Source organism: Artibeus jamaicensis, unplaced genomic scaffold (genome assembly GCF_021234435.1).
Source record: "Artibeus jamaicensis isolate MK-2021 breed Jamaican fruit bat unplaced genomic scaffold, CSHL_Jam_final contig_540, whole genome shotgun sequence".
Taxonomy (NCBI): Eukaryota; Metazoa; Chordata; class Mammalia; order Chiroptera; family Phyllostomidae; genus Artibeus; species Artibeus jamaicensis.
This window is the reverse complement of record NW_026521879.1, coordinates 2,191,730-2,480,087: the sequence shown is the minus strand read 5'-3', so window position 1 is coordinate 2,480,087 and position 288,358 is coordinate 2,191,730. Positions and strand designations below refer to the sequence as shown.

Sequence of the window (288,358 nt, the reverse complement as noted above, 5' to 3'; positions counted from 1 at the left end):
TTTGGAAGATTGCATGTTTCTAAAAATTTTTTCACTTTGCTCAGATTTCCAATTTCTTGGCATATATTTGCTCACAGTAATTTCTTACAATCCTTTGTATTTCTGTGGTATTGATGGTCACTTCTCTTTCACTTCTGATTTTACTTATTTGGATCATCTCTCTTTTTTTCTTTATGAGTCTGGTTAAAGATTTGTCAACTTTATTTATCTTTTCAAGGAACAAGCACCTGGAATTATTGCTCCTTTGAATTGTGTTTTGAGTCTCTTTTTCACTTAATTCTGTCCTGATCTTGATAATTTCCTTCCTTTTATTCACTCTGGGCTTTGTTCCTCTAGTTCTTTTAGATGTAAGGTCAGGTTGTTTATTTGAGATTTTTCTATATTCTTTTTCTATATTCTACAGATAGGCCTGTATTGCTACGAATGTTCTTCTCAGGACTGCCTTCACTATGTCCCCTGGGTTTTGGGTTGTTGCATGTTCATTTTCATTTTTTTCCAGGTACTTTTTGATTTCTTCCTTGATCTCTTTGATAACCCATTTATTATTTAATAACATGTTATTCAGTCTCCATATATTTTAATGGTTTTGAGTTTCCTATGAGGTTGGTTTCTAGTTTCAAGCAATTATGACCCAAGAATGCTTGCTATAACTTCAATTTTCTTGAATTTGTTGAGGCTTCTTTTGTGTTCTACTGTGTGATGTGGGTAAATGTACATTGTGCATTTGAAAAGAATGTATGTTTTGCTTCTTTGGGGTGAAATGCTCTGTAAATATCAACTAAGTGCATTTGATCTAGGGTGTCATTCAATGGCAAAGTATAAATGTTGATTTTTTTTGTTTGAACTATCTATCCATTGTTGAAAGTGTGGTGTTAAAACCCCCTGTGATGACTGTTTTTGTTGATCTCCTTATTAAAGTTCTCCAATATTTTCCTTATATAGTTAGGTGCTCTTATGTTTGGGGGAATATATGTTTATAAGGGTTATATCTTTATTGGACTACTGTCTTATGTATTATATAGTGACCTTCTTTGTCTCTTGTTCTAGCCTTTGAAGAATATTTTGTCTAAGTATTGCTGCCCTAGCCTTTTTTCATGTACATTTGCTTGGAATATTTTTTCTATTCCTTCACTTTTAGCCTGTGCATATCTTTGTTCTGAGGTGTGTCCTTTGTAGACATCATATATGTGGTTCATGTTTTCTTATCCATGTTTTATGTTATCTCTTTTGATAGAAGCATTTAATACATTTACATTTAAGATTATTACTTATAGGTATTTATTCGTGGCCATTTCCCCCCTCTGTCCTGTATTTCTCTCTCTCTCTCTTCATCTTCATAAAGCAGCCCTCCCAGCTCCTCTTGCAATGCTGGTTTGGTGGAAGTGTACTCTTTTAGACTTTTTTTCTTTTTGTCTGGGAAGCTCTTTATTGTGTCTTCCACTTTAAATGAAAGCTTTGCTAGGTAGAATAGTATGGTTGCAGGCCTTTGCTTTTTTTTACTGGGAATATCTCTTGCCATTCCCTTCTGGCTTGTAGTATTTCTGTTGAGAAATCAGCTGATAGCCTTACCAGAGCTCCCTCATATGTTACTTTCTATTTCTCTCGCGCATTTAAGATTCTCTCTTTGTCTTTAAATGTGGCCATTTTTATTATGATGTGTCTTGGAGTGGGCCTCTTTGTGTTCCTCTTGATTGGGATTCTCTGTGCCTCCTGAACTTGTATGACTGTTTTCCCTCCAGGTTAGGAAAGTTTACTGCCATTATTTTTTAAACAGATTTTCTATCTCTTGCTCCTTTTCTTTTCCTTCTAGAACCCAGTGAAGCAGATATTGTTACATTTCATACTGTCCTACAGTTTCCTTAAACTTTGTCCTTTTTGAATCTTTTTTCTTTCTTTTTTATTGTTGTTCAAGTACAGTTGTCTCCATTATCACCCCACCACAGCCCCCTCCATCCCTGCCTTCCACCCTCGAACCTACCCCCTTTGCCTTTGTCTATGTGTCTTTTATTCATGTTTCTTGATGGACATTCCCCTATTTCCTTCCATCATCCCCTCTCCACTCCCATCTGGTTATTGTCACTTTGTCCTTATTTCAATGTCTCTGGTTATATTTTCCTTGCTTGTTTGTTTTGTTGATTAGGTTTCACTTAAAGGTGAGATCATGTGGTATTTGTCTTTTACTGCCTGGCTTCCTACACTTAGCATAATGCTCTCCAGTTCTATCTATGCTGTCATGAAGTGTTAGGAGCTGCTTCTTTCTTTCTACTGCCTAGTATTCCACTGTGTAAATGTATCATGGTTTTTAAAGCATATTTATTGATTATGCTATTACAGTTGTCCCAATTTTCCCCCTTTATACCCCCTCCATCTTGCATCCCCCAAACCTCCAGCATTTCCCCCTCCTTAGTTCATATCTTTTATATTTCTCAGTTTCCTATACCATTCTTAACCTCTCCCCATCTATTTCATGCCTATGATTATGTTTCTTCTTCCCTGTACCTTTTTCCCCCATTCATCTCCTCTGCCTCCCCATTGAAAACTCTCCATATGATGTCCATTTTTCTGATTCTGTTCCTGTTCAAATGGGTTGCTTAGTTTTTGGTTTTGTTGTTTTTCTTTTTTTTAGGTTCATTCATTGGTAGTTGTGATTTTGTTGTAATTTTACTATTCATAGTTTTTGTTCTTCAAGTTTAAGTCCCTTTAACATTTTATATAATAAGGGCTTGGTGATGATGAACTCCTTTAACTTGACTTTATCTGGGAAGCACTTTATCTGCCCTTCCTATTCTAAATGATAGCTTTGTTGGCTAGCGTAATCTTGGATGTAGGTCCTTGACTTTCATAATTTTGAATACTTCTCTCCCACCCCTTTTTGCCTACAAAGTTTCTTTTGAAAAATCAGCTGATAATCTTATGGGCACTCCTTTGTAAATAACTCTCCTTTCCTCTTGCTGCTTTTAAAATTGTCTTCTTATCTTTAATTTTGGGTAACTTAATGACAATGTGCCTTGGCGTGTTCATCTTTGGGTCCAACTTCTTTGGGACTCTGGGTATCCTGGCAGTCTATTTCCTTCACCAGATTGGGGAAGTTTTTCTTTATTATTTGTTCAAATAAGTTTTCAATTTCTTGCTGTTGTTCTTTGCCTTCTGACACCCCTATAATCCAGATATTGAAATGTTTAAAGTTGTCCCAGAGGTTCCTGAGCTTCTCTTCATTTTCTTGAATTCTTATTTCTTCATTCTGTTCTGGTTAGATGATTATTTTTTCTTTTTGTTCCACATCATTGATCTGAGTCCTGGTTTCCTTCCTGTCACTGTTGTTTCCCTGAATATTTTGCTTTATTTCACTTTGGGTATCTTTCATTTGCTCTTTCATTTTGTGACCAAGGTCAATTAGTTCTGTGATCATTTTGATTACCAGAGCTTTGAACTTTCCGTCAGATAGGTTGGCTACCTCCTCATTGCTTAGCTCTCTCTCTCTGGAGTTTTGCTTCACTCTTTCATTTGGGCCCTATTCTTTGTCTGGGTGCACCTGTTAAGTTGTGAGGGGGCAGGGCCTTAGGTAGTCCACCAGAGCAGGGCAACTCTCCTTGCTGTGCTTTGGCACTGCCTGTGGAGGAGGGGCCAGAGAAGGAACAATGCAGCTCTCCTGCTTGGCTCTAGCCCCACTTCCCAACAAACACTCGTGTGAGATTGAGAGTTTCTCCCACCATGGCAACCCCTGCTGTAGTCCAAAGTCTGCTCTGAGTCTCAGTGTTCGGTTCAGCCAGCCTGACCCGGGTGGTCTGCTGCCTTGCCATGGGTTCTCTCTGTCTGATTGACTGTTTATTTTATTCCTTGGTTGTTGGAGTTCCATGCAGTTTGATTTTCTGGCATTTGTGGTTGTTTATTGATTTTTGATTGGTTGTTATCCTCCTTTTGGTTGTACAAGGAAGCAAAGAGTTTCTGCCTATGCCTCCATCTTGGTTGGAACTCCTGTATCATAGTTATTTGATTGCTCTGACTGGGTGTTTTGTTCTACCTATATCTTCCAACTCACTGATTCAGTCCTCTAGTTCATCTAGCCTGCTTTTTATTCTTTCTAATGTATTCTTCATTTCAGGTGTTGCATTCTTCATTTCCTCCTGGATCTTACTCATAATTTCTATGTCCTTTTTCATGATCACATAGTTCCAAGTTCCTTGTAGTTCTCACTGAGTTCCTTTAGCATCCTAATAATGATTACTTTGAACTCTGTTTTTGATAAATTGCTTGCCTCAATATCATTTAGCATTCTTTCTGGGGAGTCTGCCTTTCTTTTCAAGTGGGTGTTGTTTATTTTAAACAACCTCCATTTTAAGAGGCTGTTTTTTTGTTTGTTTGTTTCTGCATATTAGATTGATCTATTTTGATTCCCTATCTTTATTGGTTGGTTTTCTTTGGTAGAAGTCCAGTGGGACTCAGTGATACAGTCTCCCTGAATTCCTGAGTTGGATACTCCAGGGATGCCTTTTATGCAGTTTCTGTGGGCTGTCTTGTTGTAACTGGGTTTTTGTTGTTGTTTGCTCATCATTGGTGGGTTCTTCTTTATGGTTTGCTGACTGAGTAGTAAATCCCAACACATCATGTATGCTATTGTACAGTAGCTGCCAGAACAAAACAAAACAACCTAGCAAACAAAACCCACACCAGCAAAAAACAAACAAACAAAAACCAAAACTCCTCAACCACTACTGTGATATCAACAACAAATGAATCAAGACTTATAAGGGTCGAAGAGAATAAGAACATTATATACAAGGAAAAAAGAATATGAGGTGACTGACAAAAAAATAACTTTGAGAGGGTAGAGGGAGGAGAAATAATAAGAGTAGGGGATAAAAACAAGAAAAAGAAAAGGAGAAAATAAAATTCATTACATAAATAAAATAGGAAGGGAACAGGGTAAACTAGAGTAAGACAAAGGTAGAGGACTATAGGAGGTTTTAGAGAAAAAAATTAAAAATAGTGAAAAAACAGAAACCAAATTGAAGAAAAACAACCTATGCAGTGATGTCCATGATAAAAACATAAAGCTTGGTAAAGGTAGAAAGAGAATAACAATATTATAAAAACAGAAAAGAAAAAAGATTGTGAGATGTCTAAGGAAAGAAAACTGATTTTGAGAGGTTAGCAAGGGCAGAAAATAATAAGCATAAGGGTTAGAAACCAAGCTGAGAAAGCTAGAAAATAAAATTTAAAACAAAAATTAAATAGGGATCGAGGAAGGCAAATTGGAGTAAGACAGGAGAACAATAAAATATGACATTTAAAATTAAAAAAAAATTAGTGAACACCTAGGGGTAGAATCAAAGAAATGCAATAACAACCCAATATCAATGACAACTGAGCAAATATTAATAAGGTGTGGCAACAATATAGATATTATAAAAAAGGGAAAAAGAATGTGAGATAACTAATCAAAAGAAAGATGGCTTAGAGAAGGTGGAGGGGGGAGAAATACTAAGAGTGAAGAATAGAAACAAAGCATAGAAAAGAGAAAATACAATTTAAAACAAAAATAAGAAAGAGATGTATGAAGACAAAATGAAGTAAAAGAAGGGAAGAGTAAACTATGAGATTGGAATTAAAACTAAAATAAAAATTTAAAAATGAGAAAAAAAGAGAAACATATTAAAAATAAAATAGTGGCCTTTCTTTAGAAATCTGTTTTTTTTTCTGATATAAGTATTGCTACCTTGGGTTTTTTTCCCCCATTTGTTTGCTTGGAACATTTCCCCCAACACTTCACTTTCAGTCTGTGTAGGTCTTTTGTTCTGGGGTGAGTCTCTTGTAGGCAGCCAATGTGTGGGTCATGGTTTCTTATCCATTCAGCTACCCTATGTCTTTTGATTAAAGAATTTAATCCATGTACATTTAAGGTTATTATTGATATGTACTCATTCATTGCCATTTCGCTCCCTTTGTATTTGTGTTCCTCTTACTCTTTTCCTTCCTCTTCTTAAAGCAGTCCCTTTAACATCTCTTGCAGGGCTAATTTAATGGAGGTATTTTAGACCTCTTTTGTCTGGGAAGCTTTTTATTTGGCTTTCCATCTTAGTTGAGAGCCTTGCTGGGTAAAGTAGCCTTGGTTGCAGGCTTCTGGTTCTCATTACTTGGAGTATTTCTTGACATTCTCTTCTGGTTTAGAGCATTTTCATTGAGAAGTCAGGTGCTAGCCTTATTGGGCCTCCCTTGTGTTACCTGTTTCTCCCTTGCTGCCTTTAAGATTCTCTCTGGTCTTGGAATTTTGCCATTTTAATTATGATGTGTCTTGAAGTGGGCCTTTTTGGGTTCTTCTTGAATTGGGACCCTCTCTGCTTCCTGAACTTGCATGTTTTTTTTTCTCTCCAGGTTCAAAAAGTTTTCTGTCATTATTTTTTCAAACAGGATTTCTATCCTTTGTTCCTTTTCTTCTCTTTCTGGTATTCCTATGATTCAGATGTTACTGTGTTTCATGTTATCTTGGAGTTTTCTTAAGTTGTCTTCATATATTTTTAGTGTTTTTTATGCAGCTGCTCTACCTTCTACCTTGTACCCCAGCTCACTAATTTGGACCTCTGCTTCATCCAGCCTCCTCGTAATTCCTTCTAGTGTTTTTTTTTAATTTGAGAAATTGTATCTTTCATTTTCTTTCTGGATTTTGCAAATAGTTTCTATTTCTTTTTTCATAGTGTTGTAGTTATCACTCAGTTTTTTGTATTTGTCTGTGAGTTCCTTGAGTATCCTTGTTACCATTATTTTGAATTCTATACTTGATAGTTTGCTTACCTCCATTTCATTTACCTCATTTAGTGGAAAGTCTTCCTTTCTTTTTGACTGCAGGTTCTCTTTTTTGTCTCTTCACTTTAGGTGACTTTTTGTTTGCTTCTGTGCTTCCTTATGTTCTGCTTTGCTAGCTGTCTTCTTAGGGTGAGCTTCTATGATAGGGGTTCTATGGGATTCAGTGGTGTTGTCTCTTTGATCTCCTTGTCTGGATGCTCTAGGGTTGCCCTTTATTCCATTTGTGTGGACTCTCTTGTTGTATTTGGGTGTTTATCTGTTGGTGGTTTCCTTGTTGGTGTGCTCTGTCCTTTAGCCAGGTATGTTGGTGTTCACAGCTCCCACCTAATCTTGTATGTGACCAGTGGCAGGGGAAAGGCAAAATAGATTAAGACAGTGGGAGAGTATTCTATAGGATTTAAAGTACCAACAAGTACAGAGAGATAGGAGATGTTTTGGATAAGTATAGCATTAACTGTGGTATTTCACCCAACTAGTCACTTTTTATAAAAGGTGAAAAAGAGATAAGACTCTTCTTAAAGGGGAGAAGGATTGTGAGCTGAATCCAGAAAACAGAATTCGTGTGAGGTTAGATGATGAGGTATAGTGAGAGTAAAAGGTAGAAAGCAGGCTTAGTGTGTGAGAGAATAGAGTTAACCACAACAGTAATAAAGCTCAAGAAGATCATGAAATGGGCTAAGAGTAGGGAAGGGTACTGTGTAGTATTTACAATTATATAGAATAACAATTATTTACAATAATACTGGGACAACAATAATATTACAAGCACTATATGATCTGAATAACAAGAATAGAAAGCACATGACCGAGAGTAGTTTGTTATTGGAACATGAGTGAAGTGAAAGAAGAAAAATTAGAATACAATATGAAAGAAAGAACAAGGAAAACCAGTCAAACAATGCAATTAAACAAACAAAAAAAATGAAGAAAACTAAACAGAAAGATGAGAAATAAAAAAAACTAATAAAATAAAAGAAGTTAAAATAATGAAAAATAATAATACTAATAAACAATAAAAGGCAAGTTGAATAGAATAACAAAGTGAAATTTGTCTGTCTCTTAGTTGTTGGGATTAGCCTTGTGCTCTCTGTCTTGATGTGTCTCTGGTCCTATCACTGCTCCAGGTCGTATTGTACTCTTGGGGTAGGGAAAGGGTGGGAAAGAAAACAAATCTCCTACTGACTTTAAACCCACCAAGCGAGTTCTGCTTGTCTTTCTGAATGCCACAGAAAAAGTGTGGCTGGGCTTTGCTTTTCTCTCTTTCTGTGATTTTGCGAGGATGGGTACCAGGTATGGGTCGAAATGTTCACAGTTGCTCAGCTTCCAGGCCCAGGTCCTATATGTGCTGCTGGGCTCCCAGTGCCCTTCTGCACTGGGCCAGCACCTTCAATCCACCAGTTGTGCCACCAATGAGGTGCACCGATTAGGAAAAACTCATACACCACCTTCTCCCTTTTTGCTGGCCTGGGTGCTATGCATTCTCAAAGTCTCTTCAGGACAGTTCAGGTCCCCCACTACATTAAGTCTCTCTGGGGACTGCTAAGTCCCTGACCCCTGCTGCCCTCCTCTGAACAGTCCCTATAGTGGGCCTCCTCCTTTTTGTTCTCTAGCCCAGTCACTGCATGAGTTACTTATACAGTGACTGAGAGCCTTTTTTTGAGTAAAATCCTCTTGTTTGAGCCTGCCATTCTTAACAAGTGCCAAGCTTTCCACACAGCCTAACTTTCTAAGCAGACCAGAGACTCTCTGACATGGCCCAACTTTTCTCCCTTCTCGAGGTGTCACCCAGCTCCCCAATTTCTCTGGTAATGACCTAGCTGGCATCCACATTCCCAATAGGTGAACACTGACCTCCTCTGTGTGTCTCTGACTTTATCTTTATTCCCCTCAGTGACTTCAAGTATCCAGTTCTCTCCTGGAATTATGCTTTCTTCCCTTCTTTGGTAGGGGAGGGAGGTGCTGATCTGGCTCTCCTCCAAAGATCCTGCGGCCGCTGCAACTGCAGCAGCAGGTGCCTGGCTGAGGGCTGCAGCAGCCTTGGTCCCTGTGCAGTTCCTAGGGACCTTACCATCCCAATGCAATCTTCTTACCACCTGTTTTTCAATATTCTCTACAATTCTAGCCTCCAAACTTCATATAAGCTGGGATTCTGTTGGCTATTCACTCTATTCCTCGAAAGATCATCTCGGAAAACCTTTATTTGGATTATTATTGTTCTCCTTTTTTCTACTTTTGTCTCTATAAAACATGCTTTTAGTTTATATTATGCTTTTCATGCCTTTATTCCATAAGTTGCAAGTTAAAGTGATTTCAATAGTCTGAAACAATTAAGTCTCTGTAACTTCCAAAGAAACTAGTAAAAGCTACATGTAAATTTAAAAGTGGGATGCAGCTAAACTGTGAGAGACAAATAACAACCTTCAATATGACTTTCTAAAAACCACAATTTGAAAAAGCCGTGAATGTAAAAATATTCAAATTCAGCACATGAGACAATATATATTTTTATTGACAATGGTTTCAAATGTAGTCAGTCCTTTTCATGTACTTTTAAAATAGTCTAATGCTGGACTTCCAGCCAAGATGGAAGCATAGGTAGATACACCTTTCCTCCTTGTACAACCAAAAAAAGAACAACTACAAATTTATTTATTTATTTTTAAAGATTTTATTTATTTTTAGAGAGGAGAAAGGAGGGAGAAAGAGAGGGAGAGAAATAATGTGTGGTTGCCTCTTGTGTGCCCCCTACTGGGGACCTGGCCTGCATCCCAGGCATGTGTTCTGACTGGGAATTGAACCATGACTCTTTGGTTCAAAGTCCAGTGCTTAATCCACTTAGCCACACCAGCCAGGGAGGACAATGACAAATTTAAAAACAAGAAATAACCAGAAATGACGGAAAATCAAACTGTATGGAAGTCTCACAACTAAGGAGTTAAAGAAGAAACATTTCTTTAGACTGGTAGGAGGGGTGGATACAGGCAGCCAAGGTGGAGAAGACTCATGGCAACACAGTGGCTGGAGGACATGGGTGTACAAGGTGGCAGCTGGTGGAGTAGTGAGGCAGCAGCTGGCAGAGTGGGCAGTCTCACATATGTGTGCAGATAAACTGGGAGGAACAACTGGGGAGCCAGACAGACCTTGAAACCCAGGGTTCCTGCACTGGGAAATAAAGCCTCAAAACCTCTGACTGAAAAAAGCTGTGAGGGTTGAGGTGAAGAGAGAAACTTCCAGACTCACAGGAGAGTTCATTGGAGAGAACCACGGGGTCCCAGAAAATACAAAAAACTACCCACCTGGGAATCAGTACCAGAAGGGCCCAATTTGCTTGTGGGTAGTGGAGGAAGTGACTGAAAGCCAGCCAAGAGCCAAGTAAGCAGCACTGTTCTCTCTTGGACCCCCCTCCCCCTACAAACAGCACCAGAGGCAGTGATGTGGGTTGTTTGTCCCTGGCAAATACTTAAGCCTCTGCCCCTGACTATGTAACAGGTGTGCTAAGAAAAACAACATGGCCCAAATGAAAGAACAGATCAAAGCTCCAGAAAGAATGAAACTAAGCAATGAAGAAATAGACAACGTGTCAGATGCACAGTTCAAAACACTGGTAATTGAGATGCTCACGGAAATGGTTGAGTATGGTCTTAAAATAGAGGAAAAAGTGAAGGCTATGAAAAGTGAAATAAAGAAAAATGTACAGGGAACCAACAATGAAAAGAAAGAAACCGGGACTCTAATCAATAATTTGGAACAGAAGGAAGAAATGAACATTTAACTAGAACAGAAGGAAGAAACAAAAATGCAAAAAAAAAAGGAGAAGCTCCAGGAAAACTTTCCAACATCTGAATCAGGGGCGCCAGAAGGAGAAGAGTAAGAGCAAGAAATTAAAAACATATTTGAAAACATAATGGAGAACTTCCCTAATCTGGCAAAGGAAATAGACTTCCAGGAAGTCCAGGAAACTTAGAGTCTCAAAGAAGTTGGAACCAAGGAAGTACACACCAAGGCACATCATGATTACATACCCAAGATTAAAGATAAGGAGAGAATCTTAAAAGCAGCAAGAGAAAAATAAACAGTTACCTACAAAGGAGTTCCCAATAGACTACCAGCTGATTTCTCAAAAGAAACCTTGCAGGCAAGAAGGGGCAGGAGAGAAGTATTCAAAGTCAGGAATACAAAAAGGCAAGGACCTACATCCAAGATCACTCTATCCAGCAAAGCTATCATTTAGAATGGGGGGGCCGATAAAGTGCTTCCCAGATAAGATCAAGTTAAAGGAGTTCATCATCACCAAGCCCTTATTATATGAAATGTTAAAGGGACTTATCTAAGAAAAAGATGAAGATCAAAAATAGGAACTGTAAAGGGACAATAAACACAATTACCAACAACCAAATGCAAAAACAAAAACAAGAACAAAATGAAATAAGCAAACAACTTGAACAGGAACAGATTCACAGAAATAGAGATCACATGGAGGGTTATCAGTGGGGAGTGGAAGAGGGGAGAACAGGGGAAAAGATATAGAGAATAAGAAGCATAAATGGTAGGTGCAAAATAGAGAGGGGGAGGTTAAGAGTAATATAGAAAATGGAGAAGCCAAAGAACTTATATATATGTGACCTATGGACATGAGCTAAGGTGGAGGGATGATGATGGAAGGGGGCATACAGGGAGGAGGGGAATAAAGGGGAGAGTAAGATGGGACAACTGTAATAGCATAATCAATAAAATATATTAAAAATAAAAATTCTAATGCTAATGAGAGCTAATCATAATCAAATACTTGTTGCTGATACATATACTGTGGATATTTCTCTGTTAAGCAGCTAGGAATAAATCTCAAAGATAAGTCTATTTTCTTCAACATGCTTAAGGAAGTGTTACAAAAATTTTAAAAAGTATAATTTCACCTAACTCTATACTTATAATGGGTAAAGGTAATGTTCTTATTAATTTTCAAGTCTGGGGGAAGGTATGCATAATGATCAACAGTGAGGACTAATTTCTTCCTCTTTCAATATTCTCTCTGTTAATTGCATTTATTTGTATCCTTTTGCCAGAGCAGAAATTAGCCATATGAATGATGGTTTCTAATAGATTAAAATACACAATTTTACCCAAACACATGCCCTACAGAGTATCAGTGAATTCTACTGTAACTGCCTTTGCTACTCACTGCACTAAGAAGTAAGAAGTTCTCTCTGGGCCCCTTTGGGCCCTAGAAGCAGCATATGTGGACCCAGGCAGATCTTTGACTCACTCTGCTCTGCAGCACTTTCCTGAGTGAATTCCCCAAGTTTGGGCCTTCATATTGGAAAGTACATATGCACTTTGAGGATCTTAATTCTGGTTTCCTATCAGATCATTTGAATTGACCGAATATAGGGTTGCCCAGCAACACTTCATACTCCCTCTAATCCAGAAGACTTTGGCTGAGTCTCTTCAGAATGGTTTTTAAACAAAATAATTTTGGAATATAGTCTCTGTTATCGTAGAGATTCAAAAGCTTTGTTTCTGGGTCTGAGAGTTCATAGCAGCCAAGGTCAAACTCTGGTGATCGACACACTCATATTGGGTACCCCTTTGGCTGGCTGTTTCCCCACAAATAATAACTGATGTTTTAATGGGCACATGTCTGACTCACGCTCTACAATCATATATAATAGTGCAAAAACTGTACTAGTTTATGAAATCTTCTCACTTCATCAAAATAAACTCCATAAAGCTTACAAATTTTCAACCGCCAAGATTGTCCATTTTTTTTTCAGTGAACACTTAGAATTAATACTTGTGTACTAACTGAACAAAAGCTCTTGATTCATTCTAGTTTTGTTTTGGGGCACTTGTAATGCTAGATTTTCTAAAATGTCATGTTGGTAACATATTAATATTTCATAACACAAAAAAGCAACACTAATGTAGGTTGGACAGCAAGACATTAATTGTTGGACAGTAAGCACTGTTTCATAATATAAAAGTTAAAAACAATGTGAATGGCAATGTCTTCATATAATATATATTATATAATAATAGCCATAGCATACAGGCAGAGTGATGACAAATGTAGAGTGATTGATTTAACAAAGAGAATTGTGTCATAACTGAAAAGCACACAATAACAGAAAATTGTGTTGATTTTTTATCGTTGTTCAGTAACAGTTGTACCTATTCTTTGCCATTGCTCTCCACTGCCTGCCCGCCCCCCCTGCGCCCTCAGGCAGTCCCCACCCTGTTGTACCTGCCCATGGGTGCTTATGTTCCTTGACTTGACCCCTCCCCCTCTTTCCCCTGTTACCCTCTTCCCCCTCCCCTCTGGCCACTGTCAGTTTGTTCCTTATTTCTGTGTCTCTGGCTCCATTTCCCTCATTTGTTTTGTTGATCAGGTTCCACTTATAGATGAGATTATATGGTATTTGTCTTTTGCTTGCCTGGCTTATTTCACTTAACATTGTACTCTCCAGTTCCATCTATGCTGTTGAGAAGGGTAGGAATTCTCTCTACTGTATAGTATTTGTGTAAATGTACTACAGTTTTTTTATCCACTTATTTACTGATGGGCACTTAGGCTATCTCCAGCACTTGGCTATTATAAATAACACTGTTATGATCATTGCAGGGCACAGGTTCTTTTGAATTGATATTTCAGGATTATTAAAAAACTGTGTTAATTTAATTAACTGTGCTTTTAAATTGAACAAATATAATTATTAAGACCCTAAAACATGTACCTAAATAATGTCCCTATAATTGTATAATAATTAGCTCTATATTATAGATGATAAAGTAACCCAATTATTTCAGCTACAATGAAATAAATATATTATGAAATTTATAATGCACTCCTCTGTATCATGTGTACCCATGTTTTTGGCTCAAAGTTTCAGGAGAAAATCTTTCTTCTTTTTAAATTCAATTATTTATTTATTTGTATTTAGAAACAAAGCCGATTACCATATTCCAGGGTATTATTTTGCACATAAATACCATTGCTTTCTAAATTTATAATTTTGATGTATAAGCATAAATATGAGCAACACAAAATTGCTCATATATATGAGAGCAACACAAAATTAAAAGCATTTATGTAAGTATGGAATTAGTACTACCCATTTATGATGCTCATCCTTATTTTTCCCTCAAAAATTTGTACAAAAAAGTGTGCATTATACATAGCAAGATACTGAAATTTTTCCAAGGTATTTGAAAAGAATTACATTTTTACTTAAACTTGAAAAAAATTTTTTGATTAATTTAAATTTTGTATTAATACAAATTTATATATATATTTAAAAAGAGCAGTTTGTAATAATATTTAATGTATACTAGTGTGTGGTGATAATGTTGTACATAACAAATATAATGCACAAACAATAACTTAAGCAAATTAACGAAACTTGATACACAATTTGGAGAACTGAGGTTTTCTTCACAGATATTGATTAGAATATTTGAAATGTATGATTGAAAGAATAAGGGCAATTTTAAATGACTTCCATTATCTCTTTTTATCAAAAACAATAAACAGTTCAGTATTTACTGAAAGAGTCTGGAAAAACAGTTTATCCAAAATAATATTAGAATGGTTCAGTAGGACATATTACAGTGTTAGTGAGGTGATGGAACAACATGATAAACAGGATGATATGGTACTAAAAAACCATGAAATAAGCAGCAAACCCAAAACTTGTTACATCTGTATTACCTGCATAAATCACACAATTCAAAAATCTTGTAGGTACCATCATGCTAAACTACAAGATAGTACTGCTGTCAAGACTTGTACTGTTACATTTAACAAAAAAAATTTAACATAAGTTCAATAACACATTTAAGATATAGGAAATCAAATGCCATCGCAGCTTTTAAGATCAGAAAGAATGAGTTCTAAGAGAACTAATACTTTCCATATAAAAAGAGAAAGACCCAAACTTTGGGTGAATTGGTTTTTGATTAATAGTTTTTGAAGAAATAATTAAAGAATAATTTATCTAAGTTTTTACACTTGGCTTTTAAGAGGAATATCATAGCGAAACATCAAATCAAATACCAACTTTTGCAAAAACCATATTACAGTGTAAAAGATGTTAAAGGTGTGACACATTCATGGAGATTAAAATGTGTCCACACTAGTGTTTCATTATTTCAGTAATGTCCTTATTTTTTAAATAAATGGGAATTAAGTTACAATATTTATTATTTTGTACAGATGTGAGTTGTAAAAACTATAATGTTATTTTTGTTTATTAAGGAATTAGGATTGGGTGTTCCTTTGAGAATTAGTAGACATTTTTCTCAGTATTAAAAAAAACACATGAATTTAGAATAAGAAAATGTGTTCTATGATAATTTAGGTCCAGCCTATATCGTCTTTACCTTATCTATTGATACTTCTATTAATGTCCACTAGATGGCAGAAGACCATCAAATCATCTCAAAATATGTGAGCTACTCATAGAAATTGTCATTGTAGGAACATGATTCCTCAGTTTTGCTCGTTATGATTTCCAAGTCCATTTTGTAAAGTTAAAAGTGATTTTGAACGAAATAATTCACAGATTTTTGTCCTCAAAAACAATCCCAGGTTTTAAAGTGTGGGAATGATTTAAAGTGAACTATTCTCCAGCCTCCAGATGAAATTATCTTAAAATGCTTTAAAGTTTTATGCATGCACACATAAAAATTGCTTGAGAAAAATTTTAAATTGTTAGCTGGAAAATACCCCAAACACTACTTTGCAAAAGCTTATTTCATCAGATGTGAGTGTTCATCTCAACTTCACAGTAGAAATCACAGAAGGCTTCATAATTTAAGAATCAACGTTAGTATAAAGTAGAAGTCGAAAAAGAAAGCCTTGTTTGTCACTGGGTTTTCATTCCTTTGCTTCCTTATTTGTAGATCTGTAGGAGTTTATTGATAATTTTTAAAAGACTTTTGTCTTATATTTTAATTAGGAGTATATTTTAAAACACTCCCTTTTTTATTGATAATCAATAACTTAGTGATAGTTTATAAACCTATAGCTAAATATTGTATTTTAGATACTGAAATACAGGATTTTATGGAGAAGTGATATATACTTTAGAAGGCAGTAAAGAGAGAGTCCCATACTTTTCTTTGTAGTTTGTGTTCTTGCCGAAATATTGCCCTTCATTAATGTAGTACTGGGTCTTTTAAATAATAACCTAGTTAATTCCATATGCATATGCTACTTAATGTTCAAGCATGAAGCTGAATAATTACCATGAAACATCATTAATTTGCAATAATTTTTCCAGATTTTTCTCACATTTCTTTTCCCCCATCTTTTAAAAATCACATGTTTAAATGCAGAGAGTAATGTACATGTGTGTATGATTGAGAATGTCTCTAGTTCATCCTCCTAAACAGATTGCAAGCTCAGTGGGCAGCAACCACATTTACAAGTACTTCCTATTTCTGTACCCTACAGCACCTTGCTGATGGAAAATCTTTAAACTTGTGGAAAGTTCAGAATTTTGAACTTGTGAACCTTTTAGAAGACTGTTATTAAAAATTTACAAAATAAAGTCAGAAAGACCAGGAAATTTACCTAGGTCTTGTTTTCATCTGTGTAGTGGCAGAGCAAATACCACCCTGTAAGGATAATTTTTTAAATAATTAAATTTGTTGGGATGACATTGTTTCCTAGTGGGTTTGTCCTTTATTATGTTGAGGTATGATCTATTACCACATTGCTGAGAGTTTTTTTAAACATGAATGGTTGCTGGACTTACCAAATGCTTTTTGGTTTGTGAGACTATGCTCAATGCACTGAGAAACACCTGGTAGGGCATTGTTCTTGTTTCATGAGGTAGGCCTATGTGCCATAAATCTTGGGTTGTCCTGTGTTCATTTTTTTCAGGTAATTTTCAATTTTTTCCTTGATTTCATTGTTAACCCATTCATTATTTGCTAACATCTATTCAACCTTAATGTATTTGAATGTTTTCAAGTCTTTTTATTGAGGTTGATTTCTAATTTTGCTATTGTGATGCAAGGAAGCACTTGATATGATTTCAGTCCTCTGGAATTTTTAAGACTTATTTTGTGTCCTAACATGTGCTCTATCTTTGAGAATGATCCGTGTGCACTTGACGGTAATGTATATCCTGCTGCTTTGGGTGGGACTGTTCTATAAATATCAACTAATGTCACTGTTTCCTTGTTTATGTTTTGTCTAGAGGATCATTTCATTGCTGGCAGTGATGTGTTAAAATTCCCTACTATGACTGTATTGCTAGTGATCTCTTCCATAAAGTCCACCAAGATTTTCTTTACATACTTAAGTTCTCTTATATTGGGTGAATGAATATACGAGGACTGTCCAGAAAAAGTCCAGTCATTGTTAATACAATGAGAACAGTTTGTGTGACATTAATGTAACTGGGCAGCCAAGGAGAGTGGACTGGAAAATGCGTGCATCAACAATGATGACTTCATGGTACTAGTCATTGGGGGTGGTAGATGCCATTGAGTGAGTATGTATACTGTGTGGCTCTTGCATTCAAAATTACTAAGTGAGTAGAGCAACAAATCTGCATCAAATTTTGTGTTAAGCTTGAACTTTCCTCTGGAGAAACCATTCTGATGATTCACAAGCCCACAGCTATGAGCAAATGGTGATTGGCAGCTTCATCACAACAATACGCCCACACATGCATCACATCTCATGCAGAGTTTTTCCGTGAAACATCAAATCACACAGGTGATTCAGCCCCACTACAGCCCAGATTTGGTGCCTAATGACTTCTGGCTTTTCCCAAAACTAAAATCACCTTTGAAAGGGAAGAGATTTCAAATAATCTATGAGAATGAGGAAAATACAATGAGGTAGCTGTTGGTGACTGGGAGAACTGTATGAGGTCCCAAGGTGTCTACTTTGAAGGGGACTGAGGTATCTTTGTCCTATGTGCAATGTTTCTTTGTATCTTTTATCTTCTTTAATAATGTTTCTATTTCTCATATTATGTGGCTGGATACCTTCTGGACATACCTTATATGTTTACAAGGGTTATATTCTCTTGTTTGATCAATCCTTTTAATATTATGTAGCGACCTTCTTGGTCTCTTCTTTTGGCCTTTGTTTTGAAGTCTATTTTGTCTGATATAATTGTTGCGATCCCAGCTTTTAAAAAATTTCCATTTGCATGGAAAATTTTTCTTCATCCCTTAATTTTAGTCTGTGGAAATCTTTTGTTCTAAGGTGTGTCTCTTGTAGACAGTGTTATATATGGGTCATGTTTTCTTATCCATTCAGCTACCCTATGTTTTTGATTGAAGCATTTAACCCATTTATATTTGAGATTTTTATAGATAGGTACTTATTTATTTGTTTTCATTTTATATTGTGCCTATGTTTTTATCCCTCTTTATTTCTTCTTATTTTGGGGGTCCTTTAACTATTTTGCAGTGCTGGTTTGGTGGTAATGAACTTCTTTACCCTTTTTTTTTTCTTTTCAGTCAGGAAGCTACCTGTCAAGCCTCCAATTTTAAATGATAGCTCTGCTGGTAAAGTGTTCTAGGCTGTTTTTAGTTTTCATCACTGAATACTTTAAGCCAATCACTTCTGAGGAATCAACTGACAGTTTTATGGGAACTCCCTGTAGGTAACTGACAATCTCCCTCTTGTTGCCTTGAAGGTTTTCTCTTTGTCTTGGTCCTTTGCCATTTTAAATATGATGTTTCTTGATGTGGGTCTCTTTGGATTCATCTTGATTGGGGCTTTCTGAACTTGTGTGACTTTTTGCTTCATTAGGTTAAGGAAGTTTTCTTCCATTACCTCTTCTAGCAGGTTCATTATCTCTGCTCTACTTCCTCTCCTTCTATACTCTTGTGAGGATGTTTTTATGTTTCATATTGTCCCAAACATCCCTTACATTATCCTCCTACCTTTTAATTCTTTCATCATTTAGTTGCTCTAACTGGATAATCTTTTCTACCTTGACCTCTTATTTACTGATTGAACCTACTGCTTCATCCATATCACTGATTATTCCTTCCAGTGTATTCTTCATTTCCAACTGTTTATTTTTCATGTTTCTATTACTTTGATGCTTTTGAGAATCCTTATAACCACTACTTCAACTTCTGTATCTGAAAAATTGCATGCCTCCATCTTATTTAGCACTTTTTCCCCCCTGAAGATTCCTCCTGTTCTTTCATTTGGGGATACTTTATTTGCTTCCCTGATGTGGACTCTGGCCAGCAGGGTCTGTGTGTTGTGACTGCAATGAACAAATTCACATGGACTGCAGAAGTCTCTTGGAGAAAAGGGGATGGCACAGCTGTTCTCCAAGTGAGAGAGGGCCCAAGCCCCTGCCTGGACAGGCTTTTATTGCTTTTCTGGGTACATTACATTGAGGATGGTCCTCATTTACTATGCATAGGTTCACTTTAGGTGGTTACTTCTACAGCTAACAAAGGAAAGAATGTTGCCAATTACTTCAAAGAAAAGGATGTTGCAGATACAAGGGGAAAAGTGGTTGAACTGGTGATACTCCATACTTGAGAGTTTTAGCACAGATTTTAGGAAGTTACTTTAAAAATATGTAGTAAACATTTGTTGCCTCAATTCAGGGTGAGGGAATTTTAGCAAAACGCAAGCCTCAAAGCAGCCTAGGTACAATGCAGGCCTGATTCCCCATGGGAGAACCTATCCATGGGTGTGGTTCTGTGTGCCAACTGGCTCCCCACCACTTTTCCAAATCAGGGGCTGGGCTACATTTGCCACTGCCACACAGATAGGTTCCCTATACTTCCCCACTTTGGTTGTCTCTTTGTTTCTATATATTAAATAGAATTGCTATGACCCTCAAATTTGGTGGGGTGACCTTCCATAGTAGGTATCTTGTAGGGCCCAGTGGTGCAAACTCCCTGATCACCTGAACTGGATATTCTAGGAATAATATCTGGGTGAGGTTTGTGGGCCCTCCTTGTTGTAATTGATTCTTGATTAGTTTTGTATATTCATGGTGTAGCTGAGCCCTTGGGCTGGTTGACCCTGAGGCTCAACCCTGACCACGTGGGGAAAATTATTGTACAGGGGCTGACCAAATAAAATAAGACAAAAATGCATACAGCTCAATGACAACAACAGCAACACAAACACCCCAAACACAAACAACAACAGAAAGATTCAGAAAATAAAAAAAAGGCAAAATACCATAAGGAGCCAAAAATTTTTAATAAAAAGAAAATAGAAAAATAGATAAGAAAAAACAAAAAGAATTGAAGAGCAAAAAAGAAAAACAAACTAATTTAAAAGAAAAAACAAAGATGAAAAACTTTAGTAAAATTAATATATATATATTATTTGGAGGCAAGCATTTATTATAATAGATTCATTTCTCCACTGAAATGAAGAGGAAAAGAAAAACAGGAAGAAAAATAATAAAAGACAGAAAGAAAAAATGAGTGCAAGTGAGAGAGAATAAGGGATATGAAAACAAAAAATAAAGTAGAAAAGAGAAAATAAAACAAAGACTAAGAAATAAAACAGTGCAGTTTCCCTACAGAGTTTGTTGAGCTTGGTGTTGTCAGTCTCTGGATGTGCTAAAAGTGGAGTTTCTTGAACTTTGCTCCAGTGTTTTCCAAAGTTGGCCACTGGTTCTGATCTAGAGGGTCCTAAGATGTTTTCTGTTGTAAGCCAATAGCAGGTGCTATCCTCAGCAAGTTTTTCAAAGCAAGTTTCTAGTAAACCAGGAGGTGTGGCCTACTGAGCCCTGAGGTTGGGTCAGCCTTGGGACTCACACTTGGAATGTTCCCACTCTGAGTTGCTGCCCCTTACCCATAGAAATCTGCTCAGTGAGGGGGTAGCCAGGACCTGGCAGGGGTGGCTCAAACAGACCAAGGTACATTGTGCTCTCTTTGTGGGAGGGGAGGGTGGGTCCTTCCTCTCTTACTGGCTGTGGCTGTGCAGGTTGAACTTGTTAGGGAGTTCAGCTCTGCTTCCCTATATTGTAGCTGAAATGCACAGAGCCTATGGATCTAACTCCTGGATAGAAGCCTGCCTGGAGACACAGTCAGAAAAACTCAGCTCTGCATGTTTCACTGGCACCTCCATGTTGTGCACACAAGCAGGAGGAGATCACACACAAAAATCCTCACTGCATGGTCAGTGACTGCAGGTCAGAACTGAAACACCCAGGTCCAACCACTCTATTAGTCAAAATGTCTCCTCCCCCAATGCTGTCTAATCAAGCAAGGCAGGTCAAATTTCCAACCAAGCACCACCACATCCCTTTGCTTGGGCAGACTAAGGGTCTCTGAAAGTGGAGGGAGGGTCACCACCCATGTGCTCAGTGTGGCAGAGAGCAGTTCTTTTCTTCAAGCCTCACCGCCCCTGTCTCTGACTGGATCTCTGCCCAAAATCCTTCCAGAGAACAGATGACCCTTTAAATTCACTGATGGGTGTACAGAGTAAGACCTGAACTGCAGTGTGGCCCTTCCAGCAGTTACAGATTGAGGGTAACTTCCCAAGCTAGTATTTCAACAGTGTGTGATGGGGCAGGGGTTGTAAGGTGCCAGGGACCTGCCTGAGCCGCATCCACAGTGCTATTGTGGAACCAGCGTCCATTGCCCTCACAGGCAAGACAGCAACAACGCAGCTACTTCCAGTGCAGGGGATTCTGGGAGCAGCCTTTAAAAAGAAGCACATGGAAATGCCAGGGTTTTTGTTCTCTCCTCTTTCTGGGCTGCAGAGGGCTGGAGTTTCTGGGCCCCAGGCCTTGAGAATCATGCGGTCTAGGAGAATTCTCTGCACCCCTCCCCACTGCTATGTCCCTGTCTGGAGTGCAGCAGCCACAAGGCCACAAAGAGGGTGTGAGTGAGCCCTGGGAGCTAGTCTGGGGTTAAGCCCTGTACCCCCTACAGTAGCACACTGGGGAAGCCATGGCAAGTGCCACAGCTGCCACCCACATGCTGCCCAGCACTCCTCCAGCAAGAGTCCATTCAGGGCAATTCCATGGTCGCTGCCACTCTACCTGCTCCAGCCTGGGCAGAACATTGGGCCCACCACTCCAACCAGCAGGATGGGGGCTCAGTGGACCAGCCAGTGCTGGCCCAGACATGTAAGAAAATGTTTATTTTGACCCTGCTCATTATTTCTTACCATTATATTTATTTTACAGATTAAGAAGGTGAAAATTTTTTCATTTTATTTTGTATTTCTTTGATGCTCTAGTGTGATGCTAAAATTCCCCCCTTTTTTTCCTACTGGGATATGAAAAAATTTTTATTCATTTATTTTCTTATTAACTTTTATTGATCATCTATAGTGTGACACTTTGGGTTACTAGAAAGCGAAAAAACAAACGGGTGTGATTGTGCTTAGTCTAGAGAGGAAGACAGATATTAACAAAGTAAACAAAACATAACTGTATAAATTATAAAATTTGTTAACAATCTAATATAATTATATGTGAAATAAAATCTCAGTGATTTATAAAATGAAGTAGTAACCAGCAGAACTAGAGACTTAACTCAAGGAAAAATTTTTGTCCTTCTAAACTATGTTCTGATCCATCAGATGACATATTGCACTTTACCCAGTGAAAAGTTACCTTGCTTGCTTTGAACACCTTTTCTGAAACTCCTCCACTGAGACAGTAGTCATTATTGAGATTAATTTCCACTAAAACACACACACAAAATTTCATCTAATATCTAAAAATCAGAATCACAAATTTTAACAATTTTTTCATTAGAGGTACGTTAAGTAAATTATTTATTTGAAAAATTTTAGAGAATAAGTAGCCGTTTTGGAAAGTGAAATTGTAACTGCACAATATGCTTAATGTACCTTACTGCCACAAATATAAACGAACTAACCTGAAGACCTGAACTGCCGTGAGGTGTTCATAGCAGAAGACAACCAGCCAGTTCACCTGACCTGTTGGTGTCCTCAGGTGGTTGTTCACACAAGCTCTGCTTCCCTGAAGCATATGATCACAGTGAGGGATCAGAGTGAAGGGAGAAGGAACAGAAGAGTGGAAAGAAGAAATGTCTTCTCGTGGGTGGGCTCCCCACCCTCTCACTTGCAGCTCATTTCTACTCCTTATTGGGCTGCTGTTTCTGTCCCACCTTCTTATTCCTCCACGCATCACCCCAGGCTTCATCAAGCTCCAGAGCCTCTGTTCCAGGTCACAGCAAGAAAGGGAAAAACCTGTTTCCATTGAAGGGGTTTTAGACATGTCTTGTTTGAACTCTGCATGACAACCTTAAACTCTCCTACTTTGAGGTCCATATCAGGTATTATCTGACAGACTCAAATATTTTTTGGTCCTTGAGGCAGAAACTACTGTTGGCATTGGGACTGAATCCAAGAAACTGGGCAGACAAGTATTGATATAAACTTCAGCAACAACAACAGCAACAATACAATAACAATAATGCTCAACATTTATTTATCCTTACAATGTGCCATGCACGCCACCGAGTGATTTATATGGGTTAAGCATTTGATTCTCTCACGGGCCCAGGAAGGAAACAGCATTATGATCTGTACTTTACAGGTAAGGAAATTGAGTCACAAAGAGTAAGTTGCTCAAGGTTTTGCACTCCGCTTGAAAAGCCAGTGGTGAACTCAAAGTGCCTTAAAGATCAAGTTCTGACTGCAATCCATTGAGGAAGCACAGCAGAGAGAACATGCCTCCTTACTGCTATGTAATGGACTTCAATGCCAGCACAATAAATGTTAAAATTTGGGATGATATATTTTTATGAGTTTAATTAATAATATAACATGCAATATTTAAAAAATTTATTATTCAACACATATGCATTGGAGTACTTAGTGTGTATTAGGTATTCATGTAGAAAAATTCCTAGTCTAGTGGGATTTAAAACTACATTGCTTCATTCAAATAATTATATTACTAAAATATGGAAAATAGAGAAAATATTGACAAATGATAAATCACCTAAACATAGCTATTATTATAATTTGAATATTTGTTCTAATATTATCCCACGAGTATATCTGTTTTTACCTAACTTCATAATATACACACAATTTTGTTTAAAATAGATCTGAGAAATGTTAATTTTTGAAAACATATTTTTCTATTTATCATTTACTGAAATTTTTGTGCTATTATATTTTGCATGTTTTAAAAATAAAGATAGTCTCAAGATAAAGCACTTAAGAATCATGTGATTTTAAACTTTTATGTAGAAGGGCTAGTAATCTCTTTCTTAAAATTCAATTATAGTCAATTGCTTTTTTCTTATTAAATTATTGAATATTGTATGAGGTAGGGTAGATAAGATCAAGCTATAATACCCAAGAAAAGGAAATCCTGATTAAGCAATTAACCAGTAATGGATTTATTAGATTATATTAACTATATCTTACATTATATTTATTTCATTTTCTAGTGGAGGCATCTTTATTATTAATTCCTAGAGAACATGACATAATGATTTTGGTCATTTTGCTTTTGTGAACATGTTACAGAACAGGCCTAGGGGAAAGGAGAAACAATATACTATTACTGAATGGACCCCCCCTTTTTCTCCCAAAGTCCCCCTGTGCTAAGTTCGCCTTGCCTACTGCCAGGGAAAGATGTCTCTCAACGCCAGAGATTGGTGAAAAGGAAAGGCATTATTTATTTAAAGAGTTATACAAACTTAAGAGTAATGACTTAATGTCTCCATTGAGATCCCAAAGTCCTTTAGAATACCCACAAATGCATGGTCCTTCCTTTCCCCTCTGCCCAGTCTGGGGTACTGTACCCCAGAAAAACAAATAAAAGTCCATGGTTCTTCTCTGCCCAAGCCATGTGGTCCCAAAAAGACCTCATATGGATGCTGCACCTGGGTTTAAATCTCAGCACCAATCTTCCCCTGCCACACTATTTCTGACTCCTCCCACAATTGGCCACAGCTGCCAGCATTCCTGTATTCATCCAGCTATACTGGGCTGCTATAGTAAGTCTGGGCAGGTGTGGTCCTGTGGTGTGGAGCCAACCATCTCCAAGCTCTAACATAGGCTCTGTAACCAGGAAAACTTGCCTCCCATTTACACCATGGGTGGAAGTCACTTCCATCCCCCTGGCTCAAAGCATAGCCACAGCTGTTTAACATATCTGTGGAACCAGTTAAAGATTATAGATATGTTAAATGACCATTCGAGAGGTTATCTGTAAAACTTGCTATTCAAAACAATTCTCAATGACCCTGTTCCATGTGCCCCATCCCCCAGCTCAGACTTGTGGGGTTGAGGACATCCTATATATATTTCTAATATTCCTGGACACCATGTTCTGGATCCCATTACAATCTTTATTTGGGCTCCCTACTTTGGCTGTACTCTGTTACAAATACATTTTCAAAATGTTTTCTAAACTTCAAATTTTCTATGCTTCATTTGGTTTCTTCTGCATATACTTTTCAGTTCATGGTACATTATTTAGAGAAAAATCTATTGAAACTAATACAAACATAGTCTAGGCCCAATAAATATATTAAGGTTGCAAACAAAATGCAGACGTTTCACCTATTTTGCAACCAGTGTTATGAATGAATGTGTTTTCCAAAGATGTTTTATCCTAATCCTGAATTTTAAGTTTCGTCAGATTCACAAATACATATGTAAGATCTTCATTAACATTGATAGGAGATTGGGGCATTTACATGTTGAGTATTTCTTTCCCCATTTTTTTTTTATTTAATGATCCCAGGAAAAGGAAAGGATAAAAAGTCAGTTTCATAAATTAACATGCAAAAGCTAAATTTTATGTTATAAAGTAGTTAATCCATTACATTAAAATTCATACAGCAGTAGGAAAATTGGGACACCTTTCAACCAACTCATAAAATAACTATGCCTAGATTTAGATTGTGAGTTTTAATTTGAGACACTATAACAAGAGGCCCATAGAGCAACCACATCAAGTGCAGAGACCAACATGGCTTTCTTTAGCCATCACACCCTCCCAAATCAATACAGAGCCCAACAATCACATAAGGCAGGCAGGCGCAGCCCAGGGCTCCAGATCTACAGGTGTCCAGATGACAGTGCGGACTTGCTCAGCACTGTCCGTGGGCGTGGCCCCCTTCAGACCTCCTCTCATCCCTACCATTGAAAGGTTTGGTTTAATTTTTACCTGCTCACAGTTTTATTTATAAAAACACAATTACCAGCACATCCTTGAAATATCTTCTTTCTCCCCTGTGTCCCTCCCCTGTTTTGGTCAAAAAAGAAACCAGGTTTTATTGTTTAACATTCAGCAAAATGAAACAGGGCTCTCTGTAAAGATTTTGGCTTATGGTGAAGTGAGTGCTCACGTGTTCCACAGAATGAACAGTCCGATAAACTGATACTGCCCTGTGCTGCCTGCATTTCACCCCTTCCTGGAACCTGGCCATCTCTCATAATCTTATTTCATGTAGTAAGTCCCCAAGCAGAGCTAGGGACAGCTATGTTTTATTTAAAGGTCTATTAATATATATGACATGTTGCAACTTCAAGTCTTAAACTGTTCTCTGGCTAATCGGCACTTCTGCAGCATCTCATGTACGAGCAGAGTGGCAGCACTGTTTCCAGCTTATGTCCTGTCAATGCTTTTCTTTCAGAACACATGTTAGATAAGGCCAAAATTTTACATAATTGATGTTGAGGAAAAGTAGAAATAAACACACCCTTTTTACCATCATAGTCTTTGTCACCTACTTCTTGTGATATAGCAGGCAGTGAGGATGGACGTCCATACAAGTTCTCATAATGTGACAAAACTAACTTTTCATAACATAGCCCAGGAAAGAAATAATAATCAGTCATCCCATGAAACTGCCTATATGGCTAGGGAAAATTATGTAATTCATCTCTTAGTGAGGCTTCTACCCAAATTGACAGGTGCTGAAAATTTTATTTCATAAAATCTAACTCTGTTCCTAGAGGGTGCTTGAGTATCATACAGTTTAAGGATGCACAGTGGTGCACATGTCAGCTTCTAGAAAAGCTCTAATGATTTGAGTAACACTGTTTACTTCACAGCAAAGAGCATTGGTACTAGGGCAGGAAAACACCACTGGTTTATTAATATCAATGCAAGAGAAGCAGAGAGAGAAAAAGCAGCATGAATCAATAAAGCCATTTGAATTGCTTAAATTTTTAATACAGTGAAATACATTCCAAGACACTTAGGAAGAGTTTTGTAGTTGTGGTTCACAGAAACATAAAAATTTTAGTATCTAGTAACAATGCATATGATTTATAGACCTTCTATTTCCCATAGCATTTAGTGATCATCTCTATTTGGACTCTAATTGTTTTATCCAAACTGAACATCTGATACTGACCCTGAAACCAGCTCCTCCTATAGTCTTTGTCATCCCTTAAACTTAGACGTCGTCATCCCGATGCCTTTCCTTCCTCCTCAGCCAGCCCTTTGGGTCTCCCTTCAGGTCATATCCCTTGACAGACCATTTGTCATCTCCATCGTTACCACCCTAGCCCAACCCACTCTCATCATTAGCCTGTGTGCTGCTATCACTGTTATCACCTAGGAGATTGTTAGGAGAGTCAGGTCATAGTCTTACTCTGTCAGAATGGAATTATAACACAATCCCCAGAAGATTCATACCAACATAAAATATTAAGCAGCAATAACTTAGACAAATCCTGTGCCTTCTATCTGGTATCTAGATTTATCTTCTGCCCTTATCACAATCATGTTCTCCACTTCACAGTAGGCAGGATTCTGAAATGAGCCCCCTTCCCCTAATTTCCAAACCCTTTGTGGCTAGTAATGAACAGCGACCCCAGGCTGCCCGCCAGTAAGAAAGAATAAATAATATGCCAGTCGCAAAAATACAATTACTGTATGATTCCACATATATGTGGTATATAAAATTGTCAAACTCATAGAAACAGAAAGCAGAATGGTGGGTATCAGCAGAGGGGAGGAGGGAGGAAATGGTAATAGTGTAATGGGTACAGAGTTTCAGATCTGCTAGACAAAAATGTCTTAAAGATGCTTCACAACAATGTGAATACTCTTAACACATTGAACTGTACTTAAAAATTATGATGATAAAATTCATGTTATGCATTTTTATTACAATAGAACAAATGATTAGGATGGCAAAAACAACACACAACACCTGGGGACCTGGTCCTCAGTCTTGACACTACAAGGTTGTGAATTCGCCAACAACCTGCAGAAGCTTGAACCCTGCATTTCAAATGGCTTCTTGATGTGAGACTCATGAGATGCTGAGCAGAGAATCTGTCTAAAAGGTCCCTCCCCAACTCTGGCTCTGTGGAAACTGTGAGACAATAAATACATGTTGTTTAGAGATACAAAATCTGTAGTAATTTGGGATGCAGTATAACAAATGTAATACAATCAGTAGGTAAAGTAATTTTTTAAAATATATACCATATCATGTGTCAATCCTTGGCTAAGTATCCTTCAAAAACTCTTTCTTCTCAAAGTAAAAGGTAAATAAATGCCTTACCATGGCTGATGGATACTACATGATATCACCACTCACATCCTCTCTGATCTCATGTCCTACTGTTCTGCGGTGCTCACTCTACTCTAGCCACATTGTTGTCTTGTCTGCCCCTGAAAATGGGAAGAAGCCCCAGGGCTGGGCACTTGCTGCCCCCTCTTCCTGGAATGCTCTGCCTCAGAGGTCCTCTCTCCTCCTGCTCTGGCTTCAATGAGGAACCTGCTCAAGTGCATCTCGTTAGAGAAACTTTCCCTGGACATCCTGTACAAAATGCACTTGTCATGCTCAATTCTCTCTCCCTAATTTATTTTTGTTTTCCTAGGAAATTAATTATTTTTATTTGTTTCCACACCCTAGAACATGGGAAGAAGCCCTGGCACAACAGCAGGTGTTCAGGAAGCACTTGTTGGATGACTGACTCAGACACATAAAGATGATGACATCTTTTGTTTCACGAGTTTGAGCTCACAGGGATCTAAAAGAAACAACAACAACAAAACATTCCTAGCTCAACTGTAGGTCACATTTTACTCTTTATTACCTGACGGTTTTGTTGAGTAGTCCCTACCAAACTTCTGCTGAAGAGTACCAAGAAGACATGACGTCGAACCTAAAGTTGTCTGACATTTTACAGCAAAATAATCCTCAGTAACAAGATTATGTTTAAAGTGAATCAAATGATTACACTGATTGTGGCGTTGTTTTAAAACACTAGGTTGTGGTGTCAAGTACAGTACTGGAAAGCTCCTGAATTTCTGATTAAAAGTCAAAGTAAAAGAGGGAGAACAGGAAAAAATATTTTTTATGAAAAGTTGTAAAATAGAAAAATTCTATGAAAAAATGTTTTGTAAAAAGGCTGTAAAAACAAAAGTCTACTACTGAGGTTCTTTGCAAACGACTCTAGAAATGAAATTGTTTCAAATTGTCTTAAGTAAAAACAGGGGAAGTAGACGAATAAAGTGTTAAAACTGTGTGTAAGGATGAAGCATAAAACAAAGAAGCATTAAATGTATTTTACCTCTCTTTAATAAGAAAATATTATACTTATGCTTAAACATTATTTTCAAAATTACCAAATTAATATTTAATAATGTATTTTAACCCACCCTGTGTATTAAAATATTATTACTTCAACATGTAATCAATACAAGAAAGTTTACTTTTTATATTAACTCTTCGAAATAAGATGCGCATTTGCAGCATATCCCAACTCGGACTAGCCAGATTTCAGGAGTCCGGGAGCTGCCCACGGCTGCGGCGGGCGGTCCCTGCACTGGGTGGAGGGGATCTAGAGAATGAACAGGGAGCTGAGCTGCAGTTGCTTCGATTTGCCTTTTACCAAGTTCATTAAATATCTTAGCCCTTCTGCCCACTCTTTTCCTCATTTTCCTCTTTAAATTTTACTTTATTTTCTAATATGTATGTATGTATGTATGTATTTTGACTCCTGAAATTTTAGAGTACAAAAGCCCATCCTAGAACAAGAAGACAAGAAGACCCTTGTAGTGACCACTTCTTCGCGGGAGGTTCCCAGGGCTGGTCGCCTGCCTGCGCTGCTCTTCCTTTTGGCTCTACGGGCACTCAGTGTTTTGGAGCATGGTCTGCTACATTCCGCAAGACAACGGTCATGGCAGGCCTCAAAAGGGAGGCCTTGCCTCAGGGGAAATCAGGGACTGTCACAGTGGTCCAGCCTCTTTGTGACATCACAGCGCTATGCTTTGAGCATTCTAGTCCGGTAAGGCTCCAAGGTAACAGGCCCTGAGAGTTAAAGATTTTCAGTGGGACAGAGCCTCCAGGAGGCTACAACTAGGTCCCTGCCAGGATGACCACAGCCCGTTGCTTCCCATCCCGTCCTCTGACCCGGCAAAAGCAGGTGAAAAGTTTCGTGACAGCAGGAAAAGCCCAGTGGCAGGGAAGCACTCCACTACTTCCAAGGAACTACTTCTGAGGAGCGCCAGTGGGTCTTCCGAGTGATTCCCTAACCTCTGCTGTTAGGTTGAAGGTTGCCGTCACACGTGATCCAGAAACTGGTCGCCGCTGCTTTGTAAGCCCCTTCCATTCCCTTCTGCACCCTGAGGTCTGGGAGGCTGAGAGTAGTTTCCTAGGCAACCGCTAGGGTAGACTGTAAGCACATGCCCAGGGCTGGAGAGGGTGTCCTGTCTGCTGCTGCTAGAAGAGGATTTGCCAGGTTGCAGTGGACTCAGCTCTGCCTCCATTGCTTGGAATCCACCTTCCCTCTGGGATATGGTGAGTGTCTGTCACTTGGTGGCCTTTGCTCCCCTCTGTCTGGTCCCTCTCCAGCCACACACCAAGAGGAAGCCAGGAGAGAAGCATGGTTGAAATCAAAGGGCTGGGGAATGGTGCAATGAAGATAATGAGAGACAGTGCATGCCTTTGTCTAAGGCCATCAGTGAGCAGAGCAAAGCTTAAGAGGAGAAGGAAGGGGAGGGTGGTTCACAGCCACTTGTGCAGCCTTTACTTCACCAGTTAAGGTAGGGGCAGAGAGGACCCAGTGCTCCTCTGCCAAATGATGTTGCCCGCTCCCAGCAGCAAGGGCATTTGGCCCACCATTGATAATGGACGGATTCTGATCACTTTATACCCAAGGGAGGAAACAATTTGATCATATGGGGCTTCTAGTTTGTAGAAAAGAAATTAGGTTTTTTCAGGATGACACCCTACCCAGTTCTCATGGCTGACAAAAACATGGTCCTTTACACTCTATTATTATACTCTGATTGGTCATGCACAGCAAACATTTAATTTACATAATAAAATACCCTGTGGTATGACAATTAATTCAAACTATTCAACAAACTGTTATCAATCACCATGTGTCTGCCAGACACCATGAAAAGTGTGGGAGTGACTTCTCGCCAGTCCCCCCGGGTGCCATGGACAAAAGTGAATATGGCCGAGATATGATGTGATCTGCTTGGTGGGGAGAAATGGGCAGTGGCCAGTTTCTCAGGGGAGACAAAGGCCCCGAGCCCCCTGCTCCAGGGCTTTTATTGGGTTGTAATACAAAGGAATACAGGGCGGCAAGGATCAAACAGTAGATAACATTACAAAGAGATCTGAGGGCTTAGTATGAGTCAGTGTCTGTCAGGAAGAGTTGCAGAAACTTTGGGAGACATAATCATTCCCTCTCGAACCCTTATCATATGAATGAAAGCACTCGTAGCAGAGCAGATTTCACAGGTTTATCAGCAAGTCTTTGTGATGCCAGATTTTCCCCCAGGGCATGCTCTGGCCAGGCAAGGAGCTGCACTTCTCCCCATTAGGTAGGTATTTAGGCTTTAGGGGATTAGAGCCAGGAAGAGCGTCTCCCAGAGAACATGAAGACTTGGGCTTTGATTAAGCCAGGGGACGAGAGTCCATTGCTCTTTGTTGGAGCCCCCAAGTCCTTCCATGAAGGCCTCCCAAGTGATCAAGTCTGGCTTAGGTTGCCCCCCTGCTGTGAGGGGTCTTACCCGTCATTGACTTCCAACTAAGCTTTGGGGGCAGGGAGAGGAAACTGAGGCAGCATTTGCTACCAGAGACAGGTTTTGTCTCCTGCGGCTGGCAGTCCAAATGTCGTCCCTTGCCCTTAGCCACAAAAGGTAGAGATACAATTCCTAAAACCAGGCAGAGCGGTCTACAACAGAAAAGTTTATGTTTCCTGCCCTCAGTGAACGTGTAACCTTGTAGGGAGGGAAGACCTGCCAGCAACACAAGTGGGACAAGTGCCATACTACCAGGGAAAAGGTCTTCACATAGCAACTTCTTCATTTAAATCTTTAAGGATGTATGGAGTATGCCATGTCAAGGGAAAAAGACATTTTAGGTTACAGGAACAGCATATGCCAAAGCATAGAACTATCTCAGCATGTTCAGAGAAATATAGTTGTGGCCAAAGCTGGGGTGCTCTGGGGAGTTTGTGAATGTTGAATCTGACAGGCAAGCAAGAGTCAGGGTCCACTGACCATGCAAACCTTCCGAGGGTACTAGTGTGAGTGGATCTGCCTTTCAGGATCTGCTGTCACAGGAGTGCTGAGGATGGGTTGCAGGGAAGTGGGAGGATAGGGAGGGGATCTAGTTAAGGCAAAATGACAAGGGCCTGAACCAAGGGAGAGGCAATCGGAATAGAGAGAATGAACAAATATGATAGATTCTTAAGAGGTATATGTAGAAGGATCTCATAACATCGAGGGAAGAGTAAAGAATGGTTGAGGGAAAGGCCCAGGTTTCTGACTTGGGTGAGTAGAAGGATGGTGTCAGGTACCAAGAGAAGGCATACATTAGGACAAGCAGGCTGGCTGGAAAATATAACAAGTTCGGTTTTGAAATACAAATTTGAAATGCTTGTGACACATTCAGATGAGGCTTTCTATGTGGGTAGTTCATTTTGTTGCATGGGGAAGGAAAAGATACAGGTTAGTAATTTTTCACCAAGAAGAAAACGATGATCAGAAAAGTGGGTTTGAAATAACAGATAGGGAGAAGCCAAGGAGAAAAAGACAAGCCAAAGAGGAAAATAAAGAAGAGAGTTATCAGCATTGTCAAGTGTCATGTCAAAGTCAAATCATAAGCTGAAATATGCCCAATGTCTTTGGAAATGAGATTATTTTTGACCTTAGTAAAAGAAAGTGTTGGTTTAATGAATCTCCTATTAAGTTGGGGTGAGCAGAGAAGTGAATGGAAGTACTAAGGTTGTTAGTGACTAGAAGTGTTTCTGTGATGGTATCTAAAACAAGCTCTTCATAGAGTGTAGGCAGGAGGAGTTGTTTTGTTTGTCGTTTTTAACTTAGAAAACAGCTAACATTCATGTATGAAGAGAAAAGAGAACCTAGAGTGAGAGGGAGGAAAGGTTGATAGAGCAATATTTTGAAAGAGACTTAAAAGGCTGGATCCGTACACAGGAAAAAGAATTCATTTTGGACAAGAGAAAGAATAACTAAGCCCCAGGAGTCAGGAAGAGAAAACATACATTTTTAGGAGGAGAGGGAATTTGAGGAATGTGCACACTGTGGCATCACTGTTGTCTCTGCAGTCGGGATGAGTTTACCTGCTGAGAAGGGTATTGAAAAGAGTGGTGCAAGTTTAAACTACTCCCTATGTCATGAGTCCCAGATTTGCAATTTCAGTCCTGTTTCTAAAAGGAAATTGAAGAGGAATATATGAATTATCTATTGTTGAAGATCAGGCTGAAGTTTGAGGGCATGCATTTGTAGTGGCTTCAACTCCAGAGCACAAGGGAGAGCTGATTGAATTAATCAAAGATTTGATATTTGAAGGCTGATATCTACAGGAGCTCCTGGTGGGTCCTGATTCTGTGGAGGGCCTGGGGAAAACCTGTGGCCTCCTAGATGGGCAGGCCCTGAAAAGAGCTTTCCCAGACTGCAGCAGAGTGAGTACAAGCTGGCCAACAGAACACATGTATTGATGGACTCGGAAGCTTTGGCTAGGAACCCTGAGTGTGTTCGTGACTAGAAAAAAAATGTAGAAGACTTGTAAGTACCAGGAACATCCATGGTTCTCATAATTCAGATTTAATTATGCAAATAATAGAATTTAAAGTTTCAAAATTAAATTTTGTTTTGCTAAATATCTATGAATACAACATTTTTTCCTAAATGAGGGTATTGATGAAAGCAAAACAAGGTGGAGGCAAAGTTAGGTTAGTATTTCAATTATGCATATTTCTCTATAAAGAAAAAGTATCCTCCTAAAAAAATGGAGAGTATTCCTTGTTCTCAAGGAAGACTCAATACCATAAAAATGGAAGTTCTTTCTAAATTAATTTATTTAAAATTTATTTTATTTTATTTATTTTTTTTAGAGAGGGGAAGGGAGAGAGAAAGAAAGGGAGAGAAACATCAATGTGTGGTTGCCTCTCGCACTCCCCACATTGGGCACCTGGCCTGCAACCCAGGCATGTGCCCTGGACTGGGAATCAAACCACTGACCCTTTGATTTTCAGGGCAGCATTCAATCACTGAACCACATCAGCCAGTGAAACTTAAAAAAATTTTTTATTGCTGATACTGTTACAGATATTCCTCATTTTCCTATTCTTTGCCCAACTCTACCCAGCACCCACCACTTCCCCCCTCCACTGGCCTTCACCAGTTAATAGTCTGTGTTCATGGGCTATGCAAATGTATTTTTTAGCTAATCCTTTCACCTTCTTTTACTTATTTACTTTTTAAATTTTTATTTACTTTTTATTTTATTTATTTATTTTTAAATGTTTTATTCATTTATTTTTAGAGAGGGGGGATGGGAAGGAGAAAAAGAGAGAGAGAAATATCAGTGTGTGGTTTCCTATCACATGGCTCCCACTGGGGACCTGGCCCACAACCTAGACATGTGCCCTGACTGGGAATCAAACCAGTGACCCTTTGGTTCACAGCCCGTGCTCAATCCACTGAGCTATATCAGCCAGGGCTAGTTTGTATTTATTTTTGAAATATATTTTATTGATTATGCTATTACAGTTGTCCCACTTTATTTCTCCCCTTTATTCCCCTCCACCCTGCACTCCCTCTCCCAACAGCATTCCCCCACCTTAGTTCATGTCTATTGGTCATACATATAAGTTCTTTGGCTTTTACATTTCCTATAGTAATCTTAACCTCCCCCTGTCCATTTTGTACCTACCATTTATACTTATTCCCTGTACTTCTTCCCCCATTTTTCCCTCTCCCCATCCCTACTGATAACCCTCCACATGATCTCTATTTCTGTTCCTGTTCAAGTTGTTTGCTTATTTCATTTTTGTTCTTGTTTTTGTTTTTTGGGGGGTTCAGGTATTGATAGTTGTGAGTTTATTGTCATTTTACTATTCATATTTTTTAAATATATTTTATTGATTATGTCATTACAGTTGTCCCATTGCCCCCTTCATTCCCCTCCACCCTGCACACTCCCTCCCCCTACATCCCCCCCTTTAGTTCATGTCTATGTATCACAAGTTCTTTAGCTTCTACATTTCCCATACTATTCTTGCCCGTCTCTTGTCTATTTTCTACCTGCTGTCTATGCTACTATTCTCTGTACCTTCTTCCCCCTTCTCCTCCCACTCTCCTATTGCTAACCCTCCCTGTGGTCTCCATTTCTGTGGCTCTGCTCCTGATCTAGCTGTCCACTTAGTTTGCCTTTGTTTTAGGTGTGGTTGTTAATAACTCTGAGTATGCTGTTCTTTTACCATTCATATTTTTTATCTTCTTTTTCTTAGATAAGTTTCTTTAACATTTCATATAATAAGGGCTTGGTGATGATGAACTCTTTGAACTTGACCTTATCTGAGAAGCACTTTATCTGCTCTTCTATTCTAAATCAGAGCTTTGCTGAATAGAGGAATCTTGGACATAGGTCTTTGGATTTCATGACTTGGAATACTTCTTTGCAGCTCCTTCTTGCCTGCAAGGTCTCTTTTGAGAAGTCACCTGACAGTCTGATGGGAACTCCTTTGCAGGCGACTGTCCCCTATCTTTTGCTGATTCTAGAATTCTCTCCTTCATTTTAATCTTGGATAATGTAATTATGATGTGCTTTGGTGTGTCCCTCCTGGGTCCACCTTATTTGGGAATGTCAGAGCTTCTTGGACTTCCTGGAAGTCTACTTTCTTTGCCAGATTGGGGAAGTTCTCCTTTATTATTTGTTCAAATAAGTTTTCCACTTGCTCTTCCTCTTCCCCTTCTGGTACCCCTATAATTCAGATGTTAGAACACTTAAAGATGTCTTGGAGGTTCCTAAGCCTCTCCTCATTTTTTGAATTCTTGCTTTTTCATTCTTTTCTGTTTGGTTATTTCTTCCTTCCTTCTGGTCCACTCCATTGATTTGAGTCCCAGTTTCCTTTCCATCACTATTGGTTCCCTGTGAATTTTCCTTCATTTCACTTAGTTTAGCCTTCATTTTCTCATCTAATTTGCAACTAAAATCAATCAGTTCTGTCAATATCCTGATCACCAGTGTTTTAAACTGTGCATCCGATAGGTTGGCTATCTCTTTGTCTCTTAGAAGTATTAGCTCTGGGGCTTTGAGCTGTTCTTCTGCTTGAGCCATAATGTTTTGGTCTGTTCATGCCTGTTACATATGAGGGGCAGAGCCTTAGGTCTTCACCAGGGAGGGTCCACCCAGTTGCTGGGTTATGACTGGGGGCAGGGTCAGAGAGGGAGCAATGGCATTTGTTGGGCTCTCTCTTAAATTTCGGTTCCCTCTGCCGCTTCCCACAAGAAAATTGGGCTCTTCTGGTGTTGGGCACTTCCCAAGTGTGTGGGCTTGTGTACATTCTAGGACCCTTTGGGTCTCCCTAACAAACTCTCCTGTGAGGCTGGGCACCTCTCCTGGCAACTCAACCCCTGAAAGTTTTTTCAGTTGGGTTGCGTGGTCTGTCTCAGTGACTGTTTTTAAACCTGCCTGGTTTATCTGTGTGCCAATGTGTGTCTGTGGTCAGCCAGCCACCTTGCACATCTCACTCAGTTTGCTCACTTTCTCCCTGTGCCCATATCTGACAAACACCACCTCTTCCTGCTTGGGCCCCCCTCTGCCAGTCAAGGACTCCATCCCTCTTACTGGTCTGAATAAATGGTTCATTTTTGTCAGACTTTGGTACAGTTCAATTTTTTGTTTGTTTTTGTATCTAAATCTTTGTTGTCCTTGAATTTGGTTGTGCGAGGAGGGACAGTATTTCCACCTACAACTCCATCTTGGATGGAAGTCTACTGTTAATATTTTTGATCTTTTTCTTAGATAAGTCCCTTTAACATGGCATATAGTAAGTGCTTGGTGGTGATGAACTCCTTTAACTTGACCTTATCTGGGAAGCACTTTATCTGCCCTTCCATTCTAAATGATAGCTTTGCTGAATAAAGTAATCTTGGATGTAGGCCCTTGCCTTTTATAACTTTAATACTTCTCTCCTGCTTCCTCTTGCCTGTAAGGTTTCTTTTGAGAAATCAGCTCACAGTCTGATGGGAACTCCTTTGTAGGTTACTCTTCCCTTTTGTCTTGCTACTTTTAAGATCTCTCCTTATCTTTATCTTGGGTAATGTAATCATGATATGCCTTGGTGTGTGCTTCCTTGGTTCCAACTTCTTTGGGACTCTCTGAGTTTCCTGGACTTCCTGGAAGTCTATTTCCTTTGCCAGATCAGGGAAGTTCTTCATTATGTTTTCAAATATGTTTTAAATTTCTTGCTCTTACTCTTCTCCTTCTGGTGCCCCTATGATTCAGATATTGGAAAGTTTTTCTGGAGCTTCTCATTTTTTTTTTTTTTGCATTTTTGTTTCTTTCTTCTGTTCTAGTTAAATGTTTATTTCTTCCTTCTGTTCCAATTATTGATTTGAGTCCCGGTTTCTTTCTTTTCACTGTTGGTTTCCTGTACATTTTCCTTTATTTCACTTTTCATGGCCTTCACTTTTTCCTCTATTTTCAGACCATACTCAGCCATTTCTGTAAGCATCCTAATTTACCAGTGTTTTGAACTATGCATCTGATAGGTTGGCTATCTCTCCACTGCTTACTTCTGTCTTGGGGATTTTCATCTGTTCTTTCATTTGGGCCATATTTTTTGTCTTGGCACTCCTGTTACAGCATTAGGGGTGGGGCCTTAGGTATTTGCTATGGTGGGGCAATACACGTGGCTACCTTTTGGTGCTGTATATAAGGGAGGGGTTAGAGAGGGAACAATGTTACTTGCTTGGCTCTTGCTTCACTTTCAGTCACTTCCCCCACTACCCCCAAGCAAATCGGGCACTTCTGGTGCTGATTCTCAAATGGGTGGATTTGTATACATTCTAGGACCCCTTGGGTCTCTTCTATGATCTTTCCTGTGAGGCTGGGAGTGTCCTCTACCACTGCAACCCCCACATATTTTCACAGCTACAGGTTTTGAGGCTTTCTTTTCCCAGGCTGGAACCCTGGGTTGCACAGTCAGTGGTTGGCACCCAGGCACTGAGCCACACCAGCCAGGGCACCATTATTTTAAACTCTGCATATCCAATATTTGTGTTGCTTCCAATTACTCTATATCTTTTAATTCCTTTTGTGAGATTTTCTGTTTTGTTTTTTTTTTTAACTTGGGACATTTTTCTTTGTCACTGCATTTGATCTCTGTGTGTTAAGTGAGTGTGTTATGTCTCCTAAACCTACTTTTTTTTATGTTAAAGGTGTCTTGCTGGGGTTAGTTGTGCAATCCTTTGGAACACCTAAACTTCATGGTCCAGGAGTGTTTCCTATGGGTTCTGTCACACCCTTGCTATAGTTGTGTCTTAAATGTTGATGGCTCTTTTGTGGGTAGAGTCATCCCCAGACCCTCCTAGGCTATGCTCCATGAAACAGAACTGGCACATTGGAAATCCACCTTCCTGCAAAGCTTTTAATGAGATTAACTGGCAGGTTAGTTTTTCCACATTAAGGATACCAACAAACTATATCACAGCCATGCTAATGAGTGTTTTAAATAGCTGGGAAAAGACTGGGTAAATCTTCTACAGGAGAAATAAACTCCACCTTCCTTGGGAACTGAGTAGTAAATTTTGTCAAAATAAGTATTTCCCAAGTATCATTGCCATTGATATCTATATTTTATTCTCACGTGGACATGATATATGGCACTTTCTCTGCAACAGGCTAACACTAGAAGATCAAATTAATCAAAGACAATGTAAAATGTATAGTTTTATTTTGATTTTTTTGATGGAAAAAGACTGTGTAATCACCAATCCAATATTTTGGTCTAGGTCGATGGGCAAGTGCCTACCACTCAGCAGCCTCCATCTGTGTATTGCCTCTTCTTTTTTAAAAAAAATATTTATTTATCTGTAGAGGGGAAGGGAAGGAGAGGAGGAGAGAAATATCAATGTATGGTTGCCACTCATGAGTCCCCCGCTGGGAACTGGCTTGCAAACCAGGTATGTGCCCTGACTGGGAATCGAACTGCGATCATGTGGTTCACAGGCCCATACTCAATCCACTGTGCTACACCAGCCAGGATGTTGTCTCTTTTTAGTTTCTTAAAGACAGCTTCCTTATGCCCATCCTGCATGGAAGAGGGTGAAATCCCAATTAGATCACAAAGGACTTCTTTCTAGTTAGAAAAATAAAAATTCTAAATTCCTAGTAAATTAAAAAATATTGGTTGTGAGAGTATTTTATTCAGACATTGGACCTCAAGCGCACCTCAAATATTAAACTAGAATTAGCAAATTGTAACACATATATGTGCATACCAGTGTGTCTGCACACCCACATATCAATAAATGAATGGTATTACCATGCATTTATAATGTACTTATTGGAATATAATATTGTATTCCAATATTCCAGCAATAAAAAATGGATCATCACATTAAATCAATACTGCACAGGTGGTATCATATTAACACCACTTTTCCTTCCTTTGCATGTGCTATCCATCATTTTTTCACCCTCTGGCCGTCTACTTTGGCCAGGATAGATTGGAAGGGGCTGATAGCTATAGTTGCTAGTAGCAACCAGAGTTCATTTGTAGGTTCTGGAGATGAGAAAGACCTCGTGGATAATAAAATCTCAAAGGAAGAAAACTTAAACAGTAGCCATAGTTTTTTTCTACTTTCTGGGCAGAATGTTTTCTGGGATTCTAAGGAAAAAGTTATGCTCTGGGTCACAGGCCAAATTCAGCTCACCACCTGGCTTTGCAAATAAAAAGTTTTGTTAGAACTTGTTCTTTTGTTCATTTGTTGATCTTCTGTCTATGGAAGACTCAAGTAATCTAACAGAAATTGCATGGCCCATAAAACCTAATATATTTTCAACCTGGTCATTTAAAAAAAAGTTTTCCAACTTTTATGCTGGACTGTATCTACCAAGATTCTGGGGCCAGCCCCAATAATGCCTGTATTAACCTTCTCAATGTAGCTGCCTCATCCCCAGATTCACCCTATAGATACTTATTCACTTCTGTCCAACAGGTATATTTATGGAAGGTAAAACTTAGATTTAAAAGGCATTTAGATACACAAAACACTAAATATGAAACTTGCAACTGACTAGCAAGAATAGTAAAGTTGTTTTCAGGAGACTTAGTGGGATGAACATTATTAATCCTTTTCTCTTTGTGATAAATTTCAACATTACTGTTGGAATGTGGACACATTAAGTTGTATGACCAGCTAGTAGCAAGCTAATTCCTAGCAGATAGTGGAAGCTCTACTTTACATTTAGCTCCAAAGCTCCAAAGTTCCCTCTTACCCTGAGTCTCTAGGATATTAATACAACACAGATATGGGATGAACTCAGAAACTGAAAACTCAAACTATTCATGGTTACAAATGGCCAAGTGAAAGACCTGATGGAATTTGCAGATTAGGGACCCAGTTCTGTGATATCACCGGCAGCTGTCCTGTGTTACCAGTTTCAGAAGGCCCAAACTTAACTCCTCTCACAGGTCACCACATAGGCCAGAAGCAGAGCCAGAGCCCTGTGCAGACAGCGAGTCCATTCCTGAGGCTGAGGGAGCCAGCAAGTGGTAGAAGTTGCTGAGGGAATAGGTCCGGGGAGCCAGCCTCCATGTTCTCTCCGTCTTCCCTCACAGGGAAGGGAGAGGGGACTTGGGACTAGCATTTATAGCATGTAGGGTTTACAGTGTGTAGGGTTTATCCTGTGGGTAGCTGCAGAATGGGTTCTTTTGCTGGTCCAAACCAAAATTCAAACCTGAGTGACATTTCTGCAGAACAGCAGACAACGTGTAATTCTGGGGTCACTCACCCAGGTGAGAGGCTTGGCCTCAGGTCGAAGGGCAGGAAATGCATCTCTGTTTATAAGACCCAATTTCGCAGGTCCATTCAAGGCTTTGACATATCCATGGAATAAGAATTATGAAGCAGTATATTAAACACTTCACCTCAAAGAAAAAGATTTAAAGTTTTTTTTTGTAAAGAGAGACCTATGTTTAGAAGTTTCCTAGAAAGTGGGCTGAACCATGTATTTGCATTGCTCATATGGATAAACCTCCTTCAAGTTCAAAACAAAATCGATAGTGTCACAACAATTCCCCTGGTTTACATAAGACACCTGTGAAACCTGGGTCTTTGCTTCTGTTTCTGGGTTCATTGAGTGGTATTTTCTGGCAGCGTAACAGCAAGTTTTATTTTGCATCATATGCTTTCTGTTCAGCAGGCAGTGTTCAGTAGAACAGTTGTTCTTTCTCATAATGGAAGCAAGAGCTTGTAAGAATAGCCCCCAAAAGCACATAATCCATTCTAATCATTAAGAGCCCCAATTCTAATGCATGCAGAGAGCAGGAAAGAAAAAGGTAGATCAGACAGATTTTTCTAAAATTTCATAACTATAATAAAAATTAGTCATGTGTTCTTCATTGTCAATGGGACAAGTCTGAAGCCCTTGGCAAATTATATAAACCCATCCCAATACACCCCCCAGCCTGACTCAGTCATCGTGATCCCCACCACTTACCATTCTGCAAGCATGCTGTGCTCTGCCAGAGGCCTGGGCCTCTGAGCGTGCCGCCCCTGTGTCTGGAATGTGGGAGCCAGTGTTCCTCACCAGTGAAATGTTTACTTCCTTGCTAGGACCCAGCACAGCATAGCTACTGAGCCCCCTATGGGAATGGGCACTGCGTTTTTCTCTGTATTCCAGTAGTAGTTTGTACATATTTTTGTTATGGGACTTGACACAAATTGTAATTGTCTATTAAGCTGCTGGACTGTAAATATAAAAAGTGTGTGTGTGAGTGTGTGTCCCCTTTATCCCCATGCCCTTGCTCAATTAGCCATCATTCCAGTTAGCAGAAAGAGAACAAATGACAGGATGAATAGATTCTGAATGATGATGTAGTGAATGAAGACCATAACGGTACATTCTCCTGTGAGCACATTGGGGGAAATAAAAAGATTTCTATCTGCTGCAATTACTGCAAGAAAGAGAAACCAAGAGACAAACAGGGGCACACGCACAGAGAGAGAGAGAGAGAGAGAAGTGGAGAAGCAGCAGGAAGAAGAAGAGGATGTTAAATTATTTTAAGAAGCATTCAAATTATTAACATAAAAAGGTTTCTTTAGTCATCTGATAGTTCACCATTTAATGTGTGGCCAACTAGTAATTTTCACATTCTGAAAGGTTGTATGATTCAAATAGTTTAAAGGTTACAAATTAAATAATACACATTTATTTTATGTAATCCAATGTGAATTTACTTCAAAAAGGGGAAACAGAAAAGCAGTCCCCCCAGCTTGTTTCTAGAATCCCCCCAGCTTGTGACAGAGATCCCTTTAGTCTTAGAAATACATTTTTGGTGAACTCAAGACGTCAATTTATTGTATGTATTCATTCATCAAGCATTTAGCACATTCTTGCCATGTGTCAGACTTGTGCACAGAGATGAAAAATGCAGTCTCCACCCATGAGGAAACTGCGGGCCAGTAGAAAAGTCAGGTAAGTCAAATGAAAAAAAAAGTGCCTGGCACATAGTGAGCAAAGCTGCATGACCAGTGTTGGCTACACTGTGGTAGAACATTACAGTGCTGTGACAGAGGTAGACACAGGGCTATGGGAGCTCAGAGGAGGGGACACTCACACAGATGTGGGGGAGGGGACTCAAGGAGAAGAAGTTAGGATCCCAAGCTGAGTCTGCAAGAACAATCAGGTGACAGGCAGGTACAGGAGAGTAACCGAGGTGTCCCTGTCACATTGGAATGACAGTGTGTCATCTCTAATACTGGAATAAATAGTCAGGCTGTGAAAGGGTTGCTGACATTGGTCAGGGTGGTGGCTTTCATGAATCTGAACACCGTGACATTTCATCCCTCAGGGTTCTGTGGGGTGGCTCTCAGCCATACACTCAAGCACTTGGTTCAATTTTTAAATATCTTAAAAATCCTCTGTTGCCAGTTCTATAAGATTTTAAAGAGACTGTAGATAAAGCTAGCACGACATCGGAATTCCTGCAGACCTTTCCCCCCAAAGTTACTACTTATATTCTTAGAAAAAACTGAAGAAGCAGAATCGAGAAATGCGCCAGAGCTGGGGCTGCTTTGGCTTCAGTTCATACTAGATTTCCTGTTGTGCCTGAAGGCGTGTGCAGCACTGCACTTTCACAGTTGATCAGCTCAGGCATCTCGGCTGAATCCTGAACTGTGTGGACATCACATTCACAACAGGACACACCTGCCCTCCAGGGGCTTAAAATCTATTTCAGGGGACAAGAAATATATACATATAATCTACCTAGAAATTCTAGCAGTAAATGCTAAGTGCCAGCAAATGCAACAGAAGCTCTGAAGAGTAAGAAATATTATATAGTGGTTGTCATCTCCTTAAGAATAAACCGGTGTCTGACATGGAGAAACAGACAAACCAGAAGCCAGTCTTCATGTGCCGGCACCGTGGGAATGACCTCTGTTCTTTCATTAACTTTCTCGGTTATTCCCTTTCATACACACGTGCCTAACACCACCAGTACTGCCTGACTCCTGGTGCCCAGCTCACCCAGGGAAGGGGCAGGAAACGTCCTGTATGATGGAGTTGTGCTTTGAAATAACATGGTATGGAAAGCCTCATAAGCATGGGGCAGTTTGTCCCTAAAAGCTTCCAGAAGAGCCAACCCTGCCCAAACTTTAATCTCATACTTCTGAGCTCCTGACTGATGAGAAAATACATTTCTGTCGTTTGAAGCCACCCAGTTTGTATCAATTTGCTATAAACACTCTGGGAGAGTCTTTCACTGATTGTCTTGGTCTGGTCATACTTGTAACTTCTCTTTGTGATTAATAAGTGTGTAGTTGACATTTGTATTTATGCTTCTAGAATCTTTACCTCATTTTGTGGTAAAAAAGATGTTGCTTTGAGAAAAGTGATGCTGAATATATCTTCAGCTTTAGGGACAGAAACAGAGGACAAAGCTGATTGGCACATTTTCACCCACTGACCTCAGGGGCTAATGAGATAAAAATGACCATTTTTACTTATGAAGAAGATAGACTTTTCCATTCTCACTGTATTGGAATCTAAGTAGTTGGAGATGTGAAGACCATCCTGCTACCATGGGAGCCTGGGATTGCAGCTATTACTTGAAGGAAGAGCTGAGAAATGAAGAGGGACCAAGTCCTAGTGAGGTGACTTGACACCCCTCCAAATAAACTCATTACACTGAAGCTGGTCCTCTGCCTGTCCCCCACTGTTCATTCATCATAAATTCCCATTTTGTTCAAACCATATTGAGGTGTCTCCTAAGGTCTCCAATCAAGAGTCCTGAGGAAGTAGACTTCTTCCTGACCTATTATCTTAATTATTTTGATTACTGATATAAATGATGTGAACACATCACTTACATTAACAGTTAACATGTTTCAACTAAAACACAGCCATTTACCTTATATCTAACTCACTGTGCCCCACAACAAAGTGTGAGCAGAATGAATGCTATAAACTTCAGTGTATAATGTACTCCGTGTGTTAGGATAGCCTTCAAAATTTAATTAAGGGTAATAATCCACGGGAGTGACCTCATTAAGAAGGGAGACACCCCTGCAATGTTCACAGCCTGAGGACAATTGAAAAGGCACCCTGGGCTATAATACTGTGTTTCCCCAACCCCTTGTTATATGAAATGTTAAAGGGACTTATCTAAGAGAAAGAAGATCATAAAAAATATGAACAGTAAAATGACAACAAACTTGCAAGTGTCAACAACTGAACCTAAGAACAAAAACCAAAAACAAAAATAAACTAAGAAAACAATTAGAACAGAAATGGAGATCACAAGGAAGGTTATCAATAGGGTGGGGGAGGGGAGAGAATGGGGGAAAAAGTTCAGTGAATAAGAAGCATAAGTGATAGGTACAAAATAGACAGGGGGAGGTTGAGAATGGTATGGGAAATGGAGAAGCTCAAGAACTTATATGTATGACCCATAGACATGAACTAAGGCAAAGAATCCTAGAGGGAGGAGACATGCAGGGCAGAGGGGGATAAAAGGGAGAAGAAAATGGGACAACTGTTTAGCATAATCGTTAAATGTACTTTAAAAAAACAATTGTGGATTTGAAAAATTATTGAAACTACTATAATCAATATTCCATATTCAAGGTGTTCCACTAATATGACAAGTTACAAGGCCATTATGCTCCCAAGCTTTATTTTATATCTTAACTTTTATTTTTCTTTGTGGGGGCGACTTGTCCCACAAGTCCCCCATCTGACACAGATTAAAGTAAATACTACCAAGACACGATCTGCTTGGGAGGAGAGGTGGCCAGTTTCTCAGAGGAAAAAAAGGCCTTGAGTCCCTTCCTCCAGGGGCTTTTTATTAGGTTGTGATACACAGGAATACAGGGCAGCTAAAATCAAACAGTAGATAACATTTCAAAGAAATCTGAGGACTTAGTCTGAGTCAGAGTCTGTCAGGAAGGGGGTTTTGCAGAAACTTTAGGGTTTCCTGCTCGGACCCTTAACATATGAATAAAAGCACTCTTGGCATAGCAGATTTCACAGGTTTATCAGGAATTCTTTGTGATGCCAGATTTCCACCCCCACCCCACCAGGATCTACTCTGGCATGACAAGGAGCTGCACCCCTCCCCATCAGGTATTCAGGCTTAAGTGGATTAGAGCCAGGAATCCCTTCTCCCAGAGGACATGGGGACTCAGGCTATGTTACATAGCCCTGGGGCAAGGGTCCATTGCTTGCTCTTTGTTGCAACCCCCCAGGTACTTCCATGATGGGCTCCCAAATAATCGAGTCTGGCTTAGGTTGCCCCTCGCTGTGAGGGGTCTTACCCGTCTCTGACTTCTGACCGTGCTTTGGGGGCAGGGAGGAAACTGAGACAGCATTCTCTATGAGAAATAAGCTTTTGTCTCCTGTGGCTCGCATTCTGGAGGTTGCTCACTCATCTTTAGCCATGGGGGGTAGTTACAATTCCTGAAACCAGGCAGAATGGTCCCCAACATTTCTTAACTTTTAGTTATTTTAATTACCTTAGACAAGGGTTTGATCTCCAAAATCTATAAAGAACCCATGTGATTCCACTCCAGGAAGACAAACAATCCAATTAAAAAATGGGCAAAGGACCTGAGTAGACACTTTTCCAAAGAGGACATATGAAAGGATGCTCAGCATCATTAGCCATCAGAGAGATGCAAACTAAAACCACAGTGAGATACTACTTCACACCAGTCAGGTTGACCATATCATAAACAAATCAACAAACAAGAAGTGCAGGTGAGGTTGTGGAGAAAAGGGAACCCTCACACACTGTTGCTGGAAATGAAGACTGGTGCAGCCACTGTGGAAAACTGTGGAATTTCCTCAAAAAAGTAAACATGGAACTGCCTTTTGACCAGGCAATTTCACTGCTGGGATTATACCCTAAGAATCCTGAAAAACTAGTTCAAAAGAACCTATGCACCCCAATGTTTATAGTGTTACAGAAAACAACTCAGCTGCTTTCAGGTGTACCGAGTGGAACTTTATTTTAGGCGCGAGGACCCAGAGGAGTCAGTCTCCTCTCCTGGGCCCTGAGCAGCGGGGGAGCAGTTATTTTTATAGAGCAAGGAAGGGCCCATCCTTCGGAACCTTACTTCTGGCACGAAAGCAGGAGACAGCTTACAGAAGCAGAAAGCAGAGTGTTAACTCTGGTATGCTGACAATAAGCAGTTAAAAAAAAAACTAGAAGAGAAACAAGTCACTGGGCTGTAAAAACAAATAACTCTCTAGTTGCTGCACTGTGTCTTAAAATAGCTATCAATTTCCCCCAACAATAGCAGCATTACTTACAATAAATAGCCAAGTATTGGAAGCAACCTAAGTGTTCATCAGTTACTGAATGGATCCAAAAACTATGGTACATTTACACAGTGAGATACCATGCAGCAGAAAGAAAGAAGAAACTTCTACCCTTCATGACAGCATGTCATGAAACTGGAAAGCATTATGCTAAGTGAAGTTAGCCAGGCGGTGAAAGACAAATACCATATGACCTCACCTGTAAGTGGGATGTAATCAACAAAACAAGCAAGTGAGCAAAATAGAACATAGAGACATTGAATAAAGAACAAACTGATAGTAACCAGAGGGGAAGGGGGAGGGAGATAATCGGGGAAAGAAGAAAAAAGTTTGTCAAGGAACATGTAAAGGACCCATGGACAAAGCCAAAGGTGGGTAGGAGTGAGGTTGGAAGTTTGGGTGGGTGGGGCAGGGGAAAGTGGTGGCAGGAAAATGGATACAACTGTATTCAAACAATAAAAAATGATAAAAATATGATGGTGATAGAATAATTTGTTTTAAAGAAAAGTACAGAAAAGATCCTTCTGGAAATGGTTATAGTGCATTGTAGAAGAATTTCATGGGAACATTAAATAAAAAGCATTTTTCCCTTCCTTTAGATTCTCATTCTTGGAATTTCATATGGTGCTTGACCATCTGCAAAGTGAGCCTTTTTAATGGAAATACTCTGTGTGGCCTGACTCTACAATCAGTATAGCACATTTCCTTCTGGGGCTTCAGCTAGAGAATGACACATGCTTTCATTTTTTTTTATTCTTTATCCAAGGACATGCTTTTTGATTACAGAGAGGGGAGAGAGAAGGGAAAGACAGGGAGAGGAACATTAATGAAAGAGAAATATTGATTGGTTGCTTCCTGTAGGTGCCCTGACCAGTGACCATTTTCATGCATGCCCAGATTGGGAGTGAACCCACAACCTAGGCATGTTCCCTGACCAGGAATTGAATCTGCAACCTTTCAGTTTATGGGACAACTCTCCAGCCAACCGAGACACACCAGCCAGGGCAAGATATATGTTTCCATTTTGTCCCTAATACCAAGGCACATGCAGAACCTATCTACAAATAAACTATAGGAATCATTAAGTTAGTTGGGGACTCCGTTGGGTGAATTTCTCAGAATCAACCTGTAGGTAAATTGATGGCTTCCTCATGCAGGGTTGTTCTGGGCAGCTTTACACGTGTGACCAGAAATTGTTTCCCATGGTGCAAGCAGGACAAAATCCAGTTCCCCCAGCAGCTACACCTCCTCCCTAGGAATCTCAGCTCTAATTTTAACATTCCAGAATATTTTCCATTATCTCAAGGATGATCATAAACTGATTACTGTGGCCTTCTAATATAGTTTGATGTCAGGTATGGTGATCCCTCCTACTTTGCTCTTCTTTCTCAAAATTGCTGTGGCTTTTTTGGGTCATTTATGGTTCCATATAAAATTTTGAAATGTTTGTTCTGTATCTGTGAAATACATCATTGGTATTTTAATAAGAATTGCAATGACTCTATAAATTGCTTTGGGTATTATGGACATTTTGATTATGTTAATTCTTCAAATCCATGAACAAGGTATATGCCTCCATTTATTTTTGTCTTCTTTAATTTCTTCAGTGTTGTGTCGTTTTCTGAGTGTAGGTCTTTTACCTCCTTGGTTATGTTTATTCCTAGGTACTTTATTTTTCTTGTTGTATATCAAATGGAATGTTTTTCCTGATTTCTCTTTCTGATATTTCATCATTGGAATACAAAAATGCCTTTGATTTCTAAATATTGACTTTGTATCCTGCTGTTATGCTGAATTCATTTATTACATTGAGCAGTTTTTTTGGTAGAGTCTATAGGATTTTCTATGTACACTGTCATGTCATCTGTAAACAATGGTTTTGCTTCCTCCTTTCCAATTTGGATGCCTTTTATTTCTTTTTTTTTTTGAGTTTGATGGCTAGAGCTTTGACTTCCAGTACTATATTGTTTAGAAGTGGTGAAAGCAGACATCCTTGTCTTGTTCCTGATCTTAGTGGAAAAGCTTTTAGTTTTTGGCCACTGAATATAATGTTGGCTGTAGGTTTCTCATATATGGTCTTTATTATGTTGAGTTATGCTCCCTCTACTCCCATGTTGCTGAATGTTTTTATAATAAGTGGGTGCTATATCTCATCAAATGCCTTTTCCACAGCTATTGATCAGTGAGATTTTTGTCTTTCCTTTTGTTTATATGATACATTACATTCCTTGATTTGCAAATATACCATCCTTGCATCCCTGGGATGAATCCCATTTGATCATGGTGTACGATCTTAATGTATTGCTGGATGTGGTTTGCCAGTATTTTGGTGAGGATTTTAGCATTTATGTTCATCAGCAATATTGCCCAGTAGTTTTCTTTATTGTGTCTTTGATTTTGGGATTAGAATGATGCTGGCTTCATAATCAGAATTTGGGAGTCTTCTTTCTTCTTGGAGTTTTAAAAATAGTCTACGAAGGATATGCGTTAGCTCTTTCTTAAATGTTTTGTAAAATTCTTTTGTGAAACCATTTGTCCAGGGCTTTTGTGTGCCAGGAGATTTTTTATTACCGTTTTGATTTTGCCAGCTGTTATTAGTCTGTTCAGCCTTTCTGCTCCTTCTTCATTAAGTTGTGGAAGATTATGCTTTTCTAGAAATTTGTTAATTTCACCTAGGTATTCAAATTTCTTGCCATATAGTTGTTTTTGTAGTAATTTCTTACAATCCTTCATATTTCTGTGGTAGCAGTTATAATATCTGCTCTTTTATTTCTGATTTCATTTATTTGGGTCTCTTTTATTGTTGATGAGTCTGCTTAAGGGCTTGTTGATTTTATCTTTTTAAAGAATCAGTTCCTTGATTTATTGATCCTTAGAACTGTTATTTTAGTCTCTATGGCATTTAGTTCTGCTCTGATCCTGGTTATTTCCTTCCTTCTACTTGTTCTAGGCTGTCTTTGTTGTTGTTCCTCGAGTTCTTGCAGGCGTAGGGTTAGGGTGTTTGTTTGAAATGTTTCTATCTTTTTTAGGTAGGGCCATATCACTATAAACTTCCCTCTCAGAACTACCTTCACTGTGTCCCATAAGTTTTGGATTGTTGTGAGTTAATTTTCATTTGTTTCCAGAAACTTTTTGATTTCTTCCTTAATTTCATTCTTGATCCATTCATTGTTTAATAGCATGCTATTCAAGTTCCATGAATTTGAGCATTTTTTGTTTTTTTTTTCCCTTGAGGTTGGTTTCTAGTTTTAAGCCCTGTGGTCCCAGAAAATGCTTGATATGATTTCAACTTTCTTGAATTTTTTGAGGCTTGTTTTGTGTCCTATCATGTGGCCTATCTTTGAAAATACTCTATGTGCATTTGAAGAGAATGTGTATTTTGCTTCTTAGGAATGAAAGGTTTTATATATATCAGTTTAGTCCATTTGATCTAATTTGTTCAGTTCCACTGTATCCTCGTTGATATTTTGTTTGGAAGATCTATACATTTTTGACAGTGGGGTGTTAAAATCTCCTAGTATAAGTGTGTTGCTGTCTATACCTTTCTTGAAGTCCTCTAAGATTTTCCTTATATGTTTGCCCCTATGTTGGGTGCATATATGTTTATAATGTTTATGTCTTCTTGATGGATTCTTCCCTTGAGTATTATGAAGTATCTTTCTGTGTTTCTTTTTATGGCCTTTGTTTTGAAGTCAATTTTGTCAGATATATCTATTACTATCCTGGCTTTTTTCCCTTTCCATTTGCTTGGAATATTTTATTCCAACCCTTTACTTTCAGGCTGTGTAGGTCTTTTGTTCTGAGGTGAGTCTCCTGTAGACAGCTTATATGCAGGTCTTGTTTCATTATCTATTCAGCTACCCTATGTCTTTTGATTAGAGCATTTAATCCATTTACATTTAAGGTTATTATTGATAGGTATTTTATTTATTGCTACTTTACTCCCTTTGTACCTATGTTCCTCTATCTCTCTCACTGTTTTTCTTCATCTTTTTATAGCAGCATTGTTAGCATATCTTGCTGTGCTGGCTGAGTGGAGGTGTATTCTTTCAGCCTTCTTTTGTCCAGAAGCTCCTTATTTCACCTTCCATTTAATTGAGAGCCTTGCTGGATAGAGTAGTCTCAGTTGCAGGCTGTTGGTTTTCAATACTTAGAATATGTCTTGCCATTCTCTTCTGGCTTGGAGCATTTCCACTGAGAAGTCACCTGCTAGTCTTATCGGGGCTCCCTTGTATGTTACTTCTTGTTTCTCCCTCGGTGCCTTTAAGATTCTCTCTTTATCTTGGAATTCACCATTTAATTATGATGTGTCTTGGAATGGGCCTCTTTGGGTTTCTCTTGATTGGGACCCTCTCTGCTTCCTGGATTTGTGGGACTTTCTCTCATCAAATTAAGAAAGTTTTCCATCATTACTTTTTTTAAGTGGTTTTCTATCCCTTGCTCTTCTTCTTCTCCTTCTGGTATTCCTATTATACAGATATTATTATGATTCACGTTGTCCTTCATTTTCCTTAACCCCTCTTTGTTGTTCTTAAGTCTTTATTTCCTTTTCTTGCTCTTTCTGGGGTTTTTTTTCTACCTTGTCCTTCAGCTTGCTGATTCAATCCTCTGGTTCATCTAGCCAGTTTTTTATTCCTTCTTCTGTCTTTTTCAGGTCAGAAATTGTATTCTTTATTTTATTGTGGCTCTTGTTGATAGTTTCTATTTTCTTTTTCATGCTGGTATAATTCATAGTGAGTTCTTTGAAGCTTCCCTGTGGTTTTTGGTAATTCTCTATCAGCTCACTGAGCTCCCTAACAACCATTGTTTTGAACTCTGTGTTTGATAGTTAACTTACTTCTATTTCATTTAGCATGTTATCTGTGGATTTCCCCTTTTCTTTCATTTGGGGGTTGTTTTTTTTGTCTCCCCATTTTAGAGGAGACTTTTCTTGTTTACCTCTGCTTCTTAAATTGATCTCTTTTGAATCCATGAGTTTGTGGTGTGAACTTCTACGGTAAGAGACCTGTGAGTTTCACTGGTGCCACCTCCTTGATCTTCTGAACTTGATGCTCTTCAGATGCCCTTTATGTCATTTATGTTGCCTCTCTGGATGTATTTGGGTTTTGATAGTTGTTGGGTTGTTTTTTGGTGAGTCCTTTTTCCCATCTGGTTGATTGAGGGTTACTCTGTCCACCATGTGTTGTATACTGCTGTGCTGGTGCTGCCAGAACAAGGCCCAGAAAATAAACTGACAACCACAAAAATATCTCCCTCCTCACCCTACAATCCCACTATCAACAGTAAATGAACCAGTGTGAATAAGGGTATAAAGAGATTAAGACTATTTTAAGAAAGGTGATTTTAATAAACTATTGTGTAAAATTAGTAACTTAATATGCACAAATATAATGGGCAAGAAATAAATGTTAAAAAGCGATGCAGGAAAGAAAATATTGCTAATCATGGAGAGACCATAATAGATTTCTTCTAGGTAGTCTCTAGTATTTACCACTGTTTTTCCCTTCTGGATCTGCCTCTGGTGATGGAAGATATTGACTCCATCTGACCTTAGGCAGGCTGCTCTGAGACTGCTAGGAATCTACTGTCCATGGCTGTCTCCTTCAGTTGTTAATGTAGTTCACTCTGTACTCATCAGTTAGGCTTAAGCACCCCAGAGCCGAGGCATTGTCTTTCCTGGGACTGGGGCTGTTGTTTCCCCTCAGGCTGCTGCTCAGAGGGGGGTGGTCTGTCCGAGCACAGTGACTGCTACTACATAGGGATGACTCAGCCCTGATATCCTGGGAGCTACTCTTCAGTTTTTTTCCCCCAAATTTCTGTCCCCAGTCTCTCTCAGATGTCTCCAGACCACTCTGCCCCATCCTTTGCTGAAGTTCTGGGTAAGTGGCTGCAAATAAAAATTTGTGTGTTGGTCCTTTAAACAGCTTTTTGTGTCTCTAGCCTTCCATCTCTGGCAGAGAGCAGCCCTGCTGCTTTTCACTGCCGGTTATCTGTGTACTTAGGGGGCTCTGGTGCGCTAGGCTGCGGATCCCAGCTTAGGGTTTAGACTGCACACTTCACAGTGTGATCCAACCAGTTGCTTAATTATCCCTCTGGTGCTGCCTCCTGTGGGCACCCAGCCAGCCCTCTTAAGTATCCACCATACTCCTTACCAGTTAGTTGTTGCTGAAGCTGATTCTGCTGTCTGTCCGAGTGGTATAAGGCTTCTCTCTTGATATTGTTCAGTAGTTTGTTCTGGGTGATTTCTCCACAATTTAGTTGTAATTCCAGATTGGTTCTGAGAGGAGGTTAGTGGAGCTTCCACTGACCCCTCCGCCTTCTTGCCTCTCCATATCTATGCTCTTCATTGTGTTTATTTCTGGAACAATATCTTCAGAGGGGTCATAATTGACGTGATACAGCACACTTGACTGTGCTAATTTTATGTGTAAAAATTGCATTGAGCAAAGTTGTAGGCAATGAAGAGCAGTGGTAGCTCTTTGTTTTTTCAAAAACATTTGTTTTATTTTACAAACAACTTTATGACAACGCGTACAGAAATTGAATTTCCTACAAAGGAGGAGCTGGGTGTGGCCATCAAGGTAAAGACTTTAAGGCCAATTTTAAGGCCAATTTTAGGGCTAGAAAACCTATCTCAAAGCTGTGTTTGCAGAGCAAGCACAGTCCTGACTCAGAGCTTAAAAGTTAAAGCTGTGAGAGGTGATGGTGATGCCCTGTCATGTCATTCCCAGGTGCCACCATTATAGGAAAGTGTCCCGTCACTCACAAAGGGGACAGAACTAGAAAAGACACAATCACTGTCTCCAGAGATGTGGAAGGAAATCAAGCATTATCAGAAACAATTAGAAGTTGGAAATAGTAATGGCTAGAAATTATTGCAAGGAGGTACGGCAAGGAGACATGTCCTAATTCAGAGGCCGTTGTCTAAATTGCTGGAAAAGTTTAAGGCCTCAACTTTAAGCAGAAACCAGAGGACCTCTGGCTCTTATTTATGATTCTGTGAATTAGGTGAGACCTTCTCCACTGTCACAGGGGGATGGAGGGAGGCAAACACAAAGGAGGCTTCTGGGTTGCAAGACAGACTGGTGCACTTGAATTACTGGGTGAACAATACAGCATCGGAAAATTCTTAGACTCAGACAAAGTGTGGGAGTTCAGACAAAAGAATAGTGAATGGGGGCAGGAGTGGTCAGGGAAAGATGCATCCACAAGAGGAAACTGGAGCAGGACTTTGGAAAATGTATCATTTTAGCAAAGAAAAGATTCACGATTTTTTTTTCCTTTATGCTCTTCACAGAGTCAGGCCAATGAAAAAGTACTTTTTTACAAAAGAAGTTGAGAAAAAAAGGAAAAAATTCAAACTCAACAAGTACAGCTTCTGCTGCCTGAATATAAACTCCTGCTTTCCCTGAGCTCACCTCACCATCAATATTTTTAGGCCACTAATATTTGCTAGGGACTTATGACATGCCTGACGAGCTGCTGTTAAGCAGACCATAGTCTACGTGTCCTCATGGAGCCCCATGGCAGGAACCCTGCAGGACTGGTGTCGTGATGTTTGTCTCCTGACATGGACCCCAATGCTCAGAGAGAGGAACTCAGGGTTCTAGCACCCCCCCGCCCCCACCAGCTGGTGAGGGCAGAGCTAGAGTGCAAAGCTGGGCCAACAGACATGGAATCCTTTGTCCTTCGGGCTGCGCCCTGCTGACCCTCTCACTGTTACCATCTTTATCACTTACATGGCCTCCTGAAAATAAGCATTTTGCCAAAATGAAGCAAAACTTTTTTCTGTATTTACATGTTAGGCCAGTGTTCTTTCCAGGACAGCAGAGGTAAAAGGGACATCAAGAGACAGGCTGTGGCAGATAAAAGATGTGTGTTTGGTAGACCATCAGACAGGGTTTCTTGCCCAAACCTTCATGATTCACAGAACTGGAGAACTAGATGGAATTTTGGCGCTCACATTATGCATCAGGAGACTGACACCCAGAGGACCTTTACAATTGCCTGGCCTTTGGTGACACTGTCTGGGATGCCACCTCTGGGACCAGAACTCAGGGGTCCCATTTCATACCCTGAAACATCTGAGAGTATGTTCCCAGCATCAAACTGAAATGTCTTGTCTGTTTAGTAGGGTCTTAAGTGGAACTGTGGTCCCCTGGATATACTAAGTCAGTTATTTTTGGATTCAGCAGCACGTTAGAATCACTTGAGAAGTTGTTAAAGTGCCCACAACTCAAGTGAATCAGAAGCTCTGTGAGTAGGGCCCAGACACTGGGATTTTGTAAACAGCCCCGGTGATTCCAACATGCAGCAAGGCTGTGAGCCACACTGTCCAGCAGAGGCTCAGAAGACCACGGCTGCTAACAACATCCACCTTGTTTCTAAAGAAATTTTCACTGTTCTCTTTTGTACAAGAAATACATTTAGATTCACAGATACAGTGAGAGTTTATAACACTCCTGTCGGAATAATGCTTTTAAGACACACATGTGATCACATAACTCATCTCTCCCTGCAGGGCCAGGAGTAGGGTGAGCAGAGGGAGGTGTTTTCATCACCAAGTGTAAAGAGAATCCCTCAGTCTAGTCACATTCTAGTCACATTTGTTCCCAAGTCTGAGGCTCTCCTTAGGCTAAGAAAACAAACCACAAAGGCAGGCCGATGTGACTTGAACACTGGCTGTGCCATTTGCAACCTCTTTAACTGTCCGTGGCTGTAAACTAAGCTTCTTATGCCTGTTTTCTGCCTTATAAACCTGATAGGCTTGTCATAAAAATCAAATGAAGGCACTGCTTAGCACAGTCAGGAGGGGCAGCCCCCCTGCCAGGCTGGCAGCTTCTTATCCTTCAAGGTCAAGCACATTCTCTTTTCTCTGCTAATTTTCTTCTCTCCACCTTTGTGCCAAGGTCAAATCAATTGTCCTCTCATCTGCACTGTGTGGCACTTCAGCACACCTTAGAACTTCCCTGAGGGATGGTAGCTATCATTCCAGTGTCTGTCTGTCCTGCCATGAGGTGAGTGGTAAAGGGGGCAAGAAGGAATCTGGTTTGTTAGACCTGGGTTTGGACCCCAGCTACATGATACTAACATTCGCTATATTAAGCAAGTTTCCTTATTATAAAATGATGAAAATAGTACTAAACTCAGAGAATGCTTACATTCTGGTGCACAGCAGCTGGGGAAATAAAAGATCCTTTTCCTGACCCACAAAACCCTCCATTAGTTACCCCCATTCCAGCTGTGAATTCTCTGAGGTCAGGAACTCCCTTCAGGAGACAACCTTTGGAGTCTTGCCCCATGGACAGCAGGGACACAGTAGGGACTCAGAAATTGCTTGGCACAAGATGACCGGTATTTACACATGCAGAGAGTTTGAGAAGTGAGTTTTCCAAATGCAGAAGCAACTTGCAAGAAGAGGAAGAATGAGCACAGGCCATGCTGGGTATGGTGAGGAGACCAAATGGAACAGAAAATACACACTGGGAATCATCAAAAGAATGAGGGTGGAGCACAAACAGTGTAGCCTGTACTAAAGGGCCTCAGTACCAGGGAAAAAGAGCCTGTACTTTCTCAGGCAGTAACTGCACATTTGCATCCAGAGCTTTGATGGGAATGCCTCACCTTTCCATTGAGCAGGTAGGTGGCAGGCTGCATTATGTTCATCAGAACTCCCACTGGACTCCAGCTGAACTTGTACCTCAAAGGGTTGTCTGAATGTTCAGGGGCTGGAAGCCCACCACGTAGGAAATGTAAGATTCAATCTGTAAAATAAACAATCAATGAATTAGGGAGGACTAACAAGGGAGAATAATGTATCTAAGTAATTAATTGAGCTTAATGGTAGTCATGGGGTAAACTTGCAACAGTTTTTCCTTTCTAAGGCTTTCCAAAATATGTCCTTAAAGGCAAACAGTATTTGATGAAACCACAGTTATATTTTAGGTACCCTAATTTTTAAAAATGGTTTTATTGTTGTTCAATTACAGTTGTCCTCATTTTCCCCCATTACTTCCCCTGCCCTACCCACCCCCATCTCCCATATTCAATCCTCCCCCACCCTGCTGTCTTTGTCCACGGGTCCTTTATACATGTTCCTTGATTTTATACTTCCCCTTCTTTCCCTCTTTATCCCCCTCTGACTCCCCTCTGGTCACTGTTGGGTTATTCTTTATTTCTTTGTCTGTGGTTCTGTTTTGGTCCTTCTAAAGATTATGACTACCATTTGTTCAGTTAAAAATCTAACTATTAACTCAATTCTGATTGATTAGTTCCTCCTGACTTTTGTGTTCAAATGTATGTTGGATTATAATTTGATTACACACTTTATAGTATGTAATTTTATGTATATTCATCAATGTATGTCATATATAATTATAATTCATTCAAATCTATATTTTATTATATATGTTACATACATAAAACCTAAAATATTTAATCTATTCCTCACATTTACATGTCCAAAAGTTCCTTCTCATGTATAAAAGACATGCCATGTACCAACAGATGAATGGTATTATAAAGATTTTTTTCTACCTTTAAAAATCGGACCTTATTATAGAATCCTACAGCAGTAAAAAATATTTTATTCAACAAAAATAGTGTGGTATCACCTATTTCTCTAAAAATTGATTGCTAAGACTTGGACATGGCTTCACCATACAGATATTTCTGCAGTCACAGAATTTTACTTGAAATTTCTGGTCACAGTATGAGCTAGATTACAGCAACACATTTAATCAAAATTATAAAAAGCTTATTTCTGAACATGGAAACCTGGACATTAGGATGTTTTGCTAAGTGAAACTTCGATGTCCACGGGGCTCACTGTGGCCCCCACTTCTGTGGCTTTATCTATTGTTTCCATTGCCAGCATATGATCAAGACCCGGGTCCAGTCCCAATTCACCAATGAGAGTGATGCCAGCATCTTCCACACTACAACAGGTGAAAAGAGGAGGAAGGAAAAGGTGGACATAAAGTAAAAATAATGCCATGAAGCTTCCTCGTTGAAAATGACTAAAACTTACCTCTTTTCTAATTCCTTTAGCACTAGTGTGATGTAGCTTGCTGTGACCATGTTAACTTTGCTTGTGATGCATGCCTTGGCCACAAGAGGATGCAATATATAAGGCAGCAAGTGTAAAAACAGAAGAAAGAGTTAATTAGGAATGTCCTTGTCCAGCCTTGCTTTTAATGTAGATTGAACACTAAAGCTGAGATATCATCCTGATCAATTTATTCTATTAGAGATAATCAATGATTTCCCAAGGAATATAGAATAAGTGCATCCTGTTATCACATTTAAAACTCTCCACAACATGACCATGACCGAACCTTCCCATTTTCTTCCTCAATCTGTTACATAAATCACATATGGGAATCAAAGAAGCCATTGTAACACTCTTCTTCCAGCCTCTACCACCTCTGAACAATTACTATCCCTGCAAATTCCATGTGGAATGCTCCCACCACCCTACCACCCCTACCCAAGTCATACCTTCCTTAAAAAATGCCTGAACAGTTATCTCCTGCAAGGAAGTTTCCCAGACTTACCCAAAGCCAAATTTATTTTTGTTCAGACCTTGAGCTATTTTGTTATAACCTTTAATGGAATTTATTCCATCCATCCTTATAGTTCTATGATTTCCTATATTGGGTCCCCTACTAAAGATAAGGTTGATGTTCTTTTCACCGCTGCATCTCCCAGATGATTATCAGGAGGGAATGAAACAGTCAAAGTGGCCTGTGTGTTACATTAGAGAGTAAAGACAAGGAAGAGAAACTTTATTTTGTCTTCAATTTTAAACAGTAGTCTTTCTGGTTATAGTAGTCTTAGGTGAAGATCCTTGCATTTCATTACTTAAAATACATCATGCCAATATTTTCTGGTCTGAAGTATTTCTGTTGAAAAATCAGCTGACTACATTATGGGAACTTTTTTGTAGGTAACTGTTTCTTTCTTGCTGCCTTTAAGATTCTCTCTTTGTTTTTAACCTTTGTCATTTTAATTATGCTGTGTTTAGTGTTGGTTAAACTGGGTTTTTCATGATTTGGATTCTGTATTTTCTGAACAACAACTTTAGCAAGAGCAACAACAAAAAAGAAAAGAATCAGAAAAGAGCAAAGAGAAAATGCAAGGAGATGCAAAAATGCAAAAAGAAACCCTGGCTGGTGTAGCTCACTGGCTTGAGAGCGGGTCTGCGAACCACACGATCGAGGTTCCATTCCCAGTCAGGGCACTTGCCTGGGTTGCAGGCCAGTTCCCAGCAGGGGTCTCATGAGAGGCAATCATACATTGATATTTCTCTCCTTCTCTTCCTCTCTAAATATAAATAAATAAAATATTTAAAAAATGCAAGAAGACAAAAGGAAGGAAAACTATTACAAGAAGAAAGAAGAGAAATAATAAGAACAAAATATATAAACAAAAAGAAAAAAGGAAAAATAAAAAAGAAAGAAGAAAAAATAGAGTAAGAAAAGAAGGTATAAAATAAGAGATATGAAACAAGTAGAACAAAAAATAAAAATAGAAGAAAAATGAGAAAGTGATGAAAAAGAAAAAATAATGAAAGAGAACAAAGTGGAGTTTGTCTTGGTCGAGTTTAGTGCCTGCCTTCTGGGATCCTTCCTTTGGATATGGCTCCAATGTTGTCTGAAGCTGTGGTAAGCCAATGTCAGATGCCCTCCATGTTTGGCCTTCAGCAGACTGTTTGAAGCAACAAGTAATACACAGCTTGTGCCTGCTTCCACCAAGCTTGGCTATGAATAGTAGGTGCCAAGCTGTGCTCCAAAGCAGGCTGTTTTCAGTTCAGGGCCCACGTATGGGTCAGCATGTGTCCCAAGGTACCACAAGGTCCATCTCCATCTCCCTCTACTTACCAGCTGACTGTCAGACTTAAGACACTGAATGACTACTTGGCTTCTGGTGCAATCAGAAGGATGGAACCTCTAGATCTTCCATGAGGGTGAGGTGCTGTTCAGACTCCAGGGAAGAGAGCCAGTGTGTCTTCCTGTCCCAGAGCCACATGTCTGAGTATGTTCCAGTCTATTTCCTTGAACTTGGCGGTATAGAACCCCCAGCAGGCAGACAGGTGGGGCCCCTGGAGCCCAGAATTTGGGTCTGCTGGGAGCCAGGAGGGTGTGTCTACCCAGTGTTTCTATTGGCTATCCCGTCAAGAGGAAGCACCAGTGCTTCCCAGGAAAGTGTAGGGACTGATGACAGGCTGAAGCCTGTTTCTGACACCCACTAAGTCTGTCTATGTTGCTCCCTCCTCAGCAGGAATTAAGATGGAAGGTGAAAAAAAAGATGCAGGATGGGGCAAGCAGGATACCAGAGGGTGAGGCAAATATGTTTCCAGAATGTGGGGTTGAGTAGTGTCCCAGAGGGTGGGGTAATTGTTTTATCCCAGTGCAATTTCCCTGGAAGAAGCTTACTTTTTTTCAAGGAAAATGGCTGCCGTGATATCAGGGAATGACCAGGATCCAGCAGCTGCTCCACCATGTCTCTCTCCAAGTCCTCTCACTCCAGACTCAGGCAGCTCCAGTTTGCACCACCCTCCCTTCACTGGAGCCTCAGGTTAGTTGCTGCAAATGAAAAACTTTGCTTCAGCCCCTTAAAAAAAGTGGCTTTGTCTCCAGCAGGCTCCTTCTCTCTCTGGTGAATAGAAACCCTGCCGCTTTCAACTGCTGGATGACTCGTGGGTGGCTGATCTTGACTCTGGCCTCCATGCTGGGGAGTCAAGTGTTGGGGTTCAGGCTCACTTCTCTCAGGGCGAAGCTGCTACAGCTGTGCTAGTCCTCTGAACCCCGGCCTGCCACCTGCGGGAGCAGCACCAGCCCCTTGTGTTACCCCACCCTTCCTACCAATCTTGAGGTGGTTTCTGCCCATCTTTGGTTAAGAGTCCCTCTTTGGGTAGTCTTCAGTTGGTAATTCTGGGTGACTGTTGCTCAATTTAGTTTTATTTCTAGTTGGTTCTGGAAAGAGGTTTGAGAAAGACCCTCCTACTCCACTGCCATCTTACAACTTCCTTAACATAGTTTTAAGGAAGCTTTGAAACTCATGTTTGTTATTTGAAAAACTAAATGAAAATAAAAGGACTTCAAAGCAAAAGTAAAATGTACTGGAAACCAAAAAAAATCCAACTGGATAGCACATTGACAATGTAACCACACAAAGGAGTAATGCAAATAACTTTTACATGAAGCCTTTTAAATATTCCTTATGAGATCTCTTCTAAGGAAAAGAAAGTCAAAGAAACATTAAATTCTACTTAATAGGTTTATTGAGATATATTTGACATACATTATGTTAATTTTAAGTGTCCAAAATAATTACTAGATGTTTTTATATATTGTGAAATGATCACTATACTCTCTTCTCACAATAGGTTTATTGTTAACTGTAATATTAGCATTGCAATTCCAAAATTATTGTATGCACATTTGGGATAAAATAAACAACATGTATTTATTTTATAGAAATTGAAATTTTCACGGCTGAAGACAATAGATGCAAATGTAAAAGTTTAAACAAAAACCTGCGATGTTAAATTTTAATTGAAATATTGGCATTGATTTATGTTTAAATTATGTGTGTGTGTGTGTTTGTGTCTGTGTATTTTTTTGTTCTGTCTACTAAAAGGGTCAAGAGCAACAATATCTCAGTAACATAAGCACACTTAGCAGGAGATACCAAATCTTGGTTTTTATAAACTAAAAGAAATCTGGCTCCTTGATGAATTGGCTTATGGCAGGTGTGGGGCAGCAAAAACACAAGGTGATGCTAGGACAATTTGTTTTTTTTCAGGCAACCAGAAAGCTCAGAGAGAAAAGGTTCATGTCCAAAAGACATAGGCTTCTTAGCTCCCTTTCTTTCCTTGTTTTCTTTTTTCATATTTTAAGTGTGGTAATAAAACAGTGGTTGAAGTAAACATAATATACTAATCAGGTGGTAATTATAGAATTGTCTGTACTAACTTGTAGAAGATTCATTCATTAAAAGTTTCCTTATAAGTATTTTATAGACATCAGCAGTTGCAGCTCCTGCTTAACCAAGGAATGACCATGACCACAAGATATTGGGCAAGTGAAAGTGACTCATATCAGAACCAGCAAAACCACATCCTGTTCCCAGATCTCAGCAGTGAAACTGTAGATGGAGCGATGAGACTACGTGATGATACATGCAGGCGATCACATTGAAACCACTGAGAGCAGAGCTGAGAAACTGCACATAGCCAGAAACTTCTTAGTTCTCCTCTTCCTATGGTTCCCTTATATAAACTAACAAGGACACCTAAGATACTAAGATGGGCTTTGAGATAAGAGTCCCTCATCTTCCAGGTGGCTGGCACTCGAATAAACGACTTTCCTTTTAAATCAGCACCTGCCTCATGAGTATTGGCTTTCAAAGTGGCGGGCAGCTGGACCTGTATTTGGTTACAGTAATTCTGAAATAGCAGAGAGTATTCACTTCTAGATCTTAAAAAATAGAAAGCATGTTTTATTTCATCTTTGCTTTTGCTGGAACACATTCTTATTAATCTTCATGTCTCAGTATATTATCAGTACTAAATACATATTTTGGTTCAAATGAATTTAAATTTCATCTGTCTGCTCTTTTCTTAAGATCACATATATGTTCAAACAAGCATTACCTCTGGGTATGGTACTTATCTGGCTCTTGTGAAAGCGTGAAAAGAGTAGAAAATATCAAAGCATATCAATGTCAAATAATAAGAAAACATATTTACATAACAACTAATATTAAATTAAACCCAAACTTAGTTATTTAGCACCAGAATGATAAGGTGACGTTTGATGAGGTCATACTAGTGTTTAAGGAACATGTCCAGACCTACAGTTTTGGCTATCCTGGCAGATATCTGTGCCCAAAAAGCTAGATGGATTTTAAACAAAATGACATCAGTAAGTAACAGGCCAGTTAGATTTACTTTACTTTTGTTACCATACTTTATTCTCAGATTGCCTTGGCAGGGGTTAATGCAGTGAAGTGCAAAAATTCTGAACCTGTCCCTAAGTCCAGCTGTGGGCTCAATTTAAAATTAACCCCTTTTCTTTGCAGCATATTGATTAAGTAATAATTCAGTAGAAGATATTTAGGCAGCTATTTAAAACATGTTCAGGCCTCAACATTTCATTGACCCTGATATTACTACTATTCTTGCTATAGAAATTAAGCTTTAATATCACCTTTAAAATGGCAACTATGAATTTATGTTCTTTCAGGATAAATTCAAGCTAAAGGCCTGATGGGACCCTTTTCAAATTATCTAAACAACAGAGAGCACAATCAAAACTTCACAGAGAATTACATTTTACCTTACTTGGCAAAACAGCTGTGCACATTTGTGCAACAGGCACGTTTGCTACTGTGCTATTTTAGAAGAGAAAATGTATGTTTTGATTAAGTCATTACAGTGGTGTTTTTGAAATACATATCTCTATTTTCATATGAAAATATTTAGAACAGAATATTCCAGTAATATGCCAGTAATTACCAGATAACTAATAATTTTGTTGTGTATTTTTACATGTATGTAAAAGTGATAATAATTATGCTATTTGATCATTTATTATGCAGCTGTTTTCCTACGAGAATATATTTTCCTATACTCAGAAGATAAAGTTTCATCTTTTTAGATAGAAAATATTTCCTCACCACCATCAAAATGCAAAGGATTGTATGAGACTACTACAAACAATTACATGCCAACAAATTGAAAAACCTAGAAGAAATAGATAAATTTTTAGAAATATATACCCTTCCAAGAGTGAATCATGAAGAAATAGAAAATATGAATAGGCCAATTACAAGTAATAAAATTTAGTCAGTAATTTAAAATTCCTCAAAAACAAAGTATGGAACCATATGGCTTCCCAGGTGAATTCTGCCAAACATTTAAGAAGAGTGAACACCTACATTTCTCAAATGATCCCAAGTAACTAGAGAGGAAGGACACCTCCAAACTCATAGGAATAGACTGAGAGTCCAGAAATAACCCACACATTTATGGTCAATTTCTTTTTGAAATGGTGCTGAGACAGTTTACTAAAGGAAAATAGTCTCTTCACCAAAGGTGCTTGAACAACTGGATATCTGCAAGAGAAGAAATGAGGTTGGACCCTCATCTTGCATCATATATAAAAATTAAGTCAAAGTGAACCCAAGGCCTAAATCTAAAAGCAAACACTATAAAACTTTAAGGAAAAATTATAGGTGTAAATCTCATGACCTTGGTTTTATGGCAATGGTTTCCTCAATAAATAATACCAAAGTACAAACAACAACAAAAAAAATAGATAAATTGGACATCATGAGAATTAAAAGCTTTTGCTTCCAAGGATACCATCAAAAATGCAAAATGACAATCTACAGAATGAAAAAATTTTGCAAGTCATGTATCAGGTAAGGGAAGAACTTGTATTTAGAATACATAAAGAACTACTGTAACCCAATAAAAAGAGAAAGATCCCAATGTAAAGAAATGAGCAAAGGATCTGAAGTGACAGTTCACCAAAGAAGATAAACAAAAAGCCAGTAAGCACATAAAATGATACTCAACATTATCATTAGCCACCAGAGAAATGCCAAACAAACTTATGAAGTGAGGTACCACTTCATACTCACCAGAATAGTTACATTAGAAAAGATAATAACAGTGTGGGTGAGGATATAGAGAAATTGGAACCTTCATAAACTGCTAGTGGAAATGTAAAATGGTATGGCTGTTTGGGAGAACAGTTAAGCAAAAAGGCTAAACATAGTTACCATATGACCCAGCAATTCCACTCTTAGATTTATAACCAAGAGAAATGAAAACATATGTCCATGCAAAAACTTATAAACAAATGTTTGTAGCAGCATTATTCATAATAGCCAAAAATGAAAACAATCCAAAAGTCAGTTAACTAATAAATGCATAAGCAAAATGCAACATATTTTACAATGGAATATTATTTGGCAATAAAATGAAATGGTACATGCTACATGGATGAACCTTGAAATTATTATGCTAAATAAAAGAAGCCAGACAGAAAAGACCACATATATTATTTCATTTGTAGAACTTGATTTCACCGCCAATCTAGAAGAGTGCCCTGATGGAATGGGAACTAGGACACTAGCACTTTGGGTGGAAGTGGGAACCTGTTGAGATCTTGATATAATTAATTGCTTTGGGCTTTATGATCATAGTGATAAAGAAGACTTGATTGATCTAATGTCAGCGCTAGAAAATGAAATGTCTGTAACCTTGGGTAAAGACAATATAATCGAACTCTGCATGGCTGTCAGTAACAAGTTTTCCAGCAGAAACTTCAATAATAAAGTTGGTGGTGCTAGGATTTGGAGCTGAATGGATAGGTTATAGTTGCAAACACAGAAATCTATCAGGGGTCAGGAAACTTGGGTAGTAAATACATGTTTTAGGCTTTGAAGGCCAAAGGGTGTCACAACTGCTCATTTCTGCCTTTGTATATGAAAGCAGCCATAGACGGTACATAAATAAGTGGACATGAATGTGTTCCCTTAAAACTTTATTTACACATCTGGCCAAGATGGAGGTGTAGGTAGCTATGCTTTGCTTCCGTGAATAACCAAAAGAAAGATAACAACCAATTTAAAAACAAAAGCAACCAGAACTTCCAGAAAATTGTACTGTATGGAAGTCTGACAACCAAGGAGTTAAAGAAACATTAATTCAGGCTGGTAGGAGGGGTGGAGATGGCCAGCCAGGGTGGAAAGAATGTGCCACAAAGCAGTGGCTAGCAGAAGAGGCAGTCCCATAGTTGTGTGCAGATAAACTGGGAGGAACAACTGGGTAGTATGACAGACCATGCAACGCAGGGTTCCAGCACTGAGAAAGTAAAATCTCAAAATCTTTGACTGTAAAAACCTGTAGGGGTTGCAGTGGTGGGAAAAAATGCCAATCTCACAGGAGAGTACATGGGAGGAGTCCATAGGGTGCTAGAATGTACACAAGCCCACCAACATAGGAATCAGAACTAAGGCATCAACAAAAAAGGCACACTTTACTTGTGGGCTGTGGGGGAAGTGACTGAGAGCAGGGTGAGAGCCCAGCAAGCAGCATTGCTCCCTCTCAAACCCCGCCCCCACATACAGCGCTGCAGCTCAGTGACTTGGGTTACCCCACCCTTGAGAATACCTGAGGATACACCCCTTACTACATTACAGGTGGGCTGAGACAAAAAAAAATATGGCCCAAGTGAAAAGACAGATCAAAACTCCAGAAAAGATACAATTAAGCAATGAAGAGATAGACAACCTATCAAATGCAGAGTTCAAAACACTGGTAATCAGGATGCTCACAGAAATGAATGAGTATGGGCACAAAAAAAGGAAGAAATGAAGGCTATATAAAGGAAAATATGCAGGGAACCAACAATGAAAGGAAGGAAACCGGGACTCAACAACTTGGAACAAAAGGAAGAAATAAACACCCAACTGGAACAGAATGAAAAAAACAAGAATTCAAAACAATTAGGAGAGGTTGAGGCACCTCTGAAACAACTTTAAATGTTCCAACATCAGAAACATAGAGGTGTCAGAAGGAGAAGAGCAAAAGCAAGAAATTGAAAACTTAATTGAAAAAATATTGAAAGAAAACTTTGTAAATCTGGTGAAGGAAATGGACATACAAGTTCAGGAAGCTCAGAGAATCCCAAACAAATTGGACCCAAAGAGGAACACACCAAACCGAATAATAATTAAATTGCCAAAGATTAAAGATGAGAGAATCTTCAAAGCAGCAAGAGAAAAGGAGAGATTTATGTACAAAGGAGTCCCCGTAAGACTATTAGCTGACTTTTCAAAAGAAACCTTACAGACAAGAAGGGACTGGAAAGAAGTATTCAAAGTCATGAGAGGCAAGGACCTACATTCAAGATTACTCTATCCAGCAAAGCTGTCATTTATAGTGGAAGAACAGATACAGTGCTTCCCAGATAAGGTCAAGTTTAAAAAGTTCATCATCACCAAACCCTTGTATGAAGTGTTAAAGGGACTTATCTAAGAAAAAGATCAAAACTATGAACAGTGAAATGACACCAAACTCATAAGTATCAACAACTGACTCTAAAATAAAACAAGAACAAACTAAGCAAACAACTGGACAAGAACATAATCATAGAAATGGAGATCACATGGAGGGTTATCTGCAGGGAGAAGGCAGGGGCAGAATGGGTGAAAAGGTACATGGAATAAAGAATTATAAATGGTAGGTAGAAAATAGACAGGGGGAAGTTAAGAATAGAATGGGAAATGGAGAAGCCAAAGAACTTATATGTACGACCCCTGGACATGAACTAAGTAGTGGGGGGTGGGGGGAAGCTGGAGGGAATGGGCATGCCCAGCAGAGGGGGATAAAAAGGAGAAAAACAATGGGACAACTTTAATAGTATAATCAATAACATATACTGAAAAAAAACTTTATTTACAAAAACAGGTGATGGACAAACTTGGCTTTTGAGCCATAGTTTGTGAACCCTGGTGTAACCATTTTGGTAGACTTAATGTTCACATCTTCCAGATCTTTATAGCTCCTTTTGTCAGTTTTTCTTGTCCTAGATCCTTGAGACAGTAGACCCTTGGCCTTTGAGAATCATTGTGATTGGTTATAGAATATGCTAGCTATTCTGCATAAAACAAAAATAACAGTAACTCACAGGATAGTCATAATGAGATAATATTTAAAAAGCCTGATACTTAATAGATGTTCAAAAAACATTAGCATTCTCTCTTTAGCAATAACATCTTCACATCTTTTCCTGAAGTTTGTTAGTTAATAATATTTTAGCTTTGATATTTCCCCAATAGATTAGATACATTTGGATACATTATATCAAACATTCATGCTCTTCAAATGAACCGTAGATGTATTTGCTTCACAACGAGAATCTTACAATGGTTGTAGAGTAGAAAAAATCAAAATGATAACTTGGCCAGGTATCTTCTTATAGAAAAGAAAAGGTGTCTTAGAAGGTTAAATGACTTGCCTAAGGTGACAAAGCTTAAGATTGAAATTTGATCTTCTAAAGACTGAAAAAGACTTGATAAAATTTAGGGAGCACTCTCATTTATAAAACCTTTCTTACGTGGGTTACTAGGGCCCCCAGAAGCTCATGTGATGTCTTTTAGAGAATTAGAGAAAGGCACTGCCACTTAGAGATGCTTCGATCTTTAAAAAAATTGTCATCAAATATATAACTTTTACGAATAACACACTTCACTATCATCTGGTGAAAATTGATGTAATAAATATTAATTTATTAAATACACATCATAATAAATGTTCAGTGTCTGTGATGGGTTTAGTTCATCCTTAGATACAGTGCACCATTTGCAGTGATGCATAGTAGCTAATCTTATTTTTATGTATTGTATAAATTAGCTTTCTTTATGATTGACATTGCTGATTGTTTACATTAGAAGTACATTTACCATACCAAAATTCTACTGAAAAGGATCCAGTGAGAAAAAACTGCCTGTTTTGGAGCAATACTTGTTAGTCACTGACAGCTAATCTTATAACTTCCTGTTTCCAATGTTCTTTTTATACTAACATTCATTCTTAATATTTGTTAATTAGCAAGAATTATAAAACACAAGGTTAAGAGCACTAACTTTGAAATTTAAAGATTCTGTTTCCCCAGTTTAAGTTGTTGGTGAGGAAAATAGGTTTCTAGTGTCTTCCACTATTGTGTTTATTGGTAATATGTACTACATCACTGGACAAAAATTCATAAACCCTGGAGTTAATTCATAAATCTCATCCTCAGCCTGAGAGCCTGATGAAGCTGCATTGATAGTGCTCTCATTTTTCCTTCATTGAAGATGACTGTGGGCTGTGGCCAGGCACAACTAAAGCAGGAGCCCAGCCCTTCAATAGCCCCTCAACCAGGTTCTTGGTGAAGCTGGCACAGGGTGAAACAAGCCCCTGTACCTGTTCAGAAACCCAGTGACTCCAATGAAGAAAATACGCACTTGCCTTGTTGGCAAACTATTGATAAAGGAGATTTATTCTTAAGTTTAAAACATGCTTAAAAGGAAGTAGAAATCAAATGGGAGTTTGGTAGAGAAGAGATGCTTAAATAAGTGTTGTAAAACACAGAGAAGACCAGGAAGAGAAGAGGGCAGAGCAGCTTGTAGCAGCATGGATTATTAAAATAGTTTAATAGTGTTGAAAAACTTGAATATTTTGTCTGGTACAGAGTGTGGTGCTATTCAGGTCCTGGTCTATAAAATTTGAGATCCAACATTAGCTTAAATCAACAAGTGGTTCAATGTGTAAGATGCTTAGTGAAGATGGTGGTCCGTGTCAGCCTCTTATCTGCTCATATGTTAAATGACAATAGTCTGCAAGGTTCTTTCTTGGCCTCTATTTTCCTTGTTTGTGTTCTCCCTGGGTGCATGCATCCCACCCAATGGCACCAAGCATTGTCTATATCTCTACTGAACCCCAAACATTCTCACCTGAGCTTCAGATTACCTATGCAGTTACCTCTGGACACTCTCTGGATATTTCCCAGCTGTTTTAAACTCAGTGTAGATTTAAGGGTTTATAGTATACACTAGAGTTTCTCAAGAGAGCCACTGCAGGACTTTCTTTCCAACCTGGTTCTTCCACCTGATTGCCCATCTCAGGAAATGGCAAACACTATTCTCCATGTAATCCTTGAGGCTTCCCTCTGTCTCACGCCCACATTTGACAAGGATAGATGGCCTTTGTCTTCTAAATCTTGTGTGAGGGTATCTACAGGGTGGCAAATGATTCAGGAAATATAAGCAAATAGATATGGTTTATTATAATATTACAAAGCATGTTAAAATAATATCTATATTTCTAGACTATGTGGCTTCCTATATTTGGTAGGGCATAATTCACATCCAGAACTCCAGTTGCAAAGGGCTTTAGAAAAGATAGTTTTTAAAGTTTTTAAGTATCAAAAAATCTTATTAACTGTATAACTGCTAGAAAACACAGTGGTTTAAAATGAGTCATTTATATTGTGCATCAGTGTGCAGTTTGGGCATGGCTTCGTGGGACCATTTTAGCTCTGCTGCACAGTCTCGGTTGGACTTGTTGGGCAGGAGCTCAGGGATCCACATCAAGACAACTTGCTCACAGAGGTGGCAAGTTGGTTCTGGTCTCAGCTGGAAGCTCAGCCAGGGCAGTGGACCAGGACTTTGGTTTGTTTCCACATGAGTCTTCCCATGTGTGGGTTTTGTCACAGCATGGTAGCCCCGTGTTATGAGTGAATCTCACAGAAGAGCCAGGAAGAAGCTGAACGTTATTGCCTTTTATGATGCAGCCCCAGAAGCCACATAGCATCACTTTCACTGTAGTTAAAAGTCCACCCAGATTCAAGGAGAGAGACCCAGCCCCACTTCTCAAAGGGATGAGTGTCAGAGTTGCCTGGGATATGAAAGATATTGTTGGGCTATTTTTGGAAAATATAATCTGCCATGGGGAGGACCCTAGAAAGAGGGAGGTGTGTCAGTGGATTATGTGAATATGCAGTAATGACACCAGTTCTCGATTTTTTCTCATTGGGCTTAATTATTGTCTAAGCATTTCATTTTTCTCTAGGTGGTTCTGTGAATCATTTTTTGTATCACGATGAGCTTGGAACAGAACAGACTGCATACACAAAATATGGCAGGTTTTTTTTTTAAATATTAAATTTTATTTCGTTACTTTTCAAGTACATTTTTTTTTTAATCTATTTCTCCCATCCCACCCCACCCCCCTGCCCGGTCTCCCCCCCCCCTCCCATTCCCCCCCCCCCCCAGTCTTCATCTCTGTCTTTCATACTTGTTCCTCAAAATCCCTCCCCCTTTTTCCCCTTAAGTTCCCTTCCCTCTCCCCTCTGGTCACTGCCCACTTGTTCTCTATTTCAGCGTCTTTGTTTTTATTCTGTTTGCTTGTTTGTTTTATTCTTTAGCTTCCTGTCAAAGGTGAGATCATATGGTATTTGTCCTTCAATGCCTGGCCTATTTCACTCAGCATAATGCTTTCCAGTTCAATCCATGTTGTTCCAAAAGGTAGTAGCTCCTTCTTTCTACCTGCAGCATAGAATTCCATTGTGTATATGTACCACAATTTTTGGATCCATTCATTTACTGATGGGCACCTAGGTTGCTTCCAACTCTTGGCTATTGTAAATTGTGCTGCTATGAACATTGTGGTGCATAGGTTCTTTGAAATTGATGTTTTAGGATTCTTGGGGTATAATCCTAGCAGTGGAATTGCTGGGTCAAAAGGCAGGTCAATTTTTATTTTTCTGAGAAAATTCCATACTGTTTTCCATAATGGTTGTACCAGTCTGCAATCCCACCAACAGTGAACTAAGGTCCCCTTTTCCCCACACCCTCTCCAACATTTGTTGTTTGTTGCTTTGTCTATTATAGCCATCCTGACTGGTGTAAAGTGGTATCTCATTGTGGTTTTAATTTGCATCTCTCTGATAGCTAACGATATTGAGCATCTCTTCATGTGTCTCTGGATATTCTGTATGTCCTTTTTGGAGAAGTGTCTGTTCAAGTCCTTTTCCCATTTTTTAATTGGGTTCGATGTCTTCCTAGAGTGGAGTCGTGTAAGTTCTTTGTATATTTTGGAGATTAAACCTTTGTCTGAGGTATCATTGGCAAATATGTTTTCCCATACAGTTGGTTGTCTTTTTAACTTAATACTGTTTTCTTTAGCCATGCAGAAGCTTTTTATTTTGATGAGATCCCATTTGTTTATTCTTTCCTTTATATTCCTTGCTCTAGGGGACATATCCGTAAAAATGTTGCTGCGTGGAATATCTGAGATTTTCCTCTGAAATGCCCACAAGTGTAGCTTGAACTTCCTGAGTCCATTAAAACACTTGAACTAAAGTTACTTAAAGTTCACCTAACATTATAGTTTTCAATACATAGTTTCATTCAACAAGTTAACAACAAGGAAAAAATTACTTGTATCTGTTTATTTATTTATGTGTATAATTTAAAACTGAGGCAACTTTCTGAGGATTGAAGCAAGGTAATAAGAAATCTGAGACATGTGATCAGCAGGCCTGAAGTTGCAGAGGAATGTATCTCGGGCTAGCATACCTGGGGCAAGTTTGGAAGGTCAAACTGTTTCTTTTGTGACCCTGCTTAGAATGTCACAGCTGACAGACTGAATAGAAGTAATTGTCCTGTATGTAACATGAACTTTTCATGTCAAACCCACTTGTTTAATCTCTACTCCCAAATCTTATTTCTTAAAAAAAATTACCTTAAAAAGCTTGTAATAAAAGAAAATTTCCCCAATCTGGCAAAGGAAATAGACTTCCAAGAAATCCAAGAAGCTCAGAGAGTACCAAAAAAGTTGGACTCAAGAAGAAACACACCAAGGCACATCATAATTACATTAGCCAAAATTAAAATGAAGGAGAGAATCCTAGAAGCAGCAAGAGCTAAGGGGACAATCACCTACAAAGGAGTCCCCATCAGACTGTCAGCAGATTTCTCAAAAGAGACCTTACAGGCAAGAAGGGGCTGGAAAGAAATATTCCAAGTCATGAAATCCAAAGACCTACAACCAAGATTGCTGTATCCAGCAAAACTTTCATTTAGAATGGAAGGACAGGTAAGGTGCTTCTCAGATAAGATCAAATTCAAGGAGTTCATCATCACCAAGCCCTTATTATATGAAATGTTAAAGGGACTTATCTAAGAAAAAGAAGTTAAAGAAACATGAACAGTGAAAGAACAACAAGCTCACAGTTATTAACAACCACACCTAAAACGAAAGCAAACTAAAAGGACAGCTAGATCAGGAGTGGAAATATAGAAATGAAGATCTCAAGGAGGGTTAGCAACAGGGGAGTGGGAGGAGGAGATGGGGGAGAAGGTGCAGAAAATAAGTAGCATAGACAGTAGATAGAAAATAGATGGGGGGGCAAGAATAGCATGGGAAATATAGAACCTAAAGGACTTGAGACACATGGTCATAAACTAAAGGGGGGTAATGGTGGGGATGGGGGGGCAGGGTGGAGGGGAATGAAGGGGGGAATAGAACAACTGTAACAGCATAATCAATTTAAAAAATAAATAAAAAAAAAAGTAAAATTCCTGGAACAAAAAAAAAAAAAAAGCTTGTTACCTATAATTTAATGCCAATCATCTCTGGCTTCTTAAAACTGGTATAACATGTTTCGTTTCCATGCCTTAACATTTAATACCACCTGCTCACTTGCCAATATAGTACTAATGAGGGAGACCTCTAGTGTACCAGAACTTGCAATTAGGAAGTAAGTGGATAATATTCAATCATTTGTAATTTTATAATAACAAGTGTGTTTTCTTTATTATGACAAATGTGTAAGTTTTTCTACTTTCTCCAAAAAGTTAATTTTAATTCAATATTTGCTTTGCATTTTTGATTCTATGTACTACTTGTGAGTGCAATTCAACTGTAAGAAAATATATAAAGACATCTCTGCTTATGAAGGATCTTATTTTCCAACTTTTGTATGTTCTATAAATGGTCTAAGTCATTGGAAATGCTAAGAAATTAGGGATTTTCAAATCAAAAATATAAAAATTAAGTACGATTTATGGTATAATGTTAAGTAGGATATGTATGTATTAAATGTATTCATTTTACAAGAAGCAGCAGCTGCCATAAATTCTCAGGAGTATAATGCTAGAACAGTGGTGGAATGTATGGTTCTGGTGCATTTAACTAAATAGATGGATTAGGTTCATCCTTAATACTTTCATGAGGTTGCAAAACTGCTCTATATGATTTAAAATTAGAGATAAAGTCTATAAACACCTCCTTTTCAATTGGGCTAATTTGTAAAGGTGTTACAGAAAAAACTAAGAATAGACCTCTTGTCAAAATTGATGTCTATTATATGTTGAGAAATATTACCTATGGAATGTCAGGTTTCCCAGAATTATTAAAGAGAGCATTTTTGCTCTATGTAAAAATCAGCTTACTCATAATTCACTCATTCTTAATTATTAACCTAAAATGCTTTGAGTACCTTTAATGTGCCAGGTCCTATTCTATGTGTGGAAATACAGATGTTAAAAAAATGAATCAAAATTCATCTCCTCATGGAGGCTACATACTAACAAAGGGTGCAGGCAACAAACCAGTATAAAGTACATCAGGAAAGAGCCATGGCTGGTGTGGCTCAGTAGATTGAGTGCCAGCCTGGGAACCAAAGGGTTGCTGGTTCAATCCACAGTCAGGGCACATGCCTGGGTTGCGGGTCAGGTTCCCAGTTGGGGGTGCACAAGAGGCAACCACACATTGATGGTCCTCTCCCTCTCTTTCTCCCTCCCTTCCCCTCTGTTAATAAATAAGTAAAATCTTTTTAAAAGTATGTCAGGAAACAAAGTCTACTCCTGAGAAAATTAAAGCTGAATAAGGAGATGAGGAGGTACTGGAAGGGAAGGGGATGCAGAGAAGTTGGCTGGCATTTCGCTGGTATACACAAGATGGGGAGACAATTCACATCTCTTGTGATGATCAGGGCAAAATGTTTTGAGTATCTTCCTTGGGAAGAGGGGATGCTATTTCAGACAGGCTGATCCAGGAGTGCTGCTCTGTGGAGGAGATTTCAGAAGAGGCCTGACCCCATGAATGGAACAATAGGGTCCTAATACCTTGCCAAGTGAAAGTGTAAACTGTGCAACTCTTTTGGAAAGTGAAAGTGTTTTAAGACATAAAAATGTTTATAGAATCTGCTCACCAAATGATACAGAAATCAGTTCTAAGAAATAATCCTAACCGTAGGAAAAGCTCTTTACCTAAAGAAATGTTTGTCATAGTGTTGTGTTAGGAAAAATTTGAAAAGATCCCAAACAGCTAACGCTGGGAGAATGACCACGAGAGCCATGGTGTACCTATAAAAGCGGGCCTCCTCCTTCTTGGGATGACTGACTCTTTGTGTTGAACACTTGTTTCCAGGAGGGGCTGTCCTATGCAATGTAGAATGTTTAGCAGCATTTCTGGCCTCAGCCCCGTAGACAATTGTAACAAGCCTCTCTTCACCCCAGCGATGAAAATAGAAAAGGTCTCCAAGTGTTGTCAAATATCCCCTGTGGGGTAATACTGTTCTTGTTGAAAACAACTATTCCAGATGGAATATTATCTAATGACAATGACAGGTTTATGAATTATGTGCAATAAAAGTGTTTATGTAGCAGTATAAAAAATAGAATAAAAATATTATGTAATAAAAAAATGTGTGGTAAAAGCTATAAATACAACAAAACCATAAAAGAAATTTAGATAATGGGTATAAATAATTGAGTTAAGTAAGACTCTCCTGACTTACCTGATTTCATTTGTTTTCACTTCTCTCATAGTTGATTATTGTCTCAGATTTAAGGGTTAAGAGATGAGGAATGATTGCTGTATCTAATAGGAATTGTCTTTGTTATAGGTTTCAGGGTATATTTATAAGAATTTGTCTATACAATGCTTATTTATCATAAATGTTACTTGCATAATCACCCTTTCTTGGAAGACTTTCTGTAAGACACATTGCTAATAAATAACCATGAAAGAAATATACTGCACTTTGAACTAATGATAATGCTGTTGTTGAGTTCTGTTTACATTTACATTGGTGACATATTATGTTATTAAATATTTTACCACATATTTCGCTTTAAAAATTTTCCCTATTTTCCTCCTCTAAAATTGAGGTGCATCTGATGGTCTGAAGATACAGTAATTTCTTTGCCCCTCAAAAGCCATTTATTCCTGGGGCAAAGGCTAAGAAAAAATAGACTAATTAAAGGTGCCATGTATTTCTGGTTCAGATCAGCTTATGATTAAACTTTGTGGGTTCTGGATAAACACAGAGGCTGCAAAACAAAAGGACTAGGACTGGTTTAGAAAAGCAATCAAAGAATCAAAATTAACGTTGCGGCCTTCCTCCCTGGGAAAGAGAGAAAGATGCATGTGCATTTTTTGTATCTTGCAGACCAGTGCTTACCAATATTTTGTGCTTTGTGACCCTCTTCTATTTGTTTTTCCTGTTACCTATTTCAGATTTCTTCATGAATATCGCTTTTAAAAGTAAGCTTTAAAAAAGGAACTACTTAATTCTGTTTTTTTTTTAAACAGATTTTGTATATTGTTTGAGGTAACTGGAGTTTCCCTAAATCGTTGCTAAAGAGCAGTGGTTCTCGAACTTGAACATGCATTAGATTGCTGAATCCCAACCTCGGAGTTTCTGATATAATAGGTCTGGGATGTGAATTCGGGATTTGCATTTCTAACAAGTTCCCAGATTTTTCTGATGTTGTTGGTCTGGGAACCATCCTCTGAGAACCACTGATTTAACGGTATCTTTTGCAGTCCTCCAGCTGCAGACCCTGAACTAGGCATTCTTGGGGATTAAGTCCCTCCTTAGCAGGCAGTGTTATAAAACAATACTGCCTAAGGCAGGGGAGTTTCCAGGATCAAAGTAGGCTCATTACCCATGATTCCCTGTTGTCCTGCACTTAAGCTCTACATGGCTCAGGGATCCCGATAATTTGCCTGAACACAGGACTTCTAATCTTTTCTATTCTGGGACTTGGTCCTTATCTATTCACCTGGCTTCCAAGCTTAGCTTGTCCCTGCCTGGGAAATCTAACTCTTAGTTTGGTTCTCAACCAAAATTTCCCAACACTTCTTGGTACATGGTACTCTTAGTTTTTCAGTAACATTTTCATAGTTCCACTGAGCTAAAGAAATACATAATTGTTCTATTTATGAAGTAATTAGCTCCAAATAATTTAATATAATAGTTGTGCAGTATCAGTACATGTTATAGTGTTGTCCTCAAAAATGTAAAATTTTGTGAAATCTGTGTGTGCCTCAGTGCAGTTAGGGAATCACAGTTCTGTACACTTTCCCATCCCATTAATCTCTTTTATGTCCATCACGCCAGTGGGACCCACACCCACAATTTGCCAGGCACCAGCACAACAGTCCACAGGCAGATGGAAGTTGATGGCAACATTTACATTTATTTCAACACCTTGAATAAACCATTTGAACAATGTTGGATAAGGTGTTATTTTCATAAAAACATCTTTTTTCAAAACAAATGTATTTCTATTTTCCATAAAAGTTAAAATCACATGCTAAAACGGAGTTAATCACTAAGATAACATGAAACAATATCAGGAGACTTAGAGAGCAAGAGCAGATAAAAACTGTATCATTAAACAATTACACACAACTAGAAAATTGACTCAGTAGTAAAATATAAAAATCTAGAATTATAAATATAAATTTGGTCCATGGAGACACTAGACCAGTATTTACAGTAAGTATCAGAATATTTCCTATTTTAAGTGAATACTGCAGTTGTAAAATGATGAATATCACAGGGAGCAGCATTTTATTTACAGTCTACTATATTAAAAGTTACATTTCCAGCAAACCTGATGATTGCTACAAATATAGCTAAAATTTTGACACTAAAAACAAACATGTCCTCTGTAGTTGGAAATTTCTAATACCTATAAATTGAAAATTTCTGTTAAAATCAATACAAAAAAAACTGCCATAATTTTATTCTTAGAAATATTGTAAAATTCAGTCATTTTAGTTGAAACACAGTAAGTGAGTTACAAGAAGTTTTGCACGAAGGCACACTTTGTTAATGATGTAAATTTGGCAGCAGAACCCTATGTCATGAAAGTCACTGCCAGGTGAGAGAAAAACATAACAAAAACTGAACTGATTTTTCCAGTCTAATTTTAGAAAGGAAAGCAATGTGCAGACACGGACTTTCCTCATCCTATCTGTGTTAAACTAAAGACTCCAAGCTTTCCGCTCTATTTCCATCAGGCAATGCTGTGCCATTACTGTCCAGGGAGGTGGATGGATTCTCTTCCTGCCTCGTGCTCACAAGGCTGAGGACCGCTTTGTAGAGGAACTGATACTGCTCCTAGGGAACAGAGTGGGAGGTAATAAACAGCAACTCAGTAGAGACATACATTTCTAAACAGAGGAATATTTTAAATTATACTTTGACACTTTGTGGAAGGGCACTGTGTTACAGGCTGTTATACTCAGTAGAGGTACATGCTCGATATTAATGTCTCCTTGTAATTAAATTTAAAGTAGCTTTTTAAATTATCCAACATTTATTGTCCTAGAAAATTGGTCCACATACATTTACTTATGATAAGCACTCCACCCTTATTCATTTACTTCATGGAGTCAGGAGTAATATGACGAGGTTCCATTACTGACTGATCAACTTGTGCATAAGCCCTTTGGCACTAGGCACCTGTAATCCACTCACAAATAAGCTACTCATTCTCCTTTCTCCAGTTGTTATGGAAACCATTGGATTTGCGTATTTATGGGGAGGTCTCACAAAGGACTGCACAACAGCTGAGGGATCCATGAAGAACACGGACCTCTTTTTACAAGAATATTTTACGAATATTCTTCACATTCTACCTGCCTGTCTGCTCCTATGCCCTGCTTTGAGCAAAGGTAAGCCAGCCAGTGTCCTGCTGTGGTCTTACAATACAGACACACACAAGAATAGTTTTTCTCTTACAGATGCCAATTTGGTCAGTGGGGGACGGGGGAAGGCAGCTGCAGAGAATGTGACTGATGTTGTAGTAGAAAATCATCAGGACCACATGTGCACTGGTGCCTCATTGAATGCATTCACGGAATGGGTAAAAGTTCAACCTCTGGAGAGCAATTTCCTACAAGACAAGCTCCATACAACTCAACTAACACAAATGAGATATTTAATAGAGAGAGGGTTTGCTGATGTGCAAGTGTGCAAGGGGTTACCTTGCCCCTTGGCCAATGGGTTTTGGCTGGAGCTTGAAGGATGGACCTTTTATAAGCCCCTAATACATGCACAGACCAGTGAGCTGAAGGGAAACCTTTCCTTCTACATCCATAGAAGCTTCTCCCTCCCACTGGCCCCTTTGTACTAAGTTTCCTTCTATTTTTTCAGCCATATTTCTACAATAATAAAAACTTCCAGATTATTTTGAGTGTTGAGACTTATTTCTCCAGTTGCACCATGCCTCTTTTTTACTTTGTCCATGTTTCCCTTTCTTTTTATTTATTTTTTAAAGATTTTTTTTTAATCTTTAGAGGGGAAGGGAAGGAGAGAGGGAGAGAAATATCAATGTGTGGTTGTCTCTCATGTGTCCCCCGCTGGGAACTGGCCTGCAACCCAGGCATGTGCCCTGACTGGGAATCAAACCGCGATTCCTTAGTTCGCAGGCCTGAGCTCAGTCTGCTGAGCTACACCAGCCAGGGCTCCCTTTCTTTTTAAAATTACCCAAGAATTAGCCATTTTTTAACTTCAGAAATTAAATTTCATTAAAAAAAAGTAAAAACTTCAAACGTTTAAGATTTTGTGGTCTGTCTTCTGATGGTTCTCTGAGCTAAGTAGAAGTTGAACTTCAGGAAAACATTTATTTTGTTGAACAAGTCAAAGTAGTCAGTGCTTCTATTAAGAATATTTTGCAGAATTACAATAAGTCTTGCAAAAAGGTATACTTGTGACTAAAAATTTTATCCATCAATTTTTGGAAGATAAAATTTAAAAGTTTATTATTTATAGTTCCAGTTCTATGGACTGTGGACAATATAACTTGTAATTCAGCTTGAAATGCATTCCAATGCTTCAGGCTGTGTGATCTCTCTCTCTCTCTTTTTCTCTCTCTCGATATAAGATAAAATGATTTAGGCAGCATCTAGGGAGTAAGTAGTACTCTAACAGTGAAAAGTTTGGTTCATTGCTTTATTACTTACAATGTCAGCAAAGACTCCTGGCCTCATCAAATTAATCATCTTGGCTACCTGGTAAACATCCATGGAATTTTCTTTTTCTAGTTGGTGCACTAGGGTTGTCAGAGCACAGAAAGTCCCTGCTGTCACTCCTCCATGCCTTGGAGCAAAGGGAAGGGACAAAGACTGTTCAGATGCATTAAACTTACACATTTGGAAGTCACAGGGTATGTAACTTTGACAAATTTGCAGTAAGAGCACTGACATTTCTAATGAATTACTTTTCTTTATTGTGCATAGAACTATGGTTTATGGTTCATAAAACACAAATGTTCATGACATTTGTAATGGGATACTTTATGGAAGATTAAGATTTGCTTATACTAGGAGCTAGCAATCAATTTGAATGATCTAAGGCGATACTATATGTTATATAACATGCATAACATATCATATATATAAAATATAATTCCAGCACATGCACTTTTTATTAGTTTATAAGTGAAATTGTAAAGAGCTATTACATAAAGATTCCTGTTTCTGGTAAATAAAAAAAATGTATCAATTCCACTCCTATCCCAAGAAGTCAATGTCTAAGAAATGTCTCTGGTTAGCACCTGTAAAAATTCAAATGCTAAAACTGAGCCATCACTGAAAGTGTTCTCAAGTACAATACAAAAGCACATCTTGTGATCACACACCCATCTCCTTTCTTCGACAGGAGTTCCAAGAGAAGTGAAATAAAAAAATTCTGTGTTAATCTTAACCACAAGAAGCACATAATCCACCCTGACTGCATCACTAAGATTAGTCCAAAGCAGTGAGTACAAATAGAAATATACATACACCAAGAGGATATTAAAACATGAAACAATTTAAAGTGTGGAACTTACTCATCATGAACAATCATGGGTCCATCCCTGCTGGCAGCTTCTTCTTTGATAATACTTAGAAGTTCAAAAGTTTTACTAATGGGACTATCTGGATTTGGCCATTTGGGACACTGAAAATGTCTCACTTCAAGTACATAATCATCCTATTAAAAGAAAGAAAAAGTCATGCTTCTAAAAGAATAATATAGGTTACTGAATAGAATTATTGAGGAAAATCAGGAGTTAGAGGAAGTTGATCAAAGCAAATGGCATGCAGGAGTGAGCAGTGGCAATGTCAATAAGGTTCTTTTTATCCTTACAGTAACCTTATTTGTGAGATTATCATTCCAATCAAAACATGAAAGTATGTACCAAAAAATATCTTCAGGGTTAAAATTTGTTTTTAAAATAGCATAGACTTTTTCAAATGCCAGCATTACTCAGTTTTACTAAGGGAAGAATGATACTGCAAAGATGCAGAGGGGAGGATGCTGGCAGAGGATGGAGCTCTAGTTTTCAATATGGTCCTGGTTTTAATTCTTGTTTAAGTGACCAAACAGCCTGTGTGACTTTTTAAATCCCTTAAAAATGAGCAGACTTTATATGGAAGTGCAAAAGTACAAAATAGCCAAGATACTACTGAAGAAGAAAAGCAATATAAAGGATTATTTCATCAGATATCAAGGATTCTAATATCCTATAAGAATTAATAAGATTTTATAGTTTTGGCAGAGGGGTGAACAAAGAAACCAATAGAATAAATAGAGACCCAGAAACAAGCCCATACATATATGATAGAAATATGATTTATGACAGAACTGATATTGCTGATCAATAAAGGATGCTGAGACAATGGTTATCCACATGGAAAACAATGAAACTGGATCCTTGCTTCACAAAACAAACTACAAAATGTCAGTTCCAGTTATAAAATATTAAGAGAGCAAAAGGGAAATTTTTTCAAGTTAAAAAGGGATTTTTTAAAGACACTGAATGATTTCCTTATACAAGTGGGAAAGGAAGCTTAACATACTCACATGGATTAAACATTAAAACTGTTATTCACTAAAAAAAAAAATCACAAAGGAAAAGCCAAATCACAAAGGAAAAAGTTAAATCACAAACTGCAAAGAAGGTAATATCTATAGTTGACAAAGGATTAGTATCCAGACTATAAAAGGACCTCCAATAAATTTTCTAAGAATATGCTAAATAACTTAATAGAACAATGAGCAAAAATCATGAACAAAAACTTCACAAAGGGTAATGTAAATATACTCAGCCTCATTTGCAACAAGAGAAATGCAAATTATATTCACTGAGAGATGCAATATCATTCCCATCACAACACTGGTGAGGAGGTGGAGATTCCAAACCACTCATGCACTCCTGTTGGACAGGTGGATGGACTGGCAGAACCTCTTTGGACAATACTTGGCATTACTTAATAAAGTTGCAGAAATTTGAGATGCTCAAGCCAATGACCCAGTGGGATAATTCCCAGACATTCTCAGGAGAAGATTTTGTGTGTGTTGAAAAATATTCATGACCCTGGCTGAATAGCTCAGTTGGATAGAGCATCGCCCCAAGCTGGTTAGGGCAATGCCAAGGTTGCGGGTTAGATCCCTGGTCAGGGCACATACAGGAATACAATCAATGGATGCATAAATAAGTGGAACAAGAAATAGATGTCCCCCCCATCTCCCTTTCTGTCTAAAAATCAATACAAGGAAGAAAAAATATTCATAACAGTATTGTTTGCAAAAGCAAAAAAACCCACACAAACAGGTAATAACCCAAATGTAGAATATAAAAGTATATTTATAAACTGGAATGCTAAACAGCAGAATTAAATGAATTGGAATTATACTCAATAATATGGATTATTCTTGGCAGTATCATGATAAAGAAAAGTGAACAACCTCTAGAAAATACACAGAATGTGATTTATAGGAAGTTCAAAAAGATTCAAAACTGAAGAACACAGTGTTAAAGAATACAAAGACAAAAGATCAACTTGGAAAGTAAATCAAGAGATAGATAAACAAGGTTTCAGGAAGTGGCTGCTTCTGAAAGGAGGAGAGGATGGAATAGGATGGGGGACTCATGAGGAACTTCAAAGGGGAAGGCTGTGTTATTATTTTCCTTGAATTCATTTACAGTATCATTTTTATACCTGGTACATATTTTATGAACATTCTTTTTAAAATAATTTGAAAATTTGTATAACAGATAGGTAAATAAAAGCCCCCAGCTCTTGATTTTGGTACCTTACTCTCAACCTCTTGAACACTCAAACAAATCCTGGTCTCTACAGTATCGACCCTCACTCCTCTACTAACCTCAAAAACTGTGGTTTTTGTGGGGAGAGGGCAAAGAAGTGCCTAAAATTGTCTAAACTTATGAAACTACCCACTTCAATGTTTCACTCTTCTTTTACCATTATTTTAGAAATAACTGCTCATCCTTATGTCTGACTCCTAAGTGGTCAAGGTGTTCACAATAGGTAGCTTACATATGGGAGACAAACTGATATGGGATCAATCATGAGTGTTTATTTTCTGCGTAATACCAGGAGAAAAACTGGCTAGTCACCCAAGGCCAACCTAGATATTTGACTTGATGAGTAATCAGGATAATGGGTATGACAAGATCATGGGTATCTAATGATTATTACTCTCACAGTAAACTTTTTTTGTGCATGTGATTTTATTTTTTATTTTCTTTAACTTTATTTTATTGTTGACATAATAAACTTTTATGGGAGAAGGGCATGAGAGACTGCAGATCTGAATGGGTGATTCTGAAGTATTCAGGGAACAGTTATAAGTGAAAACTGGAATGGAATGTTAAGAGCTCTCAGAAATGTAAAGATTCTGCTGGTATCTGCCCCTTAACTTATAAATAAGGAATGTAAATCACTCTCCCAAGGCCACATTGCCCATCACTGGGACCATAATCAATATGTCCATTTTGGGGCAGGTTTTAAGCAAGTAGGATACTATTCCATTGCAATGTTTATATTATTAATTTACTTGCATTATCACATTTGTATGTTTTGTATCATTCAAATATGGAGAATAGTGAATCTTCTTGTATACCATCTATGGTTTAACAGTTTCAGAATTAGGGTATCATAAAGTAAAGCATTTAAACCATCCAAAACATTTCTTTTTTTTCTTTTTATTTTATTCATTTATTTTTAGAAAGAGGGGAAGGAAGAGAGAAAAAGAGAGAGAGAAACATCAATGTGTGTTTGCCTCTCAAGTACCCACTACTGGGGACCTGGCCCGGAACCCAGGCATGTGTCCTGACTGGGTATCGAACTGGCAACCCTTTGGTTCACAGGCTGGCTTTCTATCCACTAAGCTGCACTAGCCAGGACTAAAACATGATTTCTGATTGAGAAGGTAATCTGGGAATCTCATGTGTATTACTCATAATTCCTAGTATCTTTTAGTATTTCAGTATAGCTATGCAATAAATAATGTATTGTACTGTACTTATGTAAATACTGACAAATAATTTAGATTAAGGGCTACAGATAATTGAGAGCACAGTAAAAATAATTCTAGTATATTGTACTGTACATTTTCAAAGCACTTTACTTATCAGCCAGTACGTTGCTGGAGAGCAATGTGTTAGTTTAGTAGGTATTATCTTATTTTACTTAGGAGAATCCAAGGTAAGCATTTGCCTTAACACATGAGAATTGGGATTAATTTTTTTTAAAGATTTTATTTATTTATCTTTAGAGAGGAAGGGAAGGAGAGAAGGAGAGAAATATCAATGTATGGTTGCCTCTCATGAGTCCCCTGCTGGGAACTGGCCCCTGCTGGGAACTGGCCTGCAACCCAGGCATATGCCCTGACTGGGAATTGAACCGCGATCGTATGGTTCACAGGCCTGCGCTCAATCCACTGAGCTACACCAGCCAGGGCTGATTAATTTTTTTTAACTGAGTTTATGTTCAACTAAAATTATATCAGGAACTCTTTGAAGTAAAAGAGAAGTCTTTAATTTCCTGTGTGTATAGAAGTCTGGAACCCTGTCACTTAATGGTTACTAATTATTTAAGAATTCTATAAGATTTTGAAAATGTAAGTGACAAGCAAAGTAAAATTTATTATTTAGTTATTCTGTCTCAATTTGTAAGAAATCAGATTCCTTCTTATTTCTAGAAAAGATCCTTAAATGATGATATATTTAATATGTACTTAAGGTGAAACATTTTTCTTTTAAATTATATCCATACCTGTGTAGCTTCTAAGATAAAATCTTGAATTAAAAGTTTTTCTTCATTAGATAGACATTTGTGTTCTTCAGCCATAAGAGTTACCTTAAAACTCTCACAATTTATAGGCTCATCTTTATTTGGCCAATAAACAAATTCATCTTCTGCCTGGAGGATTAAAAACCAAAAAAAAAAAAAAGCTAGATTTTAATAATATGTCTTATTAAGCAGGCTGTAACATGAAATTAACAGATGCCATAATTCAACTCAAATTTTTCTTTGAATCATAAAATTTAGTCTTTTTTTCTGGTTTCTTTTTTTAAGTATATATTATTGATTATGCTATTACAGTTGTCCAATGTTTTTCCTCCTCTTTATCCCCCTCTACCTGGTACTACTATTCCCTCCAGCATTCTTGTCCCCTTAGTTCATGTCCATGGTTCATAAATTTAAGTTCTTTGGTTTCTCTATTTCCTGTACTATTCTTAACCACCCGTGTCTATTTTGTACCTACCATTTATACTTCTTATTTCCTGTACCTTTTCACACATTCTCCCCCTGCCCCCTCCCTGCAGATAACCCTCCATGTGATGTCCATTTCTGTGATTCTGTTCCTGTATAGTTATTTGCTTAGTTTGTTTTTGTTTTATTTTAGGTTCAGTTGTTGATACTTGTGAGTTTGCTGTCATTTCACTGTTCATAGTTGTGATCTTCTTTTTCTTAGATAAGACCCTTTAACATTTCATATAAGGGCATGGTGATGATGAACTCCTCTAACTTTACCTTATCTTGGAAGCACTTTACCTACCCTTTCACTCTAAATGAAAGCTTTGCTGGATAGAGTAATCTTGGATGTAGGTTCTTGGTTTTCATGACTTTGAATACTTCTTTCTGGCCTCTTCTTGCCTGTAAGGTTTCTTTTGAGAAATCATCTGATAGTCTTATCAAAACTCTTTGTAGGTAACTGTCTTCTTTTGTCTTGCTACTTTTAAGATTCTCTCCTTATCTTCAATCTTTGGCAATTTAATTATGATATATTTTGGTGTGTTTTTCTTTGGGTCCAATTTGTTCGGGATTCTCTGAGCTTCCTAGATTTGTTCATCTATTTCCTTCACCAGACTGGGGAAGTTCTCTTTCATTATATTTTTCAAATTAATTTTAAATTTCTTGCTCTTCCTCTTCCTCTTCTGGCAACCCTATGATTTGGATGTTGGAATGTTTAAAGTTGTCCTGGAGGTTCCTAAGCCTCTCTTCATTTTTTTTTTTTTGAATTCTTGTTTCTTCATTCTGTTCCATTGGATATTTCTTTCTTTCTTTTGTTCCATGCTTTCCTTCTCTTCATTGTTGGTTCCCTGCATATCTCACTTTTCATAGCTTTTACTTTTCCTCTATTTTGTTACAATATTCAACCACTTCTGTGAGCATCCTGATTGCCAGTGTTTTGAACTCTGCATCTGGTAGGTTGGCTATCTCTTTGTTGCACAGCTGTATTTTTTCTGGAGTTTTGATCTGTTCTTTCATTTGGGCCATATTTCTTTGTCTTGGTGCACCTGTTATGTTGTAAGGGGCAGAGCCTTAGATATTCACCAGGGTGAGGCAACCCGCATCACTGCATTATGATGCTGTATAAGAAGGAATGGTCAGAGAGGGAACAATGCTTCTTGCTTGGCTCTTGCCCTGCTTTCGGTCACTTCTGCCATTACTCACAAGCAAACTATGCCCTTTGAGGTGCTGACCTCATGCTGATTCCCAGGTGTGTGACCTTGTGTATGTTCTAGGATCTGATGGTCTCTTCCAACATACTCCCCTGTGAGACTGGCAGTTTCTCTTGCCACTACAACTCCCAAAGCTTTTCGTATCCTGAGGTTTTGAGGCCTTATTTCCCCCCACACTGGAATCCTGGGTTGCATTGTCTGTCTTGATCCCCAGTTGTTCCTCCCAGTTTATCCACATGTGAATGTGGGACTGTCTGGTCTGCCAGCTTCTACCTTGCTGTGCATTCTCTCCTTCCAGGCTGCCCATCTCTGCCCTTCCTACCAGGCTAGATGAATATTTCTTCTTTAACTCCTTGTTTGTCAGACTTCCATACAGTTAGATTTTCTGGTAGTTCTGGTTGCTTTTTAAAAAGTGGTTGTTATTCTTCTTCTGTTTGTGCCGGGAAGCAAAGCACATCTACCCATGCCCCCATCTTGGCCAGAATCCTCTGAATTACAAAATTTAGTCTTACAATATTGTATCTTAAACCAGATTGATCTGTAAAATAAAACTTAAGCACCTAAACTATTGTAGTATTATTTTGCCTTCTTAGCTCATCAATAACAAAGATTAGTTGTTGTTTCTATAACTGACAACAAGGTAGAGAAAAGTCAAGTGATTTTAAGAGCTCAGCAATTTGTAGCATCATTTGGAATGGTCAGCATAATTTTATGGACAAGAAATGAATCTCAAGGTATATATGTAAAACCTAAACAAAATATTATTTTGGTTTTATTTTGGGGGTTCTACAAATATACATAAAAAGGAGAATGGGATTTTCATTATTTTCTGACACTAAAAAAGTTCCTCTGATATTAGGAGTTCAGTTATTCCAAATAGGTATTTTTTGGATCTCCTTAAATTGAAGGAATTTCCAAATATCCTACTAAGTTTTATTTTAAAAAATTAGAAGCATATGTACTGACTTCATTCATGACTATGATTCTAATCTTTCTTAGTGGTGTCACAAAATACTTAAATTGAAATTAACTTTAAGATGTCCTTATTTAAAACTGTTGTTCAACAATTTCAGACCAGATTGCATAACCAAACTTGGCCTAATAGTAGTCAAGATGCAATACCAATGACATCAGTTTAGCAGTTGAAAGACATTATTTGTTTTTTTGCTGGACTTCTGGCTGCTCTGACCTGGTATTTCTCCTGTGAGGAAAGTACTAAAAGTGACCTGAGAGACTTACCATGTTTTGACCATCAGGAAGCATAACCACCAGCTGGGCATTATGGTCCCAGATCATCCTCCAGAAATCCTTGATGGTGTGGAGAAGGGGATGCTGGGTGATGATAAACTCACTGCTCTGATAATAACCCTACAAAATCAAAGAGAAGATAGCTAGAACCCTGACATATGACTTTTAATATTCAGAAAACATTTTTAAGTTTATGGCATTCTTTTATAAAAATGTACTCTATTGATTGTACTATTACAGTTGTCCCACTTTTCTCTCATTTGCCCCCTCTATTCAGTACCCAAATTCCCTCCAGCAATACTCCCCTTAGTTCATGCCCATAGATCATGCATGTAAGTTGTTTCATTACTCCATTTCCTATACTGTTCTTAACATCCCCCTGCCTATTTTGTACCTACCAGTTTGTGCTTCTTAATCCCTCAGCTTTTCCCCCATTCTCTCCCTTTCCCATCTCAGCTGATAACCCTCCAAATGATCTCCATATCTATGATTTTGTTTCTCTTCTGCTTGTTTTCTTAGTTTGTTATTTGGATTCAATTATTGATAGTTGTGAATTTATTGCCATTTTAATGGTCATCATTTTTATCTTCTTTTTTTTTATATAATTCCCTTTAGCATTTCATATAATAGCTTAGTGATGATGACATCCTTTAACTTGACCTTATCTGGGAAGCACTTTATCTGCCATTCCATTCTAAATGATAGCTTTGCTGAATAGAGTAATCTAGGTTGTAGGTTCTTGCTTTTCATCTCTTTGAATGCTTCTTCCAAGTCCCTTGTAGCCTGCAAAGTTTCTTTTGAGAAATCAGCTGACAGTCTTATGGGAACTCTTTTGTAGGTAATTGTCTGATTTTTCTTGCTGCTTTTAAGATTCTCTCCTTATCTTTAATCTTGGGTAATGTAATTATGATGTGCCTTGGTGCATGATTCCTTGGGTCCAACTTCTTTGGAACTCTCTGAACTTTGTGGACTTCCTGGAAGTCTATTTTCTTTGCCAGATTGGGGAAGTTGTCCTTCATTATGTTTTCAAATATAAGTTTTCAATTTCTTGCTCTTCCTCTTCTCCTCTGGCATACTTGTGATTCAGATGTTGCTATCTTTAAAGATGTCCCAGAAGCTCTTTAGGCTATCCTTGATTTTTTGAATCCTTTTTTCTTCTTGCTGTTCTGATGGAATGCCTTTTTCTGCCTTGCGTTCCAAATCATTGATTTTATCCTTGGATTCTTCTTCTTCACAGCTGGTTTCCTATAGATTTTTCTCTATTTCACTTTACATAACCTTCATTTTTCCCTGGGTCTATTTTATGCTGTTGATGTACCCAATGAGTTCCTGGAGCATCCTGATCACCAGTGTTTTTAACATTGCATATGATAGGTTGCTTGTCTCCGTTTTGTTTAGTTTTTTTTTTTCTGGAGTTTTGTTCTGCTTTTTCGTTTGGGCCATATTTGTTTGTCTCCTCATTTTGGCAGCCTCCCTGTGTTTGTTTCTGTGAATTAGGTAGAGCTGCTTTGACTTCCTTTCCTAGTAGCATCTTTCTTTGGCCCATCCAGATGAATGTAGCTTCTTTAATTTCTCGTTTGTCAGACTTCCACTCAACACAGTTTCCTGACAATTCTGAGTGTTATTTGTTTTGGAGTCTAGTTGTAATTTTTGCTATAGTTGCATGAGGAGGCAAGGCATGCTTACGTATACCTCCATCACAAATGGAAGTCTATGGCAGTCTTTTTAGTTTTACATTGTGTGATAAATAATAATGTGATTACTCTAGTCAATGTTTAGGGGCATTTGCTATATGCCAGTTATAGCACTAAGCATTTTCTTTCTCTTAAGTCAGTTATGCCTTTCAGCAGTACCATGGGATAGAAAATGTAACACACATTTTACAGATGATTAAACAGAAGTTTAAGAAGAGTTGTGGTCAAGTTTATACAGCTTTCAGCTCTAGGAAAAGACTTATCAAAATGACTTGTGGACCTTGTCTCCTCTACTAGATAGAGTGGAAATCTAGAAAAGGGTTATATTTCTCAATTTCCAGAAGTCCCAATGGCAGAGTGCCAAATTTCACACCTCTGGCAACAGGGCACTGTTGGTGTTCAGACACCCTGTCTTTGATGGGTCAGTGTATGTTTTATGACTACTCATCATTGCTGAACAGTGTTTGGTGCCTGCATGCACTTATTTGCAGGTGTCTCTAATCCCTGCAAGCATAAAAGCATCAAGGAATGCTGTTATCTGTGGCTACTATGGTGGTGGGGCATCAGACTTGACTTCCATCCTCCAGCATGGCTGTGCATGTCTGTAGTCACTGAGTCAGGCAGCTCATCCTGGCTTTAGTTCTGGTAACAAGCTGTCAGGCCATCTCCCCAGTGACTTCTCTGACTTACCATGACATAGGAGGCATTGATGTAGTCTGTGCCTTCCCCACTCAGGGACGAAATGCCAACCCTTGACCTTTCCACTGCAACACAGAACATTCATGATAAACAACCGTGCTCACAGGGCTACGACTCCTCCCTCCACCCCTAATTTGCAAAAAAAAAAAAAAGCAGCTATGTTTCTTGTATGGAGTGTCTATGATCTTTAAGCTAATTTTACTATGTATTTTGCAATTTTAGGTGAGACATCAGGGGTTGAGAGTACTACTTAAAAGTCACATTCTCTGGCATAATTACTTGAATATGAGTATATTGCTTTTGTCCTAAAATGTACCAATAATGTCAAATTACTTACAAGGCTTCCATTGTAAATGAAAAAAAGTGTTCTTTTTTTCAAGATTTAACATAACCTACCAGGAATGATAGAAGAAGTTCTGTTCTTTTCCCTGTTGCATTGCTTTAGGGCTGTAGAATAGTCACTCTGTTGAATATTTGATTGACTCAGGAGCTGAAAGAAGTCAAGAAAAATTATAGATTATTTTATTAAAGTTATTCTATCATACACACACACTCATGTACATACACATACTGCCCAACCAAGGTAAGATATTGAATATAAATATATCTGACTTTCAAGAATGCCTTGAACCAAACCTTGTTTTCAGGAACTCCCTGGCACATCTATGTTTTACACTAGGAAAGATGAAAGAAGCAGAGAAAATTTGCTCTCTAGTTTGACTTCAAGCTTTGGAAAGGTTTTCCTCATGGCTTCCTCTATGGGTGTGCTCTCTCCAGCACATGAGTAATCTACTTTCTATTTACTTATTCTTCAATTACTGAATGTTCAGGTTATGTCCAATGTTTTGCTATGTCAAACTTTGTAGCAATGTATGCTTCTGAATGTGCACACATGTGAGAGTTCATATAGAGAATTAAGTATTGACAGTCTGACAGATGAAAAGTGCTGTTTTCAAAATCATGGCTTTGATTTGCACTTCTGTAATTATATTGTAGGATGGGGAATTTTTGTGTCATCAGCCATTTATATTTCTTCTTTGATGACTGCCTTTTCATATTTCTTCCTCACTGTCATTTATTGATTTGTAGAGGGGTTTTATATTTTGAATGTAAATGTATAGTCTGTTGGAAATTACTTTGTCCTCTTTAATCATACAGATATTTACACCCAATTTATTAAGTTTTCCTTTAAGATTTTTGTAAATTGGTTTTTATTTAAAAAGTCCTTCTTTACCCTGGAGGCCTTTGAAGGTATTTTCCTGTAATAGTTATAAAACTTTGTTTTCACCCTGAGGTACATAAAATCTATACTGAATAATTTTTGTGTTTCATGTATGTTAGGGACTTAATTTTACTTGTTTCCACATTGAAGTTGTTTCAATATTATTTATTGATCAGTTCATCCTTTCCTTACTAATTTGTAATATCATATCAGTCACACAACAATTTCCACATGGGTATGGTTTCTCTTGATTATTTGTCTGTTTTTAAGTACTAATTATTACATCTGCATAATGTCTACCACATGCAGTAAAATAAATTTCTATTCCTCATTTTTAGTATTGCTTTGGATTTTTTGGCTCTTTTTTGCCTATGAAAATTTTAAAATTACTATAAACACAAAGCCTGGCATGTGATAGGTGTCTAGTAAGTATTTGTTGAATAAATAGACATGCAATTTATTTCAAAAGAATTTTTATGAATAAACTATCATAAATACCTTTTAAATACATTTTTATACTTAATAAAAGGTGTATACACACACACATACACTTACATTTTCCTAGTTATCATGTTAACAGAAAACAGAGTCAAATGCATCTCTTTTTAATTATACTCTGACATCATAATGGATATTTGCATTTGATGCTGGATTATCCAGTGTAAGCTGTATCAATCCACTTATGTAATTGTGCAGGGGGTAAATCATATTTAAATAAGAAATCTGTTGAAGGTGGGTGATTTACATATATTTTTTAATTTGGGGAACAGCTATCCAAAAAACTTAATGTTAACATTTTATTTTTCCTTATTATCTGTTTCTGGAAACCTCAGTGTACACATTTTCCTTCCTAAAGTGATCCGTTACAACTCATGTAAGCATGGCTGAGTAAAACATTTATGTTTCCCTGACAGCAGGTTCTAAGCTCAGCATTCTCCCCTGGTCTTCCTGTCACTCCTCCAAAGCACAAAGGGTGCTGATTAGGGTGGCAAAATGTCAGAGACAATGAATAGTTATAACATCTCTGTTGTGGGCTCGGGAAACAGAGAGAAAAAAAACTGAAATTGCAGAGTTTGTTAACTAACTCTCCTGGACTTTTCCAAGGTCTTCCTACTTCTTCCTAGGTCTTCCTAGGTCAAGGTCTTCCCAATGTCTTCTTCAGACATTGGCCCTGTTTCTGGGGAGGAAGAGGTTAGTACAGGAATAACATGGAGCAAAATAACAGCCTCCATTCCACTGGAAGCCTCTTCTCTGCAACCTGGTCACATCTGCTGTCTGAATTCTTTGCTGACTGATTACTGGAAGTCAAAAAAAGAGCTGGGTTGCAGGAGGAGTGTTGTTGAACAAGAACAACACCCCAAAACACGCCCTCCCCACTAGTTCACTGCCTTGTGCCAGGGTGAGTGGGAGAAACAGGGTTGAAGAAGCTCTTATTGTGGTGTGGCCTATTCTAGTTCAGGGGCTTCAAGTGAGGGAGATTTTTCTAAAGAGCAGCGCAAACAGCCTGAGCCATAGCACTCAGGCTTGAGTGGTCTGGGTTTTTCAAAGTAAAAAAAGCACTTGTACAGTCTGTATGATAAGTTCTGTCTGTTCATTCTGTTAGGCTCTGTGCCCTCCTTTCCAAGACCAAGTCTGCATTTACAAAGTTATTCTAGGGTTTCTGAGAACTTTTCTTCTAGCCACTCAGAATTAAGGTTCTCCTTGAAATTTACCATGTGGCTTGGCCTGGTTGCCTGTTGTAAAGAACAATACAAGCCACTGTGCCAACAGTGCTCTCAACCCATCCACATGGCCTTGTCGACTCAATGCGAAGAGGCAGGCTCATTCAATTCTGCAATAACACCCAAGAGGCTTCTGAGAGGACTCACCTTGAATTGTTTCTCAAGCTTTGTTTTGCCTGTGGGTCCAGGAATGAGGAGCGCATTGACATAGGCGTGAATGTGACTGTCTGGCACTTCGGTCTCCTTGCTAAGTATGGCCTCAACCAGTGCATCATGAATGAAGACATACTGTTCCTGATAAAACAAAGACAGTAAAGGATACTGCTTCAGGTGTTTCTTGTGTGTATTTAGGTATAAAAGCAGTACCTGCCACTGATGCGCAGAAACTTTTACACAGGGTAGAGAGAAACCCATCAAAGATTGCTTATCAGGCCTGGCAGGAAGTCGGGTGGAGGGAGGGAGGCAGTGTAGACAGAACACAGCTCTCTTTATTCCTCATCTCTTTATTTCTGGTGGGTTGGCACTTGTGGGAAGGAGGCAGGAAGGTTTAGGGAGGCAGAGCAACACCTTCCTGCCCATCCTTCAACCCGAGGCACACTTCCACACTGTGCGTGAGGACTTCCGGCCCTCTACACCTGGGCGGGTCTTCCCCTCGGCCCATTCCAGTCCTCCTGTTAGCCAGTCATGTAAAACTTAGCTCAATTACCTGTACAGTTTTTAAGAATTATCTTCTCTTTTTACATACAGGACTCTTCTCTGGCCTTATGTGACTAGTATGGCATTTCCTTCATGCAATGAAATTTGGTTTTGTTTTAAAATCAACCATATGTTTCTAGTAACTTTCAAGTTGCACACATAATTTTCAATTTACATTAATTTTTACTTGGACATAGTGAAAACAAATACAGACATGTAGACTTTGTCCTGTGTCACAGATGGGGAAAAGGAATGGGCTTAAAAGGGATAGAATCTTAGAATAATTCATATTTTAAAAATATGAAAATGAATCCATTCACTCACGATATGCAGAACAAAAGAGGATTTTTCCCAGCAGAAATGAGTGATAATTGACCCACTTACCCATTTTCTAAATCTCTTTTGTCACCAGTGTTATTTTAAATATATTTTCCATTTAGTCACAAAATAGACAAGATTTAGCTGGCCTATCCATGACTTATATGTGATTAACTGTTATGGGTTTATTTTGTGCCCCAGAAGATCTGTTGAAGCCCTAACCACTGCTACCTCAGAATGTGACCTTATCAGTACAGTCATTGAAGATATAATTAGTTAGAGAGACAGTGACTGGTGTCCTTATAAGAGGGAAATTTGGATACAGACAGAGGGAGAACAGCTGTTTGATGACAAAGGCGGAGAATAAAATTTTGTTGCTCCTTCATAATACCACACTGGCACCAGAAGCTTGAAGAGATAATAAAGGATCTTTCTCTAGAGGTTTCAGAGGCAGCAGGACCCTGCCAACACCTCGACTTTGGACTTCTTTCCCCAGAACTATGAAGCAATACAGACATGTGGTTTTTAAACCACCAAGTTTGTAGTACACTATTATGGCAGCCCTACCAAACTAATTCGCCTGCTGATACAAACTCTGGTCTATCCAGCTTTAGTGTTTTAGTGACCTTACAACTCTTAGCTGAATAATATCCCTTTTGTCATACCTCCGTTTGCACCAAATAATTTCTTTGTGAACGAATGTGTTTTAGGAAACCAAACACGTTGACTGTGCCTTCATGTTGAATTTGCTGCAACATACTGTCTAGCACAATATATGTGCCTGTTCTTCCAACTCCAGCACTAAAGAAAACATAAAGAAAAGATTATTTCAATGTCAAGCATAGAATAACTTTTAAAATAGGTCACTACAAGCTGTGTCATAAATTACTTTTTTCCTGAAGATGAAGCAAATGAGCCTCATAACAAAAAATTAGCAATTCCAAACTATAAGCAATTTAGTTGTTAAGCATAATGCTTCAAATAAGAAAACCTTTGCTTAAAATTTTTTTTGTCACCTGTCAAAATGCAAAACAACCTGACTATTTCTGTTGGGAATTTTTAAATCAATAATTACATTTATTATTTGTTTTATTTTATACAATGAGAATGTTATTTGTCAGAGCATAGCAAATAGACAATAATCAGAGAAAAACTGAAGTGCCAGCTTCACCAAATTCTGAAAAGGAAAGGTCCCTGGGTCTGTATGGCCAGGTAGGCATGTTTGTAAAGCTTTCCACATTCACAGGAGAAAAAAATTTGATAAGGCTTGCAGCTGAAAATATCATTTCAGTGAGATCGTGTGGTATAAAGAATAACTTCAGTCATTTCTAAAGGGCCATTATCTACTGACTTCTTCAAAGACTCTACCAAAGGGACAGAATTCAGAGGCAGGGATTCTTTTCAGAGGCTCTGACAAGTAGAAAGTGCTAGAGTGGAAAATAAGCACCTGCTCTGCACAATACCCTGTTCTTTCTCCATTTGCTCAGAAACAATCCCTGACCTTCGGGGCTAGTTTTCTTGCATCTTCCCATTTCCCTCAGCTTCTCTTCAGGCTGACAGATTAAAAAACTCAAAATAGGTCTCTCAAAATTTGTCTGATGATAACTCCTGAGATAGGCAATTAGAATATGTCAGGTAAGCTGTGTATCAAAGGAAAATACCTGCTTGTACAGAAACACAGACACGGCTTTACAAAAACACTGCACATAGAAATGAATGTGATTTGTGTGGTCATGAAGCTTGGTATGGAGTCAACATGCAGTAAATGGTAACTGCTACCTTGATTTTAACTGAAATATATTACCTGAATCCTCTAACATCGTTTCCTCTGTCTCTGACATATCATTGTTTCTTACCATCAATCTAGCCTTGGGAATTAAAATTCTTGGGCAAGGATTAGTTGACATCACATTCAATAATTAGAAAGATATCAGGAAAATGAGAAAAGGTTTTACATCCCAAGCTGTTTTTAAAGAACATAAAAGTATTATATCAAATTCTCACACTCAGTGTGCTGTGTTTTCTCTAATGTCGACCTGGTATAATAACTCCACAAGAGACTATTAAATCCCAGGAACAGGGGTTGCTCCTCAACCATTTTTATCCCATGCCAATACACAGGTTGGGCAAAAGTAGGTTCACAGTTGTTCATATGGAAAGTAATAAAATAATTCATAAATAATAATACAAGAATAAATTGTGTTTTACATACTCACAACTGTAAGCCTACTGTTGCCGACCCCTGTACTGTAATAACTGTTTAATGGTAAAACACTGTTCTGCCTGCTTCACATAGTTAATAAGTTGAAACCCAATTGAACAATCAAATAAGACAATAAACATCATAAAAATATCTGTTGCTTTGAAATATTCCACAATCGAATTTGAAGTCTGTCATATGCATTTCCTAGTGATCAATATTTATGAAAAGGGTGTGGAAATTCATTCTCCGCATGAGAATACTTCACGAAATCATTCCCATTTTGGCAAAATCTTGGCGCCATTGCTTCCCTTGTTATTTGCCTAAGCAATTCCAGGGGTTAGAAACCCGTCTGTGAATCTCACCTGCAGTGGACAACGACAGGCCCCACTGCGTAGCGCTTGGCATGGGCCGCCTTTCTCACGAAGGTCAGCACGGGCAGCGAGTACTCTGGCACTCCCATGTCAGGCCACTGTGTGTAGTGGTATTGCGTGACCACACGCCCATTGGGTCTTCCTTTCTGGGAGCCCTGAAAGAGACCAGACGGTGAGTAACAGGAATACACTCACAAACACACACAGAGCTCTTAAACAGCAACTGACGATTCAGAGCTTGATGTTGGCAGTCCACAAGGAAGCACAAATGTACATTCACTTGTGATGCTTCATTTTGTGTGGCAACATGGCCAGGCTATAGTGGCCTATGGTTTGGTCAGACACCAGTCATACCAGGTGTTGCTCTCAAGATATTTTTAGATGTGATTGATACTTTAACTCAGTATAATTTGAGTTAAATAGATTATGCTCCAAATATGAGCGTGTTTCACCCAATTAGTTGAAGGCCTTAAGAGGAAACTGAGGTAGGTTTCCAGAAAAGGAAGGAATTCTCCTCAAGTCTTTAACACAGAAACTGCCTGAATTTCTAGTCTGGGGTCAGTGAATCTCATTCTTTCAACCTCTCTCAGACTCTCCCTCTATCTTTCTCTCCCTCCCCAACAACCTTCCTCACTAATACGCACTGTTTTGGGGCTTTTCCCCCTTTCCCTACTTCAAGCTCTACTACTTTTAGTTGAGTGTCCAGTTATTAAAGGGGTAGGAATTGTTCCTGCATCACATCCACTGCAACTATCAACACCAAGACCAATCTTGCTCCAAAGCCATGGCTGGCAGTTAGAGACTTGGAAGGAACCTGTGGGATTGAGGTGTGGCTATGATAAGAACTCTTAATGCCTTAATTAAACACTTGTACCTTATCTTGGTTATACCATCCACTTACTTGAAAATGGACCAGATGTGTTACTCAAATGAGTATGTCTATTATTTGTGGGCTTACCTTTTTTATCTTTGTGTTTCTTAGAGTAAAATTCCTCACAGTATAATAAGCAAGGATTTGAACACTCTTCTGAGTGACCAGAAAGTTTCCATACTCTTCACTACCATCAGCAGGCCAATATTGGTCACATTTTCTCTGCAAAGGGGAAAGTAAAGATGCTATTTCCATGTCCAAATGCTTTATGTAGAATAGTCCCTGAAATTTGTGAAGGTCTAAGACTGACAGGAATGGTCTCTCTCATTGTTTCAAATATTTCTTTCCTTTCTAAGTAATTGCACATTGGCTATAGATGAGACCAGGGATAGAATCACAGAACTGAAAGGTACTGGAAATGATCTGGTCCAGCTCCCTTTTAGATGCGGAAAGTATGATCAGGTGCTCCGAGTCTGTGGCGCCAGCACTGGAAGACAGCTCTTCAGAATGAAAATCGCACTGACTCTACATTGCTTTGCAATGAGCCCCACTGGCTTTTCTTGCAGTATGAAGAATGCATTTCAACAGCAGATAACTTGATTTATAGTGAAATTTTTTGACTTGTAATGTTAACACTTTTTCTTTAGTTCTCATACTTATTAGAAAGCAATCCTGATGAACTCTCATAACTTTTGCTGCTTCCTAATGCTGACTCTAGTAAAGGCAATTTAAAGAACCTCTGGTCATTACTTTGGGGATGTCATAATAGATTATACACACACCCTTCCTTTCTCCACGAGGTTTGTTATCATAACGATGACTTCCACATTATGCTCCCATATCATTCTCCAAAAGTCTTCAGCTGTGGATTTCAGTGGGCCTTGGGCAGCAATGTAAGCTTTTGGTCTGTTGTAACCCTGAAGAAACAAACAGACAAACATTTCTTACTAATTTGTACGCCATTTTTAACCATCTAAAATTTAGGTTTTTAAAATTGTATATTTTTTTCTCTAAAACAATAAAAATAAACTTGCAAAGCTGGAGAGACTGGATAATACTAACAAATACAGCAACTCTTCTTTAACTATGGGTTTTTGTAGAAAAAAGAGTGCACAATTCTTTGCACCTTCAGCATAAGTACATTTCATCTAAGTCTATGTAGCATGCTTAATATCTTGTCCCTAACTGTTCTGCTTTGAAACATGCTTGAGGCATTGGGGCTCAATTGTCTACAACAGTTAGGAAACCTCTAATGTTGTCTCCTTGCCCTCTTCTTGGTAGAACTGAGCAACACTTATGATGAATTGCTATCCTTCCCCTGGCATGCATTGCTGGCCAAGATGCTTTATAAGCATCGTCCCTAATCCATAAGGTATACGCAAAATGGAAGCATCATCCTGATTTGGAGATGAGGAAACTGACATTTAGAGGAGTTAGGTGGCTGTCCAAGCTCCCACATCTAGCCAGTGGCAGAGCTGGGATTCAAAGCCAGTTCTGACTCCCCAGTCCATGTTCAATATGACATACATATTGCTTTCTCTAGAAGCATGAAGTGGTTGCCTACAATAAACCCACTGTATACTTATATTTGGTGTTCCCTTCTTTGAAATCAGCATCCCACAAAGAATAAAACTGAAGGAAGCAAGATTGAGAGGTCACTGTCAGGAAAATAAAAGTTCTTCTAACATTCAATTGACCACATTGAAAAAACAGTGGTCTGTTTCCCCTGGAGAGTTCTAAAACATTCTGCGAAGCTGGGTATCCTGAGGGATACTCAAGATTATGAAGGCTGATAACTGGTTTAGTAGTCATTAGTTTTAGCCACTATCACCTTGGAAATGTTTCAGTCAAGATTTATTGATCTGCTATAAACACAGCATTGTGTCGGGGGTCTCAGACAATCAAAATAAGCAGTGGTATGGTCCCTCATTGAAGAGGTTATGAACCTCTCTAAATATATCTATATTTATATCTATCATCTACCTACCTACTTTTCTATCTATCTATCACCTCTCTATCTATCTATGTATGCTACCTTGAAGATACATTCCCAGCATGAATTCCTCTCTCATTTAGAAGATAAGCCAAATACATGAAGTTGGCTATTGTTCAATCAGAAATCCTTTAGATATGGAATCTCTCACCATTGATTACTATGTACCAAATATAACATGCATTAAATACTAATATATGTTTGACATAGTGGTATAACACATTCTTATTCTAATATAATTTCCATAATATTTTAGTTAAAACATGCTTACATCAACATAATTGGCATTGATGTAATCAGTCAGTTTGCCATCTTTTTCAGCTAGTTGTGCAAGTTTAACTCTACTATGATCATCTGTAATAAAAAAGAAAATATTTCATTTTAGTACCAACTACTTTTCAGCATAAAGTTCCTATATATATATATATATATATATATATATATATATATATATAATTTATCAGTATAATTAAAATCAATGCAAATACGATTTACTTTAGTAGGCTTTTTGGGGCACAGAGGTAACAAAGATAAAGATAAAATAACAAGAGCTTCTGCCTTCAAAATGTTTTCTAGCATAGAAGCTGAGGATGGACATATACACAGAAAAGAATGCTCAGGTGTCAAGAGAGAGATGAAAAGTAGTAGGGGGACATGAAGGACGAACTCGCATTGGTTTGGGATGATAAACATTTTTGCTGAGATGAACCTGAACTTGGCATCTTAGGTGGGTATCTAAAGGTGGATACTGGGGCTGTGAACTGGGAAGAGCACAGGCAGGAGAGAAGAGTGATGGGGATCTCAGAGAGCTGAGGAGGGGCAGCAAAATATATGCTCTGAAGATGAAGCTGATGGAGCTAAGGAAGCAGAAAGGACCTAGGAAGTTTCTGTGAATGGCTACAGCAAATGGCTCTTTCAAGGGAAGAAGCTCAAAGAGAAACTATGTCAAAGGTGGACAAGAGAAAGGTTGCCCAACAACAGACTTGGGTCCTGCCCTGTCAGTATAGGGAACAAAAACTGTGGTGCCTTACACACTGTATAATGTGGTATTTCAAATATGTTGAAATGAGGAGTTTGGGATTCACTTCAGTTCTATGGAAAATGTAATTATTTGGCGGACCTACAGAATGAAAAAGGAAAGTGTTATAGGAAGGAAACTTGGTGGTTTCACAGGACAGACTCTTTGTTCTTTTCAAGGATGAAGAAGTGAGTACAGATCAAACCATGACAAGGTAAAGAGATACACAGGGATATAAATGCTTCGGTGGCAACAGCAGCTCCCAAAGGGGCAGGGATACATGCAGAAATCACATATGGCAATGGAACAAGGGGTATGAGGCTATGCTTACCTAATTTTCTATTTTGATTCTAAGATATATTGATGGATGTCACTGGGTAATTTTTCTGCTTTTCTTCATCTCTAAAGTTGGACTGTTATTACCTATCTTACCAGGTTGTTTCAGGGAATAAACAAAATAATGTGTTTACAGTGCCAGGCACATAATTGTGTTCAACAAATGATCATCTCCATCCTCTTAGTTTCCTCTGGGTATTTTCTACTTAGTTTGTAGTTTAACAACTTCACCCTCTCCAAGAAGCAGCTGAATTTTTATGTGCAGCCAGGGTGGTTGCTTCAGTTGAGGAAGACAAACATGAAGTGGAACCTTCTACTAAAAAAATAAAAGTTGAAGTAAGCCCTGTGGAGAGGAAGGCAGCACCTAAGCAAACTAGAAAATGTGCTAAAAAAAGGGAGAAGAGTAAAACTTCATTGGCTTCCAGAAACTAGAATGAAACCAGAATTTCAATAACCAACTTGTTCACATGAATCTAGGGAAGCACATGGAATGTATAAAAAGGAATGTCAGTAGAAGTTTCAGGAAGGGGAAGTGAAGATGAACTGTAAGAGATGGAGGGGAAGGTATATTAAATGAAAATAAGAGGAAAGAGATGTAAACCAGAAATGCTGTATGCAATTGTTGAGTTATGTTGTACACATGAAACTAATATAATGTATGTCAATTATACTTCAATTAAAAAAGATGATAACTTTTAAAAGATTTTATTTGTTTATTTTTACACAGAGGGGATAGTAGGGAGAAAGAGGAAGAAAAACATCAATGTGTGGTTGCCTCTCTTGAGCTCCCCACTGAGGACCTGGCTTGCAACCCAGCCAGGCATGTGCCCTGACTGGGAGTCAAACCAGTGACCCTTTGGTTCACAGGCTGGTGCTCCATCCACTGAGCTATACCACCTAGGGCAAAAGATGCTAATTTCATAGGAAAAAAAACCGCACATAAACTTGCATCAAGGAAAAGAACCAGATAACGGTTCATTGAGAAGAAAAAGAGAAACCGCTAAGAAAACAAAGTTGAAAGAAGGAATCCAACTAAACCTTTTAGGACTCCAGGAAGAAAGGCAAGAGAGGGAGGAAAGGGTGGAAGGAAAAAACAAAGTTTAAAAAAATACTGCTTGGTTAATAAATTCACATAATAGTGAGTAGATCTCAAGTGCAAATAGGACCATAGAATATAAATAAGGACAGAAACCATAAGAACTATACTGAAAAACGTATTTGCCAATCATGCTTCAGACAAGGGTTCAATCTCCAAAATATATAAAGAACTCATGACTTAACACTGGGAAGATAAACAATCCAATTTAAAAATGGGCAAAGGACCTGAACAGACATTTCTCCAAGGTGGATATAGAGGACCCATAGATATATGAAAGAATGCTCAATATCACTAGCCATCAGAAAGAGGCAAATTAAAACCACAATGAGATACCACTCACACTGGTTATAATGGACATCATTAAAGATCAACAAACAACAAGTGCTGGAGAGGATGTGGAGAAAAGGGAACCTTGGTGCACTGTTGGTGGGAATGCAGACTGGTGCAGCCATTGTAGAAAACAGTGTGGAATTTCCTCAAATAACTAAAAAATGGAACTGCCTTTTGATCTAGTGTTCAATAATGCTGGGATTAGTACCCTTAGAATCCTGAAACACCAATTCAAAATAACCTATGTACCTCAATATTCATAGCATTGTTATTTATAATAGCCAAGTACTGGAAACAGCCTAAGTGCCCATCAGCAGGTGAGTGAATCAAAAAGCTGTGGTACATTTACACAGTGGAATACTACACAGCAGAAAGAAACCTACCCTTTGCAATAGCATGGATGAAACTAGAGAGTATTATGCTAAGTGATATAAGCCAGGTGGTGAAATACAAATACCAAATGATCTCATTATAAGTGGACCTCATGAACAAAACAAACAAATGAGCAAAATATAACCAGAGACATGGAAATAAAGAACAAACTGACAGTGACCAGAGGGGAGGGGGAAGAGGGATAATAGAGAAAGAAGGGGAAGGGTCTAGTCAAGGAACATGTATAAAGGACCCATGGTAATGGACAACGGAGGGGGGCTGACTGGGTTAGCAGGGTTTGGGCAGAGCAGGAGAGAGCAACAGGAAAATCGGGACAATAGTAATTGAACAACAATACAAAAATAAAAGAAAAGAAAAAGAAAACACACATGCACACAAATATTTCAAGTTCATGAGGATTGAAGAAAGGGATGGATTAAAATTTAGTTTGTTTAATTTAAAAGAAACAGGTGTCTTTAATTTCAGAATATATTTAAATTGGAGTGACATATGTGATACATTATCTAACACAAATATTATTCCCTGGCATAAAGGTCCTGAAACAGCTACAGTGAGTCTGTTCTCAGAAGACTTCAGGAGAATGTTGAAAGGCACAGACGATGATAACAAAGTCAGGGCTGAGTTAAGGACATACTTACAGGCAACAATATTTATATATCGGTTCTTGTGCTTATTGTCTGGGTGATTGGAGCTGTCTGCTGTAATACCTAAGTCAGCAGTACAGCTCTGTACTTCCTGTAAAAAAATTGTACGTATAACATTTTAATACATATCTTTTTAAATAAAGTGCCTTAAAATATAATGAAGACAAAACAAACAAAATAGTCTATCCACAAAATTTTACATGTTACAACTATTTCTTGGCTAAAAGAAAATGCAGTGAAAGAATGCCTTACCTGGTAAAACTCTTTCAGTGTCTAATGAGGGAATGAATGCCAAAAAAGTAAAGAAATCAAATTCCACAGCACACGACAAATGAGAAAAAAAAGTGTTCATATTAGGTTTACAATGGAAAACTATGATCATGCAATAAATACACTTGTCAATACTAACAAAACAGAATGTTTCAAACAGATGCATGCAAATCAAAAATTCAAATAATTGTGGAACTTTAAAATTATGCAAAAGTTAACATTTCAAAAAAGGACATAGGGATAATAATATGGTGAAATTTTTAAAATGCACATGAGAAAAACCATATATTTGATGGCACAGTTTATCATATTAGTCAGATTTGGTAATATCCAAATATACTATAATTTGATTACTGTAGCACTATTTGCAACTCTGAATTATTGATACATATTTTTATTTATCTTGAGTAATTTTAAAGAATAAACTGGTTCCTATTAGGTGGTTTGTAATAGATTTAGGGTTGCCAAAATGTTAAAAATCTCCAAAAACTTTTAAATCATACATTCTAGTTTATTTTGAATAAAAATTCAGATGCATTACTTTCTATATATTTAATTAGTGTACCTCTTTTTTAATTTAAACTTTACTGGGTATAGAAAAATTACTTGTAGCAATTATCTCTTAATGTGAACTTAAATCTTTTTTAGAGATGTTTGTTAAGTATATTAATTTGAAATTCACAGTTAATGAAACCTTGTAATTCTTAAGAAAGTATATAACCCAAATATGAACCTGATTCATCAGAAAATGGCTCAGCCTATTTCCAAATAAGCTTTTGCGGATTTTTGTTTTGCAGCAAGTTATCTGATTCTAGATTTAAACACTATTTAATATATGAACCATTTAAGAGGTGTAGCATTATTAGTTATTAAGATAATTATTAAGTTAATGAAAACTTTTCTTGACTCAGACTGTGAGTTAAAAGCAATGGAACTAAGAAAACATATTTTGACTTTATTTTATTAATTTTATTATTACAACAGCTTGATAATATTCAAAAAGATTTTATAGTTGTGAAAGCTATAAATCTGTTTTTGCACAGAGGCTATCAGGAACATTATTATAAATTGTCTATTTTTCTTAATGGCTTTTAATATTTCGGAAATTAGACCTATCCTTGACACATTCTCCCTCTTTCAATTATGATTTTGTTTGATGTGAACCTGATAGGCTTTATGAATTAATGCCATACCACTCAGTAACCTCTCCTGAGGTGAGAAAAATTAATTTGATGTTTTAAATATGTAATTCTTACTATTATCCTACTTGACTTCGTCATTATCTCACACTGCTTTCTTGTTCAATGTAGCCATGACTGAGGTCTCTTTTAAGATTAAATGAATGAACTATTTTTAATTTAGTAAAACCATACCACATTTCATTTCTATTTCCTGTGATTTCTAAAAGCTTTCTAATCTATACCATCTTCCTTCCCTAAACATACCTTGGTTGATGTGACTCTTGGGAAGCAGTTCCTGGGTGCAATGGAAAGAGCGGAACACCCTCTGATCAGGATCAGAGCCCAAAGTGCTTGAAAGAGGGGGCCCAGGAGCATTTGGGGACTCAGGTGGGGAAGACGGAAAAGCAATCTGATACTTCCTAGAGTGGAAGGGTTGGGGGAGGTGGGCTGGAGATCCCTAGCTTTCTGGATTAGAAAGGACATGAACTTTAAAATCACAGACCTAGGTTTGAATCCCAGCCCTGCTATTTATTACTTGTTAATTCATGTTGTGGAAGTGGATTTCACTGGTAATATGAACAGAAATAAAAACAACTTCCAGAACTGGATGAAGGTTGAATGTGGAATCACCTAGTATAATAAATTACCTTATTTTGAAAAATCTGCTAAACTGATAGGTGAATGGGAATATTTCTCTGTCCTGCATAAGAGAATTTTAAGAGATATTACTAGAAAAATTTCACAGAATGTAAAAGTTTAAATGTTTTTTTAGAACTGTATATTTTCTTGAGAAGAAGATGGGATTTTACTTTGTGTAATATTTATTACACCTGTATAATAAATGTTTCTGTGTTTACACTGGTACAATATTTATAACTGAGTTTATATATACTTTGAAAAGCATAACACTTTGTAGTTTACTGTAAATTATATTTAGAAAATTAAAAGGAATCAGTGTTACTAATGCAGATTATTTTTTAAAAGAATGATGGAGATTGTATTTTATGGAGCAGTAACAATGTTTTTAAGTTTTTCCACTAGTACAACATGGCTTTTTAAAATGGAAGACCAATTTTTTAAATAATATGATAACCATTGCACATCTCCTAAAGACATAATGGTTATGGAACTAATAGTCTCATGAGAAATGAAAATGGCTTCAATGTCATTATGTCAAGAAATAGTCTACTGCTGAATCTTTCAACTTTACTATTTTCTATATTACTTAAAATAAATACAGTAAAATCATACCTCAAATTCTTCAGTAAAACCACTACTTGCATGTAAGTCTGCAACATGCTTTGGAAAGTGCTTTATTGGAATTGCTCCAACATCATCTAAGTGAATAAAAAATGAGTTTGGAAAGGATAATTCAACATAAGTGAACATGCTTCTGATTTATAAAGATTTATTAGGTTCCTTCTTCTAAAGCAACTTCAAAGTTTAATTATTTTTATAATCCAAATTTCCAATTTTTTCTGTATTTACTATCAATCATAACCTGCAATTTAAAATTCTAATTTGACCAAGAATCCCTTTCCTGCTTCTATTGTAAAGAGAAAACAGTTAATTCTCAATGTTAAATTATAAATATCACCGAAGCTTCACTTCTTATCAGCAAACTGCATCTCTTCATTGGTAACTCTCTCTAACATGAGTGGGAGTTGCATTCTAGGGAAAATGCAAAAATAATATGCTATCAAATTTACCATAGACTAACATGATATACAGTGCAATTTCAGTTTTATAAAATTGTATAGCTAATGTCTTACTGTTAAATAGTCTGATTTTTATAGTTGAAAACATTTTCCCCTCACTTTATAAATAATAGGGAACATTTATATGTGGACTATTCACTGAAAATGCTGTCCAAAATGTGTGGGATTTTGGATCTTGAATATTTCAAGAATTTTAACTTGAAAATATGCTACATAAACAAAGTCATCCGATCTGTTAATTAATTGTGAAGAGGACAAGTTATTTCAACAGGCTCTATTTTATTCCTGGAAAGAATTTCTCAAATTAAACATATTACTAGTTCACAGTATGCAATTTCACAAGTGATTTCTCTGACAAGGAAACATCAAACACATTTCACTAGAAACAGTTATTTACATCAACAGATGTTCAGCATCTAAGCCATTTAATATTTTAAGCATCAGTTACTAAGAATTAGTTGATTAAAAAAAATAGAACCCATCTGTTCTCTCTCTTAGATGTCTGTACCTGAATACTAAACTTGAATTAGCCAGTTAAGCTTAAGAGACACTAAACAAAGATGTAATTTCACCTTCACACCTACAGAAGAATCTTGCCTGAATGTAGCTGTTCTTACCTATTTATAAAATAGATAAGAATCCAGAAATAATTTGTCATATCAAAATCATTGGTTCTTCTACTACAGGTCCTTCTATTCATTGATATTATCCTGTACAGGCAACTTCTATGCACAAGCAAATTGATTATTTTTTATCATGGGTTATTTTGGTAGTTTAATGAATTGGTCTGCAAGTAAGACCCACGTGTCTTTTTATTTTCTGACCTGATGTGAAAATGTACCCATTTGGGGGATCAGGGGTGCACTTCTGAGAGCTGCAGGTGAAAAGAGGAGATGCTCTTGATCACTACTCTAAGAAGCAGAACAAGGATTTTGGATTTCCCAAACAAGGAACTGATTGTGGATAAGTTTTGTATATCGTTAGTAATAACCTGTGCTAGATTTTGGATAATACTAGGGTTACTTTGCACACCAATGCTGTCGGGGTATATAGAAGAGGTATATTCGAAAGTGAAGGGACTCAAAATGCAATAGATAACAGAGCTGTCAATCTCAAAATTACTAATATGTTAATGAGAAACTGTTGTACTAAAATAAATACACAGACGTTTGATATAAACTAGAAAATAGAAATAAGACAGTAGCAATTGACAACATAGAATGATGAAAGATAAAAAAGCCAAACATTTTTGATACCTATGCCACTGAAAATGACAAAGAAAATAGTTTTCTCCTCTTTTCTTGTATTTTTAAAAGTATTTTTTATTGATCATGCTATTACAGTTTTCCCAATTTTCTCCCTTTATCCTCCTTCTGCTGCATCCCCCAGCTCTCCAGCATTCCCCATAGTTCATGTCCATGGGTTGTACATATAAGTTCTTTGAGTCCCCTGTTTCCTATATCATTTTTATCTCTCCCCATCTATTTTATGCCTACTAATTATGCTTCTTCTCTATACCCCCCCGTTCCTCCCTTCCCCCTTCCTACTGAAATCCCTCTGTGTGATGTTCATTTCTCTGATTCGATTCCTGTTCTAGTTATTTGCTTAGTTTTTGTTTTTGTTTTTTTCTTTTAGGTTCATTTGTTGATAGTTGTGAGTTTGTTGTCATTTCACTGTTCATATTTTTTATCTTCTTTTTCTTAGATAAGTCCCTTTCACATTTCATATAAAAATAGCTTCGTGATGAGGAACTCTTTTAACTTGATCTTATCTGGGAAGCACTTTATCTGCCTTTCCATTCTAAATTATGAAAGCTTTGCTGGGTAGAGTAATCTTATATGTAGGTCCTTGCCTTTCATGACTTCTTTCCAGCCCTTCTTGCATCTTTTGAGAAATCTGCTGATAGTCTTATGGACACTCCTTTGTAGGTAACTCTCTCCTTTCCTCTTGTTTCTTCTAGGGTTCTCTTCTTATCTTTAATCTTGGGTAACTTAATGACGACATGCCTTGGTGTGTTCCTCTTTGGGTCCAAATTTTTTGGAACTCTCTGGGCTTCCTGTACTTCCTGGAAGTCTATTTCCTTCACCAGATTAGGGAAGTTCTCCTTTATTATTTGTTCAAATAAGTTTTCAATTTCTTGCTGTTGTTCTTCTCTTTCTGGCATCCTTATAATTTGGATATCAAAATACTTCAGGTTGTCCCAGAGGTTTGTAAGACTCTCTTCACTTTTTTGAATTCTCGTTTCTTCATTTTGTTCCAGTTAGATGTTTATTTTTTCCTTCTGTTCCAAATAATTGATTTGAGTCCTGTCACTATTGGTTCCCTGAATATCTTACTTTATTTCACTTTGGGTATCCTTCATTTGTTTTTTAATTTTTTTCACCAAGCTCAATCAGTTCTGCCAGCATTTTGATTTCCCGGCTTTAAGTTATCCATTAGACAGGTTGGCTATCTCCTCATCGCTTAATTTTTTTTCCTGAGGTTTTGCTCTTTTCTTTCATTTGGGTCATATTTATTTGTCTGGGTACACCAGCTAAGTTGTAAGGGGGTGGGGCCTTAGGTATTCATCAGGGGAGGGCAACCCTCTTCATTGTGCTGCAGGCTGCCTGTGGCAGAGGGGCCAGAGAGGAAGCAATGCAGCTCACCTGCTCTGCTCTAGCCTCACTTTCCAACAAACTCTCCTGTGAGACCAGGAGTTTCTCCCACTTTGGCAACCCCTGCCCTAGTCAACAGTCAGCTCTGAGTCTCAGTTTCCTGTTCAAGCAGCCCCGCCCACATGGACCACGGCCTTGCGGTTCTCTCTGTCCACCTGTCTTACTGGTCGGGTTGGTCTGGTTGATTGTTTCTTTAATTCCTCGGATGTTGGAGTTCCATGCAGTTTGATTTTCTGGCACTTGTGGTTTACTGATTTTAGATTGGTTGTTATCCTCCTTTTGGTTGTGCGAGGAAGCCAAGGGTTTCTACCTACACCTCCATCTTGGCTGGAACTCTCCCTCTTCTATTTTTTAAATCATGAAATTTCAGAAGATACTTTTAGGTAGAACTTGGGTCTTTAGCAATAATATATGTAGTGCCAGAACATTTATAAAACTTTCTGTAAAATGACCATTTGGATGAGTTTTTCCTTTTGATTTCCTTGATTTGGTGACTGTCCATGTCTTGATCTCACCCTCTATCTGTGCTTCTTTCATAGGCTCCTCATTTCTAACTACTTTTTTGTTACCACTTTCATTCTGGAATATTATACAATATTAATTAAATAAGTGTCTATGAACTTAGTGTGAACTGAACTCTAGGGTTTGCTGGGTGTCTTAATCAAAATGACACTGCAGTTCTCACATATTGTTAACCAGGCTAGTTCTGATATTAAATAGTTGATGTTTCCTTAATATATTTAAGAAACTTTTTCTCACATAAACTCAAATGGTCAGATGGGACCAAAACTTTATCCTGATTTTTGTAATCTTGTCCTACCCACCCTACTGCCTTGATTTAGTCTTTTTGTTATTTAAGTTTCCATTAAAGTAGCTGAAATGACTGAAACTCAGCATTATTCTTTTTTAGCATCATTCCTAACTAATAGGTTACTGCCATGAATGTTTGTTCTTTGACATATTCCATCTGAAAATTATAAATTATTTTTCCAAATCATGTGTATGGTTAAGAATGTTCAAAATTTCTGAGAACAACTTATAAACCTGGGGGCCTGATACATTCAGTAATACGTACTGAATTCAGTAATACGTTTGGGCAACACAAATATTTACTGAAGTATATTATAGTCATTTGCAAAGTATTCCAACATGGACAGACCTTCCAACATTTTGCTTCTCATTCAACATCTGCCAGATACTCATGATCACACATTATGCTATTACCTGAAATTGGAAAAATAGGGGATGAAGGTGTGGATATTACTCGAGGAGAAGTACTGTCCTCCAAATAAAAGTGTGCTGTCTGGAAGCATTTCCTGGAAAGTAAAAAAAGAAATTTATACTTCTAGCTATCACAGATAATATGACAACTTCTGAGATGCTTGAAAATTATGACAGAAATCAAACATAATTATGAAAATTATGACAGAAATCTTCAGAATCAAACATAAGTTCAAATCTGTATTGATTTTATAAAATTCAAGGTATTAAAGAAATTTATGGCCTCTAAATTTATCTCAGCTTTACCTGTACCAGATGCAAAAGAGCAAGCAAATTGATACCAGGCATGCTGAAAGCAGAGATGGCATGCGAAGTTGTAGTTGGTGCCGAGTAGTGCTTTGCCAAGATAGAACACCTCAATACCCTAGTCACTCTTCCACTGTGGCTGTATACCAGCATCTTGCCACCTTAGACAGGATCACAGTGGGAAGGAATGCGTGTTCACAGCTATTTTCATTCAATATTTTTGTGACTAGGTCCTTCTGAGCATATTCAGCTTCTAGGAAAGGGCAGCCAGCTATGACCATGTAAAAACAAAATTTCCACAGTGATAACATTTTGATGAGAAAGCAGGCAGCTTTATACTGTAAATATGATAATGCACTAATGACAGAAGTGAGGAAATAATGAGCATATATTTTACAATACATTTGTTTTGTGCTTATTACATTTTTAAGGAATATGGGACTATGTCTTTTGATTTATGTAAACCCAACAGGAGTATAACAGGTATGAAATGTTGAAGGATGAGATGAAGTTTCAGGAGCAAGTAAAACCACCAACCGTAAGTTATCCACAGATACATTCTAGACTCTCTTGTCTACCTGATCCTCAAATGAAATAACTTAAAATCTCAAAACATTAGCTAGAAAAAGATGAATGAATCAATGGTTCAGTGGATGGATAAATAGATAGAGGATGTGTCTCAGAGAATGGGAAGAAGGCTGAATCTCAACATAGGAAAGCTAAATTAAAGCATATTGGTGTTGAATTCTAACATGTTGCTAAAACAACAACTCTACTTTTCCCAGCTATGTAAGCAGATATTCTTTCGCTTTAAAAAATAAGTGGTTCAATAATGTTACTTGCATTAACTAGTAAAAAAGAACCTGATAAATCATACCCAAAAGCTTGAAAGTGTGAAAATTAAAACAGTGCAGGCTAAATTCTGGATGAAGGGCATCTGTGTATTGCTTTGGTGTACTGTATAGGACAGTTTCACCTAGGAAGTGACTTTCTACTTAAATAGCAGCATGGTACATGCTGGGAGGCTGCTATTATGGGGTGGTAGCTCCACTTGATGGCCCACAAACTTGCATTTAAGATCAAGAGAGAATATGAAATGTTTTTCTTTCCCCCACAACTCCAGCCCCAGCCAAAACAATGTGTCTATGGACAGTTCCTTTCCACATGGTTTTTGTTGCAATGTTGTTTTACTGAATATATCTGTGGTATTTTTTAAGATTCTAATTACTAAAAAATCTCTAAAAAATTTGTCTTCTTTAAAAACAACTTTTTGAAAAGCTTCCTTATTGAAGTAATTTTGTATCTTGGCTCATGCAAATATACCTTAAAACATCTGGAAAATAATATCAAGTCATACTACTTAAGGCATGAAAAGATTCAATATCTATAGTCCATCTGTTCTGTATAAGCAGTGAATATCTTCACATCTATGTGCTAAGTGTTGATAACTATGTCTCCTGCTAATTATCACTCAACCATGAAGAAAAAAGTGCCGACTGTTTTAAACTTGTAGACACAGGTCCCATCAATCAATGTTAATCTGATTATTTAATTTACACCTTTTCATCACAGTAAGCATTGGAATTGAAAGCTAGGGATGTATAATTATTATTCTATTTTATAGACCCATATATACATATGAAACAATATTCATCAGAATGTATTCATAACAAAAACGTGGAAGAAATTATGACTGAAATCTTTATGATGATCTAGTGAACCTTCCCACTGAATGGCAAAAATAGAAAACCAATTCCTAGGTGGGTCAGTGACATGCCCAAGACCATATAGGAAATGCCAGGTTGAACTGGGAGGGGCACCCAGATTTTATCACCTCTAATTTTTTCCTATCTTCTTGCTACAACATGCTTTCTCTCCAGGTTTATACAAAGCATGGGGAGCCACCTTGAGTTAGGTAAATCGGACAAAAGAGAGGATTTATCATAACATCCGAGGTTACAGTTTCTCCTGAAAAAGTAGGATAAGAAAATGTTTAAATATATAAACTTGGAAACACTTCTAAGCGCCATGTTACCTTTCGGACTCTCGTTGGTGTGAATTTAGGCCTTTCTTCAGGCTGCAGTTTCCAGAAAGGCCTAAAGCGTTTCCAAATTGGCTAGTGCAATCATTTTGCTTACAAATGCACCTACACTGGATTTTGAATAATTCACACAAATCCTGAAGAATGCACTAACACCAGCATTTGGTAATTTAGTAAATGATAGTCCTACTGGGTTACTGATATAAAAAGTCACATTTCAAAGTGATTTCACTGCAAGTGGGTGTGAGTTATGGCAGATATATTAAATTTTGAAATAGGTAAGTAAAAGTGACAAATCTTACCAGTCAGAACAATTGATAGATATAAAATAAATACATAAAAGTATTAGCGACTCCCTTTTCACAAAAAAAAGCATTAGAAGACTCGTAATTATTTCCATGTTATAACTTTAAACCATCTGACATCTTTATTGGAAGTTTATTCTATCACTAGTTACTATGAAGTAGCATTTGGTCCTGTTTTCCATCTTATTTTGAGTTTGTTTAACTCCAATTCCCACTAACTTCAAAAATTGATTGGCAGGGAAAATTAGATTAGATGTAAACCAGTCATCTAAATAAACGTGATATCAATGTTGGTAAGAAGGGGGGATAACAAGCCCAGTGGGGAGAAAAGCAATATGAAGAGCAAACATTTGTGAATTCTGTATGTGTTCTTGGGACTTGGTTGAGCATGGAATCTTCTGTGAAAAGAGTCTTGACAACTATAGAAATTACTGAAGAAAGCATCTTCATTTGCATCAAGTTATGGAGAAAAAGACACTTAACCCATGTAGGATAATGAAAGTGTGATCTGCAGTCTACTCTGTTCTATAAAGGAAGTCAGGTAGGAAATGCAGCTGGCCATGAAATCATTCCGTCTTAGCCAACCAATGTGCAACCACACGTAGGGACATGCCGTAGGCTTCACTGTCTCAGATGCACTCAGCTCATCCTGCTTCCCAGCCTTCTTCCCTCCTGCTTGGAATGCCCTTCTCCCTTGCCTGCACTTTCTGAACTCTACCCAGCTCAAGCACGACATTTTATATTTACCCTGCCTATTCTGGCCTATTAAGATCACTTGGTCTCTTTTACCTTTATCTCTTTTAAAACTTTTAGCTTTAGAGGCTTGAATGCCATGCATATACTTTTGTCATATTTTAGATACTTTTCATGAAAAATTATTTTGCTTCAATAAGCATAAATTTCTTAACAGGAGTGACTGTCATTCTTTTTTAAATTTTCGTTTTTAGATAGAGGGGAAGGGGAAGAGAAAGAGAGGGAGAGAAACGTCAGTTCCCACACACCCCTCACTGGGGACGAGGCCCACAACCCATGCATGTGCCCCCGCTGGGACTCGAACCAGCAACCCCTTGGTTCACAGGCCCATGCTCAATCCACTGAGCTACACCAGCCAGGGCTCTTCCATCCATTTTTGAATATTTTCCTATAGTAGTTAACATAGCCCTGGGTACATGGAAAACAGTCAATTCACACAATAAATATTTCTGAATGAAATGAGAGGATGCATTTTGGGATAACACATAAAAAGTGGTGATATGTACTTATAGAAGAATGTTACTAAGCAAAGAGTAGTTAATTTTAGATCTTTTGAATGAAGATCTTTTTTTAAAACAGAAGTATAAAGTACTAAGCTATGCCCTTTCTTAGTTTACAGATATGATTCCTTATATTATCATAAAGTCCTTGTTTTGCAACAGACCCAGTCATAACACTGATCCTACTTACATTGTATCCCTATTCAACTTTCTAATTTACTGTGTGTTCATCTTGCTATAGGGTGGGAAGCTAATGAGGGCTGCAATTTTCCTTGTTTTTCAAACATTTTAGTAGGTGATTGATTAGAATGAAGCTACTTTTGTCCTCAAGGCAAATTAAAATAAATTTAAAAATCACAGGTATCTTAATATAGTCATTAAGTTTATTTTCTAATTATATTTATATTTGAAATGCTTGATATTTACTTGTATGTATAGGGTATTATTTTCAGATTTTATTTATTTTCAGAGAGAGGAGAAGAGAAGGAGAACAGAGGAATAGAATCATCAATGTGCGGTTGCTTCTCATGTGCCCCTCTGCTGGGGACCTGGCCTGCAACCCAGGCATGTGCCCTAGACTGTGGAGTGAACCAGGGACCCTCTGATTCATAGGCCAGCACTCAATCCACCTAGCCACACCAGCCAGAGTAGGGTATTATTCTTTGTTATTAGTATGTAGTTGATGTGCCTCTCATAAAAGATTCTGTTCTTAAAACATTATTTTTACTATATCAATAATTATGTTTTCCTGCCCTGGTCATTTGGCTCTGTTGTTCCTGCCCTAGCCCGGTGGCCCATTTGGTGGAGTGTTGTTCTGTACACCACAAATAATTGTGGGTTTGATTCCTGGTCAGGGAACATACCTAGGTTGTGGATGCAGTCCCCAGTTGGGGCACATACAGGAAGCAACTGATTGATATTTCTCTTTCCTGTCCTTCTTCTCCAAAAATCAATAAGCATATCCTCAAATGAAGATTACAAAATTATGTTTTCCTAAATGATAACTTTAAATGTTAGATTAATATGAAAGTGCAACTGTCAAGATACTGTATTATATAAAACAAAACCAAAGGTCCTCCATTTTACCTTCAATTGTTTGACTTTAGTGTGAAGAAAAATCAAACCCTTTATTATTATGTCTCTGGATTATAAATTCACCTATTCATAGTTGCCTGGATAAATTAAGGGTAGCACTCAAGGAAAAGGATTTTTGAATATGCTTTGAAGAACTTTCAAGTATAAAACAGGCAAAAATCTGAGCTTTATGAAATACATTCCCAAAACAAACACTCGACTTACCTCCAGTAGATGAGAATACCCACAAGAACCGCTAGACAGATAAACGTCAGGGCTGACACAACCACGAGAGGTATAACTGCCTTCTTCTCGGACTCCAGCCCCTCAGCTAGACCAACACGAGACTCATGGCTACTATTACTGGCTTCTGTGTTGGAGAAAATGGAGAGAGTTGATATTTAAACTTTAAGTTACAACATTTTTCAACTAAATAATTGCCATCTTCATCTGTTGCCCACCTTTAAAATTTTGACTGTAAGATGCAAAGAATGTCTATGACTTCAAGCAAATTTAAGTATGACAAAATTTAAAAATAAGGTGGGTCATCAGACCCAAAGACCTAAAACATCCTAACAGAGATTTGCACCCAGGTATGAGAGTCATGGCAAGAAATGAGCATAATACTGACTTGAAAAGGTTGTTAAAAGGCAAATGGAATTATTAAAATAAGAAAACTACCCAGCGTTTAAATAAAAACAATCAGGAAAACAGTGCTACTTACTGAATCACCATATAAAATCTTGATTTTCCAAACTTAACTTTAAAGGAATTATTTTAAAGCCTGCAATCAGGTAAATAATTAGGAGTAGTTAATAATTTTATTGAAAGAGAATTTTAGGATAACCCTTCTCACAGCAAAATGACCCTTAATTAAGATAATCAGCACATTATTTAAAATTTAAATGTAGGATGCATTATGCTAATTGAAATAAGCCACTCAGAGAGATGCAAATACCATATGCTTTCACTCATATGTGGAATCTAATGAACAAACTAAACTAAGAAGCAAACTGAGACAGATTCATAGATGGAGAGCTGGCCAACAGCTCTGGGGTTGGGGTGGGGTAAGTAGATTGAGCAAAAAAGGGAAAAGAATTCATGGACGTGGACCACAGAGGGGTGTAAGAGGGTATGGGGGGATAAATGGTAATGGATAAAAATCTTTTATGAAAAAGGCTAAATTCTCTCCTTGGGTTCATTTAAAAGATGACAAAACACTATTTATTGTGACCAAGCAGGTGTGCTATTGTTCTAGCACTTTCAATGTCACTGCTTCCTGAGCTATCCTTTCCAGCTGCTGAAAAGTTTCACAGCCACAGGGGGTCAGTGGCCAGTCACCACCTTCCTTCTGCTTCAAGGAGCCTGCAGTGGGAAACGAAGGGGCCTGAATGCTAGAACTGCTCTGCCACGACGGATGCTGCTGACGCCACTGCCTGTCCACCTGGAGAAGTTTTGAAAGAACTACATTTAAATTCTCTGTGAAAGTCTACATTGCTTCCTACACAAATGGCACATTTGGTGCTGTTATACTAAGTACCTTACTATTAATGATATGAGATGAAAGGGTTCAATTGAATTTTAAATATTTTTAGAGTAACAAAAGTGCTTAAACATAGCATTAAAATATGTCTAATGCAGAGAACTTAAGATTTAAAACAATAGCCTCCTTCTGTAACTTGATAGTGTAAAAACGGCCAAGAAATTAATCTACTCATGGGGGTCAAAGGCATATAAATGTCACTCAAATTTCTCAAAATGTTTGTTCTTATAACAATGGAAGCATTAGCTAGAAAAATATAGAATTCAAAGATGTGCCTAAAAATCATAAAACAGAAAAGTGGAAATAGTCTAAGTCACTGACACCTAAGCTGTAATTAACACACCTGTGACAGAAGCCTCAAGCTTACTTTCTATTTTGTTAATCATGTGCTCTGGTAATCATGTATTATGGTGAGGTTCATCTAAAAAACGAATTAATCTGATGGTGAATGCATTAAAAATGTCTTTATGAAATTTACAAAGGCACCTTGATTTATACATAATTGTCTTTGCATTTTTCTCCTGTAACCATCGTTATCTAAATAGAAAGTCTGTGGGGAATAAATGAAATCACCCATTTAGGAAAGTCCCTGGTACCTGGTACCCTGTAGTGTTATCTGTATCAGTCATTCTTGGAGTGCAGTCCCCAGAATAGTAGCACTGGCTTCATCTGGAACTTGTTAAAAATGCAAATTTGGGGCTTGTCCTAACTACCCAGATTTGCTGACTCAAACTCTGTGAGGCCTTGGCCTGGTAGCTCAGTTGGTTGGAGGGTCATCCCTATACACTAATGTTGTGGCTTAGATTCCTGGTCAGGGCACATACAAGATTCAAATGCACAAACAAGTAAAATGAGTCAGTGTTTCTCTCTCCCTTCCTCTCTCACTGAAAATCATTACAATTTTTTTAAAGAAGAAACTGTGGGTAAGGTGCAAAAATCTGTTTTAGCAAGTCCTCCAAGTGATTCTGGTTCACATTCAAGTTTGAGAACCAATGCCATACATTAATTTACATACAAAGCTAGCTTATATAATAACATAGATCTTCAATGGCTACAAATATTCATAACAATATGTATATTAGTATATATAGATGCACAAATATCTCATTTTAGATGTGCATACATATGTATGAGATATGTCTGATCATAATGTGCTATATAAGATATAACATATAACATGTAACAAATTACTGTATATGCCATATACACTATATACATACACTTGTGAACACATATACTTTTATGTAAATATTTTCTTTTAAGTTTCCTGGGATGTTGAATTTTAAAATAAACCAGAGACCTGGAAATAAAGAACAAACTGACAGTGACCAGAGGGGAGGGGGGAGGGCGTAATGAGGGAAAGAAGGGGAAGGGTCACCATGGAACATGTATAAAGGACCCATGGACAAAGACATCAGGGTCGGGGGAGGACTGACTGTGGGAGGTGGGGGTGGGTAGGGCAGGGGAGAGTAATGGGGGAAAAATGGGGACAATCATGATTGAACAACAATAAAAAATAAAAATAAGATAAAAAATCTGAAAAAAAATAAACCCTTCAATTGAGAAGACAGAATGATAAATCCATGGTAATTACATGTTATGAAACCTAGGCATTTTATTCCAGATGGGATACTATATGAAAATGCACACAATCGACCAATTGCTTTGTATATTATGACAATTCATTGTCTTGATTTTTATATCCATTAGTTGAGACTAAAATAATTATTTTTATATGTCTCAGTAGAATATGTGAGTTAACTAAATAATAAGAATCTACTAATAGATAATTAGGGAAAAAAGCACTAAGATTAATACCTTAAAGTACCCTTTCAGAATAAAACAGTATAATTTTGGTATTACAAATTAAGCATTATACACATAAGTTAACGTCTACAATCGTGAAAGCCTAGTGCTAAGATACAGACATCGGCCACCCAGGCTTCCAGTCTCACTTTCCCTAACTGACCCGAACCATGTAATCCAGTGTCTTTGGGTCTCGGCGTATGCAGTCATATATTGCACATACTCATATTCGGCTTACCTATATTATTTGATGAACATGTCTTATAAGTTATTCTACATTTTAAAAATACATAATTAAATTATAAGTTTTAGAATTAGTTTATATACATTTGATAAAGTGGCATATTCAATTATTTGATGACATACTACATATGATTTTTTACAGATGGAGAATTAACAACAGGCCATAACTTCCCTAATCTTGTTCTATCTCATTTAAGTCATAAATTAAGTTACTTGATGATATTGGATGCAATATTCATATTGTTTTCTCCTCACCTGTGGGAGAACATATTCTCAATTAAATTAGGTAAGATTTATTGAAGAGAAATTGCTAAACTTTAGTCAATTAACTCTAAGCTTGGTATGTCCTATATATTGTCTCCCTCTAGAAGATAATCTACCAAGAACATCTCACTAATGTCACTGCCCAGCGAGACAGAAAAGCAGGTGGACTCCTAATATGTTTCTCTGAGACATCTAATTAAACATTTTTTAAAACTATTATAGTTGGAATGAAAAATATTTTTTTTCATTTTCAAGAAAAATTTACATATATTTTCATTCCTAGTAAATATGATGACCTATTGGTTCATTATTAATTCTCACATAAGGTTTAAATTTTTAAAGTGGAATGCAATGGTAAATAGTATCAAGTCAGAATACTTAGACAATTTCTCTATTAAAATGTACAAACTTTTCATTGCTGCTATATTGAAAGAAAAATCTACAATTAATTGAAGGGAAACAACAAATCACAAAAGAGAGAAAATATCCTAATGAGATTAGTGTCTATGTTTTGGATCACAAATATTCACCTTTACAGAACAATAGTTCAAGATGTTACTTTAGCCTGTCTTTTAACTTACTATTAAGATTTAAATATTTTCATTTTAAACTTAAAGTGCCTGAAAATTAAAATTTAAAAAATTATAAAATTCTTATGATCAATTTGATAAAATTACCTAGTATTTTATATGCTTAATGGTATTGAATTTCCCCTTTCTTTGGCATTTAAAGCAAACATCTGTATTATATATATTGCCAGTAACATGCTGTAAGAAACACCTGGCCAATAAACTAATTTGCATAACATACATTAATAAATGAAATGCCTTTCTACAGAAAATGCTCTAGTGTCTTACATCCTGTCATATAATACCTATGCATACACTGCACATTAATGCCTGTTATTTAACTTAGGTGTTTAACAAGTACAAAATACAGTGTTTTGTTAGTTTACACTGCCCCCTTTAGGCAGCATTAAGGTAATGAGTCACAATTTTTAAAAATTAAAACCTTGTTTAAAGAAAAATCTTACCATTTACTCTCCAAACTTAGTAATAGAACTTTTCTTACAGCTCCCAAGCTATGCAGTACAAATTATGTAATTCCTTTTCATGGGGCAGAGTACAGAGAGGTGCTTATATAACTCTCAGAACTTATAATTCACTTTTTAATTTAATAGAGTTTGTTTACAACTTATTTTAGAGCATGAGTAAGTATGAAAATTAAAATAACCTAAAAAAGCACACTCTAATATATCATTTAAAAATCAGTATACTAAAAATGTATTAACACATAATTGCTCCCACATATAACAGGAATCTTGTAGAATATGAAAAGTTGACAATAAATAAACATGTTTATCTCCTTTGCAGGGAAGTAAATACCAAAACAAACAGAACTTTTTCTTGTAGATTCAGAGAACAAACTGATGGCTGTCAGAGAGGAGGGGGACAGAAAGATGGATGAGAAAGGTGAAGGGCAGTAAGAGGCACAACCTTCCACTTATGAAATAAATAAGGCACAGGGATGTGTGTACAACACAGGAAACAGGGTCAGTGATATGGTAATAACACTGCACAGTGATGGACCACTAACAGACTTGTCATGGTGATCACATGGTAAGGTACATAAATGTCAAATCCCTGTGTTGTACATCTGAAACACACAACACAATATGCCAACAATACTTTAATAATAAAAAAGTATATTGAGCATTCATTTGAAGTAATGAATAAAATCATACTTTGAAAATGTAAACTAATTAGATGTTTTGATTAAAAATTAATGTGCCATTTTACCAAATTTCTATCTTTCATGTTTTTCTATTTTTTTTTGAGAATGAACACCATCATGCCTCAGTCTATCCCTTTGATCCATAACTAACCTGCCTCTGAAATGTTGAACACTTCTGAGTGCCTGCCAGTAACAGTTGGTGTGGAGGACTCTGGGGACTCAGGAGTCATTTCTGAGTCACCTGCTTCCAGGACCCCGTCAACATCTCTTTCATTGACATCTGGAAAACTGAAATCTGTGGAAGTCTCGTTGTCATTGAGGCTATCTGAGGGACTTTGCCCTGATCCACTTTCTTCATCGCTTGTAGGAACTGCCCAGGCTTTAGATTCTGGGATGAAAGCAAGCAGGACACCAGTCTGAATGTCATTGTCCTGTGTTCCATCACTGTGCTTTTGGGAGAGCATGTTTGTTAATGGTGATTTATTAGGACTTCTGTCCATATCAGTCTGACTTTCTGAGGGCACACCTGTGACTTTATTTTCTTCTTCAGATTTCTCAGATAGTGGATGTGAGATTGGGTTATTCTGATCCACAAGATTGTTCTCCTGGGGGTATGAATCATTCATTACCTTTTCCTGGGATTCTCTATAGGAGGAGCATATCATACACTTATTTACAGGTAAACCATTTCTATCTCTGTCACCATCATCATCATCATAATCATCAGTAACATCCTCGTCATCACCACCCACTAACTCAGCATCAGATCTGGCACTATGAGTTGGCTTGGAAGTTGCTTTAGAAGGAAATGGCAACTTGGTTGTGTTAACAGAGCCATCTTTGTTGGGAGAAAGAGCTGTAATGGAATCATACACATTTCCTAAAGGAACAGAATGATCAGCAGTCACAAGTGTATCAGAAACAATTGTTGGAGTACCAGCCAGTACCTCCTTGGCAATGAAACCCTTGGTGGAAGTGAAAACTTCATCAGAATACACAAGCTCATTTATAGGTGTATTCAGAGGTCCATCCACAGAAAAAGCAGGAGTAGCAAATGCCTGCCTTTCTTTTGGGGGAACAGCATGGCTAATGTCCAAACTGGCAGTTTGGAACAACTTATCATTACCAGACAATGAAGGCATCACTTGCTGGGAACCTTTACTTTTAAGCAAAACTTGTTCAAAATATTCCTTATTTGTATAAGAAATGGTTAAACCTTGAAGTGAAGCAGCAGGCATATTAGAAGCAGGAGGTACATCAAAAACTGGTACAGGTGTAGAATGCAGCATGTTTTCACTTGAAGCAGATTCTGCTGCCACAGGATGGGATACTGTAGGACTAATTTGATCACCCTTGGGGGTTTCAACCAATATTAGATCACTAGGTACGGCTGGAAGAGCAGTTTTAAGCAATGTGTCAACATCAGAATCCTGAAAAGAAGGTTGCAGCAATACTAGTTCAGTGTTAAAAGAAGGTGAGGCCTCATAAAATAAGAGTTGAGTTGAAGGAGATAACCTTGCACTAGAAGCAGGGTCAGAGGATGCTGACTCTGAGTTTACATTAAGTACATGTTTAAGAGAAGTATCACCAGATGCTTGCGATAGAGAGTGTGTAGGTTGAACTGAAAACTTATTTTCTGGAACTTGACTAACCTTATGATCAAAAGGTTTATTGGTAGTATAAGCAAGAGAGCCTGGAGGAATGTCCTTTGCATTAGGTAAGAAAATGGGGGGTTCTTGTGAGGATGCATTCAACCCATTTACATTATTGTACAGGCCAGGCATGACTGTGCTTTCAGAATGGTAACCCATCTCACTGAAAGAAGAAATGTGCAGTTCAGTCTGATTTCCATCTATTATGTCACTTTGGGAAAGCAGCTTATTATCATACCCCAACACAGATGTGTGATATGTAAATTCAGCTACAGACACAGGTGAAGAAATGTTAAAGGCTGTCAGACCATCTGTATCAGGTAAAAGAAATTTGCTATCAGAGGAGGTTCCAGACCATTCCCCATCACCGGAGAGGCCATGAGTGGGCTGCAGCAATGAGGTGGTTGGCGTTATTAACGAAGACCAAGGCATCAGTATGTGGCTAGGGTTGCTAAATAAGGAACCCTGATGAGACACATTGACAGAATCATGCACAGGTACTGCAGAACTGTAAGAAACAGTGAGGAGGGGTTGGGAGCCTGCATTATTAGATAATGCATAGGAAGGTTCAGGCCCTGAAGAATGTGCATGCGTCATGACATCACTGCTGGATGGCTCAACTTGAGAAAATACATGCGCTTTATGAAGGACACCAGCTCCGCCACCACCAAATTCCAGTGTCTCTGAAGCAGCATGAGTCATGGTCTGATGTGACACCACCTCAGAATATTGAGCAAGGCTGGGCTCTAATTGTACATCACCCCCAGCCACTGGCAGAGAAGCATGCAGGGACACCTTATCACTCTCCACAGCAGAAGTAACTTGTGGAAGGATTTGAGAAACTGTAGACAGATGGCGAAACAATTCACTACTGAAGGAAGCAGAGGAAAATGGAAGCAGAGTTGTGCCATCATAGGAAGACAGGATGGATTCAAATGATACATCAACACTGGGAAATACAGGCGTAGCATGCAAGGCTGAATCACTACTTGAAGCGGCAGCGGGAGTGTTGAGAATCTGACTGTCAAGCAACAAAGGGGTGACTAGAGGAAAGACTTCACTACTGGAGGAAGGTTGAAGAGGTGTCTCACCGTTGTATACTGGTTGAGTTGTCTGCGAGTGTACCATGTTGACAGTGGTAACTGAACCGTGCTGTTTGGAGGATGGAGTGAAAGCATGAGGTGTTACCTCAGTCGGGAAGTAGGCAAAGGAAGAATAATGTGGCATTTCCATATCTGTGGCTGAGGGACTCTGTGACACCGGAGGGCCTAGAGAAGAGGACTCAGTTATCTTCTCAGATCTGTTACTGCGTGTTTCAGTGTGGTTAGTCTGGAGAAAGTCCTCTCTACCTGATCCAACATCGGGCTGTGTCCTCACATCTGTAGTGCTAGGAAACCACACATTTCCATCAGTGGAAGGATCCTTTAGAGAGTCTTCTGAACCTGATGAGGCGGAATCTTCTGAAACATTTCTCATAGATTCTGGTGTTAAGACATCATATGTGATTGGCTCTGGGTTTTCTGAAGAAAATACATACCCATGGGATATGATCTCAGAGATGAAGGGCACAGCAGTAGTTGTGGGACTGGAGCCTGAAGAATCATCAGCTCCTGTATCAAGCTTAAAATTGGTCAATAAATGCTCATCATCACTGATATCAGTAGATACCTCTTGAAATTCCCTTACAGAAACTGTACTTAAAGATTCCATAGTCCCAGACAAGTTCACCTGTGGAAATCTGACAGTTGTAGAAGTTGAAGTGCCTTCCAGAATGTGAGGTGGCAGATTGATCACAGTCTGTGAAGTCAAAGAAACATCCTTTTCTAGAGCTAATTCGGTGACTGGTTGGGAAGTAGCATCTAAATATTTGTTGGGAATATCACCCTTTCCAGAGAATTCACTTCCTCTTGTTGGGGGTTGGTTAGTCTTGGCCTCATTGTATTGAGTCCCTCTGTGATTGTAGTTTGTTGTGGTGGAAATCTGGGGTTCCTTTTTTCTTATTTGATTTGTGCCACTCTCTCTGCCAGGATTCACAAGAGCATCTTCTTCAATGTCTTTTTCCTCTTCTTCCTCCTTTGAAAAGCAAACAAGATTTAATGGAATATAAAGAAATAAGAGAAAAACTAAATCTTGATAACATCTTATACTGTATTATACTGTTAATCTTCATAAAGCATCATCCCATAGAAGCCATTCCTCTATCCTGTAACCTTCATTACCCACCTTCTAGAAAGTAATTAAACTTAATGCAAATGTAAAATTTATAGTTGCCTTTATTTTAATGCTATGAAATGAAAGATTAAATTAATTTCAGCTTTGAAAGGAAGCTATTTATTTACTGGGATTGTTATTTAACATACTGTATTTAAATACAAATGTTATTTAACATTATTTTCTTGCTTTTATGTTTCTCTCTTCAGTTCATCTGACAACAAGCTAAAAGATAACTAGCAATTAGCTTATTATGATATAAAATGTCAATGAAACAACTCATTTCAAAGACTGAACTAGTGCATATTCAGCATTTTTGTATACATTTAGAATAAATCACAATTTTTAAGCTATCCTAAGAGGTTTTTATTTATTGTTTCACATTTTGTTTTAAATACTTTCCACTTATGGCTTAGGCAGACACTTTAAAGACAACTTGCCAAAATATATTTCGAGTACTAGTTATTTAATTTTGTGTTTCCTTAAGAAACACAATTCAGGTGACCCAGGCTTTCATGAACACTTTGTCACTGTATGGCGCAGGAATGATCTGGCTAGAGGTCAACTAAGACCCATACTTTCTGGTACGGATTTGCTTTAAAAAAAAGCCTGTTCATTTTATAATATGTCTAATTATATATTTAGAAAACTAAATTGCCAAAGGTATCAATGTATATTTTTAGTCCATACAGGATATAACTTTTTTTTAAAGATTTTATTTATTTATCTTTAGAGGGGAAGGGGGAAGGAGAGAGGGAGAGAAACATCAATGTATGGTTGCCTTTTGTGCATCCCCTGCTGGGAACTGGCCTGCAGGGAACTGGCCTGCAACCCAGGCATGTGCCCTGACTGGGAATCGAACCGCGATCGTGTGGTTTGCAGGCCCGCGCTAGGATATAACTTTTTGAAAAGATTTTTAGTTATTTTCAGAGAGAAGGAAAGGGAGGGAGGAAGAGAGAGAAACATCATTTGGTTGCATCAATTGAACCCACAACCCAGGGATGTACCCTGATCAGGAACAGAATTAGTGACATTTCGATTTGTGGGATGATGCCCATCCTACTGAGCCGCACTGGGCAAGGCAATATGGGACAAGATTTTGTCAGTTTGTTAGCACTGTCATCTATTAAATATTATAAGGCCATGTCCCTTAAAATAAGAAAAAAGTGACTGAGTACAAATTAATCAGTAGAAATTGACCAATATCAGAGGACTTCTGCCAAGATGGAGGCATAGGTAGAAGCACTGCGCCTTCTCGCACAACTAAGTTTAAAATCAACAAAGTTTTAGCAACAAAAATGCAGCCAAACCACAGAAAATTGAACTACATGGAAGTCTGACAACAACAAACCCTTCAGCCAAACCGGTAAGAGGAGCCGAGCCAGCGGCAGAGCAGGGCCTGGCAGGAAAGATCCACCGAATGACCCGGGCGTGTGACCCAGGTATGCCAGCAGCTGTGGGTGGATCCCAGGTGTGGAGAAGCGGGCGGACCCACTGAGGGCGCAAGGTGGTGGACCCACTGAGGGCTGATCACAGTCACACATTCCAGTGCAGATAAACTGGTGAAGGAGCTAGCAGTGAGATGGACCATGCAGGCCCCAGCAGCAGGAAGCAGCAGAGGGGACCGCCATTGTCCCTCTCTGACCCCGCCCCCACATACAGCATCACAAACCAGCAACCTGGGTGGCCTCCCCCTGGTGAACAACTAAGGCTCCACTCCTCATACATAACAGGCACAAACAGATCAAAACATAGCTCAAGAACAACTCAGAGCCCCAGAGCCAATAAATCTAAGTGATGAAGAAATAGCCAAACTTGCAAATGCACAGTTCAAAACACTGGTGATCAGGATGCTCACAGAACTGGTCGATTTTAGTCACAAATTAGAGGACATATGAAGGGTAAACTAATTGAAATGAATGGAAATGCACAGGAAACCAATAGTAATGGAAAGGAAACTGGGACTCAAATCAAGGGAGTGGATCAAAAGGAGGAAAAAAATGACCAAACAGAAAAGAATGAAGATACAAGAATTCAAAAAAATGAGGCGAGGCTTAGGAATCTTCAGGACATCTTAAACGTTCCAAAATCTGTATTATAGGGGTGCCAGAAGGGGAAGAGGAACAGCGAGCAGTGGAAACCTTATCTGAACAAACAATAAAGGAGAACTTCCCCAATCTGGCAAAGGAAATAGACTTCCAGGAAGTCCAGGAAGCTCAGAGAGTCCCAAAGAAGTTGGACCCAAGAAGAAATACACCAAGGTACATCATAATTACATTAGCCAAGATTAAAATGAAGGAGAGAATTCTAGAAGCAGCAAGAGCTAAGGGGACAGTCACCTACAAAGGAGTTCCCATCAGACTGTCAGGGGATTTCTCAAAAGAGACCCTATAGGTAAGAAGGAGCTGGAGAGAGGTATTCCAAGTCATGAAAACCAAAGACCTACATCCAAGATTGCTCTATCCAGCAAAACTTTCATTTAGAATGGAAGGACAGATAAAGTCCTTCTCAGATAAGATCAAATTCAAGGAGTTCATCATCACCAAGCCCTTGTTATATGAAATGTTAAAGGGACTTACCTAAGAAAAAGAAGATAAAAAAGATGAACAGTGAAAGGACAGCAAACTCACAGTTATTAACAACCACACCTAAAATAAAAGCAAACTAAAAGGACAGCTAGGTCAGGAACGGAACCATAGAAATGAAGATCTCATGGAGGGTTAGCAACAGGGGAGTGGGTGAAGGAGAAGAGGGGAGAAGGTACAGAAAATAACCAGCATAGATGGTAGGTAGAAAATAGATGGGGGGAGGGCAAGAGTAGTATGGGAAATATAGAATCTAAAGAACTTGAGACACGTGGTCATAAACTAAAGGGGGGGGAGTGATGGGGGTGGGGGGTGCAGGGTGGAGGGGAATGAAGGGAGGAATAGAACAACTGTAATGGCATAATCAATAAAATTTTTAAAAAAGTAAAAAGAAAAAGAAAACACAATCTGGCTGCTATTTATTACTACATAATGGCATCAGTTATCACATATATGTATGTATATGAGCACATTCACACTACATTAACAATAGTGCCTGGGTTTAAACATATAATGTTGGTTTAAATGAATGGTACATTTGGGTTTAGGATTAAATATAGGATACATCAGTCAAGTTTCCTCTTTTAAAAAATTAAGACAATGGTAAAATTCGTAAATATTCTTAATTACCCCTTTACTTGAAGAACATTATGCTAGTAGTAGACACATCATCTAAAGAGTCAAAACACAATATTCTAATTAAATGTGCAAAAATATATTCATTTATATTTAGACTGATATTTATCATGAATCTATCAACCATTGGTTAAGCTAGTTACAAGTAAACTGTAGCAATACTGAGAATTGGCTAAACATTATTTTAGTGTTTTAGAAAAAATTGAGTCAAAAATTTCTGATTTATTGCTAGAGTTTTAACTTATAATTATTTTTAAATTCATTTTTCATTATCACCAAAACTTTTGTATCTCCCTGTTATTTTTACTATACTAATTAAAGTGCCTTGTAATTTCTTCAGATAAGAAATATGTGAATCAATTGCATGACTCTCTACAAAACTCATCAGCTAATCCTACAATGAATAATGCAGCCCGAAGTTTTATTAACACACTATCTGAAACTCAACCAACAATTCGAAATAAACTTTTAAATCTTAGAGCATTTGAATATCAAGTATAGCTATGATACCTTGATTATTTCTTCAGTTCCAATCAATTCAGGAAAAAGGTCAAGTTCTACAAAATCAAAAATAAAATTATTAAAATTTATATTCAGCAATCTCAGCTTTGTGGGTTTAGCTTTGGTCGAAAAAAGTAAGAAGAAAAAAACTGTTAGCTTTGAAAATACAAAATCTCTCAAAATAAAAAATTTGAGTATCAGGTTTGAACACTACTGAACACTGTATAAGACAACACTACATTAACTGTTATAAAACTGCATTCAAAGCTTTCACCTCTATCCTCCACTTGAACTCTTTTCTCTAAAAGGGGGCCTGTGAGGCTATAAACCGTGACACCATTAAAGTCCTAGAGGAGAACATCTGCAAGAAAATCTCAGATATTCCACGCAGCAACATTTTTACTGATATGTCCCCTAGAGCAAGGGATATACAGGAAAGAATAAACAAATGGGACCTCATCAAAATAAAAAGCTTCTGCATGGCCAGAGAAAACAGTATTAAATTAGCAAGACAACCAACTGTATGGGAAAACATATTTGCCAATGATACCTCAGACAAAGGTTTAATCTCCAAAATATACAAAGAACTTACACGACTCCACTCTAGGAAGACATCGAACCCAATTAAAAAATGGGAAAAGGACTTGAACAGACACTTCTCCAAAGAGGACATACAGAATATCCAGAGACACATGAAGAGGTGCTCAATATCGTTAGCTATCAGAGAGATGCAAATTAAAACCACAATGAGATACCACTTTACACCAGTCAGGATGGCCATCATAAACAAAGCAATAAACAACAAATGTTGGAGAGGTTGTGGGGAAAAGGGGTCCTTAGTTCACTGTCGGTGGGATTGCAGACTGGTACAACCATTATGGAGAATAGTATGGAATTTTCTCAGAAAAATAAAAATCGACCTGCCTTTTGACCCAGCAATTCCACTGCTAGGATTATATCCCAAGAATCCTAAAACATCAATTTCAAAGAACCTATGCACCACAATGTTCATAGCAGCACAATTTACAATAGCCAAGAGTTGGAAGCAACCTAGGTGCCCCTCAGTAAATGAATGGATCAAAAAATTGTGGTACATATACACAATGGAATTCTATGCAGCAGAGAGAAAGAAGGAGCTACTACCCTTTGCAACAACATGGATGGAACTGGAAAGCATTATGCTGAGTGAAATAGGCCAGGCATTGAAGGACAAATACCATATGATCCCACCTTTAACAGGAAGCTAAGTAACAAAATAAACAAGCAAATAGAATAAAAACAAAGACACTAAAATAGAGAACAAGTGGGCAGCGACCAGAGGGGAGAGGGAAGGGAATTTAAGGGGAAAAACGAGGAGGGATTTTGAAGAACAAGTATGAAAGACACAGGGATGAGGTCTGTGGGGGGGGGGGGGGGGAGGGAGGGGGGGGGGGGGGGGGGTTGGGATGGGAGAAATTGACAAAAGAAAACTGTACTTGAAAAATAACTCAATAAATTAAAAAAAATTCAAATAATTTTTCATCAGTGTAGATTTGCTTTTAACCTTAGCAGAGTTGATAACAATACAGTTGGGAAATGCCAGTGGTTTCGAGAAGTGACAGGATTTACTTTCTCATTCAGCTACTACTCCTTACACTGCTCTTCTGACTGAGGGTCAATTAATTCTTTAATTCTTCAGATTTGGGCTCATTCCTATGTGCACACAGGGTGCTGCCCCAGGTAAAGTAGAGAGTGTTTTCTAGCAGATCTAGGCTGGGCTTGTGTTCGCTTCCTTCTCCCAGGCAAACTCAGCTAATGCTGTCTATGCAAAGAATGTAATGACCAGGATCATTCAAGTCTGTGCTCACAACTGACTAGAAACAGTATATTTCTAGTACATGGGTATGTGAATCCTAAAAGAAGTAAATATTAGAAGACGTTAGGAGCTGGTTCTCTTTCTCCAGAAAGGGGTAGAGGAGGATTTCTGCTCACTAGTTACCTGAGTTGCCTAGGTCATTTGGAAGAGAGGAGACAGGACATGAGCCTGTCGAACTCTGTTTGTGCCCACGAACTCTGAGGGCATGAGCATTATTACAATGATGTTCCACTTACTGCTATTATTTTATAGAATCTCACTCCACTGCCAAAGCTTACTCTCTTCACCATCCCAATGCTGTTTATGTTCTGTTTTATGTCTCTGTATATCCTCAAAGGAAACACATGTTCTATAAAATTTTCAAAGGCATAACTGATCTAACAATAAAAGTTTATCAAACCCAGGCCTGTTTTATAACATAGACTTTCTTGAGTCTATTTTCTATCAGGAAATTGTGAAATGTTCAGAAATGTAAAACCAGGAGGGGTGGGGGGAAAGGCAGAAAACTGTACTTGAACAACAATAAAAAAATAATAGATAAAATGTAAAAAAGAAAAGGAAATGTAAAACCACAAAATACAGTGATATTAATGAATTCCAGAAGGATTCAGATAAAATTAATATGCTTTACAAAGTTACTTACCCCGAACAATTTTCTGTGCTGTAAAAATGAAAATATTCACTAAAAACAATCACGGTCTTAAATTTTAGCTCTCAATTATTATTTTTTTCCTTGTTAAAACTGACTATGAAGTTGTTTGGAAACTTTTATTTGGATTATTGCTGTTCTCTTTTTTCAATTTTTGTCTCTATAAAACCTTTTTCCCAACATGTTTTTCATGATCTTTATTCCTTAGGTTACCAAATTGAAGTGATTTCAATAATCTAGAACAAGCGTGTCTCTATAACCTCCAAGGAAACTAGTGAATACTATATGTGAATTTAAAAGTGGGATGCAACTAAAACTGAGAAAGAAAAATAATGACCTTCAATATGACTTTCTAAACACCACAATTTGAGAAAGTTATGCATATTAAAGTCTTTAAATTCAGTCTTTAAATGGAAGACAACACATAATTTTACTGACAATGCTTTCAAATGTGACCACTGCTTTTCATGTACTTTCAAAATACTCTAATGTTAACAAGCACAAATCATAAATACTTGTTGCTGATGCATATATTATACTGTAGATCAGGGGTGTCAACTCATTTTCACTGGGGACCACATCAGCCTCTCAGTTGCCTTCAAAGGGCTGAATGTAATTTTAGGACTGTATGAATGTAACTACTCCTTAACGGGGGGCAAGGAGCTCGATGCTGCCACTGGATAGAAACAAGGTGGAGGGCTGGATTCAGCCTTGTGTTTGCCAGCTGTGTTGCAGATGTTTCTCTGTTAAGCAGCTAGGGAAAAAAGTCTCAAAGACAGTCTGTTCTCTTCAACATGTTTAAGGAAGAGTTATAAATTAGAACAAAGGTCTAACTTCACTTAACTCTATACTTGTAATGGGTAAAGGTAATTTTCTTATTAATTCTCAGGGTTGGGGAAGGATATACATACAGATCACATTGAGGACTGATTCCCTTCTCTTTCAGTATTCTCTGTGTTGACTGCATTTATTTTTATCCTTTTAGCAGAGCATAAATTAACTGCATGGATGATGGTTCCTAGAAAGTTAAAATACATGACTTTACCCAAACATATGCCCTTCAGAGTATCAGTAAATTCTACTATAAATGTCTTTGCTGTTTATTACATTAAGAAGTAAGAAGTTCTCGATCATGGTATTTCCCCTGCCAGGTTAAGTATTGGATGGATCTAGAGACTATTATGCTAAGTGAAATAAGCCAGGTGGTAAAAGACAAATACCATGTGATATCACCTATAAGTGGAACCTTAACAACAAAACAAACAAGCAAGCAAAATATAACCAGAGACATTGAAATTAAGGACAAACTGACAGTAACCTGAAGGAAGATAGGAGGGGGTAAAGGGGTGAAAAGAGAGGAGGGTTGTCAAGGAATATGTATAAAGGACACATGGACAAAGCCAAAGGAGGGTGAGAATCAAAGATGTGAGGGAGGGATGGCTGGGTGGGGGGAGAGTGATAGGGGAGAATGGAGACAATTGTACTTGAACATCAATTTAAGAAAAGATAAAGTAAGAAGTTCTCTCTGGGCCCCTTTGGGCCCTAGAAGCAGCATATGTGGACCCAGGCAGATCTTTGACCCACTCTGCTCTGCAGCACTTTCCTGAGTGAATTCCCCGAGTTTGGGCCTTCATATTGGAAAGTACATACCCACTTTGAGGATCTTAATTCTGGTTTCCTATCAGATCATTTGAATTGACTGAATATAGGGTTGCCCAGCAACACTTCATACTCCCTCTAATCCAGAAGACTTTGGCTGAGTCTCTTCAGAACAGTTTTTAAACAAAATAATTTTGGAAGATAGTTTCTATTGTCTTAAAGATGAATAAGTTACTTCTGGGTCTGAGAGTTCATAGTAACCAAGGTCAAACTCTGGAGATTGATACAAGGTCTCATATTGTGTATCCTTTGGCCTTTTGTTTCCTCAAAAATAACAACTGATGTTTTAGTAGCCACTGGTCTGATTCAGGCACTGCAATCATATATAATAGTACAAAAATTATACTAGTTTCCAGAATCTTCTCCTTCATCAAAAGAAACTCCATGGAGGCTGTAAAAGTCTAACCATCAAGACTTTTTTGTGAGTGAACACTTGGAATCCATATTTGTGTGATAACTGAACAAAAGCTCTTGGCTCATTGTAGTTTTGTTTTTGGCACTTGCAATGCTAATTTTTCTAAAAGAGCTTGTTGGTAACACATCAATATTCTATAACACAAAAAAGCACCACTAATGTAGGTTGGCTAGCAAGACTTATTTAATTGTTTGAAAGTAAGCCAAGGTTCACAGTGCAAATGGTCAAAGCAGTGTGGACTGCAATCTTTTCAAACTGTGATTGATTATGTATATTATATAATAACACCCACAGCATGGGATGGCACAGGCTGGATAAGGACAAATGTAGATTTAACAAAGATGATTGTTGCACAACTGAAAAGCACACAATAACAGAAAACTGTGCTGATTTAACTCATCATGCATTTAAATTGAACACATAGTTACCAAGGCCATAAAACATGCACGTAAATAATGTCTCTATAACTGTATAATAATTAGCTGTACATTATACATAAGAAATAAACACAATTATATCAGTTAAAATGAAGTAAATATGTTTACAAATTACTTATTCATAAATTTAATTTTCTACAAAGTATTTGAAAAGAAGGTACTTTCTGTTTAATGTTAAAAATGTTTTCTTGACAAATTTTGTCTATGAATATTAATTTATGCATTCATTTAAAAATAGCAGTTCATAACATATGAACAGTTGTCTATGCTAATACTGTTGTACATAAAATATAATCAATGCACAAGCAAGCAATAACTTAAATTGGCCAAAGTTAAATGCACAATTTGGATGACTGAAGTTTCCTTCACAGATATTGATTACAATGTTTGAAATCTATGAATGAAAGAGTAAGGGCAATTATAAATGACCTCCTGCAGTTCTCTTTAACCAAAGCAATAAACAATACAACATTTAGAAAATAATTTATCCAAAATATAGCAGACTAATCCAATAGGACATATAACAATGTTGCTAAGGTAATGAAACAACATGATAAACAGGATGAAATGGTACTAACAGAAACCATAACATAAGCAGCACTCAAATCTACTTACATCTGAATTAGCCACATAAATCACACAATTCACAAACTTGTAGGTACCATCAAACTAAACCACTAGAGAGTACTGCTGTCAAGAATTGTACTGTGTTATATTTACTAAAGAAACAATATTTAACATGATGTAAGTTAAATAATAAATTGAAAACATATGAATTAAAATACCTTTATAGCCTTTAAGATCAGAAGGAATGGGTATAACAATGAATATTTTCTCTATAAAAACAAAACAAAACAAAACAAAACAAAACAAAACAAAACAAAACAAAACAGGAAGACCCAACTTTTGGGTAGATTGGCTTTTGATGAATTAGTTTTTGAAAGAATAGTTTACCTAAGTTTTTAACCCTTGGATGTGCAGAGGAATATCATAGTGAAACATCAAATCAAATAATCATCTTCTGCTAATAGCATCCTTACATCAAATCAAATGCTATCTTTTGCTAAAACATCATTACAGTATAATATGTTTTAAAGACTGAGACATTCATGGAGATTAATTTGTGTCCACACTAGCATCTCATTACTTCATCAGTGTCTTGATCCTTTAAATAAATAGAAAATACGTTATAATATTCATTATTTTATAAAAATGTGAAAGTGCTACAAACGATACAATGCTGTATCAATTCAGTCTAAAAGGATCACTCAGAAATCACTTTTGTAGAAAATAAACATTTGATCTATTTTTTCATATGCAATAAGCTTCTCAAAAAAAGAAGAAAAAATTCAGAAAGTTTAAAATTTTGCTATAGTAGATAGAGTAAGAAAGAGCACAATACGAATAGGTAACAGCAATTGCTTTTTGTAAACTCCTGGGTAATTGTTTCATTTACAGAAATTAGAATGATATAATGAAACCTAGATATAGAATCAAGTGAAGTTGTTCAGTGTAATTCATATTCTAAAACACAAAATAGAGTTAGAGGAGACTTTTATATGCCATATTTCATCAATTCACATGTGGTGCTGACCAGCATGGTCAGCGTTGCGCTGCTCAAGATGTCGTTTTCTGGTTGGGTCCGTGTGGGGACCTTTGGTGAGGGATGACATGCAGCAGAGGAGCAGATGGGACAGCAGGAACCACAGTCAGCTGTTTGATACTCACCTTTTAATAACACTCAGAGCTCACATTCCATTTAAAAATAACCTGATTTTGAAAAACAATGCTAAGTAAAAGTGGTAGGAAAGGTGGCTATACCCAGACCATGAGGCAGGCCATAAGGAATATTATTAAATGATGATATTCCCATCATGATAGCAGTAATAGTCATTAGCCATCAATGTTTTTAACCTGAGAAATATCTTGGCAAGTTCTGTAGCTTGCGGTTTAAAAAAAAATACATAATGTAACATCTAATGCTCTGACATACAGTCTTTAAATGAAAAATCCAACTGGTAAGAACACTATGACAAAGTAATTAATAAACAAGCTCTTAATGGGTCAAAGCCCATGCTGTAGCACGTGGTCCACACAGGCAAGTCAGTACACATCAATTATCCATCCACACATAAAAGTGAAACACTATACTTAATATAATTTGCAACCATTTGTTTACATTAAAAACTTATAAAATTTCACTGAGTAGCCTCATGATAGGGATGAGCAAAGAAATTTACATTCATGTATGTAGATAGATTAATATATTAATGAACATGCACATGTATGATGTTCATGTGTATGTACATACACACATACATATATGAATACATGTAGAATTCCATTATACTACTTTAAAACTGATTTTATTAACAAAGAATGACTAATTGTGTAAATGTATAAAAGTCAAATTGTGACAGTTAGCAATTCATTTAATTATTGCATATGCTTTGAGATCAAAAGATTTTCCCATAATAGTCAGAGAAGATGCATGCAAATAAATACAATTGGAACCAACTTTTTGTTTTGCTTTTGTGAAACAGTACTGGGAAACCAACTAAGAGGAAATCACTCCCACCCCTCAACCAAATGTGGATACAAATACTTGATAAACTGTTGAGATGCTTTGTATAAATATTTCAAAGTACTTCACATGAACCTAGCAACATGTATATACTTACTACAAAATGCTTTGCGTGCTGAAAAAGGAAATAAGCACAAATGAAACCAAATCTTTATTATTCAAAGTAAAGGTTTCAATGTTTACATAGCTATTTTCATTCGATGACCATCAGAGATATTACAAAAGATTTAGCTGTTCTGGTTTTACAAATAGAAAATTTCAATATTCAAAATGAAAATACTGATTGTTCTGTCTCAGACATGCTGAATAAAAAATAATTTCCATGTTTCACAAAATTACCTGTGATCCAGACTAAAAAGAACATCATTTGGCCTTCTGGCCAAAAGGATATAAAATTAGACTGAAAGCGCCAGCGTCTCTGGTAACTAAACTAGCATCACTGATTTAGATAATACACAGGCATATAAGGTGGGCACTTACCAAGGTCATTGGAAGGCATGTCGACAATCAACTGGTCACTGTATTTTCCATATAAGCCGTTAGTGCATATGGCTACTATTTGAAGAACATAACTCATATTGGGTAATAAGTTACTGAGAATAGCACCCTAAAAGAAAGTTGTCAATAATTTTACAACTGTGTTACTTTCAAGTAGTACTATCATACTAGCCATTTGTCCTTAGAAAACATTTTTTCATTTGTTAATAAGAAATATGTATATTTTATTCACCAAAGAAAAAGTTTATGTAATATTAAGTTGAAAATCTACTAAAATTAGGCATTTTTAGCTTTAAAAATATCTGATTTAGTTTTAGAATGGTTCATTTTTAACTAGAACTCTTAAAACTTATAAATGAGTGTCAAAAATACAAAGTAATATTTTAGACAAATGGAGGTGTAGCATTTGTAAGACATAAAATATAAAAACACAATGAAAAACCAACTTATTTCTTTATCTTAACAATATATAAGCCAGTCAGTAATAAAATTATTGTCTATATATCATTATGAAATGGAAAATAGTATATTTCCATTAATTCCACAACTTCCCCAATTCATGATGTCTCTGTTCTAGTTAACTAAATTTAAAATGTTGGTACAAATTTTATCTATTTTTCCATATAATATTCAACACCATGATGACAGGGACAGTTTTTGTTTCAAGGCAGGTTCCTAGGGCACGTGGTACTCTAGCTGTCTGAATGCAGAGGTCAGTAGTGTCTGACTTGTGGTGGGGTCTTCCGGGATCCACACCCAGATGGGGTTTTCTCAGGTAATCCCCAATCTACAGCCAACACTTCCCTACCAAGGCGAAGTTTACTACTGAGCTTCTCAGGTAACAGAAGAAATCTGTCCCTTATCTTCTTTAGCTCATGTGCTTGGGTGGGGAGGAAGAGCAGGTGGATCTTTTCTGAGGATTACCTGCCTCATGTCCTGGAAGTTCTGTCTCAATTGACTTCACCTGTGCTACTTGCAAATTTGGTGCCAAAAAAGGGATTTTCAAGGCCCCTACTGTATGTTTTATTTTTCTTGTGCTTGTGAAGTATGATAGGGAAATAATACATGATGGTATCAGAGCACTGAGATTCCAGGCCCAATTCTCTCCACAACTGTGAGATCCCAGTCAAGGATTTTAACTGCTGTTTGAGTCCCTTTCCATGCTAGCGACCTCTAGTTGCTAACTCCTCCCAAGATGTCTACTCTACAAGCTGTTTTTGTAAAGTTGTGGTCTCCTGGAATTCAAAACTTAAATAAAAACCTAGAATAACTCACTCTTAGTTTTGGCATAATTTGGGTTAGCTTCTGCTTCGCCTCCTCCCCACTGGAGAGCTTCAGACAAAGTCCAAAGTAACCAAGGGCAACAACATAAAATCACTTGTAAGATCTTTCCTTAAAAATTAAACTATGATGTTATCAACACAAGAAATGAATGATTTTATAGTTACCAGGTCTTGATAGCCATCTGTTAAAAATTCATGCTTGGTTTGGTCTTCGCCCTCCAACTGCTGGTAAAGAACTGCAAACTTCTCAATCATAGTGTCATAAACGACTCGAGGTCTCTCCCATGTAACAAGAAGGCTGGTGTAATTCTCTGGGTCAGCTTGAACATTTTCTGGTTCTGAACTACAAACTGCAAAAAGAAAAAAATACAATTATTAATACAACTGTCAGCCTCTAGGATTTAACTAGTAAAACATATTCTATGAAAACGCCTGACGATTTTATTTCAAAAGAATGTAAGGAGTTACACTTGACCACTGTGGAGCTTTTGTTTATTCTATTTCCTGTATATGAAATACTTCTTCCTCCCAAACCCTACCTTCTCATTCAAGAAAGGACGTGGTCAAGTGCTTTGACCCCTGCTGTAGCGATCAATGTCATTTTCAATCATCTGTTTTGTTTTCCTACTGCTTTTGGATAAATTGTATGTTCTCTTATATTATTGTTTTTCTCAATAAGTCTTAACAGATTATAAACATAAACACCATGCCTATTTGTTTCTAGATTGACTACACTACTGTGTTGAATATTTGGCATTAATTCATTTTTAGAAATAAATGAACAAAGGACATCTACAAGTTTATGGTAGTATTATTTCTCTAAGTACCAGAAAAATTTGTTTAGCTTAAGATGAGGAGAATTTCAATTATAAAAGATGCTCTACTACTAGACTGTTTGTTTACAGACAATCCTTGAGATGATTTAAAATTTCCAACTAGAGAAAAACATAGGGGAACAAGTAAAACTATTTTTTCAGTATTTTTCAGATCTGCTAACCAAAATCCCATTTTTGCATAACAAATTGATCCAGCTGTTTAATTTCATAGAATTAGAAGATTGGTTCGTATCACCTGAAAAAATAATATTTTGAAAATCTTTCAGAAACTTAAAATAAAATTCAAGCCTATGCTGGGAATGGCGCCAAAAACTTAGTCTCGACTGAAAGTGTACTCTGATACTTCCTGAAATACATTCAGATTGTGATAGTTTGAACTAACTGTGAGGATTAAATTATAAAATGTTATAATATTGTTCAAATTAAGCAAAGTAATAAATATATCTCTTCATGGGCTGGATAGATTTGCAAAAGAAAGGGAAAGAAAGGTCACTAAGACCAAGGATTAACTAATATGCTCACAGAATCTGGGTTTTGTTTACCGAGGATACCAAAGCTACAAAGCCACTGAATGAGATCCTACATTGTTCACCCAACTGTCACTGCCACAAAAACTATTTCAAGGTCCAATGAAAATATGCCTCAACAGCATCAGAATGTCTCCAAAAACCATTATCGCTACAATAGCATGTAATTTATCTCATGAGCACAGAAGGGCACCCAAAACTCATAACTGACCTATGAATTGAAACAAATTTTACACGCAGAATTTAGTATTAGCAATTTTAGCAAATGTATGCTATGTTAGCAATGATGTATGAGTAAGTCAGAAAACTATATGCATAATTTGTATAAATAAATGCATGTATAACTTTATGAGTTAGAGACAGGATTGATCACTATAAACTATGATGCCATTTTCTTTAAAAATAAAAGGACAATTCTGCCATTATAAAACACATGAATTCAAAATAAAAAAATGTATTCTGTAATAATTTAGGTCCAGACTACATTATCTTTATGTTATCTAGTGACTCTTCTATTAGTGTCCACTAGATGACAGAAGACTATCAAATCATCTCAAATACATGTGAGCTACTCATATAAACTCTTATTGTAGGAATATGATTCCTCAGTTTTTATTATAATGATCTACAAGTCCATTTTAAAAGGTTAAAAGTGATTCTGGACAATCATTTGTAGATTTTTGTCCTCAAAAAATCAATCCCTGGTTTTAGAGTGTGGAAATGATTTAAAGTGAACTATTCTCTTCCTCCCAAATGAAACTATCAAAATGCATTAAAATTTTATGCATGCACACAGACACACACAAAATATTGCTGGAGAAAAATATAAAAGTATTAGCTGCAAGATACTCCAAAGTTTACTGCCTAAATAATACAAACTTCTTTGGTCAGATGTCGATGCCTCTCTAAACCTAACAGTAGAAATCACAGATGCTTAATTTTGAAGAATAAATGTTAGTATAAAGCTGAATTCTAGAAATTAATATATTTGTAATCAGGTCCTACTGCCCCACTTTTTTTATAACCTCTAAGAGCTTATTGATAATTTTTAGTTTTCACTTTTATTTTAATTATAAATATATATTTAAAACACTTCCTTTGTTTATTGATAACCAGTAACTTAGTAATAGCTTATAAAGCTGCAGGTAAATCTTGTACTTTAGATATTGAAATATAGGATTTTATGGGGAAACATATATTTTAGAATGTATTAAAAAGATAATCTGCTTTTTCCCATCTTGCAAGATGGCAGGTAAAAAAACTGAGAAGCTGGATACTAAGGAGAAGAAAGCTGAAGCCAAGAAGGCTGATGCTGGTGGCAAGGTTGAGAAGGGAAACCTCAAGGCCAAGATGCCCAAGAGGAAAAGCCCCACTGCAGCTGGAAACCTAACCTATTCAGAGGACCTGGCAGGTAGTCCTGGTCGGCTATGTATTCCTGAAAGCCCATGTACAAGAAGAAGTATTCCGCAGCTAAATCCAGGGTTGAAAAGAAAAAGAGGGGAAAGTTCTTGCCACTGTCACAAAACCAGTTGGTGGTGACAAGAATGGTGATACCTGAGTGGCTAAGCTTCACAAAATGCCTACACACTATCCTACTGAAGATGTGCTTCGAAAGCTGTTGAGCCATGGCAAGAAACCCTTCAATCAGCACGTGAGAAAACAGCAGACCAGCATCACTCTCAAGACCAATCTGATCGTCCTCATTGGGCATCATGGAGGTAAGAGGGTGGTTTTCCTGAAGTAGCTGAGCAGCGGCCTGCTGCTTGTGACTGGACCTCTGGCCTGTAATTGAGTTCCTCTATGGAGAACACACCAGAAATTTGTCATTGCCACCTCTGCCAAAATTGATATCAGTGGTGTGAAAGTCCCAGGAGGATAAGATCTTAGACACTGAGGAGAAATACGAGATTACAGAGCAACTCAAGGTGATCAGAAAGCCATGGACTTGTAAATTCTGCCCAAAATTAAAGCTGTCCCTCAGCTCCAGGGCCACCTTTACTCTGTGTTTGCTCTCACAAATGGGCGTTATCCTCACAAAATGAAGTTCTAAATTCCTTTTGAAAAACCTAATTCAATAACTGACCTGTTTAAAAAAGAAAGAGAGATAACCTTGCAGTTCTATCTATACTTCTATCAGGTTCTTTTAAATAACAACCTAGTTAATTCCATATGCATACACTACATGGCATTCAAGTATAAAGCTGGGTAATTATCATAAAATAAGTTATTAATTTGCACTAAATTTTCTAGGTTTCCTTATATTTCTTATTAAAATTAGTTTATCTTATTAGAAGAACACATACTATATAAAGCATAAATTCTGGATTTAAAATCAAGAAGCATTTTCCAGATCAACACATACTCAGACACCAAACGCAAGGCATCCAATCGGTATAATAAAATCATAATAAAATGTAATTTGCTAGATGATGGAAAGTCCAGATGATGGAAATGTTGAGGTCCCATTTACTCTACAAGACTGAATCAACTCTCTGATTTTTTTCTTCCCCACAAGCTACATGTGATCTGGGTCATAGTTAATGATTCCTCAAGGAACACAGGCCAAGAATGAGAGTCTGGTTTCTGCAAATCTTTTGACTATGAGCCAGGCTATGACAAACCTGAGATCCATTTCAAATCACATAGAGCACAGGTGTGTGCTTCAATACAAAGGCAAAGAATCCTCACATATAAAGAATGAACATGTAGTCTCCTTTTTTAGGGTGCAATAGATGTTCTCACTTAAACACTGATTTTTAACATTGAATTGTCAACCACTTGGTTGCTGGCTGTGGGGACATACAAATTTCTGCCTCTAAGAAGCTTATTCCTATGATAGCTTCTAAACCATATATCTGGTAAGCTATGCCATATAATGGATGTTTAAGTTTCTAAGCCCTAGACTCCATTCATAGAAGAATAAAAACAAACTTGTAACAAATATACCACTTAGACCAAACTAGGTTGTGCTTTCCAAAACTACACATTTTCTCACTAAAAGTTCTAAAAGTGCCACAGAAATTCATTTATTTTCTAATTATTTATAAACATATAAGATTAATACCTCATATGTAGGGATGTGCATGACTTGGAAAACAAATATGAAAGGTTAATAAGCAAAGCATTGGGTGTCACGAGTAAACAGGAAAAACTGGAAAAAGAAAAGGAAGAGGTGAAGTATAAATGAGGAGAACATGTAAATTCTTTGGCAATGGCAAATCTCTCAGCTAATTATGCAAGTTGTTGCAGATGGTCAAGGAGATATGATTCTTCTGCTTTGATGCACCATTCAACATATTGATATGTGAAATTTTCCCACCTATGTTCTCCTCTAGGACTTTTATGGTGTCATGATTTAATTCATCTTGAGTTTATTTTGGTTTATGTGGAAGTTGGTAGTCTAGTTTCATTTTTGCTTTGCATATATATGTCCAGATCTCCCAACATCATTTGTTGAAGAGGCTATTTTTACTCTATTTTATGCTTCTGTCCCCTTTGTCAAATATTAATTGACATAGAGACTTGGGTTTATGTCTGGGCTCTCTGTTCTGTTCCACTGATCTATATGTCTGTTCTTGTGCCAGTGCCAGACCGTTTTGATTGCATTGGCCTTGTAGTATAGCTTGATATCAGGCATTGTGATCATTCCTACTTGGTTCTTCTTTCTCAAAATTGCTGAGGCTATTCAGGTCATTTATTGTTCTATGTAAGTTTTTGAAATACTTGTTCTATTTATGTGAAATATGTCATTGGTATTTTAGTAAGAATTGTATTGAATCAATAAATTGCTTTGGGTAATCTGGACATTTTGATGATACTAATTCTTCCAATCCATGAACACAGTACATGCTTCCATTTATTTGTGTCTTCCTTAATTTTTTTCTTCAATGCTGTGTAGTTTTCTGAGTATAGGTCTTTTACTTCTTTGTTTAAGTTTATTCCTAGGAACTTCATTTTTCTCATTCCTGTGGTAAAATGTCTTTTTTCACCTAATTTCCATTTCTGATAGTTCATTGTTGGTATACAAAGGTGCCTTTGATTTCTGCATGTAGACTTTGTATCCTGCTGTTTTTCCAAATTCACTTATTAGGTCGAGTAGTTGGTTTATGACTATCATTTTAAAAAATATCGAGACAGGCACTTTGACAATTGTTGAGATAGGAGCCTAAAGATTTACAGAGTCAGAGGACAATTGATATTAAGGTTGTGATTTTTTTCCCTCAGGGAGTAGCAGATCTTTATAAAAACTAATGCAAACATTGCCACAACTGTTAAAAAACAATAACTGAAAATAACCTGTCACTGTTTTACAACTCTAAATAGTTCTATTATTCACTTGAGAGAAATCACTGAAAGAAATCTTGCAAAAGAAATCATTCCAATTGTACCTAACTCAGTCAACCTTCTCCAGGGTACACAGTAAATGTGTCGATAGTTTGATCTGTAATATATAACTGTCTAAGAAGCAAATAACCTTCATGTAACTTTTCTGTATATAGTTAGAGCATGGTGTTAATGTGACATTAATGAATGCTATTTACAACTACTGACCTTCAAAAAGGTGACTCCGCTGATGTATAATTCATCATGACATTTTTTTGGAATTTATTAAAAATGTTTCATAGCTCAAATACAACACTAAGGGATAAAGACACTTCTTTAATGTTATTCTGCCTTGAAAGGCATTTCATATTTTATTGTTTTTTAAAGCTTGCATTAAATATATTACAATGCTATTAAATGAGACTTGAAGTATATTTATAATTTCATTCAACACACAAATGCCTTAAACACAGAAAACTTGAATAGCACCCTGTACTTGCTGTGATAGCTCACCCCTTATTCATACACACACATCTATACACAAGTATGTATACACACACCTGCTACAATATTAGTTGCTGTACATCTGGAGCACATTATGTTCAAAAGTGCTCTGCTCTGCAAACTTTAGTACATTTACACCCTCAACAACATACAAAATGGCATTTAACTCTCATTTTATAGGTGAAGAAACTGAGGCTTTCATAAACTAAGTAAATTGATAATCTTTATATAATTAATGAGGATTGACACTGGAGTTTGAAACCAAAAGCCTACTAGACTATAAAGCCCACACTTTTTCTCACTGTGCTTCACATGGCCCCTGCTTCTCAGTGGGGAGTCTTGATAGTGGACTAGGGGGGCAGTGGGAAAGCATCTGGCACCTGGAGGACATGGGACAACATTGAACTTCACCTACTGACACTCATTTTCTCTCTGTATAGTTATTCACACACATTTCTCATTGTCTAAAAGACAGCTTTTACTATCTCCTTCAAGAGCCAATGGTTCTACTAAATTCTGTGATTCTCAGAGAAGCCAGCATGCATTCTGTGCTGCTGAAAAGGCATGCCTTCCTAATAAATGGCAGCTCTGCATAAAATGCAGAAATGGAGGACTAAAATTTTGAGAAAACTAGTTCACACACGAACACTTACTGAGTTCCTCTTATGTATGCAAAAGTGAATAAAGCTTGATCTCTACTCTCAACGAGTTTACGTGAATACACAGACCTCAAATGGTTTTTGCAATTACTTGCAATGTAGTTTCACAACTATATTTTTCTACAATGAGAGAAGAATTCTGACAATTTTCATGTCAACTCTTACTTTTCTATTGGTGAAAATGAGGATGTTAGATATTTATCACGGAAAAATACATAAAAATCTTCTGAATATTCAAAACGAGCAGCTGGTTAAATATGCTTTACAATGGAAAAGTATATAAAGAATGATGTGTTAATATATTTATATCGCTGAATAAAACAAAATTAATAAATAGGTATATGTAGTGCCATTAATTTCTGTAAGAAATAATAATATATTTTTAATTTAATAAAAATGTCTGGAAGGATATTCACCAAAATCTTCATAGTAGTTATATCTCTGGTTGGTGATATTATAGAAAATTTTTATTCTCTTCTGTGTGCATATCCATATTTTTTTTAGTTTTAAAAAATACGTTCATGTAATAAAACTTACTTTCAGATTAAATTTAATAAAAATAAATATTGAACATGAATGCAAACCTCTGTTTTTATTCTCAAACTCAGCTGAGGAAAGTAGAAAGGAGATAATGTGTCCATTAAGAAAAACATCAAAGAACTATGCACATGTTGAACGACAATAAATGCCTGTTGAATGCTAGGACTCATGATGGAACAAGCAAAACTTCAGTTGTTCCAGTTTTTGAAAAAGCTAATAAATAGTTTTGAAAAGTTTCATATCTTTAAAGTCTTCGGTTTTTATCATAAAATTATATAAGCAGAAATGGTGTTCCCTTATAAATATAAAGCACAGTGGAGAGATGTTTGGGAGCCTTTAAAATCAAGAAGACCTGGGTTCAAAGTCCTAGTTCTTTATAGTTCTGTGAACTCGGACATACTTAGTATCACCCTTTAAACTGTAAAATGAAGAAAACAAAACCCATGTGAGGTTGAACACACTGATTTACACAATGCATGACAGCTATTACTGTTTTTGTTAGGATTACTTTTGGACTTCATCCTTCAACTTTGGAAACAACAATGTTACACATTAAATCAGAATGACACATGGGTAGACACACTGAATGGTGTGACAGACAGCCATTAGGTATAACCTGCCTTGTTTGCATTATATAGAAATGGACTCTTTTCATCATTTGGTAAATGTATGGTAAGTGAGAGCTGCACTTTAGTTCAGCAATACAGGTTAAGAGGTAGAAAACTTAGTTATGTCCTTCATGGAGCTCAGAGGCAAGTGGGGGAGAAAAATGAGTAAGTAAACAATTATCATTCTATGCCAACTGCTATGAGGTTTGGGTGCACAGAACAAAGGCATACCTGGGCACATCACAGACCTGAGATGTGCATCACTATCTTGTACTCTATGGGCACAGCGCCTTTACGATGGCACAGTCCTGTGCCCTGGCCAGAGTCTGACCTGAGGGATGGAGAGAGAGTCAGAGTGACTCTCCAGTGCATTCAATGGTCTACTGAGTCTTGGAGGAGGAGGAGAACAATGAGTAAAGACAGCAGGGAAAACATGCCATGGACAGGAAAGAGTGCGTATAAGTGGAAGCTGGGAGATATGGTCTGTCCTCTTCAGGGCACTTCACAGAGTCCAGTATGAGAGAAGGAAGTGAGCTGGGGTGGAGAATGCACTGAGACTAGTTAGTACCACACAGGAAATGTTTTAATTAAGTATAAATGATAAAGGTACATGACAAGGCCTTGGCTGGATACACTAAGGTTACTGGTTTGTTCCCCAGTCAGGTCATACACAAAAATTAACCAATGAATGCATAAATAAGTGAAACAACAAATTAGTATTTATCTCTTTCTCCCCCCTCTCCCCTTCATTTCTCTCTCTCTCAAATCAAAAAATAATAAATTGTTTTTTTAAAAAGAACATGACAAAAAGAATCACATTTATTTAATTTGGTATTTGGTCATATGCATTTTAGAAAGAAGCTGATTAAATCCAGTTTTTTAATTCTAATCAATTATCTGTTATTTACCAGACAGGATGTTACAGTATTTAATGTTGCTAGAAGAAATATAATTAAATTTCCTCTCTTTGGGGCAATTTAATTTTAAACTTAACATTAAGTGCAGCTATTCATTACTCCTATTTTGTACTCTATTTTTGTGGATTTCAGAGGTAAACAATGCTCACAAATATCACATTAAAACATGCTGATTTAATGCCTAATCTTCAAAAGCAGATGATTATTAAATTAATACCATATGTGTCCAAAAACTCATTGCAGAGCTGAGATCAAAGAAGACCATGTACTTGGAAAAGTTTTAAGTCCCCAAAGCAAAGGCCACTCAACTATTTCTTTCATGAATCAGTCCATTCAAAGGACAAAATGAAAAGGACAAGTCAGCAGATGTACCCGATTGTGTCCTCAGGGCATCTTTAAAGGCTTCTGACTGCTGTGCCAGCTTCAAAAGAGCCAGCAACCACTGCAGAGATGCTTCCCCTGTGTCCCCTCCATTGCCTGACAAGGACAAAGTTATTCCATACCCCCTACCCGCAAAGAAGGCAACTGGGAAGAAGACTCACTTTGTATTCATCAATAATTAAGCACATTTGGTTTCAATTCCTACTAGGTGCTAGCTCTTCCCTCTTCCCTGGGAGCTGCCAACACAAAGATGAACACTTTAAAACTCAATTTATGGTGACAGAAGATTTGACTTTGGGTGGTGGGCACACAATGCATTATACAGATAATATAGAAATGTAAACTTAAAATCTGTATAATCTTAGTAACTAATGTCACCCCAATAAACTTAATTAATAAGTACTTGTTGAAATAAATTACTTCTCTGCCTCAAAAACAATTAAAAAAACAAAACAAAACTCAAATCATAACTCAAGGCTCAGTTCAACTATGGTTCTCTCACTGAGGTTGCATGACCACCCCAACCCAACGTGATCTTCCCAAACTCTGAACAACTCAGTCCCTCATTCATTTCTCTTTTATAGCTTTTAGCACAGGCAGATGCCATAAATAAATTTGGGGGTGCATATGTGATTTTGCCATTTTTTACTGCATGTTTTAGAAAAATCACTTCCTTACTGAATCGTTTCTCATCTACTAAATGGGGTTAGTCATGTGGTCAAAAACAGATATTTTTAAGTTGTCATCTTTTGACTGTGGTGACTGAAAGTCAGAGAAGCTAAATAGTTTGTCTAAAGCTACAAAGCTAAAAATCAACATATTTCTAAACATGTGTGTCTTGTACATTTTCCATTGTACCACACTGTCTCCTACAATGCTGACTCTGTGAGCTGTAGAAAAATTACATTTCAATACATACCTGCTTCATGAATCTCTTCCTTCCCAGTATAAGAGGAAAACACCTGCCTAGAAAACTTGTACTGTTGCTCTCGAAAATTATTCTGTAAGTAGTCCATCAGCATGACGTAACCAGACTGTTGCATTGTAAGAACTTCACAAAAAACAGCCAACTAAAAAAAAGATAATTTAATATATAACTTAACATACCTGTTTCAAGGGCAGAAGTAAAATGCTTTAACATATTCTTTAGTAAAGCTTAGAAAATCTTTTTTTTTTACATGCCTTCAAATTACTTCATTTGTTTGTGTTTCCAAGATTACCTGGCTCTCAGAGATGCTAACAGCATCTTTAAAAACGATCCAGTCAACAGTGTCTGTGCAGGGAGGAGAGGTCAACGAGCCATTGTAAGTGTAATATTTGTCAGTTGAGTTTGGCAGAAGGTTCAGCAATGTGAACGAATCTAACGCAGCCTGTTTCCCTACAAAATAATAATATAAGTCTCAGCTGGAACCCCAACTCTGCAACTGAATGAATAAACTTCTATAAAATGGAGATATACATATGCTTTTCATTTATGTATATAATCAGAAATCAAATTTTATTACATGTTTAATCTGGAATGAAATTATGTTATTTATTTAATCTGTAATGAAATTTTGAGGATGTTTTGGATATGTTTTAGAAATGGTGATAAAACCAAAATTTTTAATTTTTTTACAGATATTACTATGTAGTATTAGATGCTTCATCTTTACAATAGGATGATGCTAGAAGGATTACTTTACATATAAAAGATATTCAGAAATTATATGGCTATTTCAATAAATACAGAAAAAGCATTTCATAAGATTTAATACACTTACTGGAAAACAAAAACATAATCATATTCTGATGCTTATCTTCAAAAGCCCATGATAAACACTATAATTAATGATGACATTGAAAGCTTTTCCCTGGAAATAAAAAATGAGACAAGGATATTCTGCTATCACAGTTTATATCCAACAAACTAGAAGACTGGGCCAATGTAATTAAGGAAGAACAAAAGTTCATATATACTGGAAGAAATAAATGACAGCATCATATTTGGCAAATAACGTGACTGCATGCAAATAAAACTATTAGAATAAATACAAACTATTAGAATAAACATGTGTATTTAGTAAAGTCACTGTATAAAAGACCAATGTATGAAAATGTATTTTAGAAAAAACTCTTGAAGATGGCGTCGGAGTAAGAGGGAGCGGATTCTAGCTCCGGCACTCGTGGGTGAAAATCCTGGCAGATCTATAGAAAAGCAGCGCACTAATCCATCAGTTATCCAGCATTTGTGAAATTGAAAGAACAGAGACTCTGTTGGACGCTGAAACACCAGAAAGCGGCAGGTCAGTGGGGCTTTGGGAACCAGTTTAAAGACAAAGCAGCGGCGGGGGCTGGCGCCCCAGGCCAGGTGGCCCAGGTGCTGCATCTACAGCCGGGGTCCAGAACCATCGGTCTGAGACCAACGCCAGAGAGGTCTACCACAGGAGCTTGGGCACCCAGCGGCTCCAGTGGCCTCCAGCGTGGGCCAGCAGCTCCCCCGCTTCCTATATAAGCAAAACTGGACAACACCGGGCAGAGACCTGTCTGCTTGCTGGCTTGCATTTTTGGGGAGGGGTACAAAGACACAGGGCCCGGTTCAACTGCAGACTCTGTGATTGCAAGCCTGGGAGAATCCAGAGACGCATTAGCCTCACAGGTTTGGTTGGGGACTGAGCGGGAATGAGAGACAGGCTGTCCGGAAAGTTTTGTTTTGTTTTGTTTTGTTTTATTGAAAGTGGACTGAGGTGTTCTCTTGCCAAGGCAGATTGGCTTGCTTCCTATCCGGCCTTGCAGCGAGCCAGGGGGAAAGTGGAGGCATTTGGGGACTAGCCACACGAATGGGAAGCGCCCTGCCGGTTACTCCGGGTCCCAGAAGGTCTGTTGGAAGCGGACGCCTCTGAGCCACCACCAGGGGGCTGGGAAGCCCTCTGCCGGTTACGCCAGTCCCAGAAGGACAAGCTCGCGGGCGCAGAGAGTTCAGAGAGGCTGCAGGACAAAGACGCTCCCTGACGGTTTCCTGCTCACACGCACAGCCGGACTCTGGCGCGCACTGGCGCAGAGATCTTTGAGCCCGGGCTACTGGACCTAGAAGCGCCAGACGGTTTCCCGCGCCAGCGGGGGCGCAGAGAACTCTAGGCTGACGCCACTAGGATCGGGAAGTGCACAGGGGCGGCGGGGACCAGATAGCGCAGGTTGCGCAGTCCCGGACAGCCCACAGAGTGTGCCCGGCAAGTGCCCAGGCGCCCACACCCCAAGCTGGTAGCCCGGCTGGTGCGCGCACATGCGTCGGCATCCCAGCACACAGGGAGATCCTGCTACAAGAAAAACCAGTCTGGACAGTTTGAAACCAACAAGGGAAGGGTTTCTCTGTTGTTGTTGTTATTGTTTATTTGGGGTTTTTTTTTGCTGTTTACTTGTTTGTGTTTTGGTTTTTTTTTCTTCAATTTTTTATGTTTTTTTTTCCTTTTTTTAGTAACTTTTTTGTGCATTAGTTTAGTAACCTTATATATTTTTTAAATTTTATCACTGCTTTATCTTTCTATACTTTGTTCCTCTCCTTTCTTTTTCCGTTTTAGTCCTTCTCCCTTTCCTCTTAAACTCATTGCTTTCGCCTCCCCTCTCCTGCCTTTTCGTTTGATTGTATGTTGCTTCGTTTCCTTTTACCTGCAAGAGACACCAACAACTAGGAACTGTGAAAGGACCAGAATGGGACCCGAAGAGGGGGCATCTCAACAGTAGAGACAGAGAAACAAACTTCACATTCCTATAGCAGAGAAGCCACGAGGAGATGCATTTTTTTTCATTATTTTCACCTCTTTTATATTTTAATAATATCTCTGTATTCCTCCTTTTTCTGTAGAGGCTTCTTAGTCTCGAGTAGGTACATTGTATTATTAGACAGGCTCCCCCCTGTCCTTTCCTCCACAGTGCTTTGCTAACCCTCTAAACTACACGCCACTGGTTTTCCTTTAGCACACTACCTAAAGCACTATACCCCCTACTCAGACAGACCACATAGAGATTGTTATACGAGTACTGCTCTAATATTAGTGTAAATAATAGCTGATCTATGCAACAGTAAATAGTTCACAACACATCTCCCGGATCTTAATCCATTGTACAGGTCCCTGAACTCTATCACTGTAGTGGTTACCTCTATTGGCTCACACACCACGCCTATTCACCGTTCCTTATACTCACCTTACCTCAAAATCTGACCATCTAAAACCTCACTGCTTTCTAGTTACAACTAACAAGACTTCCCTCCCCAACAAGAGGCTTATCTTTTGTCCATCATGTCATAAAAGTGTCAAGTTTGGCTGAAGAATACGGTTAATACAATATACAGTCTAAAGATCGCCTATCTCCTCTCTACCAGCTGTGACTGTAAATATCATAAAAAACTCTTATGCTGTCATAAACCATTTTGCCTCCTCCTACAACTGATTACACAAACACAATAAAAGGAGTAGGTGGAAACGGAGAACATCAAGATACCTGAAGGAGCCTGCACCACTGAAATTCACAGGTATTATACCACAGAAGTTCACAGCATAAACCCAGGGAGTCAGAACAGATCAATTTTAGAAGCTGAGGCCAACAAGAAGAGTCACACAAACAATGGGAAGACAAAGAAACAATCCCCAAATAAAAGAAAAAGCAGAGGCTTCAGAAAGAATGTTAGATGAAATAGAAGCTAATCAACTAACAGATAGTGAATTCAAAGCACTGGTAGTCACGAAATTCAAAGAGCTCACGATGAGCTACCAAAAACTACAGGGGAGCTACAATGACCTCACCACAAACTATATCAATATGAAAAAGGAAATAGAAACTATCAGCAAGGGACAGGAGGAAATGAAGAATACAATTTCTGAATTGAAGAACACAGTAGATAGTTTCAAAAGTAGGATAGAAGAGGCGGAGGATAGGATTAGTGAGCTGGAGGACAAAGTAGAAAGCATCTCACAGAAAGAGCAGGAAAATGAAAAGAAACTTAGAAAGAATGAAGAGGGATTAAGAGAAATACAAGACAATATGAAACGTAATAATATCCGAATAATAGGGATACCAGAAGGAGAAGAAGAAGAACAAGTAATAGAAAACATATTTGAAAGAGTAATGAGAGAAAATTTTCCTAATTTGATGACAGAAAAAGTCACACAAATCCAGGAATCACAGAGAGTCCCAATCAAGAGGAACCCAAGGAGGCCCACTTCAAGACACATCATCATCAAAATGGCAAAATTCCAAGACAAAGAGAGAATCTTAAAGGCAGCAAGGGAGAAAAAAGAAGTAACATACAAGGGAGCCCCAATAAGGCTAGCTACTGACTTCTCAATGGAAACACTCCAAGCAAGAAGAGAATGGCAACAAATATTCCAAGTAATGAGAACCAGAGGCCTGCAACCAAGGCTACTTTACCCAGCAAGGCTATCAATCAAGATAGAAGGCCAAATAAAGAGCTTCCAAGACAAAAGAAGTCTAAAAGAATATGCCACCAAACCAGTCATATAAGAAATACTAAAAGGACTGCTTTAAGGAAAGGAAGGAAGAGTGAGAGACAGAGAAGAACACAGGTACAAAAATGGCAATGAATAAGTACCTATCAATAATAACCTTAAACGTAAATGGATTAAATGGTCCAATTAAAAGACACAGAATAGCTGAATGGATAAGAAAGCATGACCCTCACATATGTTGCCTACAAGAGACCCACCTCAGGACAAAGGACCATCACAGACTAAAAGTGAAAGGCTGGAAACAAATTTACCAAGCAAACGGACAAGAAAAAAAAGCTGGAGTAGCAATTCTCATATCAGACAAAATAGACTTCAAAAAGAGGACCATAAAGAGAGACCCAGAAGGTCACTTCATAATACTCAAGGGAAGAATCCACCAAGAAGACATTAACATCGTAAATATATATGCACCCAACATAGGAGCACCAAAATATATCAAGAAAATCTTAGAGGACTTCAAGAATGATATTGACAGCAACACAATTATAGTAGGGGATTTTAACACCCCACTATCAAAAATGGACAGATCTTCCAAACAAAATATCAATAAAGATATTGTGTCATTAAACAACACCCTAGAGGAAATGGACTTAACTGACATATATAGAGCCCTTCATCCCAAAGAAGCTAAATACACATTCTTTTCAAATGCACATGGAACATTCTCAAAAATCGACCACATGATAGGTCACAAAATGAGCCTCAACAAAGTCAAGAAAATTGAAATCATACCAAGCATTTTCTCTGACCACAAGGGACTGAAATTGGAAACCAACCCTAGAGGAAAAAACCCAAAGCACCCCAAATCATGGAGACTGAATGGTATGCTACTAAACAATGAACGGGTCAAGAATGAAATTAGGGAAGAAATCAAAAAGTTTCTGGAAACAAATGAAAATGATCTCACAACAACCCCAAACTTATGGGATACAGCCAAGGCAGTCCTGAGAGGGAAGTTTATAGCAATACAGGCCTATCTAAAGAAAACAGAAACATTTCAAACAAATGACCTTACTCTATGCCTGCAAGAACTCGAGGAACAACAACAAAAACAGCCCAAAGCAAGTAGAAGGAAGGAAATAACCAAGATCAGAGCAGAACTAAATGACATAGAGACTAAAAGCACAATCCTAAGGATTAATGAATGCATGAGTTGGTTCTTTGAGAAGATAAACAAAATAGACAAGCCTTTAAGTAGGCTCATCAAGAAAAGAAGGGAACGGACACAAATAAACACAATCAGAAATGAAAGAGGAGAGATTACAACTGATACCACAGAAATAGAAAGGATTGTAAGAAATTACTATGAAGAACTATATGCCAAGAAATTTGAGAACCTAGGGGAAATGGACACATTTCTAGAAAAATATAATCTCCCAAAACTCAATGAAAAAGAAGTAGAACACCTGAATAGACCAATAACAGCAAAAGAAATTGAAGCAGTAATAAAAATACTCCCATCACACAAAAGCCCCGGACCAGATGGATTCACAGGAGAATTCTACAAAGCATTTAAAGAAGAGCTAACCCCCATTCTTCATAGACTATTCCAAAAAATCCAAAAGGATGGAAAACTCCCAAACTCCTTTTATGAAGCCAGCATCATCCTAATTCCAAAACCAGATAGAGATACAACAAAGAAAGAAAACTTCAGGCCAATATCGCTGATGAACATAGATGCTAAAATCCTCAACAAAATATTGGCAAATCGCATCCAACAATATATCCAAAAGATTATACACCACGACCAAGTGGGATTCATCCCAGGGATGCAAGGATGCTTCAATATTCGCAAATCAGTAAATGTAATACATCACATAAACAAAAGCAAAGACAAAAACCACATGATCATATCAATAGACGCGGAAAAAGCTTTTGATAAGGTCCAGCACCCATTTATGATAAAAACACTCAGCAAAGTGGGAATAGAGGGAGCATTCCTCAATATAATAAAGGCCATTTATGAGAGACCTACAGCCAATATCATACTCAATGGGAAAAAACTAAAAACTTTTCCATTGAGATCAGGAACAAGACAAGGATGTCCACTTTCACCACTTCTATTCAATATAGTATTAGAAGTTTTGGCCACAGCGATCAGGCAGGAAAAGCAAATAAAAGGCATCCAACTAGGAAAGGAGGAAACAAAACTGTCACTGTTTGCAGATGACATGATAGTGTACATGTAAAATCCTATAGACTCTACCCCAAAACTGCTCGAACTAATTAATGAATTTGGCAAAACAGCAGGATACAAAGTCAATATCCAGAAATCAAAGGCATTTTTATATACAAACAATGAATCAGCAGAAGCAGAAATCAAGGAAAAAATCCCATTTGATATAGCAAAAAGAAAAATAAAATATCTGGGAATAAACCTAACCAAGGAGGTAAAAGACCTGTATGCAGAAAACTACACAGCACTGAAGAAAGAAATCAAGGAAGACACAAACAAATGGAAACATATACCGTGTTCATGGATTGGAAGAATTAACATCATCAAAATGTCCATACTACCCAAAGCAATATACAGATTCAATGCAATACCTATTAAAGTACCAATGGCGTATTTCACAGACATAGAACAAACACTTCAAAAATTTATATGGAGCCATAAACGAGACCGAATAGCAACTGCTCTTTTGAGAAAGAAGAACAAAGTAGGAGGGATCACAATACCTGATATCAAACTGTATTACAAAGCCACTGTAATCAAAACAGCCTGGTACTGGCATAAAAACAGGCATATAGACCAATGGAACAGAACAGAGAGCCCAGAAATCAACCCAACTCTCTACAGTCAATTAATATTTGACAAAGGGGGCAGTAACATCAAATGGAGTAAAGATAGCCTCTTCAACAAATGGTGTTGGGAGAACTGGACAGCTACGTGCAAAGAAATGAAACTTGAGCACCAACTTACACCATACACCAAAATAAATTCAAGGTGGATAAAAGACTTAAATATAAGCCGTGACACCATTAAAGTCCTAGAGGAGAACATGAGCAAGAAAATCTCAGATATTCCACGCAGCAACATTTTTACCGATATGTCCCCTAGAGCAAGGGATATACAGGAAAGAATAAACAAATGGGACCTCATCAAAATAAAAAACTTCTGCATGGCCAAAGAAAACAGTATTAAATTAGCAAGACAACCAACTGTATGGGAAAACATATTTGCCAATGATACCTCAGACAAAGGTTTAATCTCCAAAATATACAAAGAACTTACAAGACTCCACTCTAGGAAGACATTGAACCCAATTAAAAAATGGGAAAAGGACTTGAACAGACACTTCTCCAAAGAGAACATACAGAATATCCAGAGACACATGAAGAGGTGCTCAATATTGTTAGCTATCAGAGAGATGCAAATTAAAACCACAATGAGATACCACTTTACACCAGTCAGGATGGCTATCATAAACAAAGCAATAAACAACAAATGTTGGAGAGGTTGTGGGGAAAAGGGGTCCTTAGTTCACTGTTGGTGGGATTGCAGACTGGTACAACCATTATGGAGAACAGTATGGAATTTTCTCAGAAAAATAAAAATCGACCTGCCTTAGGATTATATCCCAAGAATCCTAAAACATCAATTTCAAAGAACCTATCTACCACAATGTTCTTAGCAGCACAATTTACAATAGCCAAGAGTTGGAAGCAACCTAGGTGCCCGTCAGTAAATGAATGGATCAAAAAATTGTGGTACATATACACAATGGAATTCTATGCAGCAGAGAGAAAGAAGGAGCTCCTACCCTTTGCAACAACATGGATGGAACTGGAAAGCATTATGCTGAGTGAAATAGGCCAGGCATTGAAGGACAAATACCATATGATCTCACCTTTAACAGGAAGCTAAATAACAAAATAAGCAAATAGAATAAAAACAAAGACACTAAAATAGAGAACAAGTGGGCAGCGACCAGAGGGGAGAGGGAAGGGAATTTAAGGGGAAAAACGAGGAGGGATTTTGAAGAACAAGTATGAAAGACACAGGGATGAGGTCTGTGGGGAGGGGGGGACGGGAGGGAGGTATGGAGACGGGGCGGAGGGGGGGTTGGGATGGGAGAAATTGACAAAAGAAAACTGTACTTGAAAAATAACTCAATAAATAAAAAAAATACAAAAAAAAGAAAATGTATTTTATTTTGATGTAAGAATATCAAAGACTAGAAAATAAAATTTAAAATAATATAATAACAATATATCAAATACAAGTAAATCTAATGACTCATGTATATAATATCTATATTTAAAATTATATAATTTTCTTGAAAGAATTAGAGAAAATCTTTTAAAAATGAAAAAAACCATGTTTATGAGTAAGAAGATTTATTATTGTGAAGGTTTTTGTTTTCTCCAACTTAACTTATTAAGTCAATGAATTCTTAATTGCAGTCCCAGGAGGGTTTGTCTGCTTGTGTATATGTGTGTCTGCATTTGTGTGGTGTGAACTGACATGCTGATCTTAAAACTTAATCTTAAAATGTAATGTCTAACCACTATACTATACATCTGAAACCACTATATTTAATGCCAACTGTAATTGAAAAAATTAAGATATTTTCAAACAATAATAAAGCTGGTGAACTTTTACTATGAGATACTGAGTCCTGGTGTATAAATCTGTAGAAATCATGATAGTGAGATCTTTATGGAAAAATAGACAAAGGGCATATGGAAGAGAACAAACAGTCCAAACCCCCACTTGATTGTCACTTGACTTACGACAAAAAATTACTCTGTAGTTGGAATGGACTGCATTTTCAAGAAACAGTGCTATATCAATTGAATATCTTTATGGAAAAAAACAAATTTTTATTTGCTACATCATACCAAATACACAGCACAAATCGGTCATAAATAGTTATAGATCTAAATGTGAAAAGAATAGTAAAAATTTTAGAGAAAATTATCTTTATAATCTTATGGTATACTAAGATTTCTGAAATTGCACACAGAAAGCATTAGCTATATAGGATAAATGAAGAATTTTAATATACAGTAATCAGGATCTTTCTTTTTTTTTTTAAATATTTTATTTATTTATTTTTAGAGAGAGGGGAAAGAAAGGAGAAGAGTGGGAGAGAAACATCAATGTGTGGTTGCCTCTCTTGAGTCCCCTGCTGGGAACTGGCCTGCAACCCAGGCATGTGCCCTGACTGGGAATCGAACCGCGATACTCTGGTTTGCAGGCCCACGCTCAATCCACTGAGCTACGCCAGCCAGGGCCAGGATCTTTCATCAATAGTCACTATTAAGAGTGGTAAGAGAGTAAAAAGGCAGGACAAAGAGTGGAGAATATATTCTGGAATACACACACACATAATACAATAATAAATATTAATTTAATCTTGCTAGATATACAAGTACATACAACATGTATTTAAAACAGAGAATTCCTACAGAAACAGTGGTAGAGTGTGGAGGCGACCTCTCCGTGAGGTCCCCCCAGTGCCACGGACACTCGTGAATGAATAAATATGGCTGAGACAAAATGAGATCTGTTTGGGGATGGAGGCGTGGGCTGCGGCCAGTTTCTCTGGGGAGAAAGAGGCCCCGAGTGCCATCTTCCACAGCCTTTTATTGGGTTGTAATACACAGGAATACAGGGCGGCAAGGATCAAACAGTAGATAACATTACAAAGAAATCTGAGGGCTTATTATGCATCAGTGTCTGTCAGGAAGAGAGTTGCAGAAACTGGGAGACATACTCATTTCCTTTCGGACCCTTATCATATGAATGAAAGCACTCTTAGCAGAGCAGATTTCACAGGTTTATCAGCAAGTCTTTGTGATGCCAGATTTTCCCCCAGGTCACGCTCTAGCCAGGCAAGGAGCTGCACCCCTCCCGATCAGGTATTCAGGCTTAAGAGGATTAGAGCCAGGAAGCGCTTCTCCCAGAGAACATGGGGACTTGGGCTTTGACAAGGGGGGGGGGGCGCAAGAGTCCATTGCTCTTTGTTGCAGCCCCCTGAGTCCTTCCATGAAAGCCTCCCAGGTGATCAAGTCTGGCTTAGGTTGCCTCCTGCTGTGAGGGGTCTTACCCGTCATTGACTTCCGACCAAGCTCTGGGGGCAGAGAGAGGAACTGAGGCAGTGTTTGCTACCAGAGACAGGCTTTGTCTCCTGTAGCTGGCATTCCAAAGGTCGTCTCTCGCCCTTAGCCACAAGGGGTAGAGACACAATTCCTAAAATCAGGCAGAGCGGTCTACTACAGTAGAGCTTTCCTCAGTGTTTCATCTGGCCTTAGAATCCTAAAACAATCGGACTTACCTGACTCCTTAAATAGCCCCATTTTTGTTTTTATATCTTCCCAATAGGCTGTCCCAATAACACTGCCTTGGTCATTTAGCTAATTGTGTGCCAGTCCTCACTCACATAAGCAGCAATCTGCTTCCCAGTGAGACATGTGCATAACTCCTTCTCCCATCCTCATAACTGCCCAGCCCTATTCATGTCCTCTGCTCCAGCAAGTGATTTAGGTCATTAAGAAATAGTCCCTAAAGCCAATTTAATCTAGTCTAAGTGAGGTAGCACAGCGTAGAGCACCTTATTCACCTTTTATTCATATCATCTAGGAAGCCTTAAAAAATATACCAATATCCAAGGTCCCAACTGGACCATTTAAATTCAAATCCCTAGTGGTGGGGGACTGAACATCTGCATTTAAAAAAATATGCTCCAGATGGTTCCAAAATGCAGCCGGGGTTGAAAATACCAAGTGGAGTGAAACCTTTGCAAGACTTTAGTCTTTTTAAATCCTACTTTATTTATTATAAAATGAAATGACTGGAATAGGTGATCTTAATAGTCTATTCCAGTTCTAAAATCTGTGAAAATACTGAGTATACCCAGAAAAGAGTAAAAAAAATATTTCCACTTCAATTATTGAATGTTAATTTTTTTGCAATTTAGAAATATCTGAAGGAAGGATGACCTTAATAAAGCTATTGATAACTGCTTCAAGTGTGAATTTAAGAGTGAATGCTAGAAATAAAATCTATTTGATGGAACTTATAGTGTTGGCCATATACAACCTAAATCTACTTTTAATCCAATAGAAAGTTCTATGTCTATTTGGTTTATGGATTAATTAGTAACTTCCAAAGGATGTCTTCTTCTCTGCCAATGTCAGGATGACATTATTGATATTCAGACTCAGATTTAAGTTCTTTGAAATAGAAATATACTTACTTTTGATAAGTGAATATTTTCCATTTTCAGATTTATGTTTTTCATACACGAAATTTTTGTGATGCAATCATATCCCTTTAAACATCATTGGGCTAGAATTTTTTCCTTTTTCTCTGAAGACAAAATTTATCTTTCAAATGTTCTGTGGAAATGTGGATGTGAAGCACACTAATTGAGGAAGGATACAAAAATCGACTCACTGCTAAGTTAGGTGGGAAATGAAATAACACAGGGAGACATAGAAAGAAAAAAAAGGTAGCAAGATCTGAATGGGGATGAGAGAGAATTTTCTTGAAATAGGAAAAGAAATTTGAGAACTAAAAAGATAAAGAATCAGAAGACAGTTTTGATTTCTCCTTGCCCCATCCCAGTATGGAATCCATTCTTCCTCCCTCAGAGCCTCAGCAGTACTCATTTAGCCTCATTTATGAATGTGTTAACTTATGAATGAATTTTGTATCATTTCTTTTTTGAATTTATGTTCATGTCCTAAATTTCTGTCTTGGATTTCTCAAGACTTTTCCATTGTGGTAGTGTTTTTCAATTTACACCACCATTTTATGGGAAAATAAAATTAAGGTGGGGGTTATTTGTGGCTTGCAAAAACATGTTTTATCTGAATTACATCACTTTTGTTAATACAAGAGAGAATCACACCTGAGAAAAGTTGATCTGTTTGAGGAAAATCATTCATTTACTCAATCAGTATTCCTTTGAACATATAAACCAGTGATTAACCAATCAATCAGATCTGTCTTCTGTAGGAGGGAGAAAAATGAGGAGGTTGAGAGGTAGGGAGATAAGTACCACAACATGGCCAAGCACTAGGGAAGAACCACTAAATACTTGAAACCAATTCTTATTACTTAGGACAATGAGTTTAAGATGGAGCTACAATAACACTGCCTGTGAGAATTTTTTCAATATAGACATTCCTGGGCTGAATTTGTGGCACCACAAGTCATGCTATTGAGAATTCCCATTTGAGAATTACTAATGATGCTATCTGAGGTGTGTTTCTTCCTTGCAGTTTGAAAGAGTTCAATTAACAGTTCTCTTTTCTTTGTGGGCTCTGCTTGGAAGAGAATAATATACTATCTTAGATGGCTGCCATATCATGCTCTCTCTCGCCACACCATGGACCAGACAACACCTAACATTCACTAGGGATGGTGTGAGAAAGAGAAAGAAAGGCAGGGGTAAGGGAAGGAAAGAGAAATGGGTTTATATCTTATAGAAAAAAAAAAACAGGAAATGAGCAACCAGCCACATACAATAAAACAGATTTTATAATCTGCATGATGATCGAAAAGTGTTGTGTTTCAGACAACTCACATTATATGGAGAATATGGAGCAGGATTTGGAAGTTTAGCTGCAGTTCCAGAGTCACTGACTAAGGACAGGCATGGCCTTCAAGCCTCCAGGTTCCCAGCAGCAATGGCTGGGAGCAAACATAGGGAAGATTGCAGTTTCTCAGGCATGGGAGAATTTTTCTAGACTCGAAAATGGATTTAATCCAAGAACTCTCAAAATGGAAGTACTGAATTTAGGCGGGCTTCACTTATTCAGCTGAAACAGATGGTATTTAACAACTATTCAAGTAAAATTAAAACATATTTCCTGTGTGTTCTGAAATGCATAACTAATAGAAATCTCCACCATATAGTGGAACAAATTGTGTGGACAGACCAGGATCTAAATTCTGGTTCTACCACTTACCAACTATCAAAATTAGGTATCCTTGCTGAGTGTATTGAAACATTAAGTATTGAGTGGGTGAGCTGGCAAAAGGGGAGGGAGGAAGTTGGTGCACAAATAGCAGAGTAGAAATACAGAAGGTAGATGGAGAATGGAGGAGAGACTAGTACATGTTCCCAGCCAGTCAGAAAAATAGCTAATATATGTATATTAGTTCTGCTACTGAGGCAGGAGCCAGGACACAGACACAACAATGCTCTTAGGGAATCCATCTTCTCAGGGAGAGTATTATGTGGCACCAGTGACTCTGATGGAGCATGTCCCTCAGTGGCTTGCAAGTAGTAGATGTTAGAAAGTGAACTTTAATCAAAGAACATGAGCAAATTGATTGCTAAACTCATCTGAGCACCCTTCCAGAGTCCCTCAGGAATAACTCGAAGAATCTTTGAGAGAAAGCGGCCTTAGAGGCCCAGTTACACAGTCAGCACTAACAATCCAGTGTCAGCATTGCTCTTGTCCCCACTGGCTGATGCAAAACCTGAGAACATTCAGAATTCATTTTATATACAATTTTAAGTGTAGAAATTCATGCTAGCTGCCTTCTTTCAGTCTTGACAGTATCTACTAAATGAGAAAAAAATTAAATGTGGCTGATGGCACTCAATGTTGAATTTTGCAATTAGGATAGAAGGAGATACCAGCTTCATCTTGCATTTAATTGAACTTTACAAAAAAATTTTAAAAATTAAAGCCACACTGCAGGAATTCATATACTCCTGATTTCTCAAATAGTCAGACAATTCAGGTCTTCACATATAATTTTCCAAGAGAAATCAACCCTAGTCCAGCTTCTACTCTCAAGAAAAGGGTTTAAATAAATTTTGTGTCAGAATTCAAATTTGCAGTTTATGAAAGAGGAAATATCATAATTTTATGGATGATTCAGGACATTAATACTTTATGTGTGAGTGACTAATAAAAATAAAATAACAATATGTTTGTTTTCTCTTGCCAAGGTCAAAAGCATATGTGACAAATTACCAGAGCCATGAGAAAGCAGGGAGAACACTATCAAAGCATATCATATCTTGTATGTAAGCAATTACCTTCTTCCAAAACTCTTATTTTGTCATACTGGTAAAGCTTATCAAGGAAACCGCCAGGGTATAAATTTTTAACTTGGGAGAAATTCCTCTTTTGACCCTAAAGCATGATTTTTATAAAATCATCTAATTTCAAATTATGAATTAGAATCTTTAACAGATGTACAATGAAAAGACAGAATAAATTTTGATTTCATCACAGAATTAGATTATTTTCGAGAATAAAATAAGAAAACTTCAGCTTCCTACTTCCATTAATGTTTTACGATTTTTTATGTGAAAACATTTAGAGATAATTGTTCTTTAGTATAAAATGTATAAATCATCAAGTGTGAAAATTGAGGCTTTGCTCCTTTCTTCTTTTGGAACAGCCGATTTTTGTAATATTGTAAACATTCATATGCATACAAATATGGGAAGGGATTTCACCAAACAGCTTACCAAAACGACTAACATTTTCAACTCCATCAATAATTGCTTTGTAATCCACATTTTCTTCTATTCCAACCTGTTAAAAATGACATTTTTAAAGATGAAATAAAATATTTGATTAACTGTTCAGTTAAATGTAAAGATTAGTGATTTCCATTTTAAGTTTTCAAAAGAAATGTCTTCCAAATGCTCACTTTTTCTCACAGCAAAGTAAAAACAAAACAAACCTCTTAAATTTTTAAATTTTCTGCCAAGAAAAGTACATTTTAAAATGTCATGATTCATGGTCACAAATCATTATGATGCTTTGCATATACAAATACACAAATTGGTACACTCAGAACAGTTGGCTCCTGCTGGAAGTGAGGTACCCAATAAATGAATACAAGAGTCCTCTTTCAACTTCCCAGACAAGGGGCTGTTCATTTTGAAAACAGCCAACAGTTATCATTGACTTATGAGCTCTTCTATTTGTTCCAAAGTAAGTTTTGATATTCCACACCAATACTTCATGTGACTAAAAAAGGAATTAAGTTAGTGTATTAAATCCATGTATGATTATTACCTCAAATAAAATGGATAAAGCTCTTATTTTTCCTTTTCCTTTCACTGCTTCTTCAAAACTTGAAAACTGGTCTGGATCAAAGCAGTAGATCTGCATCTATAAATGTAAAAATGATGTTTTTATTATATAGAAAAGCTGCACAAGAGTCAGAAAAGAGACAATAAAATAATTTACCAATTCAATCAATTCTACTTGAAAAATTCTATAAACTGTAGAACTCTATCTTTTGCACACTTTGAAAATATTTTACCAATTATGTACATGCACACTGCATTTACTATCATGTATCATCCTGCAATGAGGAAGGAGATACAAGTTAGACCTACCTAGAACCAAAATGATCACTTTGAGAATGACCACAGTCAACACTGAAAGTAATGATTAGAGAAATTATCAAAAATAATAAATGATCAAATGTTATTTCAATCATTTTGTTGTTATTCTTTCAAATATAGTTTTATATTTCTTGACTGGACATACCTTTCTTGATGGTCTGAGTTACTATTTTTGGACATTGCATTCTATTTACAGTAAAACTCTTAAGGATTTTGCTTCCATCTAAAAATACCAAGACTTTTAAGTTCCTTATTCTAAGTCTCCTCTCCAGCTGTGAGGCTACACCTTGTTAATTGCTACTTTGGTCTACATATCTGTCAATAACAGCCTCTAGTCTCATTTATAATTTGGTGCTCCTCAGGTCATGGGCTTGGAAATGAGGTAAGTTGGCTAGTTTCAAAGTACAGTTAAGGGAAAAGCAGACAGCATCTGAGAGTAGTGTGCCCATAGGGCTGTCATCAGAGAAAGGACGGGTGTGAAGCAGAAAATGGCAGTGGCTCCTGCCTTGAGTAATCAACAAAGCCTCTCAATGAGAAAATTTCTAAGCTAAGCCAGAAATGAGTAACTTAAAAAAAGCTCATAGGTGAAAATGCAGAGTAAGTGAGTGCGTGTTCAAGTCAAAGGTCTGGGCTGGGAAAGGCCAAAAGGGAAGCAAATATGAGAAATGCAGTAAATGGGGAGTAATTTGTGTTTTGGTTTCAACTGAGCACATGTAACCGAGGAGAGATGAAGCTGGAGAAGGCGGGGCCACACCAGGAAGGTCTGCAAGGCAATCCCTGTCTGCAGTTTGGTCTGGAAAACAATGGCAAGTCCTGATGCATTTCAGTTAAAAAGGTAAGGAGGGGGTAGGACGCTGAGAAAGGGTGATGTGGAAGAGATTAATAGTGGAGAAAAGGAGACCAGTTCAGAAACATTTGATAAGCCAACTAAGAGCCAAAGGTGGTTGGAAGTTTTCTCTGACATCATTTAGGAACAGAATGACCTAAGAATGTGGAAGACCAGAAAAAAGAGCAAATTGAGGATGCTCCTCATTTGCTTGCTCACAGAGTGACACAAAGAGAGTTTAAACAAACAAACAAGCAAACAAACACACAACAAAAGGCCTTTTAAAAGAAATATATGGGTATATATGTGTGTCTATTTACATATATACGTGTGTGTGTGTGTGTGTGTAAGATATTGTGCACAGATTCTGTACTATTTATTTTGAAGTTCAGGGCTTATGTTTTTGCCAGAATTTTATTAATTAGAAAATATTATTTAGCCCTGGCTAGTGTAGCTCAGTGGATTGAGCATGGGCTGGGAACCAAAGGGTCACCAGTTCAATTCCCAGTCAGGGCATATGCCTGGGTTGCAGGTCAGATCCCCAGTGTGGGCCATGTAAGAGGCAACCACACATGGATGTTTCTCTCCTTCTCTTTCTCCTTCCCTTCCATTCTCTCTAAATATAAATAAATAAAACCTTTTAAAAAATTTAAAAAATTATCATATTTACTGGGTGGCATGATTAATAAATATTACATAGGCTTCAAGTGTACAATTCTATAATATATCATCTGTATATTGATTTTCATCTTTGTTCTAAATAAATAATATTGTGAGAGAAATAAACTTTCAGAAATGAGAATGTTATGTGCTTAATAACTTTTATTTATTTTGCAATTCAAATTTGGTAATTGTTTTCTTTAAGGACATTTAATACATTTAAAAATAAATTATAAGTTCTAAATCTAAATGTGGTTATTCACATTAAAAATAATTTTTAGTCTTTTAAAACATAATTAACTTTATTCTTATTTTTATTATCAATATCAAATTGGATTATAAACTAATACAATTTCATTATAGGTAATTTAAAAAGTATAAAGATTTTCAAGTAGAAGGGCATGTATATGCCATTAACAAAAAGAAAATCACTGCTAATATTTTCTTTATTTCCATCAGTTATTTTTATACTAGTAATAATTCTTTTTCTCATTTAACCCTCAAAATAACTTCATAAGGCAGGAGCTACTACCATTATGTCAGTTTTGCAGAAAAAACTGAAAGCTCAGGTAAAGTAAATAATTTGGATAATGTCATGTCTTAAGCTAATAACAAAATGGTAAAGTCCATATTAAAACCCAGTCCATTCGATTCACACTCTTTATTCTCAGTCACTAGTTTTCATGTTTTATAAAGTTGATATAATAATACCATGTTCAACATTTTATATTGTTTTTAAAAGCATGAATACCTTTAAAAATTAAAAAGCATTATCTTATAGTACAACATATTTGGGTAAATCATTTAAAAATGACTTTAGAAGATAATAACATTCCATCATAATGTACTAATAATTTTCTTTTATTTCAACTTTTTATTACTATAAATAAATCTTTTTAACATATATATATTTGAGTATGTCTAATTATTTTTTTAGGCCAAATTGCTACAAACTGAAATCATGGGTATCGAGACTGAAATATTTCAACTTTTTAATAAAAACAAGCAAATGCTATCTCAGAAAGTCAACCAATTTATACTCTCTCCAGACATGTATGAAAATGTTTATTCTACCCTACACTTATTTATAATAATTATATTTATTTGGAGAATTATAAAGCTGAAAAATTTTCTCATATTTTGTATTTCTCTTATTCTCCAGTATATTAATAAAATGTTCTCCCTTTTTATTTAGGGAATATGGAAGAAATTAATTAATTCATTTATTCATCAACATTACTGATCATCTATAACTCGGTACTCTGGATTACCAGAAGAAAAAAACAAATTTGGGTGTTATTGTGCTTAGGCTAGTGATAAAAACAGATATTAACAAAGTAAATAAAACATAACTGTGTAAATTATAAAATTTGATAACAAATTAATAAAATTATACACTAAATAAAATCTCAATGATTTAGAAAATGAAGTAGTTACCCGCAGAACTAGTGACTTACCTCAAGGGGAAATTTTTGTCCTTCTAAACTATGTTCTGATCCATCAGATGACATATTGCACTTTCCCCAGTGAAAAGTTACCTTGCTTGCTTTGAACACCGTTTCTGAAACTCCTCCACTGAGACGGTAGTCATTAGTGAGATTAATTTCCACTAAAACACACACACACAAAATTTCATCTAAATTTCTAAAAATCAAAATTACAAGTTTCAACTAATTTTTTGCTATTATAGGTATATTAAAATCGTTCATTTGATAAATTTAAAAAGTTAAGTTGACATTTGTGGAAGGTGAACTTGTAACTCTTTACAATATACTTAATGTATTTTATTGCCTAAAATAATAAACTAAACTGAAGACCTTAACTGCTGTGGAACCCTTATAATAAGCACAAGTCGGCCGGCCAATCTACTGCTGTGTTTGTTCAGTGTCCTGAGTTGGCGGTTTCCTCAAGGCTGCGCTTCCCTGAGGCATTTGATGGTAGTGAGGGAACAGAATGAAAGGAGAAGGAACAGAAGGGTAGAAAGAAGAAAATTCTTCTTGTGGGAGTGCTCCCCCTTTCTCACTTTCAGTTCATCTGCTCCTTATGAGGCTGCTGTTTCTGTCCCACCTCCTTAGTTCTCCACGCATCACTCCAGGCTTCATCAAGCTCCAGAACCTCTGTTCTGGGCTGTGGCAAGAAAGGTGGAAACCCATTTCCATTGAGGGGTTTTAGATGTGTCTTGTTTGAACTCTGAATGACAACTTTCAAACTCTTAAATTCTCCTAATTTGAGTTCCAAGGCAAACATTATCTATTTTAAGAGTTAACTGGAGATTAATGATTCTCTTGAAAGCCTAATGCAAGATTTTAATGTCTCTGAATCAGATAAATAGTTTTTGTTCCATGAGAAAGAAACCAATGTTGGCATTAAAGACTGAATCCAACATACTAGCCAGACAACTAGAGATATCAACTTCCATTAATAATGTAAATAACAATGGCAAGAACAAGAAAATAACAATAATCATCAACATTTATTTATCACAATGTGCCATGCATTCCACTAAGTAATTTACATATATTAAGCATTTGATACTCACATATTCTAGGAAAGGGACAGTATTCTAATCCATATTTTACAGATAATGAAATTGAGTCACGAAGAGTACCCTGCCCAAGGTTTCACTCTATTCACACTGTACTTTAAAAGCCAACACTGAACTCAAAGATGTGGCTCTGAAGATCAAGTACTGACCTCACTCCACTCAGAAAATACTGTGAAAGGGATATGTCTCACTGCTTTGTAACAATAGCCTTCAAAGGTGGTACTGAAAATGTCAAGTTTTGGGATATATACTTTTATTAATCTAATTAATAATATAGTATAACACGAGATATTGTTCTGAATTTTTCGTTCAATACATACTGTACTTTGCTGTGTATAATGTGCTCCCATGTCTAATGCATACCAATGTTTTAGGACTCCCCGGGTATAATGCACATTCTTATTTTTCCCTAAAAATTTTGGACAAAACCATGCACATTATACATGGCAAAATATAATACTGAGAGCTTACTATACAGTAGGCACTAATGTAGAAAAATTCCTATCCTCATGAAATTTAAAACTAAATTGCTATATTCAAATAATTATATTACTAAATTATGAAAAATATTGAAAAAATTCACTATGATAAACCACATCAACATAGCTACTGTTATAATATTGAATATGTTTTCTAATATTTCCCTATGAGCATATTTTTTTAAAGATTTTATTTATTTATTTTTAGAGGGGAAGGGAAGGAGAGAGGGAGAGAATATCAATGTATGGTTGCATCTCGTGGGTCCCCTGCTGGGAACTGGCCTGCAGCCCAGGCATGTGCCCTGACTGGGCATCAAACCGTGATCCTCTGGTTTGCAGGCCCTCACTCAATCCACTGAGCTACACCAGCCAGGGCCCTATGAGCATATTTTTACTTAACTTCTTGATATACATGTAATTTAATTTAAAATATACCAGAAAAGAAAAGGCGTTCATTTTTAAATATTATTTTGTAACAATCAAAATGTAAACATTTTACCTGTTTTCCCATTGTTCTGAATGAACGTGTTTTCCAAAGACGATTTATCCCAACCCTGAAATTTAAGTTTCTTCAGATTCACATTTACTTGTGTAAGATCTTCATCAATGTTGATTGGAGATTGTTTGGGGCTATTACATGTTGGATATTTCTTTCCCCAATTTTTTTGGCTCAGTGCTCCTAGGAGAAGGAAAGGGTAAGAAGTTAGTTTCATAATTTAAAATGCAAAAGCTACATTTTGTATTACAAAGTAGCTAATCTATTATATTAAAAATATATACAACAGTAGGAAAGATTGAGACATCTTTGAACCAATTCAAACAAGAACTATTCCTAGATTTAAGACTCTGAGATTTAAAATACGCACTTTAAAAAGAGGCCTACAGACCACATCAAGTGCAGAGAACAGCACTGCTTACTTTGGCCATCACACCTCTTCAAACCGACAGAAAGCCTAATTGTCACGTAAGGCAGCAGTCCTGGCCCAGGGCTCCAGGTTGACAGGTGTCCAGACGACAGTGCTGACCTCCTTAGCCCTGTCCATGGGGGTGGCCCCCTTCAGACCTCCTCTCATCCTTCTTAAATGATGTGGTTTAACTTCCATCTGCTCAGAGTCTTGTTTACAAAAACATAATTACCAGCACATCCTTCCTCCCCTCTTCCCAGTTTTTTTTTTTTTTTGGTCATAAAGCAAACATGGTTTTATTGTTTAACATTCAGCAAAATGAAACAGGGCTGTCTTATAAAGATTTTGGCTTACAGTGAAGTGAATGCTCATGTGTTCTACAGAATGAACAGTCCGATAAACCGATACTGCCCTGTGCTGCCTGCATTTCACCCCTTCCTGAAACCCTGGTCATCTCTCATAACCTTGTTTCACTGACATTATGTAGCCAAGCACCCACACAGTGCTAAGAACAGCCATACTTTATTTAAAGGTCTATTAAAATATATGAAATGTTGCAACTTCAAGTCTCAAACTTTTCACTGGCTAGCATTTCTGCAGCATCTCATGTAAGAGCAGAGTGGCTGCAGTGCTTCCAGCTTATGTCCGGTCAATGCTTTTCTCTCAGAACACAAGTTGGGTAAGGCCCAGACTAAATGTGGTTGATGCTGAAGGAAATTATAAGCAAACACGCCCTCTATACCACCCTATTCTACTACAGGGTCCAGCAGAAGTAAAGCCTGCTTGAGTGTGCTTGGTGGGGTAATTATATGTGTATAATAATTCACAGCTTTAATTTGAATATTTCATCTAAAATGTCATATGGTGTGCTTGAGTGGATATTGTTATGTTACAGGATCACATGCTTATGATTTTGTAATAAAATAGTTTGTAATAAAAAAGGGGAGTTACTTGTGCCAGGCTCTGTATATGACATCTACTCCTTGTGACAAAGCATCGATTTTCAGTCAGGATGCTGGAAGAATTTTAAAAACATGCAATACCTGACTATTCAGTCAGGACCACTGACCTCTTTTCCCTAGATTGTCAAATAAAAAATGACAACAGCCAACACAACAATAATTGTGCTGTGTGACTGCCCTGTCTCGAACAATAAACACATAGGACATACAACAGAGTTACATCTTATGGGTCACACTGCATAACAAAGATGCCTCTGACTGGATAATTCTTGGTACCAGATATCCTTATATACAGGTACAGGCACCCAATGTTAAAAAAAAAACCTCACTGCAGCAAAAAGGGGTAAAATATAATTATTATCTTTTTGTTTGAAATTGATCAAAATTATACTTTTTTTTGGTCAGGTGGGCAAAAAGTAGCTTTTTTGGTGCTCCGCAAAACTTTAGTAATTAGTTTATATGGCTGGTGTGTTCCATCAGGTGAAAAAAGTCAAAAATCACTGTGATAGAGCAATCAATGAGGATGGACTTCCATGCAACCTTTCATAATGTGATAAAACTAAATTTGCATGATTTAGCCCAGGAAAGAAATCGTAATCAGTCATCCCATAAAACTGCCCATGTAGCCAAGGAAAATTAGGTGATTCATCTCTTAGTGAGGCATCTACCCAAACTGACAGATGGTGAAAATTTTATTTTTCAAAATCTAACTCTATTCCCAGAGGGTACCTGAGGTTTAAGGATGCACAGTGGTGCACATGTCAGCTTCTAGGAATAGCTCTAATGATCTGAGCAATACCATGTCAACTTCACAGCAAAGAGCATTGGTACTAGGACAGGAAAACACTGCTGGTTTATTAATATCAATGCAAGAGAAGCAGAGACAGAATTTACAGCATGAATCAATAAAGCCATTTGAATTGCTTAAATTTTTAATAAAGTGAAATACATTTCTAGACACTTAGGATGAGTCTCATAGTGGTGGTTCACAGAAGCATAAGAATTTTAGTATCTAGTAACAATGCATATGATTTATAGATGCGCTATTTCCCATAGCATTTAGTGATCATCTCTATTTGGACTCTAATTGCTTTATCCAAACTGAACATCTGATACCGACCCTGAAACCAGCTCCTCCTATAGTCTTTGTCATCCCTTAAACTTAGACGTCATCATCCCGATGCTTCTCCTTCCTCCTCAGCCAGCCCTTTGGGCCTCCCTTCAGGTCATATCCCTCGTCAGACCGTTTCTCATCTCCATCGTTACCACCCTAGCCCAACCCACTCTCATCATTAGCCTGTGTGCTGCTATTCCACAAGCAGCACTGGTATCACCTAGGAGATTGTTAGGAGAGTCAGGCTGTAGCCTTACTAAGTCAGAATCTAATTTTAACACAATCCCCAGGAGATTTATATACACATTAAATTTTGAGAAGCAAAGGCTTAGACACCTCGGTGCCTTTTATCTTCTGCCTCTATCACAATTCTGTTCTTCCCTTCATAGTAGGCAAGATTCCGAAATAACCACTCCCCACCCCCCAATATCCAAACCCTATGGGGCTAGGAATGAAGAGTGGCTCCAGGCTCCCAGCCAGCAAGAACAAACAAACAATATGCCAGTCACAAAAAGACAAATACTGTATGATTCCACATATATGCGGTATATAAAATTGTCAAACTCATAGAAACAGAAAGCAGAATGGCGGTTGTCAGCAGATAGGAGGAGGGGGGAAAGGGTAATAGTGTAATGGGTACAGAGTTTCAGATCTGCAAGACGAAAACATTTTAAAGATGTTTTATAACCTGAGTATTCTTAACACGCTGAACTGTATTTAACAAATGGTTAAGATGATAAAACTTGTTATTTTTTTCTTTACCACTGTAGAAAAAATGATCAGGATGGCTAAAACAAATAACAAACAAACAAAAGTTAAGGACCTGGACCTCAACGTTGCAACCATACGGAAGTGAATTCTGCCAACAACCTGCATAAGCTTGAAACTGGACCCCGCACTTCAAATGGCATTTTGATTTGAGGTGAGACTCATGAGATGCTGAGCAGAGAATACAGGTAAATGGTCCTTCCCTTACTCTGGACCCATGGAAACTGTGAGATAATAACTATGTGTTTTTTAAGCCACAAATCTGTGGTTATTTGTAGTGAAACATGAAAAGAAAAGAATACAATGGGTAGGTAAAATAATTTAAAAAAATATATACCATATTGTGTGCCAATTCCTGGGCTCAGTTTCCTCCAAAAACTTTTTCTTCTCAGAGTAAAAAGTAAATAAATGCCTTACCATGGCTGATGGATACTACATGATACCACCACTCACATCCTCTCTGATCTCATGTCCTACTGTTCTGCGGTGCTCACTGTACTCTAGCCACATTGTAATCTTGTCTGACCCTGAAAATGGGAAGAAGCCCCAGGGCTGGGCACTTGCTGCCCCCTCTTCCTGGAATGCTCTGCCTCAGAGGTCCTCTCTCCTCCTGCTCTGGCTTCAATGAGGAACCTGCTCAAGTGCATCTCGTTAGAGAAACTTTCCCTGGACATCCTGTACAAAATGCACTTGTCATGCTCAATTCTCTCTCCCTAATTTATTTTTGTTTTCCTAGGAAATTAATTATGTTTATTTGTTTCCACGCCCTAGAGCATGGGAAGAAGCCCTGGCACAACAGCAGGTGTTCAGGAAGCACTTGTTGGATGACTGACTCAGACACATAAAGATGATGACGTCTTTTGTTTCACGAGTTTGAGCTCACAGGGATCTAATAGAAACAACAACAACAAAACATTCCTAGCTCAACTGTAGGTCACATTTTACTCTTTATTACCTGACGGTTTTGTTGAGTAGTCCCTACCAAACTTCTGAAGGATATCAAGAAAGACATAATGTCCAACCTAAATGTTATCTGACATTTTATAGCACAATGATCCTGAAAAAAGTGATTATGTTTGAAGTGAAACAAATGATTACACTGAGTGTGGACCTAGTTTCAAACACCTTCTAGATCATGGTGTCAAGTACAGTACAAGAAGCCTTCTTAATTTTTATGATGAAAGACAAAATTAAAGAGGCAGAATAGAGAAAATTACATTTTTTATTGTTGTTCAGTTACAGATGTCTGCATTTTCTCCTCACCCCTCCCTCCCACCCCAGCCAAACCACCCTCTCTACCTTGCTTCCACCCCCCCTTGGTTTTGTCCATGTGTCCTTCATAGTAGTTCCTGAAAACCCTTCTCCCCACTGCCCCCTTCCCCCTCCCCTCCGGCTACTGTTAGATTGTTCTTAATTTCAATGTCTCTGGTTATAGTCTGTTTGCTTTTTCTTTTATTGATTATGTTGCGGTTAAAGGTGTGATCATATGGTATTTGTCTCTTACTGCCTGGCTTATTTTGCTTAGCATAATGCTTTCCAGTTCCATACATGTTGTCACAAAGGGAATAAGCTCCTTCTTTCTTTCTGCTGCATAGAATTCCATTGTGTAAATGTACCATAGTGTTTTGATCCACTCATTTGCTGATGGGCACTTAGGTTGCTTCCAGCACTTGGCTATTGTAAATTCTGCTGCTATGAACATTGGGGTGCATAGCTTCTTTTGGACTGGTGTTTCGGGGCTCTTAGGGTATAATCCCAGTAGTGGAATTGCTGGGTGAAAAGGAAGTTCCACTTTTAGTTTTCTGAGGAAATTCCATACCGTTTTCCACAGTGGCTGCACCAGTCTGCATTCCCACCAACAGCGCACTAGAGTTCCCTTTTCTCCACATCCTCTCCAACACTTGTTTATTTGTTTGTGTTCATTCTGACCAGTGTGAGGTGGTATCTCATTGTGGTTTCAATTTGCATCTCTGATGGCTAATGATGCTGAGCATCTTTTTATATGTCTCTGAGTCCTCTGTATGTCCTCTTTGGAGAAGGATCTGTTCAAGTCTTTTTCTCATTTTTTAATTGGGTTTTTTTTGTCTTCCTGGAGTGGAGTCCTGTGAGTTCTAGGAATAAATCTAACCAAGAAGGTAAAAGACCTATACTCGTAAAACTATACAACACTGAAGAAAGAAATTAAGGAAGTCACAAACAAATGGAAGCAAGTACCATGCTCATGGATTGGAAGAATTAACATAATCAAAATGGCCATACTAATCAAAGCACTTAATAGATTCAATGCAATCCTTATTAAAGTACCCATGACATATTTGACAGATATAGAACAAACATTTCAGAAACTTATATGAAACCATAAATGACCCCAAATAACTGCAGCAATTTTGAGAAAGAAGAACAAAGTAAGAAGAATCACAATACCTGATACCAAACTGTACTACAAGGCCACTGTAATCAAAACAGCCTGGTACTGGCATTAAAACAGGCGAATAGATTAATGCAACAGAACAGAGAACACAGAAATAAACCCAAGTCTCTATGGTCAATTAATAGTTGACAAAGGGGGAAAAGCATAAAATGGAGCAAAAATAACCTCTTCAACAAATGGTGTTGGGAGATCTGGACCACTACATGCAACAAAATGAAACTTGATCACCAACTTATACCATACACAAAAATTAATTTAAGGTGAATAAAAGATTTAAATATAAGTTGTAACGCCATAAAAGTCCTAGAGAAACACATTGGCAGGAAAATATCAGAGATTGCACAAGCAACATCTTCATGAATATGTCCCCTAAAGTAAGGGACATAAAGGAAAGAATAAACAAATGGGATCTCATCAAAGTAAAAAGCTTCTGCATGGCTAAAGAAAATAGTATTAAAATGAAAAGAGAATCAACTATTTGGGAAAACATATTTGTCAATGATACCTCAGATAAGGGTTTAATCTCCATACTATATAAAGAAAACTACTTTTTATGAAAAGGCTAAAAAAAAAAAAACACAGAAGAAGCCCAGAAAAGTTTTTTAAAAAACATGTAAGACAAAAAAAGTCCACTGAGGGTTGCACAGGCCTCCAGAAATAAGGTTGTTTCGAATTGTTATTAAGTAGGCCAAAGAAAGTAAACTAATAAACTGTTAAAATTGTGCACAAGAATGAAACATAGATAGAAAAAGCATTATGAGGGGACATCCAAGAAAACCAGAATTATCTTCTGGAGGGCAGGCCCCTTGTAGTACAGGCTTCGCCCACCAGGTGAGTGTCCCAGGGCCCATCTGTACCAGTGCAGCAGCTGGCACTGTTGTGAGAGGTTGCTTGGGGCTTCGGTGAATTGTTTTGGGGACTTTTCAAAACACATTTACCCATTTCATAAGGGGTAATTTATGAGCATACCTGACCACACTGTGTTTAGTGTTCAGCAGTTTTTGATCAAAAAACATCATGACCCCTGTGCCCCACCCTCCCTATCTACCTGACCTCACCCTGGATGCCATTTTTTGTTTTCGTGGATGAAAAATTCCTCAAAGGGAAATGTTTTGCCAATGTGGAAAAAGTGAAACAAAAAACAGTAGGGACACTAAAAGGCATCAAAATCGACGAGTTCAAAAATTGTTTTGAGCAATAGGGAAAAAAAGTCTCAATAGTTGTATTACATCAGATAGAGACTACTTTAAAAGTGACTGAAGTTTAAACATGTAAGAATAAACATACAATTTTTTTATAAATAAATTCCAGTTTTCTGGGTCCCCTCTCATAAATGTATTTTACCTATCTTTAATAATAAAACAATAAGAAACTTAAGGAGTTCCAGCCAAGATGGAGGCACAGGCAAAAATGCTTTGCTTCCTCACACAACCAAAAGAAGGATAACAACCCACGTAAAATCAATAAACAATCAGAAGTGCCAAAAAATCAAATTGTGTGTAACTCTGACAATGAAGGAATTACAGAAACAGTCAACCAGACCAGTAAGATGGTGGGTTGGAAGGAGAGAACCCACAGCTAAGGCAGCTGACCTGACTATGCAAGGAGGAAGGGGCTGGCTGAGAAGAACCCAGGACAAGGTGGTGGACCACACCGGCAGGGCTGGCTGAACAGGGAAACTGAGACTCAGAGCTGGCTGTGGACTGCAGCAGTTGGCATGGTGGGAGAAATTCCCAGTCTCATCCAGAGTCTGTGGAAAAGTGGGGCTAGAGAGGAGCAGGTGAGCCGAATTGTTCCCTCTCTGGCCCTGCCCCCACAGGCAGCATAGCAGCGCAGCAAGGAGAGTTGCCCTGCCCCGGTGAATACCTAAGGCCCTGCCCCCTTACAACCTAGCAAGTGTGCCCAGACAAAGAAATATGGCCCAAGTGAAAGAAAAGAGCAAAACTCCAGAAAAAGAACTCAGTGACAGGGAGAGAGACAACCTATCAGATGCAGGCTTTGGAACACTGGTGATCAGGATGCTCACAGAACTGATTGAGCTTGGTCAAAAAATGAAACGACAAATGAAGACAACCCAAAATGAAATAAAGCAACATATTCAGGAACCAACAGTGACAGGAAGGAAACCAGGACTCAAATCAATGATTTGGAACAAAAGGAAAAAATAAACATCCAACCATAACAGAATGAAGAAACAAGAATTCAAAAAGATGAAGAGAAGTGTAGGAACTTCTGGGACAACCTCAAACGTTCCAATATCCAAATTATAGGGGTGCCAGAAGGAGAAGAACAAGAGCAAGAAATTGAAAAATTATTTGAACAAATAATGAAGGAAAACTTCCCCAATCTGGTGAAGAAAATAGACTTCCAGGAAGTCCAGGAAACTTAGAGAGTCCCAAAGAAGTTGGACCCAAAGAGGAACACACCAAGGCACATTGTCATTAAGTTACCCAAGATTAAAGAGAAAAAGAGAATCCTAGAAGAAATGAGAGGAAAGGATAGAGTTACCTACAAAGGAGTGTCCATAAAGCGATCAGCTGATTTCTCAAAAGAAACCCTACAGGCAAGAAGGGGCTGGAAAGAAGTATTTGAAGTCACAAAAGGCAAGGACCTACATCCAAGATTACTCTACCCAGAAAAATTTTCATTTACAATGGAATGACAAATTAAGTGCTTCCTAGATAAGATCAAGTTAAAGGAGTTCACCACCAAGCCTTTATTACATGAAATGTTAAAGGCTTATCTAAGAAAAAGAAGGTTAAAAATATGAACAGTAAAATGACAACAAACTCACAACTATCAACAAGTGAACTTAAAAAACAACAACAACAAAAACAAATACTAAGCAAACAATTAGAACAGGAACAGAATCACAGAAATGGACATCACATGGAGGGTTTTCAGTGGGGAGGGTGAAAGGAAGAATAGGGGGAGAAGGTAAAGGGAATAAGAAGCATAACTGGTAGACATAAAATAGATGGGGAGAGGTTAAGAATGGTATAGGAAACAGAGAAGTCAAAGAACTTATATGTAAAACCCACGGACATGAACTAAACGGGGGATGCTGGAGGGTTGGGGGTTTCAGGGTGGAGGGGAGATAACAGGGAAAAATTGAGAAAACAGTAATAACATAATCAATAAAATATAAAAATAAATAAATAAAATATTCACCTTATGCTTAAACATTATTTTTAAAATTCCCACATTAATATTTTAATTCATAATTTTAGACCTCAGTCCACACAGTGGTTAAAGCCAAGATGATGTACTTTGAGAAAGCAGTGCACTAAATTCATTAGAAATGTATTTTATCCACTGGAATATTATTAGTGGATGTGGTGAAGGGAGAAATTAGGACACTCACTTTATTTGCAATTCAAATTATGAGGTTGATTTTACCAATGAGGAGTACAGAGTACTGAATGTCAGCTCTAGAAAATTAAAATAAATTATTCATTCATGCAGTCACCCATGCTTTCATCCATTTATTGACTCATCTGATTAGTACCACTCCTATAAATTTCCTGTGGTTATCTCTATTGGAGCATGCAACAGACTCTATTTTGCTTGTTAACTTTTCTATTTCTATTTCTATTTCATCTGTATCTTACTGCTCAACTCTGAGTGGAGCACATAGTAGAAACAAATTAAATTCTTCTGAAATAGTCTTTGTGCACCAAATAAATGTATTCAATATTTAAATACTACGCACTTTGTATTCCAAGCATAACTGAAAACAATTGTAGACTTTGTAGGAAATATACATAAGCTTAGGTCTGTTTGCTTGCTTATTTATTCTTACATTTTAGAAGATCAGGGGCAAGTTAAATAAAAAGCAGACAAATGACTAAAAGAGTGGAAGAGCTGAAAGTAGGTCAACACAGATATCAAAAGCACACATGTGACCCCAGAGAAATGAGTGGCATCTTCACAGGCAGATAGGGAACCAAGAATATGTCTGGCCGAGTTGTGGACCTGAGGAAACTCCCTGTGGCAGAGAAGTGCAGGCAATGCTCAGAGACAGGTGAGCAGTCTAGTTTGGTCTACTGAGCACAGAGTGGATGCCAAGGAATTCTACAGATGGAGATGAAAAAGCAAACTGTGATCAAATCTACCTTCATATGCCAGTGGGAAGTGAAAAGACTTTGAAAGAGTAAAAGACCTCACAGCAGTCTTATCAGAAAGATTTAGCTGGCAGAAATGCAGGGAAAAAAGGCTGTATAATTTGTGGACATTTTCATAGGCATCATTTATTTGTTTTCATTTAATTTGTACTGAATCCCTGTGCAAGGTACTGAATGTTTGTCTCCTCAAAATTCAAATGTTGAAATTCTAATCCCCAATGTGATGGTATTTGAAGGTGGCATCTTTAGGAGATGATTAGGTCAGGGGGCTGAGCCCTTGTTAATGGGATTAGTGCCCTAAGGACGAAACCCCCAAGAGTTCCCTTGCTCCCGTGTGAGGTTACAGTGAAAAGACAGCAGCCTAGGAAATGACCTTCTGCAGACAACCAGTTAGCTGGTGACTTCATCTTGGAATTCCCAGCCTCCAGAACTGTGAGAAATAACTTTCTGTTGTTTATAACCTACCAGTCTATGAAACTTTGTTATAGCAGCCTGAATGGACTAGGATGCCTTATATTTATTTGAACTACAATATATCTGTGTGTTATTCATGTTGTCATTTCAGCACCTTTCTCAGACCCTTCCATGTAAGAATTAAATAAACATTTTCCGTATCAGTAAATGCTTCAACAACATATTAGCAGTCACCCACCCATCTCTTTGTATTATACATGTTGTCCAATTAGTGTCCTAAACACACACACACACACATGCACACACACATTTTAAAAAGCATGCCATATGGGGAAATATAACTTTAGTAGTCTCTAACAAAAAAAGTATTAGCAAAAATTAAAGTTTAAAACAAAAAGAAAATGAACAAAAAAGTAAAAAACAAAGAAAACCAAATGTTTTTAGTATTCAGTGAAAAAAATTAAAAATGATGAAAATACCATAAAAAGCAATTCTTTCTTATATATTTTGCATTATTCCTGTTGAATCTTCCATTTTAATATCAGAAAACATGGACAAAATTATAATATTGTATAAGGTATTCAACAGAGAGCCACTGAAAATCCATGAAAATTTAATAAAAATTCCAGTATGATTTCTTTTTAAGTTATCCTAAATTGTTATTAACAAGATTTAATTAATGGTTGACTTAGAACTGATTCTTTGAATATGAGCTGTTAAGATAAACATGCACTGCTTTTACTCTCAGAGAATTTCTTTCTAATTCAAAGTTAAGAAAATGTTTGCATTTCTATATATTTTCATGTAAAAATGTTAAAAGGCAAATATAAATATAATATTGAGGTAAGGCTGTAGTAATGATTTCAGCATTGATGATAATTTGCCTTGAATATACTCCAATATTGCAAACACTATAAATCTTAGCTTTACAAATTACTGTGGACTTGTTTTACATCTGATAACAAAGATACCAAAAGCAAAAGTGAAAATACCACTTAAGGGATTCCAAGATGGTGGAAGGGTAGGTGGAAGCTACACTCACCTGCTCCCAATCTCAAACTGGATTTACATCTAAATGACAGAGTAATCAACCTAATAACAAACTGAAGAATAGCTGAGCTGAAACATTGTAACAAAAAATTAACAGAAACCACACAGAGACTAGTAAGAAATGAGGAAATGCAGAAAGGGCTAGCCTCCACACGCAGGTGCTGCAGCTGAGAAGCCAGAGGAATACTGAGGCTGCAAAACTCCCTCCCACTGAAAGTGTGGGGTCTCAACACCACACAGGAATCCCCAACCTACAGCAACAGAGACAGGAAGAAGAGCTTGTATAGCATCTGGTAATGGACATCAGTGGAGATTAAGTCCATCAGGTGTCCGAATACCATCTGGTGGTGAAAATCAGCGGGCAATCAGTCCACCTGGAGACACAGATGTCACCTGAGCAAAGATGAGCAGTCCTGTTGTTACAGCACTAGCCTGAGGAGTATACTACTTGGTGTCAAACTGCTGATGAGACCACTTTGCTGTACTCAGGTCCTGCAGAGGCCTCTGCTGGTTTCATCCAGCAATGACTTCAGAGGGCCTCTTTTTCTAGGGAGACTCCTTGGGGAGACTTGGACAGTGACTAAACTGTGTGGCTTTAAAAAGAGGGATAGTCTCTCCCACCTAGAGCACACAGCCCACATCCCTCCACCCTACCTGTTCAATCACTTAGCCAACCAGTCCTACTGAGTTCACCCATGAATGGGGACCAGAGTCCCACACAAAGCTGGGACTTTTGGACCATGTCTCCTGGGGAAGCTTTGTCTGGGAACCAAAAACAAGGATGCTGGTTTGTGTGACTTCATTACGGGAAGTGGGGCACTGCTGTCTCCCTAATGAGCTCAGCACATGCTACCACAAAAAGGGGGAAAAGTACCCATCCCTCTTTCTATGGCTTGCGAGCACCACCCCCAATAAGAGACTATTTGGAATGGCACTGCCAAGTCCTAATTACCCTGCCTTACTGGGCACAGTTCCATGGGGTAGAGTCAGAGGGAGAAGGAAGAGCACAACGAAGCTAAAATACCCAAAAGTGTGAGTCCATCAGAGGCTGTTGTGTGAAACTGGGGTGAAGTGCTTAGCCTCCTCCCACAAGTTGGACAGTCATCACCCCCAATGAGAGACTCCTGGTCTGGTCACCGGAGCCTGGGGCAGCTGAGCTTGCTCCTGCTGAGGGGATGGCTCCCTGCACAAAATCTGATGCTGTAGTCAGCCCCTGGAGGGAAACTTGCAGACTCCGGAAGACTGAGTGGTGTGGGTTTGGATAGGGTCACTTTCCCCTCATTGAGTGCCTGACTGTGTGATCCCTAGGTAGGGGACCCACTAGCCCTGTCCTCCCAAAGCTGGTTGCCCTGTCCAGGTGAGCTTGCAACTTGTGAAAGAGACTGTTGTTTGAGGCCAGGTAGAGTTAACTCTATATAGTCTTTCCAAGGAAAGCTCTGGAGGAAGACCAGGCAACAACAGGGGGAGGCAGAGTAGCAGACAAGGTGGAGGTAGACCTCAGGGAGCCTCAGTCCTTCTACTGATCTGCTCAGCTCTAAGCAGGAGTAAGTCAACCCTCATACACAGATTGGCTCCTGACACATACACCCCAGTCCGGGAGACACAGCTACCAACAATGAACAGCATGGTAGCACCAGACAGCCCAAGGCCAGTTACGTGCAATATCTGACATCAACCTGTACTCAAGTAGTCCCAGAATGAACACAACCAATGGTAAACTTCAGACCACACAAGAGCTCAACCCAACTAGCCAGAAAAGTGGCATATCCAAAGGGGGATTCCAGCAGGTACCCAATCCTGCTGGAAAGAACACTGCTCCAGGGAGTAGCCCCTGCATAGCATCTCATACATGGTGACAAATTTCACCATCACAGTCCGCCAGCCTGAAGAGGAAACTCCACCCAGAAGGATGCACATAACCCACAAGAAACAATCCTGGATCGCAGATCTTGGATGACCTGGAATATCATGCCACTGAACACAAAGGTGTCTTTGTCTTTATGGCAAAGACACCTTTGCCATAAAGCCCTCATAACAACTTTTGGGACTCACAGCAGGTCTACCTAATGCATTAAGACAAAATCAGGACAAAAGGGAATATTCTTCAAATAAAAGAACAAGAGAAATCTCCCTCAAAAAGAATGAAATGAAATGAAAGTAATCAAAATACCAAATGTAAAATTTAAAACAATGGTTATAAAAATGCTAAATGACCTTAAGAAAAGCATGAATTTCTCAGCAAAAACTTAAAGATATTGTAAAGCAGTAAAAAAGACACAGAAACCATAAAAAAAGAATGAGTTAAAAATGAAGAATATAATATCTAAACTGAAGAATATACTAGAAGGAATCAAGAGCAGGTAAGATGAAGCAGAAGGTCTGCTGAGGTCACGGGGTCCCACAGGTGAGGGTAGGCGTCGGCACTGGGTAACAGACGACAACATGCCTCAAAGGACAGTAAAGCTCTGTTCCGTTTATTGCAAGTAAAAGCAGGTTTTCAAATTTTCATTTTAGGTAGTGATTAACATTTGCAGCATAGCATGATCAGTTAAGCAAAAAAAATCAATACAAAGGTAACCAGGAAAAGTACGAGAATTTCCATAGTTTCAATTATATTATACAAAAATTGTTTTGACTAGGAGAATCATTAATCAGACAATTTGAAATAACTCTATGTAGAGTTTGAATATCTTATTGTTTATTAAAGGTCTAAAATTTCGCATGGGGCAAAAGGTACACTAGACCGAGCAGAGGTTAGGAAATTTATCATAAGGCCTTTGTGATGTCTAACTTAGCTGTTTATCTTTCTGTCTAAAATGTTTCTCTATGTACTATGAACTCTAACTCTTTGGTAATTGTATCTACATGCTTAGTTTATAGTATCTAACAAGCTTCTCTTGTTTCTATATCTACTAAATTCTAATTAATATATATTCCTGTTCAAGGTAAAGGAGGGACTGTTACTCCAACAACTTTTAGATATTCAGGGGCTATTTTATTAGAGGGGATTAACTTGGGGGAGCGCTCTGGGTAATTCTGGCTCTCTGCTACCTAGTACTAACTTGTTCTGCATCTGCTTAACTTGGTCAGGGAAGGAAATATTCTTCCCCTTGGATTCACTGGACATTGTGGGCCTTTCCTCTTCTGGGCCCCCAGAGAGGGTATTATTTGGGGGAAAGGCCAAGGTGGCATAGTTCTCAGTCTGACCTAGTTGTTGATCAGCTCTGAGAATGGCCATCATTTCTAGGAGATTCCAAATTATCAGAAAAGTAAATGACAGAACACCAAGAGACAGCAAGAACAGAATCAACACTATATATCCATTTATGCCACGTCCTCCAGGCCTGAATATGCTTCTTTGAAGCCATATTCCCCACACTTGGACTTTGTCAGACAGCATAGTTGGAGCTGGAACTGGACGTGGCAAAGGTCTAATTAGTAACTTAGAGGACAAGATAACAGTAAGCACCCAAGCAGAGCATCAAAGAAAAAAAAAGAATTAAAAAAATGAAGAAAGTCTAAGGAACCTCTGAGACAACATCAAGTGTAACAATATCTGCATTATAGGGATACAGGAGAAAAGAGTGAACAAAAGACACAGAACCTATTTGAAATAAATAATGGCTGAAAAGTTCCCTAGCCTGGTGAAGGAAAAAATCATAGAACTTTAGGAAGCACAGAGAGTCCCAATCAAGGTGAACCCGAAGAGATGCACATCAAGACACATCATGATTAAAATGGCAAAGGTTAGAGACATAGAGACACAATCTTAAAAGGCAGCAAGAAAGAAACAGTTACTTACAAGACAGTTCCCATATGTGGGACTGATTTCTCAACAGAAACACCTCAGGCCCGAAAAAATTGGCATGTGGCGAAAAATCAAAGTGATGAAAAGTAAGGACCTACAACCAAGACTACTCTATTCAGTAAGACCATCATTTAAAATTGAAGGCAAAATAAAAAGCCTCCTATACAACAGGAAAAAAAGGCTAAAGGAGTTCATGACAACCAACCAGTATTGTAAAAAAAATGTCAAAGGGTCTATTTTAAGAAGAAAAGGAAATGGAGAGAGAGAGAGGAACATAGATTCAATAAATGGCAATAAATAAGTACCTATCAACCTAAATATACAAAGAAATTCTTGGTGGGCTTTAAAAGACAGCTTGACAGCAATATCATAGTACAGGATTTTAACACTCAACTAGCATCAGTGAACAGATTCTCCAAACAAAAAATCAACAAGGAAACAGCAACCTTAAACTACACACTAGATTGAATAGATTTAATTGAGCATTACTGAACATTTCACTCCAAAGCAGCAGAATGTACATACTTTTCAAGTGCACATGAAACATTTTCAAAGATAGAACACATGTTAAAACAGAAAATAAGTCTTCACAAATTCATGAAGACTGAAGTTATATCCAGCATATTCTTGAATCACCATGGCATAAAACTAAAAATCAACAATAAAACACTCAAAAACATTCAAACACATAGAGGCTAAATAATGTTATTAAACAATGAATAGGTTACCAATGAGATCAAGGAAGAAATAAAAAATTACCTGGAAACATTGAAAATGAATACACAACAACCCCAAATCTATGGGAAACAGTGAAAGCATTCCTGAAAGTTCATAGCATTACAGGTCTACCTAAAGAAGCAAGAAATATCTCCCATAAACAATCTAACCTACACCTAAAAGAACTAGAAAAATTAAAAACACAGCAATGACCAGAGTAAGTAGAAGGAAGAAAATAATAAAGGTCAGAGCAAAAATAAATGACATAGAGATTAAGAAAATAATACAAAACATCAACAAAACTAAGAGCTGGTTCTCTGAAAAGATAAACAAGATTATGAACCTTCAACAAGATTTATCAAGAAAAAAGGGAGAGGTCTAAAATAAATAGAATAAAAATGAAAAAAATAACAACTGTATTGTAGGCAAATACTATGACTAAGTATGTGTCAAAAAAACTGGACAACCTAAATGAAATGGATGAATTCTTAAAAACATACGATCTTCCAAAACTAAATGAGGGAGAACCAGAGAACCTGAATAGAGTGATTACAACTAATGAAACTGAGGCAGTAGTAAAAAAAATCCCAGCTAATAAATGTCCAGGGCCAGAGGGTTTCACAGGAAAATTTTACCAAACATTGAAAAAAATAAGCAAGCAAACAAATGAACTAACACCTACTTTTCTTAAACTATTCCAAAAATGCAAGAGGAGAGAAGCCTTTCAAGATCTTTTTATGATGCTAGCATGACCATAATTCCATAACTGATTAAGATACAACAAAGAAATAAAATTATAGACCATCACTGATTAATGTAGATGCTAAAATCCTCAACAAAATATTAGCAAACCAGGTCCAGCAAGACATTAAAAAAATCATACACAATAATCAAGTGAAATTTACTCTGAGGATGCAAGGTTGGTAAAATATTTGCAAATCAATAAATGTGATATATTACATAAACAAAATGAAAAATGAAAATCACATGATAATATCAATAGATGAGAAAATGCATTTGATAAAATCTAGGTCCATGTATGATAAAAATTCTCAGTGAAGTAGGAATAGGGGCATCATACCTCAACATAATAAAGGCCATATATGAAAAACCTACAGCCAACATCGTATACAATGTGCAAAAACTAAAAACATTTCCATTAAGATCAGTGACAAGATAGGGATGTCCACATTCACCACCCATTTTCAACATAGTACTCGAAGTCCTAGCCACAGTGATCACACAAGAAATAAAAGGCAAGAGATAAAACTGGAAAGGAGAAGATCATTATTCACAAATGACATGATATTGTATGCAGAAAACCCTAGAGACTACACCAAAATATTACTAGATCTAATGAATTAATTTGGCAAAGTAGCAGGATAAAAAATTAATATACAAAAATCACTGACATTTTTATATTCAATTAATGTACTACCAGAAAGAGAAACAGAGAAAGCAATCCCATTTACTATAGCAACAAAACAAATAAGGTACCTCAAGATAAATCTAACAAAGCAGTTAAAAGCCCCGTAGTGGAAAACTATAAGACATTGGAGAAAGAAATAGAGGAAAGTACAAATAAGTTAGAAGCCAATACTATACCATATTAATGGATTGGAATAATTAACATTATTAAAATGTGCATACTGCACAAAGTAATCTATAGATTCAACAAAATTCCTCTTAAAATATCAATGGCATTTCACAGATGTACAAGAAATATTCCAAAAATTTATATGAAACCAAAAGATACCAAATAACATCAGCATTCTTGAGGAAAAAAAAGAACAAAATAGGAGGGATCACAGACCTGATATCAAACTATATTACAAGGCCATTATAATCAAAACAGCCTGATACTGGAGTAAGAACAAGCATATAGATTGATGGAACAGAACAGAAAACCCAGAAAGAAACACATGCCTTTATGGTTAATATTTGGCAAAGGAAGCAAGAGCAGCCAATGGAGTAAAGACAGTTTCTTCAATAAATGGTGTTGGGAAAATTGGATAGATACATGAAAGAAAAAAAATTGGACTAGCAATTTACATCATACACAAGAATAAAGTCAAAATGAAAAAGACTTAAAATGTAAGTTGTAAAACCATAAAAATCCTAGAAGAGATCACAAAAAATAAAATCCTAGACATTTCTCACAGCAATATTTTTGCTGATGTATCTCCTAGCGCAATGGAAACAAAGGAAGAAATAAATAAATAGAAATATAACAAACTAAACAGCTTTTCATGGCAAAAGAAACCACCAACAAAATGAAAAAGGAAGCCAATGTAGTGGAGAACATATTTTCCAATGACACATCTGATAAGGAGTTAATTTCCAAAACGTATGAAGAACTTACACAACTCAACACCAGGAAAACAAACAATCCAATTAAAAAATAGGCAAAGAAACCTGAATAGATAATTCTCCAAAAAAGACACAGATGGTCTATAGACATATAAAAAATGCTCAACACCACTAATTACCAGAGAGATGCAATCTAAAAGCACAATGAGATGTCACCTCACACCTGCCAGAATGGCCATCATCAATAAGTCAACAAACAAATGCTGGTAAGGATGTGGAGAATAGGAATCCCTCATGCAATGCTGGTGGGAATGCAGACTGGTGCGGCCACTGTGTAAAACAGTATGAAATTCCCTCAGATAATTAAAAATGGGACTGCCTTTTGACCCAATTGTCTCACTGCTGCAAATGTATCCTAAGAATCCTGAAATATTAGAGAATATATGCACCCCTATGTTTACAGCAGCATTATTTACAACAGCCAAGATCTGAAAACAGCCCAGTACCCATCAGTAGGTGAGTGGATAAAAATGTTGCAGTACATTTACACCATAAAATACTGTGTGGCTATAAAAAAGGAGAAAACCTCACCTTTTGCAACAGCATGGATGGACCTGGAGAACATTACACAAAGTGAAAAAAGCCAGTCAGAGAAAGACAAATACCATATGATCTCACTTATATGTGGAATCTAATGAACCAAATAAAGTGACAAAAGAGACAGGGGCATGGCTACATGGAACAGGCTGTCGGCTGACAGAGAGGAGGTAGAAGTGGGGGCTGGATGAAAGAGGGTAAAGGGATTAGCAAAAAAAACCCCACATATATAACACATAGACACAGACAACAGTGTGGTTGGTGATAGCCAGAGCGAAAGGGGGATGGTGGGTAGTTGGATGTGGGCAAATGGGAGGGGATAAGGACAAAAAAAGACTTTGCTTGGGGAGATGGGCACAGGATGCACTATGCACATGATATTCTATTAAGCTGTATACTTGAAATCTGTATAATTTTGCAAATAAATATCACCCCAATAATTTCAACTAAAAGTAAATAAAAATAATAAATTATACAAATATTCACTTAAATAGGGTAAAACTATTAGCATTAAGTGACTGAAACTCAAACTTCAGTTTATTCAAATTAAAAAAATGAAATAAACAGTACCACTTTCAATGAAAATGAGCAGAGAATTTAGAACTGCAGAAAATGGAAAGATGACCCATGTAAGTGGACGCAGATTCAGCTGTCAGATGTGTGTGAAAAGAGTGTCTTCCTCAAAGAAACTACACCCTAAAAATACTGAATAACAATTATGTAGTAATTCTGTGTCGCACTAGTAAATGTTACCCTATAAACTGATTGAAAGCAAAGAAAAAAGTTGTCTGAGATAGCTTTGCATGATGGAAACCAGAATGAGGATGTGTTTAAATTCAAAATCCACGTGCCTGTTTGTGTTTCTGGAGCTAGAAAGAGCAAAGCAGTCAGTGAATGCAGAGAATGGCCACTATTAAAGCTGCCCTGAAACCAGAGCAGTAGCAAAGGATTTCAGGATGAGAAGCTAGTTAGTTAAGACTGCATTGTCCTTCATTACCTGTTCTAATGGGACATACATCAGGACAGCAGAAAACCTTTGCAAGATTGTATGACAGATCCAATTGACAGAGGGTTACACATGTCAGGGAAGGTAGTTACCAACTGACTTAGGAAATTACTAGCACAGATATTCCTTAAGCTTCATGATATTTAAGAAAATTTTCATTGGAGTTCAGTAGAAATATAAAGAGAGATCACTTATTTCAAAGTTGTTATTTAAAATTGCAGGACTTTTCAAGTTACAGAGATCCAATAAACAAAAAAACCAAAGGCAAAAATAAAAACTGCTGCTCTATATTACAATAAACGACTTAAGTTTGTGAAGGAAAACTGGAAGCAGTATCATTGGCCATGGGGGAGAGGCAGCTACGTAGGAGAGTGGACATGATGAAAATAGTGAACATTTAGGATCGATGGAAAGTACCAAGGGCTTGGGTGACATGAGAAGTGCCACACAAAAGTGTGTGAGTGTGAATGTGTGTGTGTTTGCAAGTTGATTGGCCGGGTGGATGAGCAGAGAGCCAGGGAGCTGAAGTCCTAGAGTGGACATCAGTAGGATGGGTGTGGTGATTCTGGCAAGGAGACGAATCTCCTTTTCCCCAGTGACTCCATCTCAAAATATCAAACCTGTTATAGGGAGAAAAAGGTAATTAAAAAAAAAGCTGTTAAACAGTTACAATCACATAGTGTTCTGTCATCTTTCATATTGTGCTATAAAATGATAGCACAATAGAGATGAAGCCCAATGCTACAGTGTTTCTACTTCTGTGGCCTGGGCTTATCAAATATTTAACTAATCAAAACCAGAAAACCACAGCTGAAATCGAACTAGCTGCAGAAACCGAGAAGGGTTTTTGTTGCTCTACCCACCAACTCCAACAAGGCACCACTTCTAACAAGGATGAAAAGGCTCAATTGAGCCCTCTGGGTTTGAGTGCTCAGGGTTCAGTATAAGGCAATGCTGGCTGATTGAGTGCAGGACTTTTCTGTTGTATTTGATGTTAACTAACTAACCTGAATAGGCAGATAGACTACCTATGGAATGATGAGAGAGAAACGATAATATTTCTTTACTTTGTTGTTGCAGGCTGGCTATTGCTGATGATATAGCAAGTACAGAACCAAACAAGTTCTGGAAATAACTCCTTAATTTGGGGAATGAAAACTCTTCTTTCAGAATAGCCCTGAAAGCGCCTTAGAGTGACTGCAATCTTGCACGTGGTCATCAACTTTCCTCTTTTCTAATAACTGATGAGCCAAACTCACCGAGCAAGGAAATAATGGCACAATGGATAACACAGGTTTTTGACATCGTCAGGCCTGTCCCCAAGCTATCCACACTTATTATTGATGGAGTGTGGCTTGGCTTTGTTTCCTACCTTTGTTAGAAAAACCGGAGGTTCAAAGTTGAAGTCTAAGACACAGATACCACCTGATAGCTTTCTATCTGTGATAAGACTTCAGATAAATTTTTCTACAGTATTGCCCTTTGGCCCACACCCTGGGGCCAGGCTGGTGGTGGGGCCCAGGAGCCCCTTGGCCATTCACTCTCAATGAAGCTGCCGTCTGTGGCACTGCACTGCCAGGGTTCGAGTGGGGGAACCTTGAGTTGGTGCTGAGATCCCCCAGATCCTCGATTTGCATGGAGCTGCTGCCTAGAGAACAAACCTACACTAGCTTCTCTGTCCTTTTGAAAAAGTGTGCACTTCCCATCACCGTGAGACTAGAGAAGGACCAACGACCACAGAAAATCAACTAAATTAAATTCTCTTCTCCTGGCCACTGCTGCAGATTGTTCCAGCTGTGTTACTATAAAGTTCAGGTTCCTTTTGTCTATAATTTTATATTAATGTTTTTTAAAGGTTAATAAAATTGTCTAGGTTTGTTCTTGTGAACAAAAGTTGAGCGTGGGTTTGTTGGGAATGGGAAGCAGGTACAGTTCAGTCTCTTGTAGCCCATGTTCCCAGTCAGAGCAGCACCGCTGGCTACTGGAGCCGGCCATACCACGGAAGCCCAAACTTCCCTATCAAGATAGTAAAGCTGTTACGTGATTTTTAAAACGTTAAAGTAAACTAAAGAATTAGTTATTTTTTTTAAATGTGGCATTAAACAGCTTGTAAGAAACGCATAGTCTATTGCTGTGTTTCTAACCTTTCTATTTCAGCTCCACCTTTGTTAATTATTCTCCATCAGGAAACTTCTATCAACAGAGCAGAAGGCTGAACTGGCTCTTTCATTTTTTCTCTACCTTATTTGTTAGTGATGATGTTTAAATATGTGTTTGAATGTAAGTAATTCTAGTACATGACAGTTTATAAATTAGATAAAACAAGCCTCCCCCACTCTGGCAATCAATTTACATTGCAAAGAGATTTATTGCAACAGTCCATTAAACTAATGGACTGTTAGTAAGGGCAAGTGCCTTTACTGTTTTAAGTATTACATAAAAAGGCTAAAGGGGCAAGTGGCTTTCAAACTAAAAAGTAATGAGTCACTGCCAAGGAACTATCAACACTAAATGAAAATAAAATATTAAAATTGCTATTCATGTCAACTATATTTGATTATTTATACATTGATTCTTTATTAATACATTGATTCTTTATTTATAATAGGATAAAGCCTATTAGGAGCCATAATAGGCTTTATCTATTACACAGAATGAAGGTGCACTTGCAAGGATTCAAATATATCTCAGCTGCCTACCTTGTGCCCAGCCCAGTGGGAGATTCCATAACAGTTTTTTTTCTTTTTTGGATGAGCAGGTTCCCTGCCCTGCATGACTGCAGAAAGCAGGGACAATGAAAATGAAGTAGGTGCAGACATGGGAGGCCTTTTGACAAGTTACAGAATCTCCTAAAGACCACTTAGGATTTCCACAGGCAACTTTACTTGAGGGGATGAAGAGGCTGGCTGGCTATTGAACCAATATCATCTGGATCTTCAAAAGGTTAGGAGACCCCAGCTGATTTCTGTTTTAGACATTTTAAACTAATTAGTGCTGAGGAATGACCAAAATTAAGAACAAGGTAAAAGTCAACAAGTTCAACTGCAGAAAAGCAAAATTCTTCTGTTTGCTCTAGTTTAGTTATACAATACCCATTCCTGCATAAAAGCCACTAGTAAATAATAAACACCACATTCCTAAAGTGTTCAAAACAACCTTGGAGACAACTGTACTTGAACAACAATAAAAAAAGAGAAAGAGAGAAAAGACAACACATCAGAACTCTTCAAATAAGTCACTCATTTTTACTGCCCCAAATAAAAGTCCAGAGTTATATTAGTAACACCAGGAAGTATTACGAAAACAGTATTTCTTTTCCTCTAGTGCTAAGAAGCCACTGCTATCTTTTGTTTAAAAAGTCTACCTAGGACCTGGCTGCTGTGGCTCAGTGGACTGAGCACTGGCCTCCAAACCAAAGGGTCATGGGTTTGATTCCCAGTCAGGGCACATGCCTGGGTTGTGGGCTAGGCACCCAGTGAGGGGGTTGGAGTGGCAATCACATACTAATGTTTCTCTCCCTCTCTTTTCTCCCTCCCTTTCCCTCTGTCTAGAAACAAATAAATAAATCTTTTTAAAAAGTCTATCTAAAACTCTGAAAGTTTCAAAGATGTTGACCCTAAACCATACCTCTATAAAAACTGACAAGCTGGCTTAGCAAAAACCATATATTTCAGTTTGCTATGATTTGTTTTGATAGAACATTGGCACACCAAAAGGAGGAAATATTGCAGATTTAAAGTCTAATTTATCATAACTCATCATGTCTTCTATCAAATAGCTTGGATTTTAAAAATCCTCTAAGTTAAAATTATTTCTTATGCATTAGTCTTCTTATGCCATATTCAAGGAGCACTTGTCTAGGACCTCGATGGGTAATTGGAGAGTAAATGCTGACCACAAATGTGTTGTTTCTAAATCCAACTTTGACTTTTTCTGGTCCTGTAGGAGACTGCTACTTACTGTCTTAGTTACATGTTTTTGTGTTTTTTGTAACATGTCTAGATCTGAGAATATAAACGAGTTTTCCTTCAGTGAGTCTCTTAAAGGAGAAGAAATATGAGCAAACAAATCAGTGTAGTGCAAATTTGAGGGATTCTAATAAAGCTGTGTGTATATGATCAATTCTCTGAGTGTCGGGATTGGTTTGAAAGGCTGTTGAGTACACGTTCACTAAAATGCTCCTGCTGTCTAGCCTGAGCCAGATCACAAGTCTTCTTGATAACTAAAGGAGACAATGGAGTTTCAGTATTTAATTGTGATCCTCTTACCTGGGATCTTATTTTGCTTCTCCTTTTTTAAAATGCTTTTAAAAAATCATTGTTTAAGTATAGTTGTCTCCATTTCTGCCTGCCCCAGTCTCCCCTGCCCCATCCACCTCCACTCCCACCCTCAATCCTACCCTCCTTTGGCTTTGTCCATGGGTCCTTTATACATGTTCCTTGACGACCCTTCCCTTTCTTTCCTCTGTTACCCCCTCCCTACTTTGCTTCTTCATTTGTGTCTGGCACTGGGTGGGTTTCTATACCATGCTCTGCTGTGTCTAATTGCTGGTTTCTGATCATAGCTTGTCAATTATAGAATCTCAATGTTGGGGAAAACGACCCTACTTCAATTAACCAATAAGTGCTTGAATCTTCTACACAAGACTCTTAATTACTGTTTTTTTGTCTTGTTTTGTTTCAGCTTAAATACTCTTAATGTTAGACTCTCTTTACCTCCCTCAGAATAGTATATTACAATTTTAGATTTTTTGATGTTAGAAAGTCACTCTAACAAAGTAAGTTCTCCTGGAAAAGTAATTTCTCTCCTAAAGTATCTACTTGGGGCCATTCACAATGTTCAGTTATTTTCCACAGGATAGGTCTATACATAAATAAATACTGAGACTGTAAGCCTCCTGAATCTTATCATTTTCATGAAAAAATCACATGCATTTTACATATGTCAGGACTCTTTACCAACAGGGGTGGGGTGGAGAGGGCTTCTTTCAAATATTCTCCGACTTGTTTATATTTTTGAAAGCTGAGCATCTGGAGGAAGGCACATTTTTTTAAAGAATGAAATATGAAAATACAGATGAGCTTTCTGAAGCTAAAAATATAACAAAAACTTCAGCATAATAATAATAATAATCACTTTGCATTTGTATGGCACTTTCTTGGGATAATTTTGAGAAGTCAGGTGGCACAGCTGAAAATCCTGTTCCCAGGATCAGCTGACTCATTATGAGTAAGTCTCTTTATCTATCTGTTCCCCAGTATTTACCACCTCAAAATGGATTATATTGGCATGTACCTCACAAAAGTTCTGTGAGGACTAAGTGAGCTCATACAGGAAGAACAGCCAGTGCCTGACACAAAATCAGGACGTATGCACTCTCCATTTCACCACACTCCACCGTGTTCTCTCAGTCACAACGCTCTTCTCCCGTCTCCGTGCGCCCGTGCTTACCATGCCCTTGCCTGAAACATCCACGCCCCTCCTCTTCCCTCATGTCTTGGTTAATTAAAATATTCCCCTCTTGGAGAGGCCCTCTCCACTTTTGCTAAGCAATCATTTATCACATCATTGTGTTTAATCTTTTCTTTTTTGTTGAATTTATTGGGGTAATATTGGTTCACAAACCCACACAAGTTTCAAGTGCACAACTCGATAAAACACCACCTGCATTCTGCATCATGGGCCCACCCCCGCAAGCAAAGTCTCCTTCTGTCCCCACTCCCCTGCTTTGCCCACCTCCACCCAGTCCCCAGCCCCCTTTCCCTCTGTCACCACACTGTTGTCTGTGTCCATGCGTTATGCGTTCTTTTCACAGTGCTTCTCATGGTGGACAATTATCTTGTTCACTCATTTGTTTTTCTGTCTTTCCCTTGCTAGTAGAATGTAAGCTTAGTCAGAACAGGTGCCTTATCTGTTCTGCGGATTGTCACATCTGCAGAGGCTAGTACTGAATGAATAAACTGTTAAGAATTACAAACAATTATTATTGTTATTGTATTTACTAGTGTTTATCATTTCATTATTAGCACAAGTGCTCTGATGGGTATAAAATGCATTTTACAATGTAAGGGAAAACGTGGTCACCAAACTCAATAAATCCACTAAAACTCTCCAAATATCTCCAAGCAGTTACAGAGGACTCACTTCAATGGAGCATGAAACCCCATTTCATGCATCTGGGTTTGTCATATCATGATGTTTAAGTATGCATATTAAAAGAAACACTTATTTAGAGCCTCAAAGGATAATGTTATCATGATTAATCTATTTAATTAAGTCTGAGTTTGGCCTCACAAACAAAATTCTTCTAATACAGGCTAAGGAACAAAATTTTAGAGTCACAAAACAAATTCTCACTGCAACATTTTGCTTTCATTTATCTTAGTTAGAGTTCTCAGCAGACTTGAATAAAAAGAAGGCCACATTAAATGATGCATTTCTGAGGTCCTTGCATTGTTTTCTAATCCAAATAATTAATAATTAAAAAAGCATTAAACTCAATGTAGAATTACTGATTGAAATATCTCTGTTTTCCATTTAAAACCAGAGGGTAATTCAACAACCGAAACTAGTATAATTGAATTTCTGCTTTGTTAGGTGCATATCTGTGGGCTCTATGATATAATCTGTCCCTTTCTTTCTACTAAACAATTAAAATTTGCATGTATTCCCAATGTGAAGGGACAACACACACGAGTGTAGAGTACAATAATAAAGACTACATTTTAAGTTCCTTCACTTCCACTCTTAAAAAGGAAGTTATAGTAACTGGTTTCTACACAGCCTTTCTTGTGGAAATGATTTTGAACATTCAAAAAAGGTTCAAGTACCAAAGGAAGACCTTTTTGTATTCTTGAAGTATTTGAGAGGACGGTGCCTCTACAGAAATGCCCTCATCTCCATTCTTAGATCTGACACCCATGCAGGGGTCCCTCCTACTTAATGCCCTTCTCACCATGACCTTGTGCTGATAGCCCACCCCAAGGGGCTTTCAATGCAGACATCCTCCTCACTTCCTGTGGACAAACACCCCATAATGAATAGCCACCACCCAACATGACATCCTCTTCACCCTTGTGGCTTAAACACTCCACACCAGGCAGCTCTCTGCTCTGGACATTACCCCAGCATCAGTTGCACTCTGATTCCTTGTGCCAAGCCATCGCCCTAAGTGGACACTCTCTGCATCTCACCTAATCTTTGACACTCTGCCCGGATGGTCCTCCTCTCTGGGCGCCCTGCTCACCATGCCTGGACTGTAGTGCGTGGCTCTGGGTCACTATTGCTCCATTCCTCTGGCACACATGTCAATCTCCCTTGACCTCCCCTAATGGCTTTAAGACTAAAATGGTCAGAAGGACTTGAAATGAAAAGGAAATGAAAAGAAGCAGAAGAGAGAAAACGCTCCAGTCATTTGTCTGTGCATTTACATTTGTATATATGTACATATGCCCATAATCCTTTTTTTCTTATTTTTTACACAAGTGAGATCATTACATATGTTGATGTGACTTGCTTTTTTAAAAAAAATAGTAATGTCTTGAAGATCACTCGGTGTCAGCATATGTAATTCTGCTATATTTTTTTATGGCTGCCTGGTATTCCACAGCACATATATACTATAATTTATAACTTATGTTACACACATACACACACACACAGAATAGTTATCCACTCCCCTTTTCTTGGACATTAAAGCTGACTCCAATTATTCTTTTTTCAACCAAAGCTTCAATTAACATCTTTGTACACCTTTGTTCACTATAGAAATCTCATCACATTAGATTGAGAAGTTTTAGAGAAACTTAATCCAGTAATAACTTTGACTTATGACTTCTAGAAAGCTGCTAACCCATGAAATAACAAGCAAAATGTCCAACCTTGTTTGATGAAAATGAAAGTATTCTTTTATCTGGTATGATTGGAAGAGCACAAAGAGGCTTGTTGACCAAAGCTATGTCCCGCACAAACTGGCAAAGTGCCTGAAATGCTCATAAAATTGTTTCTTTAAGGATTTTCCCTATGAAGGTAGTGTGAATGGTAAACATCTTCACTGTGAGGGCTGCCATTAACACATTACTTCCTATCTCTATATCAGAGTGGAGCATGTCGGGTAAGTAAAACAATACTTAAGAACATATACTGAGAGATGAAATTGTCAAGGTCAGAGTTAGCTACATGTTAGAATCTAGATAAAAGTTTGATAAATGGAAGAGCCAACATTTGGCTAATTCGTGCACTCAGTGCAGCCTGAAGGACCGGTCCTGTTCAAACAAAGTAGGCATGGGGTGGGGAGTTCGACGGCTGAAGCCTGGGTGGGCTGCTGAGGAAGAATGTTGTCTAAGGAGCAGATCGGGGGACGCACTGTCAATCACTGTGCACAGCCTTCACAGTCTCTTAGGGAACAAAGAAAGATGACAAGTTTAAAAACTAAGATGGCCCCCCAAATTGAACTTTGCTTTTATTGGGGAACCACAAGTACTTTATTATTTAAATGATCTCTATTCTACTTTAACAATTTTATTATAAAATGTAAGAAACTATGATATCATATAAAACAAATGTAGTTAATTACCCATGGATAAAGTATAATTACATTCCAGTACTCTTCAGCAATTGTACTTGAATGAGAATCTTACATTAATAATTTTGTGAGTGCAGTCATCAGTCATTGGCTTTTCAGAGATATTAGGGCTGTGCCAATGTCACTATAACATTTAAGAAATGATGTCATATTTAACGAGTGTTGTGATGTAATTCTGTTGAGGTTTGAAGGTAATATAGGATTTTTAATTAAATAAAATTTTGCCCTTGGTGAGGCAATTTTGTTAAGTAAATATAACTATGTTTATAGAAGAAACATCTACATTGTTTAAAAATAAGTTTGCTTAAATTTTATCACTTTTTTATAAGAAAAATTGTCTAGAAAAAGATAAATCATTAATTATGTTATTTTTAAAACTAACACCCTTTAAGAATAAACTAAACAAGGCAATCGAACTATTACACTCACAGGGCAAAAAATTAAAGGATTGTTTATTCAGAATTCCATGGGCTGGTTAGTGAGGCAGGGTACCAGTATGCAACAAAGTTACCAAGACAGGCAAGTGAGAGGCTAGGAAGAAACTGGCATGTGTGTTGGATTATAGGGACTGAGATGGACATGTGCAAGGAGACTGGGGTGAGCAATGGTGGACAACCGAAGAATTGAATGAGGTTTAAGCAGGTCAGTCTGGGCTTGTTACAGTCCATGTAAGGGACTCATGTGTTTGTTGAGGCTGGTAACACACTCTTAAGGGAGTAAAGCTCATAGCACCCCTTTTCAGTGACCTCAACCTCCCCTCCAATACCACCCTTACATGAGGGACAAAGACAGGATATTTGCAGAGTGCTGGTAAGTGATGTGTCAGGTATACAAAACAGGCCACCCTGTGCTGAGGCTGAGGGTTGAAGACACTCAGGCTGAACGTAGCAGAACCTTTCAAGGATGTTCTCTGCACCACTAGGTTGTCCTAGTCTTTCAAAGTCCTGTATTTCCCAAAACTCATTGGAGATGAAAAACAGACTTGGTTCTTCCATTTCTCAGAGGTCTTATATGGGAATCCTAAGGGTTGTGTATGGGAAGTACCAAGCTAGTTATTAAAATTTGGGGACTCTTTCATCTTTAAAGCTTGAGTTCTTTGGACCACTATCTACACTTGGTTAGTCCCCATTTTATTCTGCTGGATTGAAAGTCCAAGTGGTCTTTCAGAATGTAGCCATTTCATCAATATTCCTACTTTACCAAAGGAATATTCCTAAATATTGGCAACAGCACCATTTCTCCCATCTAAGTACTAACCAGGCCTGACCCTGCATAGCTTTCAAGATCAGATGAGATCGGCACATTCAGGGTGGTATGGCTGTAGACTGGCGACAGCACTGTCTCTAAAGGAGGCTTCTAGGAACCTCTTCTCTACCCTATGAGTAGAGTAGTTATGAGTAGTCTCTTCTCCTAGAAACAAGTTCAGAGCCAGGGCAACTGCTTTTAGGATTAGGGTAGGGCATAAATAGCTCCTACATTCCACGAGCTTTTGTGAGAGAGGCTTTGAATTCTCTCTCTGACCTAAAATCTCCTTCATTACGTCCTTTGGGGCACAAAACTTAAGAGTCAGAAGAGGTTCTCATTAGAGCTCCTATGTCTGAGACCACCACTACAAACAGGATTATCTTCAGGGGGAGGGAGTAGAGATAAAACCTTCTGCATTGATGAACAATGAGTCTATACTGGGGGACAGTTCCTTAGGCATTTGCAGGTCTTTTCCTCTCTTTGGTTACAAGGAAAATTCTTGTTTCAAATTCAGGATACTCAATAATGCTTTCCCCACTCATAATCAGAATATTATCTTCCGGCTCCTCCGTCACTAGCAACCTAGAGTTCCAACAAACATCTAATAGTACACAGATGGTGGGTGGAGTGCTGAACTTCAAACAAGTGAAGATGTCACAGTCAGGACATGACACCTCCTAAATTCTACCCTGAAGGTACTAGACTATGCTTCATGATAAGAATTTGATTAAAATGACAAGCTGCTATTTTACAAACTTTTGAGAAAAATAATACTGTGACTAAACCCAAGAATCTTCCCAAGGTTTGGAAGAGAAGCTGTTTTTAACCTACAAAGATAGCCCATGGCTAACAAGGGAGAGAATTTCTTCTCCCTTCATGGGACAAGGATTGAGATGTTAGGCTTGACGTACTGCCCACAGGGCATGGATGAAGGGAGATCTATAAAGCAAAGGGGGAGTAGATATGCTGATTGCTTAACATAGTCACCATGAGTCACTTCCTTTACCTGTGGATGTTTGTCCTGTGTTATTTTAGGATGCAAGTTCCACGAGGTGCACTTAGTCATTTTTGTTTTCTGCTTCCAGATAGGTAGTATTCGATTACAGTGTGTTGAATAAATGAAGTTATCATCCAACAAATTCAGGCTGTACTACAAAGACTTTGACATGAGTTCTTTGCTAGAATAATGAGATACGACAGATGGTTTTATTCTCAATTTCTATCAAAACTACTAAAATTTTCAAACATATTCTCCAGGGTTAGAGACTAAATTCCAATGTAATTTGCATGTATAGCAGTAATCTGCCCTGGGAAGTTAACATTAGTGACTTTGAAAGTGACAATTGCACAAGTTACTTAATTCTAAACATCTACTGAAGAAAAAGGAAGAATAACAGCCTTTACTAAGAATAAAACAAGAATATTTTATTCTATTTAAAACTTTTAAAGGTAGCACTTAATTACATTATCAACAGACAAAATAAAAAATAGGAGGAAATCATTAATAACATAATTTAGGATGATTAAAACTTTGGAATTTGGAAACTTAAAAAAATAAAGTAAAAATGAATCCAAAAAACTGCACATACAATCTTAATACCATCAGGACCCATGCTCCTTGGAGTCAGTCAATAAAAAATATTTTTTAAAAAGCTATAAAAAACAATGTTCTCCAGAAATTGCTAGAGATAAATGTGTTTAGAGTAATTCAAGGTAAAGATGGTTTGCAGCCAGATTCACCAGCAAGGGATTACCGCTGGTCCCATGTAGGCCAGAAATTTCCCAAAACAGGTAACGAGGTCTCAGCCCACATGGGAAAATTTCTGCAAATTGTATGAACAATTGTTTGAAAAGCTTTCATCTCTTTCTAGCCGTAGACAGCAAGTTTTGGAAGTTACATTTAATATATTATTGTATATTATTAAATAGAAGCTATAAAAATATTCATGTCAATTTAACAATCTAGAGCGCTAAAGTATTTTCATATGTGTAAATGAATTCATGCATATTCTTTCTCTTAATGTTTACAGTCATTCATTACTTCATTCCACAAACTAAGGCAATATGAGCAGAGACTGGATCATGCAATATGAAGTTCCCCAAACTAGCAGCAGGACCCTCAAGGTTTGTTAGGTGTTCAGTCTGAAGCCTCCACCTAGGATTTCCTGAATCAGAAATTCCGAATGTCAGACCTAGCAGTCACATTGTAGTAATTTCCCAGGTAATTCTGATACACACTAAAATTTAGGAACAACTGGTTTAAATTATAAACTATCAATAATTAGTGTCCCCTTTAGTCTTGATCATTGTAATTATTCCCTTGGCACTCTCATTTTCCAAAAAGGGCAACATTTAAAGTTTAAGAACATTCCCATTAAGACAGTGGAATTCCTTGCTAATCCAATATTCTATTACTTTTAATGTTAAATATGAAGCATTTTAACATAGTCACAAAAAATTAGTTTTAGTTGATGTATCTTCACATACTGTGAACAAATGTGTGCTGAACTATCTGTAATAATTGAGCATAAATCTTAACACTATTAAACAGATAAATAATTTTTTTCAATGATAACCTGTAATACACACTCTTCCTAAAGTATGTAAATTTAAACATTTCTAGGAATCTATTCTAATATAGTCCAAATATGGTGAACAACTTGGCAAAGTTTAATGTTTATCTGGCCAACAGCTGCTTGTTTAATTGCATTAGGAAATTAGAAAGTGGTGTGATTATACATTTAAAGCCAAATATTAATTAGGATGAAATAAATATAGTTCCTTAGATCTCTGTGGTATCTAATCTATATACATCGTTCAGTGATAACTCATTAATGATTAAACAAAGGCCAGATACATTAAAGGAATTTGCATCTCATGCCAGAACTTAATTTTCTACTTCAATTTAGTTTTTAAAATGTTAATGGCATAAAAACAAGTCAATAAGACTTTGATTTAAAAAAAATATTTTATTGTTGTTCAAGTTCAGTTGTCTGCATTTACCCCCCACCACTTCCCGTGACCCCACCTTTTCCCCGTGCTTCCACCTCCCCTTGGTTTTGTCAAAGTGTCTTATCCACTTGTTCCTGAAAACCCTTCCTTCCTTCCCTCCCATCCTCCCCGCCCACCTTCCCTCTGGTGACTGTCAGATTGTTAATTTCCATGTCTCTGGTTATCAAACCTTTCTTGTGCTTAAACGTAAACAAGAAATCATCACAAATTAAAATAGAAGTTATTATAATCCACCTAAACATGTCCATTTTGGGGATAAACAATCATAATTAAAAGTCATAGAACCTTCTCCCCAAATCTACTCTGAAGCCACACAGACCTATCTGAACTGGCTCTCTTCATTATCTCCACAGAAATTAAAGATGTAATTATTCATTGAAAGGAAACAATAGAGGCTGCTTTCTAAATAGGAACTGTCCTCCTTTCAAAAGAGAATGAACTCTTTCATGTCGACAGAAACTCACTTGGAAAATGAATTGGAATAGGGAATCCTTTATCTAGAGGTCAGCAACACCGTCAATCAATCTTCAGAAGAATTTGAGCTCCAGGGGTGGGTGACTGCTCTGAAGCACATTTTGGGGACATTTCAAGGCTTTAGGTGACTTGCACAATTGTTCTGATTTCTTAAAAAACTATACTTTCTGGCAAATGATGTAGAAAATGTGACTGAGCTGGTAGTAGTAATTCAATTGACAATGAGAAATAGTTCTCACTGAGCTGGGATAATGAACCGGATAATGAAATAAAGTGAGCATATTGGGCCAAAGCAGAGAAGAAAGTCAGGTCATGTGATGCCTTCAATGCCCTCAGTGAAACACTGGCTAGATTGAGTTCAGGCTGAATGCAAATGTATAATGACATGGCCATTTTTGTAAGAGAATATTATTCATTTCTTCACTAGTTATAAATTATCATCTACTCTTTAAGGGTATAAATGATTAATATAGTATTTCCATCTTTACTGACCAGTAAAAAAGTTCACCTGTTGTGGTCAAATAGCAATGCACCCCAGTACATTAGCCACTAGATCAGTGCTAAGTGAAGAAGTATGAAGACACAGAAGATTTTTTGTGATACAAAACAACTTTGTAATCATCCATAGAATAAAATTAATTTATATTAATTAAATGTTTAAACCACCTTTTCCTCAACTTGATTATGAAACGAATACATGTTTAGTGTAGACAAGCTAGAAAATATGGTCAAGCAAAGAGATGAAAATAAAAGGTACCCACACCCCCCCTTTTCAGAAACGACTGTTCCTAATACATTCCTTTAAAAAGACACATGCTGAGCAAAAAAAAGAAAAAACAAAGCAAACAAAAAAATCAAACACAGAGGCTTTACAACCAGTATTTTTTTACATCTACATAACTCAAAAATCTAACAGCTTTATGCCTTATGTTATTACCCACATCATTGAAATAAAAGCATCAGACAGAGGTAGACTTCAGGATTCTCAGGAAACAGTGCTGGGAATGGAAAACATATTTAATGTAATTGGTCTCTAGAAGCTTCAAAAAGAGGATTTAAAGAAATAAATTAACCTATGATGTTGTTTGGGTGTCAACACAATGTTTTAAGGTATTAAAATGGCTGTCCTTATTTTAAAAGGGGGAAGGTCAAATTGCAATTTGACTTGTTGAGAACAGATATAAATTGTGAAAAGCCTCCAAACAAAATTTGTCACCAACTGCTCTCTGTTTGTGTCTGTCTGGGTATGTCTATATATGTATATTACAAATATGAGATAATTTTCTACCCACAGATGGCATTGTTAAAATTAACTTAATAGCAAACACTTGTAAAGATTGAGTATTCTAAAATTCTCAGGAATATAGAAGCTCAAATGCTTTTCAAGTTCATGTGATCTAAGATTAATATTTAGTAAACAAAAGCTAGCTTAAGTGGTTAGTTCAGTAAAGACAGACAGAGATGGAGAGAGATAGCAAGCAAAGAGCTGTGCATTGTTTTTCTATTGACCGTCCACAAAAGCCTGGCCACTCTACAGGTGCCACGTCTATACCCAATAAGCCCATTAAAAGGAAAAGCTCTGTGGCTTCCTTTTAAGATAATAGGATATTCACAGTGCTATCGGCATTGGTAAATAATAAACTAAATGGTAAAAGTGTCTTTTCCTGGCCTCATGAGGCACATTCAGCTGCTTAAAAACCCTGGTCTGCTGGCAGATACACAACTTTGCACTCCATCAGTCAACACGCATTGTCCCTTGCAGTGGTAAGAACTACAACCCTCTCTCTCCCTAGGTCCTCCATTTTCTGATTCAAGGTCTCAGGGGAAGGGAGGGTGCGTTAAAGCTTGCTTTTCATTTTACTCATTCCTGGTGAATATCTGAGTTCTCTTTAAAGATTTATTGTCTAAATGAAAACAACATGCTTTTAATTCTACCTCTAGGAAGTTAGTCATTAAGAAAGTAAACCAGGGTGATTTTTGTCCTGTGAACATGTCTATATGTGCCAGGTTTTCTTGGTATATACAACAGCTATATATATTACTTTTTATCCACAGCAAGAACTACCTAAATAACAACAGAGTGGTGAATTTTTAAAAGATGGCTTGGGATATTCTTAACAGTTAAAAATGATACACACACACACACACACACACACACACACACATATATATACTAGCCAAACATGTAGAAGTTTAATCCTCATGAAAAAATTCTTAGAGAAAAGTTTACCCTGGAAGCTGCATTCCCAAACAACTACTAGTGATATCTACATCAATCTTCTAAAAAGGTTTCCTGTGTTAAATAATGCCCAAATGGTGACATCAGTTAATATTTGCCAGGAGAACCACAGGGCTATCCATTGTGATATCATCTTCTCTGGTTATAAATGCATTTCAAGCACTCAGATTCTTTCCTAATACATTTTCCATAATTACTAGGGGTGAAAAATGAGTTGTAACTTTTATAAAAGATTAGGATTTTTATTTTGAAGGAAAAGAAAGACAAGATAGGTTGTAGTTATAAATATAAAGTTACAAAGCATATAAATTTTAAAACTATAACAATACAATATTTTATTACATTAGTTAATAAATGCACAACCCAGAGCTATTGTTTACAAATATCTTCTCCCACTTGGTTGGTTGCCTTTTTCTTTTGTTGGTGATTTCTTTTGCTGTGCAGAAGCTTTTTAGTTTGCTACAGTCCCATTCATTTGTCTTTGCTATTACTTCCCCTGCCTTTGGGGTCAAATTCACAAAATCTTCTCTAGGACCAAGGTCCCTAGGTTTGCTATCTATGTTTTCTTCTATGTAATTTCTTCTTTCAGGTCTTACATTTAGATCTTTGATCAATTTTGATTTAATTTTTGTACATGGGGACAATCTGCAGTCTAATTTCATTCTTTTGCATGTGGCTTTCCAATTTTCCCAGCACCATTTATTGAAGATGTTTTCTTTTCTCTGTTGTATGTTTTTGGCCCCTTTGTTGAATATACATGCCAATATATATGTGGGTTTATTTCTGGGCTCTCTGTTCCAACAAGGAGTTAATATCCAAACAATATAAAGAACTCATACAACTCAACACCAATTAATCCAATTAAAAACAATCCAATTAAACAATCCAAACAATCCAATTAAAAAACTAGCAGAGGATCTAAACAGACACTTCTCCTAAGAAGACATACAAATTGTCAGCATGTGTATGAAAAGATCCTCCACTTCACTAGTTTTTAGGAAGAGGCAAAGCAAAACTATCAATATCACTTCACTCTTGTTAGAATGGCTAGTATGAATTAGACAAGCAATAACAGGTGCTGGAGAGGCTGTGGAGAAAAAGGAATTCTCAGTCACTGTTGGTTGGAATGTACAGTGGTATAGCCACTATGGAAAACAGTATGGAGGTTTTTCAAAACATTAAGAATAGAGTTACAATACAACCCAGAAACCTCTCTGCTGGATATCTACCCCAAAAATCTGAAAACATTTATTCACAAAGATATGTGCATCCCTATGTTCACTGCAGCATTATACATGGTGGCCAAATCATGGAAACAAGCAAAGTGTCTTCTGATATATGATTGGATGAAGATGTGGTACATATGTACAATGGAATGCCACTCAGCCATATGAAAAGATGAAATACTTCCATTTCCAACAACAGGGATGGACCCTGAGTACATTATGCTAAGTGAAATAGAATGGAAAAAGTCAACAACCATATGATTTCACTCATATGTGAGATATAAAACTGAAAGCAACAAATGAACAAACAAGAGAAACAAACAAACAAAAACTCAGATGCAGATAACATACCTCTCCCTTTGGATTTATCTTTGTATTTGTTCTTGTATGATGATTGTTCTACTTTAGTAATTTTTAGCCTTAGCTTTCACATTATTTTAATAAAGTCAGGCGAAGGGAAAATATGTTTCCTTTTATGTTTAAATACGTTACTTAAAAATTTAACTTTAAATACAATTTAAAGGTATTTTAAAAGTCACCTTTACTTTTAATTCCAAATAACCTACCTTAAAATCTTTGTTTTATGATTTATTTATATAATAGAGAAAATTGGTCCAGGGCCTGGAATCAAATTCAGGGAAAGTAACATACAAATTTATTCAAATAGAATATAACACGTTCAAATTTAATAAAGTAAAATTGTTTAGGATAAAGAAATAAATCAACCATTTTTAATAGTAGTTATTCATGTCTATCATTTTATTCACTTCACATAGCATTTACTTATATATCCTTCCAAAGCCCTAATTGAGACCCTATTGTTTGGGGTAATTTAAGAAATTATGTAATCATAAAACTACAAATTAAAAATGTTTCTCAGTCAAGTTTGACCAAATTAAAAAACTAGTATTACTAAAAATGTGGGAAAATGGTTAAAATAACAACATTTTCTGAAATTAAATTGACCACATCTATTAATATTGTATCACTTAGGCACCTTGACGTAATAATCATTTTTATTAAAGTCCATATTTCTGAAAAAAATTGTTCATGTAACTACATTTTGAGGATGTTTATTTTTCTGTGTATGTAATAGCAAGACATTTTAAAAAGAACTAAAATTGAATGACTAAAGGTCATATAGAAATATAGATAATTTCCAATTTTATATATTTCTCAGGATTTAAAATATTAAAAGTAAAACAACCAGTATTTTTTAAGATATGCAGTCATAATTGTTAATGGATAAATTAAGAACAGGTCTTTCCATATAAAAAATATATATCTATTTCATACCCATCTGTGAGTATAGACATGCCTTATTTTTTTCATTTTTCTTGCTCTTAATAAATATCCTGATTATTTTCCATGTTTTAAATTTAACTTATTCACAGAAGAGGTAATATAAATGGCTAATAGAAATTAAAATCTTTACTTCAGTGGCAATAAAACAAAGTAAAACAGAATGTTCATTTTTAAAGTTATTAAATTTGTGAAGATTTAAAAAATGACAATTAGCAATCCTGGCTAGCATTTAGTGGGCTAGTCCCTTATTTATATATTAGTATAACCTCTCTGGAAAACAATTAGGCTATGTATATCAAGCAGTTTGAAAGTATTTAATTTTTTTGTATGCAGTAATTGCATATCAAATATTCTCTAAAAAGAAATGATCAAATTACAAACAAAGGCTTATATCAAACTGTCTATTCATCTATTGCTATTTTTATGTAGTTTAAATATCCATAAACAATAAGTGGTTAAAAATAAAACCTGCAATGATCAATAAGAATCATCACTGAAATAAGAAAATGCTAAAAATTAATTTCTGTAATAAACTGAATGCATAGTTCTATGTATAAAATATATAAACATAATAAAAACTGGCCCGAAAGGACTATACCAGGTCTTTCTAGTGGATATTCTGGAGGTAGTTAAGCACAACTTTTATATTCTTCTTTGTGCTTGAACATGTTTTCTAAAATTTTAAAACAATATTTACTACTTTTAAAGGAAGAATAAAAATATATAAAATGCATGCCTATCTACAAAACCCTTGAGGCTGCCCTTCATCTGTCCAATAAAGCTCAAATTGCCTAAACTCATGTTAAAGCCCTTATAACATGATGCTATCTTATCAATCCAATCATTTCTTTTTAATTTTCTTTCCTTTTTACTGATTTTATTGGAATGACATTGGTTAATGAGATGATATAGGTTTCAGGGGTACAATTCTTAACACATCACTTGTGTATTGTACTGTGTGTTCACCACCCTAAGTCAAGTCTTCTTCCATTACCATTTATCCCCACTTTACTTTCTTCTACCTCTCCTACCGTACTTTCCCTCTGGTAGCCACCATCCTGTTGTGTCTATAAGTTTTTTTTTTTTTAATCCCTTCGCCTTTTTCAATCAGCCCTCCACCCCACTCCCCTCCTCTACCACCCAACACTGTCCAGGATGGTTGCCAGGCATGTCATGGGCTATCTAGATGCTGCCCATGTTCTTCTGATCAGGCCTGGAGCTGCTCCTCTCCTCTAGGGTTTCTGATCATGACTTCTGCTTGTAACCATTTCAAGTCAACTTCAGATATTCATGACACTCTAAGCCAAGTCTGGCAATTCTACAAAATCATTTGAGACCCAGATTCCAATCAATGCAGCATGATAATTCCAAAGGAAGCTCCCTCTGAGAGCACAAATCCCATCAATATTTGTTAAATGAATTAAAAAAGCACAACTGTGATCATAACAGCAGCTAGCATTTCTTGAGAGCTTTCTGTTTATAATAAGGTACTGTGCCAATTTCACTTATCTTCCTTAATGCTTAGAATAAGCCTCCATTTTGAAGATGAAAAAATGAGCCTTAGATAGTTTATGCATATTTCCAAAGGAGATACAACCACTGAGGATCTGGGACTCAAACCCAGCTGTATGTGATACCAGTATCTCTACATTAACAAATGTCCTTATAGGAAGTCCACTAGAAATCATTTTGCATATAAACTTTTATTAATTAATATAAATGAAAATCCATGTAGCTAAGTTAAAAGATGTGTTCAGCTATAAAGTTTCCTCTTACATATAAAAACAGATAAAAAGCCAATACAATTTTTCTCTGAAACTCATTATACAGTAATATATTTACCTGTATAGGACCAGCCAATCTCTTCAACAAGTTTTCTCTGTTGTCTGTAGTATCCATAAGCCCAATCTATAACCAAGAAAAAACAATTGATCAATGTGCAGAAAAACACATCTAAATTTTTTAAAATGTATGATGCCCATATCATACATGCTATGACTGTTTTCTGATTACTCCTTTCCATGATCCTGCCCAATGTCTCCTCCCAACCCCGATCACCACCATTATAGATTCCACTGTGCCTTTTTGTAGACTGTAAATTTTAGGGAGCGCATTTAAAGAAAGCTGAAGTTCAGGCAGGGACAAAACAAGATATTTTGGATAAAGCAGGAACAATTTAGAGGAAAGGTCAGCTTGTCCTATTTTCAAATTTTTCTTAACCATTCCCCAAGTCTTACGGTTAATTTCCTATAATTAGCAATACTTTGGGGTTTATAAAAACCTAAGTTTTATCTGTAAATGCTTCTAGGAGAACCAGAGGTTATCATGCTTTTAAAATTTGCTTCTTTTACAGTACAAAATGAATTAGGTGCCTTGAAGATGTGGGACTTTAAATGTACACTTGTTGGCTGGAAGAAAGGTTATGTTAGTAGGTAAATCTGTCCCTCAGAGAACAAAGATGCCCAAGTCTGGTAATGCAGTGGGCAGCTTAGGACATCGTGAAGTTGGGTAGGATTGAGGGTGGGAGGTGGGGGTGGGATGGGAATGGGGTGGAGGCAGGTGGTTGAGGGAAAATGGAGACAACTGTACTTGAAAACAATAAAAAACTTTAAAAAATAGTTAAAAATGAAAAGCTTTGAGATGCCTCATGGCTAGAGAGAGAGGCTCTTGATTTAGGACACTGGAAAGAGTTATGGAAAGGAAAATGGACGGACACCTGTGATGTTGTGATTTATAAGAAATATACATTTTGTCTTCATCCCTGTTTCTAGCACAGAGCTCCTAAAACCTTGGGATTTCTTAATTGGAGAGAACCACAAACATGTGTCTTTTGTTACTTTAATGAGGTCACTTTGGGAGTTGTCCAGGGAACACCTGGTGATTAGGTTGTTGGAACTTTCAGATCCCTCTTCTGGTGACCCTGAGGGGACTGGAAAGGAGCTGGAGGTTGAACCAACTGCCAAGGGTCAGTGATTTAATTAACCATATCTACCTAATGAAACCTCCATAAAAACTCAAAAGAAGAGTCTTGGAGAACTTCCAGGTTGAGAGGTTCCCAGTTGGTGAACACATGGAGATTTTGGGTGAGTGGCACATCTGCAGAGGGCATGGAAGCTTTGAGCCCTTTCTCCATACTTGTCCTTTGCAACTTGGCCATTTCTGGGGTATATGCTTTCATAATAAACCGGGGATCTAGTAAGTAAAATGTTTCTCCAAGTTCTGTGAGCCATTCTAGCAAATTAATCAACCCAAGGAGGGTCTCATTGGAGCCTCTAATCTATAGCCAGTTGACCAGAAGCCCAGGTGAGAGCATGGATTTGGTGACTGATATCTGAAGGAGTAGGGACAATCTTGCAAAACTAAGCCTATAGGATCTGATGCTATACCATGTAGACAGTGTCAGAACTGAGTCAAATTGTAGGACACCCAGTTGGTGTTCAAGAATTGTTGGTGTAGGAACCCCCCTGCCCCACAAGTAGAAATTGTTTCCAGAATTTTTTAAAGCCAAAGCCTCACTGTGTATAATTCAAAATTGTGCCTGGAGCTGTGCCTGTACCAGGAGATGGGAATGTTATGATTCATCCTCCTTTCTGTGTCATTGTCCCTTAACACCCAGACAGTCAGTACTAACATTAGTACTCCAGTTCAACTATGGCGTGGGCAAAATAAGTCTTTTGGAGCTAGGTTTGGAACCTGATCAGTAGGTTCAAAACTGTTGAACAAAACTGTTTCTGTAGAAATGGCTACAAATAGTTAAAATTGAGGTTCTGTCCACGTAGCCTTTATTAGAATACAAGGATTCATTTAGACCGCCCTGTACTACACCACACCACACCACACCTGCATCTGTATTGATGTTCCTTATCAGTTAAGGGCAGAAACTACTTTTTACTGACAGTTCCCATTTTCAGGGAAGCAAACATCTTATGGACATTTTAGAAATTATTTTCCTTTCTTCCACTGACATAGTATATGACTATACTCTCTTATTAGCACAAAATGGTAATAAATAACTGCTACAGAAACTGAAAATCAGGCCAGCTACCAGAAATACATATTTTGGATCCATAGATTAATGAAAATGTGCTTTGGAGAAATAAGGGTTTTGGTTTTGTTTTAATATTTTTATAACCATATATTGGAATATTGGCCAAGTACAACATTGCAACACATATCTGTTTTTATAACAGCTTTATTAAAATATAATTTACATGTCTTACAATTCACCCATTAAAGTGTGAATTTAATGGCTTTTAGTATATTCAGAGACTTATGCATTCATCACCACAATTTTAAATATCTTCATTGCTTTTCAAAAAAAACCATACCCTTGCTGCCATTCCAACCCCACCCCAAAAATCCCCAGGTATAGGCAACCACTAATCTTTGTATAGATTTCATATTCTAGACACTTCATAAGATAGAATCACATAATACACAGCTTTTAGTGACTGACTTCTAGCATAATTTATTTTCTACGTTCATCCATGTTGTAGCATTTATCAATACTTCATTCCTTTTCATTGTCTACAAATACTCATTGTATGGTGACCAGTATGGCCTTAAAGTTCTCCTTAGCTTGAATAAACTTTGGCCTTGCTTCTTCTTAACTCCAGGACCCTGACCTAACTTTTCTTAGAGGTTAGAAAACTTGTAGTTGTTAATTCTCTGTATCTTCTTGAGATGTCAATCTTTTTTCACAGCCATGTGGCAGTTTTACAACCAGAAATCTACTCACAAGGACATGGGAATCATCTTTTTGAAAATGTAATCATCAAGAAATAGCATTCTTACCCTTATTTCCCTGCTGCTATGAGAGGGTAGGAGTTGCAAAAACTACCCCCTTGTCATAAAGTTATTCATTTATTTTTCCTATGGATAAAACCACTTGGAAAACACAGATGGTCTGTGATTTCCCCCTTAAGTTTCTATGGTCTTTTTCTACTCCAATCTTTAAAAAATCTTACCCTCTCTACTTCAATGGAGTTTAGTACAGATAATTCTGGTTTCTCTCCCAATTACAATACCCTTGAATAAAGTCTTCCTTGCTTCCTTGTTTAACCTTGTCTGGTATAATTTTGTTTTGATAATGGATATACCACACCCTATTTATCCATTCATAAATTGATGGATACTTAGGTTCTTTTTTGTTATTATAAATAACATTATATTAATATTCATTCATATATTTGGTTGTTTTTTTTTACTTAAACATGAAATGTTAAGTTCCTACTTCATTTTTCAAATGGTGTTGTCCCATAATATCATGGTCATTTGTGATTAAATTCTAGGGACAAGTGTTTCTTCATGATCACGGGATATATCCAAATAAGTGTTAGAATTAGAAAAGACCACAAAGTCCATTTGACTCAGACCTCAACAGTCTACAAAATAATAATTCCTACTTTAGAGAAAAGGCAATTTATGTCAAAGAAATGTAAGTGGTTTGCATAAGCAGTGACAAAAATGAAAACAATAATGCAGAGCTCCTGCCTCTTACTCTGCTGAGCCTTCCCCAGCATCAAGGATTCCTAACAGTCCTGAGCTACTCTTTCCTTGAGGGGAGTTGCTTGAGCAGGAACCCCTATAGCATTTACACCTTCAAGAGAAACAAAATAAAGCAAAATGATACACCTAGGCATTCATCAGCGGGAATTATTTAGATATATGAATTATTAAGAACTGACTGTATACCTGACCTGACCTAACCATCAATTGGAATTTTCCTCTGAAACATTTTGCACTGACCACAGGGAAAGGTTTTTTCATTGCCTATTTATATGTTTTTTTTTGTTTGTTTTAAGATTTTATTTTTTAGAGGGGAAGGGAAGGAGAAAGGGAGAGAAACATCAATGTATGGTTGCCTTTCATGCGTCCCCTGCTGGGAAATGGCCTGCAGGGAACTTGCCTGAAACCCCAGTATGTGCCCTGACTGGGAATCGAACCGCGATTGTCTGGTTCACAGGCCCACGCTCAATCCACTGAGCTACACCAGCCAGGGCTATATGTTTTAAATATAAATATTTTTAAGTGTAAGACTTTTTGACCTATAAATGCATCTTGATGATTTCAGATTGAATACCATATAAAACCTACATTTAGTAAGCATTACACTGAAATAAATAAAACAGTAAGTCTTTGTTTTAATGATTCAGTCTAAAAGATGACAGCAAATACCAGAACATTTCAGCTTTGGCCGTAGGGCTCTGACACTACACAATGAACATTTGTCCTTGGTATTTAATTGCTTATATTAAGAAAGCTTTCTTTAATACAAGATTCCCAGGTGTCGGTAGCTCTATTCAGTTCCTTTCCATATTGTTCCCTTAATTGTTACTTCAAACAATCCGTTATACATTCATATGCTAATTACATAGTCTTTGGGCGTGAGAGAGTACCCCATTTTTAAAATTCTTCTTAGAGTCTGATAGATGAGATGTGATAGCTCCAATGAATGAGAAAATAGAAACTAGGTTCACTGTTTTCATTGATTACATACTTTGAAAATCAGTAAATCCTATATAAAACAGAACCTATCAAAATAGTTTAAAATTTTTAAATCAATTATAATAAAATTAACTTTCTTTTCTGTTTCTGTGAGTTTTAGTTTCTTTAGTTTTAATATATATTTTTCCACTTAAAAGTATTTGCCAGACCTGTTGTAGTGTGTTTTGCAGTGCTCAAAAACTAAGAAATAAATTTCAGAAATGAACTGTACAACATGACACACAAGAAAATATACACTGAAAAATATTTTTAAGGCTACTCTAAAATTTGTCCTAAAAACTCTTCATGAAGTGGTTTTGCAACTTGTTACAAAAATTGAGAGAAATTTGCTTTATTTTATTTCAGGTAACCTTAAAAGTTTTTTGTTTCAATATATTCCATCTTCTACTTACCCTGAGCACCTAGATATATATGCAAATATGTATGCGTGTGTATGTATACTTGTATATATATACATATATTCCTTTATTTTTTCTTTATACTATAAAGTTTTGATAACTATTGTATGCATATGAAAGATAGAAATAAACAGCATTTATTTTGCTGAAGTTTTTCAAACAACAGCAAAAATCAGGGTGCTCATTTACTACTAAAAATAAATCATAAAAATATGATTATAAATATAATTATAGAATTATAAAAATGCCTCTGATTTTGCCCTTACACTAAAGATAGTCTCTGCTTCATGTTGATTAACATATATTCTACTTATCATCTGTATCCTAGTACACAATTTAGGAGCAGTGCTCTGACAAAATATACTCACACACACACACACAATGCTGTAAAAAGTGGCCAAATATATGGCAAGGAGAACAACTAGAGTGGTCCTCAGAAAAAGAAACTTGGTAAAAGATAACCACAGGTATAAGTTTGAAGTCTAGGATTCTAAAACTAAATTTCTTTAGTGGACTTTGCTAAAGTGTTGTGCCAAATTTCACATCATTTAAAAGAAAATTACTGAGAAACTTCAGAGGAGGGGAAAAGAAAGTCAGCTGATGGGAAAAATCTGGAACGGTAGAGAAGAAGGAATAAAATTAGAGATGAACATCCAAAGCCCCTGAGTGAGACTGACAAAGAGAGACCAGGAGGCAGGGACTGACACGTGTAGGTAAACGAAGGGCACGAGTGCCAAGTGTGGCAAACACGGAAAGGCTCAGGAGTCCAGTTGGGCCTCACGTGGGGTCTGCACAGGTCACGAGGGACTTTGCTTGGTGATAACTTGCCACGATACAGGAGTCATCAATTTTTATACTTTGTTTTCATCCAACTTTAACCTCTTATCAGCACTTCTTTTAAAAACAGGAAGATTTCTGAGTTGTCTAGAAAGTGTAAATATATTTCATATGTTGAGTATACTTTGAAGGGAAACATTAAAGTATGTAACAATCCAATAAATATTTCTAATCAAAGTGAAAGAGGTTGGGGGGGTGGAGTGGGTGAAGAAAGGTAGGTAGGTGGCTGGTATCTTCTTAAAGTCTTAGAAACCTCTGAAGATAGTCTGATGTCACTGGAGCAATTCTCATGCAGTAAATAATTTGGCAGTACATGAGTAAGACTGAAGTGGCACAGTCACAAAAGGTTGGTCCTAAGCATCTATTATTAGAATCAAAATAATAGAAGTCTCCTTTCAGAAAAGAGAATGTGAGTTCCTTTAAGGATAGAATTAGCTTTTGATACAGATACCTGTGAACACATCCCCTGACTATGAAAGTCCTTTATTTCATCAGTATTCTATTTGTTATATCTTTCTTTGACAAGAAAGTTGAATTTACGATCCAAGTGACGTAAACCAAAACCTTGATTAGATAACTAAGGCAAACTGTCCAAGTAAAATTAAATCTGCCCATGTGTATAGGGTCTATAATGTCATACATAGCAGATTTTTTTCTGGATTTTTCTGAATTCAATGTTGCTGTCACATTGTGTTATCATAAAGTCTTTACCAATCTAGATTATAAACCAATATCCAGTATAAATGCATAGACATTTGTGAAACATAATTTAGCTAGTTATGATAATTTGGATAATAGGCTTGTATAAGGTATTGTTACGGTTCAAACATAATATTTACTGTTCAGTCTTCAGATATAAGGGAACTCCTTAAAAATACTGCTTTTAAAGATTTTATATTTATATATAATTTTCCCCTATATCATTTGTTTCCCTATTTTTCAGCATAAGAAGAATTCCACTGGTTTTCTCTTCTTGGTAAAGATTTAAAAATAAAAGTACCATTTATAGTATCAAAACTTAAATTGCAACTTAATGTCAAATAGGAGGGTACATTAATTCATATTGTTTACATCAGGGAATGCTAGGAAGAAATGAGTTACTAGAGTCCAGGAGACCTCTTCATTTAAATACAGGTTAAAAAGATTAAAAAAGTAAGTCCTTGAAACACTATACTAACAAATGGTGACGTTATCCAGGGAGAGGGAAATATTAAACATAATGGATAGTGTAAAAACATGAAGGGAGCCACTTCTTGTCTCAGTTGTCAGATAGCTAATTTTTTTTCATTTTTCAAATTGAATTTTTTCCCAGACTTCCTTTTATTTTTTATATGAATTCATTTTTTATTGTATTTTTATTACCATTTAGTCCCCTTATTTCTCCCCTGCAATCACTACACTGCAGATAGATAATTAAATACATATTTTTCATAGGACTAAGGACAAATTTGGAGGTGAGCACTCAGATTTTATTGTCCCATAGGTACTAAGTACTGTGTGTGCTTCCCAGAATGGATTTGTATGTCAGCAATTTGTCTACAAAACCTATTGAAAACTTTCCAATGAAGGCTCAAAATACTCATAGGCTTCCCTGGGAAAAGTAGTCAGAGTGTTTTCTTATACTTAGAAATATGGGTTTAACCTAATGTGATTTATCTATATTCCTAAAGATTTATTCTGTCAAAAACATATTAATAGTTTTGATCTGTATTCTAAATACATGAGCAACAATACCTGCCTGTCCCAGAAAAGTTAGAAAAATAAAGATAAGCAAAAATAATTTCAAATATCACTTATACTCTCATCTCTTAGAAATAACCACTCTTTATAATGTATATTTTTTCTAGGTATTCTATGCATTTGTAATAAATATGTAATTTATGTAAATTGAATTACATTGTTTCATTATTTGGTGACTTGCTTTTTCTACATAATAATAAATCACTGATATATTCTCAAGTTAATAAATATGGTTTTATAGCCTCATAACAGTTCATTTAAAGTATTCTCTAAATTTTGAATATTAAAATAAAAAGTTGACTTAACTTTGGAAAATTCATTCCTTTGGCTTAAATGATACGAGCAATAAAGGATTCCATTAAGTTAGTTTGAGTTTTATGTATAAAACAAAGTATGAAGGAGATTAAGCACTATTTTTTATTTTCTCTGTCAAGTGTCTTCTACCACACTAAGGAAACACTAAAAAGGGACAAACTCATTGTTATCATACAAGGTTATAATCCTCACGGGTACCTATTATTATGATCATAACTACCAGTGGATTTATTCATTATAAGAAAAAAACCTGGACTTCTGGCCAAGATGGAGGCATAGGTAGACACACTGTGCCTCCTAGAACAACCAAAATAAGGCGAACAACAACTTAGAACAAGAAAACAACCAGTACTGACAGAATTTTGAACTGTATGGAAGTCTGACAACCAAGGAGTTAAAATAGACACATTCATCCAGACTGGTAGGTGAAGGGGAGTTAGAGTCGGGCGGACAAACAGAGAGGGGTTGCGGCACGGGAAGTGGTGACAATGAGTGCACAATGCACCTCAGGGGTGCAAGACAGCACTGGGAAGCCCCTGGGCACCCAGATGGTGGCTGGCAGACCCCAGGCATGGGGTGGCAATGGGCAGACCCAGCGAGGCAGCAACTGAGAAGTGGGACACCATGCACAAGGTGGCTGGCTGACTGGGCAGGCAGTGGTCCCACATTCACATGCAGATAACTGGGAAGCGAGATAGATTGCGCAAGCCAGGGTCCTTGTGCCATAAAATAAAGCCTCAAAACACTGATTGAAAATACCTGTGGGGATTGAGACACGGGGAGAGACTCCCAGCCTCACAGGAGAGTTTACTGGAGAGACCCATAGGGTCCTAGAATGTGCACAAGCTCACCCACATGGGAATCAGCACCAGAAAGGCCCAGTTTTCTTGGAGGAAGCAGCAGAAGGGACTGAGGTACAACAGAGAGTGGAGCAAGTGCCATTGTTCCCTCTTGGACCCTGCCCCCACATACAGCATCACAACCCAGTGACGTGGGTTGACCTGCCCTGGTGAACACCTAAGGCTCCGCACCTCATATGCAACAACTTTGAGTAACCCCTCCCCCAAAAAAGCTCAACCAAAGAACAAATCAAATCCCCAGAGCCAATATATCTAAGCGACCAAGAGATATCCAACCTATCAGATGCACAGTTCAAAACACTGGTGATCAGGATGCTTACAGAACTACTTAATTTTAGTCACAAATTAGATGAAAAAATGAGGGCTACACTAAGTGAAATGAAGGGAAATGCACAGGGAATCAATAGTGATGGGAAGGAAGCTGGAACTCAAATCAATGGAGTGGACCAGAAGGAAGAAAGAAACATCCAATCAGAAAAGAATGAAGAAGCGAGAATTCAAAAAAATGAGGAGAGGCTTAGGAACCTCCAAGACATCTTTAAATGTTCAAACATCCAAATTATGGGGGTACCATAATTTGGAGGAAGGGGAAGAGGAAGAGCAACAAGTGGAAAACTTATTTGAACAAATAATAAAGGAGAACTTCCCCAATCTGGTAAAGGTAATTGACTTCCAGAAAGTCCAGGAAGCTCAGAGAGTCCCAAAGGTGGACCCAAAGAGGAACACACCCAGGCACATCATAGTTACATTAGCCAAGATAAAAATGAAGGAGAGAATCCTAGAAGCAGCAAGAGATAAGGGGACAGTTACCTACAAAGGACTTCCCATCAGACTGTCAGCGGATTTCTCAAAAGAGACCTTACAGGCAAGAAGGACTGGAAAAAAGTAGTCCAAGTCATGAAAGACAAGGACCTACATCCAAGATTGCTCTATCCAGCAAAACTTTCATTTAGAATGGAAGGACAGATGAAGTGTTTCTCAGATAAGGTCAAGCAGAAGGAGTTCATCATCAAATAAGCCCTTATTTTATAAAATGTTAAAGGGACTTATCTAAGAAAAAGAAGATAAAAAACATGTACAGTAAAATGATAGCAAACTCACAATTATGAGCAACCACACTTAAAACAAACAAACAAAAAACAAACTAAGCAAACAAATAGAACAGGAACAGAACGACAGAAATGAAGATCACATGGAGGGGTAGCAACAGGAGTGGGAGGAGGAGAGAGGGGAGAAAAGGTACAGAGAATAAGTAGCATAGATGGTAGGTAGAAAATAGACAGGGGGAGGGCAAGAATGGCATGGGAAATGTAAAAGCTAAAGAACTTAAGACACACGGACATGAACTAAAGGGGGGAATGTGGGTGGGAGAGGGTGTGCAGGGTGGAGGGGAATGAAGGGGGAAAAGGGACAACTGTAATGGCATAATCGATAAAATATATTAAAAAACAATTGATATAATAGTAATGAAAGCAAAGATAGAAATAACATGTGTGAAGGTACTTATTAGAAGAAGTACCTAAAAATTATACTAAAAGTGCGAAGAGAACAAAATCTGTAGGAGAAAAAGCATATGAAGGTTGGGGAAAAACATGGAATTAATCAAAATACAAAAGTGATGTATTATTGCATTTCTGTTTATAATAATATACTATTACATTATTATATAAATAATACTGTGCTATTATTCAGCAATCTAAATGATACTTCTGTTGTGAAGTCTTGTTACACACTTTCAATGAAATTGGGAATAGAGCAAGAATACCGGTGTCCTCTATGACTAGGTGACTCAGGAAGTTCTGGACAACTGGCACATCAAATAATTTGTATATGCTATGATAAGCATAAAATACGAAGAAGGTACATAAACACACAACCTATTAATAACATAAAAGAAAATGTAAACAAATAGAGGAAATTCTGGCATCCTTAAATGGAAACATTGGATTTGAGTAAGGCATCAGTTCTTTCCATATCAATAAATAGGTCAGATCTCAATGGGGTATTTCTAATTGGTAAAATTATTCTAAAGTTCAGTAGAAGTAGGTATAGAAAATAATAGTTAACAAGAAAGTTAACAAAAAGAGTGAAATAATGAGGGCTTGGTTAAGCAATCACTAAAAGAAATGGACAGATCAATAGAACAAAGCACATAGCACTGAAACTGGACTAGGACAGATGCCAGTTCAATCCACGAGAAAGGAAATATCATAGTCAGATAAGGAAAGTTTGAAAGTTCAACCAATTCTGGGAACACTGGCTATTTGGGAAAAGAAGTTCAATCCACTTTACACATCCCAAAATAAAGTCTAAGTGAATTAAGGACTGATTAAAAAAGGATTCACAAAAACTATTAGAAAAATATAAATATTTAATCTATTACAAAAAAGAGTTCCCAAAACTGTAAGAAAAATATAAATATTTCACCTATTAGAAGATGGGGAAGGGCTTTTTACACACAAAGAAATCATAAAAAATATTCATAGCTTTGTCTCCAAAACATTCAAAACTTAAAAGAAAAATGTTTAGTGAAATACAAATTACAAATCTTAAGTTATTGGTAACTACTAACATGCATTCAACAAATGTAACAATATATTCCAAACATATAAAATTCTTACAAATTAATAAAGGCACGTGTATGAACAAACACAAAGAAAAGTTAGACTTACTAAGTATCCAAGAAACAAAACAACACTGAGATAGCATTTTCCCAGCTATCAAATTGTCAAAGATTATTTATTTTTGTTTTTTTTAAATATTCAATGACACCCAAAGTATCTTGAGATGTTTCTCTACGTACAGGTGAAAGTATGAACTAGTATAAATTTTCTGGAAACTAAGCTGGTAAGAGTCATCAAGATTCTTAAGAATCTTTATATCCTTTGAGACAGTAATTCCATTTTAAGAAATACATTTTAAAAGATTAACAAAGATAAGAACAAAGTGCCATGTACAGAGATGTTTACTACACTGAAAGTAACAGTGACCCATTGGAAATTACAATAAGTGAGAGAAGTTTAAATAAATTATACAATGTTCACAATATGAAATAATGTAATAACGTGAATTTTTTAAATTATACTTAAATATATATATTGATGTGGAGAAATGCACATGACACAAACCTTATCAACAATTATGATTAAAATATTACAATATTACATATATCCTGAAATATGTTTCTGTGGGTGTGATTCTGTGGGTGAAAAAAATCACATTGGGAGTGATTTTTGTGCTTTAATGTTCTTGAGCTTTCCATGCATTTTGTGTATTAGATATTTTAAAATGTAAAGTGTATATGAATTTCTGAAAGAATATCTCTAATTCTAAAGCCAACTCAGTAGAGGCAAATTTATGTTTTGAAACTGGGTAAAGAAAAACTTGTAACCCATTTTTCATTTCTTAATAAAAGTTTATCCTGCCCTAGCTGGTGTAGCTCAGTGGATTGAGTGTGGGCCTGTGAACCAGAAGATCGCGGTTCGATTCCCAGTCAGGGTATATGCCTGGGTTGCAGGCCAGTTCCCAGTGAGGGACCCATGAGCGGCAACCATACATTGATATTCTCTCCCTCTCTCCTTCCCTTCCCCTCTAAAGATAAATAAATAAAATCTTTGAAAAAAAGTTTATCCTTATTCAAAGAGACTGCATGCAGTAGCTAGCCTTGAAAGCATTTTTAAATTGAGTTGAGGAACTCAGCCTAGCCTGTACATGGTAGGCAATCAGAGCATTTTGGCTATCAAAAAATCCAAAGCCAGAGCCATAGTGAAATAGGCCACATAGCAACTCTCAGATCGTCTGACTGGCTGTGATGATCAGAATGACCAAGTGGTCTCTTTGAGGGTAAACTTCGAAACACCCTTATTTCAATTTGTGCCTTACTTCTAAAACAATACTTTTTGCTTAGACAAAACTAAGCCCAAATGTACATATCTACCCATTAAGCAGGATAATCTGGCAACTTTATGAGCTTGCAGTCTGTAATGAAATAGGTGTAAGTTATATGTTAAAATAGCTGTCAATGTTTTGACTGATTCATTATGCAGTTATGTCTGGGCAAGGCAGAAAGATTTTCTTGACTTCTTTCCAAGGTAGTGACTGAAAATTCATTTTGTCACCTGTTTCATTTAGACTTTATGTTTTTACTGGTCTAGAAAAAAGTTTTTATACATAAGAAGCATATTCATTACAATTAAGAGGCTGATAATTTTCCAATACATTTTGAATAATGTTAAGTAGTTTTTATTTTCTAATATATTTTACAAGCTTTAATAAGCCAGATCTTACTGCTCATTAAACAAACATAGGCTTAGGCAATATTTTAAAAAGAAATCTGACTAATTTAAATTATAAACATATATAAATATTTTGTGCCTCTTTTATGAATTTTTAGGGTGGGAAATCTAGACCTCCCTTCAAAATTGTGACCATAGAGCAGTGGCCTGTCTTTGCTGGTACCTTGGTAATGATAAAACAAGGATAGGTATCACCTGTTTACTTACAAGGATATTGTCACAAACAATAGGGCATATGTTAAACCATTCTGAGCTCAGTAAAAAAAATGACATTATCAACACATATTAATTCTTAAATTTATTTTTCAAGTGTTTAGTTTTTTCCAAAAGTGAATCAAAAGCCCCCCAAATAATATGACATTTATATTAGAGGCAGAACATATCCTTGTTCAGTCACAACATTATTAATTTGTTTACTATTGTCTGATTTTTAAACGAAAGTATCCTTTAGTTTTAAAGATAAGTATGAATATTCAATGTACCTGGGAAATACAAATCCCTATAGAGAGATGTTCAAATGAGCCCCACAGAACAATGTGAACAGTGAAAAACATAATATTTAATTTTAATTAAAGGAACTATCCTTATCTAATTTCCTAGCTACATTCCAAAATGAATTCATTTTTAAAGATCTTTAGAACATCTATATTTTCTTTGTTTCAGAGGACTTAAGGCAGTTTAAGATCATTATTTTTTAAAAACCATATTGTTTATACTTTAAAGAAGTTCACTTTAGAACCTCTTTCCCCATTAGCAATTTCAAGAAATTAAATATTTTCATGACATCCTCTATCAGTTGCCTTTCAATTGTTAAGAAGCACTTACCAATATCAGTCATTGATTTTGCTCATAACTATATAAAATAATTATATTTATTGCTTTATAGGTATAGATGTTTTACTGTCATTACATTATCAAATGACAAATATTATTCACCAACTTACTTTGCTCTGTTACAAAATTTATTTGAAGTGAGTGGAAACTGCTCATATCTTACTGGCTTAATTTGCTGGGATGGGGTAGGGAAGTTCTATCTGGGTAGAAGAATCATTTTATATGTTTTACTTTCTTGTGCTTGACACTACCCTTTCACCACACAGCTACTCTTCACAAAGCATCCCACTGTACTCTTTATTTTTCTCATGTAGAAATCTGCATGCTTCAAGGAACCTGGTGTCTCCACGATGTTCCTTCTGTGAACCACCAAAGTCTGCTCTAAGAAAAGAGGAGTCAGTTCCATCATCAGTCACAACATAACTTCAAGTCTTGCACTGGTGACCTATCCTGACCAATGACAGCACTGGGTGGTACTGACCCAATGTTGCAACAGTTTTTCCCAACATTTGCCTGAAACTTAAAAGCTCTCTGCAGTACCATGTGTTCAAAGATGCTCATTATATTACCTAGACCAGGGGTCTCCAACCTTCGGTCTGCCAACCACTACTGGTCTGGGCACATCAGGAGGTGAGCTTCAATGCAATGTCCTTGAATCATCCCAAAACTATCCTCCCAACCCTGGTCTGTGGAAAAATTGTATTCCACGAAAATGGTCTCTGGTGCCAAAAAAGTTGGGGACCACTGTTCTAGATAACCCAGATTTATTGTACTCAGAAGGATATCTAGAAAGCATTCTTGTTCTGTAGATAATTAACCTTGAAGAATATAGTCCATTACTTTTTACACTCAATCACAAATGGTTGGCTAGGCATTGGGTATTATTTACTGTGTTGGCCAAAAAGTCTGTTTAGTTTTTTCCATAAAGTAAAAGACACATTTTTTTGGTAATTTTTTATATTTTTTTAATTTTTATTTACTTATTTTTCAGGTACAGTTTTCTGTCTATTTCTCCCATCCCAGCCCACCCTGCCCTGTACTCCTTACCTCCCTCACATTTTTCATTTCACCAATAACTTCATTGACTTGAATATTTTGAGTATGTTGGCTATATCTCACATGGTAGAACACTGGGTGTTCTCAATTAATGTCTCAATTTGATCACTATCAACTGGAACTGGTCCACCCAATTGTGGAGCATCATTGTCCAGTGAGATGCATCTTCTCCATACACTGCAGAAATCTTTTGTGCATGTGTGTTTTAGTTGTATTTTTACCTTTCTTGAAACAATAAGGCATAATATGCTGAAAATGTTGCATATTTTCTTCCATTCTCAATGTTAAAATGACTACACAAAAATTCACCAATTTTGATGTTTTTTTAAATGCATGCCGATACGACAGCTGTCACAATACAATCTAACAAAATTGTTTTGAATGAAGTTAAAGACAAGTAAGTGCTACTAGAGCCATCTTACCAAATGAACTTTTTGGCCTACCCAGTGTTTTGGAATACTTAGCTCAACTTGAACAAATACATTTTCTCTCCAGCTTTAGTGTTTGTGAGGATGTCAAGAGACTGAACAAGTTAATGCAGTGTTTTCAACCTGGATTGCAACCAAGACTCTGTTGGAATTTTGCCCTGGAGTTACTGGGCCACTGGGACACCTCAAGATAATTAACATACTCCTCCTGCAGTGCCTACTGTGATGATGGTGATGGTTGAATGAAAAACAGCAACTTAAAACAAATCTCAGGGGAAAAGAAAAGTTTTTTATTAAGAGATTTAGTCCTTGAAATTTATATATATCATAAAGACTTAAGATATTGGAATAGAATTTATGTTCTCATCAATATATTTTTAAAGACCTAAGTTACTTTATACTTTTCAGAAGTTTGTGCCTTTACCATTAATTTCATTTTTTTTTTGGTTACAAATGTTTAATTGATAATCTCCCATACATTCAGTCAAAGACACATTGATTTAACCTGGAAAATAAAATTGCATAATATCTATTTTTTACTAAGGTTAATGCTATTTTATTGGTATCTAGAGTTTTATAATAAAAAAAACAATGGGGTGACTGAACAAATCTATGATTAAAAAGAAATGCTATAATCACCACTTCAAGTTTACCTTTCATTATAAAAATGGTAAACTTGATTTTAAAACAATACTTTTCTCCCATATTTATTCTTTAAATGGTCATACTGACTGAATACAGATAACAGAAAGAAAAGGCAAGGGCTAAATATTAAGTGGTCTGTATTTATATTTAGAACTAACATCTCATTAAATATTTTAAATTCACATTACCTAGCTTACAGCTACTTGTCTCCTACAATGGCTCAACTTCTCTAGTTACAAGTGCCAGTAGAAAAAGTAAAAAGCTACTTTTCATTTGTGATATTTTGAAAGGCTATGAATCATAATGGAAAGACTAGAACTTTTAAATTTCCCAGCTGTGGATTTCTGCACTTTGGGAAGAGTATTGGCCCACTCAGAGTCTCAGTTCCTGCATCTGAAACATAAGGACCTCCTACCCTGCTGAGGTTTGGGATCCAATGAATTAACTCATTTGAATGTGTTTATAAAGAATAAGACACTATATTAGCATAAGCAATAATGTTTACTTCTGGAAAGTAAATTGAACCCTAATAATATAAATGGACCACATTATATCATAAAACAAAGGTTACCGGTATTTCACATAATGCTATGGCAGGAGTTTTCTCTATTCTTTCTTTTATGTTCCATGAGAGAAATTACCAAATTACATGGTTTAAAATCACTCTTATATTGCTTAATATCTTTGTTTGTCTTTAATTAGCAATTCCCACATCTACAAAATGGGCATAATAATTATAGTAAGGTATGCTTGGGATAAAGCACACATGGCTATTAGTCCAGATACATATAAATACATTTATTTATTATTTTATTATTTATTTAACCCTCACCTGTGGATCTGCTTATTGATTTTAGAGAGAGAGGAAGGGAGAGACAGAGGGTGAGGGACAAACATCAACCAATTTCCTCCCACTCGTGCCCTGATCAGGGCACATACCCACAACCTAGGTATATGCCTTGATTGGGAATCAAACTTACAACCTTTTGGTGTATGAGACAGTACTTCAACCAACTGACCCACCCAGCCAGGGCTGATACATATATTTTACATTTAGAATTCATACTGCTATTGCTTTTCATGATTTTCAGCAATTTCACTGATTCGTTAACTTTTTTACAAAGAAAAAATACTTCATTGGCAGAGTATGGCAAGCCATTTTACATAAAGATACTATCAGGAATTCCAATTCAAGGAGAAGTACAACATTTTTCCTTTGTTATTATTATTTTTTTAGTGATCTTTGTTATTATTACTTATTATTTTTCAATTGTTGACACTGTCACAGATGTTCTGCATCCCCTCCCCCACTTCCCCTTTCACCAATCACTTCACCCATTGTTGTCAATGTCCATGGGCTTTGCATATAATACATATATTTTCTTTGGCTAATCTCTTCCAGTTCCCCCAAACCCTCCCTTTAAGATCTGTCAGTCTGTTCTATGCATCCATGCCTCTGTTCCATTTTGCTGATAACTATATTTTGTTCATTAGATTCCACATATGCATCACATCATATGGTATTTGTCTTTTTCTGACTGGCTTTTTTTCATTTAGCATCATATTCTCCAGATCCATCCATGCTCTCACAAACTATAACAGTTTATTCTTTTTTTAACAGTCATGTAGAATTCTATTGTGTAAATGTGCCATAACTTTTTTATCCACTCATCTTACTGATGGGCAGACCTTGGCTATTTTAAATAACACTGCTATGAACATAAGGGTGCATATATTCTTTCTGATTAGTATTTTGGGATTCTTAGAATTTATTTCCAGAAGTGGGATTGCTGGACCAAAAGGAAGTTTGAATTTTAATTATATGAGGAAATTCCATACTCTTTTCCACAGTGGCTGCACTGGTCTGCATTGCCACCAACAAGGGTTCCTCTTTCTCCACATCCTTACCAGCACTTGTTTGTTGACTTACTGATCATAGCTATTCTGGCAGGTGTGAGGTGATATCTCATTGTGGTTTTAATTTGCATCTCTCTGATGATTAGTGGTGTTCAGCTTTTTCTCATACATCTATTAGCCATCTGTACTTTCTCTTCAGAGAAGTGTCTACGCAGGCCCTTTGCCCATTTTTTAATTGGGTTATTTGTCTTCCTGGTGTTAAGCTGCATAAGTTCTTTACATATTTTAGAAATTAACCCTTTATCAGGTATATCATTGGCAAATATGTTCTTCCATACAATGGGTCTCTGTTTCATCTCCTTAATGGTCTCTTTAGCTGTACAGAAGCTTTTTAGTTTGATGCAGTCATTTGTTTATTTTTCCTTTATTTCCCTCGCCCTAGGAGATGTATCGGCAAAGAAATTACTATGAGAGATGTCTGAGATTGTACTTCTTATGCTTTCTTCTAGGATATTTATCATTTCACAACTAACATTTTAAGTCTTTTAACCACTTCGAGTTTACCCTTCTGTATGGTATAAGTTGATGGTCCAGTTTCATTTTTTTGCACGTACCCGTACAACTTCCCCAACACCATTTATTGAAGAGACTATCTTTTCTTCATTGTATTCTCTTGTTTACCTTGTCAAATATTAATTGAATGTAAAGATGTGAAATGTGGGTTTATTTCTGGGCTCTCTGTTCTGTTTCATTGATCTATATGCTTGTTCTCATGCCAGTACTAGGATGTTCTGATTACAATGGGCTTGTAGTATAGTTTGATATCAGATATTGTGAGATGTCCAACTTTGTTCTTTTGTTTTCTCAAGATTGCTAAGACTATCTGAGGTCTTTTTTGGTTCCACACAAAGTTTTGGAATACCTGTTCTAGATCTATGAAATACATCATTGATATTTTAATAGGAATTGTGTGGAATCTGAAGATTGCTTGGGTAGCAAGGACATTTTAATGATGTTAATTCTTCCAATCCACAAATAGGATATATGCTTCCACTTATTTGTATCTTCCTCAATTTCTTTCTTTAACCTGCAGAGGTTGTGGCTGATCTAAGAGACACAAATTCTTTTCTTAAATATTGCTACATATATCAGGTGCATAGGTTCAAGGTCATGAATAGCTGCGAGCTTGTATGTGACTAACATTAAGCCATAACATTTAAGCCATCAGTTTGTGATAACATGTGTTCCATAAGGGTGTGTGATATTAGATATTAAACTGTATCTGAGAGATATTTAAATCAAAATAACCTTAGCACACAAACTTAATACAGAGAACAAACAGAAATATCACAATAACACTAAAACCTTCCACAACTCCTTAAAAATTTGCCATGAATCTTCAGACACCAATAACTATTGCATGAAAAATTCAACAATACAGATTTTTCCACAATAAAAATAATTTGCTCAATATTTTCACTTTGCTAATTTTTATCCCAGTATCAGAAATGGAGAGTGGGGTACATGCATGGGGACAAATACTACCAAGAGTCTCACTTTGTTTTGGGTCTAGACACTTGAATCCAAGTTACCTACTTACTAGCTGCATGATATTGGGAAAGTTATTTGACTTCTCTATACCTCATATTTGTAAAATGGGTACAGTCTACCTGACATTCATTTCAAAAAGATGAGTAGCCTATTACTACACAGTCATATATGATATTATTCCAGTCTGAACACTGCTTATTAAGAACATTTTTAGATTCTTTTTTTTTTTTGGAAAGGAATCTAAAATCTGGAATTTATTTATTTATTTATTTTTATTTTTATTATTATTTTTTTTCCCCCCGCCGGTCTCCTCCCTCCCTCCCATTCCCCCCCCCCCAGTCCTCATCTCTGTGTCTTTCATACTTGTTCCTCAAAATCCCTCCCCCTTTTTCCCCTTAAGTTCCCTTCCCTCTCCCCTCTGGTCGCTGCCCACTTGTTCTCTATTTCAGTGTCTTTGTTTTTATTCTGTTTGCTTGTTTGTTTTATTCTTTAGCTTCCTGTCAAAGGTGTGATCATATGGTATTTGTCCTTCAATGCCTGGCCTATTTCACTCAGCATAATGCTTTCCAGTTCCATCCATGTTGTTGCAAAAGGTATGGCTGTTCGGTGAGCTATTTTAAAGTCTCCATTTATTCAAGTTTCTAATTTTGAAGAAGAGCTTACTTAAAGTGTTGTCACTTGTAATTAAAAGGAAGTAGAAAAATAGAACCATTAAACAAGTATATGATCTATTTTAGAGCAGAGGAGATCTATGACTGGAGAGAAATAACATCTGAAGCTCCGCAAGAAAGGCTAGATGAAAAATAAATCTGATGCAGAAACTAAAATATGACACAGACAGAAAGGACCATTAAGAATGCATCAGTATTTTTAAAAAGAGAACAAACAGAATAAAACTAAGAAATACATGGTTTAGAGTTGATATTCTTTTCCAGTACAGTTGAACCACATTTGATGAGAGCTGCTATTCATGATGCACACATTCAGCTGCTTCAGAAATTGGTGAACTAGGTAGACATATAGCTGAATAAAACATACAGAAAAAATTTTAAGATCTTATTGTTCTTTCCATAACTAGTAATCATTTTAATAAAATATGCCTTTTTTGAAACACTATTTACTTAAAAATAGCTTGTATAACTTTACCTTACACTGCCTTATTCCTACTTTTAGTTTTGCTTTCTCTGAGTAAATTGTGAGTATGAAAATGAGATTTCTGAGATGCATAATGTCTTTGAATTATGGAAGGGAATTCTTGAGTAGTGCTCTCCTTACTGCTTTCATTCTTAAGAAAGAGACACTATTACTCAGAATCTAAGGGCATTCATGGTGGTCAGTATCAGAAGTAGAGAGTGGAGCACATGCACGGGGACAAATACTACCAAGAGCCTCCCTTTTCTTTGGGCCTACACACTTTAACCCAAGTTACCTACTTACTAGCTGTATGATATTGGGAAAGTTATTTGACTTCTCTATACTTCTTATTTGTAAAATGGGTAAAAAAATTTATAAGGTTGTTGTTAAAGTTCAATTACATGAAAAATGGAAAACACTTAGCAATGATTGGCACACAGATCATGTGTAAGAAACAGTGGACATGATGCTTAGCATTAAACCTTGCAGGGAGGGATTTTATCACCTTCATTCTGTATCCCAAACACTGATCAGACTGCTCATCAAAAAATACATAGATGCCTTGATTGGTGTGGCTCAGTGGGTTGGGCACCATTCCATAGAAAAAAAGTCACCAGTTGATTTCTGGTCAGGGCACATGCCTAGGTTGTGGGTTTGATCCCAGTCAGGGCACATACGAGAGGCAAACAATCCCTGTTTCTCTTTCACATTGATGTTTCTTTCTCTCTGTTTCTCCCCTACTTCCCCTCTCTCTACAATTAAATAAATAGAATCTTTAAAAAATACGTAGATACAATTTGTGGCTCCAGGTATGTTCATATATCTCTATACCCTTTGACCAATGCAAAGACTTAGAGCAGTGAGAGAGAGGCACTGAATTGACTGGGGTGATGTGACTTACACTTAACTATATCCCAGGGTGAGCCACTGTATCAAGACTATGTGTTAGTTCTCTCTACAGACAGATACAGAGACTCTGAAGATCTCCTTGCTAATTCAACACCATTCAAGTGCCTTGTGGTGAGCTAGTTTCTGGCACCAAGTTCACAGACTAGAATCGAAAAAGAAATGCATAAACAATTACCATACCATTGGATCTTAGCACTGAGAGACATATCTCAACACTATGATTTCACAGAAGAGGGAATGACCTTCTCAGGAGAATGAGAAAAGCATTAAAAATAAAGTGATGTTTGTATTCTGTCCTGAAGGTTGAGAGGCCTTTTCTGGTTTCCTGAGTTGCCAGGGCTTTGACCTAGGTTCACATTTGTGGCTGTGTCTTTAGTTTCAGATCACTCTTTCTATTTACCATCACCCAGATTATGCTTCTTACTTCCTCCCAGCTCCCAAACTTCACCTCTTAACTCTTAAAACCAAAGATGAATTCTTGACACCTGTATCTCAGGTTTCAATGACTGTTCTTGTGTCCTGTTGTATTGGGTTGGCCTAAAAGTCCCTTTAATTTTTTTCTGTATGATGGCTCTAGTAGCGCTTTAGTAGTCTTTAACTTCACTTGAAACAATTTTGTTAGTTTGTATTGTGACAGCTATCATATCAGTGTGCATTTTTTTAAAAACACATCAAAATTGGTGAATTTTAGTGTAGCCATTTTAACACTGAAGATGGAAGAAGGTATGCAACACTTTTGGTGTGTCATGCTTTGTTACCATAAGAAAGATAAAAATGCAACTGAAACACACACACAAAAAAGATTTGTGCAGTGTATGCAGAAGGTGCTATGACTGATTGAATGTGTCAAAAGTGGTTTGGGAAGTTTTTTGGTACTATTGACATTTTGGCCAAATAATTCTTTGTTTTAGGGCTGTCTTATTTATTGAAAGATGTTTAGCTGCACCCCTAGCCTCTACCCACTTGAAGTCAATAGTAAGAGAGAGCCAACATACTCAAAATAGACAAATCAATAAAGTTATTGATAAATTGAAAAATTGTGTCATTTATTTTATGCAAAAACTAAACAGACTTTTTGGCCAACCCAATAGCTCAGTGAATGAGTGTTCCAACTCTGCTCAGATTTTGGCTATAAGAGCAAATATTGACTAGGCCAGAATTTTCTTCAGAAAATGGATGTGGGTCTGCTCCAAGAGGAATGCTGGCCCCAACATTTACCCACAGAAAGTGTAGTTGTTACTGCTATTACATAACTAGATTACTTGAGTCACAAATAATAGCTCCAGAATTTGCATGTAATTAAAAGTCTTTCATCCCAAACCTCAAGCTCTGTCTCCCCAAAAATCCACAGAAGGCACTCTCAATCCAATTACACCACTGTTTTAGGAGATGTGTCAAAATCCCCCTGAGTGCTGCTCCTCTACCCCAGCCTGGCCTGCACAGAGCTGTGTGGAGCCTTCCAATCAGATGTAGCCCTTGCCTGGGCCTGAAGCACAGGTCTCCCTTTTTCCCAAGTCCACAGCCACCTACTGTCTCCTAGCCTCAGCTCTAACTCCCAAGGGCTCCAGCATCTAAGTTTCCTCAAGAGGGAGAGAGAGTCTGAAAGAAACTAAACACAATTCCTAAATGATCACTGTGTTCAAAGGAAATCCGAGCTCTCGGTACTTTAAAGATAAAACAAAACTTCTGATAATGTAAAAAAAAAAAACAAGATAAGAACTTATAGAGATAGTAGAATTAATCTTCCATGTATTCAGAGTGTTGCATATGAAATATTAAGAATATGTGGGGCAAAAAAACCAGGAATTATATTTTAAGAGATCTGGAAATCATATATAAACATATCTCAAGGCATTAGAAATTAGAGACATTCTGAGTCATGACTGGAAAGAAATGTAATTGATTTGAACTGGGATGCGAACTGCAATGCCTAATAGGATTTGTAAAGAAGAGAAATAGAGATGTTCTCATCACTACTGTTTTAGTCTAATATCCTAACACTTGAATGTTAAGAGAAGATAAGAAAGAGAGAGAGGGAGAAGACCATGGTGGCATTTTTTAATCTAGGAAAATTAAAAATACAGCAATAATCCAAGGCTTCATGAAAACGAACAAACAGAAGCATTAGACTGATTGGCGTTCCTTCTGTGGTGTTGCTCCATTTCAACTCGTCACACACACCCATCAGTAACCATGCTGTTTAATGCCTTCTTTTATTTCTCACATATACACTCTTCATTAGTTTCCCCCTGAGGCTAATCAACCCAAACTACTTAGGAAGAGATCTCCTGAACTCTTTGGTAGATTGTAAGTTTTTATGTGAAATCCTTCTCCTTGGAGCAAGATATATTTATGTTTAGCGTAGCATCCACCTCGTTCTGATGCATAAGGCTTCAAACAAAGCTGTCAGAAGCACTTCTTGGCTAGACTTGTCAGTTTACTCAAAAGAAATACGTTCAAGATTACTCCTTTATCTACCTCCAAAAAGTATAGTAATAAAAATGAATTTGCCACTAACCTTATAGAGAAGCAGATCATTATTTTTTAAAAAAGTAAGCATAGAGACCAAACTTCAGCTTCTCATGTTCCAGAAAATACTATGTGAATTTGACAGAGATGATACCCACTTTATATATATATATATATATATATATATATATATATATATATATATATATATTATAGTTACTCAAAACAGCAGTTGAAAGACTTTAAAGAAATTCCTTTAATAGCAGAGATATCTTCTGAAGTGTATACGACAATACTGTACTTTTTTAGATTGGGGAAAGATCAATGTCCTATGTCTTTGAAATTCTTTTCATATTAACACAATCCATAGAGCATGAGAAAACACATCGAATACTTCCATGGTTAAAAGAGATCTTCTCTGATGGGAATTCACTGACTAGGGTGCAATCTATGAGGGCTGCACATATTCTTGGATGCCTCTAAATGCTATATGGTTTATTGTTTCAGCACCAGAAGGGGTCATACATCTTGCTATGCATTTTCAGGTCACTTTCTGCTACTCTAGTATTTAAATAGACTACCAAATGCATGTTACTTTTCTACTTTATTGGGGAAAAATCCTTATGTTGTTTTCTCTTAAGGTAGGGCAACCAATGGATCCACAAAGTTTTAGGGAAAATAACGAGAGCTCAAAAACTAGTTGAATGATTAAATGAGGAATGAATGCATGAAATGGATAACTTTGTCTTACATTCCATCATACTACTTTGTATTTCTTGCCACTACACTCATTTAGTGTTTCTTGCAGTAAATGTATTCACTGCATGTTTCCTGGGGAAAAGGCAGAAAAAGCTGATGTGCACAACTCCAGGTAGAGACATGCTGAGACAGGTAGCAGACTGTGGCTCAGGTTTCTGTCTCAGTGGGGAAAGTGAACAAGACCTTACTGATAGTGAAAGGGAGGAAACCTGGTGAACTATGGCCATTCAGACAAGAAGAGACAGAGCAGTTAGACTAACCAACCAGACAGCTCTGGTAACCAAGGAATGCACAAAGGGAGTGGAAGAATGAGAGTGACAAATGTCCATACTTCTTAGAACACCATGACAGCAGGAAGCTTGAAACCAAAAGTAGCAATGTAAGAAACTCGAAACTCTAGTTTTTAAAAAAATCATGGTCTCTCTTACTCCCAGATATTAGTGCTTTGAAAATGTCTATGCTAACTTATGTCAAACCTTAACTCCTACCACTATTGTAAGAAAAAACATTTTCACAGAACAGTACAGGGGTTAAAAGCAGAGGCTTTAAAATCAGCCTCTGGGTGATGAGCCTTTGGGTTTGATTCTTAGCTCTACTGCCTTCTAGTTATGACTTGAAGGAAGCTAAAAGATGAATAAGAAGAATAACAATGATAATGTCTATTATAGTATAATAAAGACCACAGGAGCATATAAAGTAGTTGGTACCATGAATGTCTCAACAAATGGCTATTATCAATAATGAAGAAATTACCAAGCTAGTATCTCTTCACACAAGCAATGCTGATTACTAGATAAACCCACTGCCAACTGAGAGATTAAGGTAAAATGCCAATGGGGGGACAATACTTAAGTTACATGTACGAAGCAGTGGCAACTATCCTACTCCAGAGAGCATATTCTCCCAATCCCTCAAAAACACCTACTCTGTACTTATACCAGTTACAGAATTACTAGAGTTAACATACTTGTCTTTTAAAATGTACCTTCATCCTTATTAATTTTGGTCATTTACAGACCAGCATGAATCATATGGATTAATCCGTGAAGAAATAGTAACTCAGTAGTCAAGATAAAGAAATGGAGATTTGATGGAAAAAAGAGGGAGAACCACTGACTAATTTGGGAACCTAGAACACTTGACAAAAAGGAGGACCTGGAAGAGGTGGGAAGAGTGATGCTGGCTTTCCACGTGGAGTCTGAAGTATTCAGTATCTGGGGAGGGTGGGACAAGAATAAATCAAGAAGTGGGCTGGGTAACATTCCATTGTATATATGCACCACAACTTATCCACTCACCTATTGATGGGCACTTGAGTTGCTTCCATATTTTGGCTATTGTAAATAAAGCTGAAATGAACATAGGGGTGAATATATTCTTTTAAATTAGTGTTTTGGATTTCTTTGGATAAACAACCAGAAGTGGAGTTGCTGGATCACAAAGCAGTTCCATTTTTAATGCTTTGAGAAATCTCTATACTTTTCCCCCCAGTGGCTGCACCAGTATGATTCGTACCAACAGTGCACCAGGGTTCCCTTTTCTGCACATCCTCACCAAAAGTTGCCATTTGTGAATTTATTGCTGATAGCCATTCTGACGGGTATGAAGTGATATCTCATTGAGGTTTTAATTTGCATTTCTCCAACAATTACCTTATTTTTTGGACCATAAGACACACCTACGTTTTAGAGGAGGAAAATAGAAAAAGAAGTTTTGAAGCAAAAAATGTAAAATATTTAATAACATAAATAACATGATATTTCAACAGTGTAAATGTAAATAGAAGTCAACAGCAGCATCAACAACCATTATTCCCCCCAAATTTGAGGGTGGGGGTGGGGAAAGGAGTATGTCTTATAGTCTGAAAAATATGGTAGTGATTTTGAGCATCTTTTTATATATCTATTGCCTATCTGTATGCCCTAATTGGAGAAGTGTCTATTCAGGTCCTCTGCCCATTTTTAAATTAATTTGTTTGGGTTTTTTTGTTGTTGAGTAAAGGAAGGGAGGCTGAGGGACTGGGTAAAAAAAGTAAAGGAATTATAAAATACAAATTGGTAGTTACAAAATAGTCAAAACAATGTGAAGAGAAACATAGGGAATGTAGTCAATAATATTGCAATAACTATGTATCATACCAGGTGGGCGCTGGAAACATCAGGGGTAATACTTTCTTGTTGGGAACCACTCTGCCTGGTTTCAGGAGCTGTAACTGCCCGCCATGGCTAAGACTGAGTGAGCGACCTCTGGAATGCGAGCCACTTAGGAGACAAAGCTTGTCTCTGGTAGCAAACGCTGCCTCTGCTTCCTCCCCCTGCCCCCAATGCATGGTTGGTTAGTCCATGACAGGTAAGACCCCCAGAGGAGGGGCAACCTAAGCCAGACACAATCACTTGGGAGGCCATCATGGAAGTACTTGGGGGGCTGCAACAAAGAGGGAGTGATGAACCCTCACGCCCCCTCCCCCCGCCCGGCTATTCTGACATAACCCGTGTCCCATGCCCTCTGGGAGAAGTGCTTCCTGGCTCTAATCCACTTAAGCCTGAAAATTTATGATGGGGGAGGCAGTGTAGCTCCTTGCCAGCTAGAGCGGGATCCAGGGTGATGGGGCATAAGAAAGAGTTCCTAAAAGTACTGTGAAGCTTGCTCTGCTAAGAGTGCTTTTATTCATATGTTAAGGGTCTGAGCAGGAAATGAGTATGTCTCCCAAAGTTTCTGCAACTCTCTTCCTGACAGACACTGACTCAAACTAAGCCCTCAGCTTTCTTTGAAATGTTATCTACTGTTTGATCCTTACCACCTGTATTCCTGTGTATTACAACCCAATAAAAGCCATTGAGGAAGGGGCTCTAGGCCCTTCTCCTCTGAGAGATTGGCCACCTTTCCTCCCCAAGCAGATCATGTCTTGGTAGGGTTACTTTCATCCATGGTGGATGGGGTGACTTGTGGGCAAAGTCGCCCTCACACTTTCTAAAGTATGTGATTGTCTAACCACTATGCTGTGTCCTTGAAACTAATACAAAATAATATTGAAAGTAAACAGTAATTACAATTTTTTCCTTTTTTATTGTTGTTCAAGTACAATTGTCTCCATTTTCCCTCTACCACTCTCCCCACCCCAGCCATCCTCACCTCCCACCCTTGATCCTACCCCCCTTTGGCTTTGTCCGTGTGTCCTTTATACATGTCTCTGACAACCCTGTTCCTTTCCCCCAATTATTCCCTCCCATCTCCCCTCTGGTTACTGTCAGTTTGTTCTTAATTTCAATGTCTCTGATTATATTCAATAAAATAAATTTAAAAGGGGGAAAGATAAACTTTTTTTTTCTGAGACCTGCCTGAGTGTCTGAAAGACTGGGCCCTTTGTATTGCTTGAAAATTTTCCTTAAACTGTTTGAGGTACAGACCATAGGTTGCCAATTCTTTTTATATCCGTCCTCATAAGGCAATCTGAATTATCACAAAGACTCTCAAGTGATCCTTTAAGAAAAAAAATCTTTATTTCTGAGATAATAGTGTATAACACCAAAAGATTCATTAAAGTATAACAATGGTTATAATAAAACAACTTTCTACACTGAGCCTGTACCACAACCTGGGATGTATAAAAATCTCTACTTTCTCCTTTGTATGCATTTATTTTGAAATGCCATTGTTTTGTGTCTCTCTGAATAAATACATTTTCATAAGAAAGGAGCATTGCTATTTTTGGTGCAAGTGGTTTGCAAGAACTCTAAGCAGCTTAATGGAATCAATCCCGTTCAACACTTTCAACCTCCTATCTGTCCCCATTTTCTTAAGTGACTGGGATTGAATATCTGCCTCCAAAAATATATATAACTGTGCTTATCCTACATCTGCAGGACTGGACTAGGGCAAAATATGACTAGACGAGAACAGCGGAGAGACAGGACTTATTTATTTTTCTCATTAGGGTCACAGCCAGAATTGTTTGAGGCAAAAGCTTATTTTTTATGCCCTGTAAACCATGGCTGTATCCTCTGTTTTAGAAAGGAAATAACATATCTTTTCTAAGCATTTGGATCTCAAAATAGCTAAAGATACTTAAATAAAAGAGAATTCATAAAACTAAAAGCCATCAGAGAACTTATTTCACTACAGTCTTCTAAACTTTAGGAATGGAATTGTTATTGTTTTTAATTAGGGCAAGACTTGCATGCAAGAGTTAACTACCATGACATTTAGGCTATTTTTAATTTTTGAAATCAACTGACTTTCATAATGATAAATCCCCAAAAAGTATCATATTAAAAAAATGGACATAATGTATTCTCCCACAAATCGAATAAACTACATCAAACTCCAATGAAATGGTGGGAAATCCAAAATATACACAGACACACACACATCCATACATATATATGCATTTATGTATATGTGCACACACGTGTGTACATACAAATATATGGTGTGTGTATATACATGTGTATACATATATATGTGTGTGTATGTGTATATATATGTTTAAGAAAAGAGTTCTAATGATCTCTAAATAAAAGAGACAGGAATATCTCAGTGCAAGGGATTTATGCAAAATCTATTCATAAAAAATACAAATAATAATAAATACATATAAATATGTAAATGTTTAAAGCCATTATTTTTTACCAAATTCAAACTAAATCAAGAGTGGGTTTTCATTATTTAATTTTTTTTTTGCCTTTGACAGATCTAATCGCAAAAGACCCTCCCATACACCATCAACAGGACCACCCAATGGGACCTGCTTTCCAGGCAGTTTGACAGAATGAATCAAAAGCTTTATGCATAACTTTGCGGTGGAACCTTTTCTTCCAATAACTTACACCCTAACATAATAATTAGAGAGTAAAAAGTAGGACTTGGAAGTCAGATAGTCCTGGACCTGAATCTCATGGTAACCAACCATCTATTAGGCCTATGAATGTGACAAGCTATTAAACACTTCCTTTCTTTAAAAAAAGATTGTGAACTTTTAAAAAATTTTCATATTTTTTTATTCTTGTTCAAGTATAGTTGTCTGTATTTTCTCACCACCGCTCCCCCCACCCCAGCCATCCCCGCCTCCTGCCCTTGACCTCATGCCCCTTCGGCTTTGTCCATGGGTCCTTTATACATGTTCCTGACAACCCTTCCCCTTTTCCCCATGATCCCCTCCCACTGCCCCTCTGGTTACTGTCAGTTACTAATTTCAATGCTTCTGGTTACATTTTGCTTGCTTGTTTGTTTTGTTGATTAGGTTCCATGTTAAAGGAATATGATTTTATTCTCAAGTTTTTGGTAATTGTTTTTAGAAAAAATAAAATGGCAAGAACACATACAAAAACTGAAGTCTTCCATTGAACTATAAACACTTAGTAGAGGGAGGGACTTTTGAAGTATTTGAGACACTCTCCTTCTTGAATCACTTCTAAAATATCACTCATTTATGTGGCCAGCCTCCTCAAATCTTTTCCAAGTTTGATGTACCTCATCTCATAAAAGCAATAAATAATATTTAATCATTTAAAAGAAAGAATAAAAATAAGGGAGAAAGGTCTCATATGTTTTCATTTTTCATCATATAATAACATTTATTTTTTTAGGTTTATACAGTTATTTTTTATTATTGTATAATTACAGTTGTCCCCATTTCCCCTCCATTACTCTCCCCATCTCTCACATTGAATCCCCCTTCCCCCACTGTCTTTGTCCATGGGTCTTTTACACATGTTCCTTGAAAACCCTTCACATTCTTTGCCCCATTATGCCTCTTCCCCCTCCCCTCTGGTTACTGTTAGTTTTTTTCCTTATTTCCATGTCTCTGGTTACACTTTGCTTGCTTGTTTCTTTTGCTGATTAGGTTCCACTTGTAGGTGAGATCATATGGTATTTGCTTTCACCACCTGGCTTATTTCACTCAGCATAATGGTTTCTAGTTCCATCCATGGTGTTGCGAAGGTAGGACCTCCTTCTTTCTCTCTGCTGCATAGTATTTCACCATGTAAATGTACCACTGTTTTTTGGTCCACTCATTTACTGATGGGCACTTAGGCTGTTTCCGGCACTTGGCTATTGTAAATTGTGCTGCTATGAACATTAGGGTATACAGGTTCTTTTGGGTTGCTGTTTCAGGGTTCTTAGGGTATAATCCTAGCAGTGGAAGTGCCAGGTCAAAAGGCAGTTCCATTTTTAGTTTTCTGAGGAAATTCTGTACTGTTGTCCACAGTGGCTGCACCAGTCTGCATTCCCACCAACAGTGTACTAGGTTTCCCTTTTCTCTACAGCCTCACCAGCACTTGCCTTGAGGCAGCTTTGTAATATGAAGAGCACAGTACTGGCTTCAATAACAACAACAAAAAATTCTGTGCACTTGCCTTATTTAAACATGAACCACTCATGTTATCTTTCTCTATAAAAAGTGGCAAGCTATATTGTTTCAAGTATATTAATTTAATTGTAGTTTATATAGCTTTACACTTGGGTTGAGGCTGAAACAAAAACAAAAGCTCAATAACAAAGAAATCTTAATAAAAAAACTTCAAAATATTAATTATTGTGAGAAGGAATCAAATGAAAATCAGTCTGGGAAAACAACAAATTTCCAATTACACAAACAAATTCTATTATTTACTGAAATTTCCACTATCAGAAGATCCTGGTTACAATAAGGAATTATATTAAATGAAAACAGTTTAAGTAAATGTGACTGGTTCATTTCAAAAGGTCCATTTTGAAAGGTCCATTTCAAAAGAGATATATTAAATGAAAACAGTTTAAGTAAATGTGACTGGTTCATTTCAAAAGGTCCACTGGTCCGCACGAGTCTGAGTTCTCAATGAAGTGTGACCAATTCTCTGGAAGAGGTACGATAAATGGCAACTGTGTTGTCCAAGTCAACTTTTGTTGCTCCCATTTTTACTGCAAGAGCAAAACCCTGCAGCATTTCATCACAGCCAATTCCTTGCATGTGGATCCCAACCACCTTCTCTTTGTCAGCACAAACCATTTTCATCACACATTTGTAATTCCTTTTGGTAACTACATGATACATTGGGGTAAAGTGTGTTGATACATCTTCACACTTTCTTTTCCATATTTAGAAATGGTTTCATCTTCTGTGTGTCCCACTGTGCCAGTAGGGGGGTGGTGGAAGTCCACAGTGGGGATGTTGTCATAGTCTAATTTGGAAACTTCTTTGCATTAAAAAAGTCTATGGGTAAGTTTCCGGCCAGCAGCTATGGCGCCTGAAGTAAGAAGATCTTTTCTACATACTCCCCAACTGCATAGATGACTTTTACGTTAGTATTCTGGAATTCATCTACAATGATGTGACCTTTGTCATCAGTTTGAATCCCTACTTTGTTCCAATTCAGGCTCCTGGAATTTGGGTCCCACCCGATGGCCCAGAGCAGGTAGGCAACCTCTGGAATCGTGGTCAAGCTGGGTTTCCTACCAGGAAACAAAGTAACCATGGAGAGCTCTAAGCCTGAGGAAGTCTTTTTCACTTCCTTGACCTGTCAGTACTTCAGGACCTCTGTGTCAGCATTCTCCAGCTCTTGACAAATCCAACATTTGTGCAAGTGCCTCCCAGGTTGTGGCTCTCCACCATCGCCACCCTGGCATCCAGTTCCACTGCCTGGCGAGTGCTGGCAGCCCCTCAGAGCTGCCACTCAACTAATCACCACGTAGTCATAGGGCCACAGCTGGGCAGGGTGGGGCTATCATGGGCAATTGCTCCTGCCACATGCCATTGCATGAGTGACAGAGTGGGCCAGCAGGGGCCAATATGTTGTTACTTAATATTCTAAGCCTTCTAAAGAAGTCTTGACTTCCTCAGTCGTATCCCTGAATGAGGATCAAGAAGAGTAACTACCTATTAAGGTTATTATATTTAGTGGAGAAAATATATATAAAACATTAGCATACTATCTAGCACCTGATGTATATTCAGAAAATTTTGGTCATCCTTAGAAAGCTAATATTTACAAGGAAACAGATATGGAAGCATGAGGATGTTCATTAATACTTTGTGAATAACAGCAGAAACCTGGCCAGAACAGAGTTCAATGGAAACTATTTGACAGTGATTATTAATTTCTTCATTCTCCCCTTCTTCTACAGTAACAAAATGTTTCGCTGGGCACCTGGCTCTCCAGCGTATTCTCTAACCTTTGTAGTTTTTCTTGTAGACATGTGGGTAGGTTCTGGAAAAGTGCTAAGTACAACTTCAGGATTACAACTTCAAGGAAACATAAAGATGCAGGCCTTTCCATTTCCCTATTTACCCTTCCCACGAACATAGTTGTAAGTCATCAGGGACATGCAAGGAAGAGAATAATACCCCAGAGATGGTGGAACAAGATAAAAGGACTTCACATTCAAACATTTTTGACTGCAGACTATCTCCATTGACTTTGTAGAAGAGTGCTCTATAAGTCTGGACAGACAAGCAAGAGAAATAAAATTGATTCTTACTTGAGACACACAATCAATTGAGGTTTCAACATGCAATCCAGCCATATTCTAACTAATTCAGCAGTTTTAAATCACAATGTTTCATGACATGGCAAATAATTCACTACATTTTAAATTCAAAAGTCAAATCACTAAGCCATGCACAAGGCAATGTTTGTTAAAATGCTTATCTTTCATTCCCTCCCTCCCTGCTCTGTGTCTGTGTGTGTACATACTTAGAAAAATGTCAGGGAAGAGGTAAACTAAAATGTTAAAAATATTTATCTCTGGTGAAATTTTGAGTTGAATTTCTGAATATCTGCAATGATAATCTTATAATCTAAAAAATATTTTTCCAAAGACAAAGGAACACATTATCATGAAGAAAATGCTATATGTGTACATTTTTAAAGAATTAAATTATTATCCTTTTATGTCTTTATTTTATTTTTTTGTCTTCAAACTATTTTTTTTCAAAAATTTTTTTACAGTTGTCTCATTTTCCTCCCTTTATTCCTCTCCACCCTGTGTAACCCCTCCCACCCACATGCCCCCCAACTTTAGTTCATGTCCATGGGTTGTACATATAAGTTCTTTGGTGTCTACATTTCCTATACTATTCTTAACCTCCCTCTATTTTATACTTACCAATTATGCTTCTTATTCCTCATACCATTTCCCCCTCTCTCTCTGTCCCACTCTTCCACTGATAACCTTCCATGTGATCTCCATTTCTGTGATTCTGTTCCTGTTCTAGCTGTTTGTGTAGGTATTTTTTTAGGTTTGGTTGTTAACAGCTGTGAATGTGTTGGAATTTTACTGTTCATAGTTTTGATCTTCTTTTTCTTAGATAAGTCTAACATTTCATATAATAAGGGCTTGGTGATTATGGACTCCTCTAACTTGACCTTGTCTGAGAAGCACTTTATTGCCCTTCCACTCTAAATGACAGTTTTTCTGGATATTGTAATCTTGGATGGAGGTCCTTGCCTTTCATGACTTTGAATACTTCCTTCCAGCCCCTTCTTGCCTGCAAAGTTTCTTTTGAGAAATCAGCTGATAGTCTCATGGGAATTCCTTTGTAGGTAACTCTCTCCTTTTCGCTTGCTGTTTTTAAGACTCTCTCCTTATCTTTAATCTTAAAGTAATTATGATGTGCTTTGGTGTGTGTTTCCTTGGGTCCAATTTCTTTGGGATTCTCCGAGCTTCCTGAACTTCCTAAAACTCTATTTCCTTTGCCAGGTTGGGGAAGTTCTCCTTTATTATTTTTCTAAATAAGTTTTCGATTTGTTGCTCTTCCTCTTCTTTTTCTGGCACCCCTATGATTCAGATGTTAGAATGTTTAAAGATGTCCCAGATATTCCTAACCCTCTCTTCATTTTTTTGAATTCTTGTTTCTTCATTCTGTTCTGGTTGAAGGTTTACTTCTTCCTTCTGCTCCAAACCATTGCTTTGAGTCCTTGTTTTCTTCTTGCCACCATTGGTGCCCTATACATTTCCCTTCATTTCACTTTTCATAGCCTTCATTTTTTCCTCTAATTTGGGACCATATTCAACCAATTCTATGAGCATCCTGTTTAACAGTGTTTTGAATTCTACATCTGATAGGTTGGCTATCTCTTTCTTGCTTAGCTGTATTTTTCTGGAGCTTTTATCTGTTCTTTCATTTGAGCCATTTTTTTAGGGGGTTTTGGGGATTGTTGTTGTTTTTTTTTGTTTCAGCACTTCTGTCACATAGTAAGGGGTGGAGCCTTAGGTTTTCACCAGGGCAGGGCAACCCAAGTCACTAAGTTGTGATGCTGTATATGGGGGAGGGGTCTGAGAGGGAACAGTGCCACTTCCTCTGCTCTCTGCTGGTTTTCAGTCACTTCCCCTGCTATCCACAATTGAATTAGGCCCTTCAGGTGCTGATTCCAGGGTGGGTGGGTTTGTGTACATTCTAGGACCTAGTGGGTCTCTCCAAATAACTCTCCTGTGAGGCTGGTAGTTTCTCTAGTCACCTCAAACCTCACAGGTTCTTTCAGTCAGAGGTTTTGAGGCTTTATTTTCCCCGTAATGGAACACTGGGTTGCTTGCTCTCTCTTGCTCCCCAGTTGTTCCTCCCAGTTTATCTGCACATGAATGTGGAACCGCCCTGTCTGCCAGCCACCGCCTTGCCTGCCCAGGTCCTCCAGCTGCTGCCTTGCTGAGAGTCCTCTCCACCCAGCTGTCCGACTCCACTCCTCCTACTGGTCTGGATGAATGTTTCTTCTTTAACTCCTTGGTTGTCGAACTTCCATACAGTTCAATTTTCTGTAAGTTCTAGTTATTTTTGTTTCTAAATTTGTTGTTGTCCTTCTTTTGGTTGTGTGAGGAGGTACAGTGTCTGTTTTTTTTAATTAAAGATCTTTATTTATATTTCTAGACAGAAGAGAAGGGAGAGAAAGAGAGAAGGATGGAGAAAAACATTGATGTGCAAAAGAAACATTGACTAGTTGCCTTTCACATGCCCCCAACAGGATACCTGGCCCACAACCCAGGTAGTGCACTGATTGGGAATTGAACCTTTGACCTCTTGGTTTGTAGGGTGATGCCCATTCCCATTGAGCCATGCCAGTCAGGGCTATTAGTTTTAGTTGGAAAATCCCCACATCTTTCTGAGAATGATAAGACTTTTCTTAAGAGTCACTGTATGAAATATATATTTTAAAATTATGAATTATTCAAATATATATATATACAAATATACATGCATGCATTAAAATGTGTATATGTGTGATACAGAAAACTAGTCACCTAAGTCTCCTTTAAACAATTACTTCAAGGAGGAATCCAAGAATGATAAAATTACGATATAACAACCAACTGTAAGCTTTAAGGCATAAAAAGTAATACACATATATCTTATACAGATGATTGCTGAACTAATTATTCATATCCAAAGAAAATATTAAAAATAGTAATTTAATAACAATGTTTTACATTTAAAACAGCAGATCCATGTTTATAATACTGAGTAACAGAAACAGAAAAGTTGGAGGGAACAAACTGGTAAGATGGAAAAAGACTATTGGTGGTGTATGATATATTTCATACCTGCTATTGTTAAAGACTCAAAGGAACTTCTCTCTTGACAATTAGAGGAAAAAAATTAAGCATTCTACTAGTTAAAATCAAATAAGAATTTTAAATATAGAAAAAATAAACAAATTAGACTTCGTCAAAATAAAAAGCTTCTGCATGGCTAAAGAAAACAGCAAAATGAAAAGAGAACCAACCATATAAGAAAATATATTTGCCAATGATACCTCAGACAAGGTTTTGATCTCCAAAATATATAAAGAACTCACATGACTTCACTGCATGAAGACAAACAATCCAATTAAAAAATCGACAAAGGACGTGAACAGACACTTTTCCCAGGAGGACATACAGAGGGCCCATAGACATATGAAAGGATGCTTAACATCATTAGTCATAAGAGAGATGCAACTTAAAAACACAGTGAGATGCCACTTCACACTGGTCAGAATGGCCACCCTGAACAAATCAACAAAACAATAAGTGCCAGTGAGGTTGTAGAGAAAAAGAAACCCTGTGCTCTCTTGGTAGGACTGCAGACTGGTGCAGCCACTGTGGAAAACAGTTAGAATTTCCTCAGAAAACTAAAAATGGAACTGCCTTTTGACCTGGCAATTCCTGCTGGGATTATACCCTAAGAACCTTGAAACACCAATTCAAAAGCACCTATGCTACCCAATGTTCATAGCAGCACAATTTACAATACCCAAGTGCCGTAAGCAACCTAAGTGCCCATCCGTAAATGAGTGATCAAAAAACTTTGGTACATTTACACAATGGAATACTATGCAGGAGAAAGAAAGAAGGAACTCCTACCCTTTGTGAGACAGCATGGATGGATGGAACTGAAGAACATTATGCTAAGTGAAATATTCCAGGCAGTGAAAGACAAATACCATATGATCTCACCTATAAGTGAAACCTAATCAACAAAAGAAACAAGAAAGCAAAATATAACCAGAGACACTGGGAACTGCCCTGCCCGTTTCCAGGACCTGTAATCCCCTGTGGCTAAGGCTGAATAAAAAGACATTGGGACCTTAAGCCATTAAGGGGACAAAGCTTATCTCTCTGGCAGGGATGCCTCCTCTGCCCCATTTATTTCACCATGCCTGGCGGTGACCAGTGGATGACCAGTTAATCAGTGATGGGTAAGATTGCTCAAGGGAGGGATAACCTAAGACAGGCATTGTTATGAAGGGTCCCTCAAGGAAGGACTTGGGGGGCTACAGAAAGAGTTGGTGATGGACCCTTAACCCTTGGCTTTGACATAGCCTGAGTCTTCATTTTGTCTGCAAGAGGTCTAATCTCTTGGCTGCCTTACTTTCCCCGCTTGACTTAAGCCTGAAACAATGCTGGAGGTGGGTGTGGTCCTGTACTGGAAAGGACTAGTTCCCTGGGGCGATCAGGCTTAAGAAAGAATGCATAAAATCCTGCAAAACCTGCTTTGCTAATATCCTCAATTTAAATGATAAAGGTCCAAGCATGAAAAGAGTTTGTTTTCCTAAAGTTTTATAGCTCTTTAGCTATATGATCCTGACTCAGAATAAGCCCTTATAGTTCTTTGAATGTTTTCTATTGTTTGATCCTTACTGCCTGACAATGACGCTTTATGTATACCCCCTGTATTCCTAGGCAAATAAACCCAATAAAAGCCCATTGAGGAACAGGGTCCTGGCCCTTCTCCTTTGAGAGATCAGCCACTTTCCTCCCCAAGCAGATCATGTCTTGGTAGACTTATTCTCATCTGTAGTGTCTGGGGGGACCCTGTGGGTAGAGCCCCCCATACTGAGACATTGAAATAAAGAACAAACTGACAGTAAACAGAAAGGAGGGGATAATGGAAGAAAGAAGGGGAAGGGTCATCAAGGAACATGTATAAAGGACCCAAGGACACAGATAAGGGCGGGGGAAATTGAGGGTGGGAGGCAGGGGTGTGTAGGGTGAGAGAAAGTGGTGGCAGGAAGATGGAGACCATTGTACTTGAACAGAATAAAAATTCAATCAATCAATAAATAATAAATATAAATAAATGCAAAAACTAGACAGTACATAAGGCAAAAACCAAAGAGTATGTAAAACAATTAGGATGCATAAATATGAAATTGAATTAATAATATGAGATGAAGTAAAGATGTTGAAAAATACACTAACACTCCAGAGAAAGCCAAAAATTGACTATATGATGCTTTCAAGGTCAATTTAATGAAATGTCAAAAATATAAGGCAAATTTAAGACATCTATGAAAGGCAAACTAAAGAAAAACACAGTGATATCACTTAAGATCAAACACATGGGTGTATTTTTAGTTATTTATTCATTCAACAAATATTTACTGAGCACTATTCTGTGCCAGGCCCCGGGCTGGGGACTGGAGCTAATAAACCACATATCTCATGAAACTTAGGTTCTGATGGGGAGAGACAGAGAATAACATAATTTAAAAATACATATAAGGATAAGTGATAAGTAGGAAAAATAAATAGAAGGCAATAAAGGAAACTTTGGGAAGAAAGATGGTTACAATGTTACTTTACAACAGGGTATCCAGGAAAGTCCACAATAAAAACAGTAACAGTGAGCAAAAACCTACAGGGTGAGGGCTGGGTCATAAACAATTATAGAAGAAGGCCATTAAGTGGAGGGAACAGCAAAAACACAGCTTGGTGGAGAAGGTGCCTGAGTGCAACAGGAGCAGCAAGGAGGCTAGTGAGGCTGGAGCAAAACAAGTGAGGTCAGGGGAGGTAATCAGATAAGTACATTTGACCCTTGAACAATGTAGGGGTTAGGGGTGCTGACACCCACATAATTGAAAATTCATGTAACTCTTGACTGAGGACTAGATGAACACTGTAGAGATTTTGGCTTTTATTCTGAGTGAGACAGGAAATTAGGGGGATGACATGATCTAAGTTACACTTAAACAAAAATCACCCAGCTGATTTCTGAGGCAAAGCAGGGAGCCCAGTGGGAAGTTAGTGAAATAATCCACATAAGAAGTGATGGAGGCTTGGACAGAGGGTAACAGTGGTTGCAGATTGTAAGAAAAAACCAATTTAGGAGAAGCTTGCTGGTAGAGTAAATGTAAGTTGTGTGAGAGAAAATGACCTCAAGAACTTTGGCCTGAGCAATAGAAAGAGTGATTTACTGAGACAAATCAGACAATGGAAGTTAGGTATGGGGTTGGAGGAAGACACCTCAAGTTTGAGGTATATTAAATACGTAAGTAGGGAGTTGCATATATAGCTCTGGAGTTCAGGTAAGAATCTAGCCTAGAGATAAAAATTTAGGAGTTACCCGTGTAGAGAATATAGGGATGAGAGAACCATGCAAATAGTGTAGACAGAAAAGAGAAGTGGCCCAAAGAATGGGTCTTGGGTTCTCCAGTGTTAGAAGTTGGGAGATAAGAAAGAACTGGCAAAAGTGATTGAGGCAGATAGTAAAGTAGGTGGTTGATGCGACAGTCAGAAAAGCCAGGCAAATGAGGTGTTCTGAAAGTCATGTGAACAAAGCCTCTACAAAAATACAGTGATAATTGTCAAAAGCTGCTTGCAGGTCAATAAAATGTGCACCAAGGACATTGTCTACGAGAGGTAGCAATCTCGAGGGCACTGGTGAAATTGAGGAGGACAGCTGTCTGGAGTGGTGGAAACAGAATCCTGTTTAGAGAGGGTTCAGAAGCAAACAGAAGGAGAGCAAATGCAGATGATGCATATAGGACACTTCCCAAAAGTTTGCCTGAAAGTGGAAGGAGACAAATGGGGTAGAAGTTGAGAGGATTATGGTAGAGCTCACGGCATCATAAGAAACACCCATGATCTCAACTACATTTACTGACTAATTTGTATTATCATGTGTTAAGCTGATAACTTGAAAGAAAACACCACTTTAATTATGAACGGATATAATGCAAGAATAAAATTCTGCTAAAATGCTTTAGCTGTAAGCATTCACACAGAGCCTGCTTCAGGATGGGAGGAGCTCCCTCCAAAGTCAATCCCAGAACTCTTACCTGCATTTTCCATATTATTTTGCTCCTTCTGCTTTAAAGAAAAATCTCTTTTCAAAAACTTCTGAAGTCATAGTAAGCTTCTCTGAAAACAGGCTACACACAACTTTATGATTAATATCAGCTCCAAAGGACTGTAACCAGAATGGCTGAATATCATGAGGCTTCTTATACTGACTGTTTAACTCAGGCCTCATTTAAAATTAACTGAAACAATCAAAGCCTCTTTAAACAGCAGGATGAAAATACTGCATCTCTTAAAAATTACTGTTTAATTCAGCCAATTATTTGCTGTGCTCATAACTTTAAAACTTTGATAATCTAATTCATTCCCTATATAATTATTTTAAAACCTGATTTTCTCAAAGTAAGTTTCATAGAATACTTAATCACTGCTTTATAGCTATTTTCCAACTGGTGATTAGTTTAAATACTGCTGCTTCTAGCTATCATACAAAATAGCTCTTTAGCTTTTTAATAATCTAGTATTCTATCAAGCGTTACTATTTATTTCAATAAGTACTCTCCTTTGCAGTGTATTTTCATTAAAAATCTGAGTATTATAATGATATTTCTCATGTTCTGTATTCTCTTAGTTTTGCATTCTTTAAATTATAATGCTTATATTTTTTGTTCTGGATATACTAAAGCAAACATTTCAAAATAATTTCTTAAATCATCTATTTTAAATATCAGTATAGTTGACAGTTAAAAATAATGACTTTTATTCAATACGAGTGATTATGTCTTTTAGTGGGTCCTTTATCCTATTCTAACCAGAACAAGTTTCCTGAATTCAGTTTTCTTATCACTATTGTTCACCAAATGTGGAAGTTACAGAGGTCTGCAAATAATTTTTGTTCGCTTGTTAGTGTCAGTAAAATTTAAACTATTTTTATTGGACAGAGCACTGACTTCTATAACATTTCACTAAACATTTGTCCCATCTTGAGAGACTTTTGTTTTTAGCAGTCTACTTTTTTACCTCTTCATTTTTTACATGTCATATTGTGGGTCTACCAGCTACACTGTAAACCAGATCAGTACCCCGAAGAGAAGAAACTCTAATTTTTTTGGTTACAAAAGTTGGTTTTAGAATGTCGTTCATAGTCCCCCAAACAGGGCACAACATAAACCTATTCTCTCATTTTTTGAAACATTGAAGTATGAGGAATACTGGCTCTCTTTTCCAAGGAAATTAGCTTTATCTTTAAAAATCTAAAACTTACTGTGCTCAAAATTTTTAAAGCACTGGATACATGGTAAAATACAGACAATACAGCTATTGACAGCACAGGTAACCAGTGGCTATAAAATCTACAGTGCTTTCTCCACATTTGAATCAAACAGGATCTTATGTATCTCAGATCTTGTTCTTGGTTTAAAAAAAAAAAGAAAGAAAGAAAAAGAAAAAAATAATAAAAGAACTGAGAGAAATGCTCTTGTGCTCTTGGCTGGCATTGAAGGGATGAGGAGGTGTTAGCGACAGGGATCCGGTATCTTTTTGTTTCATTAAAACCCTGGCTTGACAGGAAACATCGGGAAAACTTAGCCACAGAAACGGTGCATCCGCTGTGCAGGCCAACAAGTAGACTCTCCCACCGCTTCTTAGAATAAAGAAACTTATAGTCCTCTTTCTCTCCTGTTTCTGGCCACAGTCATCTTTCTTCCCTTCTTCTGCATTCACTATTGTACCCTATTCCAATCACTTAATTTTCTTTCTTAAAAGTCTGAATGCCAAGAGGAAAAGCCCTTAGAAAGCAGTCCATGATAGTATGCCAATTCAGCTCAAAACCTATATAGACTCTTGGGCCTGTTAAAATGAGAATGTGATTTGATTGACCTACTTTTAGTTCACTTTTTTAAAATAAGAGGGATTGAGTAACTTTGACGGTGAACCGAATTCTAATTCTGAGTGCTGGGAATGCGATCCCAAGTTTCCGGCTCCGCTAGGGAGTGTGCTGAATGAGAGGAGATGGTGGCAACACTTAACATTTGACTAGATAGATCCTTTTGTACTTATTGTTTTTAAGGTGACTGCTTTTGAAGGAATTTCACTCCTTGATTTAATGTCATAAGTATTTACTAAGCACCTACTACATAGGCCAAGGGTCTTTACAGCCCAGTGCTTGTATCTCTTGAGACAGGGCTCATTCAAGGGACAGGGAGAGTTATGGATACAACAGAAATGTAATGTAAGTGATGTCTCCCTCTCTGCATCATGGAAAAGTGATGCGTGAAAGAAAGTTTCACAATGGATGTGAAAGATAACCAAGAATGTAAGGAGCCATAGGCCACCAAAGGAAAAAAAAGCTTGAGCCAAAGTGAAGGGGCACAGGTGTGGAGGGTCAGGTCATGTTGGACAGGTAGCCTGAGTTCAGGTTGAAGAAACTTAAATGCCCTGGGAAGAGTATTCATACAACATCAAGAGTTCCATGACCATATGGGTCCTTCCCAATAATGAGTAGGAACAACACAAAATCCCATCTAATATTTTCTCAAGAGTTTCCACGGATGAAGACCTTATTCCTCTGTTGTGTTTCATTACTGAAGTTAGTGGCTAAAAAATTTCTTTCTGAAGATTATAGAAACACACTATGTAAAAGGAAAGTCCTTCACATAAGATGCAAGTTCTTGACAGCATACCAATATCTGTTGCTACAAACTTGAAAAAAGATTTTTAATATTGGCCCCATATTTAATATTGGCAATAATTTATGTTGCCAATAATGATTATAGCATGCTTATTGAACTTTTTACATTATGGCAAGAAAACAGGTGGGTTTCCCAGGTTAGTGGGATTTTCTGTGTTAGTAGAGGATGCATGTGCTGCTGTTTTCCTGGCCCTGCGTGGGTGTGTATGTCTGTATTTATGCATGTGACATTTAGTGCAGTGGAACTTTCCAGCTGTGCTTTGAGCAACTAACATATATGTATTTGGGATTTATAGATGGCTGAGCAGTAAGATATATAATATGCAAAAAAGCCTCATTATTAATGACTACCATGTATGGATCTTAATTGGAATAAATGTGAACACATTATCTCACTGAAACTGCATAGTTATTCTGGCATATTGAACTATAGAAGAATGCAACAAACAAACATAATTACTTTTACATAAAAGTCTGTATCAGTCTTTTCTCGATGACCTACTTTTAAAGAGTCTTCTCCAGTAATGAATCACCCAAACAATCTCCAGAAGACTGTGTACTACAGTCTCAAAGCCTTACATTTAAAAAGCCAGCATTCCTCATATATTCATAAGGGCAAACTCACTGTGCAAGAAGGGGTACATGTTCTCTGCCCGCAGTTAGACCCAACCTGTCTTGGGGTAAAAGGGTTTATATACCCTTATCACTCCCAGAAAGATTATTTGGCTAAATATTATCTTCATTTGCTTCATCATATGTGCAAAAACCAAACAGTTGTTTTTATTTTTTCAAAATGACAAATGCTGTAGGATTCTTACTCAAAAATGTGGAGGAAGAAGAGGAGCCACTGTGAAAAGCTCCCACCAAACAGGGAACTGGAATATTCTCTTGTTGTTTATTTGCTTGTGTGTTTGTTTGTTTATGGAAGGTGTTTTATCATTTGGGGGGTGGAAAGATTATTATAAAATCTTGAATAAATTACTGAGGAACATAGAAGCATTTTTTGTTTTCTTGATTTCTTCTGCCAGGAATAATAACTAGCTAAAATATAATGAAAGATTAGGCAGGAGAAAAGCATTATGGGGTACACCTGGATTGTGCCATATATTAAAGGATTTAAAGGCAACATGTACTAGCCATTCTGGGCTAATTAAAAGTAATTTCATCCTCTGTGCTTCTTTCTGGGAATCAATTTTTCAGACAGCACTGAAATCTATGTCCAAAATTCTTGCCCCATTTTGATAGACTTTTAGCTAAGAATCACATGCATATCAACTCATTCTTTAAGATTTTAGCACCAAGAGTTTACCTTTGTCACAAAATGGCATCTGCAACCACCGACAATTCAGCTTTGAATTGGGACAGACATAACTGTGGAAATTATGTAACATTTTCTTAGCAACAGGTTTTGAACAGAATATACAAGATGAGTGTTTTAATATATTTCCCTTATATACTTTGCTACTTACACTATTATTTTGACTAGAGATGCAAAGCTCAACCAATTTCTGTAGTCAAGCTTCCCTTTGGGCGAGTAATCTGAAATAAGTAATATACACTTATCTTCTTATTTCTGTACAAAGCAAAAGTAAGGGAGGAGGCACAAAAGAGGCTTAAATTATTAAATGAAGCAGTAAACACCCCATGTTCAAAAGGCAAAAGTGCTGCTCAGATGCTCACAGAGATATTTTTAAAATGAATTCACTCACATCTTTATTGTTTCTCCTTTTTATGACTTTCCATACACTTAAAATCTGACTCATATAATCTAACTTTTATTTTATTATTCTCTATTCAGGTATGCTCCCACCAGGGTTCATTTTATGTCTGTAACAAAATTAACTCCTAAAGGGAAGAACTATTAAAGCCCAGTGCAGCGTTGAGCAAGCAGTAGCTGTCCAATGAAGATCTGGTAAAAAGAGTTCCACTGATCTCGACTGGAATCAACCCCTTTAAAGAGGGACAGAACTGTATTCAGGTCACAGGCAAAAGCAGACCTTCTTCATCTCCTTTATTTATGTTGGGGGCTGGGAAAAGACAGGCTTGAAATGTCCAGGATAATTCCTACCATTAATCTTAACAACTTTTTCTCAAGGATGTAATCTTTTAATGTTTGAAATAAGACAATATCAATTTTGAGAAGCAGAAAACATATATCCTTATTTATTCTGTGTATATACCACATGTATAGTTACATATAAAATACTTATATAAATATATGTGCATATTATATGTCATTTCTCTGCTCTGAAAGACATTAAGGTAAACATCATAACCAAATATCACTCATGAAGAATCTATTCAGTCATACATCTTAAATACAAAATTCTTGCATACAACTTGCAATACAGCTACATTTCTTCATTGCACAAGGAAAAATAAACTTTCATTTCTATTCTTGGCAGCTGCTACTTTATCCCTTTTCTAAACTTAATAATTGATTAATTTACCATTTCAAATATCCTTAATGTGTAGTATGACAAACAGTAGAGAAAATCCTATCACATTGTTCATGAATTAGAAGGAGCAATTGCTAAAATCAATTTAAAACAAATTTTTGGAAGTCTCCTCTATGACTTATTTTCCATTACACCATTTTAATGCAAAACACAAGTTGCAAACAATTACAAAGATACCAGGTTATGCCACATGAACACGACAACCTTCAAGCAACTGGAAATCATGGATAGTAAGGAAGCCTAATTACTGGCATACAGCTGACTGAAATGTTGCACTGATACCTGTGCTTATTCTAAAAAGGAAAATTAAAATAATTTAAAGGTGATAAAGTAAATCGTTTTGATAAAACTTGATAAAATTAGACTGACATTATGGCTGTACTCAATCCTTCCCATTCTTGGGGCTGGGGGAGCTTTTTTAAATGTTAAGTTGTGACTAGGATCTCTCCTAAAGTAAATAAAAATAGATCCTTTTAAGCAGTAGTATTTCTTCTTGTTATTTCTCAAGGCACCAAGTTAATCAGTTCAGAGGAAATGTTCCGTTTCAATTCCAACATCATGTGGAAACAAATTTGAAGTTCCACCACTCATTAAGTAAGCAGTCTTTAAGGTACTATCCTTTGTTTTTTTTCTATTATTTTCTTCCCTTCTAGTTATTGTCTTCTGTACTATTGTATGTATTTGGTTCCTCCACTTTTCCTTCCTCGATATTTCTGACACTGTGTGGTCCTTGCCACACTTCACCTCCACAGGGAAGACACTGCCTGAGGACCACCAATGACTCTGTCCAGATGGCTCCAAGTTGTAGCAATTATACCAATTATACTTATATCAAATGAGGCACTGTATTTGAGTACTTGTTAAACATTAAAATATTATACAAAACAGATGGCATTATTATACCTACAAATGATCAATCAAATTTCCACTCTGACTGCCACAGTGTAACAGACTTTTAACTGATGTTCCTTATTCCCAGCATCACTCTGCTTCAATCTACCCTATACACTTATACTTGAGTTATTGTTCTAAAATACGGAGATCTGCTCAAGTCATTGCACTACTCAAAACCTTTCAATTATATACTGGACAAATTCTAAACTCCAAACTCTTTAATTAGCCATTGGAAATCCTACCTGTTATTGTGTTTGACATTTTTCCACTAAGACACACCCCTTAAGTTTTTTTCCTTCCTCTAAACACTACACTGTCTTTCCCATTCAGTGCTTCTGTGTACATCATCCTTTTTGCAACTAATGTCCTTTCCCCCAACAGTATCCCCTGAAGTCCTACCTGCCCACACCTCAGAGTCTACATCCAACCCTGTCTCCTGCTAAGACACTTCCCAGAGGTGGGTGAATTTAGCTTACACTCCCACACAACTCACACTTTCATATTCTGCAAATTCTGCTATGTTTGAGAGTTGTTTATGCATGGATCTTTCTCTCTTGCAAAGGCTTAGCAAACCACTAGATAAATATTCTCTATAGGAGGATATTTGTGATAACAAAGATGCTCAATAAAGACTAACTGAATTGATCTGTGCTTGTGTCCTCACCATTAACGATTTAGAATATTAAAATAGTTATTTGGACCATCTGAAAAAGTCCTCCATTAACTTTTAAATGAAGCTATTAGTGCTTTTCAGATATAATAAAAACAAATAGCCTAGACCTGATGAATATGAAAATGTTATTTTAAGAAATACACACAAATTAATTGCTGAAATAAAAATATAGTTATATCTTATATGTATTACATAACAGAAAACAATAACTCCAATTCTAACAACTTATACATGGAAGAAGAAAATTAAAAAGAGGGTTTTCAGGGACTACTATGAAGGACACAGGGACAAAACCAAGGGAGGGTGGAAGCAAGGGAGGGAGGTGGGTTTGGCTGGGGTGGGGGGAAGTGGTGGGGAGAAAATGCAGACAGCTGCAATTGAACAACAATAAAGTAATTTATTTTTAAAAAGAGACATTACAAGAATGCATGTCATTGACAAAACTACAGATATTAAGTGCCTGTCTCCTGAGAAATGCACTTGGGAATCCCATCTCAGAGGCCGGTGCAGTCATCCACCCACATGCTGGTAGCCTTGAATCTCTGAACCAACTCCAAGACTGTCTGGCCTCCTGAAGTTCCTCTAAATTGCAAAGCCTATGAGGTCAGCCACAATAGTCCATATTCCTCCTTCTAGGGTTACTCTGACACTGAAACTCCCTTAAGAAGAGGAGACAGGGATGGGAAGTTTTCCAGACCCTTTGTTCTGTGGCACTAGCTTTGTTTTAGGATAGCATGAAACCTGCCAATATCTCTGCTTAAGGAAAATAAACTAAGATTAGGAGTATCACAAAGTTGACCTAGATTCATGGTTTTAAACCCTGGTTTTATTCTGTAACCACCTGGGGAATTTTAAGAAAATCTCCATGTCTGGGCCCTGGACCCACACATGAATTTGATCTAGGGTGGTGCACAGACATTAGTATGTTTTCTGTTTTAAAACTTCCAAAGGTGTATCAGTCAGCTCAGACTTCTATAACAAAATACCATAGCCTACAGACATTTATTTCTCACAGTTCTGGAGAATAAGAAATCCAAGATCAAGGGGATGGCATATTTGGTTCTGGATGGGGCTGGAGAGGCCTCTCTTCCCGGTTTACAGACAGCTGCCTTCTCACTACATCCTCCTCATGTGGTAGAGAGAAAGAGAGCTCTGGTCTCCTTTTCTCTTCTTATAGGGACACGGATCCTATCATGAGGACCAGTGGAGCCACCCTCATGACCTCCTCTAAACTTAATCACCTCCCAAATGCCCCACCTCTGAACTCCATCACATTGGGGAATAGGAATTCGACATAGCACTGTTGGGAGGGGACACAAACATTAAGTCCATAACACTAGGCAATTACAAAGTACACTGAGGACTGAGGGCCACTGGCCTAGATAAGTAGTTGTCAACCTTTTTTGCAGTGACACAAATGTGACAATGATATCATATGTGTAACAGGCTCCTGTGGACAGACCAAGATTCTGCACAACTCTGTGTACCAGGCAAGACACTACCCTTAGGTATCTCATTTAAGAAAATCTGTCAGAATGCATGAGGGTAAAAGCATCATTACAGAAATAATTTTTAATCTGATGATGACATAATTTAAAACCACTGAGAAAAATCTAGAATGTCCCTTACATCAGGTCAGCATTTTGTTATTCTAAGCATATACAATCAGGACTCTGGTGGTGACCATCATCTCTTCTAAAACAGGTCATCTTAAATAGCAACAGTTTATTTTTTCCTACTCAAGGCTCTGAAATGATCAGTTCAGAGAAAAGGCCTGGTATCAATCCCCATCTTTAGGTAAATATGTTAGAGTGTTAGGATTCAAGAAATAAGCATTCTGGTCAGTGACAGTGAAAGAACAGAAAAATTATAAGTAAATGCTGTCATGGGGATCAGAGAAAAGATGATAGACTGATTTTACAAGAGTTGAAGAGAAACTGTACTCATTGTTATGAATATTTTAACAGAAAATCCCTTTTTCCTACTAATTAGTAAATTATTCTTTCTAAATATATAGAGTATATTTCGAAGGAAACCTCTAAAAATTTACCTCTTGTCAATGCTTGTACATAAATAGATTCATGTTTATTGACTGAGATCAGAAAGTTCACATTAAACAGGATCTTAATTTCATTTACTTCAATATCTGTGTACAAATATGAAAAAAACACAATGTGCCCATTTATTTTAACACACTAGAATTTTTAGGCAAAAAGGAATGTTAACCTATCTTTTTAAAATTACATTAACCACAAAACTCCCCAAATTATGCCACAGTAAAATATTTTTAAATAATGCTACCAAATAGCATCAATATCCTCCCTATCAAACTCTTTTATCAAGATATTGAGCAATATTGAGGGTTTTTATCTTAAATTCATGCTTAGAGTGAGGGTAAAGAGAAATAGCTACCCCCTGCAAAAAAGGGAAGAGGAGGAAGAGAAATCTAAAGCAAAGATCCTATGAGAACTTTTTTTTTCTGTTTTTAACACTTGTGAGGATTTCCAACTCATCTCATATCCTGTTCCATTTTAATTCAATTCAATGCAAATATTTACTGAACATCTGCTATGTGCAGGGCTAAACTAGATACAGCATATCATCTCTGGGATTGATGATAAAACTAGAGACAAATTCCAAAAGCATGCGTATCCATGCCGTGTAACTGTACTCGCTGCCACTCACCTGGTTTTCAGAACCGCCTTAGGCCACTGCCTTGACTGGAGGAGACTTAATCTTGTATGATGGCTTTTGACTCACTAAAACACAGTCTTCAAGGGCTCAATACACTTAAGTTTTCATTACTGACCACCCCTCACCTTTACTGCCCTCTCTTCCCCAATGTGTAAATATGTGTACACACACTTGCACCTGCACAGACGGTGACTTGATGCCCTGCCGCCTGGGGCATATCCTAGCTTCAGTGGTGCCAACTCATCCAGCACTTAGTCTTCACTCAAAATTGCTGCTGCAACTACACATGCAGTGTCTATCAGGGGGGCTCTATTTTTAAGACACAGATAATATCTGGATCTAGGAAATGCTTATGCACCTTTCTGGGTTCTAGAAGTGGCATTAAAGATCGTAGCTCAAGGAGAATGGTGGCTTAATTCTCCAATTGGGATAAGAATCAAATCAAGGAAAGGTCAGATGAAATTGGCCCATTTCAACAGCAAAAGCTACTACTGTCTAAGAACCTTCATGGTTCTTTTTCTCTATGACCATCAAATTAAATATTTACTAAGCATCTTCTATAGGTGGTAAGACCAAGAATACTAAGTCCAAGGAGGAATGCAATATAGTTTTTGCCCTAAAGGAGCTAGACTAGTGAGGATGATAGACACACAAATGATACAATAATGCTAAAACAAACCATTGATAATGTGCTGTGAGAACAGAGCACTCACTGCTGAACTAAGGGCTAATCTGTCCCTTTCGACACCAGTCCATAAAGGCCACAAAGTGGCCACTGAACTGTCTTCATCTATTAATGCTTTACCTAAGGCAGCTAGAATGTCTCTATGATTTTTGTACGGCTGGCACAATACACATGGATAGTAACCCACATACATCAACACTTCAAATAATTTTAATGGCTTTAGAAGTTTTTCTAGTGGAGTTGACTACTTTTTATCCATTCTATCAATCAGTACTATTAATAAGTAATAGTGCCCTGGTCAGATGGCTCAGTTAGTTGGAGCATCATCCTGTACACACACACACACACACACACAAAGTTGCAGGTTGGATTCCTGGTCAGGGCACATACCTAGACTGTGGGTTAGATCCTGTTCAGGGTGCGTGTGGGAGGCAACTAACTAATTGATGTTTCTCACATTGATGTTTTTTCCCTCTCCTTTCTTCTCTCTTTCTAAAATCAATAAATATACCCTTGGGTGAAGTTTTTTTTAAGTACCAGTAATACTTTAGCAGCCTTTTTGACTCTAAAACAGTGCTATCCAAGAGACTTTGTGCAGTGATAGAAATTTTCTCTATCTGGGCTGTCCCATGCAGAAGCCACCAGCCTAAAATGTGACTGAGGAAGTGAATTAATTTATTTTAATAAATGTAAACTTAAATAGCCACATAGGGTTAGTGGCTATGATATTGGACAGAACAGTTCTAAAATTGAAGAGTTTTAGGACTGTGCAATATTATAAAATTTCCCTTTAATACAGTATATCATATATGTCTCTGAACAATTACAAACACAGACAAAAACTGGTTTTCTTTTGTAACCTGAAGTTGCTGCTAAGCATTCCTTCTAGTAAAAAAATAAAAGTTAAAGACAATTGAAAGGTAAGGTATTTAACACATTTGGGCAGATATTTGGGCAAGATATTTATTCTCAACTAGTTCTAAACAAAGCATCTTAAAAGTGAGATTTAGACTTCCAGTCAAGATGAAAGCATAGGTAGACATGCTTTGCCTCCTCACTCAACAATCATAGAAAAAATTACAACCAGATTTCAAAACTAATATTGCCAGAACTGTCACAAAATTGAGTTGTATGAAAGTCCAACAACCAAGGATTTAAAGAAGACACATTCATCCAAACAGGTGGAAGGGGCAGAGTGGCAGAGATGGACGGAGAGGCAGCAGCAGGGCAGGAGGGGTACCTTCGGGGCAAGCAATCCCAGCCCCAGGCCACACAGCACCAGGTTCCAGCACTGGGAAGTCAGATCCCAGTTACCTCTGGCTGTAAAAACCAGTGGAGGTTGGGTCGTTGGAAGAAACTGCCGGATTTTTGCCATATGGGAGTGTGTAGAAAAGTCATGAATGGAGATCCGCAGAAAGCAACATACGAACCCAGCTAGTAAATTCTAATAGGAAAGTGACCTCCTGGGAATGAAAGGAGAAAAGGCTGATGCTTGGAAGTCACAAGGGACGTATAGGCTGAGACAGGCTGTGTGCTGTTAGGTAAGTCAGTTGACTTCTCTGTACCTCAGTTTTCTGCACCTCAGTTTCCTCTGCTGTAAAACATGTAAAATGAAAACATCTACGTCAAAGGGATTTGGGGAGAATGAAATGAGAAAAAAATACACAGGCATACATTTCAGCACTGGCCGTGCACCTAGCAAACTCCGTATGGATGGTATATGGAAATAAAACACAAGCTCATCTTCTTAATCAGCCTTTCCTTTGAAGTCCTCTGGTCCTGAATGAGGGATTCCATTTCCATTCTACAGTCTCCAAAGTTGGCAAATGGTGCTCAAGCAAAGTTACCAGGTTGGACATAACTCCAATCTCTTAAGAGAAATGGGAAAACACAGCTTATGCTTCCCAAGAAATCAGAATGAATTTTTGCCAGAAGCAAAATTCCCACAACATAAAATTTTAAGCAAATTCCCAAATCTCTAGTGCAGACATGAAAGCAAAAATAAATTCACCAATGAAACACTTTATCCTGGGAAATGTCCCTGAATGGAGCAAGCACAGTCTACACAAAATGGAGAGATGAAATAAAAAATTTGCTAATCTGCAACACAAAAGTAATTAATCTTCTCTAAGTGGAAACTAGTTATTTGGGGGGGGGTCATAATATTTTCTATTTCTGGTTAAACTTTATTTTGGGAGTTTAAATAGACAAAGCTGGAAGTCACAACATGCTTGGTTCTACCAATTCCATAATCAGAATAAACTAAGCAATTAATTCTTGCAGAGGAACTGGGGATAATTTGTAGTTAATGTGGCCCTTAAAGCAATAAGACATAACAAAAGTTCAAAACCTGATTTATTACATATTTAACAAGAATATTAAAATATTTGAATTTTGTGTACCTTGCAGGGCTACAACTCAATTCAAAGATCCTGAATTCTCAGTAGTTGAAAAAAAAAAATCCCTTAAAACTCTTGAAACGGCCACCTCCCTTCTATGACTCACAGGTAAGCCTTCTTACTGGAAAGCCACTGCAGTTTTTCCCATTACCTGTTTAGTGGGTCAAGATTAAATAATAATTAGAGTCATACAGTCATTTCATTAGTTCTCCACCTAGTAGAAAACCTCTCAATTATTTTAGAGAAGGTCCAAATTCACTTAAGGAATTATCTTGGAGTTAGTCATTTTTAATGTCTGCCTCTCTTAAGAATGTCCTTCAGCTGAATAGCATTAAATGTTGTTACTCATGTGATTTTTTAAAAATAATATTAAGTCAGGACACCTTGGAGCTTCTCATTGACTCTGATGACACTGAAGAGGAATAATGAACACACCCGAGAATTCTAGAGCAGATGTCGAGAGAAAGAAAATTGAAGTAGAGGCTGGGTTTTTCACTTCTAGATAACATGTCTCAGTTTTTCAAAATGTGCTACCTAAGATCAAGACATTCATCCCAGTTGAGGTTGCCAAGGCTCCTATGTCAGCCTGTAGGTGACACTATAAAAGGCCAACTTGGTAAAAATGGGGAATGGATAAAAAAGTAGTCACCTGCCAGTCTTAAAAACAAAAACAAGAACAGAACAAAACAACCACCCCCAGAGAATTTGAGTTATTTTTTCCTATGTCAGTCCTTTATTATTTTTTAATTTAAATTATTTTATTGTTCAATTACAGTTGTCCATATTTTCTCCCCACCCCTCCTCCAAACCCCTCCAAACCCACCACCCTCCCTTGCTTCCACCTTTTTTTAAAATTTAAATTTGAGTTCTGATATACTCAGTACCATCACATAAATTTGTGATATGCTTAAACAAGTAATTTAATCTTTTACGGTTAAATTTTACATCATCAAAGCATTAATGTCCAGTAAACTAAAATCTAAATAACCAAAAACAAGCTATAAGTAATACTTTATTGAGAATTTGCAAAATGTGGCATGTTGGAATGAAATATCATTCAGCCACAAAAAGGAATGAAGTGCTGATACAGGCTACGACATGGATGAATCTTTCAAACATTATGCTGAGTGAGCAAAGCCAGACACCAAAGGCTACACGTTGTATGACCGCATTTATATGAACCTCTCAGGATAGGCAAATCTGTAGGAAAAAAACTAGACTGATGGTTGCCAGGGCTGGGGTCAAGAGAATGAGGAATGATTGTTAATGGAGTTTATTTTGGGGGTGATTAAAATGTTCTGTAATTAGTGGTGATGGTTGCACAGTTTTGTGAAAACACCAAAAACTACTGAATTGTATAGTTTAAAAAAGGTGAATTGTATGCCATGCAAATTATACCTCAATTTTTTTTTAATTTGCAATATACCCAGGGCATGTGTTTCAGAAGGCATACAAAGCAATATTTCCTGACTTATTTCCAAACTACAGTGATTTACTTTAAATAATAATCTAAGTACCAAGGAGATCTGGTTTTGTTGTTAAAACAGATCAACAGTGGAAATGTAAATTCAACAGGTGTGTGTCTGATGACCACAACTCTTTTAAAGAATGTCTTCACTTCTCCAGAATCAAAACCTGTATGATTTTAGAGAAAACAGGAACCAGAAACCTCTGCAAGTCTTAAATGTCACTGTGTGCATCACATCACCCTTGAGTACTTCCAAAAAGCTTCTGTAATTTAAATTATGTCCATGTATCTGGGGGCTATCCGCAATTACCTCCATATTTGCAATACAATTCTAATTAGTTAGAATATAAAAATGATTTCTTTTTGTAAAGGTTACTGTGCCAACTGCAGCACCATCTATTGGATAAAATGTAGGTTAATATCTACTTTATTACAGAGAATCTAAAATTTTAAAAAACTGTTATCCTCTAACTGAAAAGAGTGTGTGTACTCATAAATGGAGGTACATTTGCTAACTTTCAGTGCATGCGACCAAATCTATAATATTCCATCATAATAGCAAAACTTCCTAAAGGAAAATATATTTCTTTATAAAATGCAAAAATCAATCTTACAATTCCTCTGGAAAATGACCAGAACATGAACCTGTGTCCCAGGTAACTATTTTAACTGGCTATTTCTGACTGTAATTTCAGTATTAAATGTGTAACCTAAAAGGTGGTGGCTGAAAGATAAATCCATGAATATAAATACATCAACCTGTAGCTTCTGACTTTGGCACCAGTAGAAGAATGTTGACAGAAATTCTTATTGAAACTTTTTTTAAAGTAACTGCCCAGACTTGAACCTGACTAAATTAAAAGTACTAAAAAACACTGAAAAGTCATGTTGATGCTTGTTCCCGTTACCTCCTTTCAGGTGCTGTGTGTATGTATGTGTATGTGTATGTACGTGTATGTGTGTGTAATTAACACCATGCACGTGTATTTTTCATTCAACCGATAATATCGGTAGCAAGACCTTAGAAAAATGCGATGTGTATGGAGCCCCACACCCTGGTCCCACGGCTGTATTTCTGGTTGTATTTCTATTTGTATTTATCTTTTTGTGTGTACCGAACAGGCTCTTTCCACTCTTTGTAAAAGAGGAGAGGAGCCGTGGGGACAGGGAGGGCGATTGCCCAACCTCCCTCCTCTGCGCGTGGGAGCGCGAATCCCCGCGGGCAGACAGAAGGTGGTGGAGGTGAGACGTGGGGAGGAAGCGCATTCTCCCATGCCGCTGACACCCATGTGCCGCCGCGGACCCCGCGGGGTCCCAGTTCACTGTCCCTTTTTCCTCCCTGCTAGATGGCGGGGGCGCCAGCAAGTACCTAAATGCTCTGAAGTCTCCCACCCCTGTCCCGAATGATCCCGAGAGGCAAACCCACCGAGGTTTCGTCACTCACCCAGACGGCAAACACAGAGGAGCTGAATGCAAGCGAGGAAGCGCGCCAGGATTAACATTTCCAGTCGGTCCAAGGGGTCCCCACCACTGTTCAGTTCTGGGGGTGCAGAGGGCGAGGGAGCAAAGGAAATGCTTTCTCCTCCAATGTATAGATTGATGTCAGATTGTGTGGGTGGGTGGGTGAGAGACAGAGAGAGAGGGAGGGAGGGAGAGAGAATATTAATCGAGAAAAGGACGCGCGGTGGTGGTCGTGGGAACCGGAGCCACTAGCCGAGGCGCCTGTCAGCGGGCAGCCCGGAGTCGTCGGTCCCCTTAGCTGGCTGGCTTCGGCGACCGCGGTCTCCACGATTCGAGCGCAGCGGCGCCTGAGTGGCGGGTGCGCGCTGCAAGGGCCCGTGCGCGCAGCTGGGCACGACAGGGGCGGGGCCAGGGGCGGGGCCAGAGGCGGGGCGGGGGCGGGGCGTCGCGCGCGCGTTGCCCGGGGAGCGCGCGCCGGGGCCGGAAGGGTGCGGCTAACGCTAAGGGTTCTGTTTAGTGGTTCCCAGGACAACAGCCCTCTCCACGACCCTTGCCAGGGGCTTTCCTGTCCAGGAGTGAATGGAACCTGCTGGCGTTTAGAATCTTCGCGAAGTCTCTTCATTGAGGCTCCTTCATCTTATTGGAAGAGGCCAGAGATTGTCCCTCACAGCCAGAGACTGACGTTTGGGGTTCACTCTTGGAAATGTTTTTCACTTTATTGTCCTCTCTGCGATGCTTAGTGGATTCAGTCAGAACGTGGTGGGGAAACCTGGATAAACTGAGTGTCCCTTTCTTTTTCTTTCCGTTTTCCAAATCACCGAAGTCGTTCCAGACTCCGTTAATCACAAATAATCTCCCTCCCTGATTGGGTGGCCAGTTAGTCCCTGCTCCTTCTCCAAACTCCGATCAACTTGTCCTGCTCTGCAAAGCATTTAGAGGAACTTCAACTCTAAAATGGTACGCACGGGTAGATTTTTTAATTGCTTGATTGAAGGATAACGAAAGAAGTATAGCGCACGCCTTCTGCTGCCTCAGAGCTGGGAACGTCACGCTGTACTTCCTAGTTTCTGTCCGTATCTACACTGTGAGCGCCTTGATGGCAGGGAGTTTGCCTTATTTATTGTTGTAACCCAGCTCCTCACACAGAGGCGGCTTAAAGAGCCAGGGAAGTCCCCTAAATGTTTGTTGGATTAACTTGAAGCCTAAATGAAAAGATAATGCAACGCCCTGAAAATTCATGCACTTTTCAAAGATTTTCATGTATATATCTTTTAAATATAAGAACGTTTTTCTTCTACTTACGTGGGACCGAATTTGGAGCCTTCTAGAAGTCCACTCCAAGGCACAGAAAATTGAGTTGTGGATTTATTGCTTTTATTCTTAGCAACCAGTTGATGTAGGTTATCTGGACAGTGTGTGCTCCCTGTCCTGTTCTTGTCTCAAAAAAAAAATAGTATTTTACTTTAAAAATTTTTAAAGAAACCTATTGCATACAAAATTGCATGCTGAATGTATTTCTAGTGTTACCACCTGGCCTCACTAATATCCACAGCCTCTAAACTGCAGGTTAAATGTGGAGAACCAGTGATGCCATTTGATATTGCTTTAAAAATTGATTGTATTCATGGAAAAAATTTCAAATCGATTTAGAATGTTCATTCAGGAATTCCTATAAATATTAAGAAATCGAATCTTGATCTTATTCTTCCCATGAATGAAAGAGAAATGCTGCAAATTTGAGAAGAATTATAATGGGAGTTGATTGCTCAGTTTCCACTGAGGAAAAGAAAAATTCCAACACAGCAAGTGTGTATATAAACTAGAAATGCACTGTGAGGTTACGGAAACTGCATAATACGGACTGGAGTAGGCAGAGGAGGCTTTCTAAAGATGTGTAGTTAATTGAAGAGGAGTAGCAGGAAGAAAATTGATGTCAAAATGTGTGGGGGCAAGAATGAAAGAAGCAAAGTCATGTGTTATAAAAACTGTGAATTAAATTTGAGGAGATTAAGTGGGGTCAGGCTATGGGAAACATTGATTCCTAGCGCAAGAACTTGTACATGAAATATACTAATCAAGCGGGAACCACAAAAGGAACTTCCAAGAATTTCAACTGTTTAGAAGCTAGTTTTGCTCAGGGGCATGTGTGGTGTTCCATAGGGTCTTAACTATCAAATTTACCTGACTGCATTGCCAGAATAATTCAACAATAATAGTAATCACCCTAACTCTCCATTCTATTTGGCCAAAAATTCACATTACTAGTCCCTCCTTGAATTTGATCACAAAACAATGGCACTGTTGAATTCAAGGTTACCCTGGTGAAAAGGGCAGGTAGATCCTGTAGTCTCTGCTAATTTAGTTATCGGTTAAAATTATTGTCGTTCTTCTAGGAAGGCATAGAAGCCACCTTGAGAGAGCTGTCAAGTTGCTATTGAGATTTGTATGGAGAGCAGGACAGCAGCCAATTCTATGAGACTGAGTAACAGCACTGGAAAGCTGACTTGGAGAACCACCCAATGTGGATCTGATGGTGTTGGAGAGGGTTGATGGTGTGGGATGCTCAGGTGGTTCAGGTCTTTGAAAAATCAGTCATTGAAATATCCCAGGTTTGGAAAAGAGAAGGCACCAGAAAGGCAGAACAATCAAAAGCATATTGTATCTAACATTTCACACTCTTATTGGGGTCATGGTTATTTCTGAGATGTGTCACCTGGTTAATATTCATTAGTTATTGTGATTTCAAGTTATAAACCCGTAAAACCACATTAGAATCTGAGTCTATCATCTATATATATAATTATATATTTATCCATATATAGATCAATTTATAGTTATCTAGAGAGATAGATATAGACCTATATATTTATGTTTATAAATATATATTTATATATTGTACATATTCTAGACATATATTTTATAATCTATAATGTGTTTTATATATATATACATATGTACACACACACACACACACATATATGGAGTGTGTACTGGTAAAGTTTATTTACATTGTACTCTATCATGCCCATCAAATTTAAGTCCTGGAAGTTTGTATTTACATGCAGAGTTGAGTACATCCCTGGGAGACTACTTTAGTTTTTCAAAAATAAAAAAAAAAAGCCCTGGCTGGTGTGGCTCAGTCGATTGAGCACTGGACTGTGAAGCAAAAGGTTGCTGGTTCAATTCCCAGTCAGGGCACATGCCTGGGTTGCAGGCCAGGTCCCCAGTAGGGGGCACACAAGAGGCAACCATTGATGTTTTCCTCTCTTTCTCCCTCCCTTCCCCTCTCTAAAAATAAATAAATAAAGTCTTTAAAAAATAAATATATGGTCTCTGGATAGCTTAATGAACATGTTGGTTTTGGGGGACTGATCATCTTGGATTTTAGAGTGAAAGGTATGCAGACTATGCCAATGACAATTTATGAAAGAGTCATAGAGTCCTTTGCTTTTTAACATAAACTCTATCTTGAATTCCTAAATATTCCTAATTCCTTCTAGTAAGTCTTCATCTTGGTTTTCAGCCAGATCTGTGGTTAACTCAAGTGTAACCAAAATTTCAGTGGGCATTCAGAGGTCTCACATGCAGAAAGAAGGTTATGTCCATTTCCATCCACTACATAGCCACAGCCGTAGCCAAAAGAGAATAATAGCTGTGCCGTTGCTCAAATCAGTTGCCAAAGAGGTAACCCAATAATTATTGTGTTGAGCTATGCTAACAAAATAAGCCTTAAAGTAAATATCTATATGTAGATATAGATATTTATCTATATCAGTCTTTAAAATTCAGCCTTTGCATTCATTTTTTTTATTCAACAGATTGTGTGTGCATTATATATCCTGCATTTCTTTCGAGGGCTGACCATTCGAGTATGAGCTTCTCCTTCACTACCATAAGAGATCACACAGTCTAAAAGGAGATAAAAGCATTGAAATTATAAAATATCTTTCTTTGATAAATATTTCCAGATAAAATAGAAGATGCTTAGTTAAATTTGAATTTCTGATAAGCAATGGATAATTTTCAGTGCAAAATGATGTTAGTACACTATGATGCACTACATTTAATGAATAAACTTAAGAATACGCTTTTAGTGTAATAAATAATTTCTATTAACAAATTAATTTTTAGTGCACTCCAAGCCAACATTTGGCACATATTTATATATTTTTAAAAAGTTCATTGTTTATCTGAAGTTTAAGTTTAACTGGGTTTCCTGTATTTTTATTTTATAAACCTGACCATCATACTTTGGGGGATCTGGGAATTGTCTGATGTCAGGGATAGTCATTTGTGCTCTCCCATAAGTTTTCTTACTCTGCAAATTATTTCCAAAGTGCCCCTAATATGAATAAAGATAGAAGTGGGAAGAAGAAGGGGGGTGCTTTCTTTGCAGAATCTGTGTGGCTCAGAACTGTGGAATATTGTGTAGTCACTGAATAAAACATGGAATTAAGGGGCACATAAAACATCTGCTTATACTTCAACAGTAATAAGTTGTTCCTGTTTTGCTCACATATACTATTGCTTATATCTATCCATTGTTATGGACAAATATATTTGAACTGAAATATTAAGTTGGATCAATTTAATATTTAAAGTTTGAGAATATAATCGTTATTTCTTTAGAAGTAAAATTTGTTTTTGTGATTATAAGAGGTTTGTAAGAAGTAGATATGATTTTACTGGAAACCAAGTATTTTAGATTGTGAGGATAGATTTATCTTGTGTTTTGCACCCTACAAATTTTGTTCATATACTATTAACACAATGGGATATATCCAGTATTCTGTTTTTTAACACATTTTTTTCTTTCTTTTTTTTTTTTTAAATCCTCATCTAAGGACAAAAAGTGTCCTCAGCCAAGGACATTTTTTCATTAGAGAGAGAGAGAAACATCGATGTAAAAAAATATCAGTGTGAGAAACACTGATTTGTTGTCTTTACACTCCCCAACAGACATACAACCTGAGTATGTGCCCTGACCAGAAATTGCATCCATGACCTTCTCTCTATGGATGACTCTCGAACTAACTGAACTACATTGGCCAGGGCTGTATTCAATATTTTTGTAGTGAAATTTCAGGAAAGGCTTGGGTAATTTTACTTTCTGCAGCATAGTCGAACCTATTATTTGGATTTGTCCTACTAATAACTTTCTTCCTAAAAAGCAGATAGGAAGGAATCTGCCTGAGTTTTACATCTTTGTTACTAATGACCCTTAGGAGTTTAGCTAGATGGCCTATCACTGCCTTTTCACAATATCAGGCATCAAATAGGAGGAAGGATACTCACTGATAGATCCAGAACAAGGTGTGATGTGGCACTCTGAGTCTATCTGAAGAAGGGATAACTAGGAACAACATCACAGCAACTTACATATCCAGCCTTTGGTACATTATCATGATTCACTATAAACTAATTTAAATTTATTATATGTGATATATATAATTTAGTAATTAAAACTGTATATAAGAACACAAAAGGGTAGGACCCATTTTTCCATGTCAGGAACATTTAGTATAATATGATAGAACAATTCTTCCTCTCTATATTAGTAGAATACTCTGATTATACATTTTGTGTATTTTCTATTTAAAATGGTGGTTAGAAAAATCATAAGCTCTGAAAATTATTTGTGGATGAATATTGCTTGAATTTTCATTTTTTCTCTCTCAAAAAAAGAAATATGTCATTGTAGCAAGGATCTTAGGTGTCTTTTTAAATACTTGATTCGTTCTAATGCTACCTTGCTTTGGAAATATTCTTTGTAATGCGAATAAACCCACTTTTGTATATGTTTAAAATTAAGGGTATCAAAAGTCATCTTGAACCTACCTTTATCCTGAACTAAACTTTTAATTTGGTTAACTCATTTAAAAATGATTTTGATTTTTTTTAGTAGACTTTATTTGTTGAGACAGTTTTAAGTTCACAGCAAAACAGAGCAACAGGTAGAGAGAGTTTCCATGTACTTCCTGTCCCCAGACATGTACAGCCTTCTCCACAGTCAGTGGCCAGCACCAGAGAGGTACGTTTGTTGCAATCAGTGAACCTACACTGAACTAAAATTCTCCAATTGTTAATATTTTACCTTTGTTGTCCTCCCTTTTTTCTTATTTCTTTTCTTTCTATATTTCTATATGTCTATATCCACATCTATATCGATAAACTAAAATCACGTTCTAAGCAAAGTAGTTGGATTGGTTTAAACTACTACACCAACCATATTTCAGGCCATTTTTTCTTTGGTGGCTTCTTGAATTTATCAAAGAACCTTTGTTGATTCCAGAATATTTTATTAATAGCATGATTCATAATCATTTAAATAAGATATTAGTGATCATTAAGAACCACTTCACATTATTATACTTAAGAATAATCCATGCAGGATCCAGGTTGTTTTCTTGGAAAAGTTGCTCTTGGTTTTGAAAATGTTTATTCTCAGATACAACTTTCTTCTCTCCATCCATCCCCACTCACCTTGTTACTGGTTCTGTCCCTATTGGATAGAATAGTGTACTTGCTACTTCTGGCCAAGATGGAGGCATAGCTAGATACTCTTTGCCTCCTCACACAACCAAAGGAAGGACAACAATAAATTTAAAAACTAAAAATAACCAGAGCTTCCAGAAAAACCAAACTGTATGAAAGTTTAATAACCAGGAGATAAAGAAGAAATATTCATTCAGACAGGCAGTTGGGAGAGAGGTGACAAACAGCAAGGTGGACCAGCTGGTCCCACATTTGTGTGCAGATAATGAGGAAGAACAATTGGAGATCAAGACAGACTGCACAACCCAGGTTAGAGTTTGGGGAAATAGAGCCTCAAAACCTGTGGCAGTAAAAACCAGTAGGGGTTGCAGTGGTGCAAGAAAATCAGAGCCTCACAGGGGAGTTCACTAGACAGACCCACAAGGTCCTAGAACATATACAAACCCACCCACCCAGGAATCAGTACCAGAAGGGCCCAATTTGCTTGTGGGTAGTGGTGGAAGTAACGGAAAGCCAGCCAAGAGCTGTGCAAGTGGCATTGTTCCCTTTTGGACCCTTCCCCCACATACAGAGACGGGGTTGCCCCACTCTGGCCAATACCAAAGGCTCCACACCTTACTGCATAACAGGCATGCAGAGACAAAGAAATATGATCCAAATGAAAGAACAAATCAAAACTCCAGAAACGAGCTAAGTGACAAGGAGATGACCAACCTATCAGATGCAGACTTTAAAACAATGGTAATCAGGATGTTCACAGAAATGGTTGAGCATCATTGTAAAATAGAGGAAAAGGTGAAGGCTATGCAAAGTGAAATAAAGAAAAATGTACAGGGAACCAACAGTGAAGGGAAGGAAGCCAGGACTCAAATCAACAGTTTGGAACAGAATAAAGAAATAAACATTTCTCCAGAACAGAACGAAGAAATAAGAATTCAAAAAAAAAAATAAGGAGAGGCTTAGGAACCTCTGGACAACTTTAAACAATCCAATATCCATATCATAGGGGTGGAAGAAGAAGAAGAAGGAGGAGGAGGAGGAGGAGGAGGAAGAAGAGGAGGAGGAAGAAGAGGAAGAAGAGGAAGAAATTGAAAAGTTATTTGAAAAAAAAAATGGAGAGCTTCCCCAATCTGGTGAAGGAAATAGAATTCCAGGAAGTCCAGGAACCTCAGAGAGTCCCGAAGAAGCTGGACCCAAAGAGGAACACACCAAGGCACATCATCATTACATTAACCAAGATTAAAGATAAGATAAGGAATAATTCTTAAACGCAGCAAGATAAAAAGAGACAGTAACCTACGAAGGAGTTCCCAGAAGACTATCAGCTGATTTCTCAAAGGAAACCTTACAGGCAAGAAGGGGCTGGAAAGAAGTATTCAAAGTTATAAAAGGCAAGGACCTACATCCAAGATTGCTCTATCCAGCAAAGCTATCATACAGAATGAGAGGGCAGATAAAGTGTTCCCCAGATAAGGTCAAGTTAAAAAAGTTCATCATCACCAAGCCCTTGTTATATACAATGTTAAAGGGGCTTATCTAAGAAAAAGATCAGAACTATGAATAATAAAATGACAACAAACTCACAACTGTCAAGAGCTGAACCTAAAAAAACAACAACAACAAAAATGAACTAATCAAACAGGAACAGATTCACAAAAATGGAGATCACATGGGGGTTATCAGTGGGGAGGGCAAGAGATAGGGGAGAGAATAGGGGAAATGGTACAGGGAATAAGAAGCATACATGGTTGGTATAAAATAGGGGGAAGTTAACAATAGTATGGGAAATGGAGAAGCCAAATAATTTACATGTATGAACCATGGACATGAACTAAGGTAGGGGAATGCTAGTGGGAGGGGGGCAGAGAACAGAGGGCAATAAAGGAAAGGAAAAAAATGGGACAACTATCATAGCATAATAAAATATACTTTTAAAAGAAATATTGTACCTGCTTTCTTACAGAGTATCTTTCTAACATTTTAGTCCATACTCAATATCAGAGAAATTTTTCTAAAATAAATATCTAATATGGAGTACACACTAGCAAATAGGAATCAGGATTAGTGATTGCTTCTAAAGATTAAAAGTATTATCCAAAGTGAATTAATTAGTCTCTATAGAGGGAACTTTTATTTGAGGGTCTCATGTAAATCAGTATTGTGCTACGTTATTCATTGTTGGTTATGGTAAGATAAAGTTAGTTGTATTAAGAGAACTGTATTCTTTAGAATGGGAGAGGTGATTCCTATTTTACATTGTGCTGGTCATACGCTAATGACTGAATTTTAACCTCTATACATCTTTCCCCCTTCTCCCCACTCCATACCATCTCTATTACAAATTGTCATAGTTTTCTTTTCTCCTAACAACTGTGATCTGAACTCCATTATTCAGATAAGTTCCAAGGGAATGTGTCCTCAAATTGCATTGCATTTTGAAGATTCATATGGCCAAATTTAGGTTTATTGCTACTTCCATTTCCTTGTCATTTAAAGCATAAATATTCTTTTTCCTCTCTTAACAGAGGCAAGCACAAAATTTTCTCACCTTCCAATTTCTCTCAAAGAGCTAACAGTAGCTTTCTGCCTTCCTTTTCCCGTTAATAGTCCTCTTCAAAAGATTTTTAAAAATCCTATCTAATGGTCTTTCAAGTGCAGTGTACCCAAAACTAAAATCTCATTTTTCCTCCCAAATGAGTGCTTTCTCTGGTCTACAAAACCTGAGAAATCTCCTTGGCCTTTTCTTTTTCATCAGCCCCATCTAATTAGTCTCCAAACCCTACAGTTTGCTATTAAATTCTACCCTGTATCTGTCATTATTTCTTTAGATATTCAATGGGTCTAGCATATATATATATATATATATATATATATATATATTCAATGTTTAATAAATATTTAAATATATGAACTAACTCATTGAAAAAGACCAGCTGTCCAAACAATACAGCTAGCTGCCTCTGTTGCCAGTATGTAGTAAGTTTCCTGAGAGCTATGCAATGCATTGGGCTGCAGCCCTGATGTTTCCTGATCGGTTCCTAGACCCTAAATCACACCCTCTGACCATGGAGGCATCCCCTTTCTCTTGCCTTACAGGCTGGTTTTTATAATAAGAGACTTAAACTGCTCATAATACATTTTCCTTGATTTAGACCTTGGTTTTCGTTGTTCTTCATCTGATAGTGTAGCTTGTAGGCCTAGAATACCTCTAGCACATTCCCACCTATTGTAATCTTATTCTTTCCTCTTTCTTCGCAGTTAACTCCACGGATTCCATTCAAGCAGAGAACCAGTCAGGTCTGGGGACTTCAATCTTTTCCTGAGATTTCCAGCAGTAGTATTTGACCTTGAGTTATATAAAATTCTGAGACTTAAGAAGATTTTATATTTGGGGGTTGTTGCAAACCCCTGAAATTTTCCATTGGACAAAATCTCCCTAAGCATCCGCTTTCACTTATATTATTTCTAGACAGCTTCTCCTGTTCCTTAAAATAACAATGGAAGCTGAGAATGTTCCATAATCCTAGAGGATTCTCTCATTACTCTCATAAGAAAGAATGAGTACATTGAGAAGCCAGTACAAACCAAAGTTCTAGAAAACTAATTATTGACTACTATATCTTCTTCTATTCATAACGGTGATATAGTCACACTTACATAATACATGTAGGTTGCCAAATATTGTCCTAGAGATATTTTATGTAATCTTCTAGCAAACCTATGATGTAATTAACATTGCTACCCCCTAATATTATATGAAAGATTGGGCAAAAATGCTTTAATCAGTCACACAAATCCTAAGTGACAGCCCTGGGGTATGATCAATATACTTATTAACCTGTTCTGCATCTTCCTGAAGATGCTTAAGAGATTCTACCACAACTAATCCCCTACAAAACTCAGACCAGGTGCCTTACATTGTGGGAAACCTGTTCCTGTGTTGCTTTCCTGATATGTAGTGCATTTTACAAAGTTCGTGGCATGACAAAAGGCAGTTACATGAAAAGTGTGTGAGGAGAGGAATAAACATCATTCCAGGAATTCAAGCGTGCCGTCTGCCCAAATAAGATTATTGTTAGCCTGAGGAGAATACTGACTTGTGTTTCTCTTCAGGTACCTAAGTAGATCTATCTGGAACTGTCCCTCAAAGATTTGGGAAATCAATACAGGATTGTTGAGCAGAAAGAGACATGAAGGCTGGAGGGCAAAGGGGCACTATTAGGAACCTTGTTTTCTTCCCTGAAGCCTCCAGCACCTGATAATCTCCAAAATCTTATCAGGAAAACAGAACATAATAACAGCATTTATCCTTTATTGACTATCAACTCTGTGCCAAATGTTTTTACGTTGTTGTTTTTATTCACACCCAAACCCAAATTAGATATATCATCTTCCCAGTTTGCAGGTGTTTCCCAAGGCAGAAAGAGTTTAGCATTACTCAGAGTCAATGAACTTGGGCTGGGAGAATAGGAATTAAAAACTGAGTTTCTCTGATCCCAGTGTATGCTCTTTTCATAAACACACTGTGAATTTAGTCATAGGAAGGGCTCTTTCTCAGGTAACATTGGCCCAGTGATTATTCAGCCCTAGTAAGTGCCTGCAGTTCAAACTGAATTGACAAAATTCCTGCTGGATTTATATTCCAATGAATCTGATTTTTCATAGCATTAATGCCTACATCTTTATAGATGTATACTTGTATGCTTGGAAAATTAAAAATTGAACATTCATCAAGCATATTTAGTCACATGAAGAAGTAGCTAAGGATGAGGGCACATTAAAATAACAAAAACCAAAGTGAGGGAAAAAGATAATGCAAAGCAAGTCTAACAATCAGGATGGACTGGGACCTAGCCTGTAGGTTTATACTTCAGTAACTAAGAAAATTAAAATATCTGTGACTTGACCAGACGAAAAATTGTTTCTTCCTCCCTGGGAGCCTGTTTAGGGTTCAAGTGAATTGCCAGGGCAGCTGCCTTAAATCCATGCTGTTTTATGTTTTTGGCGTCTCTTTCTCAATGTGCATCTTTCACAATTTCAGGGGAGGGGAGTAGTGGAGGGTTTTGTACTGTCAACTTGAACATCTATGCACAGATAGGACATATATCACTTTTCTTCCAACCCATTGGCTTTTCAATGTGCCTGGAAGGAAAGGGAATGTAAATATGGGTAATAGAGATGTCATTTACACAGAGTAAAAACAGAAAGAAAGATGAGGGGGAGGGAGAGAGAATAAGGGTATAAAATAAAAAGCTATAAAGAAACTAAAAGTCAACAGAGCATACTGTTTTATGACTGCATACTGGATTGATAATGGTTTTGCTATTTTTTCTTAAGTTCTGAATGTGAAAAATGATTTTAAAGTCTTTTAGGGAAAAACATGTAAATCTCTGCTGTCAGAGTTGAGTCAGATCACAAAATGTGAACCTATACCCTCCATCAGTCTTTGAGATGTGGCTGCATCTCTGATGGCTTCCAGAGGAAGAGGGTGGATGAGTAAGACTAAAAGGACTGAATATGACAGCATAGTATTATAAAAGCAAATCATTTCCCTGATTCTTTCTGCTTCATTTTGCCTAGAAAATGCTGATTATAGTTATATTCTTTGAGATCTTGAAGGCATGAACTCATTGCTTATAGTAATAACAGTACCAATTATTCCATCACACTGTTTAAAAAATGAAAAGTAATTTTACTGCTTTTAACTTGAGCTTCATTTCCTTCATTTTACAGTAAGAATATAGCTTTAAAAAGACCTATCGCTGGAAATAAGTAAAGAGCCTGAGGAAAGAGCATGGTTCTTTAGCTCAGCTAAGGGACATCATATTCTTTCCTCTCTGTTGTATTCCCAGAGCTAATGTAATCTAGTTACATAGGAATTAAACTGACTTTTCAGATTTTCATCTACTTATAGCACGTTATTGAAGAATATAGACTTATAGAAGTAAAAATATGAGAAAGTTAAATTTTTCACAGACTTTCCTCAACAGTTAGTATGTTGTAAACCACTCTTCCTATTTTTTTAATGTATCTTGGTCAAAGCCTGCAAATTTTCCAGACACTTTTGTTTATCAAAATTGCAATCAAGTCTTCCATATCCAAATTGTATGGACTCAAAGCTCTGAATTTGTTTTAAGCCACTAGACCTGTGGTGATTCTTTATGACAGTTAGAAAACTGCACGCCAGGCTGCCTTTGTATCCCAGCATGCCAGTGCTGCCGGCTGCTCCACTTGGTTGCCTCCTCTCCTTTCAGCTCCTTGCTTACTTTCCCCAACTCAGGCAGGCAAAGGTATAGAGTAGCAACTACAGCCTAAGCAGATGTGGAACAAAATGCCACTATTCTTTCACACAAGGCAGTGTTCACCTCTTAATTTTTAAGTTTGTATTTGAAAATGGAGCATTTGGAAGGTGATTAAGTCATGAGAGTACAGTCCTCAAGGATAAAATGGTGCCCTATGAGAGATCAAGAGACGAATGTCTCTATTCTCTCATGTGAGGTTCAGTGAGAAGGAGGCAGTCTGTGAATTAGGAAGCCTGTCCTGAGCAGACACAGAATCTGCCAATGCCTTGATCTTAGACTTCTAAACCTCCAGAGTGGTAAGAAATTTATTTGTAAGACAGAAATCTATGGTATTTTTGTTGGAGCTGAAATAGACAAGAACTTATTTCTTCATTTTTTGTCCTATCTTATTTATTTATTTATTTATTTATTTATTTATTTATTTATTCTTGGGATAGTTTTCTCAGGCCTCTCCTATTATGTCTGTTGAGTTGTTTCTTTTATCATATTTTAAAATTTTTCAATAGCTGTTTTTATTTTTTATTGTACTTTAAAACTATACCCTGTTCTTGTCCCATAAATGGGATTGCCTTTTACCATTTATTTTACCTTCTCCAGAGATGAAAGCCTCCAGTCTCTATCCAGTTGGGGGAGGTAGGGCAAATGGAATGTGTGAAGTAAGTGAGAGGATCTAGGATTCCAGCTTCTTCTTAAGCAGACTGTCAACCAGTCTGTCATTTTAAAAACCATCTTCCCTTTACTTACAAAAGCACCTGGAGCTTCCACCTGGTGTGTTTTCAGGGATCCTCAGTGCATGTTGGGCTGCGTATTGGCTTTTTCCACTGCCAGTTCAGGACCCAGCACCCTCAGGGCCTCGAGATCCGTCAACATTAATCCGATGGTCAAATTCTGATTTTTCTCTTCATTTGCAATTATTTTTCTCCTGTTTTTGTTGTCCTTGCATTATCATTACTTAAAAAATATTCTGAACTATTGTTTAAATAGGGCTTCTATAAGGAGTAGTGATAAATGTATGTATATATACATTCCACCAGAATTAACATCTTTACTTGGGATGGCGCCATTACATGTTTTTTGAATGATACACTTGGACTCATCCTCCCATTCTAATCACCTGGCTTTGGGACAAAAGAACTGTGGGCCAAAGTAAGAAAACCATCTCGACACAAACACGTCACTTCTTAGAGAACAGAGCACTCTCCACCTTTTCCCAGTTGGTGCTTTCAGAGCTGGATTTTTGGGTTCTTAGAAAAGATTGCATCAAGGGTCTCTTCCCAATTTTTGTTTTATGGTGACTCTCTTTAGAATGTGGCATTTAATTTTTGGCTTTGGGACTTAGCTAAAATTTTACTCAATAGCCTGTCATGTATTGAATTGGCTATTATTTATTTCCAAAGAAGTTTTTTTCCCAAAGTTAAATTATAGAGTTGTTTTGAGTGATCAGTCAGTTGATAATAATTATTTTGTTGAATCTATTTTACCTATGTCTTTTGATTATCTACATTCATGTCCTTAAACATAGCAGTATAAATAGATTTTGTTTATAGGTTCCCACAAACTTATACAGGACTTCAAGTGCTAATTATTCAGTGCCAAGAATGCATATGTCTTCTTAAATGAAGACAGGATTAGGTATGTTTCATAACATATGGTTCTATGTAATGAAGAATGGCAATATTGAGTTAGGACCTATATGAAAAATTCTTATATAAAACCATCAAGCAAATCACATAGATCACACTTACTATATTTGAAGCATTTCATTTTTCTTTACTTACTTTTAAAAAATATTTAATGTCTTAAAACAACTTTAAAACTAGTTCCTTGAAAACACACTCATATTCACACATCATAAATTTCCAGGAGTCAAGGCTGAATGGTATCATAATGAATGATTTACAACTCTGTAAATACCACTTTTTATTTTTTTTTCATTCCTCACCTGACTGAGGATAAGTTGATTGATTTTTTTTTAGAAAGAGAGAGGATAACATTGATGTGAGAGAGAAACATTGATCTACTGCCTTCCCTAGGAAGGGAATCAAACCCACAACCTAGGTATGTGCCCTGACCAAGAATCAAACCCACACACAACCCTGTGCTGTGCAGGATGATACTCCAACCAACTGAACCACACAGCCAGGGCCCACTTTTCTTTTTAATGCTCCCTGATTCATTTAAGGAACTTAATTTGGAACTGCATCTATATCTAGAAGTAATAATTTTCATTTCTTCTCATTGCTCTTTTCTCTTATATTTATTCTATTATGAAGCAAATTCAAATACAAGCCTATTTTTCCATATAGTGGAAAACAGACTTACTACTTTATTAACTTTTGCATACCAAGGTCTCATATTTTCAGTTCTCCCACTTTTTTCCCCCGGTAATGTGGCACTGCTAGATTTTCCTCAGTGACATCATTATCCAAGACAACACCACAGCTTCTGTGCCGAGCACCTAGAGCTCATTTTCATCATCACTTTTCTCTTAGGCACTTACTGTAAGTGTAATATCGAAAGAAGAGAATTTATCCCATCCTACAAATCTTGCATATGCCTTTCAACAATATTTTGTGATATCATTTTCAACAAAAATTTAAACCAGTTAGGGGTAATTTCTGATAAGTAATTCAATCGCAGTGAAAGAACATAATGTAAAATTGTGCTGTACTGCCATAAATGGAAGCGTCAATCTGTCTGAGGTGATGATGATTACATTTTGCAGGCGGTCAAGCAGGAAAGTAATAATATTATGGAAGCAGGTGGCAACTTCACCTGGAACTTAGCCATCTTCCCCAGAGCAATAGGAAAGAATGCGCTCTAGCAGAGTGGTGCCCATTAATGCAGGTTTTTCCTCATGCGCACAAGCCAAACTTTTTATAGTTGAAACTGGATGTGGGTTTTGAGGCACAGAGACTTATCTTGACTCTGGTCTGTCATTTGCTTGCTGTGTGAGCTTGGTCAGATTACTTATCCATATCTCATTTTCCTCCTTGGTGAATGAAAGTATTATTTGTTTTACAGGATTCTTAGTAGGATTGAATGAGATAAAGTTTGTGAATGTTGTAAATTTTAAATTGCTGTGAAAATCCAACTGGTATGATAGTCTAATGCTTTCTATGGATGAATGATGGTTTACATTGCAATGTCAGATGACTGAACACGGTGCTTAATGCAGTGACTGCTTAATAAAGAGTAACCCGTTCCTTTATTAGAGGAAGAAAGAAATACGCTCCATTAGTAATGAGAAATTATAAGATACCATAGAGAATGCAGAACAATGTAAATAGATTTGGGGGGAAAAGACAAAATTACATAAAATATTCTATAGTTTATAAAAATGACCTATATCTTCTCCCAAAGATTATCATTATTATAAAAAAGTAGCAACTATGCTACTTTTTTATAATCATAAACAAAGCAACAAACAAATGTTGGAGAGGTTGGGGGAAAAGGGGACCCTAGTTCACTATTATGGCTCAAGAAGGGATTGCAGACTGGTACAACCACTATGGAAAACAGTGTGGAATTTTCTAACAAAACTAAAAATGGAACTTCCTTTTGACCCAGCAATTCCACTGTTAGGAGTATATCCTAAGAACCCTGAAACACCATTCAGAAAGAACCTATGCACCCCAATGTTCATAGCAGCACAATATACAATAGCCAAGCGCTGCAAGCAACCTAGGTGCCCATCAGTAAATGAATGGATTAAAAAAACTATGGTACATTTACACAGTGGAATTCTATGCAGCAGAAAGAAAGAAGGAGCTACTATCCTTTGCAACAGCATGGATGGAACTGGAAAGCATTATGCTGAGTGAAATAAGCCAGGCGGTGAAAGACAAATACCATATGATCTCACCTTTAACAGGAAGCTAAACAACAAAATAAACAAGCAAGCAAAATATGACGAAAGACACTGAAATACAGAACAGGCTGACAGGGATCTGAGGGGAGAGAATTTCAGGGGAAAAGGGGAAGGATTCCCAGGAACAAGTATAAAGGACACATGGACAAAAACTAAGGTTGGGGGGAATGGGAGGGAGATGGGGAGCACTGGGGGGGGCTGGGATGGGAGTATAAGACAGAAAACTGTAGTTGAACAATAATTAAATAAATTAATTTTAAAAAGTATCAACTATGCTTATATGAAATATATAGCACAAGAATTTTCTCCTTTTAAAAAAAATAAGGTTAAATAAGCTAAAATTTACCTGATAAGTCAATAGTTTTATGATCATAGTCATAATAATGGTGAAGTTTAATAGTTCTTAGGAATAAGAGAGATATTTAGAAATGTCCTTTTTAGTATTTCAGTGAAACTAAGGTTACTCAGAGTTCTCATTTACAATAAGTAACTAGTTATTAGCTTAAATGACTAAGTTACTAAGAAACCTATCTAGTTGGTAAGAAGACCAGACCTAAGACCCAGTCTATTTACCCCTAAATTAGTCCCTACATTAGGTCCCTACAACACCAGGCTGCTGTGTTATTGTTTATTATTTCATTAATTTGATATGCCCTTAGAGTCTATTGGTAATATATTCTAATATATTATTAGATAGGCAAGCATTTTATTAAACTGTCTTCTACTGAAATAATAATTATTTTATCTTGAGTATGCTATTTCTAGAAGTTAACCTTCCTAAAAACATCACTGACTATAGACCTTGGTCCTTGTTTGTTCCTCCCCTTGATCTACTTTTTAAAACAATACTGGATCAAATAAACTATTGATTACCTAGCAAGAGTAACAGATGCTGTGGATTGCCTCCCTCAACATGTATTCAATCTCCTTTTAGGATGCAGAGGCTAGGAAGCTAAAAATTACATTGCTCAGATTCACTTGAAGCTAGAATTCCACTCCTCAGATGACTTAAGGAAGACCTATTTGGAAATGAGTGTGGTCAGACTTGTGCCCCACCCCCCGCAACCTTTCACTGGTACAAAAAAACAGCACAGGCAGTATGATCCTGGGGCTGGTAGCTCTTTCAGAAGTTCCTCATTCTAGAGTTCCCTATCGAATCAGAGGCAGAAGATTTTTATACTTTACAATCCAGTCTTTATAACTATAATGTAATGTTTGTATGATATTCCATTGAATGACTAAAGCAAAATATTTAAAACATTTTCTATTGTGATTTTTCATTGATTCACTCCAATTTTTATTATTATAAGTAATGTTGCCATGGAAGTGTGAATGGATAAAGTTATCTCCTTTAAAATTTTTCTCCTGAGGATAAATTAATACAAATGACATTATGAGCTGAAGGGCATCCTCACTCTTATAGGATTTTATTATGAACAGATGCCTAAAAAAGGGGCCTTTTCTAGGCAGAGAACAAAGAAATAAATTTATGTATAAACTGGGGGAAATGTAAGATACCCTAGAGACAGACTCACTATTTTGTCCTAATTCCTCCCCAAACCTACAGTCTGAAAAGTATCCTCTTAATGAAATGATGCCAATAGCAAGTTGGGCAGAAAGGATGGTGGAAGTTTGGGGAACCCTTCCTCTGGTTGGAGTAAAAATAAAAAATAGAACTTCACTGTGGCTTCTCTGTAGCCCTGGAGAAGGGAAGTTAAGATCTACAGACATGTGTATTAGGTAGCTGTTCTAGAATTAGATGTAGTTACTGCATAATTATTTATAAAATGTTTAATCTTTTTAGATATGTTAAAAATTAAAATTTCTTTTTGTTTTAAATCATTATACTTTATCAGTTTTCCTTAGTGATGTTAGGTAAAGTAGAATTAGTAAGGATATGTTTATGATTGGGAGCACTTAGAAAAGAAGAAAGAAGAGGACAGTGCTGCTCTTTAGAGACTTGCTGGAGGACCATGGCTGCATGTGGGCTGCTTGGTGAGATGAGCTGGCAGGTCCCTTCTCATGTGTGAGCCTGGGATCCAGCACCTTGGTCAAAGGTGTCCAGAGATTGAGCACTCTCTTTTGTAAACAACCAAACATGGCAATGGTGTCTAACTAAGTCATATACCAAGTGGGACCATGATCTATTAATAATGTCTTTTCTTGGTTCACACTAGTGTCCTTAATATAATGGTTGAGTTACTTTGTGCCTATCTTCATAAAATTTTTTTGAAGAATAAAAATATCTAAAGTAATATTTAGCATTAGGAATATGAGTACAATCATAATATATTTCTAACCCAGTGATATCAGGTTGAAAAAATGTTTGCATCATCATCTCAATAAAAATATTTATTAATCATCTGCTTTTTACATTGTACTAGGTGCCATGAGTTATGGAAGGAGAAGATAATTACTAAGAAACATGAGAAATGTCTTTCCCTGCCTTTAAGGAATATGTTGTCACCCTTTAGGCCAGGCATGTTCATGGTATTCATGAAGATGGAAAAATGTTCATGGAGCCGTTGGGATGTCTGGCATGCCTTTATTCATGAGTGGGCAAGCCATGCACACTGCAAGCTGTGTGTCTATCAGCATGTCTCACTTCATGGGCCCTGATCCCCAGCGTGGCACTCATTATGGCACCTGTCTCCTTGTGTGTCTCTCATCATCGTCACCCCCAGGAGGAAATTCCTACCTGTTTAAATACTAGAGAGGAACAAAGCTGGCAAGATGCCAGAAATTATATAACATAACATAATTCTGTGCATGTGAGCCCACTTCATATTATGGAAACAGTCTATCCGATCCAGTCTCAAGGCTATGAGAACACTGGTTATCAGGCCCCTCCGAGGCTATGGAAACACTGCTTCCCTTAGTTACCCAGACACCTGGGTGAGGAAGCCTCCACTTAGCCTACAAGGATCTATCAGGCTCTAATGTAATGAATACTGATTGATATTAGCCAATTGGACGTTAGGTAATTGGCCAGCAGGGTTAAAATATATATGGTATATTTTATGTGAAAGGAATCATTGTGTCACAGCAATGGTTTAGAACCAGGATATGTGTGTACACATTTGTTTGCTTTTAAAAATATTTTATTTGTTTATTTTTAGAGAGAGGAGAAGGGAAGGAGAAAGAGAGGGAGAGAAACATCAATGTGTAGTTGCCTCTTGCTCACCCCCGCAACCCAAGCATGTGCCCTGACTGGGAATCAAACCAGCAACCCTTTGGTTCGCAGGCTGGTGCTCAATCAACTGAGCCACACCAGCCAGGGTGCCTATGTGTCTTTAATCTGACATTGACTGAAGAATCTGCACACTTTAAAGTTCATAAGCATTTGTTCTTTGGGGCCCTTATCCCCTTGCAGAAAGTATCCAAGGCATAGGGATAGAAGGTGTGGGGGGTGTAGGATGTAACTGACAATGCCCCACTGTCATCCAGGTCCACTGCTCCTCCCAACCTCCCCTCTGCAGGGAATGACCTGATCCAGCCTTGAGAGGACTCCCTGGGATTGCAACTCCTATCTCACCTCCCCAATGATTTTGAGCATCTTGTTTCCAAAATCCACCATCTAGGAGGTGACAGTTAAGGGGCTGAGTTCTCTAGAGAGCCCCACCAAGCTCTGACCTGACACCAACTCTCTCCTGAGGTCTCTGCAGGCTGAAGTCCTGGCTTATAGTCCCAGTGTCACTCCTCGGGAGGCAGACCAGTGTGCAGGAGGACATAGAGTTCACAGCCATGCTCCCTGAGCCTCTTTTCCCTCCTTCCATCTTTTCCTCCCTTCCAGACCCTAAAGCCTTCTTTCCCAAGCTTGACCCCCCGGCTCTTTTGTCTACCAGTCTTTCACCCACCTAACCTCATCCCAAATGCCTTTATTTCAGGAACCAAAAAAGTCAACATGAAATTAAGGCACTTTCTATGCACAGACCCCAAAGGGCTTTCCAAATATGGAAACTGAACCATGAGGCTGGCTTCTGGAAGAGGCACAGGAGAGAGTTAACAATGTATCATCAGGGTGGTTGCATTCCAACCTCAGTTTGATCAGAAATAAATGTATTACCTTGGCCAAGTCACTTAAATTTTAGTTTCCCAATCTGCAAAAACAAGGACTCTTAGGTCTTAAATTTCCCTGTTTCCTTCAACACACTCCATGGACCCAAGCAGCCCCTCTCAATTTCCACCCACAGAAACCCTGGAGCTCAGAAGCCCCTCATATCAGAAAGGGCTCTTCTCTCTCAGGAGAGATTTCTTCTTTGTCTCTGAATCACAGGATCAGGTCTCTAGTGAGGCTTATCCAGTCCACTGTTTAAACTGAAAACCCTGCATCTCTCTCCCCCCATACTCTCAGTCCTCCATATACTGCTTTATTCTCCATAGCAATTGTTACTGGCTGCCTAGTGGATAACTTACATGTGTCTCTTGTTTCTCTTCTCCCTTACAACTAGAATGTAGGCTCCATAAAGTCAGGAATTTCGCCTTTAGTAAGTTTAGGGGAAACCCTGCAGAACTCTAGGGTCAGCCAGAACTGGGCACAATTTTAACTTGTATGATTTAATATGTTAGCAGTTTAGATTAGAGCCAGGATGATTATTAAGGATGATCTATTCATCCTGGCTGGGTGGCTCAATTAGTTGGACCGTCATCCCATGCACAAAAAGGTTGTGGGTTTCAGGTTCAGTCAGGTCACATAAGCATGCTATGGGTTCATTCAATCTCTGGTCAGAGTGCTTATGGGAGGCAACCAGTTAATGTTTCTCTTTCACATGGATGTTTCTCTCTCTCCCTTTCTCCCTCTCTCTTTCTCAAATCAATAAAAAAAATCCTCTGGTGAAGATTAAAAAATAAATAAGTAAGAGGATATTTTATGATATTTTTAAGCAACATAATAAATTCTAAGTAAATATAAATTTTCAATAATTACAGAGCAGGCAAGAGGTCTTTCTTACTTTGTTATTCCAGACTCGGAAACCTAGTTTATGCAGTTTAAACTAAATTTATCTTCTCTAGGTAAAGTGGGTTGTGTGAGAATTACTGGCCTAAGTCTAAATTAAATAAGACACATGCAAAAACCATTTAAGTACCTATCAGTAAATGAGTGGATCAAAAAACTGTGGTACATTTACACAATGGAATACTATGCAGCAGAAAGAAAGGAGGAGCTCGTACTCTTCATGCCAGCATGGATGGATCTGGAGAGCATTATGCTAAGTGAAACGAGCCAAGCAATGAAAGGGAAATACCACAAGATCTCACCTATAAGTGGAACCTAATCAACAGAGCAAGCAAAATGTAACCAGAGACATTGAACTAAAAAACAATCTGACAGTAACCAGAGAGGAGGAGGGAGAGAGATAATAGGGGATAGTCAGGGGTGGGCATCAAGGACCATATATGAAGGACACATGAACAAAGTCAAAGGGGGTGAGTTTAAGGGTGGGAGGCAGGGATGGGTAGGGCAGGGGGTTGAAAATGAAGAAAATTTTATTTGAACAGCAATAAAAAGATAAAATAAAACACAGATTCCTGAAAAAAATTTAAGCATTTTTAAAAACTAAAACCATAAAGCGTAATCTTCTGACACATCAGAGATTATCTAGCCTCCACTGGGGTCAGAGAGGTTGGAGAAAAGAGAGAAGCATAGAGGGAAGAGGCAAGGTCACCCCATCTCTCCCTCCTCTGGATCTTACTTCCTTCTGAATTATCATCCCTTACACTCAAAACAAGATCTCAGGGCCAGCACGTGCAGTCATAAAGTGTGGCTACTTCCAAATCCCAGTCACTAGAATGTAGAAATTTTTTGCATAATTACATCTGGCTCAACACTTCGCAATTCATATGTTAGTTCTACACATGAGTTAAAGGGTGAAGACACAGGAGCAAAAGCACATTATCAGGAACAAGATTTTATTTGTGTATCAATATACAAATAATCTGGACCTATTGAAACAAATAGGTATGGTATCCTGACAGTTCCAAGACCAGAGAAAACTGGCCCAGAGCTTGGGATGGCCAAGTTAACCATCTGGCCTGGAATGACACAGTTGATACATGCAGCAGTCTTCTATTTTCCACATAGAACGTCTCCAGTCATTGTACTTCTCAACTGGGCTCATTTGCCCCTCACCCTCAAGCATCCCTCTCCACATACATAAACACAAACCTCTGAGGTGTGGTCCTCTGACTTAATGTAGGACCACCAAACAAGGGAGAACAGGAGGGGTGGCAGTGGAATGACAGGTGAAACTTACAAAGCAAATTGTCCATCTAGAGCCAATGCTGTCTCAAACAAACCTGAGAATAAAGTGGAATCTGGGAGAGCTTCACCTTTGCTTCCCACTTTTCTGGGGTTCTAGTAGGCACTGAAGTAACTTAGGCCAGGAGCTTCTGATGTCTTTGTGGACATGTCACAGAGAAAGGTTCATGTGCAAGTCTAGAGTGTGGGAAAAGAAAGATCAAAGGGAAGGGGTGGGGTCTGAATGACTGGCCAAGAGTTTCAAGGCTTCTAAAAACCTGGGATGTCCAGCTGTAAGTAGCAGGTGTTTAGCACCCTCCATGAAGGGTCTCTTCCAGACTGTGGAGGTTCCATCTGTCAGACCTTACTTTTCCTGGCTACTGGTTCAGTGGCACTTTGGCATCTTCCCTTCAGTCTAGGAGGCCAGAGCCTACTGAAAGCCAGTGCTGGAGCAACTCAGATTTTGCCCAGATGCAGTCTAACTTTTCCAGGGACCTCCCCAGCTTCTCTGTGAGGCCTGGAGTTAGGTGCAGTTTCCCCATGGCTGCCCTGGCTACCAGTCTCACCAGTCAGATATACAAGTTAATGAAGAGTAGACATGGATCCCTGACATAACTGGGTGCTGCACCCTATTACATCTCTTCCTGGAAGGTAACATATTTCTTCACTTCTTTTTAGAAACTTGGTAAAACAACATTTAAACCTTAAATCATTCAGCTCATACAGTTGGGAGCTGCTTGCTCAGCATTCAAACCAAGTTTGTGTGATCATAGAGCTGCTGCTCATGACTGTGGTTTTTCCTTATGGTATGCTCATCATGTTATCATTTTCTCTCCCTTCCCTTCCCTTCCCTTCCCTTCCCTTCCCTTCCCTTCCCTTCCTTCCCTTCCCTTCCCTTCCTTCCCTTCCCTTCCCTTCC

At 37.4% G+C, this 288,358-nt stretch overlaps 1 protein-coding gene and 1 pseudogene across 3 annotated transcripts; one reads left to right on the top strand and one right to left on the bottom strand.

The window, feature by feature from the left end:
- Positions 1-77,205: 77,205 nt before the first annotated feature.
- Positions 77,206-264,881, bottom strand: PTPRZ1 (protein tyrosine phosphatase receptor type Z1). 3 transcript variants are annotated; one of them, XM_053669973.1, is made up of 30 exons: positions 264,517-264,881; positions 208,889-208,954; positions 169,255-169,434; positions 167,189-167,340; positions 163,911-164,006; positions 163,355-163,421; positions 148,623-148,780; positions 148,322-148,472; positions 138,273-138,457; positions 136,807-136,933; positions 128,737-128,783; positions 121,294-124,867; positions 115,778-115,922; positions 110,577-110,668; positions 106,232-106,317; positions 103,782-103,802; positions 103,524-103,620; positions 99,981-100,063; positions 98,499-98,633; positions 97,804-97,938; positions 96,837-97,000; positions 94,937-95,072; positions 93,405-93,551; positions 90,711-90,804; positions 90,306-90,379; positions 87,913-88,041; positions 84,980-85,126; positions 80,746-80,888; positions 79,877-80,012; positions 77,206-78,029 (listed from the first exon to the last, which is right to left on the bottom strand). In XM_053669973.1, the coding sequence occupies exons 1-30, from the start codon at positions 264,572-264,574 to the stop codon at positions 77,889-77,891; spliced, it is 6,966 nt and encodes a 2,321-aa protein (XP_053525948.1). In that variant the 5' UTR covers positions 264,575-264,881; the 3' UTR covers positions 77,206-77,888. The 3 variants fall into 3 exon arrangements, with proteins under 3 accessions (XP_053525948.1, XP_053525949.1, XP_053525950.1); XM_053669974.1 differs by having other exon boundaries at positions 123,886-124,867; XM_053669975.1 differs by lacking the exon at positions 103,782-103,802 and having other exon boundaries at positions 123,886-124,867.
- On the top strand, positions 140,716-141,520 carry LOC119040991 (60S ribosomal protein L6-like; annotated as a pseudogene).
- Positions 264,882-288,358: the final 23,477 nt, after the last annotated feature.

Bases quoted from the DNA above. Each gene is read 5' to 3' on its own strand.
- PTPRZ1 (XM_053669973.1), bottom strand. From the start codon at position 264,574: ATGTTAATCCTGGCGCGCTTCCTCGCTTGCATTCAGCTCCTCTGTGTT. The intron at 148,781-163,354 runs GTAAGCTGTTTG...ATTATTTTGTAG, and splicing joins TGAAAATGTTAGTCGTTTTG to GGAAACAGGCTGCGTTAGAT. The intron at 103,621-103,781 runs GTAAGGCATTCT...ATTTTTTTACAG, and splicing joins CACTGAAAGAGTTTTACCAG to GAAGTACAGAGCTGTACTGC.